At 38.3% G+C, this 224,906-nt stretch overlaps 3 protein-coding genes across 63 annotated transcripts; 1 reads left to right on the plus strand and 2 right to left on the minus strand.

Moving 5' to 3' along the window:
• Positions 1-3,849: 3,849 nt before the first annotated feature.
• ICA1L (islet cell autoantigen 1 like) lies at positions 3,850-87,056 on the minus strand. Of its 11 annotated transcripts, XM_084998425.1 has the most exons (15): positions 86,675-86,938; positions 86,200-86,393; positions 85,816-85,943; positions 57,739-57,907; positions 55,706-55,778; positions 44,124-44,247; positions 42,194-42,392; positions 40,011-40,136; positions 37,976-38,074; positions 35,717-35,802; positions 33,359-33,402; positions 25,928-26,002; positions 17,557-17,811; positions 14,585-14,671; positions 3,850-7,110 (listed from the first exon to the last, which is right to left on the minus strand). In XM_084998425.1, the coding sequence occupies exons 4-15, from the start codon at positions 57,898-57,900 to the stop codon at positions 6,995-6,997; spliced, it is 1,446 nt and encodes a 481-aa protein (XP_084854551.1). In that variant the 5' UTR covers positions 57,901-57,907; positions 85,816-85,943; positions 86,200-86,393; positions 86,675-86,938; the 3' UTR covers positions 3,850-6,994. The 11 variants fall into 11 exon arrangements, 10 of the variants coding, with proteins under 10 accessions (XP_084854551.1, XP_020931220.1, XP_020931219.1 ...); XM_021075561.2 differs by lacking the exon at positions 86,200-86,393 and having other exon boundaries at positions 86,675-86,810; XM_021075560.2 differs by lacking the exons at positions 85,816-85,943; positions 86,200-86,393 and having other exon boundaries at positions 86,902-87,056.
• A 7,429-nt stretch (positions 87,057-94,485) lies between these two features.
• WDR12 (WD repeat domain 12) lies at positions 94,486-120,180 on the minus strand. Of its 2 annotated transcripts, none has more exons than XM_003133592.7 (14): positions 119,774-120,180; positions 119,080-119,127; positions 115,066-115,160; positions 111,735-111,829; positions 110,510-110,616; positions 108,964-109,079; positions 108,139-108,293; positions 106,234-106,279; positions 103,236-103,321; positions 98,999-99,139; positions 98,770-98,875; positions 98,493-98,625; positions 96,508-96,580; positions 94,486-95,627 (listed from the first exon to the last, which is right to left on the minus strand). In XM_003133592.7, the coding sequence occupies exons 2-14, from the start codon at positions 119,118-119,120 to the stop codon at positions 95,550-95,552; spliced, it is 1,272 nt and encodes a 423-aa protein (XP_003133640.3). In that variant the 5' UTR covers positions 119,121-119,127; positions 119,774-120,180; the 3' UTR covers positions 94,486-95,549. The 2 variants fall into 2 exon arrangements, with proteins under 2 accessions (XP_003133640.3, XP_013839854.1); XM_013984400.3 differs by having other exon boundaries at positions 119,603-119,819.
• Positions 119,626-210,974, plus strand: CARF (calcium responsive transcription factor). Of its 50 annotated transcripts, XR_014828960.1 has the most exons (20): positions 119,937-119,978; positions 123,876-124,015; positions 124,116-124,283; positions 129,547-129,667; positions 130,175-130,402; positions 137,664-137,784; positions 138,819-138,948; positions 140,440-140,524; positions 146,980-147,169; positions 153,710-153,830; positions 156,987-157,130; positions 159,433-159,666; positions 162,684-162,846; positions 164,111-164,174; positions 168,724-168,854; positions 169,242-169,611; positions 172,265-172,442; positions 175,317-175,345; positions 191,812-191,952; positions 210,661-210,974. XR_014828960.1 is itself a non-coding variant. In XM_084998446.1 (17 exons), the coding sequence occupies exons 3-16, from the start codon at positions 129,590-129,592 to the stop codon at positions 191,913-191,915; spliced, it is 2,154 nt and encodes a 717-aa protein (XP_084854572.1). In that variant the 5' UTR covers positions 119,937-120,884; positions 124,116-124,283; positions 129,547-129,589; the 3' UTR covers positions 191,916-191,952; positions 210,661-210,974. The 50 variants fall into 50 exon arrangements, 19 of the variants coding, with proteins under 19 accessions (XP_084854576.1, XP_084854563.1, XP_084854572.1 ...); XR_014828967.1 differs by lacking the exon at positions 123,876-124,015 and having other exon boundaries at positions 119,937-120,884; positions 129,547-129,658; XR_014828982.1 differs by lacking the exon at positions 123,876-124,015 and having other exon boundaries at positions 153,693-153,830.
• Positions 210,975-224,906: the final 13,932 nt, after the last annotated feature.

The raw sequence follows: 224,906 nt of genomic DNA on the forward strand, positions 1-224,906 counted from the left end.
ATTTCTTCTAGGTTGTTCATTTCATTGGCGTGTAATTGCTTGTAGTAGTCTCTTATGATCCTTTGGATTTCTGTGGAATCAGTTGTAATTTCTCCCTTTTGATTTCTTTTTTTTTTTTTTTTTTCTTTTGGTCTTTTTGCCTTTTCTAGGGCTACTCCTGCAGTATTTGGAGGTTCCCAGGCTAGGGGGTCTAATCAGAGCTGTAGCCACCGGCCTACACCAGAGCCACAGCAACTCGGGATCCGAGCCGCATCTGCAATCCGCACCACAGTTCACAACACCAGATACCCAACCCACTGAGAAAGGCCAGGGATCGAACCTGCAACCTCATGGCTCCTAGTCGGATTCATTAACCACTGTGTTACAACGGGAACTCCTCATTTCTAATTTTTTTGATTTAAGGCCTCTTGATGAGTCTGGCTAAGGGTTTATTAATTTGATCTTTTCAAAGAACTAACTTGGTTTCATTGATTTTCTCTATTGCTTTTTCTGTCTCTATTTCATTGATTTCTGCTCTGATCTTTATGATTTCTTTCCTTCTGCTAATTTTGGACTTTGTTCTTCCTTCTCTAGCTGTTTTAGGTGTAAGATTAGGCTGTTTATTTGCACTTTTTGTTCTTTCCTGAGATAAGATTGTATTGCTATAAAACTTCCCTCTCAGAACTGCTTTTGCTATGTCCCATAGGTTCTGGGTTGTTGTATCTTCAGTGTCATTTGTCTCTAAGTATCTTTTGATTTCTTTGATTTCTTCAATGATCCATTGATTGTTCAGTAGCATATTGTTTAGCTTCTAGGAGTTTGTGTTGTTCCTTGTAGTTGATTTCTAGTCTCATAGCATTGTGGTCAGAGAAAATGCATAGGATAATTTCAACTTTTTAAAATTTACTAAGGCTTGATCTGTGGCCCAAGATGTGATCTATCCTGGAGAATGTTCCATGTGCACTTGAGAAGAATGTATATTCTGCTGCTTTGGGATGTAAAGTTTTATAACTGTCAGTTAAATCTATCTGGTCTAGGGTGTCATTTAAGGCCTGTATTTCCTTGTTGATTCTCTGTTTGGATGATCTGTCCCTTGTCGTAAGTGTTAAAGTCCCCCACTACTATCATGTGCTGTTAGTTTCTTTTTTTTTTTTTTTTTTGTCTTTTTGCCTTTTCCAGGGCCGCACCCATGGCCCTGTGGCATATGGAGGTTCCCAGGTGAGGAGTCTAATTGGAGCTGTAGCCACTGGCCTACACCAGAGCCACAGCAATGCAGGATTTGAGCTGTGTCTGTGACCCACACCACAGCTCACAGCAATGCCAGATCCTTAACCCACTGAGCGAGGCCAGGGATTGAACCTGCAACCTCATGATTCCTAGTTGGATTTGTTAACCACTGTGCCATGACGGGAACTCCATCAATTTCTCCTTTTATGGCTGTCAGCAGTTGCCTTATATATTGAGGTAATCTTATGTTAGGTGCATATATATTTACAATTTTTATATCTTCTTGGATTGACCCTTTGATCATTATGTAATGTTGTTCTTTGTCTCTTCTGATTTTATTTTAAAGTCTGTTTTGTCTGATATGAACATTGCTACTCTTGCTTTCCTTTGATTTCCATTTACATGTAGTATCTTCTTCCATCCCTTCACTTTCAGTCTGTATGTGTCCTTGGGTCTGAAGTGGGTCTCCTGTCAGCAGTATATATATATATGGGTCTTGTTTTCATATACACCCAACCAGTTTATGTCTTGTGGTTGGAGCATTTAATCCATTTACATTCAGTGTAATTATGGGTATGTGTTTATTGCCATTCTGTTAATTGCTTTGGATTGTTATTTCGGGTCTTTTTCTTTTTCTTGTCTTCTCGATTTTTTTCACTCTTTATTGTTGTGTTTGGATTACTTTTTCTTTATGTGTGTGTATATTATAGTTTTTGGTTTGTGGTTCCCATTAGATTTGGATATGACCATCTGTGTGTACAGAATGTTTTGGGTTGCAGGTCTCTTATTTTCTAATGCATTTTCAATGTTCTGCATTTGTCTTCTCTTTCATGCCTGCTGGTTTTGATTTCATATTTGTCAGTGGGTGATTTTCTATCTTTATATTATCTTCGTCTTTACCAATGAGTTTTCTCATTTTAAATCTTTTTGCTCATTGTGGCGTTTTCTTTTCTGCTAAAGAAGTTCCTTTAGTAGTTGTTGGGGAGCACATCTTTTAGAGAGTCAGAGAATAGTGTCTTCAGTTACATTTTTAGTGGATTTTTTTAAACCTTTTTGAGGAAAAGACTTAAAAAAGTAAATTTTAATCTTAATTACTTGGTATGCCCATTTCAGACAATAAACGAAATCACCCAGCTCACAATTTAGTTCATATGTAATATTAACAGTAGTTATTCCTAGGTGGTAGGGCTGTGGGTGATTTGTCTTCTACTTTTCCAGACTCTTAAATGAGAGCAGATTACTTTGAAATGGGAAAAAGAAACCACTTTCTTCTTTAATGTAAAGACATACCCTTCAAAATCTTACCTGTTAATGTCTCTCAGACCTTTATCTCCAGTTCATATTTTCATTTTGGACATTGATCAGTTTGTTTACAACACCAAGTGGGAAGGACCATATCTTGACTTTAGATGCCACGGACATCAAGAGTTACTGAATTAATCTTTAGTCTTCTTTTAAATGACAAAATATGGAAGAAGTTGATTTGTTTTTTTTTTTCTTTCTAGGCTGTACCCATGGCATATGGAAGTTCCCAGGCTAGGGCTTGAATCAGAGCTGCAGCTGCTGGCCTGTGCCACAGCCAAAGCAATGCCAGATCCAAGCCACGTCTGCGACCTACACCACAGCTCACAGCAACACCGGATCCTTAACCCACTGAGTGAGGCCAGGGATCGAACTCATTCCTCATGGTTACTAGTAGATTTGTTTCCGCTGCACCACCATGGGAACTCCCTGACAAATATATTTCTTCAAATTTTGCTCTATAGGTTATCTTTGCCATATTTAAATACCTTACTGTTGTGTGTTTTAAATGCATTAACTTCAGTATTGCTAAATTAGTTAATATTTAAAGTTTGTGTTTCCTTCCTAGTTAAATGTCTATATCCCAAGATTCTGGGTCTGCTTCACTGCTCAAGGTAAGGAAATGCAGGGCCTTGCCAGTGCTGTGGAAAATAGGAATAACTGGATCAATTAGTCCTGGTTTGCTTTTTATTCCTTTCTTCAACACTGGTTATTGCTTTTAGACTCAACATTTTGCTATTTAATAGTTTGTATTTTGTTATGGGGAGTGTTTATAGAAGAAACACATATTCTGTGATTTCCTGTATCTTACAAAGTCCCTCCTGCACAAAGTAAATTAGAAAGCATCAGTCTCACACAAGGAGATTAACTGCCTTGTTTTTATTTTCATTCTGTGGTATCTTTATCAATTCAAACTGCCTTCTTACTACTGTGGTCCTGAGGTAAAAACCAAGTTTTTGAACAGGGAAACAGTAATTGGATTTGTATTGAACACATTAGGAAATATTTCAACTTTGTTTTATGACATCTTGTAATCTTTATTAAAAGAGGCTCAGGGAGTTCTCATTGTGGCGCAGTGGTTAATGAATCCGACTAGGAACCATGAGGTTGCAGGTTCGATCCCTGGCCTTGCTCAGTGGGTTAAGGATCTGGCGTTGCCGTAAGCTGTGGTGTAGGTTGCAGACGTGGCTCGGATCCCGTGTTGCTGTGGCTCTGGTGTAGGCCGGTGGCTACAGCTCTGATTCAACCCCTAGCCTGGGAATCTCCATATGCCATAGAAGCAGCCCTAGAAATGGCAAAAATAATAATAATAATAAATAAAATAAAAGAGGCTCAGAAAAATAGCACAAACTTACTTTGTTCTTATGTTGTAAGACCTCTACTTTCCAGATGGTTTATAAAGATAGTTATGTGAAATATCCATAGTTGAAATACAAACACTGTTTTCATTGTACAAATACTGAAACCTGTTTTGTTAAAATACATTTTGCTTTTAAACATAGCAGAGTTATGTTTTACAATTAATGAAAGATTTCAAAAAATACAAAGTTACACCAATGCAATCTTAATCTGATCTGGTATTCCTGCTGCTCTTTAAAAGTGTGGCTAGAAAGATGAGACAAATTTTAGTTATTCTGGGGCTTTTCTAAGTTTAAGTGCTTCCTTATTTAGCATTAAAAAGTATAAGATAGGAATTTTCCCCCCATTTAATATAAAAAACATCCATTTAATTTGAAAGAATTGTTCTCAGCCCACTCTTGGTTAAGGTTAATGAATTTACTTCTTACTGAATGGCTGGTCTAGTTTTAACCAAATAGCAACAGACCTCCTCTCTGTTCTATGTTTATCCTGTCCTTCTTTCACCCCCTACTGAATATGTGCTTGTTTTCCTCTTTTGGCAATTTAGGTGTAATATAGCCAGGGTCTGCTTCTGCCCCTTAAATTAATGATTGAGCTTCATATAACTAATCTTGAGTAAATATGAACAGTTACCTTCGTTTTAATAAGAATTTTAAGTATGTACTTCAAAAATTGTTAGACCTGCTGAGGTTATAACTGGGCCTGCTTAGGCAGTTAATGTTGCTTCTGGGTTAAATGGGTAACTCACATACTCTGTTGAAAGAGAAAATGTTAGAGAAACTGAAAACTGAATAATAAGAATCCTTATGTTTCGATTTTTTGATAACCTTCGCTCTTGGAAAATTGGGGACACTATCCCCTTCACATTGCATAATCTAGGATTTGGGCTTGGAGAAAATAGCAGTTAAGAATTGAGTTTCTTTGTTTACAGCAAGGACTGCCCTGCATGCATGTGAGGGAACTATACAGATATTTTTGAACTAATGCATTAGTGAAAATTAATGGAAGAAAAATGGCACAAGCTCAAGACATAAAACTAGCATGTTTTGAGGTATTCCAAGTTGAGAGCACAGAGCGACCATGGGTGTAGAATTTAGATTGTGATTTGTAATCATAACACTTGGTGATGGAATCTTAGCAGAACAATGATGGTATTGCATTCCAGGGAATTTCACTGAATCAAAAGAAAGAGTTAAAAAATGCTTACAGAATAACCAAATAAAAAATAGGAATAAGCGTGTAAAAATATTTTAAGGAAAGATTTATAATAACCTTTCCCTGAGTTGATGTTTCTGACCCTCAGATAAGGTCTTTCCAGACTACAGGCTACTTGGCCATAGTCGTGGTTTTCTGAAGACCTTGTGGGCAGTTCAGATCATAGGTCTGTGGATGGGAGGTAGACTGCATCTTACCTGCTCTAGCCCATTCTTTTAAAAAAAGATTTTTCTATATTCAATGACTCAAACATTTCTTTTTTTCTTTCTTTTTTTTTTTTTTTTTTTGGTGTAGAGTCTCTAGTTTATTAGGATTCTTCCAGCACATTACACAGGAACCCCCAGCAGCACTCCAAGTTCCTTCCAGGCACCTTGGCATACTGCTGGCATGACAGCATGGCCCACACCCTGTGTTGACAGGTGTCACACACTCTGAGGTGACCTGGTCACATAAGGTCACCAGCCAAGTCCACCCCTCAGGGCTAGTCTCACCCGTTCCCTACCTCACACAGGAGGACATGAGCCGGAACTCCAAAAGCCAGGGCTAGGGTCCAGGTCAGCGGTTCTGCGAGGGAACCAGCAGAGCCCATGTGACTCAGACATTTCAAGCCGTTCTCATGTAAGTGATAACTAAGCCTGTTTAGAACTAGGAGTAAAATGGAAACCACTGTGAACATCTTCGTTAAATGGATTGGATGACAAAAATAAGACACCCGGTGAACTGCCCCAAAATGAAAGGGTGAGCAGGAAAAAAATAGGAAACTGTGTGACCATATGTGTATAATGGCTATGATTTCATTACGTTATACTAACTTCCATTAAATAGCTTTCCCTCTAATACCTAGACTCTCAACCTTCTAAGGGTAAGTTTGTCCTTAGTCACCAAACAGATCCTCAGGAGGAAAAAAAAAAAATAAAACACTCCCTTACTGATGGGGCAGAGTTTTCTGTAACTCTGCCAGAAGGTCTTCTGGGTTAATTTAAGAAATAGGGGGTAAGTATGCAAATCTGAGGGTAAGTTATATAGAACTTTCTGGGTAATTTCAGGAATACTACTGCCAGTTGCTCAGGGAGTATCCTCCCCTCATTTTCTTCCAGGAAGAACATGAACAGGGTACAGTGTGGCAGCGATGTAGGAAGAACCAGGCCTGAAGATGCACAATGTCTTGAATATTATTGTCTGTTCTTGTGGTTTATGAGATGGGAAGAGAGTTTTGCTGTTTCTACAGAGGATGCACTTAGCAAATAAATCATCTTGTTATTTCCCCAGGAAAATTCAATAGTGAAATGCGGGGTGGGGGGGTGTCCATTTTATATGAAGCAAAAAACCTACGTAATATTACATTTTAACCTCCAAGTGAAGAAAACAAGCACCAAGTTTCTCTGATTTCATCAAAGCAAATGAGTTCTCAAATCTTATTCTACCTTTCTAACCAAAGACAAAACTGGTCTGGTTTTACTGCTACCTTCTCTAACAGAGAATTCCCTCTGCCACTGTTTGATTTAAAACCAACCCCGAATCACAACCTAGCTTACATGCTGTCCTTTATCCACAGGTTGCCTTCTCACAGCCAGCAAGGCAACTTACACATAAAAGGCTTTCCAAGCAAATAATCCCAACTTCTACTGACAGAATTATTCCTGTATTTTAAAATAAATTTTGGTAAATATTTAAGACCCAATAGTTTCTAATGTTTTCCATATATCATCAGCAGCTGCAAATCCAAGATATTAAAGAGATACTTAATATATTAAAGTGTAGTCCTCACTATCTGTCTAAAGTTGGCTGTCAAGTGTTAAATTTGCAAACGCAATGTTTTCGTGTATGTGTGACAATGCAAACTCCTTTCCACAAAGGCAATAAGTTGCAAAATTGATGTCTCAAGGCCATTGAGGTGACATCATAACTTCAGTCAGGCAGTAAGAAGTTCATCATCTGAGTGTCCAATAGCATCTGGGTTTGAAAGTGGATCCAAGTCTGCAAATAGATTGAACCAAGCTGACATGTCCTGGGTACCACTGTTGGGAGCTATTAAAAAAGAAAAAAACATATTAAGGAGTCTCAGGTTTTTAAAATTACATTATTGTCCCACTTTGATTATTTTATCTTTTTAGGGCTGCCCCCTAAGCATATGGAAGGTCCCAGGCCTGAGCTCAAATTGGAGCTGTACGCCACAGCCGCAGCAACACCAAATCCGAGCCACGTCTGCAGCCTACACCACAGCTCACTGCAATGCTGGATCCTTAACTCACTGATTGAAGCCAGGGATTGAACCTGCATCCTCATGGATGCTAGTGAGGTTTGTTTACTGCTAAGTCACAATGGGAACTCCTCACTTTATTGATTTTAAAGTAGATGCTTCTTTTGACAACTGACAAGACGAGACATCAATTATATCTGCTTAAGGATTTTTTTTTTTTTTTTTTTTGGATTTTTGGGGCTGCACCAGCAGCATATGGAAGTTCCCAGGCTAGAGTAGAACTGGAGCTATAGTTGCCGACCTATACCACAACCTAAGCAACTGGGATCCCAGCCACATCTGTGACCTACACCACAGCTCAGGGCAATGCAGGATCCTCGACCCACTGAGTGAGGCCAGGGATCAAAACGGCATCCTCATGGATACTAGTCGGATTCATTTCCGCTGCATCACCCTGGGAACCTCCCAGGATAATTTTGTTTTTTGCCCTATGGCTTGCAGACATTCCCAGGCCTGGGATTGAACCCCAGCCACAGAAGTGACAATGCTAAATCCTTAACCAGTAGTCCACCAGGGAACTCCTGCTTGGAAATAATTTTGGCAAGCTAATGCAGCTATTTCATGCTTTGCTGAGGCTAAGTAATTGCCTGTTGCTTTGAGAAAGGACCTGATGAGACGTAAGAAGGCAGGCAATAGCAAAAGGCTCTCAGGTTCAAAATTAAAAGTAACCTTTGTTCCGACAAAATAGGAACATAACACTTGGAAACTCAGTGTTTAAAAATCTGTACTTAGGAGTTCCCATTGTGACACAGCAGAAACGAATCCAACTAGTATCCATAAGGATGTGGGTTCGATCCCTGGCCTTGTTCAGTAGGTTAAGGATCCGGTGTTGCCGTGAGCTGTGGTGTAGGTCACAGACACGGCTCAGACCCTGAATTGCTGTGGCTGTGGTGTAGGCTGGCAGCTGCAGCTCCAATCTAACCCCTGGTCTGGGAACCTCCACATGCTGTGGGTTCAGACTTAAAAAGCAAAAAACAAAACAAAACACCCTGTATTTACTGTAAAAGTAATATTAAAATACTGGATGTAGGGGGCAAATCCTTCTACTCCTATCATATTAATGCACCCAATAGCTGTCATTTTGGTTTAGTTTCCTTTTGTCTTTTCTATGTATGCTTTACAAATTTTTTTATACATATACTAAGGAGTGGATTATATCTTAAATACAACTTCCTGTTAACCAACTCTCTCCCTCTGTGGAGACTGGAAAATTGCATTTATCGATTGTCTACAGGTTTTTGTGTGGCAGATGGTCAAGGGCATTTATGCTGAAGGCTGGGACTAATGAAAGAATGTATGGGGCGGGGAGGGAGTGGGATGGGCTGGGAATCTGGGATTAATAGAGGTAAACTATCGCATTTGACGTGGATAGGCAATAAGATCCTGCTGTATATCACAGGGAAGTATATCCAGTCACTTGTAATGAAACGTGATTGAGGATAATGTGAGAAAAAGAATGTGCATGTATGACTGGGTCACTTTGCTGTACAGTAGAAATGGACAACACACTGTAAATAAACTGTAATGGAAGATAAAAATCATAAAATTAAAAAAAAAAATGTAGTGGCACAGAGAGTGGGTCATCTCAGAAGCCTAAGTTCTTAAAGGCCAGGGGGTCCAGAAAGCAGGGCTGAGACCCGGGGGTCAATCTAAGTCTTGATGAAAGGACTTGATAAAACATGAGAAGGCAGGCACCTGAGACCTACACATGAGACCAGAGACACGGTGGGACCAGGATGGAGAGCAGTCCTATGCGCAAGAGTCTAAGGCAACCCTCTTTTCAGTCATGGTTACCGCTTTCCACAGATAAGAGGGCTGGAGTTGGGGCTGTGGGGATCCCGAGCCTCAGGGATCAGGATAGAGTGATCCTTACATCTGGGAACCCCCAGGTAGAGTTAGTAATAAACCCACACAAGTCTGGCTTTGAATCCTGGGTGTCCTACCTACTAACAAGTAATAATGGACATGTCATTTAAAGTCAGGGGCTCCTGCTTCCTCATCTGTAAAGTACTGATCATATAATTTGTTATTAAACCCAAGATACTTGAGAGGGAACAGGGTGAAGGGGGGGCTATTAATAATTATACTTGAAGAATAGACATATGGCCATTCCACTGATCCCTGAACTCCCTCATGCAGCTGTTGAGTTCTGTACATGAAAACGGTACAGCATTTTACAACAGTCAGATGGTTTTAGATTCACCTGTCACAATGGGAAATGAAGGTCTTACATTATTTTCATAGGGATTCTCCTTGTGCACACTTTTCTTACCTTACAGAGATACTTACAGGACAACAAATAAAAAATGAATGAAAAAAAAATGAATGAATTATACTTACTGTAATATATGTACAGAGAAAAAGAGCTCAAATAACATTAATTTTCATAAAGGCAACCACAAACAACACCAACATCAAGAAACAGAACATGGGAGTTCCCGTCGTGGCACAGTGGTTAACGAATCCGACTAGGAACCATGAGGTTGCAGGGTCCCTGCCCCTGCTCAGTGGGTTAATGATCCGGCGTTGCCGTGAGCTGTGGTGTAGGTTGCAGACGTGGCTCGGATCCCGCGTTGCTGTGGCTCTGGCGTAGGCCAGTGGCTACAGCTCCGATTTAACCCCTAGCCTGGGAACCTCCATATGCCGCAGGAGCGGCCCAAAGAAATAGCAAAAAGACAAAAAAAATAAAAAATTTAAAAAAAAAAATAAATAAATAAATAAAAACTTAAAAAAAAAAAAAGAAACAGAACATGGTGTTGGTGTTGGTATTGTGGTGAGCATAGCTGCCTTCCAAGAAACAGAAGGTGACCACTCCTTACAGGTGCCCCTTGTGACACCCTTCCAACCCAACCCCCACCCAGGCAACACTGAAATAAATTCCATTTGGGGCTGTTAGCAACAGTGAGGCCATAACATTCTTTTGCACATATTTTGGTCAACAAATGGATTCATTTCTGTTGGATGTGTACTTTGGAGTGGAAATGTTTGATCTTAGGGTATATGTGTGTTCAGTTTTAGCAGAAACTGCCAGTTTTCCAAATGGTAATATGAATTCACACATCCACTAGCAGTGTCTGAGTTCCTCCATATCTTTGTCAGCATGTGGGATTTTCTTTTTTCATTTAAACCATTTTGATAGGTGGGTAATGGTATCGCATTTTGGTTTTAATTAGCATTTCCTTAAGGACTAATGAAGTGAAGTACTTCATGAGTGAATTTCAAAGTTGTTAAGAATGTCAATTTTTATCAAAATTATCAGGCTCAACTTTATTATAGACTTTTGCTGAGAGTTTTTCCCCCACAATAAGCTTCAAGGATTACAGGCAAATAGCAGCTTTCCCAATACCTTGGCTTTTTCATGTTCAGTTCTGAGATTTATTCACTGTATAGTCTTTATTTTAATGATTAAGCACAAATTCAGTTTTAGTGAGTTTAAAAAAAGAAAACTAATTAGTTTGAATCTCTAAGGGATGGCCATATTCAGAATTTGCTGGTGTGAATCTGTGGTTTGCTTGGAATTGATGGATTCCCTAACTGATTTATCCCACAGTATTTGGAAGAATGAAATAGGATTCCAAGAGTTCACAATGAGACATATCAACAAATAAGTAAAAGAGAGAGACGAGACAAAGCTTTTCCACACAGTAGAATGCCAACAAATAAATGTAGATAAATGAATAGAGAAGTACCATTTGGCAACAACCACAGCAACAGACCTTTCGTGCAAGAATTATCAATGAATGCTAAATTGTTAATCAGAAACAAGCTGTTCATACAGTTTCAGAATATTTTTCCAAATGATACTTATTAACTAAAGTGAAAAATATAATGGTAGCTTGATAGTGAATAAACCTAGCAGATACCACCTTAACCAACTGATTAAACTTAATATCATAAGCAATGGGACAAATAAACATCATATGCCTTCTGAAATGGTTTGTTAAGAACAGACGTCATCATTCCTGTCCTGATAGTCCTGCCAAAATGCGTAACCTCAATCTAATTATGAGACGTCAGATAAACCCAACTCAAGAAATAGTCTACAGGAGTTCCCGTCGTGGCGCAGTGGTTAACGAATCCGACTAGGAACCATGAGGTTGTGGGTTCGATCCCTGCCCTTGCTCAGTGGGTTAACGATCCGGCGTTGCCGTGAGCTGTGGTGTAGGTTGCAGACGCGGCTCGGATCCCATGTTGCTGTGGCTCTGGCGTAGGCCGGTGGCTACGGCTCCAATTTGACCCCTAGCCTGGGAACCTCCATATGCCATGGGAGAGGCCCAAGAAATAGCAAAAAGACAAAAAAAAAAAAAAAAAAAAAAAAAAAAGTCTACAAATAAATGGCCTATGTATGATAAAAAGTCAAGATAATGAAAGACAAAGATTGAAGAATTGTTCCAGATTGAGACTTGACAACTACACACACAACTGTGATCCTGGATTGGACCATGGATGAGGCAAAATCCTTTTTCTCTTTTGTTATAAAATATACTAGTGCGACAAATGACAAGATCTGAATAAGGTCTATAGACAGTACTACAATGGCAAATTTAATTTCCGATTTTGATCACTGAATTGTGATTATGTAAAAGAATGTCCTTGTTTTTAGGAAACAGATGCTGAGGTATTTCGAGAGGAAGGGGCTTTATTATAATAAAGGATATATTCTTTAGAATAATTTCAGTTCAGAAGTTATATATTTTACACACAGAGAAAAAGGCAAATATGGTAACATTTTTTGGAAAACTATATGAAGATACATGAAAATATTTTGTATTATTTTTGCAAGCCCTTCTATAGTCTAAAAAATTATTTGGAAAAAAAAATTTTTTTTTTTTTTTGTCTTTTTTCTAGGGCCGCAGCTGTGGCATATGGAGGTTCCCAGGCTAGGGGTCTAATTGGAGCTGTAGCCGCTGGCCTATGCCACAGCCACAGCAACACAGGATCCTTAACCCACTGAGCGAGGCCAGGGAGCGAACCCTCAACCTCATAGTTCCTAGTTGGATTGGTTAACCACTGAGCCACAAAGGGAACTCAGAAAAAATTTTAAAATATTGATACCACAAGGATTCGGAAGTCAGTGTGAAAGGGTTCCCACTGATCAACACAGGTGATTTGAGCAGCAAAATGATCAAGTTCGGTAGTAATTATAAACCATTTGAAAAAATATGAATCCATTCTGATAATAAATACACACAAAAGCGTGAAAGGAGAGGTTTTTTTTGTTTACAGCAGAGTATGGAGGGCCAGTAGAAGGAGCCAACTGTATGGCATGTGAATTATATGTCCAATAAGTCTGTTTTAAAAATGTGAGCAATGGATGAATGGATATACACAATATGGTATATCTATAAAATGAAATATTATTCAACTTTAACAAGGAAGGAAATCCTGTCACATGCTACGACATGGGTGAACTTTGAGGCCACTATGCTAATGAAATAAGCCAGTTACAGAAAAACACTGTATAATTCCACTTATATGCAGTATCTAAAGTAGTCAAATTCATAGAAACAGAAAGTAAAGGGAGTTCCCTGGTGGTCTAGTGGTTAGGATTCAGGGTGGCCCAGGTTAGTCCCTGGTTTGGGAACTGAGATCATATATCAAGCTATTGCACATTGCAGCAAGAAAACAAAAAAGTAAAATGGTAGTTAACATGGGCTGGAGAGGGAGAACAGGGAGTTAGTGTGTTTCAGATTTGCAAGATGAAAATTTCTGGAGATGTGTATCACAGCAATGTGCATGTACCTAACATCAATGAACTGTACACTTAAGAGTGGTTAAGATGGTGAATTTTGTTATGTATTTTGCCCACAATTTTTTAAAAATGTGGATGGTGTGCTGGGGTTGGAAAATCATCACTTTTCACCCATCGTAGTAAAGACTGAATCAGGCAAAAAGCAACAATAATGCTAAATCTAAGTGGAAATTCTGACAAAGAGCAGGACGTGTGCAAAGTTGCAAAATGTCTCTCACAAACTGCCTAGTAACTGCAAGAGAGGATAAAGTAAGACAAAACAGTAATTGTATAGGAGAAAAACTGGACAATACCTTGAATGGTCAAAATTAACCACACCCATGAGGGAGAAACAGATGGTATAACCGGTTAGATGTGAAACCCTGAGAAAGGAACATCACCCATGCGTATTTAGCCAGGAACAAATAACCTGAATTTAATTAAGAGGAGACTTCGGATAAAACTGAAATAAGGGGCACTCTCTTAAAAACAAAAAACAGTGGACCAGAGGGACTATATTCTATTAAAATACTTGTGTCCAAAAATCAAAAGTTGTGGAAATGTTTCAGATTAAAGGAGGCTTAAAAGCATGGCAACTGAATACAATCCATGACCCTAGACTGGCTGTCCCAGAGGGGACAGTTCTATCAAGACCATTACCGAGCCAACTCATAAAAAAGGAATACAAATACATGGGAGATTATAGAAAAGTATTATGTTGACATTAAACTTCCTGACATTTATAGCCACACTGGTTGTGCAAGAGAATATACCTGTTCTTAGGAAACACAAACTGCAGCATTTAGGGGTTAAGGGTCATTGTGTCCATAACTAACCCTCCAGTGGCTCAGAATAAAATAACATATGCATCACACTCACACTCTCTCATGAGAGAGAGAAAGGCCTGCATAAAGCAAATGGGGTAAAATACTAACAACAGATGAATCTGTGGAAAGGATATACAGGTGTTCCTTGCCATTTTCACTTATGAAATATTTCTGTACATCTGAAATTCTGTCCATTTAAAAAGTTAAATCAACATCGCTAAGATTAATATGTATCTAAAATCCTGCAAGACTGAGAATGTGTCTTTTCTGTATATCCTACATGGTAATTATAACATGGGCCAGTTCTGCGGACAAAATGCAGTAATTACTCGATATATGTTAGCAATTTCTATATACCAGGCCCTAGGCTAAGTGCTTAAACGCATTCTTTGTCAACAGCCATTGTCTATCCCTCATGGTATTATCCATTCTCAACAAACCTTAACACAAAATATAAAAGATTAAAGAACAGAATTTAGTTTACTATGGCAAGCTCACAATTTCTATTCAATTCTTTCCATGGTGAGAGATAGACAGGTACCGCTTTCATTTTAATTCAAGGTTAACAAAATACTTTTCTCAACAATATGAAATGAAGATTTTATAAAGTAATCCTTTCCTAAATTTACCTGAGTTCAACAGATTATTAATATGATGGCAGATAATACAAGTAAAATAACTTACATTTTGTTAATTTCTTGGAACTCCCTGAAGGCACCTGCTGGTTTTCCATGTGTGAAAGAGGAAGTTCTCCCCCTTGGGAGGCCCAGCCTGGGGAGAGAGAAATAATGAATTATCCACTGTTAATCAAATAGGAAGTAGCATCAGAAAAACAAGAAAAGAGAAAGGTATCTAATAAAAGTGCTCCAATCTTTGTACAAGGGCAATATTCTGCAGTGTAAGACATATATCTGCAGTTATGAATTTTATCTGCAATTATGACTTTTATATAAGCCATCTAGGTTTAGTCCGAGCTCGAGCTAGACTTTCTTACATGTTACAAAGTGGCTCTGAAATAAATGGGGGTTTTTTCCTTAAAACAGTTGCAAATGGATAAGGTATAGAAAGAGAAGTTCTAAGGAGTAAGGAAGAGAGGAAAGAAACTTGAAACCCAGAATCTTGAAGCCTATAAACAGGTTTATACCCTTTGACTTGGTAATCCCATTCCTAGAAATTTGCCTTAAGGAAATAATTTAACTGAAGGAAAAAAGCACATGCATGATTATGCTTATTGCAGCATTATCTATGACATGAAAAAGGAGAAATAATAAGGAAGAAATGAACAAGATTATGGTGGAAGTTATCATCATGGCTCAGAGGCAACGAACCCGACTAGGATCCATGAGGAGTGGGTTCAATCCCTGACCTCACTCAGTGGGTTAAGGATTCAGCGTTGCTGTGAGCTGTGGTGTAGGTTGCAGATGCAGCTCGGATCCTGTGTTGCTGTGGCTGTGGGGTAGGCTGGCAACTGTAGCTCCAATTCAACCCCTAGCCTGGGAACCTCCATATGCCACAGGTGCTGTCCTAAAAAGACAAAAAAAAAAAAAAAAAAAAAAAAAAAAAAAAAAAAAGATGGGTGGGTAAGTGTGACAAAACATGATGCAGTCCTTAAGAAGTATCATTATGAATACTAAAGCAGGGCAATGTTTGCTGTAACCTGAAAAGCTATTTACACTTTAATTAAAACACAGCACCAGAAAGGAACTTAGATTGTGCTGCCTACTACCTTCCTCGTAGAGAAGAGATCCTCTGAGGCCCAAGTTCTTACTTGGGGCGTCTAGAACATAGATCTTCTAACTCTCAGGGCAGCTCACCTTCCTCGTCTCCATCACAGGAGAAAAAGAAGTGGACATAAAGGAGAGACTAGTGAAGTAGAAAGAGTCCTGTTCTTGGGAGGCTGCAGACCAGATTTCAGTCCCCTTTTAACTGCCTGATGAGTCAGCAAGACAGTCAAACATGAGGGAGGACCAGCTCCCTCAGCTCTGACTTTGGAATATCCTGTGAGCCTGCAAGCAGGGACCACAACAGACGTTCTGAGCGGTGCAGAAATATCGTTGAGACAGTATTACCAGAAAATAAGAGAAGATTCTGGTGCTTCCAGTCATGTGGCAAGTGCAGGAAAAAGAGTAGGAATTCACAGGAGAGAGTGAGTGTGTAAATCTTTGTCACAACTGGGCCCCTGATATGCCAATGCAAGAATAACTGTTGTCCAAAATTTTATCACAGCAAAACATCTGAATTATCCTAGGTAGAGTGCCTCATTATCAATAAAACTATCCATTCTTTTAGGCCATGTAACCAGTTCTTACTGAGTAATTATTTAACCGATATTTATTTTATTTATTGAGCTAACTTTATGTGCTGTGATCGTTAGCCTGAAGATAAATCACCCCACAGATCATAACCTGAGATGCTTGCAGACTGGATGAAGCATGATGGTCTTGAAGATAAAGTATGAACCTGCGTATTTTAATACAAACTACAATGCATTAAGACACCTTGAGGTGCTGTGGAGGCTTTTTCTCAGGATTTAAAACCTGCTAGAGGATGAAAGGCAGGGATATAAGGCAAGATAAACTATGATCACAGCCATGAAACAGAAAAAGCACTGCAGGAGGCCTGAGGGGGGAGAAAGCACCTCCACTTGGCAGTACTGAGGCGTCCTCAAGGTTGGCATCATGGAGGAAACACACGATGGGGTGCATCACTGAACATCCCAGCCATAGGGGGGGTGCCAGCAGAGATGCCCAGAGGTATCTGGAAACTGAGCTTACAGAAGATGGCAGGTGTTTTGGAGAAAGACAAGAGAAAGTGTGGGAATGCAGGCACAGGAAGGTTTGACTCTGGAGCCCATGGTGCTTCATTTTTGAAAAATGTAAGCTGGTTGCTGACATCTGAATCTGTTTCTTGGAGAGAGAATTTGGGAGGAGGCACGGAGGATGAAATGGGGTTTGGAAGACTTGTTGGAGGAACCACAGTAACCCAGGAGACCAAATGAGGCCATTTAGCAGGGAGAAGAAGCGGGAAATGTGAGACATGTTTCAGAAACAGCACTGGTAGACCTGAGGAATCAATATGGAAATGGGGAGTGAAATGATTCCCAAGGGGTTGGGCTGGACACAGGGATGGGGGCAGCAGGAGAGGGGAGAGCCCTTGACATAGAAACAACACAGGTGGCCTGACTTTAACCCCTTCCCCCGCTTTCCATTCCAGTCCTCCACTCCCACTGCCATGGAACCAGCTCCAGGGCAGTTCTTTTTCTCTTGTCACCTCTGAGCCCACATGATGAGGACACACCGCATTTTGCCAGGTGGAAGAAACAGTGTCACCTGCTGTAAGCAGGGTAACTTAGCAGGTCAAAAGGCTGAAACAAGACACTGATTTTCTATGTAGAGAAGACACTTGGGAAAGTCAATGTGGAAAATATGGCGCTTAGTGGATGGGGCAGGAAAGCAGACCCTGTTTCACTCCTCTTGACCAACTCCAGAGGTGATGATATTAGTTATTTTTCCAGTTGACTGGTGTGACTGCAGAATTACCTAGCAGTACTGAAGCTAACTCAGTCTCCTTGTTGATTTTAGCATCCACATGTACATAGTTTTGCTTCACAAAGATCAAACAATTTAAGGGTGTCCAAATGTTGCATAGACACTTACTGTTGAAAGCTCCAGAAGCACGAAGACCAAGGTCAAAGAGTTGTGAAGGAAGGAATCGTGAGGAGTGAACAAGAGGCTCAGATCCCCTGGGAGGCTCCTGGGACGAGAGACTGGCCTTGGGGCTCCCAAAGACAGCCTGGCATTCTTGGGGAAGTTCACTAGCACTCGAAAAACCAGGACTTAGGAGGCTGTTCAAAAATGAGAATTCCTTCTCAAAATCATCTTCCAATGAATCTACTGGTAAATCTTTTGCAACTGTTGAGTGAACATAAAACAGAATAGCTTTTTTCTTTTTGAGAAAATGAAAATAGGATATAAGGCAAGTCAAGTTTGTTTCATTGTTCTTATGCTTTATAAACATAATTTCTAACGAACAATTAAACTGACATGAGTTTATGTGATAATGATTTCTAGTTAGGTAGGCTATAGGTCAAAATGACCACATTTCAGAGTTCCCGTGTGGCTCAGCAGAAATGAACCCAACTTGTATGCATGAAGATGTGGGTTCAATCCCAGCCCCTGCTCAGAGGGTTAAGGATCTGGTGTTGCTGTGAGCTGTGGTGCAGGTCACAGATGTGGTTCAGATCCTGCATTGCTGTGGCTGTGGTGTAGGCCAGCAGCTGCAGCTCCAACTTGACCCCTAGCTTGGGAACTTCCATATGCCACACCTGTGGCCCTAAAAAGCAAAAAAAAAAAAAAAAAAAAAAAAAAACCACCCCAAAACCAAGAAACAAAAATGACCACATCTCATGATAGAAATATTAATATATTAATAGTTATGAATATTTATGTATAAAATAATTAAGCAACCACCTCTGTAAGACAGAAACTACAGGAAATGAAAGGAGAAACAAACAATAATAGGAAATTTTAATATACCATTCTCAGTAAAAAATAGGCCAGGAAAACAAAACTAATTGTATATAGAATGGATGGTCATTGGGGACCTGCTGGATAGCACAGGGAACTCTACCCAATATTCTGTGATAACCTATATGGGAAAAGAATCTGAAAAACAATGGATGTGTTTATGTGTATAATTGAACCATTCTGTTGTACAGCAGAAATTATCACAACATTGTAAATCAACTTCAGTAAAATTATAAAAGAAAAAAAAATGGAAAAAAAAAAAAAGAGGAGTTCTCACTGTGGTATAAGGGGTTAAGGACCTGGCATTGTCTCTGTGGCCATGGGGTTTGAGCCCAAGCCTAGGGCAGTGGCTTAGGGATCCAGTGTTGTCCATAACTGTCCAGAGGTTGCAGTAATTGCTCAGATTTGATCCCTGGGCTAGGAACTTCCATATGCTGCAAGTGTGGCCAAAAGAGAAAAAAAAAATAATAAAAGAAAAAAAAAAACTCATTTAAACAGCATAATCAGCCTGGTGGTTATTTTTTAATATACACAAACCCTAATAGAAAATATACTTCCCCAAGTACACAATGAAAATTCACAGAAAGTAATTATAACTAAGGCACACACATACAAATCAGTTTCTTAAAACAGAAATATTACAAATAACATGTTCTGATTATAATGCAATAAAATAATTTTTAATGAAACAAAAAAAAAACCTAAAAGGCTCTTCCACCTGTATGTTTTTAATACCTCCTATTAAACAACTCTTGGTTGAAGGGGAATGGATTTCTGAAAAATAATGATAAAGAAGACATTTCATATAGTAATCCATGGGATATTTAAATAACGATTAACAGGAAAAATCATAACCCTAAAAACCTTAATCAATAAAAACAAAAGATAGAGGCTTTCAGCATAATAGAATGGTGAGGTGTAGGGATCTGTAGTTTTTAAGTGAAAATTATTATTTTTCTTTTTTTGGCTGCCCTGCAGCATATAGAGTTCCCAGGCCAGGGACCAAATCTGAGCCACAGTTGTGACCCTTGCAACAGTTGTGGCAATGCCGGATCCTTTAACCCATTGTGTTGGGCCGGGGATTGATCCTTTGTCCTGGCGTGGCAGATGCCTCCAATCCCATGGCACCACAGCAGGAACTCCAATTGAAAATTATTTTTAAAACAACCATTTAAAGTCTCTGGAAATAACACCACACACAAAAATTAACTGAAAATGGATTAAAGACCTAAATGTAAGGCCAGATACTATAAAACTCCTAGAGGAAAACCTAGGCAGAATGCTCTTTCACATAAATCACAGCCACACCTCCTGAAATAATGACAATAAAGACACAAATTAAATAATGGGACCTAATTAAATTCTAAAGCTTTTTTTTTTTGTCTTTTTTTTTTAGGGCCACACCCACAGCATATGGAGGTTCCTAGGCTAGGAGTCCAATTGGCGATATAGCCACTGGCCTACTCCACAGCTGCAGTAACACTGGACCCGGGCCCCATCTGTGACCTACACCACAGCTCATGGCAACACTGGATCCTTAACCGAGGCCAGGGATCAAACTCATGTCCTCATGGATACTAGTTGGATTTGTTAACCACTGAGCCACAACAGGAACTCCTAAACTCAAAAGCTTTTGCACAGCAAAGGAAACCATTAAAAAAGTCAAAAGACAACCCACAGCATGGGAGAAAATTTTTGTAAACGATGCAACCAACAAGGGCTTAATCTCCACAATATACAAACAACTCATACAACTCAACAACAACAAAAAACAAATGACCCAATTGAAAAATGGGCAGAAGACATTTCTCCAAAGAAGATATATAGATGGCCAGCAGGCACATGAAAACATGCTCAACATCATTAATTATTAGAGAAATGCAAATCAAAACTACTATGAGGTACTACCTCACACCTGTCAGAATGGCTATCATTAGTCTACAAATAACAAATGCTGGAGAGGGTGTGGAGAAAAGAGTACCCTCCCTTCTTCACTGTTGGTGGGAATGTAAATTGGTACAATCACTATGGAAAACAGTATGGAGGTTCCTCAGAGAACTAAATATAGAACTACCATATGATCCAGCAATCCTGCTCTTAGGCATATATCTGGACAAAACTTTCACTGAAAAAGATACATGCACCCCTATGTTCACTGCAGCACTATTCACAATAGACAAGACATGGAAACTACCTAAATGTCCATCAACAGATGAATGGATTAAGATGTGGTACATATATACAACGGAATACAATATATTCAGCCATTAAAAAATAATGTCATTTGCAGCAACATGGATGGAACTAGGGATTCTCTTATTAAGTAAGTCAGAAAGAGAAAGATATCATATGGTATCACTTATATGTGGAATCTAAAATATGGCACAAATGAACCTATCTACAGAACAGAAGCAGACTCACAGACATGGACCACAGACTTGTGGCTGCCAAGGGAGAGGAGGGAGGGGGTAGTGGGATGGACTGAGAATTTGGGGTTAATAAATGCAAACTGTTACACGTAGAATGGATTGACAATGAGGCCCTGCTGTACAGCATAGGGAACTATGTCCAATCATTTGTGATGGAATGTAATGAAAGATAATATAAGAGAATGTATAGAGACGTACAACTGGGTCACTTTGCTATACAGCATAAAGTGACAGAACACTGTAAATCAACTATAATAAAAATAAAGACAAATACCATATAATATCACTTATATGTGGCATCTCAAATATGACACAAATGATCTACAAAACATAAACAGTTCATGGACATGGACAAGAGACTTGCACTGCAAGGGGGAGGGGGGAGAAAGTGGGATGGACAGGGAGTTTGGGGCTGGTAGATGCAAACTATTACATTTAGAATGGATAAGTAATGAGGCCCTATTGTTCAGCACAGGGACCTGTGTCTAGTCCCTTGGGTTAGAACATGATGCAAGACAGTATTAAAAAAATAATGTATATATATGTGTGTCTGGGTCATTTTGCAGCAGAAATTGAAGAACATGGTAAATCAATTATAATAAAAAATTTTAAAAAAAAGAAAGTCTATCTCTCCATTCTTTTTTTAAAATTTTATTTATTTTTCCACTGTATAGCATGGGGGCCAAGTTACATTTACATGCATACATTTTTTTTCCACCTTTTGTTCTGTTGCAATTTAAGTATCTAGACATAGTTCTCAGTGCTACTCAGCAGGATCTCCTTGTAAATCCATTCCAAGTTGTATCTGATAACCCCAAGCTCCCGATCCCTCCCACTCCCTCCCTCTCCCATCAGGCAGCCACAAGTCTCTTCTCCAAGTCCATGATGTTCTTTTCTGAGGAGATGTTCATTTGTGCTGGATATTAGATTCCAGTTATAAGTGATATCATATGGTATTCGTCTTTGTCTTTCTGGCTCATTTCACTCAGTATGAGATTCTCTAGTTCCATCCATGTTGCTGCAAATGGCATTATGTCATTCATTTTTATGGCTGAGTAGTATTCCATTGTGTATATATACCACATCTTCCTAATCCAATCATCTGTCAATGGACATTTAGGTTGTTTCCATGTCCTGGCTATTGTGAATAGTGCTGCAGTGAACATGCAGGTGCATGTGTCTTTTTCAAGGAAACTCTTGTCCGGATATATGCCCAAGAGTGGGATTGTGGGGTCATATGGAAGTTCTATGTATAGATTTCTAAGGTATCTCCAAACTGTTCTCCATAGTGGCTGTACCAGTTTACATTCCCACCAGCAGTGCAGGAGGGTTCCCTTTTCTCCACAATACAATACCTTTTAAAATTGCACCTCACAAAATCAAATACCTCAGAATACACCTGACCAAAGATGTAAAGGACCTATATGCTGAGAACTATAAAACTTTAATCAAAGAAATTAAAGAAGATGTAAAGAAATGGAAAGATATTCCATGTTCATGGATTGGAAAAATCAATATTGTAAAAATGGCCATACTACCCAAAGCAATCTACAGATTCAATGCAATCCCTATCAAATTACCCATGACATTTTTCAGAGAACTAGAACAAACAATCCAAAAATGTATACGGAACCACAAAAGACCCAGAATTGCCAAACACAATTCTGAGAAACAAAAACCAAGCAGAAGGCATAATTCTTCCAGACTTCAAGCAATATTACAAGGCCACAGTCATCAAAACAGTGTGGTACTGGTGTCAAAACAGACAGACAGACCATTGGAACAGAACAGAGAACCCAGAAATAAACCCAGACACCTATGGTCAATTAATCTTTGACAAGGGAGGCAAGAACATAAAATGGGAAAAAGAAAGTCTATTCAGCAAGCACTGCTGGGAAACCTGGATAGCTGCATGCAAAGCAATGAAATTAGAACACATACTCACACCATGCACAAAAATAAACTCCAAATGGCTGAAAGACTTAAATATACGACAGGACACCATCAAACTCCTAAAAGAAAACATAGGCAAAACACTCTCCGACATCAACATCATGAATATTTTCTCAGGTCAGTCTCCCAAAGCAATAGAAACAAGAGCAAAAATAAACCCATGGGAACTAATCAAACTGAAAAGCTTTTGCACAGCAAAGGAAACCAAAAAGAAAACAAAAAGACAACTTACAGAATGGGAGAAAATACTTTCAAATGATGCAATGGAAAAGGGCTTAATCTCTAGAATACATAAGCAACTTATACAACCCAACAGCAAAAAAACCAATCAATCAATGGAAAAATGGGCAAAAGACCTGAATAGACTGTTCTCCAAGGAAGATATACAGATGGCCAGCAAACACATGAAAAAATGCTCAACATCGGTGATCATAAGAGAAATGCAAATCAAAACAACCATGAGATACCACCTCACACCAGTCAGAATGGCCATCATTAATAAGTCCACAAATAACAAATGTTGGAGGGGTTGTGGAGAAAAGGGAACCCTCCTGCACTGCTGGTGGGAATGTAAACTGGTACAGCCACTATGGAGAACAGTTTGGAGATACCTTAGAAATCTATACATAGAACTTCCATATGACCCCACAATCCCACTCTTGGGCATATATCCGGACAAGAGTTTCCTTGAAAAAGACACATGCACCTGCATGTTCACTGCAGCACTATTCACAATAGCCAGGACATGGAAACAACCTAAATGTCCATTGACAGATGATTGGATTAGGAAGATGTGGTATATATACACAATGGAATACTACTCAGCCATAAAAATGAATGACATAATGCCATTTGCAGCAACATGGATGGAACTAGAGAATCTCATACTGAGTGAAATGAGTCAGAGAAAGACAAAGGCAAATACCATATGATATCACTTATAACTGGAATCTAATATCCAGCACAAATGAACATCTCCTCAGAAAAGAACATCATGGACTTGGAGAAGAGACTTGTGGCTGCCTGATGGGAGAGGGAGGGAGTGGGAGGGGTTGGGAGCCTGGGGTTATCAGACACAACTTGGAATAGATTTACAAGGAGATCCTGCTGAGTAGCATTGAGAACTATGTCTAGATACTCATGTTGCAACAGAACAAAGGGTGGGGGAAAAAATGTAATGTATACATGTAAGGATAACTTGATCCCCTTGCTGTACAGTGAGAAAATATAATAAAATAAAAAGGAAATGCTCACTGCTATTTAGCATTGTTCTGGAGATAACAACAAATGCAATTAAACGAAGGAAATGAATTACAGTCACAAGAATTGATAAAGGAAAAACAGGACTATATCTATTTGTAGAAGCCATGATGGTATACCTGGACAACTCCAGAAAATCAGTGATAAAACTAATTCAAACTATAAACAAATTCAGCAAGGTAGCAGGATATAAAATTAACATGAAAATGTCAATACCATTCAAACACACAAAATACTAACCAGTTAAAAGATACAAGGGAAAGAAAATATTTATAATGGCAAGAAAATAAAATATTCAGAAATAAACTTTGAATAAGAAATATTCAAATCCTATATAAAAAAAACATGTATCTGAAAGATTTATAGGTAAACTTTTAATAAATAGATGCCTCCTGTTTTTGCTTAGGCTGTCTCGACACCATCAAGCTGTCAGTTTTAAAATTTAATGTGATCACAATGAAAGTATCGATGAGCTTTTTTATGGAGCTAGACGATTTAATATAAAGTTCATATTTAAAAATAAACATGGAGTTCCCGCCATGGCTCAGTGGTTAGCAAATCCGACTAGGAACCATGAGGTTGTGGGTTCGATCCCTGGCCTTGCTCAGTGGGTTAAGGATCTGGCGTGGGTCGTAGACGCAGCTCGGATCCCGAGTTGCTGTGGCTCTGGTGTAGGCCGGTGGCTACAGCTCCGATTAGACCCCTAGCCTGGGAACCTCCATATGCCGCGGGAGCAGCCCAAGAAATGGCAAAAAGACAAAACAAACAAACAAACAAAAATCAAAAAACAAAAACATGCAATGGGAATGGAAATGAATCTGACTAGCATCCATGAGGACGCAGGTTCAGTCCCTGACCTTGCTCAGTGGGTTAAGAATCGGACGTTACCATGAGCTGGGGTGTATGTTGCAGATGTGGCTCGGATCCTGCATTGCTGTGGCTGTGGTGTAGGCCAGCAGCTGTACCTCTGATTCTACCCCTAGCCTGGAAACCTCCATATGCTGTGGGTGTGGCCCTAAAAGGACAAAACCCAACCAACCAATCAAACAAATGTGCAAGAATAGTCAAGAAAATAATGAAAAAAGGGGAAGATACTAGTTCCACTAGATATAAAAACACACAAGTTTATCATTAAAACCATGTGGAAAAGATGCATGTACACATCAATGAGATATATAAAGTCCAGAAATAGAACCAAGTACATACAGAAATCTAGCATATGATTAGAAGTTATCTCAAATTACTGTGGCAAAGATAGCATTTTATAAAGTAATGTAAAAGACAGCCATTTGCAAAAAGATAGTGTTTAATCCACTGTTAATGCTGTATCCATGAATAACCTCCAAATGATTTAAAGATCTAAATGTAAAAAATAAAACTACACAATTACTAGAAGAAAGCATAAACAAACTCCTCTAATCTGGGTGTGCATATGACAAAAATCCAGAACCAATAAAATAAAAGATTAATAAACTTGACTCCATACAATATTTAAGATTTTTTCATGGGCAGGAAGAAACTAAATGAATAGTCAAAGGACAAATGACAAACTGAGAGAAAATGTTTGCAACATAAATGCTCTGCAAAGATATTCAAGGTAGTGTTTACTGAGTGGGTGGTAGAGCTCCATAGACAGTAACATAGACTCAGTCATCAGTTACAGATACAGTCCACAGAGCCGCAAATACTCAGAATAAACAACGATTTAATCTCCATCGTGATGTGCTACAAAGTAGTACTGATTGCATTCCTGTGTAGAGACTTATACACATTTTCATGTTATGGAAATAAATATCAAATCAAAACTAAAGAATTTTAAAGAATAAATTATCCATATGTACAGTAAAATTACGATTTACCATTTTCTGAGTTAGAAAGCTGAGCTGCTCCAAATTCTCTTATTTGAGAATGTTTTTCCTTGTGATCTTCAATTGCTGAAACATAAGCACATAAAAGATAAATTGAATAAGAAGAAATTTAGCATGCTTAATTACTATATTTTATAGTAATTTGACCAATGGCCTATAATAGACAAATATGCCCTTTTATTACAATGGGAGCCAATTCCCACATAATTCATCCTACTTTATTTGTAACCCTCATTTTTGTATAGACAAAGGCCCCGCCCAAAAAAAATCCATGATTTTGACATCTTCAACTATTATTAGAGCCATTTAAAATTTTTTTTAAACTTATTTTTAGAGTGGTATAGTTGATGTATAATAACATATAAGTTGTGGGTGTACAACATAGTGATTCACAATTTTTAAAGGGTATGCTTCATTTAAAGTATTGTCTATAGGAGTTCCCGTCATGGCGCAGTGGTTAATGAATCCGGCTAGGAACCATGAGGTTGCGGGTTCAATCTCTGCCCTTGCTCAGTGGGTTGAGGATCTGGCGTTGCCGTGAGCTGTGGTGTAGGTTGCAGACACGGCTCAGATCCTGAGTTGCTGTGGCTGTGGCATAGGCTGGCGGCTACAGCTCTGATTTGACCCCTAGCCTGGGAACCTCCATATGCTGCCGGTGCGGCCCTAGAAAAGGCAAAAAGACAAAACAAACAAACAAAAAAATAAAGTATTGTGTATATTTCCTGTGTTGTACAATATATCCTCAAAGCTTGTTTATTTTATACATAGTAGTTTTTACCTCTTAATCCTTCAGCCCTATTGTGCCCCTCTTCTTATCCTTCTCCCAACTGGTAACCACTAGTTTGTTCTTTTTATCTGTGAGTCTTTTTCTTTTTTGTTATAGTTACTTGTTTTATTTTTTAGATTCTATATATAAGTGATATCATACAGCATTTGTCTTTCTCTGACATATTTTACTTACCATAATGCCCTCTAAGTCCATCCATGTTGTTGTAAATGACAAAATTTCTTTTTTTTTTTGGCTGAGTAGTATTCCTTTGTATATATATACTACATATTCTTTATCCATTCATCTGCTGATGGATGCTTAGGTTGCTTCAATATCTTGGCAATTGTAAACAATGCTACTATAGCAGTGGGGTACATGTGTATTTTCAAATCAGTGTTTTCTTTTCTTTTCTTTTTTTTCAGATATATATATCCATGAGTGGAATTGCTGGGTTATGTAGTAGTTCAATTTTTACTTTTTTGAGAAATCTCTGTACTATTTCCCACAGTGACTGCACCTATTCACTTCCCCACCAACAGTGTATAAGGATTCCCTTTTCTCTTCATCCCCACCAACATTTTTTTATTTGTGTTCTTTTTGATGATAGCCATTCTGACAGGTGTGAGGCAATATCTCATTGTACTTTTAATTTGCATTTCTCTGATGATTAACAATCTTGAGCATATTTTCATGTGCCTGTTGACCAATTATATATCTTCTTTGGAAAAAATGTCTATTTAGTTTTTCTACCCATTTTTTATTGGATTTTTTTTTGATGTTGAATTGTATGAGCTGTTTATATTTTAGCTATTAACTCCTTATTGTCATATAGTTTACAAACTTTTTCTCCCATTCCACAGGTTGTCTTTTTGTTTTTGATGATTTCCTTTGCTGTACAAAGCTTTTTAGTTTAATTAGGTCCCATTTGTTTATTTTTGCTTTTACTTTCTTTGCTTTAGGAGACAGATCCAAACAAACTTTGCTGTAATTTATGTCAAAGAGTGTTTTGCCTCTAGTTTTATGGTTTCCAGTCTTACATTTAAGTCTTTAATCCATTTTGAGTTTATTTTTACCATTTGCAGCAACACAGATGGACCTGGAGGGCATTATGCTGAGTAAATGAGCCAAAGAGAAAAAGACAAATGCTGTATCTTATAGGTGGAATCTAAAAAATAAAATGAATGAGTGACTATAACAAAAAAGAAATAGACTGACAGATATAGGGAACAAACCAGTGGTTACCAGTGGGGAAAGGAAAGGGGGAGAGGAAGATGGGGGAGAGGATTAAGAGACACAAACTACTATGTGGAAAATAAATAAGCTACAAGCATATATTATATAACACAGGAAACATAGCCGATATCTTGTAATAATTGTAAATGGAATATAACCTTTAAAAATTGTGAATCATTACACTGTACATCTGTAACATATACTATTATATATTAACTCTACTTCAATAAAAAAGGGATATATATACTGATACGGAAAGCTTTAAAAGATAAAATATTATAATAAATGAATGGTTAAACTACAACAATGCCAATTATATTTCATTTATGACCATTAAAAAAATGTTCTCTACTTGGGTACAGGATTATGCCTGCACAATTAAGTAAACTTTGGAACATATGTTTGAAGCTATGTTAGATGTATGAATTTATAATTATTATAGCTTGTTAAATAGTTTCCTTTATCAGTATGGTCTCTATGTATATACTTAAAAATATCTATCACATTTATTGGACACCTACTATCGCTATATAGCTTATAAATATATCTAGCCCTAAAGTCCTACAAGGTCTGAGTGTATGACCATATTTCAGATGAAAAAAATGAAAGAGGCATAAATGACCTGTTTTTAAAAAGCCAGCATTCAGGAGTTCCCACTGTGGCTCAGTGGTAACAAACCCAACTAGTATCCATGAGGATGTGGGTTTGATCCTTGGCCTTAGGATCTGACACTGGCATGCACTGTAGGTCACAGTTGCAGCTCAGGTCCTGTGTGGCTGTGGCTGTGGCTGGCAGCTGCAACTCTGATTGAACTCTTAGCTTGGGAACTTCCATATGCTGCAAGTGTGGCCCTGAGAAGCAAAAAAAAAAAAAAAAAAAAAAAAAAGGGAGCATTCAAACCCAGATTTTTCTGGCTCCAAAACCAGTCATTTATATATTATATGCACAGTCAACATATATCTATTTATTTAAAATAACACAAATTTAAATATGAGGAAAAATACAATCTGTGAAATGAATATGTACACTAAAAGCACTTATTTTATTTATTTATATATATTATTTTATTTTATTTTATTTTTTGTCTTTTTGCCTTTTCTAGGGCCATTCCCGCAGCATGGAGGTTCCCAGGCTAGGGGTCTAATCAGTGTTGTAGCCACCGGCCTGTGCCAGAGCCACAGCAATGTGGGATCCAAGCTGTGTCTGGGACCCACACCACAGCTCATGGCAACACCAGATCCTTAACCCACTGAGCAAGGCCAGGGATCGAACCCACAACCTCATGGTTCCTAGTCGGATTCATTAACCACTGTACCACAACAGGAACTCCTAAAAGCACTTATTTTAGAAAAGACCAGAATTCCCTAAAGAAGATAATAGGACTTGCTAACTAGATACTGTTAGAAAGCTAACTCATTGCTGAGCACAGCCTCCAGTCCCACTTCAGCAGGAAGCTTGGACTGAGACCCTAGGCTGTTGCAGAGTATATCCTACCATGTGCCTGGGCAGGGGGATAAATCACAAGCCTCTGGCGCACCTACCAGGATGCCCTAAAAGTGATCTTGTAGAGCCTCTGAGCCAGCTTACAGTACTGCCCAGCAGCACAGCCCAGCCTACAGCCCTGCCTGGTGGCAAAGCCCAGCCTATGTCCATGTCCAATTGCTGTGCACAGCCTGCAGTCTCATCCAGTTAACAACCCCGCCCAACTGTTGGGCATAGTATGGGGCCTCATCCAACCAGGAAGTCTGGCCAGCAGCCTTGCCCCAAAGCAGAGCACAACCACAGTCCTGCCCATTATGAAACCCAGCCTGTGGCTCTGCCTGATCACAAAGTACAGTCTAAGACTGCATCAGATCATGAAGCCCTGCTGTCGCCCTAGCTGGATGCAGAGGCCAGGCAGCAGCACCACCTGGTGAGGTAGCATAGACAGTGACCTTGCCTGATCAAAGGTTGATTGCAGAGCCCAGCTAGCAACAGTGTCTGATCTCAGGACACAGCACTACTTTACCAGAGAGGCCAGCAGGTGGTCTGCTCCCTCTCTACTTCAGAGCATGGGCAGCAACTTCACCAAATTAGAGACTATGACACATTATAGTTAAAATGTCTAAAATCAATGATAGAACTTTGAAAGTAGCAAGAGAAAAAGTGACTTGTCACATTCAAAGGAACCTCTATAAAACCATAAGCAGATTTCTCAGGAGAAAATTTGCAGGCCAGGAGAGTGGATGATATATTCAAAATACTGAAAGGAAAACACAGTCAACAAAGAATACTATATCCAGCAAAGCTATCCTTCAGAAATGAAGAAATGGGAGTTCCCATCCTGGCGCAGTGGTTAATGAATCCGACTAGGAACCATGAGGTTGCAGGTTCGGTCCCTGCCCTTGCTCAGTGGGTTAACGATCCGGCGTTGCCGTGAGCTGTGGTGTAGGTTGCAGACGTGGCTCAGATCCCACGTTGCTGTGGCTCTGGCGTAGGCTGGTGGCTACAGCTCCGATTCAACCCCTAGCCTGGGAACCTCCATATGCCGCGGGAGTGCCCCAAGAAATAGCAACAACAACAACAACAACAACAACAAAGACAAAAAAAAAAAAAAAAGAAATGAAGAAATGATATAGACCTTCCCAAACAAACAAGTTGAGAGAGTTCTTTACCACTACACCTGCCTTACAAGAAATGCAATAAAGGGCACTATATAAGCTCAAACAAAAGGATACAAATAACCTTGTAAAAATGCAAGAATGGGAGTTCCTGCTGTGGCGCAATGGGATCAGTGGCATCTCAGCAGTGCTAGGATGCAAGTTCAATCCCTGGCCTAGCACACTGGGTTAAAGGATCGGGCATTGTTGCAGCTACAGTGTAGGTTGCAACTGCAGCTCAGGTCTGATCCCTGGCTGGGAAACTCCAAATACCTCAGGGCAGCCATAAAAGGAAAAAAATAATAATAATAATAAATAAATAAATAAATAAATTTTAAATGAAAGAAAGTATACAACTCATGAGTATAGTAAATATATAGTCATAGTCAGAGTCTATAATATTGTAACAATGGTGCATAAGTCACTTTTAACTCTAAAAGTTAAAAGATAAACATTAAAAATAACAATATTGATTTGTTATTGGAAACACAGTATTAAAAACATGTAAACTGTAACATCAATAACCTAAAATGTGAGGGTAGAAGCATAGTTTCCATATGCTATCAAACTAAATTGCTATCTTCATAAAATGTTATAAATATAGGACATTTTATGGAAGCCTCATGGTGAGTAAAAAAGAAAAGAAAAGAAAAGAAACTGGTAGGAGTTTCTGTCGTGGCTCAGTGGTTAACGAATCCAACTAGGAACCATGAGGTTGCGGGTTTGATCCCTGGCCTTGCTCAGCGGGTTTGGGATCCGGCGTTGCCGTGAGCTGTGGTGTAGGTTGCAGACACGGCTTGGATCCCATGTTGCTGTGGCTCTGGTGTAGGCCAGTGGCTACAGCTCCGATTGGACTCCTAGCATGGGAATCTCCATATGCCGCAGGCGCAGCCCAAGAAATGGCAAAAAGACAAAAAAAAACAAAATCAAAACTGGTAATAGGTACACAAAAAGGTAAGAGAAAGGAATCAAAGCCTACCATTAGTAAATCCTTACCTATCAATAATTAAGTGTAAACGAGTTAAATTCTCTAATCAAAAGACAAGAAGTGGCTGAATGAATAAAAATTAAGATTCAATAATATGCTGCCTATAAGAGACTCCCTTTAGCTTTAAGGATAGATAAACAAAGACTGAAAGTGAAGGGATAGAAAAAGATATTCCAGGCAAATGGTAAACAAAACAGAGAATGAAATCAGAGGAGTACCCACCTCAGCGGAAACAAAACTGACCAGGATCCATGAGGATGCAGGCTTGATCCCTGGCCTCTCTCAGTGGGTTAAGGATCTGGTGTTGCCCTGAGCTGTGGTATAGGCTGCAGATGCAGCTTGGATCTGACATTGCTGTGGGTGTGGTGTAGGCCAGCAGCTCCAATTTTACCCCTAGCCTGGGAACCTCCATATGCCATGGGTGCGGCCCTAAAAAAAAAATGACATTAGACCCTTAACTTATACCACTCACAAAAATTAACTCAAAATGGATTAAATACTTATATGTAATATCTGAAAGTGTAAAACTCCTAAAATAAAAACCAGAGGAAAAAATTCCTTGACATTGATCTTGGCAATAATTTTTGGGATATGACATCAAAAGCTCAAGAAACAGGAGTTCCCATCGTGGTGCAGCGGAAATGAATCCAACTAGGAACTATGAGGTTGTAGGTTTGATCCCTGGCCTCCCTCAGTGGGTTAAGGATCTGGCGTTGCCATGAGCTATGGTGTAGGTCACAGATGTGGCTCAGATCTGGCATTGCTGTGGCTGTGGCATAGGCCAGCAGCTGTGGCTCCGATTTGACTCCTAGCCTGGAATCTGCTGCCTAGGCAGCAGCCCAAAAAAAAAAAAAAAAAAAGCTCAAGAAACAAAAGCAAAGATAAATAAGTAGGACTATACCAACTAAAAACTATTGCCGTGAGCTGTGGTGTAGTTGCAGACACGGCTCAGATCCCAAGTTGTGGCTCTGGCATAGGCCAGTGGCTACAGCTCCGATTCGACCCCTAGCCTGGGAACCTTCATATGCCGCACAAGTGGCCCTAGAAAAGGCAAAAAGACAAAAAAAAAAAAAAAAAAAAAAAAAAAGTGAGATATAAAAAAGCTGAACTCCTAGAAAAAGAGAACATTAGTGGTTGCTAAGGCCTAGGGTATTGGGGAAATGGGGAGGTTGGTCCCATTGGTCCTTCCAGTTTTAAGAGGAATAAGTTCTGGGATCTAACTTATTCAGCATCGTAACTACAGTTAACAAAACATACAGTATTATTTACTTAACAGTTGTAAGAGGGTAAATCTTAAATGTTCTTATCCCCCAAATAAATCTTAAAATGTTCTTATCCCCAAATAAATATGATAAATATGTAAGGTGATATATGTGTTAACTAATCTTATTGTGAAAACTCCTCTGTAATACATACAAATATCAAATCATCACACTGCACTCCTTAAACTTACAGGGTCACATGTCAATTACAGCTCAAAACACTTGGGGAAGAAAAGAATGCATTCAAAAGTGGTTTGTACAGGGTTTGGGATGGAAATGTAAGATTAAGTTGTGATAATGGTTGCACAACTATAAATATAATAAAATTCACTGAGTTTTAAAAAGATAATAAAATTGAAAATATGAAGAGAAAAAAACAAATTTAAAAAAGTGGTTTGTACAGAAGAGACTCATAAAGTGACATTTTTTTAATTGAATGGATATCAACACAATCTCTTTTAAAAGGCTGTAACAAACTGTTTTGACATTTAAATGTGGTCATTTCACATTTTAATGAATTTATTATCTTACCTGATTCACTTTCCAAGCTCACTACCTCATCTGACAAAACCAATCTAAAATAAAAACCAAAAAATGAAGAGATTTTGGTTAAAATATACCTTTGGGACTCACATGCTACAAATAGTTTTATACAGTTTAAAAGATTTTTTAAACTGAGAATACATATAAAATAGGTGTCTAGTTGATCTCCTAAAATCTGAGACAAATCTTACTTCTTCTCTGGAGCTGCACAGACTGAAAATAATCCTTCACCCCTTGTTCCTTTACTGAATATTGATGAAGCACCAGACACTGTGTTCAGCATGCTAAGTGCTGTGCTAAATACAGTACCACAGAGGAGAACACCTGTTACCAAAGCCATTAAGTATGAAGTTTAGATTTCTTTTCTTTTTTTTTACAGGCCACACCCACGGCATATGGAAGTTCCTGGCTAGGGGTCAAACTGGAGCTGAAGCTACAGCAACGTGGGATCTGAGACGCATCTGTGACCTACATCACAGCTCAGGGCAATGCCGGATCCTTAACCCACTGAGCGAGGCCAGGGATCGGACCCGCACCCTTATGGATCCTAGTTGAGTTTACTACTGAGCCACAACAGGAACTTCTGAAGTTTAGTTTTCAAGCATTAAAAGGCTTTGCTCAAGAACACTTGGGAACTAGAAGGAATAAAGAGCTATAGAAAAACAGACTATTTTAACAACAAAGTAATGTTTACAGAAAATACTTTTGCCTCAAACATCCTCAAACAATACTAATTTTGGAAATTCATATCATCCTTATGGTATAATGATAAAAAAATGAGATAAAGAAATTGAACCAGATTTAGTTATTATTCCTGGGGTATAACTTCAGAACTCTAATGCTGGAGGATATTTTAAAATGTTTTTAAAGACACTTAAAAAGCAATACAGTATTTATTTGCAAAAACCATAAAAATAAACCCACAGAGCAAATAGAGACTGACTTGGAATGAAATTTCCAATGACAGTATACACAGATGGTGTTTTAAACAATTTGGATGGAAGAGAAGGTAAAGTGCTTTGGAATCTGTTCACTCGAACGGTAGCTCTCATGATGCTGAAGATACATGAGATGATTCTAAATAAAACTTTCATAAAATGTGATAATGAAAATATTTACTGAATATATTTAACATAAGATTTAAAATGTTAATATAATTAAATTAGTAAGTTTAATTTATAATTATGCATTTGATTAATCTATATCCTAAAACATTTGTACAGTCATGTTAGTAAAAAAAACTTGTTTGGATTTCCCCATAGAGAAAAGGGTGAAATGCTTATATTTCAGATCACCTTCCATTCAACATTATATGGTTGTCACTGTTTGGGACTATTTCTGGGTTCATTATATTACTATCAGTGCAATCTGATTAAAATGAGAAGTGTAGTTCTGGGAGTTCCCGTTGTGGCTCAGCAGTAATAAGCCCAACTAGCATCCATGTGGACATGAATTTGATCTCTGAACCAGCTCAGTGGGTAGGGATCCGACATTGCTGTGGCTGTGGTGTAGGCCAGTGGCTACAGCTCAGATTGGACCCCTAGCCTGGGAACCTCCATATGCCACGGGGGTGGCCCTAAAAAGCAAAAAAAAAAAAAAAAAAAAAAAAAAAAAAAAAAAAAAGTGGGGGGAGGTATCAACAGCTATAAGAGAGAGCTGGTGAAAATTTATCTCCAAAATAGCACAGATGGGACTGGGATTGGTTACCTGAAAATGGGGGCTCTTGTTTTGTACTTCCTTCATGTTGCCTGTTTCCCTTTAATTACATCTTGCCTTTGTTTTCCTTTCAGAACTGCCACTTACTTCTTCTTTTTTTCTTTTTTGCTTTTTAGGGCCGAAAGTGCAACATATGAAAGTTCCCAGGCTAGGGGTCAAATTGGAGCTGTAGCCACTGGCCTAACCACAACCACAGCGATGCCAGATCCAAGCTGTGTCTTGACCTACACCACAGCTCACAGCAACACTGGATCCTCAACCCACTGAGCAAGGCTGCGTCCTCATGGATGTTAGTCCGATTCGTTTCTGCTGAGCCATGACGGGAAGTCCCTCTCCCTTTCTTTATCAAGCTGCCCCTTCTGGGATTCATTTGGTTGAGGCTCTTATTACAAGGCTCAGTCTCCCAAACACAGAATTTGGTGTTATCACCCCAAATTTTCGGTACTCCTATCACATCAGCTTTGCCTGTCATGTGAAATCAAAAATAGGGGGGAAAGGTTTTAAAACAAATGTTTTGGAAAAATGACATAGAAATAAGTATTCAGTAAGCCAGAGAAGAAACTCTTTCCAAATAAATGATACAAGGATATTCAGGACTTCTGTAACATGATATAACTTCTGCCTGCTTACTTATTGAGGTTCTCAGGAAGAGAACTGTCTTCAATTTGTTCTTCCTTGTGGTCTTCAGTAAGCTTGCTTGGAGTGTCTTGTAGTTGCTAAGGATAAGAAGTTTAATGTTAAGTAGGAGAAAAGAATCTGTTTCTCTCTTTGTGTAAACAAAAATGAGAATAAAAATTCAAAAGAATGGAGTTCCTGTTGTGGCTTAGTGGATTAAGAATCCAACTAGTATCCATGAGGATGCAGGTTCGATCCCTGGCCTTGCTCAGTGGGTTAGGGATTGGGTGTTTCCACAAGCTGCGGCATAGGTCACAAGCTGTAGCTTGGACCTGTGTTGCTGTGGCTGTGGCTGTGGTGTAGGCTGGCAGCTGCAGCTCCAATTCGACCCCTAGTCTGGGAACTTCCACATGCAGCAGGTGTGACCCTAAAAAGAAAAAGAAAAAAATTATAAAGAATAACATAAAATAGGAAGAATTCTTAAGTAGAGAGTGAGAGATATGGCAAATGTATGCTGATGTAATTTGACCTGAGTCCTACGTCCCATGTCCTTTGGCTGCCTGTGGCAATCACACATACTATGGGCTAACCACAAGGTTTACCACTTTGTGACATGCCAAAGAAGACCCACAGTGTGTTGCTGGCCTGTATTTCAACACTCTAAATACAACTGAAGATTTTCTTATTTTTCAGGGTTTCTTTTGGCCGCACCCACAGCTTCTGGAAGTTTCCAGGCCAGGGATAAAACCCGCACCACAGTAGTGACAACAGCAGATCCTTAATTGCTTGGTCACTGGGAACTCCAACTAAAGATTTTCAACTTCAAGTCTAAGCAGGAATTGAATGTTAAATTTGCCTAAATATACATCATGCTCTCCAGTGAAGCATGCATATAGAAAAAGTAAAAAACAGGAGTTCCCATTGTGGCTCAGTGGTTAGTGAACTCGACTAGCATCCATGAGAATGTGGGTTTGATCCCTGGCCTCGATCAGTGGGCTAAGGATCCGGTGTTGTCGTGAGCTGTGGTGTAGGTTGCAGATGTAGCTCAGATTCCATGTTGCTATGGCTATGGCATAGGCTGCTGGCTTCAGCTCCAATTGGACCCCTAGCCTGGGGACCTCCATATGCCATGGATGTGGGCCTAAAAAGACCAAAAAAAAAAAAAAATTCATACCAAGCCCCTGCAATGTACAGTTGCAGGATATGAACTATCACAGATACCACATCCAACTTGTGCAAACTCAACATTTTCAAGCTCTACTTAAAAATAAGCAGAATAAGTTCAAAGGTACTGAAACCTAGCCTACAAGAAGTGAAGAAATGATTAGCACAACTGCAACTCTGCTCTATGAGCCAAATGGACAAAAGGCTGAAAGAGTTCACTTTACAGGTGGTGGTTACGGAAAGAGCTGATCTAAGACAGTAGTCTCCTCTGTGGCAATCGCATGTATAATGACCAAAACGGACATAATTTTTGTATCATGAATCACAGCTATGATATGAGTATAAAAGTTAAAGCAAGGAGATTTTTTTTTAACTCCTAAAATTTTCAGGTAGATAATCTGGTCATTTTCTTTTTCCTTTTAGTTTTTGGCTGTGCCTCTGGCACACAGAAGTTCCAGAGATCTGACCCAACCCACAGAAGTGACAACACCAGATCCATAACCACTATGCCATCAGGGAACTCCAGTAATCTGGTCATTTTTGAAAACGCATAACCACTTTCCATCACTTTTTCCTTTTTTTTTTCTTTTTTTAGGACTACACTTGCAGCATATGGAAGTTCTTAGGCTAGGAGTTGAATCAGAGCTGCAGCTGCCAGCCACATCACAAGCTTGTGTCAATGCCAGATCCTTAACCCACTGAGCGGGGCCAGGGATCGAACCTGAGTCCTCATGGATACTAGTTAGGTTCATTGCCACTGAGCCATGATGGGAATTCCTATCACTTTTTCCTTTTAAGTTTTTCCTTTCCATAACCTCTTCTCTCTTTCGTATTTTAATTTTCTTTTCACTTTTTCCTTCTTTTATTTCCCCCTCCCCTATGATACTAATATCTTGAGCTCACCCACCAGTAGTATTCCCATGTTTGTTTAGTGCTGCTGATAGTTATTTGGAATCAAGGACTTATAGAAAAATGACTGGCTAAAGGAATGTAGAAAACTATTTCCCAGTGTTTTGCAAATTTGAAATTAGCTTAGCCAAAAGTAGTTTCAAAGTTATTATCCAAATGAAATGTAATACATCTAACAAAAGAACACTGAAAGCAATGTACCTTGAGAGCTACAAAATCATATGGATGAATGCCAACATAGGCTCCACGGATGTGGGACATCATTCGAGCTGTTTTCTCCCAGAATCCAAGAAGTGTCCTCTACAGAAAAAGAAAAGGTGGCACTACAGTTCTGCTTCCTCTCCAGGATTTTTTTTTTCAGTGCTATTTTCCCTCACTCTGGTAAATGAATAGTTGTCCAATAATAAGAAGCAGGAGCTAAAATCAATTTCCAAGTTTGGGGAAACAGAAAGTACTATAAACAGTAATTCTGCACAAGAAGTGGTGTTGTATCTGCATGCATGTGTGCCTATCTGTATACAGCGCTGGAATGCATGCTGGCATCAGCTGGAGAGTAAGTGCAGCCAAGAGAATGAAATTGGTACAGTAGAACACTTTCTGAGGAATCCAAAAGAAAAATGTTAAAAGCACCAAAATACCGTATTTGCACTAGAGGGATATGTGTAAATCTTTATGTTGGTAAGCATTTAAAGACTTTATTAATTGGAGAAAACTAACATGAACCACTAAATCTGGACTTCCATTTAGGGTTCAAGAAAGGCTTGTCTGAAAAATGTGTCGTCAAGCTAACTCAAGTAAATGGACATTTTCCGTGCTTGAAGTAGCAAGGTTCCTATTCAAAGTGGCGGGGGGGGGGGCGGGGGGGGAGTGGCAAGAAAGAAGGAGAACTGGACTAGCAGTTACCGTGTTTCAGGCACTGTGCTACATAGATTGTCACATACTTCAATTTTCATGAGCATCCTTTCCCTTTTTTTTTTTCTTTTCTAGGTGTTTTTTATTTTTAAAATTTTATTGGAGTATAGTTGACTTATAATGCTGTGTTACTTTAAGGTGTACAGCAAAGTCAGTCAGTTTTACATATAAATATATTCATTCCTTTTCAGATTCTTTTCCCATAGAGGTTATTACGGAGTAGATCTCCCTGTGCTATACAGCAGGTCTTTGTTGGTTATCTGTTTTATATACAGTAGTGTGTATATGTTCATCTCAACCTCCTAATTTACCCTTCTACCCCAATATTTCCCCTTTGGTAACCATAAGTTCGTTTTTGAAATCTTTGAGTCTGTTTTGGTTTTGTGAATAAGTTCATTTGAATCATTTTTTAATTAGATTCCACATATTAGTGATCTCATATGATATTTGTCTTTCTCCATCTGCCTTACTTCACATAGTATGATAATGCTAGGTCCATTTATGTTGCTGCAAATGGCATTCTTTGGTTCTTTTTATTATTTCAGCAAGTGCATCTTTGTTTGATTCCTAAATTCCACAGTACTGAACTGAATAAGATAGATTCCCTAAAAGCTGCAGTGTACCTTTCCTTTAGTTTATTATTCTTTTATTATGCAAAACAGTTTACTCTCTTAGCTTGCCATTTACAAATACTTGATAAGATCAGTAACTGCTACTTATTAATATTTAACTTACTGTATGCTATTTATGTGTGATTTGAAGTAAGCAAGCACAAACGAGACTTCTGAGATTAAACTTGTGTGGAATGACAATTTAGCAGAATGAAACAAACGCAAGACTTAGAATCAGAAAACTTGAGTTTTTAAGCTCAACATTCCCTTTTACTTTAATTTTCATTTAATTCTCACTTTCCCCATCTGTAAAATGATAGAAACATAGTAAACTTTTGCATCATGGCAAAATAAAATTGTATGTGGAACTAGTTCAAAGTGGACTAGCTGTGGATGAACCAGGGCTGACAGACCTTGAATCTTGCCTCCTCTCCACATTCCCCTCCCTCAACCCTGGAGAGTCCCAAAGTCTGTCTGTCTCTCCTTGGACACCAAGGAGAAAAACGTGAAAGTATAGAAGTGGGCAATCCCTAAGACCTTTTTCAGCCTAATGTTCTATGATTCTAACTGTCATATCCTCAAAAAACCAAGTTTAGCAAAGTCAAAGGAATCTGATCAATTACACAATTTTTTTGCACCCTTAGACAACTTTTAAAAAGGAATCTCAGCACTCATCTTTACTGCAAGGACATGCTGACCATGGAGGTGGGTACCTGGTAGGTAGCGAGTGAATGTGACAACATATTGCAGCGACTAGCTCCAAGTAAATCCACTTTCTGACAAACATCCATCTTTAACTTGTCAAAAGAAGCTTTGCTATTTCTCACTTGGATCTGCACCTGCAACCACAAAAATGTTAATTATTATTGCTGATAATACAAGTATAAACATACCATACAGGTTCGTGATACATATTATCAGACACATGAAATTGTAATAAAGAAGACTAATTCCCTTCCCTGTATTATTGTTCTATGATTAATGGAAAATATTTTGACTAGTTTTAGTAATTATAGGAGATCCTTCCCAGCAGATGTCTTTTTTTTCTTTTTCTTTTTTGGCCATCCCGTGGCACATCGAGTTCCGTGGCCAGGGATCAGATCTGAGCCACAGTTGTGACCTAAGCTGCAGCTATGGCAATGCTGGTTCCTTAACCCTCTGTACGGGACTGGGGATCAAACTTGTGTCCCAGCGTTCCAGAGACGCTGCTGATCCCCTTGTGCCACAGCGGGAACTCCCCACCTAGTATCTTTATGCTGAGAAACTAGGTGATAATAGATGAAAAGTATGTAGTTAAGGAGAAAAAAAAGATTCTAAATAAAAAGAAACATCCAGGAGTTCCCATCATGGTGCATCAGAAACGAATCTTACTAGGAACCATGAGGTTTCGGGTTCGATCCCTATCGTCACTCAGTGGGTTAGAGATCTGGCATTGTGTTGCCGTGAGCTGTGGTGTAGGTCACAGATGCGGCTTGGATCCCACATTGCTGTGGCTGTGGTGTAGGTTGGCAGATACAGCTCCAATTGGACCCCTAGTCTGGGAACCTCCATATGCCATGGGTGTGACCCTAAAAAGCAAAAAAAAAAAAAAAAAAAAAAAAAAAAAAAATTATAAGACATCTACTACGTGCCAGGCAAAGCGATACTGTGGTGAGTAAAACAATGTTCTTCCTCACCATCCCTGAGTGAGGAGGCACAGAGAAACAGAATGTAAATAAATAATCTCAAGTCACAAAGATAAATAAATGTAACAGACATGAATGACAACTTTTGATAAGATAGTCAGGGAAGCTGTTGGTGAACTCATGCATGATGTCTGAACTGGGGCAGGAAGTTTATAAGCGGGCCATGCTGAGAACCTTCTAGGCTGGGTAGGTGGGGGCGGGGGAGAGACAAAAGTCCTGGGTGTGGGAGATGCATGAAAAGCTTATCATGTTTGCAGAACAGGAAGGAAAAGGGTAGAGTATATTCCTTCCTTGAGCAGAGAATGGGCTGGAGCATAGAAAGTTTAAGTACAAGATGTAGCTGCAGAGGGACCAGGGATCAGACTATGCAGGGCTATTTGGTACTAGATAAGAGCAGTGGGTTGTTTTCTTTTTTTCAATTGAGGTGGACTTCACATAACATATACTTAAATCATTTTAAAACTACAATTCAGTGACGTTTGTGGAGTGGAGTCCAATGCAACCACTCCCTTGGACCATATTCTAATTTCAAGGATTATGAAAGGGACAGAAAAACAGGTTGCCTAAGGCCACGTGTCCACCTACTTCCCAGGCCTGTTGGCATAATCAGTGAGGCAAAATACTTGTAACAGATAGTATAAGGCCTCTATCAATGTTAAATATGATTTTTCCTATAGGAACTTTAAATATTTATAAAATGAAGGAGTGAATTTTACTATCATGTATGGTAAATGCAGGAAATACAATTTATAATACAGAGTTTATTTAGCAAAAATATATGTTCATAGACATGTCATTGCTTTAAAATTTTGTGGTGACACTATGCATTGTGGCAGAAGGAAAAATTTGACAACCTTCACTTATATTTAATAATCATTTTACATGAATTTTTACTTAAGCTGCATATTCTTCCTTACTAATAAACTATTTTCCTCCTACAAACAACTCCTACAATTCTAGGTAAGCAACATTTAACAGGTAGTTAGATCTATTATGAGAGGGATAAAAATAACAGAAAAGGTTGATAAGGTGGGATGCTCTCAGAGAGTTAAAAAAAGTGACAACCTTTTGTACTTCAACTGAAGATTTCCAAGCAACCAAGAATTGATAATATAACAAGTTTTCCAAAAATAGTCTGACATTTTATGCTCTTGATTAAATAGTCTATAGAAGGTCAAGAAAACAATAAAAAAAAGGGTATATTTTCATACTTTTCTGAACTTTTCCATTTGTTTTAAGGTGTCTGGGTCCAGTTCTTGGGATACATCTTTCATCCACAGCAGAGCTCCTCTGTATTCTGTGCGTGCCTGTTCCATTCGATTAATTGTCATCTGGGTATCAGAGACTGCCCTTTGACTGAATGTTGCTACTTCTTGCTTTAGACGAGACAGAGGAGTATACAGGGCCAATCTAATGGCAGAGAGGTGAAAATCAGAGAGATGTACAGCCCATAAGTAAAATAAAACAAAAACAGCCATAAAGCATAATTTGCTATCAAGATGAGTTGATAAACAGGCAATTATTAACATGCTTAAGAAAATTTAGAAAGCAAATAGAGATCACACAGCTAATTCCGAACTCTTAATAAAGGCATGTCTGTATCTCTCCCTTGCCTTATTTTAGAAAGTTTTTGCAACATTTTGGATGTTTATCCATGTATCAATAATCTGCCAAATAAATCTGCCATTTAGAACAGAATTCCATGAGTAAAATGAGATCCTGTATTCATAAAGCATTGTATAATAAGCAGAAGGCCTTTCTTTTGACAAATTTAGAGAAAACCTAGGATACAGAAAAGCAGATAAAATGCTAAATTAACTAAAGAGGATAAAGTTCTTAGCAGTTGAGGATGAGAACAAGAAAAACAAAAAAGGATTTAAGAAACACGACTCAGGAGTTCATATTGTGGCTCAGCGGTAACGAACCCAATTAGTATCTAAAAGGACATGGGTTGAATCCCTAGCCTCACTCAGTGGGTTAAGGATCCGGTGTTGCCGTGAGCTGTGCTGTAGGTCACAGACGCAGCTCGGATTTGGCATTGCTATGGTTGTGGTGTAGGTCGGCAGCTATAGCTCCAATCCAACCCCTGGCCTGGGAACTTCCATATGCCTTGAGTGCAGCCCTAAAAAAAGACCAAAAAAAAAAAAAAAAAAAGAAAGAAAGAAACAGAAACACAACTCAAACCCAGAACATCTGGTCTCCTTTTGGCTTAGTGGCACTGGAGGGCTTTGTATTGAGTGTCTCCTTGTCACCTCCTTAAAGATGGACTTTTGCATTGATGTGGTTATTTCAAAACAAAGTTATACATCATTACAGGTCTGATACAGCCTGTGTTTATTTTTCTCCTGAAAATGCAAAGATTTTGCCTATAAAGTTACTAATAGTTAACATTTAGTAATTGTAGGTAGTTATTTGCAGCAGGTATCTTTATGCTAAAAAGATGTAAAATAATAAAAAGCAAAGTTGGAGTTCCCATTGAGGCACAGCAGAAACAAATCCGACTAGGAACTATGAGGTTGCAGGTGTGATCCCTGGCCTTGCTCAGTGGGTTAAGGATCGGCATTGCTGTGAGCTGTGGTATAGGTCGAAGACGTGGCTCAGATCCCCCATTATTGTGGCTCTGGCATAGGCCAGCAGCTGCAGCTCCGATTAGACCCCTAGCCTGGGAACCTCCATATGCCGCAGGAGCAGCCCTAGAAAAGGCAAAAAAAAAAAAAAGGCAAAATAAATAAATAAATAAAAAGCAAAGTATATAATTAAGAAATTTTCTCCACTTTAAAAAAGTTACAATGTATTCATAATGTACTCACAGTATCCAAAGAGTGAAAATATATATACATATATACATTTAAATGTTAGCTAATTTGTGCCTGTTATGTTAAACCACTTAAGAAAATTAAACACAGGTCTATAGCTACTTCTAGTAATTAAGCCACCTCTGAACATCAATTTTCAAATAATGATTTTAAATACGAAATAAATAAAAGGTAGGCAACAAAACAGTTATATACTGCAATACAATTCTCTTTTAACCCTCTACTGGAATGAAGAGAAACCTTTACAAACGTGCAAAGTTAGCTACATATATCAGAACTGTCTTACTGACTACAGGTATAAGGATGATGCAAAACCATGGTACACCTTTGCTTGGCTGAAGAACAGAGTGCCTTGCCAGTGGCTTTCATCATTCTGCCAGCCTGCGTTGTATCCCGTTCTGCTTGGAACTTTAAAAAGAGCCCTAGTTCGTTTTCTTCCTCCGATATAACTAGGAAAAAAATTTCAGTATAGTTCATTGTTTCACTTCATCATTTATTTAATACATACACACACATGTATAAAATTCTCACAGCAATAATTCTCTATACATAAGAATTACTTGGGGGAAAAAGAAGAGCAACTCATTTTTAAAATGCAAATTCCTGGGTTCCATCTCCAGAAATGATGATACTGACTTTATAGGTCTGAGGATCTGATTTATATATATATAAATTTATACATATATATATATATATAAGCATTCCAGATGGTTTTTCTTCTATGGACCTCACTTCAGAAAAGATTGATCTTCAGTGAAAAAAAAAATCCAAAATGATAAAACAAAACCACAGATGACACATTTTCAAATATGGAGCGATGCATTTTAGGATCACTGCCTCTTAACAAAGCATTTGGTTTTCTATTTAAACTTAACTTATTCTTGTCTCCCAACCTGGCTTCATTTTCCTATACTTAGTATCTCAGACACATGACTGTCCACAAGTTTGCTGCTAAAACCCTAAAAATTATCTTATAGCGCAGTGCTATTTAAAGTGTGGTCCATGGACCAATGCCAGTCCTGAACCATTTGCTACCAGCATTTAACAAATACCAAAAACTAAGAAACTATTTAGAAACTTTTGCCAATTTAACTGACATGTATTTGTTGAATCTAATAAAAAAAAGTGCATGCTTGTATTTTGCATGTCTTCTTTAATTTTGTTTTTCTAAAAATTCATTTTTATTGTTTAGTGTCAGTTTATAACAGATTGAAAGTAAAACACAAAAGAGAAAATTATCCTTTGCCACAAAGTTTTAGAAGCACTGATCAAGTGGAAAACACCCCTCTAATCCACAATGAGACAAGAAGGTAAGGGGAGCCCATAGAGTGTCCAAACTAAGCTTGAGGTGAAAAACATGACAAGGGTCAGGCCTGATTTCAGCCCAGTTTACTGATGGAACAACTGAAAATAAAAACTGAAAGGGAAGTCCCTTTCAGTACCTCTGAGGCAGCAGAACTCAGGCTTTCTCACTCACTTGTCACTGGTCTTCCCTGTTGTGTCTACAAGGGAGGCCCAGGAGAACTCGAAGATCTTAGGGGAGAGGTGCCTACACACTCTATATTATCATCTTCAGTAAAAGTGAACCTATCTAATAGATAGGTTCAGTAAAAGTGAACCTAACTACAGAATAGATGCAGATCCACAGACATGGAGAACAATGGTTGCCAAGGGGGAGGGGGGGGGAGTGGGATGGATGAGGGATTTGGGGTTATTCGATGCAAACTATTACATTTTGAATGGACAAATGATAAGGTCCTACTGTATAGCACAGGGAACTGTGTCCAATTTCTTGGGATAGAACATGATGGGGGATGATGTGAGAAAATGAATATATATGTGTATGACTGGGTCACTCTGCTGTACAGCAGAAATTGGCACAACACTGTAAATCAACTATACTTTAATTTTAAAAAAGGATTAAATTTATAAAATATTGCCAAAGAATGACATGGAATTAAAGAAAATGTGGAATCTTCTAAACAAACAAACAAAGAAACAAAAACCAAGTGCTGTTTTATGAACTAACCTGATCATGAGTGGATTAGATTTGAGGACTCGTTAATTTAATATTCTGATTACTTCAGAGATTTATGGATTACACACACTTCCTTTTTTTTAGTATAAGCAGATTTATTGAAAATATAATTCAAAATATTTGAAAATTATGATTATCTTGAAAAATCAGACCATTAACTAAAAAAAGAAGTCACCCATTCCACCCCAATCCTTACCCCACTAGACCCACAGACACACAAACTAAGAGATGACTTTGAAGGACTGTGTGAAGCAGATTGAATATCCCACTTACCAAATAGTAGAAGAGTGAGTTTTCCTTTAAGTTTTGCTCCCTCTCACCCAATTTCTACCACCTAGTCTTTATTTATTTATTTTTATTACTCAAATGAATTTATCATATCTGTAGGTATATAATGATCGTAACAATCCAATTTCACAGGATTTCCATCCCATAACCCAAGCACATCCCCCCAACACACATTTCCTTTTAATTAGAACTTCATAAAATATACCTTAATGAAATCTACTAGAAAAAAATATTAATTGGTAGATTATGATTCAGAAAGCTCTCTGAGAACTTGGATTACCTCACTATCAAATACCAATTGAGGAGTTCCCACTGTGGCACAAGGGGATCGGCAGCATCTTGGGAGCACTGGGATGCAGATTTGATCTCCAGCCTGGCACAGTGGGTTAAGGATCCAGCATTGCAGCACCTATGGCTTAGGACACAACTGTGGCTTGAGTCTGATCCCTGGCCTGGGAACTCTATATGCATGGGGCAGCCAAAAAAAGAAGAAAAAGAAACCCAAAAAACAAAAACCCTATATCAACCGAACATGAATAGTCATTGAGCCTTATCCTTATCAATGCAGAAATGGAGGAGATGAAGCTAAGTCTGTGCTGATTCTGTGTTGGGACTTGCTGCCCCAAACCACAGAGACCTTATTCCTGTGCGTTCTCCCCCCCCCAGTCAAGTGATTCTCATAAAGGTTTATATAGCTGGATGAATCTACTAGAGTTGTCTGACATTAGTCTCAACAGAAGAGGTATTAATCAAATAGTCTTCAAGAAGTTGAACATTTATATGCAATCTTGAAGAGAAAGTACATGATGAAATCTATTTATGCATATCTCTTTCTTAACCTGAAATGCTCCACCAGCACGTTAAAAGATCTGGTGATTACAGGACAAAATGCAGGATACACAAACTTGGCAGTGTTCCTCTACATTGCCATTTCTATCACAGGCCTCCCTTGGTCCAGTGCTTGTGATGGTTTTCTACTGCCTGGTAAAATATTTAAGGTCCTCAGCAGTCTGACTTGAGCCTTTGATCTCTTATCACCCTATTAGTCCCATTTACAAACTCTTCTGTCACACAGACTATTTTCACTCTTTAAATTTATTCCCTTGATTCCAAATCCCTTTTCCCCCCACATATTCAACTTCTTTAAATCCTTTAAGTTTTACCTTAATTGCCATTATGAAGCTGCCTTTACCAATCACTCTAGTACAGCTATATTTCACACCTAAAGAATTCGGAGGTGTGTCTGTATCACTATCTTGAACTCAATTACATACTATTATTTGTCTCATTTTATACAAAAAGTTGTTTCTCCAACTATTTCCATGGGAACAGCACAGTCTCAAACATGTAAGGAACTCAAAAAATTATCACACATTTATAATGGATTTCTTGCTTTAATGGGACACAATATATGAGTTTTGATTGTAAACTTTTGAGACTAAATTACATGGCTATACAAGAAAATCATTCATTTGAGCAAATGTGTACTGAGCATGGACTACACTCTAAATGTTGCCTCTAGGCTATGAAGACACAGAAATAAACAAATTCCTGTTCTTAAGGAGAGCATATTCTAGTGGTGGTAAGAAAAATAAAAGATAAAATATACAGAACACTGAATACTGTTACGTGCTATTGCTAAGTAGGCAGAGAGCTATGAAAAAGGGCTCTTCACTTCAGATATGGGGGTCAGGGACTCACTAAAAAGGTTGACCTTTGACCAAATACCTAAAGAAGGTTGGGAGCCTACTATGCAGATATGCCTACAGTGAAGGAGATTAATATGGTTTAAGAGGAGTTTTAGAAGATGAGATAAGCGAAGTAACCAGGACAAGAGAGGTAGCCATGTCCAGCAGGGCACTCTAATTAAGGCAGGAGAAGAGATCCAAAGATTGAGTTCCAACCAGAAGAGGTCCAGAAGAAAGGAGATTCCAGATGGCATTAAGATGGTAGAATAGAAGGACCGGAGCTCACCTTCTGTCATGAAAACAACAAAATTACAACCAAGTGCTAGACAACCACCAACAAAATAGACTGGAAACTACCAAAAGATACATCCTACACCAAAAGACAAAGAGGATGCTACATTGAGGCTATAGAAGGGATGATTACAGGATATAAATAACCCTGTAACCACCTGGTGGGCGGCCCACAAGACTGGAGAGTAACTATCACAAAAGTTTACCCACAAGAATGAGAGTTCTGAGGCCCATGTCAGGTTCCCATGTCTGGGGGATTTGGCATTGGGAGGAGGAGCCCCTGGTGCATTTGGCATTGAGGACCAGCAGAGCTTGTGCACAGGAGCTCCCCAGGACTGAAGGAGAGGGAGATTTCAGGCTTGAAAGGTGAACACAGGCTTTCATGTGAACTGGGCCCCAGGGCAAAGCAGACTCCATAGGAATATGGGTCAGACCTCCCTGAGGTTCTTGGAGGATCTCCTGTAAAAACAGAGGGTGACTGTGGCATGTTGTGGGGGAAGGATGTTGGAGGCAAAGGTCTAGGGAATAACCATCCATGTGAACGCCCTGGGAGGTGGCCATTTTGTAAAAATCTGGCCCCACCCATCAGGGCTGAGAAGCCTCAGGCCAAACAACAATTCAGATGGGAACGCAGTCCCACCCATCAGCAAACAGGCTGCCTAAAGACCTCCCCACACACACAGCCATCTCTAATCACACCCAGAGACAAAGCCCTACCCACCAGAGGGAAAAGAATCAGCTTCAACATCCAGTGGGCGGGCACCAGTCCCTCCTATCAGGAAGGCTGCAAGAAGCCCCGGTATCACTTCAGCCACAAGGCGGCAGGCATAAGAAGCAAGAGAGGCTACAACCCTATTGCCTGCAAAAAGGAGACCACACCAACAATCTATACAAAATGAAAAGGCAGAGAATAATGACTCAGATAAGGAAAAAGAAAAACAAATCAAAAAACAAAAAACAGCTAAGTGATCTAGAGATTACCAACCTCCATGAAAGAGACTTTAGACTAATGATAGTAAATATGATTCAAGATCTTGGAAATATATTGGAGGCAAAGATTGATAAATATAACAGACACTGAAAAAGAAATAGAATATTTAAAGATTAAGCAAGCAGAGATGCAAAATACAATAACCGAAATAAAAATTTCACCAGAAGGAACAAACAGCAGATTACAGAGGCAAAAGAACAAATAAGCGAGCTGGAAGACAGACTGGTAGAAATCACTTGACATGCAATGGAAAAGAGACAAAATATTGAAAAGAAATGAAGACAGTCTGAGAGACCTCAGGGACAACTTTAAACACACCAACATCTGCATTATAGGGTGTCAGAAGGAGAAGAGAGAGAGAGAAAGGGCCAGAGAAAATATTTGAAGAGATAATAGCTGAAAACTTCCCTAACATGGTAAAGGAATCACTCACTCAAATCCAGAAGCACAATGAATACCATATAAAATAAACCCAAGGAGGAACACCCCAAGACACATATTAGTCAAACTGACCAAAATTAAAGACAAAGAGAATATATTGAAAGCATCTAGGGAAAAGAAAAAAATAACATATAAAGGAATCCCAACAAGGTTGTCAGCTGATTTTTCAGCAGAAACCCTGCAGGCCAGAAGGGAATGGCATGATATACTTAAAGTGTTGAAAGGAAAAAAACCTCCAACCAAGATTAATCTACCCATCAAGACTCCCATTCAGATTTGAAGGAGAAATCAAAAGTTTCACAGATAAGCAGAAAATTAAGGGAATCCAGCATCATTAAACTAGTTTTTAAAAAAATACTAAAGGAACTTCTCTACATGGGAAAAAAAAGTCACAACTAGGAACAAAAATATTACAAATGACAAGGCTCACCAGTAAAGACATACATATATACAGTAAAGGTAGAAAATTATCCACACACATATATGCTACCAAAACCAGAAATTATGAGAGGAGGAGGGTATGAATGCAGAACACAGGAGATGCATTTGCAATTACAAGACCAGCAACTTAAAACAACCCTGTATATATATAGACTCATATATCAGAACTTTATGGTAACTGCAAACCAAAACTCTACAGTAGATACACACAGAAAAAAGAAAAAGCAACCCAAACACAACACCAAAGATAATTATCAAACCACAAACCACAAGAGAAGGGAAGAAAAAAAGACCAATAACTAACTAACTAACTAAATAAATAAATAAATAAAATCCAAGGTAATTAACAAAATAGCAATAAGAACATACATATCAATAATTACATTAAATGTAAATGGACTAAATGCCCCAACCAAAAGACACAGACTGGATGGATGGATACAAAAACAAAACCCATATATATGCTGTCTTCAAGAGACCCACTTCATTTGGAGTGGATAAGCAATGAGACACTGCTGTACAGCACAGGGAACTATATCTAGTCACTTATGGTGGAACACGGTGGAGGATAAAGTGAGAAAAAGAATGTATATTGTGACTGGGTCACTTTGTTGTACAGTAGAAATTGACAGAACACTGTAAACCAACTGTAATGGAAAAAATAAAAATCATTAAAAAAAGAATGTATAGATGATAAAATTAATAAATGTGGAATCATAAAAAAAAGATACCCACTTAAGTTCTAGGGACATACACAAATTGAAATGAGAGGATGGAAGAAAATATTCCATGCAAATGGAAATCAAAAGAAAGATGAAGTAGCAATACTTATAATCTGGCAAAACAGACCTTAAAATAAAGAATGCTATAAGAGACAAAGAAGGACATTACATAATGATCCAAGGATCAATCCAAGAAGAAGATGCAACAATTGTAAATATATATGCACCCAACATAGGATCACCCCAATATATAAAGCAACTGCTAACAGTCATAAAAGGAGAAATCAACGATAACACAATAATAGCAGGGGACTTTAACACCATACTAAAAGCAATGGACAGATCATCCAGACAGAATATCAACAAGGAAACATAGGCCTTAAATGATGCATTAGACCAGAAGGACTTAATAGATATTTATAAAACATTCCATCCAAAAGCAGAAGAATACACAATTTTCTCAAGTGCATATGGAATATTCTGTAGAAGAGAGCACATTCTGGGCCACAAATCAGGCCTCAGTAGATTTAAGAAAATTGAAATCCTATCAAGCATCTTTTCCAACTATAACAATATAGGACTAAAAATCAACAAGAAAAAAACTGCAAAACACACAAACACGTGGTCACTAAGCAACATGCTACTAAACAACCAAGGGATCACTGAAGAAGTCAAAGAGGAAATTAAAAAATACCTAGAAGAAAATGACAATAAAGACATAATAATTCAAAATCTATGGGATGCAGAAAAAGAAGTTCTAAGAGGGAAGTTTATAGCAATACAAGCCTTGTTTCAGGAAACAAGAAAAATCTCAAATAAATAACCTAAAGCAACAAGAGAAAGAAGAATAGACAAAACCCAAAGTTAGCAGAAGGAACGAAATTGTAAAGGTCAGAGCAGAAATAAATGAAATAGAAACAAAAAAAATAACCATAGAAAAGATCAGGAGTTGCCAGTGTGAAACAGTGGAAACAAATCCAACTACAAAGCATGAGGTTGTGGGTTCAATCCCTAACCTTGCTCAGGGGTCTGGCATTGCTGTGAGCTGTGGTGTAGGTTGCCAATGTGGCTCAGATCCTGTGTTGCTGTGGTTGTGATGTAGGCCGGCAGCTGTAGCTCTGATTTGACCCCTAGCCTGGGATCCTCCATATGCCACAGGTACAGTCCTAAAAAGCAAAAAAAAAAAAAAAAAAAAAAAAAAAAAAAAAAAGTAAAGAAGACCATAGAAAATGTCAATGAAACTAAAATCTGGTTCTTTGAAAAGATCAACAAAATTGATAAACCCTTAGCCAGACTCATCAAGAAAAAAAGAGAGAGAACTTAAATGAATAAAATTAGAAATGAAAAAGGAGATGTTACAATGGACATCACAGAAATACAAAGGATCATAAGAGACTACTCCAAGCAATATGCCAATAAAATGGACAACCTAGAAAAATGGACACGTTCTTAGAAAAGTACAATCTTCCAAGACTAAAACCAAGATGAAATAGAAAAGATGAACAGACCAATCACATGCACTGAAATTGAAACTGTGATTAAAAAAACTTCCAACAAACAAAAGTCCAGGACCAGATGGCTTCACAGGCAAATGCTACCAAAATTTAGAGAAGAGCTAACACCTATCCTTCCGAAACTATTCCAAAAAATTGTAGAAGAATGAATACTCCCAAACTCATTCTATGAGGCCACCATCACCCTGATACCAAAACCAGACAAAGATACCACAAAAAAAAGAAAATTACAGGCCAATTTCACTGAATGATGAGCATAAATGCAAAAATCCTCAACAAAATACTAGCAAACCGAATCCAACAATACATTAAAAGGATTGTACACAATGATCAAGTGGGATTTAACACAGGGATGCAAGGAGTTTTCAATATCTGCAAATCAATCAGTGTGATACACCATATTAACAAACTACAGAAGAGAAGTTCCTGTCATGGCTCAGCAGAAACCAATCCGACTAGCATCCATGAGGACGCAGGTTCAATACCTGGCCTCCCTCAGTGGGTTAGGATCTGGCATTGCTATGAGCTGTGGTGTAAGCCGCAGACTCGGCTTGGATGCTGCCTTGCTGTGGCTGTGGTGCAGGCCAGTGGCTACAGCTCTGATTTGACCCCTAGCCTGACACCTCCAAATCCCAGAGGTGTGGCCCTAAAAAAAAAGACAAAACAAACGAAAAACAAAGTGAACAAAAACTATATGATCCTCTTGATGCAGAAACAGCTTTTGACAAAATCCAACACCCATTTTTATAAAAACCCTCTAGAAAGTGGGCATAGAGGGAACCTACCTCAACATAATAAAGGCCATATTATGACAAAACCACATCATTCTCAATGATGAAAGGTTGAAAGAATTCCCACTAAGATCAGGAACAAGACAAGGATGTCTACTCTCACCACTTCTATTCACCACAGATTTGGGAGTCCTAGCCATGACAATAAGAGAAGAAAAAATAATAAAAGGAATCCAAATTGGAAAGGAAGAAGTAAAACTATCACTGTTTGCAGATGACATGATACTATACCTAGAAAATCCTAAAAGCTACCAGAAAACTGTTAGAGCTCATCCATGAATTTGGCAAAGTCACAGGATATAAAATTAATACACAAAAATTGCCTGCATTTCTATATACTGACAATGAAAGATCAGAAAGGGAAATTAGGAAAACAATCCCATTTATCACCACATCAAAAAGAATAAAATACTTAGGAATAAACCTACCTAAAGAGACAAAAAACGTGTATTCTGAAAACTATAAGACGCTGATGAAAGAAATCAAAGACGACACAAACAGATGGAAAGATTTAGCATGCTCTTGGGCTGGAAGAGTCAATATTATCAAAATGACTATACTACCCAAGGCAATACACAGATTCAATGCAATCCCTATCAAATTACCAATGACATTTTTCACAGAACTAGAACAAAATATCTTAAAGTTAGTTTGGAAGCATGAAAGACCCAGAATAGACAAAGCCATACTGAGAATGAAAAATGGAGCTGGAGGAATCAGGCTCCCTGACTTCAGACTATACTACAAAAGCTACAGTCATCAAAATGGAATGGTACTGGCGCAAAAACAAAAATATAGGTCAGTGAAACAGGACAGAAAACCCAGAGCATCTATGGTCAACTAATCTATGACAAAGGAGGCAAGAATATATAATAGAGAAAAGACAGCCCCTTCAATAAGTGGTGCTGGGAAAACTGGACAGCTACATGTAAAAGAATGAAATTTAGAACACAAAAATAAACTCAAAATGGATTAAAGACCTAAATATAAGACCAGATACTATAAAACTCTTAGAGGAAAACATAGGCCAAACACTCTCTGACATAAATCACAGCAATATCTTCTCTGATACACCTCCTAGAGAAATGACAATAAAAACAAAAATAAACAAATGGGACTTAATTAAACTTAAAAGTTTTTACACAGAAAAGGAAACCCTAAACAAAATGAAAAAATAACCCACAAAATGGGAGGAATTATTTGCAAACGAAGCAACAAAGGAACAATCTCCAAAATACATAAACACCTCCTGCAGCTCAATAACAACAACAACAACAACAAAACCCAATCAAAAAAACAAGATCTAGACAGACAATTCTCTAAAGAAGACATATAGATGGCCAAAAAACACATGAAAAGATATTCAATATCACTAATTACTAGAGAAATGCAAATCCAAACTACTATGAGGTACCTTACACCGCACAGAATGGCCATCATCAAAAAAGTCTACAAACAATAAATGCTAGAGAAGGTGTGGAAAAAAGGGAACACTATTACACTGTCAGTGGGAATGTAAGTTTTGTTGCAACTACTATGGAAAACATAATGAAGATTCCTCAAAAAACTAAAAATAGAATTACCATATGACCCAGCAATTCCACTCCTGGGCTTCTATCCAGAGAAAACCATGACTTGAAAAGATGCATGTACCCCAATGTTCATTGCAGCACTATATGCAATAGCCAAGACATGGAAGCAACTGAAATGCCCATCGACAGAGGAGTAGATAAAGAAGATATGGTACATATACACGATGGAATATTACTCAGTCATAAAAAGGAATGAAATAATGGCATTTGCAGCAACATGGATAGACCTAGAAATTACCATGCTAAGTGAAGTTAGACAGTCAGACACCAACATCATCTGCTATCATTTACATGTGGAATCTAAAAAAAAGGATACAATGAATTTATTTGAAGGACAGAAACAGAGTTACAAGCTTCAAAAAACTTATGGTTACCAAAGAAGACGGGTTAAGGGTTTGGGATGAAAATGTTGTAAAATTAGGTTGTGATGATGTTGTACAACTATGAATATAATAAAATTCATTGAATTAAAAAAAGAAGAAGAAGAAAGGAGATTTCAGCAATGGCAGGATACCGAGAGGGAATGACCATTAAAAAGAAATCCAGGGACGTATGATGCCTGGAAGCCAAAGGAAGAGTGTCTCAAGAAGGAGAGAATAGGAGTTCCCATTGTGGCCCAGCAGTAATGAGCCCAACTAGTATCCATAAGGACGTGGGTTCCCTCCCTGGCCTCTCTCAGTGGGTTAAGGATCCAGCGTTGCCATGAGCCGTGTTGTAGATCGCAGACAAGGCTCAGATTTGGCGTTTATGTGGCTACGGTATAGGCTGGTAGCTGCAGTTCCAATTTGACCATGAGCCTGGGAACTTCCAGATGCCTTGGATGTGGCCCTAAAACAAAACAAAACAAAACAAAACAAAACAAAACAAAACAAAACAAAACAAGACTCTGGGAAGGAAAACAAAACAAAATGAATCTGTGTCAGAGGATTTGATAAACTGAGGACACTGGAAGTTTAGGCATAGGTCACTGTAAATATTCACTTTTGTCATAAGAAACTTCTCACAAAATAGTTCAATAAAATACTATTTTTACATTAAATCTTTCATTTTCAAAATGCAAGTGAATATTCATTTTATGGGGAATTGTTGGATAGATATCTGATTTCATACCATTGAGTCTTAGCTGATATTTCTCAATTATCTTCAGAAGTTCAGTGCATGTCTCTTGAATGGAATGAAAGACCTTTGAAATATAAATTTTATTAGGACAATTTAAAGAGTCATAAACAAATATGGAATATAAAAAAAACACTTCAAAAGCAAAGCATTTTCTTATAAGTATTATGCCTATATTTCTTGACTGATATTCAGTTTTGGTTTTATTTCTGACATAAAAAGCACATTTTGATTTCCCTGATGAGGGCTGAAAAAAATGGTGATAAATACATGGAGCTAATAAAAATTTATAATGTGGAGTTTGTCCTCCCCTCAGCTCCAAACTAAATAGCAAAAAGGTAACTCTAATATAAACTACATCAAACACTGCCTACTACAGATGAAAAAATTGTAGATAGCCTTGGAAAATGTTAACTGACTTGGAGCTTGGCTTTTCTCCAGTATTGGTCTAAGAAAAACAGGTCAGTTAATGTGTGTAAAAATTAAACAGTGCATTAAAACATCAAAAATAAGGTACTTTTTGACTATTTTTGTTTAGAATTTTCCATGAATATTAATCCCCTCATTACCATTGGGGCTAAAACCTAACCAAAAAAATAAAATGTCCAATAGACTCCCATTTCAAAGCAAGCACATGAAAATTTGAGATCAGGACACATCGTGCACATGAGGTAACTCTTCATACATATCTATACATTTAGATTTTCCTGGAGAAACAAGCAGCATAGGTTTTAGGGTGCAGCCTAAAGAAGACTCACAAAGTCCTATGCTGAAGAATTGCTATTGAGACTTTAGTTCAAAAAGACCATGGCAATGTCCTAACCTCTTTTATCAAATGAATTTCTCATAGCACCATTAAGCCTGAATGTTCTATCTCTGATGCAGGTTTGCTATTATTTTGACATTTGATCAGGCCAAAGGAAGACTGATAACAGACACTAAAATCTAAATGGAGGACCAAACATCAATTTTCCATATAGGTTTAAGTATGTTTGGACTGCATTTGTTATATGGATTTGGCAATATAAAAAGCAATTTTAAATCCATATGGAAGGAGACCAGAAAAAAATATAAAAATTATAGTTCTATTATGGATGTGATTATGGCTGATTTTTTTCCCCATGGGTTCTTGAAAGATTTACATACTATTGCTTTGTATTTTTACAATAAAAATACTTATTTCAGCTTTAGTGAGGTATAATTTGACAAATAAAATTGAAATATACTTAAGGTGTACAACATGATAATTTAAGTATACATACTTGACTTTTATGTGTACTTGAAATGAAAACTATTTTACTATTTATCATTTTAAAAAAACAGTTCAAATATGAAAGAAAGTTCTTGGTTAATTCCAAATATTTGTCTAGTGGACAAGGATAAAACTGAATATAAAATATGTTACCCACAGATTACATAATGACGTGCAACAACACAAAAAATCTACTTCTGTGGGAATGAATATATGTGGAAACAGTGACAAGTTCTCTTAATGCTAAAATGTATTACTTACAAAAAAGTCCCTTCATTTTTTCCACATCATTAAATCTTAAGAAGAATACTTTCAACACAAATAGTAAAAGCTTGTTAAATAGAAATAATCCCATTTTCATAACTGTTATAGCAATGACAAAACTTTATTTTTTTGTAGGATGAAATTACTTAATAAAGACACTTAATTAGACTTATATTTTGAAGAATCCCAACAAATGATTATATTCCCAGCATAACAGAGCCCCTGCCTGGAAACATTTGTAAAATTTAAATTAGTTTACGTAACTGGAATTGGCAAATCTGTTTTTAAAAATCTAAACCTTTTCATTAATATACATGAGACCTTTTTCTAATTAGCCTAATTACTTAAGAGCAAAACACACATATAGGTTTAAAGTTACTTCATGATAATTATTTCTTTTATTTAAAATGAAAAACAGAGCCAAAAATGCATTATGAAATACTTTAACTCTATCCCTTAATAATAGAAATAAAAACAAGTTATATGTAGTACACAGGATCCTGAAATTTACCTCAAGTTTAGCATCCAGTTCAGCATCAGAAGCCACCACGTGCTCATCCTCCTTTTTTCCTGTTGCTCTGATAAAGACCTGTCTGGTTTTCCAGTACTTCTTTTGCATTTTGCTGACTACTGACTGGTTATCTTCTGGTCTGGGTTGACCAAAGGAATCCATGGAGTGACTACAAGGAATAGGCTAAAATTAAATTTCTTTAAAAATCTTTCCAATAATAAGTATCTATTTAGCCCATATTTAATCTAATTGAAAAACTGAAAAAGATACTAAATAGAATATTAACAGATAAACATGTTAATGTTGACTTTGTATGGTCTAAATTTATGCTTTAATTACAACTTGTACAAGTAACAGGCAAAAAGATTAATGATACTTATATTAATTTCAGTTAGGTAACGAAGGTGATAAAACTGTTTTGATTTTGGAATAACGGCTAGAAAGAATTCTATTTTATTTGACCAATGTGTATTTGTAGACATTCATTGGTTTCTAAATTTTGCTTTTGTGATAATACTGAAAAATGCACTTGCATACACATCTTTACATCCCACTATCCTTTCCTTAGGAAAACTTCCTATGGATTAACTGCTATTTTAGAAGAATACACATTTAATAAATATCCTCAGATATGCAAAGATTCAAATATATATACTTCTTTAGAAATAACATAAAGAACTACTTTAGTATCCATTAAATAAACAAAAACAAAGATCTTAGGTAGAGGGGAGATATGTGGTAAAAGAAATAGAGAAATTGTAAGCTTTGGTAAACTTAAAATTAATGTCTAAGTAAATGTTCTTTTTTTTTTTTTTTTTTTGTCTTTTTGCCATTTTCTTGGGCTGCTCTCGAGGCATATGGAGGTTCCCAGGCTAGGGGTTGAATCGGAGCTGTAGCCACCAGCCTAAGCCAGAGCCACAGCAACGCGGGATCCGAGCCGTGTCTGCAACCTACACCACAGCTCATGGCAACGCCGGATCGCTAACCCACTGAGTAAGGGCAAGGATCGAACCTGCAACCTCATCATTCCTCATCATTCGTCAACCACTGCGCCACAACAGGAACTCCTAAGTAACTGTTCTTAACATGGTTAGCATGACTACATGTAGGAAATGCAAATGTGAAAAGTGTTCTTTAAGGAGATATAAAAAATAACAACAATTTTAAAAGCCTAAATTATTAGGAACAAAGTGAGTACTAAAGTATGTGACTCATTCACCATTTCCAGGGGAATCAACAGATAACTAATACATTCTTAATGTTGGTAAAGAAATAGAGGTTCACTTGCTTTTTATTTTGAAGTAATTACTAATGAAATAAAAATAGGATATCTAATTTCTAAATTATTAGAAACAAAACAAGAGAGTAAGAAAAACTAGCAAAAGCAAAAGAAGGCTGGAAAAACAGGAGGAAGACAACATAACAAGCAGAGTAAACTAAGATGACAAAATAAGAACAAATATGCTATTTAGTATGATAAATGCAAACTTCCTCCTAAATACAGACTCTCACATTTTAAAAACATTACTATATCTAACTATATGCTATTTGGGATCCACCTAAAACAAAAAGATAGAGAAAGAATTATGGGTTAAGTTATATCAGGTAAATACAGTACAAATAAGATGAAAGAAGGGATAACCGCCACATTAATACCAGATAAAGTAGGTTTAAATAAAAGGCATTGTACAGAACAAAGATAAAATGTAAAGTCCACAGGCGGCACTCTTCCACAATTTCACTGTATGTTTCCTTGGCTATCCTCTGGATTCCTGGGCAACATAGATTCGTCATCATTTAACTGCAGAACCTCTCATGTGCTATGCTGATAACTTAGTTGCATATAATTTGGGGTATAAAATAGGGAATTTAATCTTGGTACAGAAGGGGAATGACTTTAATGTAAGCATTATACTATCTGACACACAGTCTGGAGGGGAAAGATAAACTACCAAGTTTTCCCTCAAATTTCTATCTGCTTTTGATGGTTTTCAATTAGTTCTACCCCGTAAGATTGTTATCAGCATGAGGGTCAGTTCAACTGTATGTTAAACTGCTGAACTATTCCGTTAAACTGACGCAGGCTTAGGTGCATTCGGTTAAGGGAAAAAAATCCTTGGGAGTTTCAGAAGAGAATATGTCTTCCCTACCTTGACTTCCATGCTGATGTAGCTCCCACACTGTACTCCTGGCCTCTCTCCACTCCCTCACTAGCTCCTTCGTGGGGAGGAATAGTAGTTTATCTGATTGGATTTGAGAGCAATAAATTTAGCCCCCCTTTCTTCTCTGGAGTCTATCCTGCCTGCAGGACACACATTCCCCGACAAGTGGAGGACAGTGGCTGAGGGTAAATCTGCAAAAGGTGAGATTTGCACATTTGTGCTTTTCTGACAGAGGACACTGCTAAATCTGCTTGCCACTGAGGGTAGGGTGGGTAGAAAGCCAAGTCTTACTGGCTTGAGATATCAGATGGCAGAGCTCAAGGCTCCAGAACTACCAGAAATTCAGGAAGGGGGAGCCAAAGAGGAGATGACCCCCAGAATCTGTACAAAAGACCTCCCAAGACCTGTGCTGTTCACTAAAACTAATCACGAGGTAAGGGAGGGGGACCCATTGCTCCTTGCAGAAAATCAGCAGTTGGACACTGAGGGAAAGATTTCAACTGCTACCACTACAGGGGAGACAACCTGAAATTTGAGTTCAGCCAAATTAACTAACTGCCTTCAGGAATAAAAATTCTTCAGAGAAGCAAAGTGGTATTCACAGTCCCTAAAATCCATCATTTAAAAAGCCAAGTATCCAACCAAAAAACACTAGATATGCAAAGAAATAGGAAATATGTGACTATCTATACTCCATGAAAAAAAGCAGTCAATAAAAGCAGACTTCAAAGATTTCTCAGATATTGTAATTATCAGGCAAGTACTTTAGACCAGATATTATAAATGTGTACAAGATTCAAAGTAGGATATGTGCATAATACATGAATAGGGAGAAAATATCAAAAGAAAACAAGAGAAAATTTCAAGCTGCAAAGTTCAACAAATGCAATTAAAAACTGACTTGATAGGCTTAAAAACAAACTGAAGATGAGAGATATAGGAAGTTAAGTTCAAGATGAAGCAACAGAAATTACCTAATCTGAAAGAGAGAAGAAGAAGAGAAAAAAGACCCAGAAGAGGAAGGATAGAATGGGCAGAAAAATTATTTGAAGAAAACATCCTAAATTTTGTAAATGACATGAATTTATAGATTGATAAACACAAGGGAAACCACAAATAGGCACATCATAGACAAACTACTTAAATCCAAAGAGAAAGAGAGGAGTTCATGCTGTGGTGTAGTGGGTTAATGATCTGGCTTGTCTCTGTGGAGATGCTGGTTCAATCCTGGCCCAGTACAGTTGTTAAGGATCCAGCATTGCTGCAGCTGTGGCATAGTTGCAGCTCTGGCTCATATTCAGTTCCTGGACAGGGAACTCCCATGTGATGTGGGGCCAGCTGAAAAAGAAAAAGAAAAAAATATATATAAAGAGAAAATCTAGGGAGTTTCTATTTTGGCACAGCAGAAATGAGTCTGACTAGTATCCATGAGGATGCGAGTTCAATCCCTGGCCTTAGTCAGTAGGTCAGGGATCCTGCATTGCCATGAGCTGTGGTGTAGGTTGCAGATGTGGCTCAGATCTCGTGTTGCTGTGGCTATGGCCCGTAGCTGTAGCTCCCATTCGACTCCTAGCCTGGGAACTTCATCTGCTGTGTGTGGTGCCCTACAAGCAAAGAAAAAAAAAAAGCAAAAAAAATCTTAAAAATCCTCTAATACCATACATAAAAAATAAAGTCAAAATGTATTTAACACCTAAATGTAAGGCTACATATCATAAAACTCTCAGAGGAAAACATAGAGAGAACACACTTTGACATAAATTGCAGCTATATATGTATATACATATACATTTTTTTTTTTGTCTTTTCCAGGGCTGCACCTGTGGCATATAGAGGTTTCCATGCTAGGGGTCTAATTGGAGCTGTAGCCTTTGGCCTATGCCCCAGCCATAGTAAAGCCAGATCCAAGCCATGTCTGTTACCTACACCACAGCTCAAAACAACGCCAGGTCCTTAACCCACTGAGCAAGGCCAGGGATCGAACCCACAACCTTATGGTTCCTAGTCAGAATCGTTAACCACTGAGCCATGATGGGAACTCCAGATTTTTTTTTAGCAATATCTTTTTTAATCCACTTTCTACAGTAATGAAAACAAACAAAAATAAACAAATGGGACCAAATTATGCTTTGAAGCTTTTGCACAGCAAAAGAAACCATTTTTTTTTTTAAGAAAAAAAGGCAACCCACAGAATTGGAGAAAATCTTTGCAAATGAAGCAACTAAGGGATTAATCTCCAAAATACACAAACACCTCATGCAGTTCAATACCAAAAAAATTAACAATCCAATCAAAAAATGGGCAGATGATCTACATAGATATTTCTCCAAAGAAGACAGATAGATGGCCAAAAAACACAAGAGATGCTCAACATCACTAATTATTAGAGAAATGCAAATCAAAACTACAATGAGGTACCACCTCACACTAGTCAAAATGGCCATTATCAAAAAGTTTACAAACAATAAATGCTGGAGGGGGTGTGGAGAAAAGGGAACCCTCCTACACTGTTGGTAGGAATGTAAGCTGGTGCGACCACCACAGAAAACAGTATGCAAGTTCCTTAAAAAACAAAAATAGAGCTATTATATTATCCAGCAATCCCCCTCCTAGGCATATATCTGGAGAAAACCATAATTCAAAAAGATACAGGCAACCCAATGTTCACTGCAGCACTATTTACAATAGCCAACATGGAAGCAACCTAATTGTCCATTGATAGAAGAATGGATAAAGAAAGTGTGGTACATATATATAACGGAATATTACTCAACCATAAAAAAGAATGAAATAATGAAAAACTCCTTTGCAGCAACATGGATGGACTTAGAGATTATTATACTAAATGAGGTAAATTCAAACAGAGACAGACAAATCATGATATCACATATGTGGAATCTAATAAAAAAATGATACAAATGAACTTATTTACAAAACAGAAACAGACTCATAGACTTTGAAAACAAATCTATCATTACCAAAGAGGAAAGATGGAGGGGAGGGATAAATTAGGAGTTTGGAATAAACATATATACACTACTATATATAAAATAATCAATAAGGACTTACAATAGAGCACAGGGTACTCTACTTAATATTCTATAATCTGTATAGGAAAAGAATCTGAAAAAGAATGGATATATGTATAATTGAATCACTTTGCTATACACCTCAAGCTAACACAACATTGTAAATCAACTATACTCCAATATAAAATAAAAATTAAATTAAAAAACCAAAAAGCCCTTTGTCTTTAAGTTCTATAGATACTGTTATACATGTATCTGTTTTGTTGTTTCTATTATATAACATGCCTTAGCGTTCCTTAACTCTTTGAAGATAGAATCCCTACATCTGGGGGATAGGAGGATGTGCTTGGGCTGTGGGATGGAAATCCTGTGAAATCAGATTGTTATGATCATTATACAACTACAGATGTGATAAATTCATTTGAGTAAAAAAAAAAAAAAAAAAAAAAAAGAATCCCTATATCTTAGGTCATCTATGGTAGTCAACGAGAAGTATGGGATTCTATTGTCCCGCCTTCATAAGTAAGCTTCCTATGTCTCTCTGAATCTTTATTTTTTAAATTTATTTTATTTATTTATATTATTTATTTATTTATTTTTGCTTTCTTAGGGCCACACTCGCTGCATAAGGAGGTTCCCAGGTTAGGGGTCAAATCAGAGGTACAGCTGCCAGCCTACACCACAGCCACAGCAACTCGGGATCCTTAATTCACTGAGTGAGGACAGGGATTGAACCCGCAACCTCATGGTTCCTCGTCAGATTCTCTGAATCGTTTTTTAAAAAAAGAAGTTTGGGTGGTTTGGCCACACCCATGGCAAGTGGAAGTTCTGGGCCAGGAATTGAACCTGCACCACAATAGCAACCCAAGCCACTGTGTGACAATGCCAGACCCTTAACCTGCTGTGCCATAAGAAAACTCCTTTAAAAAGAGTTTTTATCTGTGATATTCTTAGGTTCTCTAAGATATGTTTAAGTAGACTGTATTTTCACTCTGGAGGTTCACATCTTCCTTCAGTTCTTAAAAATTCTAAGCTGTAATCTCTTCAAATATTTCTTTTCAGCTATAATTTCTTTTTATCTATATCTTTTATTAGGTGTTATTCTTTGTATGTCTTAATGGCTCTGTTTTGTTTTTCAGGGTTTTTTGTTTTTTGTCTTTTCAGGGCCACACCTGAGGCACATGAAGGTTCCCAGGCTAGGGGTTGAATCAGAGCTGTAGCTGCTGGCCTACACCACAGCCACAGCAACGTGGGATCCAAGCCATGTCTGCAACCTCACGGCAATGCCAGATCCTTAACCCACTGAGCAAGGCCAGGAGTCAAAACTGTGTCCTCTCGGATGCTAGTCAGATTCATTTCCACTGAGTCACAATGGGAACTGCATTGGCTCATTTTTTATGTCTGTTTTTCTGTCCTATATTTTAGATAAGACCCTCAGTACAATCTTCAAATTTATAAATTCTCCTTGCAGTTCTGTCCAGTCTAGAGTTTATCCCAGCTATTTTTTTTTTTAATCCAGTGACGTCTTCAACTTCCAAAGTTTCTAACTGGTTGTACTTAATAGTCTCATCACTTGTGTCCTTTTTAATGAATAGCATTCCATAATTTTTCTCTTTGTCACACTAAATATACAGAATTCTTAGACTTTTCATCTGGAGTAAATTCAAGTTCCAAATATTGATTTTGTTGGTTGAATTTTGTAAGTTTATTGTGAGTACAAAATCTTTTCTCCTTATTCCTCTCTCTGGTTACCCCTCTTTATCCAGTGATTATACACAGTTGTCTCCACTTCACATTCAGGGTTTCTACTTCCGCAGTGTCTTCTACTGATATTTTAGGGCCCCTGATATAGTGACACCTGAAATACTATTGACCTACTCAGGGTGTTGAAGTAACATTGTATGTAAAACACTTTTATTTTTTTGCCACCCTCGTGACATGCACAAGTTCCCAGGCTAGGCATCGAAGAACCCACCCCACAGCAGTGACAACACTGGTTCCTTAACCCGCTGAGTCACCAGGGAACTCTGAAACACGTTTAATTTCTACCAACCTGCAGAAATCAAACTCTCAGAAGCCAGCACATACTTCTATACTGAGAGCTCAGGACATTCCTTTCGGTCTCACTCACCACTTTGTCTTTCTATTTTGTTTCTGGTCAATGCTTATCTTATTATCTAGCCAAGATATACTTTCTGGGGTTTGCTTATTTTTTTATGATTACTATGAGTTTGGAGCAAAACTTACTATGCCCTCTTAACCAGAAATCTTTACTTCTAGAAAGAGTACAATCTTTTTTTTTCTTTTTTTTTTTTTTACTTAAACACAGATACCATGTAGAGCACTTGATTCATTTTGGCACTATACAGTATTTAAATTTGTACTTGTAGCTATCTCCTGGATATGGAATACAAATATCAAAATAAAACCAAGCAGTATTTTCTGTAGAGGTAGTTCTGTACTCACTTTCTGATCTCATTACTGTGACATCACTGAAAAGCAAACCAAACAGACTAATGGTAATGTGCAAACTGAAGTACTAATGTTCCCTTGAGCAAAACAATCTGTGAAGATTTTTGACTAAATATAACACTACTGATTGATGCAATTAAGAAAACACTTAGACAAGTCTGCCGTTTAATATTAATGCAGTATTCCTGATGACTTTGACTCCCAAGCCATGATTTTTCTTACAAACACAATCAGCATTTCCAGAAAGAATCAGAATTTGTTAATAATTCAACTTTGGGTTTGGGGTGGGTGTGGGGGGTGGAGTAGGGGAAGGACTGATAGAAAACACTCCAAAATGTCAACAAAGGTTTTCTCTGTAGTGGGATAACAGGTAACAGTTTTCTGTAGTTTCCAAATTTCCTACAATTAACATGTATAACTAGATTTTGCATAACTCTTGTTATTATGCAAAGTGTTTAACTGATTATCAAGCTTTTGGATTTTGTCTTTTTAATATTTACTATTACTATTCAACACACCAGTAGCCCTTATCCAAAGTAATAATCATTCATTTATTGTTAAATATATACTAGGTACTTTTTTTTATTTACTTTTTTTCCCACTGTATAGCAAGGGGATCAAGTTATCCTTACATGTATACATTTTTCCCCCACCCTTTGCTCTGTTGCAATATGAGTATCTAGACATAGTTCTCAATGCTACTCAGCAGGATCTCCTTGTAAATCTATTCTAAGTTGTGTTTGATAACCCCAAGCTCCCAATCCCTCCTACTCCCTCCCTCTCCCATCAGGCAGCCACAAGTCTATTTTCCAAGTCCATGATGTAGCAATTTTACTTATCTGAAATATGAGTAAGAATTATTAAGTGCATAAAAAAGTTGGAGGGAGTTCCCAGTGTGGCTCAGTGGTTAATGAACCTGACTAGTATCCATGAGGATGTGGGTTTGATCCCTGGCCTTGCTCAGTGGGTACTCAGATTCCACCCTTAGCCTGGGAACCTCCATATGCCACAGATACGGCCCTAAAAAGACAAAAGACAAAAAAAAAAAAAAAAGTTGGAGAAGTTAAAACAGTTTTTACAAAGCCTATGTATTAAGTCACATACATTTTTCCTTTTTAGAGCTGCACTTGGCATATGAAAGTTCCCAGGCTAGGGGTCAAATCTGAGCTTCAGCTGCTGGCCTACACCACAGCCACAACACCACCAGATCTGAGCTACATTTGCAACCTACACTGCATCTTTCGGCAATGCCAGATTCTTAACCTACTGAGTGAAGCCAGGGATCAAACCTGCATCCTCACAGACACTATGTCGGGTTCTTAACCCACTGAGCCACAACAGGAACACCACATACATGCTATTTTTAAAGGCATGCCTATTCTTCTCTCCTGCCAACAATCTCACACCTAATTAATAACAGAAATAGGATTAGAATTCAAATATGTCAGGTACCACAAGTGAAATATTCAAGGCAGAGATTTTAACAGCATAAAGCAAGGAAATGTCATTCCAAATACAGCCTAAAAAAGAGAAAGGTAGACTGATGACAAATAAAGTGTAGAGATGTCTACAGCCTAATAAGTAATGTGGAGCCAAGGAAGGTTTTTAAGCAGTAGAAAGACTAAAGAGTGCAGAACCATCTTGACATGTTCCAGACATAACCTAATAGGAGTCTGAACCAAGGACATTGGCATAAGAATATATACATATATATATATATATATATATATATATATATATATTTTGCCTTTTTGCCTTTTCTAGGGCCGATCCCTTGGCATATGTAAGTTCCTGGGCTAGGGGTCGAATCGGAGCTGTAGCCATCGGCCTACACCAGAGCCACAGCAACATGGGATCCAAGCTGCGTCTGCAACCTACACCACAGCTCACGGCAACGCCAGATCCTTAACCAACTGAGCAAGGCCAGGGATCGAACTCGCAACCTAGTTGGATTTGTTAACCACTGCGCCACGACGGGAACTCCAGCGTAAGAATAGATTTGAAGGAAGAGTCTATAGAACTTGTTAATAATGATTTAACAGTTTTGCTCCTGAAAAATAGGGCAATTAGGAGAAGAAGCTATCTAAGTGGGAACACTATGCATTTGGTGTGTGATATTTGTGAGTTTGAAATTACAAGGGACATCTGAGTTTACAGAAACATCTAACAACCAATTAAAACTAACAATCAATTGAAATAAAGACTGTTTCAAGCTTGAGTCTATAGTCAGAAAGCCTAAGTCTGAAGCCATTAACTCCACTATTTACTAGCTACAGGACACTGTACAAGTTATTTTAATCTCTCTTTTTGTTTTCTTGCCAATAACCTAGAAATGATGAAGTAAACAGATCACTATAAGAATCAAATGAGACAAACATATGTAAAGCACTTAGAACAGACATTTTTGGCAATTAGAACCATATTATTTGGAGTTCCCTCGTGGCTCAGCAGTAACAAATCTGACCAGTATCCATGAGGACTCGGCTTTCATCCCTGGCCTCGCTCAGTGTGTTAAGGACCCAGCGTTGCCATGAGCTGTGGTGTAGGTCGCAGATGCAGCTTGGATCCAGCGTTGCTGTGGCTGTGGTGTAGGCCAGCACCTGTAGCTCTGATTCAGCCCCTAGCCCAGGAACTTCTATATGCCATGGTATGGTCCTAAAAAGACAACAACAACAAAAAGGAATAACGTTATTTTATACTTTTGCATTTTAATTTTTAGATTGGAAATGATAATTTGGGAATTAGCTACATAAAGATAAACAGAACAGATGAGACCTTCAAAAAGAAAACAGGAATTCCTGTTGTGGCTCAGTGGTTAATAAATCCGATTAGGAACCATGAGGTTGTGGGTTTGATCCCTGGCCTCACTCAGCCGGTTAAGGATCCAGCGTTGCTGTAAGCTGTGGTGCAGGTCTCAGATGTGGCTCAGATCTGGTGTTTCTGTAGCTCTGGCATAGGCCAGCGGCTACAGCTCCAATTAGACCCCTAGCCTGGGAACCTCCATATGCAGCAGGTGCAGCCCTAGAAAAGACAGAAAAAATAAAAATAAAAAAGAAAGAAAAAGAAAATAGAAAGATGGTAAAATTTAGAAAAGGCTTGAGGAAGTTGAATCAAATTTGGACTAGGTTGCTGGTATTGTGCTATGGATTCACCGTAACAAGTATAATAAGTTAATGAGAAATATGTTCTATATTTAACAGATACTTAAGGAGTTCCCGTCGTGGCGCAGTGGTTAACGAATCCGACTAGGAACCATGAGGTTGTGGGTTCGATCCCTGCCCTTGCTCAGTGGGTTAACGATCCGGCGTTGCCGTGAGCTGTGGTGTAGGTTGCAGACGTGGCTCGGATCCTGCGTTGCTGTGGCTCTGGCGTAGGCCGGTGGCTACCGCTCCGATTCGACCCCTAGCCTGGGAACCTCCATATGCCGCGGGAGCGGCCCAAGAAATAGCAACAACAACAACAACAAAGACAAAAAAAGACAAAACAAACAAACAAACAAAAACAGATACTTAAATCCCATAATTGAAAGAAATTAAAAAGAATCTTAGAGGTTATCTAGTTCAACTTTACATCATCTAGTTCAAAAGGGATGGAGACTTCTACATAATGAGAGACCAGTAAAATAATTTTAAAAACATTCATCATAACCGAGAGTAACATGAAGTAGAGAAAACTTATTCTATATAGAGTTAGAGTGAAAATTTTATACTAATTCCATCACCCAACAGGAGTGCTATAAAGGGGTTAAAGTGTTATTTACCAACATTTGTCATAAAATCATTCACCAGAGCAGTAGCAATACAATCTCTGTGTACTTATTCAACAGTTTTTATAAGTAAAATAGCTTTTATTCTTTGGTTGACAAATATAAAATTGCCAACATTAGATCATATTTGACCTAACAAAACATAAATTTCATATGATTCAGTGTTCCTGCTATGGCAGAGTGGGTTAGGAATCCGACTGAAGCGACTTGTGTCATTGTGGAGGTGCAGGTTTGAGCCCTGACCTGGCATGGTGGGTTAAGGGATCCGGCCACAGCTGTAGTTCACAGCTGGTACAAAGGTTGCAGCTGCTGCTCAGATTCAGTCCCTGGCCTGGGAATTTCCATACTGTGTGTGTGGCAATAAAAAAATATTTATGTGGAAATCATTAATATTTTCAGTACTTTCTAAATGATTTTTAATTTATTATTATTTTATTTATTTATTTATTTATTTTTGGTCTTTTTAGGGCCACACCCACAGTATATGGACGTTCCTGGGCTAGGGGTTGAATTGGAGCTGTAGCTGCTGGCCTACGCCACAGCCATAGCAGTGGGGATGCAAGCCACATTTGTCACCTACACTACAGCTCACAGCAATGCAGAATCCTCAACCCACTGAGTGGGGTCAGGGATTGAACCAGAGTCCTCATGGATACCAGTCAGGTTCGTTACCTGGTACTCTGAATTTATTTTTTATTTTTTGTCTTTTTGCCATTTCTTGGGCCGCTCCCACGGCATGTGGAGGTTCCCAGGCTAGGGGTCTAATTGGAGCTGTAGCCGCTGGCCTACACCAGAGCCACAGCAACTCGGGATCCGAGCTGCCTCTGTGACCTACATCACGGCTCACAGCAACACCAGATCCTTAACCCACTGAGCAAGGCCAGGGATCAAACCTGCAACTTCATGGTTTCTAGTCGGATTCGTTAACCACTGAGCCACGACAGGAACTCCCTCTGACTTTATTTTTTTTAATTATTTTATTATTAAAGTGTAGTTTATTTATAATGTTGTACCAATTTCTGCTGTACAGCAAAGTGACTCAGTCATACATATATACATACATTCTTTTTTTATATTCTTTTCCATCATAGTCTAATCCTGGAAATCAGATATGGTTCCCCATGCTATACAGTAGGACCTTGTTGTTTATTCATTCCAAATATAACAGTTTGTATCTACTGTTAGAGTAACTCCAGACTCCCAGACCATCCCATTCCCTCCCTCCTCCCCCTTGGCAACCATGGGTCTGTTCTCTATGATAATTATTGACTATATTCCCCACCCTGGACATTTCATACCTGTGACTCACTTACTTTTCAACTGGAAATACCTCCTAATCTCTTTCACCTCCTTAATCTCTTCCCCACCCCATACCCCTCCCTGCTGGCAACCACCTATTTCTTCTCTGTTATCTATGATACTGTTTCTGTTTTGTTACATTGCAAAGGGCACTGTTACATTCTTTTTATGACTGAGTAATATTTCACTGTGCATATGTTTATCATATCTTCTTTATCCTTTCATCTATTGAAGTGCCCTTAGGTTGTTCCTATATTGTAGCTCTTATAAATAATTCTGCAATGAATGTTAAGAGTGTATACGTCTTTTTTTTTTTTAATTAGAATTTTCATTTTTCTCAGATAAATACCCAGCAATTGAACTGCTGGATCATATGGTAGTTCTATTTGTAATTTCTTGAGAAATCTCCATACTCTTTTCCATGTGGTTGCACCAGCTTACTTTCCCTTCAACAGTGCCCTTTTCCTCACCTCCTCACCAACACTTGATATTTGTTATCTTTTTGATAAAAGCCATTCTAACAGGTAGGAAGGGATATCTCATTGTGGTTTTGATTTGTATTTCCCCTGTGATTAATGATGTTGAGCATCTTTTTATGTGCCTGTAAAGCTGAAAGCATTTCCTCTAAGATCAGGAACAAGATAAGGATGCCCACCCTTGCCACTTTTATTCAACTCAGTGTTGGAAGTCCTAGCCACAGCAATCAGAGAACAAAGAGAAATAAAAGGAATCCAAACTGGGAAGAAAGAAATAAGACTGTCCCTGTTTGCAAGTGACATGATACCATACACAGAAAATCCTAAAGATACCACAACAAAATTATTAGAACGTATTAATGAGTTTGGTAAAGTTGCAGCATATAAAATTAATGTATAGAAACCTGTTCATTTCTATACACTAACAATGAACTATAAGAAGAGAAATTAAGAAAACAATCCTATTTACAATCATATCAAAAAGAATAAAATACCTAGGACCAAATCTGACTAAGGAGGTAAAAAATCTGTACAAGAAACTCAAGACACTGATGAAGGTGACACAAACAGATGGAAAGATATACCATGCTCATGGATTAGAATTAATATCATTAAGATGACCATACTACTCAAGGAAATCTACAGATTCAATGCAATCCTAACAAAATACCAATGGCATTTTTCACAGAACTAGAACAAATAATTCCAAGATATGTATAGCCAAAGCATGAATAGCCAAAACAATCTTGAGAACAAAAGAAAACCTGGTGGCATCGGAGTTCCTGTTGTGGCTCAGAGGAAATGAATCTGAGAAGCATCCAGGAGGATACAGGTTCTATCCCTGGCATTGCTCAGTGGGTTAAGGATCCGGCATTGCCATGAACTGTGGTATAGGTTGCACACACAGCTCAGATATACATTGGCTGTGGTGTAGGCCAGCAGCTACAGCTCCGATTTGACCCCTAGCCTGGGAACCTCCATATGCCATGGGTGTGGCCCTAAAAGAACAAAACAAACAAACAAACAAAAAACCCAAAAACAAACAAAAAAAACAAAAAACCTGAAGGTATCATGCTGATTTCAAACTATACTACAAAGCTACAGTCATCATAACAGCATAATATTGGCTCTAAAACAGACACATAGATCAATGGAACAGAAGAGAGGCCCAGAAATGAACCCACACTTATATGGGTAATTAACCTATGACAAAAGAGGCAAGACTATATAACTGGGGAAAAGACAGTCTCTTCAGTAAGCGGTGTTGAGAAAACTGGATAGCTACATACAAAGGAACCAAACTGGACTACATTTTCAACCATACAAAAAATAAAATATACAACCTGAAACTACAAAACTTCCAGAAGAAAAACAGGTAGTATGTTCTTTGACATTGGTCTCAGTAATTTTTTTTTTTTTTTTTTGCTTTTTAGCACCACACCTGTGGCATATGGAAGTTCCCAGGCTAGGGGTCTAATCGGAGCTACAGCTGCCAGCCTACACCACAGCCACAGCAACACAGGATCCAAGCTGCATCTGTGACCTACACCACAGCTCATGGCACCACCAGATCGTTAATCCACTGAGCAAGGCCAGGGATCAAATCCACAACCTCATGGTTCAGTCAGATTTGTTAACCAGTAATATTTTTTGACTAAGTTCTAAAAATCCTTGTTCATAGTAATGTAAATATCTACCTGATTTAATAAAAATTGTAATATGGCTATACTGGGGTAGCACAAGACAGGGGTGTGGTGGTAAAAGAGACCTAAGTCTTCATCTTCTATGTGGAAAGTAAGCAAATACTTTAATAAATCAAAATGCAGGAAACATGTGATTTAGGAGTTGCTGTTGTGGCTCAGCAGGTAAAGAACCTGACATAGTGCCCATGAAGATGAGGGTTCAATCCCCGACCTTGCTAAGTGGGTTAGGGACCTGGCATTGCTGCAAGCTTCAGCGAAGGTCAAGAGGCAACTCAGATGTGGTGCTGAGTGGCTTTGGTGTCGGCCAGCAGCTGCAGATCCAATTTAATCCCTGGCCCAGGAACTCCCATATGCTGCAGGAGTGGCTATAAAAAGGAAAACAAAACAAAACAAAACATGATTTAGAAAATATCAGAGGAAACAAAAAGGTTGAAATAGGTGACAATGGGGACTGGAACTGGGGCAGGAATGGAAGGACTTCTTTTAAACATCATAATCCTTTAATATTTGACTTTTAAAAGTCATATACAACTTAAACAAAGTTAGAATTATTCTGAAAAATAAGCCTGAATGTGAACCTTACTAATTAAAACAGAACAGTACTGGTACCAGAACCACAGAGCGGTGGAACAAATGAAAAAGAAATCTATCTACAAAGCGATTAAAAAATATAAAAGAATATAGTATATTATCAGCATATTAATTTCCTATAGGTGTTGTTAACAAATTAACAAAAACTTTGTGGCTCAAAACAATATAAATGTATTATCTCATGGTTCTGGAGGCCAGAAGTCTGAAATCGAGGTAATACCAAGGCTTCCCTTATGGGAGGCTCTAAGGAAAACACTTTCTTCCCTCTTCCAGCTTCTGATGGCTGCTGGCAATCCTTGGCAACAGCAACATAACTCCCATCTCTGCCTCTGTCTTTACATCACCTTCTCCTCCGTGTATGTGTTTAACCTCCCTCTGTCTCTCTCAAAAATAAGTATACTTATGATGGCACTAAAGACCCTCCCAGGTAATCCAGGTAATCTCAAGATCCTTAATCATGGAAGTTCCCGTTATGGCTCAGTGAGGATGCAGGTTCGATCCCTGGTCTCACTCAGTAGGTAGATGATCCAGCGTTGCTGTGAGCTGTGGTGTAGGCATAGCAGCTGTAGTTCTAATTCAACCCGTAGCCTGGGAACATGCATATGCTGCAGGTGTGGCCCTAAAAGGCAAAAAAAAAAAAAAAAAAAAAGGAGAGCTCTTTAATCACATCTCCAAAAATTTTACCATATGAGGTAACACACTCAGAGACCAGGAATTAGGACCTGTTACCTTTTGGGGTCACATTCAGCACACTACAATGCATACAGTATTTCAAATGGAAAGTAGGAAAGGGATATATTTTTCAATAAATATTATTGGGTCAGTTAATCATCTATTTGGAAAAATATGTTTGATTCTTAGTCAATGTTAAGTAAGGGTCAAAATTTAAATGTTAAAACATTGTAACAATGACATGCGGAAATATAGATGGATATTTTACAAGTTTGGAGTCAGAAGCCTTCCTAAGGTGGAACCAGCCACGGAAATCATGTAGAACATCATAAAAAATTCTAATTTATATAACAAAATGGACCGTATACAAATTCAGAAAAGAGGAGTTCCTGGCATGGCTCAGCGATTAACGGATCTGACTAGTATCCATGAGGACTCAGGTTCAATCCCTGGTCTCGCTTAGTGGCTTAAGGATCTGGTGTTGCTGTGGCTGTGGTGTAGGTCAGCAGCCACAGCTCCGACTGGACTCCTAGCCTGGGAACCTCCATATATTGTGGGCACACACCCCCAAAAAAATTTCAGAAAAGGAATAACTGGGTAAAGTAAGATATAAAGAAGAAAAAGTTAATATTTTTAAATTAGAGAACTCATAACTCAATAGTGAAAATACAAACTCTCTAATTAAAAAATAAGGATGGGAGTTCCCTGTTGGCATACTGGGTTAAAGATTCAGTGTTGTCACTGCTATGGATTGGGTTGTGTTCAGTCCTTTGCCTAGGTACTTCCACATGCTATTGGCAAAGCCAAAAAAAAAAAAGAATGAAATTAGAATAGGCAATTCACAAAAGAATTCTGTAAGTCCAATGAATGCACAGAAGCACAGAAGTGTTATTTAATTACTCTTATAACTAAAGCACAATTGAAAGAAAAATATGTTTATCCCTTAGATGAGCAATGATTTAAAAGCTTAACGGCTTCTGGAAAAGATGAGGGAATGAGTGCATGTTTCCATAATTCCTTTCCCTGATCAAAATATTACCAAAATCAGAGAAGGAAACTCCTGCAAAATTGCCACATTTCAATCAGGTTCTTGTTTTGATGTTGAGTTGTATGAGCTGTTTCTATATTTTATATATTAATACCTTAACAGCCATGTCGGTAGCAATATTTTCTCCTATTCAGTAGGTTGTCGTCATTTTTTTTTTCTTTTTCAGCCACACTCACAGCAAATGGAAGTTCCCAGGCCAGGGATCAAATCTGATCCACAGCTTTGACCTACACATGTGCTGTGACAACACCAGGTCCTTTAACCCACTGCACCCGGCCGGGGACTGAACCCTTACCTCCACAGTGACCTAAGCTGCTGCAGTCAGATCCTTAACCCACTGCACCACAGGGGGGGCTCTGAGTGAAGATGTGTACAAAAGGGAACTCTTGTATACTGCTGGTAAGAATATAAATTGGTGTAGTCACTGTGGAAAACACTATGTCAGTTTCTCAAAAAACTGCAAACAGAATTTGACCCAGCAATTCCACTCCTGCATACATCCAAAAAAACCCAAAAACTCTAATTCAAAAAGAGACAGGTACCCCAATGTTCACAGCAGCATTATTTACAACTACCAAGATGTGGAAGCCTAAGTGTCCATCAATAGGTGAATGGATAAATAAAATGTAATATATATATATGTGTGTATATATATATACATATATACATATAATGGAATATTACTCTGCCAAAAACAATGAAATTTTGCCATGTGCATCTACATGGATGGATTTGTAGGGTATTAGGCTAAGCAAAATAAGTTAGAGGGAGACAAATGCTATATGATATCACTTACAAGTGGAATAAAAAATTTTTAAATGAGGAGTTCCCACTGTGGTGCAGCAGTTTAAGGATCTGGCATTGTCTCTGTGACTGCTCAGATTCAGTCCCCAGCCCAGTGCAGTAGTTCACAGCTGTGGCTTGGATTTAGTCTCTGCCCCAGGATCTTCCATATGCTGTGAGTACGTCCAAAAAATAAATAAATAAATAAATAAATAAATAAATCAGTGCATAAATCTAGAAAATGAGTGAATATAATAGAAAGGGAAGAAACTCACAGACATGGAAAACAAAGTAATGGTTACCAAAGGGGACAGAGGAGGGGGGCAATATATGGGTAGGAGATTAAGAGGTACAAACTGTTATAAACAAAATAAATAAGCTACAAGAATAGCTTGTAAACACAGGGAATGTAGCCAATATTTTCAAGTAACCATAAATAGAGTATAACCTTTAAAAACTGTGAATCATGGAGTTCCCGTTGTGGCTCAGTGGTTGACGAATCTGACTAGGAACCACGTGGTTGCGGGTTCAATCCCTGGCCTTGCTCAGTGGGTTGGGGCTCCAGCGTTGCTGTGAGCTGTGGTGTAGGTTGCAGATGCGGCTCGGATCCTGCGTTGCTGTGGCTCTGGTGTAGGCCGGTGGGCTACAACTCTGATTGGACCCCTAGCCTGGGAACCTCCATGTGCTGCAGGAGCGGCCCTAGAAAAGACAAAAAAAAAAAAAAAAAAAAAAAAAAGACAAAAAAAAATTGTGAATCATTATTTTGTACACTTGTAACTTACAGAATATTGTACCTCAACTATACTGAATACATACATACATACATACATACATACATACATAAAATCCCACCATTTATTATAGCAGGTCTTTAATGGGAAAAAAATGCCACACCTTACAGCACTGATACCAATGAATAAATGTCAGATACAGTGAATTTTTTTTAGCACCATATCCGCAGCATATAGAGGTTCCCAGGCTAGGGGTCAACTGGAGCTGTAGCTGCTGGCCTACACCACAGCCACAGCAACGCCAGATCCAAGCTGCCATCTGTGACCTACCACAGCTCGCAGCAACACCGGATCCTTAACCCACTGAGCAAGATCAGGGATTGAACCTGAGTCCTTAGGGATGCAAGTTGGGTTCATTAACCACTGAGCCATGACGGGAACTCCCAGGATACAGTGAAGTTTGCATCATATTTAAAGAGGATGTCCAAATCTGACATGCATCTTCTAATCTGCATCTTCTAATCTGAAGCTGATTTGGCTTTGGCAAATTGAGTGGGTCCTAAAGAACAATTCTTTTGTTTTGTTTTGTTGTTGGTTTTTGTTTTTGTTTTTGTCTTTTTAGAGCTGCACCCATGGCCTCTGGAGGTTCTCAGGCTAGGGGTTGAATTGGAGCTGTAGTTGCCAGCCTACACCACAGCTCACAGCAGCACCAGATCCTTAACCCACTAAGCAAGGCCAGGGATCGAACCTGCGTCCTCATGGATGCCAGTCAGATTTGTTTCTGCTGAGCCACGATGGGAACTCCCTGAAGAGCAATTCTAATATTAATAACTAACTTGAAAACATGTGTCTGTAAAGTCATAGCAGCCAGACTTAAGGAAGAAATAGCTTACTTGCTACCTACCTCCCTATGTCACAGGCTAGCAAAGAAGACTACTGAAGAAGAGAGATCATTATGTTTAAGGTAGTGAATGCTTCTTTTAAGCTCTTCTGGTTTCTATGAGGAGAAATGTTCCATAAATATTCCCAGCTTCTTGCTCCTTCTCTCCTGGAGTGAGAAACCTGACTAGTGAATTAACGATTGGTTCACTTTTCTTGACTGGACAGAGCTATTTTAGCAAAAGTAATAAAATATCCTTTTTTAACCTCTTATCCACCACTTGTGATAACTGTGGGACAAGAGTCTTAGATAAGTGTGCCTCTTATGGAGACCCAAACATTCCCTTGAGTGGGTTATTCCATGTCTGGACTAGGGGACAGAAGTATTAAAGGACCATTGAAAAGAAAATTACAGGCTACTATCACAGATGAATACAGATGCAAAAATCCTCAACAAAATACTAAACAACTGAATCCTACAATATATGAAAAGGATCATATACCATGATCAAGTGGAATTCATCCCAGGGATGCAATTGATTTTTTTAAATCAATCAGTAAATTAATAAATTGAAGAATAAAAACCATATGATCATCTCAATAGAGGTAGAAAAAGCTTTTGACAAAATTTAACATCCACTTTTGATAAAAACTCTCCAGAAAGTAGGCATAGAGGGAACCTAACTCAACATAATAAAGGCTGTATATGACTAAGTCACAGGTAACATCATTCTCAATGGTGAAAAGCTGAAAGAATTTCTGCTAAGATTAAGAACAAGATAAGGATGTCCACTCTTACCACTTTTATTCACTGTAGTTTTAGAAGTCCTAGCCATCCTAGTATCCATGAGGATGTGGGTTCAATCCCTGGTCCTGCTCCGTGGGTTAAGGATCTGGCCTTGCTGTGAGCTGTGGGTGTAGGTCACAGATGTGGCTCAGATATTGCATTGCTGTGGCTGTGGTGTAGGCAGCAGCTGCAGCTCCCATTCAACCCCTAGTCGGGGAACTTTCATATGCCACGGGGGGGCCCTAAAAAATAAATAAATAAAAATATAAATAAATAAATATAAATATAAAAATATAAATAAATAAATAAAAAGTAAAAAAGCTGAAAATTGAAACTGTTCTTCAGGTTCCAGGGAAAACTCACAGGGAATGATCAAGAATAAGAAATGTTATGGGGGAGTTCCTGTCATGGCTCAGCAGTTAATGAATCTGGCTAGCATCCATGAGGTCACAGGTTCAATCCCTGGCCTCGTTCAGTGGATTAAAGGATTCGTTTTTGCTGTGAGCTGTGGTGTAGGTCGCAGGTGCAGCCCAGATCCTGCGTTGCTGTGGCTGTGGTGCAGACCAACGGCTACAGCTCTGATTAGTCCCCCAGCCTGGGAACCTCCACAGGCCACTAGTGTGGCCATTAAAGGAAAAAAAATTGCTATGGAATATTTCTGAATTTTAAGGGTAAAGAAAGAATGCCATTAGCATCTATACAGAAAAAACAGGGCCACCTACATATTAAATAATTTATCCTGGCCTCAGGCATCTCCTCAGCAACATTAGATAATGGATAAAAGTGAGGAATTTGCATAGTGATAAGGGAAAAAGAATATGACCTGGAATTTTCTACTTAGCTGGAATATAATTTTAATGAATATATAACATTCCATTTGTATAGATTATATAGTATAATCTATTAAACTAGTATATTACTCATGTATATTTGCACAGTACTTTTTTCTTTTTGGTCTTTTTTGCAATTTCTTGGGCCGCTCCCGTGGCATATGGAGGTTCCCAGGCTAGGGGTCCAATCAGAGCTGTAGCCGCCAGCCTACACCAGTGCCACAGCAACGGGGGATCTGAGCCACATCTGCGATCTACACCACAGCTCTCAGCAACGCTGGATTCTCAACCCACTGAGCAAGGCATGGATCGAACCCGCAACCTCATGGTTCCTAGTCAGATTCGTAACTACTGAGCCACGACAGAAACTCCACTAGTATGTTACTCATGTATATTTGGATTGTTTCTGAAATTTTATTATTTTAAAACATGCTGCAATTAACAAACATATATGTATTATTTTCAAAAAGTACAGGCATTTGAAATTATTTTCTTTTTGCTAAATTGTACCAGTTTTTATGCCCAGTACCAGTAATTTAGGAAGGTTTATGTTTACTGCACTCATCAGTTTTCTGACCTTTGCCAACCTTATAGATATAAAAATTTTTTTGGTAAAGTAATAAAGTGCAATTATTATATTTCATCAGTTGAAGACATCATCATTCTAAAGGTGCAGTATTATTTTACGTACCTCTATGTACAAAAAAGAGCTTCAAAGTAAACTATCAAATCTTAAATGTCATATACATTAAAAGTTAAGATTACAGGAGTTCCCATCGTGGCGCAGTGGTTAACGAATCCAACTAGGAACCATGAGGTTGCGGGTTCGATCCCTGGCCTTGCTCAGTGGGTCAAGGCTCTGGCGTTGCCGTGAGCTGTGGTGTAGGTCGCAGACGTGGCTCGGATCCTGCGTTGCTGTGGCTCTGGCGTAGGCTGGCAGCTACAGCTCCGATTCGACCCCTACCTAGCCCGGGAACCTCCATATGCCGCAGGAGCGGCCCAGGAAATGCGAAAAGACAAAAAAAAAAAAAAAAAAGTTAAGATTACAGAAATGATTTCAAGAGGTGTGAAAATATGAACAGGTGCATCTTAGAATCAACAAATTAGGTATTTGAGTCAGGCTGAGTGTCTAGAAAGTTTTTTTTTAAGATACACAAAAATAAGAAATACAGTACTCATAAATCCCTCTTAAGATACAACAACAAAACAAAAATTATTTGAAGCCACAATCCATACAACTAAAATATATTTAAAAATCAAGAATTTATAAAACGTAAATGGTGAAATGGGTTAGCAGCAAGCATTTAAGTCCAATCTAAATGTGATTATAACAAACAAAACAAAAGTTAACTTTTATGACTTTTTTTTTTCTTTTTAGGGCTGCACCCACAGCATACGGAGGTTCCCAGACTAGGGGTCCAATTCGAGCTGTAGCCACCAGCCTACACCACGGCCACAGCAACTCGGGATCCGAGCTACGTCTGAGACCTACACCACAGTTCATAGCAATGCCAGATCCTCAACCCACTGAGCGAGGCCAGGGATCAAACCCCCAACCTTGTGGTTCCTAGTCAGATTCGTCGACCACTAAGCCATGACAGGAGCTCCATCACTCTTTAAATAATAGGTACAGAATGTAAAAATAAGAAAAATTTGATAAATATCATCTGTGAAAAAACTCTAGAACTACTATTAAGCTGTTAGTAAGGAAAATACGAAAATTTTTCATGATAAAAAGCACTTGACAAAATTTAAAACCCATTCTTGATATTTTAAAAAGAAATCCTTCATGTTCGTTCCTGTGTGGCAAAGTGTTTATTAAGGATCCAGTTTTGGAGTTCCTGTCGTGGTGCAGTGGTTAACGAATCCGACTAGGAACTGTGAGCTTGTGGGTATGTATGATTCCTGGCTTTGTTCAGTGGGTTAACGATCCAGCGTTGCCGTGAGCTATGCTGTAGGCTGCAGATGGGGCTTGGATCCCGCATTGCTGTGGCTGTGGTGTAGGCCGGTGGCTACAGCTCTGATTGGACCCCTAGCCTGGGAACCTCCATGTGCCACGGGAGTGGCCCAAGAAATGGCAAAAAGACAAAAACAAAAAAAAAAAGGATCCCGTTTTGCTGCATCTGGATCCCTGGTCTGGGAACTTTCACGTGTCATGAATGTGGGGAGAAAAAAAAAAATCCTTCAATGAAACAGGAATATGTGGCTTCTGCCTTAATAGGGGGCACACACACTCACGCCCACACAAATACAACATAATGCTTAATGGTAAAACACCAAGAGCACTCTCATTAAAGTGAGGAACAATACCAACGAAGGCCACCGTTACTCTCTTATTCAGCATCGTCCTATAAAATCTAATCAATAGAATGAGACTAAAAAAAGAAATATGGGATTAATATAATTTCACACATGATGTGACTGAATAACCGAAACACCTAAGGCAATAAGACCTTTGAAGAATGTAGCTGGTTATAAAATTAATAGATGAAATTAAGCAGTTTCCAGAGTTCCATGGCAGCTTAGGGATCTGGCATTGTCACTGCAGAGGCTTGGGTTGCTGCTGTGGTACAGATTTAATCCCTGACCTAGGAATTTCCACATGCCACAGGCACAGCCAAAAAAATATTAAAAAATAAAATAGAATTTAGCAGTTTTCCTATTGATTTCCCAAATTTAATTAGAAAAAATAATGCAAGAAAAAAATTCATCTCTATTAAAATTCCTCGGAGTAACCTGAATATGAATAACTTATATGAAGAAAACTAAAAGCACTACTAATATAGAAAATCACCTTTAAAAAGAAGAGACACATCTTGTTTTTGGATAGGAAGACTCAATAAAAGGTCATTTGTCTCTAATCTGTGCACTCAATGTAATATCAATTATTTATCAAGAGGTTATATTTCTTTTTAAAAAGACAAAGTAAGTCAAAAGTTCATTGTAGAAAAAAATCTAAGAATAACTAGAAAAAATGTGAAAAATAGGAGTAATTGATATTTAAGCAATATTAAGTGAATCAGTAATGCACTGGTATTCCATTTCCACTTCAGAAAGTTGCAAGAGAACATCACTCCCATCCTAACAATGAGAATAAATTAAATAACCTACAAAATTATGGGTTAAAAAGCTGAGGATGAAAAAAAAACTAGTGAACTAAAATCCAGAATCTCATTCTATTGTTTAGCATTTATAGAACAATGCTGAATAATAGAATAATGGTGGCCTTCCGTGGGCTTCAGCAGAACAGTAGGAAGAAGAGGAAGCTGCTTGACATTAAAAAAAAAAAAACAAAAAAAAAACAAGCAAACTACATCTTTAAGCCCTGAAAAAGTTGGCCAAGCATTCTACATCCATGACAATATCCTTCAAAAATGATAGCAGAATAAAATTTCAGACAGATAAGAGCTGAAAGAATTTATCCTGGGCAAGACCTGCACTACATAAAATTCTAAACATTCTTTATGGTGAAGGGAAATGATAACATACAGAAACTCAGTTCCATAGAAAGCAAGAGAGAAATCAAAGGGTAAAAATATATTGATAAATACAAAAGAATTTTCAAAAACTACCCATTTACACTGCATCTTTAAATTTCACTAAAAGGTGATTATTTAAAATTAAAATAATAAAAACATGGAACATATATAGAAGTAAAATATGTAACAGCACAAAAGATAAGATGGTAACTAGAAGTATAGATTGTAAACTCATACATTGTTCATGAAGTACTAGAATATATTTGAAAAACAGGCTGTTATAAATTCAAGATGCATACTGTAATCTCTAGCACAATCACTAAAAAAACACAAAGAGGTAAAACAAAAAGTCAAGAGAGGAGAATAAGTAGAATATAAAACTCACTTTACCAAAAAGAAGGCAGGAAAGAAGACCAAAGAGTAAGTGGAGAATTACAAAAAACAAAACGCCAGGAGTTCCCTAGCGTGGGAACCTCCACAAGCCGCGGGTTCCGCCCAGAAAAAAAACAAAACCAAAAACAAAACACACAACAAAGAAGGAAGTTCCCATCATGGCACAGGGGAAACAAATCCAACTAGGACCCATAAGGTTGTGGGTTCGATCCCTGGCCTCACTTAATGGGTTAAGGATCTGGCATTGCTGTGACCTGTGGTGTAGGTCACACATGTAGCTCAGATCTTGTGTTGCTGTGGTTGTGGCATAGGCTGGAGCTGGAGCTCTGATTAGATTCCTGGCCTGGGAACTCCATCTGTCACAGGTGTGGCCCTAAAAAGGCAAAAGACAGAAGACAGAAGACAAAAAACAAAAGCAAAACAAAACAAAACAAAAAAACCCACCAAAGAGGACTGAAGAGTAAATGGAAAAACAGAAAAAGAACACCAATATGCCTGATCGAAAAACAGAAAACAATTACAAAAACATAAGTGCATGCTATAACACTATTAAAAGGCATAAATTGTAAGAAGAGACAAACAAGTAGTACAACCCAAATTAAATATAAAATACACAAATGAGATAAAAAGGATACAAAAGATATGAAGCAATCATTAGGCTTATGTTAATGTCAGACAAAACAGGCATCCAGGTAAAAAGTATTTTCAGAATAAGATGAGCATTTCATAATAATAAAAGGGTCAATTTATCAAAAGACAGAGCAATTTTTTTTTTTTTTTTTTTTTTTGCTTTTGCTTTTTTATGGCCACACCTGTGGCATATGGAAGTTCCCAGGCTAGGGGTTGAATTAGAGCTACAGCTTTGGCCTACACCACAGCCACAGCAACGAGGGACCTGAGCTGTGTCTGTGACCTACAACACAGCTCACGGAAACACTGGATCCCCAACCCACTGAGCAAGGCCAGGGATTGAACCCGAATCCTCATGGATACTAGTCAGATTCATTTCCATTGCACCACCGTGGGAACTCCCAAATGAAAGAGCAATCTTAAATGTTTGCGTGACTAATAGCAAAGTCACAAAATGAGCTGACAGAACTGAAGACAGAAATAGACAAATCTAAAATCATAATTAGAGACTTAACACTACCCCCACCCAGAGTAACTGACTGAATAAGGAGACATAAACAAATGTGAAGATTTAAAAGGTTTGAGCAACGCTCTCAACCAACTTGACGTGACATTTATAGACCATTCCACCACTACCACCACCAGCTCAATATACATTTCCCCCACCAAAAGTAATTGGAATATTCACCAAAATGGACCCTATCCTAGGCAGAAAAATAAATAAATAAATAAATTTTAAAAACCCACCAAAACCTCAATAAATTTAAAGATTTATAGAGTATTTCTCTGACCCCAACAACATTAATTTAGAAACCAAGAGCAATGATCTACCTAAAAAAAAATCCCCAAATATCTGGAACTAAAATAAGTGTAAATAAATAATGGATCAAAGAATTACAGTGAAACTTTAAAATATTTTAAACTAAATTATAATGAAAACACCCAAAGCTGTGGGATACAGTTGAACCATGCTAAGAAAACTTTTGTCTTTTTTTTTTTTCCGCTTTTTAGGACCACACTTGAAGCATATGGAGGTTCTCAGGCTAGGGGTCGAATCAGAGCTACAGCTGCCAGCCTACATCACAGTTCACAACAACGCTGGATCCTTAACCCACTGAGCGATGCCAGGGATCAAATCCGAAATCTCATGGTTCCTAATTGGATTAGTTTACACTGAGCCACAATGGGAACTTCAAGAAGAAAACTTTTAGCTTTAAATGCCTACATGAAAGGAAAAAAGATACAAAATCAATTATTTATGCTTCCATTTTAAGACGTTAGAAAAAGTGTAGCAAATCCAAAATAGAAGAAATAAAATAATAAAAATAAGAGCAGAAATCAGTAAAACAGAAAACAAGCAAATGGAGAAAATCAACAGTCAAAAGCTGGTTCATTTGAAGACTGATCAAGAAAAAAAGAAATAAAAATATAAATGAGCAATATATGGTGGGCAGGAAGAGAATAGGTGCAGCAGAAAAGGAACCTCAGCTTTACTGGAAATGTTATTTTTATTTAAAAAATATTTGAAAGAAATATGACAATATTAACACAATATTAGTTGTTAATGTTGCCTGTTGTAAAAGTATGTATTGTGGTTCTTTAGCTTTTGGCTTTTTAAAAATCTTAACTATATCCACACAAGAAAAAAATTTAAAAACGTAAAATGTTATTTGCAAATGAGTTAACAGTGTCACAATAATGAGGTATATAGAAGGTGAATATTGGATGCCGGCAGAAATTTGAAAAGTCTGACTTCAGAAAAAAGGAAAAACCTAACAGATGAATGAAAAACCAACACAATGGAAAAAGGTAACATGTCATATTATTAAATAATGAAAGCCAGTTCACATAATGAAATCTTTCCAGTTATAGACATACTGAAAAGTCTTTCACATATTCCATCTGTTGTTGCTAAAGGCAGAGTACTGAGAAAGGTAAACCATAAAAGAAAAGAAAAAAAATTAAATATAGTATGTACCACACAATAAAATAACAAAGCATGCTAGTATAGTAGAACAAAATAATATTGCTTTATATCTGATAGTTAATATTTTGAGATTTGGTCCTAGTTCAGTATTGGTATAAATTTTGCTATATTGTTTTATACTAGATATTTCTAATAAAAATGTGGCTTCCTAGTTTTTCCACCAGTTTCATGTCTGCAGACTGCACTTTTGGACTGGCTGATCTGAGCAACCATCTAACGACAATTACTGGCAATTAGAATAATGTCTTGCACGTTTCAATGTCAATATGCACATCATTCTGCACTATTAAACAGAAATTTCAAAGGACACTGGATGTTAGGCACAGACAACGAATATAATATGATTAAATATATACATACCATTGGTTGCTTATTTGGTCAATAAATGAATAAACAACTCCTACTAAAGGATGAGGCACCTGTGGCTGGCTACTCCATCAATATTGATGTGAAGATGATTAGAGTACTATCACTTTACAGTATGTTGCCTGAGTCAGAACCAATTAAATTAATACATAAATACTTAGAGAAAACCCAAAACCATGGGTAAACGTTATCTTCCCAATAGGCTTTTTCACAGCGACTCATAGTTTAGGAGAGCTTTTAAGTTCTATGTATCAAGATCTATTACATGAAAAACAATCCCACCCCCTCTACTGGCAAATCCACGGCATCGCGGGTTAGTTGCCAGAATGGAGGGATTTTTTCCCCTCTCCATCTTTCTCAGAGTATCAGGTATCTCACCGCTGACAGCATTTGGGCATCTGACCAGGTGAGCTGAGTTTCCACGAGGCGGATGGGTGCCTGGGGCTGGGATAAAGGCCTCAGGCTTCTAGATTTGAGCGCTGAACCCTTCGGGAGCTCGTGCCTTCCGCAGTTCATCTTAAACCGCACATTTACTTATGTTTTGTTTTTGCCCATCGCTAACCGTTTACTTCCTAAAGAAGACATGCCCGTTACAAAATAATGACATGAAAATAAACACGACGTGAAAAGGAGGTCAGCAAGAAAGCACCGCAGGGCCGAGAGCATCTGCCTCTAATGGAAGTTATCTCCATCTATGAGACAAATCACCCAAACAAGCCTCAGGGCCCTGCGCTCTAGCTAACGGGACGAGCGTGGGTGGATGCTCCCTTGGTCCCGAGGCGACCCAGCCAAGCCAAAAACCACTCCTGGCCCTATCTGCCGATACTAAGCCCAGAGGAGCTCCCATCAGGACCTTGTCTGGGAGGGAGGCCGAAGGGCTCATGCTCCCCGAGGCAACCGAGGAGGCCGGCGAGGCCCCAAGTGCCCTCTTGTGCTCAACTCAGGCACCGCCCGCTGCGTCTCCACCTTGGGGCGTCGCCATAGGAACCAAGGGTTTGGCCTCCGGCCCCGACTGGCCTGGGAGGGCGCGGCCCTCCGCCGCCCTGGAGCGTGGGGGTCAGGGGAGCCGCAGACGCTCACCTCGACGCCCGGCCGGGCCGCGACGCGCCGCTCCTCCTCCGCCTCCGGTCGCGCTGGGCGGCGCAGAGGTCGGTCCAGGGCGCCCGTTCCCACGGCCGCCGCCCGCGAGCCCAGCGCCGCTGCCGCCCGGCCGCTCCCGCAGCTGGTGCCCCTCCGCACCAGAGCGTGGAGGTGTCGGGCTCCCGCTGCGGGAGGCGGGAGATTTAAACCCCGCGGCCGGGCGCGCGCAGAAGCCGCACTTTCCACGGCGCTTCGGCTCTCGCGTAACCCCGCGGGGGCCCGACTTTCGGCTGGTTCTTGAAGAAATTCCGGGACCCTCTCAGTTCCTCCTTTCCCGAATTCCTCTTTACTTAATAAAGCGAAACGACAAACACCACACCCCTCAGAACACCAGGATAAGGTATTGAGTAGGAGACCTTCAAGGCGTGAGAAGTGGAGGGAATTCTCCACTCCTTTTCGGAGCCAGGAGCCCGGATCCCTCCCTCCCCGCGCTTCCTCTGAACCGGCACTGCACCTGTCCGGTGCCACCCCTGCGAGAATGTAAGCTTCTGAGCCCTGGTCATTCCTCAGTCCTCAGGCGTTTCTCAGTACCAGCGTGGGCATACAGAAAACATTCACGTGCTATATATATTAAACTTCTATTGAAAGGTTTAGAGGATTAACAGCTGTTAACAACTGGCCTCAAATACGCACATACATAACTCTTGAAAAATCTTCAAGAGTCAAATGTAAAATTTGTGCTTAAAAACCCCGGGGGGGGGGAGTTCCCATCGTGGCTCAGTGGTTAACGAATCCAAATAGGAACCATGAGGTTGTGGGTTCCATCCCTGGCCTTGCTCAGTGGGTTAAGGATCCGGCGTTGCCGTCAGCTGTGGTGTAGGTCGCAGACGCGGCTTGTATGGGGATGTTGCTGTTCTGGTGTAGCCCTGCGGCTACAGCTCCGATTCCACCCGTAGCCTGAGAACCTCCATATGCCGCAGGAAGCGACCCTAGAAAAGGCAAAAAGACAAAAGACCAAAACAAACAAACAAAACCCACGGGGAAAATTGTAGATAAGGCAAAAGTAAAACTGCTATGGGTGTAAAACGACTTATGTCAAAAGTGCTTTCTTTTTAAAGGTGGCTCAAAAAAATATTATCACCTTTCCTAAAACTACAAAATAGAATTAATTGCAACTGTAGCATATAGGTTAGCAAGGAAAAAAAGCTTACACTTCAGGTAATAACTAAGGTCTGTAAGATCATGAAAGAAAAAAAGATGAGGTGAGAGTCTAGAATATTATAAAGCACTTACCTTAAAAACCGGAAAAAAAAGTAGTTTTAGAATAGGAGAAAGGGTAGGTTATTTATAGTACACACACAGCTAATTGAAACTGAAAATATTAAGATGCCTTTAGACCAGGGATTCTTACGTTGAAATATGTAGCGTTTCAAGGTAAATATATGAAATAGTATGCAGAATTTTGGCCTTTTTTTTTTTTTTAAGGAAAAAATCCTCAGGTTTCCTCATATTCTCTCAAGAGTCCAGATTAAAATGGTAAGAATTCTTATTTGCCAAATATGGTGGTTGCTGTTCTTCCTTGGATCTTTCCTGACTGGCTCAGGCCAAGTTTGGTAGTCCCTCCTGAATGCATACGTCTACTCTCATTCAGCAGCTGCACTGTATTATAAGTATTTATCTAGCTCCATTCTTAGATACTGAGTTCCCCCAAAGTGAAAACTGTATGCATTTCCCTAGCCTTCTCTCTCAGCACAGTGTCTAATGCATACTTGGTTCCAAATCAATGTTTATTCAATGAAAAGAAAGATAGCTAATTGACAAGGGAAGGATACAGTATTCATCCGCTGAGAGAAAAGTTCTCCCCAAAGAACAAATGATTCTAGTATGGTAAACAAGGTGACTTTCAGATTATTAATAGGCACCATAGTAAGTTTCTTGGGATATTTTAGACAGTGCTTTTTCCAACAGGAAGTTTAACTCAGGAGGACATTAAATTAATAGCTTCTTCAGCTCAGTCTGAAGTAGAGAAAGGGCCTCTAAGGAACTTAGAACGAAGTCAGCGTAGTAACTCTGGGGCCAGGCCTGTTTTGTTCACTTAATGAGGGAAAATTACCAAAAGGGATCTCCAAACCTCCATATAATGTAGCATTTACACATAATCACTTTCCTTCACATGTCACTAAGAAAAGGGTGCAAGGAGGGGGCCCAGTATAGGAAAGACGTCAGCAAACAAGTTAGAGCTACTGACATTCCAGGGCAGGTCTCCTTACTCATGGTGGTGGGCTGATGAGCAACCATTTAAAGGGCCTTGTACTACTCCCTTAACAAATGAGGCCGCTGCAGTAGTTAAAATTTAGTGTTTCATAAAAACAATATTTTTTTAGAAAATGAAAGGATTAAACACCACTAAAATACTTTATATGGGAGAACTTAATTTCATTAGTAAGTACAAAGAGGAGTTCCCATTGTAGCTCAAGGGGATAAGGACCTGACATTATCTCTGTGAGGATGCAGGTTTGATCTTTGGCCTTACTCGGTAGATTAAGGTTTTGGCATCGTGGCAAGCTGCAGCGTAGTTTGTAGATGCGGCTCAGATCTGGTGTTGTCGTGGCTGTGGCAGTAGGCCACAGATATAGCTCCGATTTGACTCCTGGCCCAGGAACTTCTGTATACTGCAGGTGTGGCCATAAAAATAAAAAAACAAACAATGAAAAAGAAATACATTTATAGAACTGCTGTTTTATTTCCTATCAACTTATTAACAGACTTATTGTAGTATAAATAGTGTTTTCCTCCATTGTATGCTTCTACAAGCTAACTTAAAGATCGTTACATGGCTTGATGTGTGAAGCTCCACAAATTTGGGATCCCAACCTGGAGTCCTGATTTTCTCAGGGAGCAATGATACAGAGAGCAGTGATCTTTACTTTTATTTTTGCACCAAGCAAACCTCTGGTTAATCTCCCCAATGAAATCTCAATTCATGTTAGAAAACATTAGGAATTCTACCCTTTTGTAGTGTTTTACTTTGAAGGATTAGAGATCTGTTGAACCTGATGTCATGGAGCCTGACATCATGGACATAGCTCCATTTCTTCAAGGTGTTCCACTTGATAATCTGATTTTTATCACGGAAGCCAGAAGCCACAGGTTGGTGGCAGTCACTGAGAGTATGGAGACGATATCTTCCCGGATGCACAAATTACTTATATATGGTGAGGTAAGCATGCTTGCTCTCCCATACTGCATTTTTGCTTATTCAAATAAGGCTAGAATTAGACAGGATTATTGAAATGAATTTTTTAATGTGAAATGTTACAGACATATAAAGAAGTATTTCCTCCCCCTGAAACAACCACTGAACTGTATTTAGTATTAACATAAGTCCCAGGCATATAACTATACACAGAATTGTTTGACGTGACTTTCTATCAGATTATACCTAACAAGATCATTTCTCTGTAGTCTTTATTACTCAGAAGCACATCTCTTACCTCTATCACTAACTGACTATAAACCTTCACACTAGTATTTAACTTGCCTGGGCTGCGGTTTCCTTTAATAGCATGAATAACATGATAATTCAAATGACATGAGTAACAGGATAATTTCTAAAGTTCCTTTTTGCTTATATACAATTCCTATATGAAAATACAGCACATTTACATACTATTCTGCTAATACATTTAGTGATATACTAAAATTAATTTTAAAGGCAAAAACATGCAAAGCTGAACATAACATGGTAATTTGGTACCATAAATGCCTATATATAACCTTTCTTTCATGTGGGTGAAGACATGTTCACACTTTTTCCTTCCATGTATAAAATCATTGTGCACATGACTGAAGAACAGGCAGAATATGCACTGGTTAAGAACTTGAGCTCTAGACTCAGATAAATCCAAATTCAGATTCTTACTCTGCCATTCATGGCTGTATGAAATCTGGTCAAATAACTTTCTAACATATTTGCCTTCTTTAAAACATACATCATTCAGTACCTATGTCAGAGGACTTAACATTATAGTAAGAAAGTTTTCTGCTGTTTTTGTAGATACCACCAGAAAATGATTTACTTCCTCAAAACTGAGAATTGGTGGAACTAATATTGGAACAAAGATAGCCAATCTAATTCTATTAACCGAACTCCCCAAACCCCTTTTCTACTAAGTTGTATTCAAGATAGATTTGGCTTATATAACAAAATAATAATTTACATTATTAATATGGTTATTACTGGAAGTCTGTGGTGGCAAAAATGTCAGTATTAAAATGACTATAAGTTCTTGCTGTTTTTCTACCTGGCAGTTTCTGATTAGCAAAGTTGGATATCAATTGCCTAATGAAACCTGATTCCAATTAGTGGCTTTTTTTTTTTTAAATAAAAAAAGATATTGAGTATCCCTTAACACATGCATAGTCTTAAAGTGTCATATTTTTTCCCTTTTAGGAGCTATGGTAATATATATCAAAGGTTAATATTTCTCATTATAAGCAACTGATTTTTTAAAAGTATAATACATCAAAAGTATTCTTAAAAGACAGATTTCGGTGTTATTATGAGAAACCCCCAGATAGTATGTTTTGCCTTTCATAACTGTTTGTGCAATTATGCGTATTTTATGTCAATTTAAACTTTTATTTGTTCTTTCCCCGTTAATGCTAGCATTCCAATAAATTATTATGCACTGTTGATAACAGTTGCAAAATGGTCACTCTAAACTCAGAGAAGGATATGAAAAAGCAAATATTGGTTATCTACTCAGAAAAGCTATAAAACATTTTATGTAGAATAAAAATCTTAAGTCACTCAAATTTCTACCTTAATAATCTCTAGGTGATCATCACAGCAAGGTTTAATTTTCATAATTTCCAATATAAGATCATTATATCTTAGATAAGACCTAGAAGGCAGCTTTATTTAAGAGGAAAACAAAATGAAACTTCTTAACATATGAAGAAATATTATGCTTTTCTTCCTTCACAGTATTTCTGTGCTATCATTTCTGATGCCTCTGGGCTGCTTTCCCTGCCAAAAATAACCTGCTTCACCATCTTCCCAGCCAATTATCTGCCCAAATCTGGCTCAAACGTCACTCTTCTACATACCTTTCTTGACAGCCAACTTGCTCCACGCAAAGCAAATTGCTCCCTTCTGTTTCCTTTCTACCTTAGGTTTACATTTTTTTTTTTGCATTTAGGACAGTGTTGTAACTTTTAATTAAGCACCTCCCATGTGAGAATGTGATTTTTTTTTTTTTCTTTTTTCTTTTTAGGGCTGCACCTGGTCCATTTTCCTCCATTTTAGATACAGTGGCATATGGAGGTTCCCAGGCTAGGGGTCCAATCAGGAGCTACAGCTGATGGCCTACGCCACAGCCACAGCAAGGCAGGATCTGAACCACATCTACAAGCTACACCACAGCTCACAGCAACCCCAGATCCCACACCCACTGAGCACGGCCATGGATTGAACCTGCAACCTCATGGTTCCTAGTTAGATTTATTTCCACTGTGCCACGATGGGAACTCCCAGAATGTGATCTTTTTGAAGGTACTCTCCATGTCTTACACATGTTTGTGTTTTTTTCCCTTTTCCCCACCCCATCAGAGACCCTGGTACTTGGTGGAAGGTCAGCCTTATTCCTCAAACTGACTTTTTTTTAGCAATTAGGGAGTATTTTGAGCCTAACTTTAAAATTAGGAAGGCTGTTCTTAAATGCTAAGAATTTCTTAAAATTTTGTTTAAGGAATTCCCTGGTGGCCTAGCAGTTAAGTATTTGGTGTTGTCATTGTTGTGGCTCAGGTTGACTCCTGGCCTGGGCACAGCACAGGCACAGCCAAACAAACAACAACAAAAAACCACACACACAAAACCTTTTTTTGATTAGGTAAGAGCAAGTATCCACATGTTAATGAACTGCATTACTATGGCAAGACAGCATAAATCACACTGTACTGGTCTGCAGGTCCTGAACACTGCACTGTCTTTTTTCAAACCTCTCTCAACGCTAGGAAAGCAGTGCTTATCATTTCACAAAGTGAGTCTTAGGAGCAAATAAGCCTATGTAAGCCCCTCGTCTCTGGTGCATCTAAAATGGAGGAAAATGGACTATGGAAAGGGAGACTCTTACTTTTTTTTTTTTTTTGTCCTTTCTAGGGCCGCACCAGTAGCACATGGAGGTTTCCAGGCTAGGGGTCTAATTAGAGCTGTGGCTCCCGGCCTATACCACAGCCACAGCAACTCAGGATCTGAGCCTCGTCTACAACCTACACCACAGCTCATGGCAATGCCAGATCCTTAACCCACTGAGCGAGGCCAGGGATCGAACCCACAACCTCATGGTTCCTAGTCGGATTCGTTAGCCACTGAACCACGACGGGAACTCCAAGGGAGACTCCTACTTTTAAAGAAAACTTGGAGGATGGGGAATAGGAGAGAGCTACGTTTTAAGAGGACTTAAAATCTTCTAGGCTTCTGTTGGCCTCTCATGTTCTGATTTGGGGAATAAGATCTAACCACTTGAGTTATGTAAGAAGAGAAGTGTGGCAGAAATCTATCAGACAATCCTTCTCTAAGACACTTGGTCACTCATGTTAATTCATTTCAAAGGAGAATGCCTAAACCATGAATAGGCTACGGACTAGTACTTGATGCCACTTCCTTGCTTGTCCTTTATCTAAGAAATAGGCATCTTTAACCATTCGTGTATGCATGCTACATGTGAGGAGTACACTGGGTGAGTTACAAGAGATTTTAAATAACTCTGCCTTCAAGGTTCATTCGGAGACCACCCAGAACAGCACTATAAAGTCATCTTTGTGCTCTGAAACTTAGATTTCCAGAGACTGCAGATATGATGAAATCTACACCTGTCTGCCCCAAAGGAGAAAAACAGACTTTGTGTGTGAATTTTACGACTACCTTTATTCATTTCTTGGGCATTAAAATATATTATTTCTTAAGGAATGAATATACCTGGAGCTCTGGCTCTTGGACTGTGTGAGAATGAGGACCCTATCATCAGGGTAGAGGGAGCCTGGGTCCCTAAGGAATATGAAACAAAACCACAAAACCAAACCGGACTGCCTCTGACTTCTACCCCTAAGAGAACTAATCTCCCACTTGGTGTGATCCACTGTCAATCTGGCTCTCAACTGCAGTCAAGTTACAGCAGTTGTTTTCTGGAACTCTGTGATAGGAACATCATGTGAGATACATGGCATTAGAATTTAATGATGAGACCAAACTATTTCCCACATATTACTTAGAGGCTAAAGTGTTCTGCTGAGAAACACCAATCCATTAAAGTCACATTTTAAGACACTTACTTTATATAAGGTATGAATTCAGATAAAAGCTAATGCCACAAAAGTTTTAGAATGTTTTCATCTAATACTGACGGAAAGTTTTTGTCTAAGGAATCTATTCTTACCCATATACAAGGATAAGGAGAGAGATTCCTGGTTACCAGGAGATCTATATGCTATTTCTAAAGGATTCTGCTGTATATTTAATACAGAGTACTTCACGTAAACTATTTCAACGAATTCTTAATTAAGTGGCAACATTTAATGTTCTGAATGCCTATAAAGAACTTTATTATAGACATCACTTATTTTTACCAAATGTAGATTATTTTTCAAAATTTTTCTCTATTAAAATTTATTAATTTTTAAATATAGAAGATGTACATATATCCAATGGAATACTAGTCAGCCATTAAAAAGAACAAAATAATGCCACTTGAAGCAACACGGATACAACTAGAGATTCTCATACTAAGTCAAGTGAGTCAGAAACAGAAGGACAAATACCATATGATATCACTCATGTGTGGAATCTAAAATATGGCACAAATGATCCTATCTAAAAACAGAGACAGATTCACAGACATGGAGAGCAGACCTGTGGTTGCTGGGAGGGAGTGGGGAGGGAATGGGATGAATAAGGAGTTTGGGGTTAGTAGATGCAGTCTGTTACATGTGGAATGAACAAGCAACGGGGTCCTATTGCACAGCACAGGGAACTATGTCCACTCTCTTGGGTTAGAACATAATGGAAGATAGTATGAAAAAAAAAAAGAAAGAAAAAAAGAATGTACATATATGTATGCTGTACAACAGAAATAGAAAGAACACTGTAAATCAAATGTACTTTGGTTAAAAAAATATTATATAGACATCACTTATTTTACCAAATGCAGATTATATTTTGAATTTTTTCTCTATTAAAGTTTATTAGTTTTTTAAGATGCTTTTTTTGGGGAAAAGTTAATGTTAAAAAGTTTCTCCCCAGATATGATAGTCTGAACAATTCCTATATTTTTAATATATGCTTTTATAGCATTTCAAAAACAAATCTTAAATCAACACCTTTAAAAAAGAAATTAAAAACCCAGTTTTAATCTCAAGGGTTTTCATAAGGTAGAGAATGCAGGCCAGGTTTTATACTTAACAAACACAACTGTTGTATAATAAATACAAAATAAATAAAAAGACAGTGATAACTACCATCAAGGGTGAAACAGTACATAACCTTTAATCTAAAAAGCTGCTTCCTACAGCTGCATTGATGTAATCTGAGAATTCTCTATCGATTTCATTTACAGAAGGAATCTTTCTTGTCAAATTATCATTCACTCTCATGCCCCCACATGGGATGTGGTGGGTGAATATCTGTAGGAATACAATTTATTGTCTGCTCCTCCACTCAGAAGTAACTGCGTAAAGGAAGAGGGAAAAAAAACACAAACACAGCAGTAAATACAATTATTTGATGTGATAGCTAAACCTAATTAAACACTGATGATTCTGATTACAGAAGGAATTACAGATGAGCCATTGAAGTGCACTGAGAGTTAACACTTAAATGGGCCAACTGCATTAAATTTCACAACTATATCACATATATATATATGTATCATTATATACACACACACACAGTATATTAACAGTTCAAGTGTGATAATTATAATTTGGTTAAAACATAACGTACTATTGTACTTTTTATGAAGCAGTTGCTAAGAAATGTAATAAAATTAAAAGTTTGAAGGGTAATATAGTTTTACTTATTTAGGAAAATTAAGTTTTTCAAGCATAGCATATTTGCAGGTAAATGGATATTACAGATTATTCAAATAGCCCTAGGATCTGTATTTGCGAAGCGTTCTTAGGCAGTAAGAGCCTCTAATATATATATACACACACATAAAAATAATGAAATCGTAAATCTTTAAACACATTTTATAATCCAAATATATAGGATTTTTCTAAGTGGGAAATACGTTGATCCAATTAGTCTGATGCAGCAAGTTTAGGGACTTAAAACATTTCATTAAAATACTCATGTGACAAAAGCTGTTTTGAAATATTCAAATTTTACCAATATTAAATAGTAAATATTCAAATTTTACCAAATTTTTCCTAATATTAAAGGACAATGTTTTCTTCTTTTAAATGAAAACTGAAATTTTAGTAGTATTAATGGAACTTAGAACACAGAATTATAAACATCAGATATACTGAAACTAAGTCTGTAAACATAAACACCAGATTTATTCCAGTAAGTTTCTTCTCTACCAATAACTAATAAATTCTTACCCCTGTGTTTGTCCAGTCTACACTCAAAACTTTGTCTTCATGAGCAGCCAGATCATAGAGAGGAGCCTTACAACTAAAACATGAAAATATTAACATGTTATGTTATATTCATTTCATAGTATTAAATAAATATATATGAATAATCACTTACACTTCTCTGAATTTAGTTGAGCATCCTTGCCCCAATTACCACTTAATCTAAAAATTCTGAGTATTTACTTGATCTCTATTTTTCCTGTATCATTAGCAAACTAAAAAGATTTACTGCAATATATTCAGAATATATTCAGAAAAGATGCTCTTTATTTGTAATTAGGCCTATTTTTACATTTCCTTGACTACTTTTCTTTTACCTCCAAATCATGGTTTTATATATCCTTTGTCTATCCAACTCTACGCTTATAACTCCCAGATTTACATCATTAGCCCAAACTGTTCCCCTGAGTTTGATATGTACATCCAATTGGCTGACACCTGAATCTCATGGGCACTACAAATTTAAACCAACCAAAACACTTGATTTTCCCTCATAAGCCTGTTTTTCTATTACCTCCCAGCCTAGTAAATATCACCACTAATCACCCAGCTGCTCAGGCAGAAAATATGAGCATTATCCTTGATTCCTATTTCTGTATTCAAGCCATGAGCCAATTCCGTCAGAGCTAACTTCAAAATATACCTAGAATCTCATATACCTAGATAGCATTAGATGCTATCACCGTGACCCAAATCACCATTATCTGTCTCTTGAATTATAATAATAGTCCCTCTGCTCCATTCTTGCCCCTCTACTCAAAAACTCCAAAGCCTTCCTCATCACACTTAGAATAAAACTCAAATTCCTAGCCATGGCCTATAAGGTCCTGTTCTATACAACTACTACCTGCCTCATGTCCTGCTTCGCTACATCTGCCATGATCTGTGCATGGCTCATACCTTCATATTGTTCAATTCATTACTAGAATATCACTCTCAAAGAGAGGCTTTCCCCAAAGAAGTGCCCCTTTCCTTGCTTTAAGTCCCCCACTGCACTTACTACTATCATCAAAAACTACATGCTGGAAATACCCTGGTGGTACAGTAGGTTAAGGATCTGATGTTGTCACTGCTGTGGTGCAGGTGTGATCCCTGGCCTGGGAACTTATACATGCTGCAGGTGCAGCCAAACAACCCCCCCCAACTATATGCTAATTATTACACAAAGTGTCCAATTAAAATATGTGTACCTTCTAGATATTAACAAATCCTGTATCATAAGGTAGTGTAACAAGGATGTCAGAATGCAGACGTAAGATAAACAACAACAAACAGGTATCTGGTTACCACCTTTCCATTTAGCTTGTAGAAATATGTAAATAAATTGTATATGCATTCTATTGGAGGCCCTCTGCATATATCAGTATCTTTGGTTAGTTATATCAACGTTCTATTAACATATAACTTATAATTTGACCACAGTTCCATTCATTCAGATCACTGGCCTTCCAATTCCATAATTACATTTATATTAAAATTAAGGTTTTTTCCCCTTTCTTTGGTGCTTTTGCCATTTCTTGGGCCACTCCGGCGGCATATGGAGGTTCCCAGGCTAGGGGTCAAATCGGAGCTGTAGCCACCGGCCTACGCCAGAGCCACAGCAACGCGGGATCCGAGCCGCATCTGCAACCTGCACCACAGCTCACAGCAACACAGAATCCTTAACCCATTGAGCGAGGCCAGGGATCAAACCCACAACCTCACAACAAGGTCAGAAAGATGGTTTTCACAAACTTCTAAATTTTTTGTTTTTTGGTAAAAGATAAACTATCAGAATTAAATTCATTCACAATGCAAAAAACAACATATTAACATTGAGAAAATTCCTTTGATTCTGGCCTCCCTTTTAATATCAATATGTATCATTTCGGGGTGTACGATTAATAAGTTTTTACCCTTTTGCTTTTGGATAGTCATTTCAGTGTTCATTTTCTCTCTATAGGAATTACCTTCTTGTATCCCATAGCTTGACAATGTTATCTAAAGAACCTGAAATCAGCTGCTGCTCATGAGTAGGAGACCACTTTACTGAAGTGACCCAGCCTGTATGTGAGGTTAGAGACAGTGACACCAAAGAGCCATCTGCACAAGACAAAAAAATATAACAATTATTGAATTTTACATAAGTAGACAGACCCCCCCTCCCAAAAAAAGTGTAGAAAATTGTATCTAGCGAGAAGAGATATGGATTCACCCATTTTTCTTCCAGTGATTTATACCACCTACCTTTAGTTCGGGGATCCCACAGTCTGATGTGCCTATCTGTGCTTCCAGATGCTAAACGTTTACAAAGTGGTGAATAGGAGATACAATTAAATACTTTATTTCCTGTCTGGGAAAAAAAAAGAAAGAAAGAAAGAACATGTAACCAGGGTGGAGTAAAAGTAACCATCTCTAGAAGTTTACATTTAAAAGCTCAAAGTTAGCAAAGAAGTACTGAATTTACAAGTCTTACCAAAGTTGACTTCAGACTGCCAGACTCAACATCCCACACTCCGATTGTGTGGTCCCAAGATGCACTGCAGATTTCTTCAGCATCTGACCACAGAACCGAGGAAATTGCTTCCTTGTGGCCAGAGAGAGTCACTATGGGAGTCTAGAAATGAAAGATACCCAAAATGGAAAGCATTTTCAGTTTAGAGTAAATGAAATAATAATTTTCCGTTTAGAGTAAATGAAATAATAATAGCTTTTATTTCTGAAGCCCATATGCCAGATATTTTGCCAGGTGATTTAGCCTTCATATCCTGACTTTTCTTTACAACATTCCTCCAAATCCTTTTTATTTTATACATGAAGACATTGAAGCTGAGAGAGATAACTTGCCCAAGGTCATACTGCTTATAAGCAGCAGATTTGAGTTTGAACCCAAGTATTACTCCAAAATTTGTCATCTTTCCACCATTTTCTGCCACTTCCCCACCTGTTCTACTTTTTCACTTTGAGGAATATTACTAATTAAAAATTCTCCCAGTTGACAAACATGTTGCATACAGAAGTTAGTTAAAAGAGCTCTGGAGTCAGAAAGATCACAGTAGGTTATTCTCACCACCTCTTTCTTCAGCATCCAATCTTTAAATAATGTCCATGGGTCATTTACTAATACTCTGAAATCTCTAATATCTTCCTCAGAATCCTCAAACCAGGTATAATGTCTATCCCTAATACAAGGAACATGTGAAAGAAAGAGGGAAATAACTCTCATATGGGGACAGTTAATCTACTTTTGTAACTCTGTTACACTTTAAGGGGGTTATACTAGAGGTCAGCAAAGTGTTTTGATAAAGGTTCAAAAAATAAAAAATTTAGCTTTTCCAGCCCATAGTCTCTGCTGCATATTCTTCTTTGTTTAAAAAAAAAAACCCTTAAAGGAGTTCCCATCGTGGCTCTGTGGTTAACGAATCCGACTAGGATCCATGAGAACGCCGGTTTGATCCCTGGCCTCGCTCAGTGGGTTAAGGATCTGGCGTTGCCGTGAGCTGTGGTGTAGCTTGCAGACTAGCTCAGATCCCGTGTTGCTGTGGCTGTGGCAAAGGCCTGCAGCTACAGCTCTGATTTGACCTCTAGCCTGGGAACCTCCATAAGCCGTGGGTGTGGCCATAAAAAGACAAAAAGACGCCCCCCTAAAAAAAACCCTTAAAAATGTAAAAATCATTCTTACTCTCTGCAGTACAAAAATGGGCCACAACCAAATTACCTGTTGGGCTATAGTTTGCAAACTCCTGTACCAAATGATCCCTAAGGTCTCTCTCTTCTAGCTCTAAAATCTTCCTGAAAGAAGTAAAGGAACCTGATAGAGGAGTAAGAAATAGAACAACCTCTGTTGTGATCCAAAACAAAATTAAAAGATAACATAATCACTATGGCTCCAGGATAGGCAACAGCATGTAAAAACAATGGGTAAATGTATATGAATAAGCAATCTCATTGCTAGGTATTTACCCAAGAAAAATGAAAACCTAGGTTCATATAAAACTGGCCACAAATGTTTATAGCAGTTTTATTCATAACTGTCAACTAGAAAGAACTCAAACAGTCTTCAGTTGGGGAATAATTAAACCAATTACTGTATATCTATACAAAAGATTACTGCTCAGTATTTGAAAGGCATAAACCATGATACCCACCTCTCTCAGCCTTCATAGGATTTAAGATAGGGCCTTGCTCTGGATGAGACTTTGGTTTAAGGGAATGTTGTGGCTGGTCTGATCTTTTATCCAGACAAGTAAAACTTTCTTCCTATCAGCAATACTTTTTTTTTTTGGCTGACAGAACAGTGATCACCTTTAGGAGGCTACTGATTTCAAGGGAGCCTAGAGGGAGTCATCTAGCGTGTTGGTAATTCTCCATGTTTTGATTTGGATAGTGATTACCTGAATATATACACAACTGTAAAAATTCACTGGCCAAACTTCAATTAAAAGAAAGGTTAAAAAAAAAACCACTACCTTTTGAGTAAAGGATTTTTATAATTCAAGAAGTCTTTTCCTATTCAAATATATTCTTTAAAGCTGATCAGGTAAATGCATCAATAAAATTACCACTGGCACATTATTCAATTGGTAAGACATTTACAGACTTAATTTGTCCTCTAAGAAAAGGGATAAGGAAGCTGAGTTGCTGCCAGATCATTCCATTTGCAATTCAGCATTCCAAATTTAAATGTATAAATTAAAAACCACTACCTTCAGCTGGAAATGGTAAGTGCTTTTTTTAGGGCCACATCCACGGCATATGGAAGTTCCCAGGCTAGGGGTCGAAATGGACCCACAGCAATGGGGGAATCTGAACCATGTCTGTGACCTACACCACAGCTCACAGCAACACCGGCTCACAGACCCACTGAGCAAGGCCAGGGATCAACCCGGTATCCTCATGGATACTAGTCGGAGATTCGTTTCTGCTGTGCCATGACGGGAACTCTTGGTAAATGCTTTTGTTTACTGCAGTTTATGAGAGTTTGATGAATTGCTAATGATCATACTTTATTCTCCATTTTCAACAATTTTTATAAGATATATTGTTATTGGTGACTACAAGAAATAATGTGCAAATGTGTGCTTGATTTACTATACATTCACTGTAGCTGTTAGAAAATGAAGACCATGATTTCCTAAACTTGACTCAGTATTGTCCTTCTCATAAAGTATGTTAATACATGTCAGATCACATTATGATAAATATCTTTCTAATGAAAGAGAACAAAAAAGAATCCGGATGAACTTTCTGAGTTTGACTTAACTGGATCTAGTAACTAAATAGGATCAAAACCTCCAACTCTTGGTTTCTAGTGATTTAGGAGATGTTCTAGAATTACATCCTCAGTGTATGAAACATTATTATTATTACTATTTTTTATTTTTTTTCTCTTTTTGCCATTTCTTGGGCCACTGCTGCGGCATATGGAGGTTCCCAGGCTAGGGGTCTAATCGGAGCTATAGCCACCGGCCTACACCAGAGCCACAGCAATGCAGGATCCAAGCCGCGTCTGTGACCTACACCACAGCTCACAGCAACGCTGGATTGTTAACCCACTAAGCAAGGGCAGGGACCGAACCCGCAACCTCATGGTTCCTAGTCGGATTCGTTAACCACTGCGCCACGACGGGAACTCTGATTATTACTATTTTTTTTAAATTGAAGTATAGTTGACTAAAATGTATTAGTTTCTGGTATACAGCAAAGTGATTCAATTATGTGTATATATACATATTCTTTTTCAGATTCTTTCCATTATAGTTTATTATAAGATACTGAATATATTTCCCTGTGTTTTACAGTAGGACCTTGTTGTTTATTTTATATATAGTGGTTTGTATCTGCTAATCTTAAACTCCAAATTTGACCTTCCACCCCTCCCCTTTCCCTTTTGGTAACTATATGTTTGCTTTTTCATGTCTGTGAGTCTATGAAACATTACTATTAAATAATGAGGTAAGAGATGTTTCACTTAGTACAAGCTTTTTGTTTTGTTTTGTTTTTTGTTTTTTAGGGCCACACCCTCAGCATATGCAAGTTCCCAGGCTAGGGGTTGAATCAGCCACAGCCACAGCAACATGGGATCCAAGATGGGTCAGCACCTACACCACAGCTCACAGATGCTAGTAGGCTGAGCCACAACAGGAACTCCACTGAAAGCTTTAAGAATTAAAAATAAATCCTACTTTTGGAGTTCCTGTTGTGGCGCAGCAGAAACGAATTCGACTATGAACCATGAGGTTGCAAGTCTGATCCCTGGCCTTGCTCAGTGGGTTAAGGATCCGGCATTGCAGTGAGCTGTTGTGTAGGTCACAGACATGGCTCAGATACCGCGTTGCTGTGGCGTAGACTGGCAGCTGCAGCTCCCTGGTTAGACCCCTAGCATGGGAACCTCCATGTGCCACAGGTGTGGCCCTAAAAAGCAAAAAAAAAAAATCAAAAAATCCTACTTTAAATGCACCATGAGATCAAATATAATAGCTAAATAATCAAGCTACCAATCTATAAACCTGACTTAATTCTACTGTATTCAACAACTCAGATAAACGAAGCCTAGTAGAGTATTTATAATAAGTATTCATAAATCTACTGAAAGGAACTCTAATTATGGTTGAAGCCACAAGACAAAAGGAAACTAAATATGAAAGATTATTAAGTTCACATATTTGTCGATAAAGGCCTAAGTCAAGTAGTCACTTCTCACAAATACTTACCCTTGTTAGTCCCAATTGCTCTGTTTTCTGTTTCTTTCTTGGTCGATTTGTGGATTCTTCCATCTCATCTTCTTCATCTGTAGGGACTGTATCACAGAGAATTAAGATTTGGTAGTTTTAAAATTTAAGGTAAATAATAATTGCAAGTAGTCTCAAAGAATTCTTATATTTCTGGGTATATATTATTTCTTTTCTTTTTTTTGTTTTGTCTTTTCAGGGCCCTACCCACAGCATATGGAGGTTCCCAGGCGAGGGATCTAATTGGAGCTATAGCTGCCAGCCTACGCCAAAGCCACAGCAACGCAGGATCTGAGCCACATCTGCGACCCACACCACAGCTCACGGCAACGCTGGATCCTTAACCCACTGAGAGAGGCCAGGGATCGAACCCACAACCTAATGATTCCTAGTCGGATTCGATAACCGCTGCACCACGACAGGAACTCCGGTATATCCTATTTCTATGTTATCTCAGCTAGTTAGAGAATGAATATTTCTCCTTATTTTGGTTAATGGAAAATTATATATAAAATCTGGGTTACCTATCTTCCAAAAGAAGAAAGCAAAAAAATAAAAGTACATTAAAATCATAAAACCTAACCAGTTGTTTTGCTTTTGTTTTTGTGTTTGTTTTTTAGGGCCACACTAGTAAGCATGTAGAGATTCCCAGACAAGAGGTCAAATCGGAGCTACAGCTGCCAGCCACAGCCACAGCAATGCAGGATCTGAGCCATGTCTGTGATCTACACCACAGCTCACAGCAATACCAGATCCTTAACCCACTAAGCAAGGCCAGGGATTGAACCCGCAACCTCATGGTTCAGTCGGATTCGTTTCTGCTGTGCCATGATGGGAACTCCAAACCTAACCAGTTTGATATCTTATGTCTTTAAAATTGTTATGAATATTAATCCTTTTACCATATCTATGAAATGTTTCTTACTCTTAGTTGTAGGAGGGTTCTGACTAGACTGCATTTATACTATGAAGAGAATGACATGGTAAACAAACACATTAAAAGGACCCAGCCATGTTTCTTCTTGACTATTTCACTTTCCTATCAATGAGTTAAAAGTGTTTCATAGATGGTTATTTTTTTAAAGAAAATCTGTGTTACCCATCATTTGGCTAGGCAGCAAACAGAGATAGAAACCATACATTTAATGTTTTGTAACAACTTTATAAATGTCATGTGCTTTTCCCAAACTAGAATGTGAGCACCTTAAGGGTAAGAACTAATCATATATCATATCTCATTTATCCAGCACTATTGAAAAATATTTCACAAAAGGAAAAATTCGTACATAAACCACTTCTTGCCTCAAAACTGTTCACTTTTACGGACTTTTTGAAAATCAACTAAAATGGATGTCTATTTCCTGCCATTTTACACGTAATTATTTAAAACTGTTTAAGCTTTTCTTGGGGGCACAGTCTTTAGGGCATGAGCCTACTATGACCCTCCTTTGCCTGGCTGGCCTAACTCAGTGAGTTAGGATCCACAAGAGTGCAAGTTCGATCCCTGGCCTCACTCAGTGGGTTAGGATCTGGCGTTGCCATGAGCTGTGGTGTAGGTTGCAGACATGGCTCAGATCCCTCCTGCTGTGGCTGTGGTATTGGCTGGTGGCTACAGGTCCAACTGGACCCCTAGGCTGGGAATCTCCATATGCCACGGGTGTGGCCCTAAAAGACAAACAGAAAAAAAAAAAAAAAAAAAAAAAAAGATAAAATAAATTAATTAATTAAAGAAAACTGTTTAAGCTTTTCTTGATTGCCAACCCCCAACTCCCTCCCCTGCCCCCCTGAACTCTACGTTGTGAACTGCATACTGTATTTAGGGTATATATGGTAATAAAGCAATTTCCTCAGAAGTAAGAGGTATTCTGACCTGTCTGCCTGTACAATAAACAGTTCTGGACTACTATGTTTTAAAGTATCTGTGGGTTCCCCTCCCTTTTCTTCTGGCATTGTCTTCTTACTATTATCAAGGTGCCTTCCTCAAAGAGCCTTCCCTCTTCCTCCCCTAATGTTACTTCTAATCTGTTTTCATAGTAAGAAAATTAAGTTTGGTAAAACTATAGTTTAAAAAAATTTTTAAAGCAAACCACCTTAATGAAGAAATTTCTCTCAGCGGAAATGAATCTGACTAGTATCCATGAGGACGCAGGTTCGATACCTGACCTCTTAGTGGGCTGGGGATCTGGCGTTGCTGTGAGCTATGGTATAGGTGACAGATGAGGCTTGGATCCTGTGTTGCTGTGGCTGTGGCATAGGCCGGCAGCTACAGCTCTGATTAGACCCTTAGCCTGGGAACCTCCTAAAAAGACAAAAAAAAAAAAAAGAAAAAGAAAAAGAAAGAAAGAAAAAAAGAAAGAAAGAAATATCTCTAACAGTAACACGTATGAAAATGACACAGAGGGTATTTTTGTTTATTTCTAGGTTCCTGAATAAGGGAACTTTGAGAACCAAGGCAATTATGGCCCAAGGCACCAACAAAGACTTGCAGGGACGTTGTCCAATAAATAAGAGGGTATGAGGGTAGAAAACATTTTGAAATACAAAGAAATATGCTAATTTTTCTCTATACTATGGTACTTTATTTGTGACTTTAAAAAGCTCTGGTCCATTCTTTTTTTTTTTTTTTTTTTTTTTGTCTTTTTGCTATTTCGTGGGCTGCTTTCATGGCATATGGAGGTTCCCAGGCTAGGGGTCTAATGGGAGCTGTAGCCGCCAGCCTATGCCAGAGCCACAGCAACGCAGGATCTGAGCCGCGTCTGCAACCTACACCACAGCTCACGGCAACACCGGATCGTTAACCCACTGAGCAAGGGCAAGGATCGAACCTGCAACCTCATCATTCCTAGTTGGATTCATTAACCACTGCGCCACGACGGGAACTCCTGGTCCATTCTTATATCAAAATATGAGCTAAAGAGTTGTCTCTCACTGAAATTATTGAAATATCATTAAGTCAAGGCAGAAGAAATATTGCATTTACCTGTAGACCAAATCTTTAGCATCTTATCCCAGGAGCCACTGCAAAACTAAAAAAAAAAAAAATATATATATATATATATATATATATGTGTATGTATATGAAGGGAAAGAGAATATGCAATATAATTCATCATATTATTTGCCTAGTTTTTTCTGCTTACTTGAAATTCTTACTAGTATGGTATCATCTATCTGCCTGTCTTCCTGGTCTCTGATAAGTTTCACCCTCCATCTCATGGCAATTGAAAGAGGCACCATTTTTAAATGGCCCTGTACTCTGGCCATGGTTGCTTAATCAGGGCGGGCAACTGACGTATACTGTGCCAACAGGTCTCCTCCTTCTTCAGAACCTTGTTTGAAAACCTGTGTTCCAGAGGTTCTGTCTTTTCCAGGGAAAGATTGTACAGGATATAAAACCTGAGATATTGCAGGTTTTATTGCCATATGGAGAAAGCCAGTTTGAGGTGAGAGAGGAGGAAATCTATCTGGGGAGACATGAAAGGGAGAGGGTGTGCTGGCTGCATGCAAGCCTCTACTCCATTGGTTCCTGAGACCCATATGCATCATCACCCTGCTCATGCTGTGGTTGATCACGCCTTCCTTGGTTCTCACAATCTTTTTTACTTTTTATCTTTTATTTTTGAAGTTCCGGGGCAGGAATCAAACCCGTGCCACAGCTGTGACCTGAGCCCCCAGCAATGATAATGCTGGATCACCAGGGAACTCCAGATTTCACCATCTTTTAAGCTAAAAAAGTTCAAGATGAGTTTCTGTCTCTTATAACCAAAAAACACAGAGTACCATTAATTCACTTAAGTTTGTACTCAACGACATGTAAACCTTCTTTATGGCTCAATAGGAATACTCATAAATCTTTACCTCTGAATGTGTAAATGTCCTGTTATGCTAATTGGCAAAGAAATGCTGAAGAAACACTCTTGAATCTAGAATACTCTATCACAGTTTAGAGAGATTTCAAATGGTAAGAGTTCATATTATTTCCCTCATAAGTCAACTATTGCCCTTATGGTTTTTTTCTTTTAACTGACTTTTACCATTTTGTCACGATAAAGAGTAGATCAGTAATAACAGTAAAACAACCTCTATCAACATTAACTTTAGGGAGTTCCCTTGCGGCATAGTGGGTTAAGGATCTAACATTGTCACTGCAGTGGCTCGGGTCACTGCTGTGGTGCAGGTTTGATTCCTGGCCCAGGAACTTTCACATGCCAAAGGCATAGCCGAGAAAACACTAACTTTAGTGTATGCTAAGTCCTAGGTGATCAGTTAGATATTAGCAACTGATGACAGGACTGTGATTATCTGAAAGACTAAAAATATCAATCACTATGATTTAAGAAGGTTACATAAAGAAATTACTTCTTTACCTGAGTTCTTAAATTTTCTGCAATTTATAAAAAGTTCTAAACCAGAGATACCCAGAGTGAGGGAGTAAATCTTTGTATCGCTTACTATATCAGTATATCAGTATTACTTTTGGTTTGAAATTATATTCTCTAGTCACCAAATGATATGAAAGTAGACCAATCACAATGACTTCATGTAGACTTTTTTTGTTTGTTTGTTTGTCTTTTTGCCTTTTCTTGGGCCGCTCCCGTGGCATATGGAGGTTCCCAGGCTAGGGGTCAAATCGGAGCTGTAGCTGCCCACCTACACCAGAGCTACAGCAATGCGGGATCCAAGCCACGTCTTCCACCTACACCACAGCTCACAGCAACGCCGGATCCTTAATCCACTGAGCAAGACCAGGAATCGAACCTGCAACCTCATGGTTCCTAGTCAGATTCGTTAACCCCTGCGCCACGATGGGAATGCCATGTAGAAATTTTTTGCACAAGAAGCTCAAATAATAATTCCACATAGTACTAATAACAGTAGTTCTTACTCTGGTTCCTGTGCTATCAACAGCTATAGAATCCACACTTCCAGCATGACCTCTGCAGCAGTGCAGGGCTTTCACTTTGTTTCTCTCCACATTCCACTCCCATAAGAGAATGGTCTGATCCATAGAGGCACTCAGTAGCAGACAAGACAAACTATCTGAAGAAAGGAAAACACAAGAATCAGAAGCAAATTAGTACAAATATTTTAAATAGTGTTTTGAAACCAAAATATTGAATGTTTTTTTTCCTGCTTTTTAGGGCTGCATATGTGGCACGTGGAGGTTCCCAGGTTAAGGGGTCCAATCAGAGCTGCAGCCACCGGCCTTTGCCAAGGCTACAGCAAAGCAGGATCTGAGTTGTGTCTGCGACCAACAATGAAGCTCACAGCAATGCTGGATCCTTAACCCACTGAGTGAGACCAGGGATTGAACCCACATCCCCATGGATACTAGTTGGGTTCGTTACCACTGAGCCACAATGGGAACTCCAGAATTGAATTTTTTGTTGTTTGTTGAGGAAGATGTTAAAAAGGTCAAAGACTTCATGTGACTGGCTTCTGAAAAAGAAGCTAACTTATAGTAAAGTTACCCTAAGTAACTTATGGGAAGATTCTTCAAAAATACTACAAAAGATAGACATTTAACACATTCAGTATTAACTTGGAAATTTATATTATGTGATACAATTTCAGTCAGGTTTCACTTGAACTGGTTTACAAAGGCATGAGACATTTCTTACCCCATCCCCATTCTGTCCCAACACTGAAAATGGCTTATTTCCAGTTCCCTAAGCCAGAATTCCTCTCAGCCCAGGCAAAGAGTCCTAACCTTTTTTCACCCAGGCCACATCTTTTACAACGTCTGTATGTCCCACAATTGTCATTATTGACTTTCCTTCTGAGGACCAGATCCGAGAAGTCTTATCATAAGAACCAGTCAAGATCCTATGAAGAGAAAAAAATCCTATTAAATACAAAAAGCAGCTTTTTCAAATCCTGAAATTAGTGACACTTCTAAACCAATGATAAAACCTTGAGGATTATATTTTTAAACTCTTCTTTACTATAAAGATTAAGATTCCAAAGCACACTAGATCAGAAGATGTTACATTTGGCTTTTCCTGACCTCCTAAAAATAAAAACATAACTGATAAACCCTGAACCTCATTTTCACTATTGTTATAAATACTACAACTCCCAGGGAAGCTAAGCGAATTGTTTGTGAAGCCTAATAGTTCTTTGTATTTAACCAGTGACAACCATTAAAGAGAAAAAACAGTAGAACCACTTAAAGTAAAAGTAAAGCCAGTAAAGACAACTATGTAATAACTCTAGGGAGACATTTTTTTAAAAGTTAAGTTCCCACTATGATCCATTCCTGAGGTGCTTTTCTACAAGTTAAATCATTAAATCAGTAGGGGGTTTGTTCTAAATCATTCATACCTTCTTTTTTTTTTAGGGCTGCACCTGCAGCATATGGAAGTTCTCAGGCTAGAGGTCCAATCTGAGCTGCAGCCACAGGCCTACACCACACCACAGCAACACAAGATCCGAGCTGCGTCTGTAACCTACACCACAGCTGAAGACAATGCCGGATCCTTAACACACCCAGCAAGACCAGGGATTGAACCCACATTCTCATCGATACTAGTTGGATTTTTTTCCACTGAGCTGCAATGGGAACTCCCCTTCATATCTTCTCGATTCCAATCTGCCCTTTTTAAAATTTACTTATTTGGCCACACCTGCAGCATGCAGCCAGTTACCCAGAGAACTTCTAGCGTGCCCTCTTTAGCGCTAAAATAGGAATGATCTGCACATTCAGGGTAGCTGACCAGGAGATCTGTGGTGAGAAAGGGTTTTCTTCTATGAAACAAATTATATTCTTGGTCTTAAAAGCAACATACTCAGACAAATAAAATGCCCCGAGACACATGACCTAGTCAGAAGACAAATGCCACTACAATATCTTGAGACAACAAAGAAAACTTAAACTATATATTTAGTTTTCTTTAACAAAGCAGATATGTTTCCTCTTGACTACACTAAACTTAAAGGTCTTTGGTGTGGCCCCTGATACTATCAGTCACAAAATTTCTTTCAAAAAGAAACAGGTAATCAGAGAAAAATATGAGGTCTCGGGTTCGATCCCTGCCCTTGCTCAGTGGGTTAACGATCGGCGTTGCTGTGAGCTGTGGTGTAGGTTGCAGACGCGGCTCGGATCCTGCGTTGCTGTGGCTCTGGCATAGGCCGGTGGCTACAGCGCTGATTAGACCCCTAGCCTGGGAACCTCCATATGCCACGGGAGCGGCCCAAGAAAAGGCAAAAAGACAAAAAAAAAAAAAAAAAAAAAAAGAACATTCATCTGGCCATACCATTCCTCTGCTCCCTCGATTGCACTGATCCAGTCATCGTGGAACATGCATTGTTCTGGCTGAGGTGCAGTATACTTCTCCACGTACTCAAGTTCCACAACCTCTTCCTAGACACAGAGATGAAGCAGAAATCAATCAGGTGGTGCAGTTTTTAAATGGTACATTATGAAAATAAAAGACCCCTGCAGTTTACCACCTTCATGTAACTCCCCTTCACAGCACAGAAATTTTGGAGCCATACAAAAGGTGAAAAACTTTATGTGACCTAGCAATATGCTAAGAGTAAAATTAAGAAATATTAATGATCTCATGTTAAAAGTGGGGAAAAAAAGAATATAAGAAACTTTATAAAGCCAGAGCATATTGTTGAATGAGTATAGAACACCTGTTAAGGATGAAAAAGTTCTGGAAATGGACAGTAGTAATGGTTGCAAAATATTGTGAATGTACTTAATGCTACTGAATTGTACACTTAAAATGGTTTAAAAGATAAATTTTATGTATATTTTACCAAAAACTGCCTCCCAAATTATAAAAGCAATTATAAGTTATATTTTTAATTATAAAAATAAAATTAAGGTTGAAAATTAGAGGAAGGGGCAAAGATATTAACATATCACAATAATCTAACCCTTAAGTTTATACATGTACATAATCATTTTATACATCTTTATTAATAATAAACATGGGAGTTCCCGTCGTGGCACAGCGGAAATGAATCTGACTAGAAACCATGAGGTTGCAGGTTCAATCCCTGGCCTCACTCAGTGGGTTAAGGATCCAGTATTGCCATGAGCTGTGGTGCAGGTCGCAGACATGTCTTGGATCTGGCGTTGCTGTGGCTCTGGCATAGGCCGGTAGCTATAGCTCCAATTAGACCCCTAGCCTGGGAACCTTCATATGTAGCCCTAAAAAGCAAAAAAAACAAAAACACCAAAAAACAAAAAACACATATAGCTGCTATTCCCTTTCTTGACAGTTCTTCCGCAAACACGGAGTGGTACTGTCCCACGTTCATTCATCTGCATTTCTTGACTAACACTTTCAGAAGAAAAAAGAGGATTTCAAAATTGAATATATACAAACTGAGGTTAAAATTTCTAGGAAAAAACAATAATCAAAAGGATTTTGGTTCTTATAGAGTCAAGCTGATTCTAAATGGAGTTTTCCTGTGTTATCTGGTAGTACCTTGAGTGAAACAGAGCAGGTAAGCATTTGAACTTACTGATGAGATGTTCTCCAGTTCCATGTGCTTGAACAAGGGCATTCGCAGAAACTGGCCCTTGATAAGGAAATCAAACTCCACATGTTTGTGGAACTCTAAAGAAAATACATAATAAAATTATCACTCTTAGGACCTGAAGTGGTGTTGGCAGAAGTAAACGACAAACAGGTACCTATCATTCCATTGTGGCCTCCAAGTTTCCCCATTATTTCATAATCTGGCCATGTATCCCAGTATGCTGTGTGATTTTTAAAAACGGAAATACTTTGTTCTATTGGAATAATATTTTTATTGCTGATGGTGTAATTACCTTGATTAAAAAAAACCTTTTTTTATTCTAAGGAAAATCCCAAATACATACAAAAGTAGAAATAACATAATGTCCTCATTCCCATCTTGTGCCAACTCATGGACTATCACCTATACTCCTCCCTCCACTCTCCTGCTGGTTTATTTTAAAGCAAACCTCAGAAATGATGTCATTTCATCTGTAAATGCTTTAGCATGTAGCTCTACAATATAAAGACTTTCAAAAATTCACAATATTAAAAGCTAGTCAATGTTCATATTTCCTTGTTTCATAAATCTTTCTACAGTGAGCTTTTTAGAATCAGGATCCAAAGTCCTCACATAATTAACATCTTTATATTTGATTAATATCTTTTTTTCTATATAGCCACATCCTTGGCATATGGAAGTTCCCTGGAGAGGGGTTAAATCGGAGCTGCAGCTGCAGGCCTAGGCTACAGCCACAGCAACACCAGATCCGAGCCACATCTGTGACCTATGCCATGGCTTGCAGCTCCGTCCCACTGAGGGAGGCCAGGGATGGAACCCGCATCCTCACGTATACTATGTTGGGATCTTAGCCCGCTGAGCCACAACAGGAACTCCTGATTAGTATCTTTAACAGTTCTCCCTCCATTTTCCACCTGTTGACTTTCATTCGGTGAAGAATCTGGGTCATCTGTCTTATAGTATTTCTTATGTTCTGGCTTTGGTTGATTACATCTCCAAGTATCCTTTACCACGTTCCTCAACCATCTATCTACAACTTGTATATTATGCAGACCTAAATGCGTGATTAGACTGCAGGCTGGTTGGTTTGTTTTTGGCAAGAATATTTACACACGTTGTTGTATTTCCTATTGCATCACATTAGGAGGCACATTATCTCACTGTGTCTCTTCACAATATTGTTCACCTTTGGGCTCAGATAATGTCAGTCTGACCCCATCCAGCATACTGTTGTTCTGTCAGCCTTTTACTTAATTAGTGACTTTAGTAGCTACTCATAATCACCTCTTCAATCCATTTATCATTTGGAATTACAAACTGCTAAAAATTCTTCATTATTTCTGATTAGCTATAATCCTTCTTCTTTTTTTTTTTTTGGTCTCCGTATTTTTAGGGCTTCACCTCACGGCATATGGAGGTTCCCAGGCTAGGGGTCAAATCAGAACTGTAGCCGCTGGCCTACACCACAGCCACAGCAACGCAGGGCCTGAGCTGCATGTGCGACCTATACCATAGCTCATGGCAACGTCAGATCCTTAACCCGCTGGGTGAGGCCAGGGATCAAACCCGAGTCCTCGTGGATGCTAGCAGGGTTCACTAACCACTAAGCCAGGACAGGAACGCCGCTATAATCCTTCTTAAAGAATTCCCTCATTGACTCTTTGGCTTGCTACTTTTAAAAAATCTGTATCACTTGCATCTACAATTCAAAATTAATGACTCAGTTATTCAATTTAGACAAAAAAGACAAACCAATGTTCATCTACAAGTTTAGAGAAACATGCAAACGTTTGGGTAACGACGAACCACCATATATCGGTATTGCAAAACATCTATTGCAAGAAAATAATTCTTATTCTAGTTCAAAGAGTTTTTCAACTAGTATAATATATGACATTCTTGAAACTCAGAAAACTAAACTATACGTCAAAATCTCTATACTACATCCATGATGAAAGACAAGGGCTGATAGGAAACGCCATGTGAATATCTCTGCATCAAGAATTCTATCTTGCTAGCAATAAAAAGAACTTATCCCCTCCCCCTGCCAAAAAAAGTTGTTTAAAAACATCATCTTAAACTTAACAAAAAAGTTATGAAACTATTTGAAGATGAAGGGGAAAACATTAGGCATTAGTTTATAATTTTCACTTCCCCATTACTTCAATTAGGGTAGAATCAAAAGAGCTTTGAAGCATCAGAAACATCTGCATAAAAATATGCTCGCCTCTAAATGATAGCTCTATTGACAAATTTTTATTTTTTATTTTTTTTAATTTTTGCCACTCCCACAGCATGCCGTAGTTCTTGGGCCAGGGATCAAACCCGTACCAGAGCAGTGACCCAAGTGACAACACTAGATCCTTAACTGCTAGGCCACCAGAGAATTACAACAAATTTTGTTTTTAAATCTCATGCTTTATTCATTTTCAGTTTTTCATGTTTTAATCTTCTATTATATGTATGGTTTCATCGCCTTTTAAAGGAACATAATATAGAAAATTTCAAAAATACATAAAAGTGGAGAATAATACAGTAAACCTTCTTATACGTAGCATCCATTTGCAACAGTTATCAACTTATGACCAATCTTCTTCGATCCATACTTTTGCATACACTGTCATATTAATTTTGGGGGCTAAAAATTTATAGTCATGCAATAGCCTAAGTTTAATATGCTATTTTTACATTTATAGCTTTATGAATGTTTTACTTGATACTTTTGCATGTTTATAAATGTTTGATTTGTCCATTAATTTTTAAATGAATGTTAAATACTTAGATAAAATACCAAGTATTTGGCATTTGTTATTGGACTGTTATCATATAAAAAAATCTCAAATACAGATGTTGTCATTTTGTTATTATACAAATTCGTTACCATACAAAATACTGGCATTTGTATCATACAAAAGAAATACTCAAATACAAATATTGTTTTGTTTTGTAGAAGTATAGCAACTGGGGCTACATCAAGATGCTTGTTCTATGCCTATCCAACCTAGCCCTCACAATCCTTGATTACCTCTACATCACAACTTTTACACTAAAATCTGTACTCCTAAATTTCAACCACCTTATATCCATACTGCCTTAAAAACAAATTAAACTGAATTTTTCTTCTGGAAAACTTATTTCAAAGTATCATGTAGCAAGAAAATCCATGTTATAAATGTATAAGTTTTACCATTATAAATGTATGCAGTATTAGAAAATAAGGCCAAAAAAAGGGAAATAAATAACACAGCGATATATTTTAGTTTAGGTGGTGTCCCTGTGCCCTCTCCAAACTTCTCAGAGTATATATACCCACCATTTTTGGCCTCCAGCAATTTATTGATGATGTTACTAAGGTCAGCAATTTCAGAGGCTGCAGGAATCGAGAAGGGAACATCATCTACCGCATATCTATAAAAAGGAAATGACACGTCAAGATCAAGTCTACAGATATTTTAATAAACGTGCATTTATTCATTCAACGAACATTTGCTGAGTATCTAAAACATGCCAGACATTTTGCTACATGGAGTTAAAAAATGAATTAACCTGTGGTCTCTGTTCTCAGAAAGGGTAAAAGTCTGATAATCAAATACAAGGAAACTGTAAGAACAATGTCATAAGTAATGTATAAAATGGGAGAACAAAGAAGCAGTAGATCATTTCAAACACAGAAAAAGAGGATGGGAGAGCAGAGTTTGAAAGGATGCACAAAAAAGACCACCCTTAAGCTATGTCTAGAAAAGTGAATTTTTGCTAAGTAAAATGAAGGAAGACAGAAATAAGGGGTACAGGAAAACAGGGAGAGAAGCAAAAAAAAAAAACCCAAAAAACAAAAAACAAACCTAAGAGTCACTCAACTGCCCACCCATTTTCTTATTCCAGAAAATGTTATTTTACTCTAGATAGTGAACAAAGATAACATTAAGAGATGCGCATGAAGTGGATTAGATACTGTGTGAAGCACTTTTTACTTCTTTCCCTAGTCAATGAGGAGCCACTGTCTAAGTAAAAGAATATCATCAGAATTTTGTTAGTTAGATCTTTCTTGGCAGCACTGTGGAGACTGGATTAGAGGCATACACAACAGAAGAGAGATTAAGAAACTCTTAGAAGAGAGAATGAAAAGAATATTCTTGCAAACCATGTATCTGATAAGGAACTGTACATAAAATATATAAAGAACACTTAAAACTCAATAAAAAAGATAACCCTATTTTAAAAATGGGCAAAGAACCAAAATAGACATTTTTCCATAAGAGATATGCAAAAGGCCAACAGGCAAATGAAAAGATGCTGAACACTGTTAGTCATCAAAGAAATGAAAAACCACACAGATATCATTTTCATACCCACTAGGATGGCTACAATAAGAAAGACAGATAGTAAGTCTTGGTGAGTACGTGGAGAAATTAAACCTTTATTCATTGCTGGTAGGAATGTAAAATGGTACAGTTGCTTTAGAAAAATCTGGTAGTTCCTCAAAAAATTCAACACAGAATTACCATTTGACCCAGCAATTTCATTCCTAAGTACTACCCAAGAGAAATGAATATGTATGCCTACACAAAAACTCGTACAAAAATGTGCACATCCCCACTATTTCATATCAGCCAAAAGGTGAAAACAACCTAAAGTCCAACAACTGAATAATGAAACACGATGTGGTATATATACACAATGGAGTATGATCTGGCAGTAAAAAGGAATGAAGTACTGATACATATATATTAAAACATGGATGAACCTTGGAAAACACCAAACTAAGTGAAAGAAGCCAGCCACAAAATACCACTTATTGTATATTTCCATGTATATGAATGTCCAGAACAGACAAACCTTTAGAAACAGAAAGTAAAATAGTGATTGCCCTGGGCTGAGGGGATCTGGAAGTATTTGGGGGGTGGGATAACAGATAAAGAATGGTGAAAAATGTTCTAAAATTTCCTGTGATGATGGTTGCACGATTCTGCAAATATACTCAAAACTACTGAATTAGACAATTCAAATGATGTATGTGAATTACATCTCAACAAAGTTGTTACAAAGAACAAAAACAAAAAAGTCTCTGTAAGGCCTGAATTAAGGCTGTATATGTGGGTAATGGAGAAGTTTCAAAAGATGTTAAGGTAGAACTTAACAGGGCTCATCAAGACATGCTGTAATTTATCTTTTTGCCACAATGGAAGGGTAGGTGCAGAGGGTTCAGAACTTGTTAAAATGTAGATTCTAAATCAGGTAGCGTCTGAGATTGATGCATTTTCTTACCAGTTCCCAAGTAATACTGATGTTGCTGGTTCTCAAACTATACTTTGAGTATTAAGGCTATAGTTATATACTCATCATGCCAAAAAAAGCAAGCAGTTATTTAGGTTCTCCTAAAGGTAACAAAACCTACAAATTAAAAGTTTTGGTTTACTATTTTGGCCAGTAAAATGAGGGGGAGGGTAGCACAACTCACTCAAAATATGACTCTACACATATATGTAAATTATACGCAAAGTGAGAAAATCTATTACCCCCCAATTTTAGTGATCAGAACATATTATGTGGAAGGACAAAGTAAGTCTAATTTGTAGGTTTTGTTACCTTTTTCGCAAATCTAAATATACACAAACTCTAATGTATACACATAACACACATGACATTTATCTGCTTATTCCGGGAGTTAAAATACAGTGATCAATGATTATTTCCTAAAGCTTCATGTTAGTCTACAACAATCTTCATAAAACTTTCAACTGGAAAAAAACATAGTGATTATGCTACAGCATCACCGTATTCCTTGAGAAGTATTTAGGCTAAGTACACATACATATGTGCACTGATAATACAATTTACATATACTGTAAGCAACAATACAAGATAAGTGAATATGATTTACCAGGTCAACTCATAAAGCTACAAACACAGAATGAAAAGTGTAATTTTTTTTTTTTGTCTTGTCTTTTTAGGGCCACACCCACAGCGTATGGAGGTTTCCAGGCCAGGGGTCTAATTGGAGCTGTAGCTGCGGGCCTACACCACAGCCACAGCAATGCTGGATCTAAGGCACGTCTGTGACTTACACCACAGCCCAGGGCAATGCCGGATCCTTAACCCACTGAGCCAGACCAAGGACTGAACCCGAGTCCTCATGGATACTAGTCGGGCTCGTTAACCACTGAGCCACGATGGGAACTCAAAGAAGTGTAATCTTTTTTTTTTTGTCTTTTTGCCTTTTCTAGGGCTGCACCCTTGGCATATGGAGGTTCCCAGGCTAGGGGTCTAATCAGCGCTGTAGCCAGCGGCCTACTCCAGAGCCACGGCAACACAGGATCCAAGCTGCGTCTGCTATCTGCGACCTACACCACAGCTCACAGCAACACCAGATCCTTAACCCACTGAGCAAGGCCAGGGATCAAACCTGCAACCTCATGGTTCCTAGACGGATTAGTTAACCACTGAGCCACGACGGGAACTCCAAGAAGTGTAATCTTAATTGAGGTAGTATTTTTTTCAGTTTAGAGCTTACATTAGCTTGTTAATACAACAAATATTTACTATTTATCATCAGCACCAGAAAATCTCGGCAAACATTTGACTCAGTCAATCCAAGAAGAATAATATAGTCCCTACCATCAAGAGGCATTCTATATAATCAGAGATAGAACACAAAAAGTTAAATAGTAGTGTGCTATATGCCACAAAACAGAATACAACTAGGTTTCAAATGAATGCTACATACCTGCAGAACATTTGTAAAATTGGTAAAAATGTTTATATACATACAGGTATGCATACACAAAGCTCTGTATGTATACCATACATACACTATGTATGTATATAAATACACAAGTTTGTAACTGAATTGACTTCACACTCCTACCTAAAGCCAGTTCTATCAACCCCCTATTGAGAGCTCTACTTTCTAGCCTGGTTTAGAACGGCATTGTCTATTACCTATTTAAGAAAATGAAATCGTGTTTTCGGATACTGGGAAACACCACTAGCAGACAGGATATAACGACTTGGCCTGTTGTTAATTGTTCAGTTACATATAATGCGCTTCATTCAGGACGCAAACCTAAGGCCTTTCAGGCCCCTCTACACTTCAAATTACACAGAGCTTGAGAAGCCAGGCAGAAGGATCGGTGATCCTTGAGAAATTCTCGCTAGGTACTGCTTTCACCCGGGCGGAAAACGCGCTCAAGCGAGGAGTCTAGCAAAACAGAAAAAGTGAGTTGACGGCAAAGACAACCAGGGATGCACAAGGCCATCCCTAAGCGGTCATTTCAAAGAATCCCAGGGAAGGGAGAAGTGGGTAGAGGAAGAGAGTAAGCATACTTACTTTTTGTTGTCAGTGAAGAAGCGTGTCTGGAGCTGAGCCATGGCTTGCCTACAGAAACGTACAGGGTAACAGTTAGATAACCCGTGCTCGGGTCTTTAAGGCTACAAAAAGAGGTTGCTCAAAATTACACTGCACGTGTATATGAAAAACTGCAGTCCAACTCCGGGCTTCCGCTTTCCTTCCTCCGGCCTGCCTAGCCAGAAAGCACCACGAGGCTCCCCTTCCACAAGGCCCAGCCCACAAACATCGACTACCTATTCCTAGATTTAGGAGTCATCGATTAGTAAGGCATAGTCTTAAAGGCGACGTTTCCCTTTAATTTTGTTTGTATTTAAAAAATATATATATTTAAGCTTGCGCTCGATTATGAAAATACAGAGAGGCCTGATTCAAATCCGCTTATCCGCGCTCTCTCTCTCTCTCTTTTTTTTTTAAAGAGGCCATCCTTAGGCCCGATAATTCAAACACAGCTCCTAGATACTACAAACCCCAGAAAGCAGCGCTTGTCAGAAGCTGTACCCACTGGGAATTGTAGTCTTTCTTGCCTCTCTCCCCTAGGGATATCTTATTTGCATTAAACCTTCCCGACTCCAGCCAAATATCTATTATATTTCCTCTGCCATCAGCTTTAATTCACGAAAGCCTTTCCGGGCTTATCTGCTCAAGCATACTCCCAATCACACTTTCGGTCTACCGAGATTTTTCTTGGTGTTTCGCCACTAGCTTCAAGCTTTAGATCCAGGTGAGAGGAGGGGATACGAAAGAAAGAACGAATCAGAAGGGAAACGCGACGGTGGCTGATAGTGGTCTTATCTCGAGCGACTGCGCTGCGCGCTCCCGGAGGGGTGCGCCTGCGCACTGTGAGGGTCTCCATGGCGGGGCCTCGGAGCCAAGACGAGGTTGAGTAGACTCGTTTTGAATTTTCTTCCCTCTACTCCAGCACTTTTTGGACTTCCCTTCTCGCCCTATAGGGCGCTCGGCCGCGGTGGGACTGGGGGAGTCCGAGGTTTGGGAGAGCTGTCTGCGCCGACGGACGGGACACTACCTCCCAACCCCCCTTTCTTCCTGCTGCCTCCTCCTCCCGCCGCCTCTTGACCCGCCCGGTCCCTGAGCAACCGCCGGCCCCCGCCCCCTGCTGCAACCCGGCGTCGGTGGCGCCTTCAGCGCCCCACCTTGGGCGGTATTCGGGGCCCTATGTGTCGAGGCCTACTGCGCCCCGCCCGGGACGGGGTTCGCTGGAGAAGGTGGAAGTTCGTGTTTTTAGGAGGGTTTCAGAGCGCAAGGAAGAACCGCCTTGGATTCGGACCCCTGGGCTGGAGCGCCCAGTGTGTAGTCCCATGCGCAGCCCCGCGCCCCGCTTTTTAGAGTTCTTTTTTTCTCTTTAGGAGCCCCCTTTTAATTTCCTTTTAGAAGGAGAAAGGCGTCCTCCCACACTCTCTACGGTTTTTTACCTTTTCTTTCTTTTTTTTTTTTTTGAAGTCACCCAAAGGCCTAATGGTCCCGGGAATTATTCTAATACAACCGAGTTGTTTTTTTGAGGAAAGATGGATGGAGAGATACTATCTAGAAGGAGAAAGGCGTCCTCCCACACTCTCTACGGTTTTTTACCTTTTCTTTTCTTTTTTTTTTTTTTTTTTTTTGAAGTCACCCAAAGACCAAATGGTCCCGGGAGTTATTCTAATGCAACCGAGTTGTTTTTTTGAGGGAAGATGGATGGAGAGATACTATCTAGATTTCATAGTCGCTTTTTAAGGCATTCATTAGAGAAGCTCCAAGAGGGAAATTTAAAGAGACAGCAGTTTAGAGTAAGGCAGAACTGGATTGCAAAATTTTGGGAAGGGGTATGTGTGCAGGTGAAAACAACTAAAGCTCTCCTTGGTTACGTTGCTTAAAGATGTACTACGATTAAGTAGACGCCTGGTTTTTAAATCAATCATAGACTATGAGAAGGAATTTAAACAATTGTAAGCGAAAAATAATCTGTTATTAGCAGCAATGACAGTGAAATTAGGACCGTTTTCCGTTTACTCACCTTAGAATGTGGGTAGTGGAACCGGAATGCCTTATTTCGAATCCTGCCTCCGCTACTTAATAACTTCTCTGTGACACATCTTGGTCAACTGTGAGATTAAGTGCCACAGAGTAAATGTTAACTATTATTACCACCATTACCCTTTAGATACCAGGTGAACTAGAAGCTTTGACAACGTGAATAAGGACTAGCCTCATGATTAGAAGAGTAAAATGAAAAAACCTCTGTGCTGAGGGCCTAGGAAAGGACTAGACTTGCAAGTAGAATCCGTGGTCATTTAACCATGTGCATCATTGTAATTTTAAGAACTGTATGTCTTAGTTAGACCACCTGAAGCTTGAAACTTTTTTTCCTTCTTAATTGAAGTCTTGCTATTTAACCCATATATTTTGAATTTGGTAGAAGTAAAAAGAAATTTGACAGTTTCAAATATCATTTGCTTTAATCATATGTGATTTTTAAGTTACAGTAGTAAAATTGAATTAAAATTCTTAAAACTTGAAATAAATCTAATAGTTTTTCAGATAATTTTAGTAGTATATCATTGGTTAAAATATATTTTTAAATGTATAGTTAATCAGATTAATTTTTAACTATTATGTTTTAAAATTTATCAAAATAAAATACTATACCTGGTAGTTAATACAGGTTGATCCTAATTCAAATGGAAAAATATGATCAGTAAGATACAAAACCTAAATATGTGCTTAATAAGACTTCAGTTTGCAAAGCAGAAATGTTGAGTTCACTGAAATATGTGTTTCATTTGACTGAGACCTTTTTTAAGGGAAAATTAGTTAACATTCCAGGATAGCTGAACACCTACTCTGATGGCTTGGATGCTTTTTCAGCAGTGACTTATGTGTCGCATTTGGTGTTCACTCCATGTAATACCTAGAGTAGTTAGTATTTTTACTTTGAATGTTTTTCTTTACTAAGAACATTAACTTCAAGCTTTTGGTTATAATGATTTCCTACATGATTCATTTCCTAAGGTCCTTATGAAGACACATTGTTATCTGGAGAACCACAGCTTGGAAAATATGTTTCTCTTTATTAGAAGTTTATTTATTTCTGTATATGATAGCATGGTATGGTATGATAAAAAGAGTATGCATAGATATGGTATGATATAAAGAGTAAACCAGTCCTGATTTGGGTGATTTCTTTCCCCTACTTTTGAACTAAGCTCGAATGTTCTGTGATCTTAAGCAAGTTACTTGAGACGCCTTTGGTTTTCTTATCTATAAATAGAGATAAGATCTACCTCAGAGTTATTGTTAAGAATTAAATGAAATAATTATATAAATTCCTTAAAGAGCAAAGAGATAAAGAGATATGTATGTGCAGGGTAAGAAATGGGTAGAAAACAAGATTAAAGGGAAGTTTATGGAGAGGACAAACCTTAGATAAAAGAGACATTGTGAACATTGGCCTTAATTTTTTTTCCCTGAAAAGTTAAAAGTTAAAATAGATTGTTTATTGTTTATATTTATTTGCACACATTTAATGTTTCAATGTTGATTTAACCCACTATAACCTTCAAAACCCATCTTTTAAAAAATAAATTATTCTATAAAATATTTGTGAACTAGGAGTCTTGATTTAATTTTTGACATGACTCATTCATAGCAACTTTGTATAAATCATAAAAGGAACATTGTGTTCCTTTTATAAAAGATGAGGGAAATATTATTTTCGAAAGTACTTTTGAGCAGTATTTTTTTGTAGTTAATAAGGTCAGACACTGATTTTTAAATGTAAGATTTTTATATGCTTTAAATCTTGTGACATTAACCAAGGTACCTAGAATTAAGAGAAACTCTAAACTTCAAGTGGCTTTATCCTTTAGTTAGTCTATTTGGGAATTTGCCCTTAGATTATTGGTTTTAACAGATAAATTTTGCCGCACAAAAGTCTGGGAAAACTCAAAAAATAATTAAACATTAAGGTAATTTTTAGAAATTGCAGCTAAGAAATACCTTTAATGTTTTGAACAAATAGATTTGCTGTTGTACAAAATCATGGAGTTCCCACTGTGTCACAACGTTATTGGTGGTGTATTGGAAGCTCTGGGACGCAGGTTCGATCCCCAGCCCAGCACAGTGGGTTAAGGATTCTGCATTGCTGCAGCTGCAACTTAGGTCGAAACTGTGGCTCAGATAGGATCCCTGGCCTAGGAACTCCATGTGCCTCAGGGCAGCCAAAACAGAAAAAAGAAAAGAAAAAATGCTATTGAACACAATCAAAGCAGCAGTAACTCCCATAGGGTCCACAGAGACTGGCATAACTACAGCCTGAATAATGTCTTCCCCTCTGCCTTGTATTCGATGTGTATAAACAAGAAAAGCCCCGTTTCTCCATAAATTAAAACATTGAACTTCTAACTTAACAGTTTCTTCCTAATCTTTGTTCTTGATATGAGGTAAAACCTACTTTTGAAAATGTGATATGAAACATTCTAGAAAGCAGTTTGCCAGCAAAATTTAATGGCCTTAATGTGTCTTCTGAACTCATATCATTAACTCTCTAGATTACATTTTTAATACTTTCTCTTTTCTGCTGTTCTCTTTATCCAATCCCAATACTGCTTAAGAAAGAAAGAAATTTATCACGTTAATGCTAGGATTTTTTAGGGGATGAGGTATGGGGAGGGGACCCCTTATTCTCAAGCTTATATGGCCCCAAGATATGCCCAATTAGTAAATATTTTGATAGTGGAGAAAAATGCAATTTACCGTGGAGATCTTTGTTTCTGTAGTAGTTATAGAATGCGAGAGTTGAAACAAGGCCTTGGTCCAAATAGCCAACACAGAGATGAAGTCACCTACCCCTACACATGCAGTCTTCCATAAAGACAGTTTTAGTATTTAACTGCAACAGTTTTGGGGTCAACTATACCAGGCCAGTAATACTATTTTATAATAAAATCTGCATAACAAAATCTAGTAGCTTTCTCTATGTGTAGGAAAATAAATATACATTGAATACCTTCTCATTACAGAAAAAAATGTTGCGGTGAAGACATAATTACAAGCTTTCACTTAAATGAAGCCACAACCATCATGATTTAGGGCCCCCACGAGGAAGAACTTAAGTGGAAAGGAGAGTGCTTTTCTGGGCAAAGAAGAATGCTTGAGGCCTGAATTTAAAATTGAGCAACTACGTGAAGGTAATAGTTTTATTTTTAACTAATTGAAAGTAGAAACTCTATAAAAGTTAACTATTGTCTCACATATTAATGAAAAAGTCAAATTACACTTAGTATATGGTTTTGTTCTGCTTATGGTTACCAGTTGGAAAAAAATATATTATACCTAACTGCTTGATATCTTCATTCTTTAAAACTTTACTTTGACATAGTTAATTAAAAGTTAGGGATAATAATCTATATAGCATGTGCTGACATTGAGGTTAGATGGGAAAATGGGGTATTGTAAATCACGGTGCAGTTGTCAGGATTGAGGAGTATAAATTAATGGAAGAACTAGGGGAGGAAGGAGTAATACTTCTCACTTCATTCAAATTACTTTTTGAGGAGTTCCCACTGTGGCTCTGCGGAAACGAATCTAACCAGCATCCATGAGGACACAGGTTTGATCCCTAACCTCACTCAGTGGGCTAAGGGTCCAGCCTTGCCATGAGCTGTGGTGTAGGTCACAGACGCGGCTCAGATCTGGCTATGGCTATGGCATGGTACAGCAGCTGTAGTTTCAGTTTGACCCCTAGCCGGGGAACTTTCATGTGCTGCTGGTGCATCCCTAAAAAAATATATATATTTTTTGAAAAGGATGTTTGTAACTTAAAAATGTAATTTTAATCTCCACTGAAACAATGAGTTAGGTTAACAGATGTTGAAACCCACTTTTCCGTGTAAGAACCATAAAGACTTTATCCTGTGCAGCATATTGAAAGGAAAATTGTGAGTTTTTAATTCCCAGAAGATATAGGAAAAGAAGTTATCATTCTCCCATTTGCACAATCCCAGTCTGGGCAGGGTTCTGAATTGGGTGGTTTATATTTGTTGATCATCCTATGTCATCCTAGTGCACTTCCCTGGGGCATTGTCTTGCTCTCCTTCTTCACTGCAGCATCTAGTTCACCCCGCTGCTGAATCCCATTTAAGTACTCTTGTCTCAAATATACCTGCTTTCTCACCTCCAAACTAGACTTTTCAGGGAGCTGTTTTAAATTCATCTTAAAGGAAAAAAGCTGTCCATACATAAATCTACACGAATTTATTAATGACTGATAATCTCCAGAGTTGTTTTTTTTAAAGAGAAAATCCTTATTAATGCCAATGAATATTTCTTTGATGAAATTTCAGATAGAGAAAGTAAACAAAATGGAAAACAATTTAAATCAGTAGGGATAATTTGTATTGGAATGAGGGCATCTATTAGAAGACAGAGTCAGTTTTTTAGAATTTTTTTCCCCTAAGCTATTTTCACCTTTTACCACTCCTTACTAAGATCTTCTTTTGGATCTGTTTACAGAATATTTTCTCAGTGGTGGTAATTCCTGCATACTTAGAAACTCTAGCTTTTTGTGGGGTCAGATATCTTTAGATTCCTTGTAAGAGGGCTTTTGTGTGTTAAGCACTGCCAGTAATTAAATTTCAACCGGGAAAAGTTGAGAACAAACGTGAACAAAGAATTTCTTTCAGCATCTTTAATTTGTTAACCTGTTCCCCCCCAATTTTTTTTTAAAACCATGTCTTATGAAGGAGGGAGCTTTGTCTGTTATCTTGAAAACGTTCCCATTGTAACATAAAGAGTGGGCTTTAGGACTAATATATGTAGGTTTGGGTTCTTGTTCAGCCACCTAATATATTTGTAGTCTTTGGAAAGTTACTTAAATGCCTGAGTCTTACTTCCTTATATGTAAATTGGAGCAAATAACTGAATCACAGGGTTATTGAAAGGATTAAATAAAATGGCATGTATAAAACACTGAGCTTAGTGCTTTGCTATGATAAGTGCTCAATAAATGATAGTTTCCATCGTGGTGCAGTGGAAACGAATCCGTGTAGGAACCATGAAGCTGTGGGTTCAATCCCTGGCCTCGCTGAGTGGGTTAAGGATTTGGCGTTGCCGTGAGCTGTGGTGTAGGTCGCAGATGCAGCTCAGAGCCTGCGTTGCTGTGGCTGTGGCATAGGCTGGCACCTGTAGCTCTGATTTGACACCTAGCCTGGGAACCTCCATATGCCTTGCGTCTGGCCCTAAAAAGAAAAAAAAAAAAAAAAAAGATAACCTTATAACCTTTTATGGTGGTGAGCCTCAGTTTCCTTTTCTGTAAAATGTTGATAATAGATCCTGTATCACAGAATAGCAGAATGATTATTAATATTTCTAGTTAGTAATTCTTAAGTATAACATTCAGTGAACTTTAAATTGTTTTGTAGCTATGGTACTTAAATTAATAATTTTCATGTATTCTATCATAATAGTCATAATATTTACAAATCAAAATTGGGAGTTCCAATTGTGGCTCAGCAGGTTAAAAACCTGATTAGTGTCCATGAGGATGCAGGTTTGATCCTTGGCCTCCCTCAGTGAGTTAAGGATCTGGTATTGCCATGAGCTGTGGTGTAGGTTGCAGACACAGTTCGGATCTGGCATTGCTGTGGTGAAGGCTGGCAGCTGCAGCTCCAGTTGGACCCCTAGCCTGGGAACTTCCATATGCTCTGAGTACGGCCCTAGAAAAAGCAAAAGAAAAAATAATAATAATAACAATAAAAAATTAAAAATAAAAATAAAGAAGTCTCAAAAAATTTCTACTCTTAATGTCATCATGTTTAAACAGTGAATATTACACTGTATTTTGTTAAATTGTATTCTTGGAGTTCCCTCATGGCTCAGTAGGTTAAGGATTCAGAATTGTTACTGCTGTGACTCTGGTGACATGTTCAGTCTCTGGCCTGGGAACTTCCGCATGCTGCAGGCATGGCCAAAAAAAAAAAAAAAAAAAAAATTTGTATTCTCAACAGCAGTTATTTCAGTTTAAATATGTCCTTCAGTGGGACTTTATTTTCCGCTGGATCTAACTTTGTAAAAGTTTTCTCTTTGAATAGAGTTCTTGAATTTTTATACTCAATGTACATTAGAAATCCATCAATAAACTATTTCTCCCACCCTCAACCCCTAGCCTCTGACAATCACTAATCTGTTCTTTGCATCTATGAGCTTGTTCTTTTTTTTTTAATGGCCGCACCTGTGGAAGTTCCCATCCAGGTGTTGAATCCAAGCCACAGCTGCAACCTGTGCTGCACAAGCAGTAACATTGGATCCTTTAACTTACTGTGCTGGGCCAGGGATTGAACCTACACCTCCCCAGTGACCTGAGCCACTGCAGTTGGATTATGAGCTTAGTTTTTATTTTAGATTCCACATGTAACAGAGATCATATGGTATGTGTCTTTTTTTTTTTTTTTTTTTTTTTTTTTTTTAAATAGCCGCACCTATGATATATGCAAGTTCCCTGGCTATGGGTTGAATCGGAGCTGCAGCCTCAGCCTGTGCCACAGCCATGGCAACCCTAGAACCGAGCTGCATCTGCAGTCTGTGCTGCTGCTTACAGGAATGCTGGATCCTTAACCCACTGAGTGAGACCAAGATCAAGCCCACATCCTCACAGAGACTATGTTGGGTTCTTAACCCACTCAGCCACGATGGGAACTCCTTGTATTTGAGTAGGATTATTTAAAATTATCTTAAAATATGTAATGGCAAACCTTATAGATTTTCTGACATGATTGATTTTACAAATGTATGTTTGGATGCTATCACAAAAAATAAATTTCCTTTGTATTCAAATATATATACTAAATAAGTTTTTTTTGTTTGTTTGTTTGTTTGTTTGTTTGTTTGTTTTTATAAGGGCTGCACCGGTGCATATGGAAGTTCCCACGCTAGGAGTTGAATCGCAGCTGCAGCTGCCAGCCTGTACTACAGCAACATCAAATCCAAACCTCGTCTGTGACCTACACTGCAGCTCACGGAAGTGCCAGATCCTTAACCCACTGAGTAGGGCCAGGGATCAATCCCACATACTCATGGATACTAGTTGGGTTTGTTACGGCTGAGCCACAATGGGAACTCCTAAATAAGTCTTAGATACAGGTATAAATATAAATTAGGGTTCAGAGTGATGGAATTATTGTATATCCTGATTGTGATGATGATTATGTGTGTTAAAATCCATAGAACTATAGGAGTTCCTGTCATGACTCTGCAGTTAATGAACCCAACTAAGATCCATGAGGATGCGGGTTTGATCTCTGGCCTTGCTCAGTGGGTTAAGGATCCAGCGTTGCCGTGAGCTGTGGTGTAGGTCGAAGATGTGGCTCGGATCTCGCAGTTATAGCTCTGATTCGACCCCTAGCCTGGGAACCTCCATATGCCGTGGGAGCAACCCAAGAAAAGGCAAAAAGACAAAAAAAAAAAAAAAAGAGTTCAAGTAATGCATGTTAATTGAAAAAATAAAATTTAAATTTTTTTTTAAAAAGAATGTACTCTGTCTTTTGAAAAATAAAATTAAACTAGTGGGTTCTTAAAAAGATTCTATGAAGTTTATTTTGTATTATAAATTTTTCAATGGTCTTCTTCACCAGCTTCACTTTGACTTTACTCCAATTTTGAGACATAAATCAGCAGAATCCAGTAGTAACTATCATGTAGTAGGCCACAGTTTCTGAACCTGAGCACTGTTGACATCTTTATGTGGGGGCTGTCCTGGGCATTGTAAAGTGTTTCACAGTACCCCTAGCTTTTGCTCATTAGATACCAGAAGCACTCTCTCCAGTTGTGACAACCAAGAAAGTTTCCAGACATTGCGCAATATACCCAGGGGGCAGAAGATGGTGGGGTATGTTGGAGGCAAAATTGCATGCAGTTGAAAACCACGGTGGTAGGCCTAAGTGGCTCAAACTTTTCGGAATACATATCTTCATTTTCTAAGCTTGTCATGCCGATATTAATTGGTATAATTGTGTGTTGTAGTAAGAGTTGTGTGTGTATAATCTCCATCTGCACCAAGAGATCTCTTTTTAAATTATCTAATGCTGCAGTAGGGCATGGCTCATTAAATTAAAAACCTTTATTTGCATTAAATCTTTGTAAAATGAGGGTTTTAGAAGTATTCGAAGGGGTGTAACCATAGTATTTGTCACATAGCAGCAGTCTTAATAAACTAGTACATTAGTGTAATAAGGATAGGGTGAGGAAACTACGTAATAAGAATCTTTGCTCTGCCTTGAATTTATTCTTGTGCCTTTGCAAGTCATTTAACAAGAAAGAACGTTTATTATAGGGTATAAGTGATTTAACCATAATCATATAGGGTAACACAGTAGGGGAGATGAGAAATTTGTTTAAGACAAACATTTCACAAAAATATTAAGTGCTTTAGTTGACAAGGTATTTAAACTCTTTCAGCTATTAAATAATAGAAGAAAATGGAATTGAATATGGTATCAGTATGGAACAGTCTATTGATTCATTAAGAGTCGACCATAATGATTCCGAAGAGACAAAAACAGATTCTCAGGTATTCGAGGTAGGGATACTGTTGGGAATGTTTTTCCATTCTAATGGAAAATGACATGCATTTAATAGTTTTTTATGCTTAAGGAATAATGTTATATTTAATGCATTTAAGAATTTTAACTCTTGGAAGTTCCTGTCATGGTGTAGCGGAAACAAATCTGACTAGGAACCATGAGGTTGCAGGTTCAATCCCTGGCCTCACTCAGTGGGTTAAGGATCCGGCATTGCCATAAGCTGTGGTGTAGGTCGCAGATGGGGCTTGGATCCTGTGTTGCTGTGGCTGTGGCATAGGCTGGCAGCTCCAGCTCCAGTTAGACCCCTAGCCTGGAAACCTCCATATGCTGGGGGTGTGGCCCTTGAAAGGACCAAAAAAAAAAAAGAAAACTCTTGCAAAAAGTAAAGTGAATAACTGAAAAATGAGTGTTTCCATTTTTATTAAAACACTTTTTTTAATTGTGACATTATATTTTACAAACACTTAAGTGTTTTTTGTTTTTTGTTTTTTTCTTTGCAAAAGCGTCTAACCTGTATGGACTCCAGGGATCCTTCTTTTGAACAAAATGGTTCTCCTAAAGTTTTACCTGTTACTACTCCTGAAGCAGAAAATTCACTCATATCACAGAATATACCACAGCCTCTGACGCAGACACAGACTCTTTCTGCAGAGCAGTTCCACTTAGTGGATCAAAATGGGCAACCTATTCAATATGAGCTTCAGGCATTGGGTGATTCTAATGCACAAATGGTGAGTAAGTTTTTAAAATAACCAGTTTTATGCTACTTAGCAAAATGTATTAGTCTTACTAGATGGCCTTGATTTCTTGACACTGTTGATTTATGTTGCTTTGAAAATACTGTTTCCGTGACAGTAATTTTTAAGTCATGTCAGGATTTTAAAAGATTTCCTTTCAGGACTACAAATAGTACTTCAAACCAATATATCACAGCCACTATGTCTAGGCAGACTAGTGCTTTGAGATCAGTTGGAAATGTAGCATAATCTGTAACTAGTGCTAAAGTTCCAGAGCCTACATATTACTTATATTTGCTTTTTGTGTGTGTTTTTATCCCAGCTCCCCCTTTTTGCATATACATTTGACTGAACTCAAGCTTATTGCTCTATCAACATGTCAGTTACTATTTGCATGTCACATGTTGATACGGTTTCTTGAAGAAAAATCAGTGGAAGTACAGTGGAATAATGGAATTTAGACGTAACCTTACTGATCTTTATAGGTAGATATGTGAATAACAATGCATAAAGTTGGAAATACTGCTTTAAACTTTTAGCCAAAACTGTTTGTTTGTTTGTTTGTTTTGAGCCTTTTTAGGGCCACACCTGCAGCACATGGAGGTTCCCAGGCTAGGGGTTGAATCGGAGCTGTAGCTGCCCACCTATGCCACAGCCACAGCAACACAAGATCCAAGCCGGGTCTGGGACCTACACCACAGCTCATGGCAGCGCCAGATCCTTAACCCACTGAACACGGCCAGGGATCAAACGTGTGTCCTCATGGATACTACTTAGATTCATTTCCAGTGAGCCACAACGGGAACTCCTAGCCCAAAGTATTTATGACCAAGTTTGTAGTTGGAGAATAGATGAAAGATAGTTTTGATTGAAATAAAATTCCTGAGAAAAACTTATAAATTGCTCTCTGATCAATAATATACTTTCATATTAAGTAATAATATGAAATAGTATGTATCTCTTCTTAGTATTTCATATTAGTAATAATATGAAAACTAATGTATCTCTTGTTTGCCTGTATTTTCCAAACTTTCTGCAATTAATTTTAATTTAGTAAGAAAAATTGCTTTAAAATCATAACTTCAATAATAAATTATACCATAAGTAGGCAGCCATTTAACCTAAAATTAATCTTTGTTTTTGTTCCTAGTGTAGAGCATTCTAGAGTAAATCTATGTCCATTTACTCCCTCATAATCAACTTAAATTTGAGGGTTGGGGGTAATTGTTTGAGAGATGGCTAATTGTAGACAACTTCTTTTTATTTATTTATTTTTTTAGGGCCGTACCTGTAGCATATGGAAGTTCCCAAGCTAGGAGTCAAATGGGAACTACAGCTGCCAGCCTACATACACCACAGCCACAGCAACTGCAATCCAAGCCGCATCTGCGACCTACACTACAGCTCATGGCAACGCCGGATCCTTAACCCACTGAGGGAGGCCAGGGATTAAAACCTAATCCTCATGGGTACCAGTTGGGTTCTTAACCTGCTGAGCCACAGCAGGAACTCCTATAGACAACTTTTTGTGTATGTTCAGCCTCAATATGTTTCTGGGCTTACTTTAAAATGCAAAGTAAGCGTAAGTTTCTGTAACCATACTGTATCACCAGCAGAGGTTAACATGCACAAGATCATCTAGATGTAAAGCAATGGATTTTAATATTTCATGCTCAGAATGAAATACTTCCATTGCCTGTTATTTGACCTTTACTCTAGTTTCTATCAGAATGTTTAGAAAGTCTCTGTGTTCTAATGGAAGGATAAAAGAGTCTAACTGTATAAAGAGTTATTGTTTTACACATGGTACCTTTCCTTAAGAGGATGTTAAAGTTGTTTATTTGTCTCTCTCTAAAAAGAGGTCCCATTCTCTTTGCAATTGTGTTAAACTTTCTATGTAAACAATTATAAAGATGATTTTAGGATTTCCTGCTGTGGTGCAGTAGATTAAGGATCCAGTGTTGCAACAGCTGTGGCATAGGTCACAGCTGCGGCTAGAATTCGATCCCTGGAAATTTCCATATGCCAAACGCCATATATGGATATGGCTAAAAAAAGATGATTTTACATTACTTGGGGTAGGAGATGATACTGAGGGTTATTTGAAGCTATGAAATAGGAAACGTGTGGCATGAGCCTATAATAAATAAATATAAGGAACATGGAGTATAAGAAGCTATTTTCTGTAAAGAACTACAGATCAGAAAGTGGTGATATGCTAGGAAGCATAGTGGAGCTTTTTTGGTTTGTTTTTGGTTTATTTATTTATTTGGCATGTAGAAGTTCCTGGGCCAGGGATCAAACCTGTGCCACAACAGTGACCTAAGCCATAGCAGTTACAATGCCAAATCCTTAACTGCTAGGCCACCAGGAAACTCCTTTTTTTTTTTGGTCTTTTTGCCATTTCTTGGGCTGCTCCCACAGCATTTGGAGGTTCCCAGGCTAGGGGTCTGATCAGAGCTGTAGCCACTGGCCTATGCCAGAGCCACAGCAACGTGGGATCCAAACCGCGTCTGTGACCCACACCACAGCTCATGGCAATGCCAGATCCTTAACCCACTGAGCAAGGCCAGGGATCGAACTCGCAACCTCATGGTTCCTAGTCGGATTTCTTAACCACTGTGCCACGACGGGAACTCCCTATTTGTTTATTTTAAAAACACTTTAATTTTTAGAGCAGTTTTAGGTGCACAGAAAAATTGAGCAGAAAGTATAAAGATTTCCCATATACCCCCTGCCTCTCCACGTGACTAATCTTCCCCATTATCAATACCTCCCACCAAATGGAACTTTTTGTAAGAAACAACTTTTTTTTTTAAATATAGAAACTATCAAGGAACTAGTAGAGGCTGTAGTAGGTGAATCTGTAGTGGATGAGAGAAGCTTTTGGAGTGAAGCAGGGATGATATTTTTTACTTAGAAGTATTGTACACACAGAGCCAGTAGATAAAAGGCTGTTTGCCAAGATTTTCAGATTATTTTCTTGGTCTGCCTCAAATAGAATGTATTGCGGTAGATGACTCTTCAAAGCTATGTTTGTTTTCATAGCAAAGATAAATCCCTTTTTTAATAGAAAAAGTAATATCACCATTATCATATAACATGAATTGAAAGTAGTTTTTTGTATACCAGCTGGAATAAGCTAAGGAAACAGAAAATGGAGGAGACTTTTCTTTTCTTTTTTTTTTTTTTTTTTTGCCTTTTCTCCCGCGGCATATGGAGATTCCCAGGCTAGGGGTCTAATCGGAGCCATATCCACCGGCCTGCGCCAGAGCCACAGCAACTCGGGATCCCAGCCGAGTCTGCAACCCATACCACAGCTCACGGCAACACCAGATCCTTACCCACTGAACAAGGCCAGGGATCGACCATGCAACCTCATGGTTTCTAGTCGGATTTGTTAACCATTGCGCCAGGACGGGAACTTTTTTTTTTTTTTTTTTGTCTTTGGAGGAGACTCTTTGCTGTTGTGCTTGGGAAACAGTTTCAAAATGGAGACCATTTCATAAATCAATCTCAATTATGAGTAAATAATAACTTTATTATATGTGTTTTATTTGGATTTAAAAATGACCACAGCACTCCTCTTTTTTAAGAATGAGCGAAATATTTTTCACAAACATTTAATCTCATTTATAAGAATTAGAGTTTAAAATAATATTGCACCTTTTAAAATCCAGTAGGGTGGAGTTCCTGTTGTGGCTCAGCAGGTTAAGAACCTGACTAGTATCCATGAGGATGTGGGTTCGATCTCTGGCCTCCCTCAGTGGGTTAAGGATCCAGCTTTGCCATGGGCTGTGGTGTAGGTCACAGATGAAGCTTGGATCCTGCATTGCTGTGGTTGTGGCTACAGCTGCAATTTGACCTCTAGCCCAGGACCTTCCATATGCTTCTGGTGCAGCCCTAAAAAGAAAAACAAATAAATACAGCCCAATGTATTTTTTTATTTTTGTCCTTTTTTAGGTTAAGTAGCATCATTAGATATTGCGAGGCAGTGCAGAGTAGTGGTTGAATGGAGTTAGGCTACTTGAGTTTGAATTTTATCTCAGGACTATATACCTCTGTGTTCCTTGCGTGAGTTTTGTAACCACTTTGTGACAGTTTTCTCATATAAAATGTGTATAGTTCATGTACATGTGATGACAATTAAATAAGGTAATTCATGTAAAGTCTGCCACTTAGTATGCACTCAACAAATGTAAAGCAGTTCATCATCAGAGTTTATATTTTTTTTCATGCTGAAGTGGTAAGAGCTATGGCAAGATCTTTAAAAAATTTTTTTATTACAGTTGATTTACAGTGTTCTTTTTTTTTTTTTTCTTTTTGTCTTTTTGCCTTTTCTAGGGCTGCTGCCATGGCACATGGAGGTTCCCAGGCTAGGGATGGAATTGGAGCTGTAGCCACCGGCCTACGCCAGGGCCACAGCAACGCGGGATCCAAGCCACGTCTGCGACCTACACCACAGCTCACGGGAATGCCGGATCCTCAACCCACTGAGCAAGGCCAGGGATCGAACCTGTAACCTCACGGTTCCCTGTCAGATTTGTTAACCACTGAGCCACGGCGGGAACTCCCTGATTTACAATGTTCTGTCAATTTCTGCTATACAGCAAACTGACCCAGTTATACATATATATTAACATTCTTTTTCTCATATTATCTTCTATCATGTTCTGTCACAAGTGATTGGATGTAATTCCCTGTGCTATACAGCAGGACCTGATTGCTTATCCGTCCTAAATGTAATAGTTAACATCTACTAACTTCAAACTCCCAGGCCATCCCACTCTCTCTCCCTCCACTCTGGCAACCACAAGTCTGTTCTCTGTGTCCATGAGTTTTTTTCTGTTATGTTTCTATTATGTAGATAGGTTCATTTGTTCCATAGTTTAGATTCCACATATAAGTGAAATCACATGATATTTGTCTTTCTCTTTCTGACTTATTTCACTTAGTATGAGAATCTCTAGTTGCATCCATGTTGCTGCAAATGGCATTGTTTTGTTCTTTTTTATGGGTGAGTAGTATTCCATTGTGTATCTTTTTAATCCATTCATCTGTTAGTGGACATTTAGTTTGTCTCCATGTCTTGGCTATTGTGAATAGTGCTGCAATGAACATATGGATTAATGTATCTTTTTGAATGAAAGTTTTATCCAGATATATGCCCAGGAGTAGGATTGCTGGAGTAGTTCTATTTTTAGTCTTCTGAGGTACCTCCATACTGTTTTCCATAGTGATTATACCAATTTACATTCCCAACAGCAATGTAGAAGGGTTCCCTTTTCTCCATACCCTCTCCAGCATTTGTTATTTGTAGACTTATTAATGATATTCATTCTACCAGTGTGAGGTGGTACCTCATTGTAGTTTTGATTTGCATTTCTCTAATAATTAGTGATGTTGAGCATTTTTTTTTTATGTGTATGGCAAGATTTTATTACAAGAAAGTTGGAAGGAAACAGTTTCTACTCTTAATTTCTAGGAAATATTTATAATTATATTTATAATTTTTTTTTTCTTTTTAAAGCCACTCCTGTGCCATATGGAAATTCCCAGGCAAGGAGTGAATGGGAGCTGCAGCTGCAGACCTGTGCCGCAGCCATGGCAATACCAGATCTGAGCCGCATCTGCAACCTGTGCCACAGCTTGTTGTAATACTTGATATAACCTGCTGAGCGAGGCCAGGGATTGAACCCACATCCTTACAGCCACTATACCAAGTTCTTAACCTGCTGAGCCACAGTGGGAACTCCTATGATTATATTTAAAGCATTCTTTTTTTGTTGAAGTTTTGGTGTTTTATTTTTTTTTCAAATTTAAAGTTTTTCAAATGACACTCTTAAAGCACATAAGAATGCTGTCTCTATAAGGCCATCAACAATGTTTTCATGTTTTGCATAGCTAAAGAGAGGTTCGGGAAAGTAGGTTGAAATAATAAGGAGAGTTCTTGCACTAGGGAAAACCAAGCACAGTGGATTTCAGATAAAACAGTAAAACTGCTTCTGTGTTAGGTAATCAAGTTTATAAGATGTTCAGAAAGTTCTGAAAATATAGGATAAATTTATTTATTTATTTATTTTATTTTTAGGGCCACACCCATGGCATATTGAGGTTCCCAGGCTAGGGATCTAATTGGAGCTGTAGCCGCCAGCCTACACTGCAGCTCACGGCAACGCTGGATCCTTAACCCACTGAGTGAGGCCAGGGATCGAATCTGCAACCTCATGGTTCCTAGTCAGATTCATTAGCCCCTGAGCCATGATGGGAACTCCAGGGTAAATTTATTTTTAAGTAATGTACTAGTTATAGTGTTAAATGATAGGCTCAAAATGTTTTTCCTTTTCTTCTTAGATAAATTCAAAGTTTACATTCCTCTAAATTTGAGGCAATGAATTCATTTGTTAACTGTGAAAAAAAAAAAAAGGATAATAAATATACAGTTTCCCTGTGCTTCCAGACTTTTGGGGGTACTCTGTAGTATTCCATATAGACCAAGATAGTATATATAAAAATACAGAGTTAGAAAAATAAATCTTGTTTAATTAGACATCTAAAAAATTACTGTTTTTAAATGAAAATGACTTCAAAAATGACACAGATGATTCCCATACAAATAGGTCAAAGATGTGTAGATAATACAGTAAGTAAAAAAAGTAAATATGTTTAGTCTAATCAAAGACTTACTCAGATTACTAAGCAGTTAGACCTCACGCCCCTGTAGTGGTTAAGACCGTAGGTGGTAAAGATCTTAGGACACAGGGTCAAACTCCCTGTTTTGAAATCTAGCTTTACTACCTATCAATTGTGAGACTTTGGAAAATATTTTCATGCACTTCAGTATTTTCATCTATAAAGTGAGGGAAATGAAATAATAGTCATTGAAGGAGTTCCTTGTGTGGCTCAGTGGCTAAGAACTCCACTAGTATCCATGAGGATATAGGTTCAATGCCTTGCTCAGTGGGTTAAGGTGCTAGCGTTTCTGCGAGCTGTGGTATAGGTCGCAAATGTGGCTCAGATCCAGTGTTGCCATGGCTGTGGCTGTGGCATAGACCGACTTCTATTTGACCCCTAGCCTGGGAACTTCCATATGCCACAGCTGCAGCCCTAAAAAGAAAAAAAAGAAAAAATAGAAATAAAAAATAAAAATAAGTATTCGTAGTAGAAGAGGGCACGTCTAATAATTTTCTAAATAGTGATTCTGTTGAATCATTATAGACTTTTGCATTTGATTTTTTTTTTTAATGCTTCCAAGATGATTGTTGCCAGCCCATCAGAAAATGGACAGGTTCTACGTGTAATTCCATCTACCCAGTCAGGAATGACACAAGTGATTATACCTCAGGAGCAGCTTGTGGATGTGAACAGTCCTCGGGGTGAGTAATCATGGGATACAGGGGGCCTAAAAATGTTTTAAAAGAACAAATGTGTATTTCAGAAAATCACCTCATAAAAGACCATGCTAAAATTTATCTCTTTGGGTAAGATTGTAAACTGAATAATTGGAAAAAGTTTCTTAGCCCAAATAAATTTCAAGTTCATTTTTCAACTCCGTCTAGGTTAGCTGTCTATTTCATTTTGGAATTCTATGAAGCTCGTTGACTCTTGCTTCCTCCCAAATGACCAGTGAGCATAAAATAAATTCTTCTTAATTTTAATAACAGTAATAATAACAGCAGCAATAACAAGAATATAGTGCTACTAGCTACTGGAGAGATTTTTACATTTGTATTTTCATCAATATTGTTAGACATGTGACACTTTACTTTTTTTTTAACTATTCTCATCCTTGGTTCTGTTTTCCTCTTTCCTCTTACTTTGTTCCTTCAGATTCAGAAAGAATCATGTTCCCTATTTTAATTTCATTCTTTCTTTACCTATTTGATAATATCCCTATTAGTTTTCTTCCTTTTGCTTCCGTTACTTTCCCGTCTATCTGAATCTCTTTTCTAACATCATACCTACATAGTTGTTTTTTCCCAGCTAATGATTTAGGGCAGATGTTCTTACTTCAGTGTTATGATTCTCTGACTTTGATGACAGTTGTTAAAACTTAAGGGAAAAAACATAGTTTGCAGACAACATTACAAACATGGTCTAGAAACAAAAAAGTTTCACATTTTCCTATTATATTGTGAAACTCTTAATATAACACTTCTACCACTTTATAGCCTAGCTGTTCAATAAAAGTTCCAAAACTTAATTACAAAAGTTCAGTAGACAGTATTACACTTTAAAAGTAAACAAGTTTATCAGAGAAATTCTCAGTAAACATTACAAGTTTTGTTATCTTTGGCTTCAGAGCATATCTTCCCTTTCCTATTTCAAATATATTAGTTCCGGTTAGTTACTTTCTTAATGGTCTCACTCAAGATCGTGATCTTCCTTTGTCCTTGTTATTGTTGTTAAGATGTTTCCGAAGAGAAACCCAGTGACAGAAACTTACCAACTCTAAGAGTGGATGCCCTAGGAGACAATAACAGAAGTTACATTCTTCATCCACAAGCATCTCTCACATTACCCAAAAAGACAGTGACCAGGTGAGTTGGTGGGAAAGAGGAACTCTGACTTGAAATCACTGGGGAAAGATTTTTTTAAAATTGTCACGTTAAGGAGTTCCCATTGTGGTTCAGCAGTAACGAACCCAACTGGTATCCATGCAAATGCAGGTTCAATCCCTGGCCTTGCTCAGTGGGTTAAGGATCCAGCATTGCCATGAGCTGTGGTATAGGTCGCAGATGCAGCTCAGATCTGGCATTGCTGTGGCTGTGGTGTAGGCCTGTGGTTACAGCTCTGATTTGACCCCCAGCCTGGGAACCTTCACACCTATGGGTGTGCCTCTAAAAAGCAAAAAAAAAAAAAAAAAAAAAAAAGAGAGAGAGAGAGAGAGAAATACTGATTCTAGTTCCTGAAATTTTTTTTTTTTTAATCTTTTTGCCTTTCCTAGGGCTGCTCCTCAGCATATGGAGGTTCCCAGGCTAGGGGTCTAATCAGAGCTGTAGTCGCTGGCCTACGTCAGAGCCATAGCAACATGGGACCTGAGCTGTTTTTGCAACCCACACCACAGCTCACAGCAACACCGGATCCTTAACCCACTGAATGAGGCCAGGGATCGAACCTGCAACCTCATGGTTCCTAGTCAGATTCATTAACCACTGAGCCATAACAAGAACTCCAAGTTCCTGAAATTTTTAATGGTTCCTCACATTTTTAGGCATTTAATTCCTCTGTAGTAAAGTGTTTAAAATGTTATTAATGTCTGTTTCAGCTTTTATTTTTGCCTTAAAATAACACTTTATAAAAATTTAGGGAAATACAGATGTGGGTTTTGTATTATTTATTTTTTTAATTCTATGAAAATATTTTAGAGTTAATATATTTGTGAATTTAGTCTTAGAGCTTGGCATAATACATTACTGTTAATAAGTCACCCAAAGATGATTTATTAGCTTACTTTTTTGTTAAATGAAAAATAACTATTTAATGAGAAGAATACAAAATAAGCTCTGACAAAAATATATAAAACACTTTAATTTTTTGAGACTACAGTTATTTGGAAGAACAAACTTGGATCTTCATTTTAGCAATTGATAAAATAGAAATGATTACATAATATCATAATTACACCTATCACACCAATCTATTTATTATTACAGTTTGTAATTGATGGTCTCAGTTTTTTTTGTTTTTTGTTTTGTCTTTTTAGGGCCCCACCTGCGGCATATGGAAGTTCCCAGGCTTGGGGTCAAATCAGAGCTATAGTTGCTGGTCTCCGCTGCAGCCACAGCAACACTAGACCTGAGCCACATCTGCGACCCACTCCACAGCTCACGGCAATGCCAGATCCTTAACCCACTGAGCAGGGCCAGGGATCAAACTTGCATCCTCATGGATGCTAGTCAGATTTGTTTCCTCTGAGCAGATGGGAACTCCTCCGTATTGTCTTTGATGCTGGCTAAGAGGATAAAATAGCTGAATGCCATGTGTGTGTAACTTGTAATGTATAGTTTTATGTATTCTCTCTGTCCCAGAAGCCTTGAAGAACCCTTATTGGCTCCACTTCAGCCACTTTCTTCTAACACACCTATATGGGCCTGTCGTCTTAGAAGCTGTGAGGTGAGTTACAATAATCCAATATAGATTCATTTAGTTGGTTATAACTACAAAATGGCCACTTTTGCATACAACTGATGGAGTCTGTCTCTGTAATATTTTGTTTATGTTTGTATTCTTAACTCATCTATCATTTTATTCCTTAGAGATGGTAAGCTCTATTAAAGTAGGGATCATGTCAATCCCTTCACACTTCACTATCATTTCTTCTTTTGTAACTCTTTTCTCTTGTCTTCCATAAAACTTCACTGGCATGTTCCTTCTTCCTTTTTTTTTTTTTTTTTTTTTTTTTGTCTTTTTGCCATTTCTTGGGCCGCTCCCGCGGCATATGAAGGTTCCCAGGCTAGGGGTTGAATCGGAGCTGCGACCGCCCAGCCTACACCAGAGCCACAGAGCCACAGCAACGCGGGATCCGAGCCACGTCCGCAACCCACACCACAGCTCACGGCAACGCCGGTTCCTTAACCCACTGAGCAAGGCCAGGGATCGAACCTGCAACCTCATGGTTCCAGTAGGATTCGTTAACCACTGAGCCACAACGGGAACTCCTGTTTCTTCTTTTTACATATATATTTTTTTCTTTCTTTTTTATGGCCACACTTAAGGCATGTGGCCACACTTGAGGCATATGGAAGTTCCTGAGCTAGAGGTCAAGTCAGAGCTGCATTTGCTGGCCTGTGCCACAGCCATGGCAAATGTGGGATCCGAGTCATATCTGTGACCTGTGCCGCAGCTTGCGTCAATACCAGATCCTTAACCCAATGATCGAGGCTAGGGATGGAACCTGCATCCTCAAAGATACTATGTCAGGTTCTTAGCCCACTAATAGAGGCCAGGGATTGAACCTGCATCCTCAAAGATACTATGTCAGGTTCTTAAACCACTGAGCTACAATAGGAACCCCTCTACTTTTTATGATTCTTTCTCTTTCTTTGGTTGCACTTATTTCTTTTCGTATTCTCAGTGGAAATTTCTCAAGGTTCACTGTTTGACCTTGTCTTATTTCTCTACATTGTATCCCTCGAGGAGCTTATCAACTTTGTTGACTTTCAACTCTCCCTTTTTTTTCCAGGGCCACAGGTGCAGCATATGGAAGTTCCCAGGCTACGGGTTGAAACGGAGCTACAGCTGCTTTTCTAAGCCACAGCCATAGCAATGCCAGATCCGAGCTCCGTCTGTGACCTGCGCCACAGCTCATAGCAACGCTGGACCCTAACCCACTAAACAAGGCCAGGGTTCAAAACAGCATCCTCATGGATACTAGCCAGGTTTGTTTCTGCTGGGCCGCAATTGGAACTCCTCAATTCTCACTTTTATAAAAATGATCCCCAAATCTGTATCACCAGTCCTTTATTTCTGCCCTTGCTTTTGTTCTAGCTACTTACTTGAAGCTTACTTGGATTTCATCTCAAATTCACCATACCCTAAACAGAAATTATCTGCTATGCTACAACTCATTCTACTTACTAAAGGCCTTGCCTGTATAGTAACAAATAACTTTTCTAAGGAAAAGTCTAAAATAAAGTTTTAGACTAATTTTTTATTTTCCCATATTCAGATAGTCATCTGATTCTTGTAGCTTTAAAGTATCTCTTTGGGAGTCGGGAAGACTCTTCTGCAGAACTTTGCTATCTTGGACCCAATTATAGTAACAGCCTTCCTGTTCATCTCTTTGACTCTTCCATTTCTACTCCCTAACTCTGCAGTTTTCTAAAACTACTTACCTTTATTTATTTTGTTGTTGTTGTTGTTGTTGTTGTTGTTGCTATTTCTTGGGCCGCTCCCGCGGCATATGGAGGTTCCCAGGCTAGGGGTTGAATCGGAGCTGTAGCCACCGGCCTACGCCAGAGCCACAGCAACGCAGGATCCGAGCTGCGTCTGCAACCTACACCACAGCTCACGGCAACGCCGGATCGTTAACCCACTAAGCAAGGGCAGGGACCGAACCTGCAACCTCATGGTTCCTAGTCGGATTCGTTAACCACTGCGCCACGACGGGAACTCCCTAAAACTACTTATCTTTAAATCTTACCTTCATTGTCTTTTTCTCACTGCCTCATAAGTTCAATATTATTTTTTCCACATCATTTAGCTACTTATTCAAAGTCTTCCATAATCTAGTATCACCTTATCTTGTCCTATTTTACTTCCTCCTTTCTCCAAGGCATCTTTCATTTGTATTAGCCCAGTCTTTCTACTTTCTACAAACACTTGAGAATTTCCCTTTATCTCCTCCTCCACATCTTTTTATTTCCATTTCCTAAGTTATTTTTTTCTTCTACTTACCTTTCTAACTACTGTTCTTCAAATCCCAATGCAATCCCTATATATCTTTTCTGTAATAATCTAGTGATTTACTTTATCTTTTACCTATTTATATCTTTAAATTATTTGACAATTATTGCCATTACCATTCTTAATTATTTGCTATCTTGGGTTGTTCATTATTATGTAGCATTTAAACTATATACTTTTTGAGGGAAGGCCATGCTTTTCAACACATACACCATACATAGTAATAAGTATTTAATTATTAAAATACTTCATTGTTTTAAACAAATATTAAAATGTGGGAAGGACAAACATTACTTAAGTTTTAATATTTTGAGAATATTTCTAATTGTAAGGTCTAATGATGTATTACACTTAGTAGGACATTATCACTCTTGTTGCTTTTCTAAGTCACAGAGAGTAAGATTTTTCCCCCCCTCACACTTTTTTTTGTTAGTCATAGTTTTTCTCTGGTTCTATTTCTTTTTTTTTTCCTTTTTTCCTTTTTCAGGGCTGCATGTGTGGCATGTGGAAGTTCCCAGGCTAGGGGTCGAATTGGAGCTGTAGCTGCCTGCCACAGCCACAGCAATATGGGATCTGAGCCATGTCTGTGACCTATGCCACAGCTCATAGCAACACTGGATTCTTAACCTACTGAGTGAGACCAGGGCTTAAACCCACATCCTCATGGATACTAGTCAGATTAGTAACCTGCTGAGCCACAACGCGAACTCCTTCATTGGTTTCTTTTTTCTTTTTTTGCTTTTTTAGGGCCACACCTGTGGCATATAGATTCCCAGGCTAGGGGTCCAATCAGCTGTAGCTGCTGGCCAACGCCTCAGCCATGTGGGATCCGAATCACGTCTGCAACCTACACCACAGCTCATGGCATCGCTGGATCCTTAACCCACTGAGCAAGGCCAGGAATTGAGCCTGTGTCCTCATGAATGCTAGTCAGATTTTTTTTCTCTTAGCCATGATGGGAACTCCCTTCATTGGTTTTTTAAGTTACTATTATTATTATTATTTTTTTTTTGTCTTTTCTAAGGCCACACCTTTGGCATATGGAGGTTCCCAGGCTAGGGGTCTAATCACAGCTGTAGCCACTGGCTACACCAGAGCCACAGCAACATGAGATCCAAGCTGTGTCTTTGACCTACGCCACAGCTCACGGTAATGCTGGATCCTTAACCCACTGAGCAAGGCCAGGGGTCAAACCCGCAACCTCATGGTTCCTAGTTGGATTCGTTAACCACTGAGCCACAACGGGAACTCCCTAAAGTTACTATTCTTGCTGTTTAATGAGGGTTTTAAAAATCATTATTCTAAACTTCATGAAATGCTATGAACATAAAAGCATTAGCAATTATGTGGCCAAATTATCTCATTTTATATCATGGTATATTGTGTGGCTTATCTAATATTATATATCTTAAAATATTAGTTAAAACTGCCCAGCATACTGAATTATCTCCAACAGTGAAGGATTCTTTCTTTTTTCCAAGCTATATTAATAGTGAAAAACGTTTTTGGAGTTCCTGTTGTGACTCAGTGGGTTAAGAACCCGACTGGTGTCCACAAGGATGTGAGTTCTATCCCTGGCCTTGCTCAGTGGGTTAAGGATCCAGCACTGCTGTGGGCTGTGATGTGGGTCGCAGATGTGGCTTAGATCTGGTGTGGCTGTGGCATAGGCCAGTGGCTGTGGCTCTGATTTATCCCTTAACCTGAGAACTTCCATATGCTATGTGTATGGTCCTAAAAAGATAAAAAGAAAGAAAGAAAAAAAACCCTTTTGTTTAATGACTGAAGAAATACTTTCTTCATTTTGCTTCAATATATTGTTTAATAGTCCTTTTTACTTTTTGAATTTCCATTTAATATTTTTCTTATAGGTATTTTTTAGATTTGACCAAAATGTACTAGTTGGACAAATTTCAATAGAAATTTGAACTTTTATCTCCTGATGTGGACCTGATTACATTGTACTAATTCTGAATTTTTCCTTTCATTGACATTATATACTCTGTATTCATTTTATTTATAAAAAACACATTATGGCTAGACTTGATGTTCCTAATTTTCTTTGCAGGTGATTATTTTGATGAAGAAATATCTAGGCTAGAAGAAAATTCATAAGCATAAGTATTTTCTCTATTTTTAGGGGAAATTGTACATAATGTATTGTTTGGCATCAGATTATCTTTTTTTTTTTTTTTTTTGGCTGTGCCCTCAGCATGTAAAAGTTCCCAACCTGTGCCACAGCAGCAACCTGAGTCCCTGCAGTGACAATGACGGATCCTCAACCCACTGCATCACTAGGGAACTCCCCAGATTATCTCTTTTTATTATGTCCCAAAGTATACCTACAACAGTATGTTTCTAACCTTCCTTTTGTGTAATGTATTCTTGCCAGGTGAATTATTTAGTCTAATTAGAAGGAACAAGATCCCTTTTCCTGGAGTTCCCTTGTGACACAGTGGGTTGAAGATCTGGCATTGCGCTGCAAGGGCTCAGGTTACTGCCAGCACAGGTTCAGTCCCTGGCCTGGGAACTTCCACATGCTGTGGGCATGGCCAAGGAAAAAAAAAAAAATCCGTATCCCCACATCTCTGCTCTTATAGGAAACATACATGCGTTCAATTCTAGGTCTAAATGCTTTTTTTTTTTTTTTTGCTGTACCTGTGGCATGTGGAAGTTCTTGGGCCAGGTATCAAGCCCATGCCACAGCTGTGGCTGCACCACAACTGTGGCAACAGCTGGATCCTTAACCCACTGCTCTGCAAGGGAACTTCTAAATGTATTTCAGTTTAAAAGATCACAGTTAAAAAATTTCTCTGTTATAGAAAAAGCTTTTCTTCTACTTGAGGGATACTCATAAGGTTATGGATAGATAATATCAGTTTATTTACATGATTTATTTATACCTTGCCTTGTTTCAGGAAGAATTTAAGACAGCTTACAAAAATACATAAAGTATATTAGCAAGGTGGAAGTTAAAAAGTGGGAGCTAAAGAATAAAGAAAAACAAGAATGGAACCGTAAAATGGAAGTAAGAAATATATATCTTAATGATTATGTGTGTCTGTGTGTCTGTCTGTACACACACACACAACACATGTCTAATCTAAGCATCTGCATTTCAAAAGGGAAACCTATTTAGTTATTAAGTTCTCTATCCATCAGGTAAAACTAGTTATGCTAATTTCCACAAGCATAAAAGAAAACATTAACTAGTTTTAGTACTAAGGCAGATAGGAATTTCAGAGAACGATCTTTTTTTTTTTTTTTTTTTTTTTTTTTAGTATCGCATCCACAGCATATGGAAGTTCCCAGGCAGAGAAAGATCTTTATAAAAAGAATCTTGAGATATAATAAGCAAATTCTTGGAGTTCCAGTCATATCGCAGGAGAAACAAATCTGACTAGGAATCATGAGGTTTAAGGTTCGATCCCTGGCCTCGCTAAGTTGGTTAAGGATCAAGTATTGCCGTGAACTGTGGTGCAGGTCGCAGACGCAGCTTGGATTGGACCTTAGCCTGGGAACCTCCATATGCCCTGGTTATGGCCCTAAAAAGCAAAAAAAAAAAAAAAAAAATTATTTGACTTTTTTTTTTTTTTTTCTTTAACCCACTGAGCAAAGCCAGAGATTGAATCTGAATCCTCATGGATACTAGTCGGGTTTGTTGCCGCTGAGCCATGATGGGAACTCCTGACATCTTTTTTATAAGAGATAAAAATCACAATTTTCAGATAGACTCATAGCATTGTATCAAAATCAGTTTCAGAAAAAGAAGCCCCAAAGGGAACTAGTAATTTGTGGCTGGTTTTATGTTGACCTAGTTGGATCCAGGGATAGAATTTTAAATATTTGGAAGAGTGGATACACAGTATGTTCTTCAAGCTATCTTCCCTAAATATTATTTCTCTTAAGCATGATTTTGATAAAGATACTGTAACAGTGAGTTTAACATTATATTCTCTAACAGGCTCCTGGACGACATCCATTTATTGATGCTGATTGAGTTCAGATCAGACTTATTGGTTGTAATAGACCATTGCTCTGAGGGGAGAAATGGCATTGTCTTTTGAAAGCTTTGGAGTCCTTCATCTTGGATAACTGCCTTATTAAATTTTTTGTGCAGTGATACATATTTACTAATAATTTTGTTATTGAATTTCCACATGCAGAAAATTGGAGATTCATACCGTGGCTACTGTGTAAGTGAGACTGAATTAGAAAGTGTCCTAACATTTCACAAACAGCAAACACAGAGTGTTTGGGGGACCCGTCAGTCTCCAAGCCCAGCCAAGCCAGCTACACGCTTGATGTGGAAATCTCAGTATGTCCCATATGATGGAATCCCATTTGTCAATGCAGGTACTTTTTTAAAGAGTTATTTTTAAAAGTTTAATAGCAGCCATGATCTATTGTGAAAATACGGTTTTTCCTGTGGTGATACATGTTCATTTTGCTAGATGATAACTGACTTAATTGATGAGAATGTATATTAAATTGAAAAGAAAACTTAGAGTAAATATAATTATTTTATGTTGTAAGGTTGTATTTTAGTATATTAGGGTAAATAAATAATACTTTATACTGGTAAAAAGAAAGTAAAAAATATTCAAATTCCAGGTAGAACTATTCAATGAAACTAAACAATAGAGCAGTTTTATTGTTTTACACATGTATAGCTGGTTGGATGGTTGTTTGTTTTTTTTTTTTTTTTTCCATTCAATCCAGATATCTTCTCCTCTCTTTTTTTTTTTTTTTTTTTTTGTCTTTTTGCCATTTCTTGGGCTGCTCCTGCGGCATGTGGAGGTTCCCAGGCTAGGGGTCTAATCAGAGCTGTAGCCGCCGGCCTTCGCCAGAGCCACAACAACGCCAGATCCCAGCCACGTCTTCAACCTACATCACAGCTCACGGCAACACCAGATCCTTAACCCACTGAGCACGGCCAGGGATGGCACCCACAACCTCATGGTTCCTAGTCGGATTCGTTAACCACTTAGCCACAACGGGAACTCCCTCTTCTCTCTTGTTTTGTCCTGTGGGGGGAAAAAAATCTGTGTCCATTTTATATAGCTTATAGCTCTGGAGTTACTGTATAGCATTTGTATACAATCTAGAGTTATTTGATAGAATTCTAGTATTAGCATTCCCAACCACTAGGTATGTTACAGACAGCTTTCTCAAACACTGGGTTAGTGTTTACTAAAGCAGTAGAGTCTAAATTTTCAGAGTCACACTAGGACTAGCCGACCCCAGAGAACCTTAAAATAAATGTTTTATTTCGGAACTGTCGGGGCACTGACTCCACTGGAGGAGTTGCAGCCTCATCCTGGGCCTTTGAGGATAAACAGAACTACTTAGAGAAAGATGTAACCCTTCTGCCCCAAGTTTTATTCTCCTTCCTAGTTCTCTTCCCTTTTAAACTCTCCTCATGGAGCCACTACATGAATTTAGTGTGTATTTTTCCAGTCTGTATTTTTATACTTTACCGTACATGTTTGTATTTATAATAACATTTTATTATTTTGAATATTTAAAAGTTTATATAAGTAGTAAACTATAGGCATTTTTAGGGAAACTTCACTCACTCATTTTTTGAAATCTACCATATTGATACTTACAGATTCTAGTTAACCAATTAAATTATTATATTATATATTATATTATTATAATTTAAATTATATAATATTAAACCATTACTTAGATTTGATCATTTCAGCATATGACCAAATTACAATTATTTTTCTGTTAATGATCATTTAAGGTTGTTTCCATCTTGTCAGTATTACAAAGAGTCCTATAGTCTAACCTCTACAATGTACATTTTCTGTTGGATAGTTAGAAGTAGTTTTTTTAGAGTGTAGGCATTAAAGTGGAATTGGTAAGTTATGAAGTATGCATCTTTCGTCTGTACAGGATTATCTCAAGTTGCTCTCTAAAGTGGTTGTTCAGGTCCAAAAATCCCTGCTCTAAAATTTTTTTGACCAGATGTATTTCAGAATTATAAATTTTTATAATGTAATATGGTAATAAATTACAGAATATTCCTAGCAAGTATTCTATAGATCATATCCTATAGTAAAACACAGTAGTACTTAATGGATAATCACACTAAATGGAAAATAAGGGTATAACTAGCCTCAAAAAGTTCAGGTCAGGTTTTATAGCCAAATGAATTCCAAAAGAATTTGTTTTCTGTGCTTTTTATTTATTTTATTTATATTTTATTTTTTAATTTTTTTGTCTTTTTGTCTTTTCTAGGGCTGCACCCGTGGCATATGGAGGTTCCCAGGCTAGGGGTCTAATCCGAGCTACAGCTGCTGGCCTACACCCCAGCCACAGCAATGCCAGATCCGAGCTGTGTCTGCAACCTACACCACAGCTCATGGCAACACCGGATCCTTAACCTACTGAGCAAGGCCAGGGATTGAACCTGCATCCTCATGGTTCCTAGTTGGATCCATTAACCACTGAGCCACAATGGGAACTCCTGTTTTCTGTGCTTTTTATTTTTTTTTATTTTTTAATTTTTTTTTATTTTTTTTGTCTTTTTGCCATTTCTTGGGCTGCTCCTGCAGCATATGGAGGTTCCCAGGCTAGGGGTCGAATCGGAGCTGTAGCTGCCAGCCTACACCAGAGCCACAGCAATGTGGGATCCAAGCCGCGTCTGCAACCTACACCACAGCTCACGGCAACGCCGGATCGTTAACCCACTAAGCAAGGGTAGGGATCAAACCCGCAACCTCACGGTTCCTAGTCGGATTCGTTAACCACTGCGCCACCACGGGAACTCCTGTGCTTTTTAAATTTCAGAATCATATGTGAGGGATTGACAGCCTGTATCAAGTTTAGTCCTTTAAGCAATGTATGAAAATTTCCCTTTCCCACATTATTCTGTGATTTAGCATTGTCAGGTTTTTTTAAAATCTTTATACTATGGGGGTTTTCACATGCGTATCAAAGTAGCGGTAATAATAAATGAAATCTCATAATTCTGTGTATCTGTCATCCAGCTTTAACAAGTATCAGCATGTGGTCATTCTTGTATCATTTATAACCCCACTTCTTCATTCCCCAAGGTGACTTTACAGGAAATTCTAGATGATTGTTTCATCAATACTTACTAAAGTATATAAAATATACTGAAGAATGTATCTGAAATATAAGGACTCTCTACATAGATATAAAAATATAATGATAATCCCATTATCACACTGTAAATGAATTAATAGTAATTTCATAATGTCATAAACTGTCCAGTGCTCACATTTCTCCAGTTATCTCATAGTTCTTTTTTCATAGGTTTCTTCAAATTCGCATGTGAAGTTAACAGATTAAATTTAGTTAAATTTCTTCCCATCTAAAAATTTCTCTCCTCTTTTCCTTCAGGTTGTTTGTCCCGTAGAGTTTGCTATATTCGAGATTTTGCTGATTCCATCTCTGTGGTAGTTTTTTTAATTAAAAATTTTTTTTTTTTTTTTTTTGCTTTTTAGGGCCACACTCGTGGCATATGGGTGTTCCTAGGCTAGGAGTTGAATCGGAGCTGCAGCTGCCAGCCTACTCCAGCCACAGCAACACCAGATCTGAGCCACGTCTCTACAACCTATACTGCAGCTCACGGCATGCTGGTTCCTTAACCCCTGAACAGGCCAGGGATCGAACCCTCATCCTCATGGATACTAGTTAGATTTGTTACTGTTGAGCCACAATGGGAGCTCCTCTGTGGTGTTTTAAAGCATATTCCTTTATCTGTCTTCTTTATTTTCTGTAAACTTTTAGATCTTTGGGGTTTGATTAATTGCAGATTTAATCTTCATTAAAGTATTTTCCAAGAATACTTTGTAGGTATGCTATGTCCTTTTAACACTACGTATGTAACCATTTATAACTTTAAGACTGATCAGTGGATTCAGTTGTTTTATTTATTTATTTATTTTTGTCTTTTGTCCTTTTTAGGGCCGCACCTGCAACATATGGAGGTTCCCAGCCTAGGGGTCTTATTGGAGCTGTTGCCACTGGCCATAGCCACAGGAGCAGCAACGCCAGATCCAAGATTTGTTTCCACTTCGCCACAATGGGAACTTCAATTCAGTTGTTTTAGTGCATCGTCAATTTTTTTTTTCTGGCCAGGGCATGGGGGGGGTGCTGTGCCTGCGGCATGCAGAAGTTCCCAGGCCAGAGATTGAACCCTTGCACAGCTATAACCAGAGCCACAGCAGTGAGAACACTGGATCCTTAATCCATTGAACCACAAGGGAACTCCCATCAAATTTTTTTATTGTTGCCAATTTGAGGAGTGTGAGGTAGTATTTTACTGTTGTTTTAATTTGCCTTTCCCTTTGACTAGTGAAGATAAACTTCTCTTTATTTATTTAATATCCTTTTTTTTTTTCTTTCTGAATTGTCTCTTCATAGCTTTTCGCCATTTTTTTTTTTTCTTTTTACGGCCACATTTGCAGCATATGGAGGTTCCCACACTAGGGGTTGAATTAGAGCTACAGTTGAGGCCTACTCCACAGCAACACTGGATCTGAGCCACATCTGCAGCCTATGTAGTACTTTACGGCAACACCAGATCCTTATCTCACTGAGTGAAATCAGGGATTGAACCCTTATCCTCACAGAGACAATGCTGGGTCCTTCACCTGCTGATCCATAATGGGAACTCCTTCTTTGGCCATTTTTCTGTTTGATAGTTAATTTTTATTTTTAAAAATTATCTATGGTTCTTTTATTACTTTCATTTTTAAAATTTATTTTTTATTTTTAAATTTATTTTCTTTTTTGGCCACCCCATGGCATATGGAGTTCCCAGGCCAGGGATCAGATCCAAGCCTCTGTAGTGACCAGTGCTGCAGCTGCGGCACTGCCAAATCCTTAACCGACTGTGCCTGACCAGGGGATCAAACCTGCATCCCAGCGCTCCAGAGACACCACAGCAGGAACTCCTATTTTTGGTTATTTATACTCAACATATTAGTTCTTTGTTTTATGTATTATAAAATACTGATTCTCAAACTGATTTTCCTTTTACCATTATTTATGATGTCTTTTAAATAGCAGTTAATGTCAGCTTTAGCAACGTTTTTGTTCATGAATGGTGTTTTTGGTTTTACATCTGAAAAGTTTGCCCTATTCTACATAGATTAGGATATTCAACTTAAAACTTACATTGTATAGTTTTCACATCTACTTGTTTGTATTGTCTATTGGAGTGTAACAAATTACCCCAAATTTGGTAGTTGAAAACAGCAAACATTTATTGTCTCACAATTTCTCTGGGTCAGGAGTCCAAGAGCAGCTTAGCAAGTGGTTCTGCCCCAGGTTCTCTCATAAGATGGTATTTAAGGTCTTGGCTGGAGCTGCAGTCATTTCATGGCCCAACTAGGGGAGGATTTGCTTTGAAGCTCATTTACCTGGCAGTTGGCAGGCCTTATTCCTTGTCATGCGGGCCTTTCCACAGAGCTACCTTATTGAATGACATCTGATTTCAACCAGAGAGAGCAAGAAAGTACCCTAGATGAAAGTCACAGGTTTGTTTTTTTTTTTTAATAATCTAATATCAAAAATAACATCCTGGAGTTCCCGTGGTGGCGCAGTGGTTAACGAATCCGACTAGGAACCGTGAGGTTGCGGGTTTGATCCCTGCTCTTGCTCAGTGGGTTAACAATCTGGCGTTGCCATGAGCTGTGGTGTAGGTTGCAGACGCGGCTTGGATCCCACATTGCTGTGGCTCTGGCATAGGCTGGCAGCTACAGCTCCGATTCGACCCCTAGCCTGGGAACCTCCATATGCCGCAGGAACGGCCCAAGAAATGGCAAAAAAAAAAAAAAAAAAAATCCTGTGACTCCTGCCATATTCATTAGAAGTACGTTAATAAGTCTAGTCCATGCTCCTGGAGAGGAAATTACACAAGGACGTTGATACTAGGAAGCAGGGATCACTGGGGCCATCTTAAAGGCTAGTCATCACACTATTCTAGTAGCTCAAATAGAAAAAGGAAATAAGGGAGTTCTCATCATGGCTCAGTGGAAACTAATTTGACTAGTATCCATGAGGATGCAGGTTCGATCCCTGGCCTCACTCTGTGGGTTAAGGATCTGACGTTGCCATGGGCTGTGGTGTAGGTTGCAGATGCTCAGATCTGGTGTTGCTGTGGCTGTGGGAAGGCCAGCAGCTACAGTCTGATTTGACCCCTAGCCTGGGAACCTCCATGTGCTGCAGATATGGCCCTAAAAAGACAAAAAAAAAAAAAAGGAAATAAAAATTTAAATTGTTGTTAATATATACGAACAAATGTAGCATTTGCTAATTTATACTTATAAAGTAGTAAAACTTTATTATTAAAAAATCATATGCGTGTAAATATCAGTTGACATTCAGTAAATGTGGTACTTGCTTATTTCCTTACCATAATGTGGTACATTTGGTATCTGTTACAATAAACTTTAAAGTTTATGTGTTTGTATATCTTTTTTTTTTTTTTTTTTTGTCTTTTTGGCATTTCTTGGGCTGCTCCCGTGGCATATGGAGATTCCCAGGCTAGGGGTCGAATCGGAGCTGTAGCCACCAGCCTAAGCCAGAGCCACAGCAACGCAGGATCCAAGCCAAATCTGTGACCTACACCACAGCTCACAACAACGCCAGATCCTTAACCCACTGAGCAAGGCCAGGGATTGAACCCGCAACCTCATGGTTCCTAGTCGGATTCGTTAACCACTGAGCCACAATGGGAACTCCTTTGTGTTTGTACATCTTAATAAGACTTACTGATGTTTTCTTCCCTACTTACTGATGTATAGTTGGAAATCTAGATTTGACATTGCCACAACCAAGTTATTTTTAATTAATATCCAGAACAGATGGATATTTGAATTAATATCAATAGTTGGTTTTGGCCCACAGGGAGTAGAGCTGTGGTAATGGAGTGTCAGTATGGGCCAAGAAGAAAAGGTTTCCAGTTAAAAAAAATCAGTGAGCAGGAAAGCAGGTCTTGTCAGCTCTACAAAGCCACTTGTCCAGCCCGGTAAGTTTTATTTTCTTTTACTTTTTCATTAAGTACTTGTTTTTGACCAGCTAATATGCACATTTCTATTAAGTTTAAGCAGTGCTAAAAAGTATACAGTGAAATCTGTTTCCTCTCACCCTTGCTTCCTGTGTCCCACTTTAAGGCAACAACTCTTACTAGTTTCTTGAGGAACCTTGCAAAGATATTCTGTGTATATGCATTTGGGTGTATACCTTATTTTATCCTCATAAATGGTGAACATCTCAGTAAAGATTACTAGTATTTCATTTCCTTAAACTTAGGAGTACCACACCTTCTTTCCTGCTATGAATTTACATTGATTTATTTCCATACTGAATGCCTATTGTGGTTATTTACTGCACAGCTCTTTATGCTTCATACTAGTGTGAATATAATGATATATACTACTCTATACTTTTTTTTTTCATTCCCAATATATCTGAAAGCTGGTTCCATGTCTGTTTAAAAATGAACTGGTTCCTTTATTGATTGATTTTAAAGATGGTTGTATAATTGACATATAATATTATATTAGTTTCACAGTTCTTTTTTTTTTTTTTTTTTTTTTTTTTTGAGGGTTGCACTCATGGCATATGGAGATTCCCAGGCTAGGGGTCAAATCCAAGCTATAGCTGCCAGCCTATGGCACAGCCACAGCAACATGGGATCCAAGCCCCGTCTGCGACCTATACCACAGCTCACCGCTATAGTGGATCCTTTAACCTACTGAGTGAGGCCAGGGATCAAACCCATGTCCTTATGGATACTATTCAGGTTTGCTACCACTGAGGCACAATAGGAACTACATGGGTCCTTCTTTTTAATAGCCATATAATATTCCATTTATAGATGAATTGTCATTTACTTTAGTCCTCCAATGATGAACATGTAGGCTGAGAAGTATTCTTATTATATACAAAGCTGCAGTTAATAATATTGTGCCTATCTGTACACTTGTGTAGGTCTATCCGTAGAATAAATTCCTTAAAATGAAATTTCTAGGGTAATGGTTATATTCTTTTTAAATGTTGACAGCGCGTAGTTGCTTTGTGGAGTGATTTTTACCAATTATATTCATACCAGCAATGTATAACACCAACATAGTAAATTTTAGGTGAACTAGGACTACTGAGTAGTTATTGCCGTGGGTGAAAATGAAGAATGTGCACCAATAAAAGATTTTGATAATACCCTTTAGTAATATTCTTTTTTCACACTTTGAAAGTGTTTTAAATCATAAGATGAAGTTTAAAAATAACATGTGAAGTTTGGATGTAGTTGAGCTTTGGAACATTTTATTTTAGCATTATAGCTCATATTATAAACCTCAGCATTCTCAAAAAGTTTTTAAAGCCAATTAAGAAGGGAGTTCCCTCGAGACTCAGCGGTTAAAGATCCAGTGTTATCACTGCTGTGGCTCTGGTTACAGCTGTGGTGTGGATTTGATCCTTGGCCCAGGAATTTCTATGTGCCACAAACAGGGCAAAAATAAATAAATAAGTAAAACCAGTTGGGAAGGCTTTTCAAAGTTCCCTCTGTGACACAACAGGATTGGCAATATCTAGCACTGGAATGCAGGTTTGATCCTTGGCCTGGCACAGTGGGTTAAAGGATCCTCTGTTGCCACAACTGCAGTGTAGGTCACAACTGTGGCTCGGATCTCATCCCTGGCCTGGAAATTCCACGTGCCACAAGGTGGCCAAAAAAGAAAAAAAAAAAAAGCAATTTTATATTTTAAGTAATTAAAATATGGCTAAATAAGCTAGAATCATATAGAATGCCATGAATGCTGCTAAAAAATTTGTACTTGATTAAAGAGCAGATAGATGCAGGGTTCCTGTTGTGGTGAAGCAGAAATGAATCTTACTAGTATCCATGAGGATGTGGGTTTGATCCCTGGCCTTGCTTAGCAGGTCGGGGACCTTGCATTACCGTGAGCTGTGGTGTAGGTCACAGACTCAGCTCCAACTCTGCATTGCTGCGACTGTGGCATAGGCCAGCAGGTGCAGCTCTGATTCAGCCCCTAGCCTGGGAACTTCCAAATGCTGAGGGTGCAGCCCTAAAAAGGAAAGGAAAAAAAGAGTAGATACATTCTTCAACAGAGAAATACAAATGTGAAGAATTATTGTGGCATTGATATAGCAAGTGGATTTAAAAACATGAAAAACTGGGGAGTTCCTTTTGTGGCACAGCAGAAACAAATCTGACTAGAATCCATGAAGATGTGGGTTTGATCCCTGGCCTCTCTCACTGGGTTGGGGATCCAGTGTTGCCATGAGCTGTGGTATAGGTTGCATAGCCTGGGAATTTCCATATGCTGAGGATGCAGACCTAAAAAAGTTTAAAAAAGAAAAGAAAACTGGAGGCCCTGAGGCCCTGGAAGGAAAGTATGAAGGTAATCCAGGCATAAAGTGTGTTTATAGCTTCCAGGAGAATGGAGAAGAGACAGATCCAGGAAAAAAAAATATTATTTAGATGTTTTTGCTAAAGTAATGATTACTGGGGTTTTTTTTGTTGTTGTTATTTTTTTGTCTCTGTGTGTGTGTGTGTTTGTTTTATTTGGGCAGAACTTTCAGCATATGGCGTTCCCGAGCTATGAGTAGAATCTGAGCTGCAACTGCTGGCCTATGGCACAGCTACAACAACATGGGATCTGAGCTATGTTTGCAGTCTATACCACAGCTCGAGGCAACGCCAGATCCTTAACCCATTGAACTAGGCCAGGGATCACACCCATATCCTCATGGGTACTAGTTAGGTTCATTTCTGCTGAGCCACAACAGAAATACCAGTAATGATTATTGCTAATTTGCTAAGTATTATGTATTGGGAATATGCCATTTCTTTTGCATGGTCATCTGAATGCTCTCTAGATTAATCAAATTTTCTCTAAATTTTGATGCTTGAACTTCTTAGATTCATGTCTTTTTTTTTTTTTTTTTTTTTTTTTTTTTTTGGCCTAGTCCATGGCATGTGGAATTTACTGGGCCAAGGCTCGAACCCATGCCACAGCAGCTACCTGAGCCAGTGACAGTGCCAGATTCTTAACCCTCTGAGCCACATGGAGCGCCTTAAAGTAAACCTCTGATTGATCTTAAGTTAGATTTTCTTAAATTATTATATAATGAAACAAATTCTTTTTCTTACAAAAAGGATTTATATTAAAAAGGTACAGAAGTTTCCTGAGTATAGAGTTCCTACAGACCCCAAAATTGACAGGAAAATCATCCGAATGGAGCAGGAGAAAGCCTTTAACATGCTAAAGAAGAACTTGGTGGATGCTGGTGGTGTTCTTAGGTATGACATTTATGTCGTTCTTTTATTTTACAGATTACTTGGTTTTATTTGCAAAAATTCTGTCTGTAAGGGAAATTATATTATGTTTTTCAATTATTTCATTAAGAAATGGTTTTTATGGAGTTCCCATCGTGACTCAGTGGTTAACAAATCTGACTAGGAGCCATGAGGTTGCGGGTCTGATCCCTGCCCTTGCTCAGCGGGTTAAGGATCCGGCGTTGTCGTGAGCTGTGGTGTAGGTCGCAGACTTGGCTTGGATCTGGCATTGCTGTGGCTCTGGCATAGGCCAGTGGCTACAGCTCCAATCAGACCCCTAGCCTGGGAACCTCTATATGCCGCTGGTGTGGCCCTAGAAAAGGCAAAAAGAAAAAAAAAAAAAAAGAAAAAAAAAAGAAATGGTTTTTATAATGGTTTTTCATTAAGAAATGGTTTTCAATTATTTCATTAAGAAATGTTTTTTGTAATGGTTTTTCATTAAGAAGTGGTTTTCAATTATTTCAATAAGAAATGGTTCTTACCTGTAGCTTCCTGGGTATTAAAATGATTTTTGCTGTATAGCTATTCAGTTTATCTGCCAAATGTTGTGGGTAATTTTGACCAAAGAATTCTGTATACTGTTTTTCCCCAAATGACAAATATGTATTTAACAACATATTTCATTATATATTTAATACTTTGTTTCAGATACTTATTAGAAGCTGAACTTGCAAAAATATATATATATATTTTTTTAAATCCATCTTAGATTACTTATGGCTGCTAAATTTGTGTTCTAAACCATATATAAAATTCCATTTTATATTTTTTTATGCTTCAGGTTTTAAATAAGAAATATTAGCTCTCTTTATTACTTTCCTTTATATGCCAGTCTGAGGGAAGAATTTGCAATTGTGTAATGGAGTTAAATGTATGGAATACAGTTGTTGTGATCTTTAGAAAAATTTTCAGTATAATGAAAAATGAATATAGTCAATAATTAGATCCTTCAGAACATTCGTGTAATTTTTAAGTAGGCCCCATTTCACACAGTCAGTCAATGCAAGCATTTTATATAAAAATATTTATTAAAACAGTATTCTATCAGATCAATTTATTTTCCTGGTGTCTGTTTTTCTGCATTGCATTATATTCTCTTGCTCCTTGGGGCAACAGGAGCTGGAGTGTTGTAGAGGCAGTATGTTGAGCTCCTGTCGGAGGGGATTCTGACATAGCTCAGTCTTTATAGGCACCGAATTACATCTACTCTTTGGTTAGAATGACTATAGATACAACACAGAAGTTGTAATTTGGGAACAAAATGGTGGAGGAATACAAAAATACACATTTCCAAAGATAATGATTTTAAAAGTCTCATTATTTTGTAATGAGACTTTATTAAAATTTACTTAATATGAAATCTTGAATACCATTTTCATGTAGACTTAAATCCTGCACCCTCCTTAATGTTAAGGTCATAGTAAAAGTCTGTAAGAGTGTATAAAGATTTTTTTAAATTGGGTATAAAACCAATCTTAGGAAAGTTAAGAGAGGGAGTTCCTGCTGTGACACAGTGGATTAAGAATCAGACTGCAGGGAGTTCCCACTGTGGCTCAGTGGATTACAAACCCAACTAGTATCCATGAGGACGTGGGTTTGATCCCTGGCCTTGCTCAGTGGGTTAAGGATCCAGCATTACCCTGAGCTGTGGTATAGGTTTCAGATGTGGCTCGGATCCCACATTGCTGTGGCTGTGGTGTAGGCTGGCAGCTGTAGCTGCGATTAGACCCCTAGCCTGGGAAATTCCACATGCTGTATGTTCGGCCCTAAAAAGCCAAAACAAAACAAAAAAAAGAATCTGACTGCAGTGTCCAGAGTCACTGTGCAGGCACAGGTTCAGTCCTTGGCCCAGCACGGTGGGTTAAAGGATCTGGCATTGTTGTAGCTGTAGCGTAGGTCGCAATTTCAGCTCAGATTCAATTCCTGGCCTAGGAACTTGCGTATGACGTGGGTGCAGCCATTTGAAGAAAGAAAAGGTTTTGAGAGGACATTTTAAATTTTATTTATATGTATTTTATTTCTATTTAATTTATTTAAATTTTAAAAGTTTTATACTTATGTAATATGATACAATCACATGTATTTTCTTAAAAGATTATTCCTTCTTTTGATGCGTATTAATATAAGTAACTATGACTGGGGAGTTCCTTGGTGGTCTGGTGGTTTAGGGTTTGGTGCTTTCACTGCTGAGGCCCAGGTTCAATTCAAGTAACTATAACCCTTGCCTTTGTCTAGTAGTATGATTTTAAATATCTTCTCTTGTTAGGTGGTATGTACAGCTACCTACGCAACAGGCTCATCAGTATCATGAATTAGAGACTTCCTGCCTCCCTTTATCACCTTCCCCTTTTCCTATGTCTTCTCTTGAAGAAGAGGATACTGCAATTAGAGATGAGAATTGTGCATTACCCTCACGTCTACATCCTCAGGTAGCACATAAAATTCAAGAACTAGTATCACAAGGAGTAGAACAAGTGTATGCAGTAAGGAAGCAGCTAAGGTACAGTAGAAACAAATTGTTCTTTGACATCTTTCACTTTTGTTTGTTGGTTTAAATAATACACCTAACATTATAGATATTTTCCAGGATATATGCTATCAGAGTACATAGTACATTAATTTATTAAAATGTAGGAATATAGTACATTAATTTATTAAAACAATCTTATTTATGAACTGATCGTTTTTCAGCAGATGCTTGGCAAGCCAGAGTAATGATTCAGAGTACTCATTTGAGATATTCCACATTCAGATTTGGCAAATTAGACTATTTCTGAACGATATATACGTTGAGTTGTGTACTAAATACATTTATAAAAAAAATTTTTTTGTAGAACCCAAGATTTTAAAATATAAGCCAAGATACTTACTTTTAGCTATTTGAAAGGCAGTTAATTTTTTTACAACAAAATATATAGTTTTTTGTCTAATGAAATTTTATATATGGCACTCTGGTCTAATTTTATTGGTAGTCAGTATATAATAATGAAAATTTTGGTTATGTGGCCCTTACTGTGTGTGTGCCAGGTATTTTGCTAAGCACTTTATATGCATGATCTCATTTATTCTAATGACTCTAAAAAATTGGTGTATTTATCTTCATTCTGCAGATGAGGAAATGTAGACTAAGAGTGGTTAAATAACTAGCTTAAGAGATGCAGGCTGGAGTTCCTGTCGTGGCACAGCAGAAACGAATCCGACTAGGTACCTTGAGGTGGTGGGTTCCATCCCTGGCCTTGCTCATTGGGTTAAGGATCCAGCGTTGCTGTGCGCTGTGGTGTAGGTTGCAGACACGGCTTGGATCTGGTGTTGCTATGGCTCAGGCATAGGCCGGCAGCTGTAGCACCAATTTGACCCCTAGCCTGGAAACCTCCATATGCCACAGGTGCGGCCCTAAAAAGACAAAAAGACAAAAAAAAAAAAAAAAAAAAAAAAAAAAGAAAGAGGTGCAGGCAGAAGAGAAATCTAGATCTAATTCTATAGCCTGTACTCTTTGCCATGATTTCTGCTGCTTAACTGACCTTATTCCTACTGGTTATTGTATAGGCTGATCTGAACAGCACAATGAGTATTTCCTAGGATTATTTCTTTTTTTCTTTTTTTGGCTTTTTGTCTTTTTTCTAGGGCCGCACCCACAGCATGTAGCGGTTCCCAGGGTAGAGGTCTGATCAGAGCTGTAGCCGCTGGCCTACGCCAGATCCACAGCAACTCGGGATCCCAGCTGCATCTGCAACCTACACTACAGGTCACGGCAATGCCGGATCCTTAACCCACTGAGCGAGGCCAGGGATCGAACCCACAACCTCATGGTTCCTAGTCGGTATCATTAACCACTGAGCTATGACAGGAACTCCAATTATTTCTTTATTAGAACATGACTTTTCTATTTAGCAGCTTTCTTAGACATTTTATTTTTATTTCTATTGCGGCATTGTTAGAACAGAGTCAACAAAGCTATCCAGTATTTATTTTTAATTTATTTTTATTTTTATTTTTTTTGTCCTTTTGCCATTTCCTGGGCTGCTCCCACAGCATATAGAGGTTCCCTGGCTAGGGGTCGAATTGGAGCTGTAGCCACCGGCCTACACCACAGTCACAGCAACGCAGAATCCGAGCCACGTCTACTACCTACACCACAGCTCACAGCAACACCAGATCCTTAACCTGCTGAGCAAGGCCAGGGACCCAACCTGCAACCTCTCATGGTTCCTATTTGAATTCGTTAACCACTGAGCCACAATGGGAACTCCCCAGCTATCCAGTATTTATTAAACCTAAGTCTTAACGAACTGAGATACAATACCGCTCTGCAGTATGAACTACTGAATGTAGTACACAGAGTATATATGTATTGAATTTTATTATTTTTTATATGTTTGTTTTTTATACCATCGTTTGGCAGTGCTGCCTTTTATTAATATCTTCTCTTTTGTCTGCTTATAAAATTTGAGCACATCATATTTCATATATTAATTGGTACCTTTTGAAAGCAGTGAAGCATGATGTTTATGCACGTAACCTCAGTGTAAGCCCAATCTCTCTTACTAGGAGGTGTATAACTTTGGACAATTTACTTAACTTCTGGAGCCCTCAGTTCTCTCATCTGTAAAGTGGGAATGATAACTATACCTTCCTCACAAGATTATAGCATGGGTTAAAGGAGATACTAGATGTGAAGTGTTCCATACAGTGCCTGACATAGTAAGCATTCAAAACACTATATTTAAATTGAAAATAGGGAGTTCCCTTCATGACACAGTGGAAACGAATCTGACTAGGAACCGTGAGGTTGCAGGTTCAGTCCCTGGCTTCACTCAGTGGGTTAAGGATCCAGTGTTGCTGTGAGCTGTGGTGTAGTTCTCAGACTCAGCTCAGATCCCACCTTGCTGCGGCTCTGGTGTAGGCCATTGCTACAGCTCCAATTAGACCCCTAGCCTGGGAACCTCCATATGCCACGGGTGTGGCCTAAAACGACAAAAAGACCAAAAATAAATAAGTAAGTAAATTGAAAATAGGGAGTTCCCATTGTGGCACAGCAGAAAAGAATCCAACTAGGAACCATGAAGTTGTGGGTTTGATCCCTGGCCTTGCTCAGTGGTAAGGATCCACTGTTGCCATGAGCTGTGTGTGGTATAGGTTGCAGACATGGCTTGAATGTGGTGTTGCTGTGGCTATGGTGTAGGCCGGAGGCTACAGCTTCGATTTGACCCCTAGCTTGGGAACCTCCATATGCCACGGGTTTGGCCCTAAAAAGAAAAAAAAAAAAATAGTGATTTCTTTAAATTTATAAAAATAGCAAAGCTCACTCTAAGATATACAGGTGTTTAACCAATGAAAATGTTACATTTCTTTAATCTGAATGAATTCTATGACAATGTTTGGGAAAAAAGTGGAAAAATATAAACCACTCATAAAGCTACTGTACAGAAGTTTATGCTAAAAGAGAACCTTTCTCATTTGATACAGAGTAGATTGCTAGATTGTTTATGTTTTTATTCTATTTTATATTCTCCACAGAAAATTTGTGGAAAGAGAACTATTCAAACCTGATGAGGTACCTGAAAGACATAATTTATCCTTTTTTCCAACTGTAAATGATATAAAAAATCACATCCATGAGGTACAGAAATCCTTGAGAAATGGAGATAATGTATATAACTCAGAGATTATTCCAGCAACGGTATGATTACAACTGTAATTCCTTGTTTTACTACTAAATCTCAGCTTCTGTTATTATTTGGCCTAATGTGTGCTTGATTGCTATTAAGTCTTTAATAAGTAACTGTGATAAAAGGAAAAACAGTAATATCTTTTTCTTAAAATGTAAACACTATGAACTCTCAGATGAGGATTTGAATAATATATATATATTTTTTTTTGGTCTTTTGTCTTTTTTGTTGTTGTTGTTGCTATTTCTTGGGCCACTCCCGCGGCATATGGAGGTTCCCAGGCTAGGGGTTGAATCGGAGCCGTAGCCACCGGCCTACGCCAGAGCCACAGCAAGGCGGGATCCGAGCTGCGTCTGCAACCTACACCACAGCTCACGGCAACGCCGGACCGTTAACCCACTGAGCAAGGGCAGGGACCGAACCCGCAACCTCATGGTTCCTAGTCGGATTCGTTAACCACTGCGCCACGACGGGAACTCCTGAATAATATTTTTGATTACTCTCATAAGAAGAAATATCAGTAAATTTCCAACCCTGACTCTTATAACAATAGTAATGTTCACTTAAAAAAAAATCAACATATTTTATCTCTATAAAAAGTATATTGTATTCATTTAACAGATATTTATTGAATGCATATTGTGTATATCTCCACCTTTTTAAAATAGATCAGCAAGTTTAAATAGAATAGTTTATACTTGAATACACAAAATGATGATGTTGCTTCTATATGTCATCTGTAAATATGCGTTTGACCTCATATTGTGATATTGTAGTTTCCCCCTGAAAAGTGGCCATTTCTATGAAAAATTTCCCTACTTTGTAGTGAGTAGTATAACTACTTAGAAAAACTAAGGCCGTGATTTTGGCATTAAAATCTCAACTAGCAATATCCTTTGCTCTTCATTTTTTTACTATGTAAATTCATTTACTGTGTAGATTCAGATATTTTTAAAGTTAGAGCTACTATTCTTTTCTATCCAAAACGCTTAGTCATTCACTGTCCAACATTCAGGAATGAAAACATATTTGGTTAGCAGAGGTCTTTGCCCTCTATACTTGCTATCCAAATTCTTGCTATGTGAACTTGGGAAGCTAACTTATTTGGATAGTTAAATATACCTATGTTTGAGAATGTGAACAAGTAAAGAGAGTAATTACAGAGTAAAGTACATTTGTACTATGAATAAAATGGAACAATTGCATTGTTGTTTTAAAATAGTTTTCAAGTTAAATGCTTTCTTCTTTTTATTGAAATAACTGTTCCCGTTTCAGCTTCAATGGACTACAGATAGTGGGAATATTCTCAGAGAGACTGTGACAGTTACATTTGCAGAAGGTAAGTTATCTTGAATACTTTTAAGATATAAAATCAAACTGAAAGGTATTTAGGATGTTATGTCTTTTGATTTATAGATAAGGAATCTGTGGTCCAAAGAGGCAAGAGCAACTATGTTAGGATTTATCAAAATATTGCTAGTTGTTTAAATGTTCTCCTATATACAGCTTTTATACTTCTTTATGATTGAAATTTTGAGGCTAATGATTATTAAGCATAGTTTACTATAAAGCTAGGCTAATTTCAATAGTAGTAATCCTAAGATACCTTGATTAAGAAACTATTATCCATTTTGTAAGATTTGCTTTTTCTCATATGTTCTTATTCCTGTGTTCTCTCAATCTTCCAAACTTATTTCAGCCCTTTTGTTCATTCCTCTAGAAGTCTTTTCCTCTCTTCCACATGAGAAACTCCCCTCACTGCTCAAATAGCAGTCTCTTTGACTTTATTCTCTTAACTTCACCCCCATGTAAATTTATATATTCATTCTTTTGTATTTACCTCTGCATTTAACATGGTATCCTTTTGTTTTTGCATTTGTATCTTTCAAAATGATTTGAGGATTGTAATTTATTCAAATTAATATACCAAGTTCTTAACATAATGGCTGCTAAAAAGTTAACATCTGAATAAATGCTTTAGAATAAATTAATGAGTAATAATACAGTACAATTTTTTCTTTATTCTTTGGCTTATTAACCTTTAAGAGTCATTTTGCCTACAAAATAACTTGCAGGTTCTTTGGAATTATTCATTTGTTCTGTGTATATTTAACTCAGTGAGATAAATGCTGCACACAAAAAATGTTTCCTTCTTTACTGAATTTAAAGTTTAACAAGAGAAAAATACACTACATTACATTCTAATTACTATTATGAATCGTGCCATGAGAGATTTGTGCCAAATTGTATGGGAATAGTGATCGAGACATATAGCTTGGTCCTGAGAGTAGAGAAGAGACACTTGAGAAAGTGACTTTTAAACTGAAAACCGAAGAATAAATAGGGGAGTTCCGGTTGTGGCACAGTGAAAACGAATCCGATTGATATCCATGGGGATGCAGGTTTGATCCCTGGCCTCACTCAATGGGTCAGGGATCCAGTGTTGCCATGAACTATGGTATAGGTTGCAGATGTGGTTCGGATCCTGAGTTGCTGTGGCTGTGGTATAGACTGGCAGCTATAGCTCTAATTCGATTCCTAGCCTGGGAACTTCCGTGTGCTGCAGGTGCAGGCCCTAAAAAGCAAAAAAAAAAGAAAGAAAAAAGAATAAATAGGAATTTGCCAATCAAAGGAATAGTATGTTTGAAGGCTAAGCAAGATAGAGCTTGCCAGGTCCAAGGAACTTAAGAAAGCTAGTATGGGAATTCCATGGTGGCTCAGCATGTTAGGGATCCAGCATGTCAGCATGTGGCTCTGGTTACAGCTGTGGCATGGGTTTCATCCCTGCCCAGGGAACTTCTGGATGCTATGGATGCAGGGAAAAAAAAGAGGAGTTCCTGCTGTGGCACATTGGGTTAAGGATCTGACTGCAACAGCAGCTGGGGTCATTGTGAAGGTGCAGGTTCAATCCCAGCCCAGTGCAAAAGGATCCCATAGAATCTGGCATTGCTGCAGCTGTGTCATATTTCACAACTGCAGCTCACATGTGATCCCTGGCCTGATACTTCCATATGTCACAGGTGCAGCCAAACAAAACAAAACAAAGCAAAGCCAGTATGGTCCTAAGTATAGGCAATGCTTAGAGATCAAACCAGATAAACAAAACAGATTCGAGGGAGTCCCACTGTGGCTCAGCAGTAACAAATCCTACTAGTATCCCTGAGGATGTGTGTTTAAACCTCTGTCCTGCTCAGTGGGTTAGGGTTCTGGCGTTGCCATGAGTTGTGTAGGTCGCAGACGCGATTTGGATCTGGTGTCGCTGTGGTGTAAGCTGGCAGCTACAGCTCCGATTCTACCCCTACCCTGAGAACTTCCATTTGCCATGGGCATGGCCCTAAAAAGACAAAGAACCAAAAAAACAAAGGTCTAAGAGGACGTTCAGCTGTCCAAGTGAAGATGGGATAGTGGTTTAGATTACAACTGGTGGCATTTATACTAGAATTGGACAGACTCAAGAGTTATTTTAAAAGTTGAACTTGAAGACCTTGGTTATTGATTGAATAACTATGGGAGGTGAAAGGGTGGGAATGATCTGGGATGACTTGCAGGTTTCTTCCATGAGAAACTGATAGTGGCATTTACTGAGCTCAGCAGCACTGGTCTAAGAGTAGAGTAGCAGAGGAGAGAAAAAGATCATGAGATCAAGTTTGAAAAAGCCTAAGCACCAGAGCTATTTTAACATAGTAGATTGGGAGAAAGCCATATTGCAGAGGTTGAAGAATAAATGGGAGATGAATGAAGAAGCAGAGACAGTGGGGACCACTTTTTCAAAAAGTTTGCTATGAAAAGAGTATGGGGTTGAGGGAGGATATTTTAGGACAGGAGAAACCTGAAGAGATAGATGAAGGTAAAGATATTTAATAACTTTGGTATGGGAAGTTGAAGACATTTCTGATAGCTTCTCTTTTCTGTTTAAGTGAGAGTGCTAAGAATGAGAAAAGATCTCAGGGAAAGTGGCCAGGAATTGAGAAAAAAAGAGATTAACTATCACCCCTAACATAGAGAGAGAGAAACATTGTAAAACTGTTATTATGTGAAGGCCCTGTTGAGGTTGATGACTAACACATGAATTTGTGTTAGACTCCTCCTCCTCCTACTAACAGAAATTCATGTGTTAGTCATAGCAGCAAATTTCTTCTGGGCAGTCAGCTTCATATGTATAGACGCTGGAAGCCATTTTTATACAGAGTTAGGATTTTACCAGGGGGTGTGACCAAAGGAGTTTGAGGTATCTGCAAGAGAGTGACTAAAATTATAACCCAGGACTTTAAGCTGGATGGGAAGAGAACTTAATTAAGGAAGACTTTGGTAGATCTGAAAAAAACTGAGGAATTGGTTAACTGGAGGTTCACATGAGGTTGGAGAACAATTGAATGGAGTACCTGAGCAAAATCCCTGGAAGAATAAAAGGTTGTTATCAGAGAATAGGTGGTTTGAGTTAGAGATTTCAGATGTGGAATAGTCCAGGGTATGATTATAATAAGGGGTCATGCAGCAAAATGAGGTAGAACAGTTAAAAATGAAATCAGAGTCACCATTGTTACTCAGTGGATTAGGGACCTGATGTTATCTGTGTGAGGATGCAGGTTCAATCCCTGTCATTGCTCATTGGGTTTAGGATCTGGTGTTGCCAGAAACTGTGGTGTAGGTCACAGATGCAGTGGATCCCGCATTGCTGTAGCTGAGGCATAGGCCAGCAGCTGCAGCTCCGATTCTACCCCCATCCTGGCAACTTCCATATGCCACAGGTATGGCCATTAAAAAAAGAAAAAAGAAATGAAGAAATCAAGAAATGTGAGGGTGCCATTAATCTTCCCAGCAGTCCTTTGAGGAAAATTCTCTTATTGTCTTGATTTTACAGGTGAGGAAATTCAAGTTTAGAAACTGAGTTAAGTAGCATGTTGGTGGTTACATAGATAAGCCAGCACTTACATCCATTTTTGTCTGATACCAGGGCCATTTTTTAAAAAATTACTTAGTTACATGGGTGCAGTATGCAGTATAGAAGCAATAAATAGTTGTTGATAATTTGTTTTTGGTTGACTTAAAGAGATGAATATATTTGGGTTAAAATATAAGAATTATGTGAAAAGTTCTCAAATTCCTAAGGACAGTTACTTTAAAAATTGAGGTATTTATAAAAGAAATTTTTATTCTTATTTATTTCAAAATGAGTTGTCGAAAGAACTTTAATACTATTATTATTAAAGACCTGCTTTATGCCAAGCATTGTCCTAGCACCAGGGCTACCAAAGATTAAGTTTGCTCTTTGTAACTGAGGGACTCAATGGATGTTTGGACAATGGACTGTTAGAACTACAGATATAGACTCTTTCAAGGAAACAATAGTTTCTTACATTCCACCCTATATTTACTGAGTTAAAATTAATGGAGGTTGAACCTAGGAATTTATGCTTTTTAAAGTGCCCTTAATGATCCTGATGATCGGAGTTCCCGTCATGGCTCAGTGGTTAAGGAATCCGAATAGGAACCATGTGGTTGCGGGTTTGATCCCTGGCCTTGCTCAGTGGGTTAAGGATCCAGCGTTGCTGTGAACTGTGGTGTAGGTTGCAGATGCGGCTCAGATCCTGTGTGGCTGTGGCTGTGGCTGTGGCATAGGCCGGTGACTACAGCTCCAATTCGACCCCTAGCCTGGGAACCTCCATATGCTGCAGGAGCAGTCCTAGAAAAGACAAAAAGACCAAAAAAAAAAAAGATCCTGATGATCTGATCTACCAGGTTCTGGAAATAGTGGACTAAATTTCTTAAAATCCTTTTCAAACCTCTGACCTTATTTCCTATTCCATTTCTGATGGTAAGGGTTGTAATAAAGTGTAGAAGCCATGAAAGTTATTTTGTTTTAATAGTTTATTTTTTATATAATTTAGGAAATTCACCAGGGGAATCAATTTCCACCAAATTGGGAACAAATCAGACAAGAGGTTCTTTGTCTCCAGAGCCAGCTCACTTGCTCTCCTCACTTTCTTCATTTCAGCCAAAAATATTCACACAACTACAGGTAAGGATCCATTGTAATAGGCAAATTTGAGGCCCTTATCTTTTTTCCTCAGTCTCCTCTCTTCTCTTAGCGATTTTACGAAATTGTTATAGAATTATAATAATGATCAAAGATGTTTTCATCATTAATTTCCTGACTTTTTTGTGTCTTTATTTAAGATGATAATATGAATGATATGTTTTGGAAACATTTGAATTGACTATGCATACAGTAAAATTTAGTTGTAATAATTTTCCTTTGTTTTTTGTTTCTGTCCTCACTTAATATTTGTTAGTAACTATACTCTTAGTTTTTATTCCAGTTTTGATCAAAAGAGTAATATATTCGATGAGAAAACCATACATAGTAAATTCAAACATTTTGATGTAACTCTTTTTGATTCCAAAGGGTTTGCAGTTGCAGCCAAGATTCATGTCTCCTGATGGAACACCAGCTCTGATATCAGTAAATAACCACCCCACCTCCAGTCCTTCAAGACTTTTGGATTCAGTAGGAAGTGCTATAATGAGTAATAATTCTCTACTGCTTGGTCAAAGTCATAGCCTTCAAACAGATACATGCCTAACCCAAAACAATACTGTTGCCTCTACCATGGGTAGCCTTCCAGAACCAGATCAAAATCTGGTTGCAATGGATCAGCTGGTGGAAGTTGCAGATGTTGAGGACACAGAGAATCTGGAAGGAAATGTTCATCAAATTCTGTTGGGAAACGTGCAGGCCATTCCAATACAGATTGTAGACAGCCACCCAGCTCTTAGTAAGTTAAAACCATCTTATGATTTTCTTTTCTTTTTAACCTTTATGAACTCTCATCACTATTACACTACAGAAAAAAACCTATCATTTCTACTCAGTGTGTTTATAATATATACATAAATCAAGTAAAAATATAAGAAAAAAGAAAGAAATTTATAAGCATGAATTTACCTAGTTTTGTATGGAAAATCTGTGCTGATATGAAATCAGGAAGGTCATTTTAGAATGCATGAAAATAGAGATTAACTAAAAGGAAAACTTTAGTGTAAAGGTTATTATGAAAAAATTGATATACACACAAGGTAAAATTGAATGAAATTAGCAGATATAAAGGTTGAAAGGAGTGGAGTTCCTGTTGTGGCGCAGCGGAAACGAATCTGACTGGGAACCATGAGGTTGTGGGTTTGATCCCTGGCCTCACTCAGTAGGTTAAGGATCCGGCATTGCTGTGAGCTGTGGTATAGGTTGCAGACGCGGCTCAGATCCCATGTTGCTGTGGCTGTGGCGTAGGCTGGCAGCTGTAGCTTCGATTAGACCCCTAGCCTGGGAATGTCCATATGCTTCAAATGTAGCCCTGAAAAAGACAAAAAAAAAAAAAAAAAAAGGTTGAAAGGAGGACTCTGAGTTTTTGACTTAAATGTTGAGCTGAATGAAAAGTGAAAGGGAACAACTAAGACTTGGGGACTTGGGTTTATTTCAGGACTTTATTGCCTTCACTTTGGAATGAACCCAGTCAACATAGTAATTAACTCTGTTAACTCCTGCTTGACCTGTGTCACTTCTTTTCATACAAATTGTTCTGGGTCAGGCATTTTTGTTGAAAGAGATTTGCAGTTTGCTTTGAAGAACAAAAGTCTTCATAGAAATTATCCTTAGAATATGTCAAGTATTTTCCCTCCATGTATGATAGTTTCTTCCAGAAAAGAATCATAGTCTTTTAAATTTATAGGAAGCACTACTTTTAAGAAAATTTATTCAGAGGGCTGTGGCAGTTGTCTATTTAGAAACTTTAATATAAAAGAGAGAAAAGGAATATACATGAACTAATCCTCACAACAACTCTATGAAACAGACAGTGGTGTCGCCATTCTAAAGATGGAGAAACCAAGGCTTTGGAGTTAAATAATTGCCTAAGGGTCACATCTAATAAGTGACAGAGAGGGGATTTAAACCAGATCTGTCTGCCTCCAAAGCTTCTTCCCATTCTAAGATGCTTCCTCCCTCTGCTGAGCCAAGGTATTTCTGGGAGACCTAATTCAGATTGCTTTAAAGGACTCCCTCTTTGGATCTGAACTTACATAATTTATCAAGTTAGATATGATCCGAGGGACTGCTTCACCTGAATGTAAATTCTCAGGGTCACTCAAACCCATCCTCTACTTGTTTTCTCAGTTATGGTGTGGGCTAAATGCCAACACACCTATGTATGACAAGCATTAGGTATGTTCAGTACACTTTTCTAAGCAAGTATGATCCCCTTAACCTTGGTTTCCTATAGCAACTGAAAAAGTGATATTCTTGAGGAAGAGAGAGAAAGACTTAGATATCCCACCTGCCAACTCACAGTTTTGCTGGAATACCACATTTGCATTAATTTGGTCATAAGTACTTTAAAATCAGAATGGTAAGTGCATTCCGAAATGTTTCAGATAAGGAAACACATAGTTCTCACAGCTGAGACAGAGCTATCATTTAAGATGTGACATATTTTTCTGGAGTTCCCGTCATGGCTCATGTGGTTAATGAATCCGACTAGGAACCATGAGGTTGCGGACTGGATCCCTGGCGTGGCTCAGTGGGTTAAGGATCTGGTGTTGCCCTGAGCTGTGGTGTAGGTCGCAGATGCGCTCAGATCCCGCGTTGCTTTGGCTATGGTGTAGGCTGGCAGCTACAGCTCCGACTGGACCCCTAGCCTGGGAACCTCCATATGCTGTGGGAGCAGTCCTAGAAAAGACAAAAAGACAAAAAAAAAAAAAAAAAAAGACGTGACATATTTTTCTGAAATACTTACGTAGTGAAGTTTCTTTAGGGAGAGAATATTTTCCTTGATATATGACCACATATGGAAGCCGTGTGAGAATGGTAACATATCAGTGAATTTGTAGTGTATGTCTGATGTTTGTAAAAGATAATATTTTCAAATAATTAGAGGCTTCCTGACTTTTAGTCACACATACTTTTAAAGACACTTAAGAGTTCCCTAGTGGCTCAGAGCATTAAGGATCTGGTGGTGTTATTCCTGTGGCTCTGGTTGGTTACAGCTGTTGGGTGGGTTCAGTCCCTGGCCCAGGAACTTCAGCATGCCTTGGACACAGCCATAAATTAAATAAATAAATAAATAAATAAATAGTTTAAATATGAGATACTCCTCATAATTTTATCAAATAATGGACTGCTTTTTGGTCAAAATATCTTTAGAAGAGAATAACGTTATAGTTTTCTTGGTCTCTTTTTCCATCTTGAAAGAATTTAATGTGAATTTAAGATGTCAAAAGCACCAAGTTCTCAAAATATACCAACTGATTTTCTAAATTACTTGGTTTTTTCCAAACCACTGTTTTTTTGCTTTGCTTCTAAATTCATATAATTCCAAAGATTACACTGTTATAAATAATATTAACCCTTAGGTTTTTTTTTGATGTTTGGTTTTAAAGTTGAAGAAAATCCGGAAGGTACCGTTTCTTTGAACCAAGTTAAGCAAGAACCCAAAGAACCAGCATTGTCTGTGGAAGCAAAAAAAAATTTGGACTGTAAGAAATTATCTGCTACATAAAGTATTGAAGCTTTTCAGAATTTACAACTCTGGTGACCTCTGATGTCAGAGAAAAGAAGGTGAATATTATCAAAACGCAGCATTGTGATAAGTGGACTGAAGACTGGTTCAATGAGCATCTTAAATTTAACATATTTATTTCCAGTTCCCTATTTTTATTTTATTTTACTCCTCTTGTATAATTCTTATGCTTTTTGATTATCTGATAAGGCCAGTATTTCAAAAGATCATCTGAACTTATCCACACCGATACAGTCTGAACACAAATAGTTATCTGACTCATCCTCTGAAAATACCTAATTTGGGTTCTTAAAAAAGAACAGCCAAAAAACCATGTGTTTGAGTGAGTGTGTGTGTGTGTGTGTGTGTGTGTGTGTAATGACTTTTTTTTTAATTCTAAAAAATTTCTTCCTCTTTAAAGTTGTTAAGAAAATTTTTTAATTGGCAAATAAGTGAGAGAATATCTTTGTCTTATTTGGAAAGAAAAATAATAGATTTTACATCATAACGTGAAGTCTGGCATTCACATGTATGGAAACTGTGTAGCTGCATTTTAGCTTCTTCCATACTAATTTTTAGACTTAAACCTACAAACCAATAGCACACCAATGGTTACACACTAGAAAGTTAAAATGTCTTTGGAAGTAGTGAGCATTTTAACTTGAATCAGACAGGCAAGAGAAATAAATGTGTTATGCATAGATTTATATGATATTGTAGGTAAAATACTACTTATGGGTTGAAATTGTAGGAACGGAGAGAATTCAGAAAGAATATGAGAAGTCCCTGGTGTTTACAGATAGGAGAATTTTTTGTGTCAGCAGAGGATATTTTTTTCCTATTTTGTATTGAAGATTCAGCCCTAGTGAAAAAATAATTTGAGTTTATTTATTTTTCTATGCCAGAGTTCTTAATTAATTGATGGTATTAGAATTCATAGTATTTCAAGGTAAGGACTTATAGTTTAGAATTTAATTTACATTTAAAACTTTAAAACAACTGATGTGTTATATTTACTTGTTGAGTAGGTATATTTCCTTCAAATACTGAATAAGTACTTATCACTATATTCATTATAAGCTTCTGTTTTCTGGAAGTTTCGTAAAAAGAAATGTCAATTTTAACTATCAAGAAATCTAACTAAAGGCTCCCTCCACCCCGACCTGAAACCATTTGTGGTTTTATTTAAATTTTTATTTAAAAATGATAAGGATTTCAAATGGAGATTAATGTTTAATATTCAAAGCATGCAGAATATAATATGAAATTCAGCCTTAACACTTTACATGAATGAGTCTTTTTGTAAGTATATTTACTTCAAATACTGAATAAATACTAATCAGTATATTTATTATAAGCCACTGTTTTCTGCAAGGCTGGTAAACTAGAAATGTCAATTATAGCTGTCAAGAAATCAACCTAAAGCCTTTTTTTTCCCCCAGAGACTGTGGGTATATTTACATTTTTATTTTAAAGCGATAAGAATTTCAAATGGATATTAATGTTTAATATTGAAAGCATGCAGAATATGAAATTTAACCTTAATACTTTACATGACTATGGATCTTTTTGGCTTTTCTAAGTCCAACTTCCCATTTTTAATTCACTTTAATTGTACAGGTATACAATTATGTACCTTATAAAGCACCGCTGTGTTTGAAATAGGTGGAATTCTAAAATTTCTTGCTCTTTAGATGTATACCCTATTTAACATAAAATTTAATATTTATAGCTATTTAATGCAAAGCTAATACTCAGTTACATATATGATTTTTACTTTGCCACAAGTGTGGCATATGGAGGTTGTGGGCCAGGGATCAAATCCGAGCTGCATATATATTGATTTTTAAATAAGAATTGCTTTTCGGAGTTCCCGTCGTGGCGCAGTGGTTAACGAATCCGACTAGGAACCATGAGGTCGCGGGTTCGGTCCCTGCCCTTGCTCAGTGGGTTAATGATCCGGCGTTGCCGTGAGCTGTGGTGTAGGTCGCAGACGCGGCTCGGATCCTGCGTTGCTGTGGCTCTGGCGTAGGCCGGTGGCTACAGCTCCGATTCAGCCCCTAGCCTGGGAACCTCCATATGCCCCAGGAGCGGCCCAAGAAATAGCAACAACAACAGACAAAAAGAGGCAAAAAGACAAAAAGACAAAAAAAAAAAAAAAAAAAAAAAAAAAAAAAAAAAAAAAAAAAAAAAAAAAAAAAAGAATTGCTTTTCTTTTTCCTAAGAATTAAAAATACTTGGTCAGCATTTATAGAGGCAGGCTGCCAAATCTATGTTATGCTAAGCTAAACACAATTCTTAGTTACCTCAAACCCAGATTTCTCTTAGTCCGAGTGTACTTAAAAGGGAGTAAGTCCAAATTCATTTAATGTTGCATTGTGGATAATATTATTTTCAATTGTTATTTCTACTTTTTCTTTTTGTCTTTTTAGGGCCACACATGCAGCATATGGAAGTTCCCAGACTAGGGGTCGAATCGGAGCTGTAGCTGCTAGCCTACCCCACAGCCACAACAACTGTTATTTCTACTTTTTATGGAAACTTTCCAAGATCTTAAATAATAGATCTTCATCTTTCATTAATGACAGTAATTTATGATTAAATATTTCACCAACTGAATATATTCCTTTGGAGACATTCCTTGCTTTTTGATGTTGAGTTGCTAAGGAGAAATGCTTGTCAAGATACAAACTCTAGTCAGTTGCCTATGAGGATGAGAAATGTCAGAGGATCCAGACTTTGAAACTTGCTCAAGAACAAAACATAGTTTAAAAAAATATTTCTCAGCTTCATTCTTTGTGAACGTCTCCTCTGATACTGTTTTTATGAGGACAGAAAGTTACAGTGCATCTGCCCCACAAACAAAAGAAAAAGGAAAAAGAGAGCATGAAGGAAGGTTTAAATCCCTAATTGTATACTCTTTTGGTTTTTAGGTAGGAACTGGAACTATCAATATTTTCATGTAAGTATTTCAATGAGTAGTTCTTTAAAAGTGGTTTCTAAATTAGTTTTTAAATTTGTCCTCTAAATGCATGTTCAGTCACAGTATATCAGTATTGTATTTTAAAGGTGCTTAGCATTGCTTTTTTAAAGGTATGTTTACATATTTTAAATATTCAATTATTTTTTTAAATGCACAGGGTATTAAATACAGTGCATAGAATTTTCAGTATCTATATTTGGCATTCTCCTAACAGCTCTGCAGCAAAGTTTGACATGCTTTTTTGTGTCATGTATTGCAAGGTGTAATATCGTAGTAGAAAGGTGGACATTCAGAATAAGCAGTTAGAATTCCTAATTACAGCTGAGCTTGTTTCTTCATTGTAGTTTTCGTGTTCCAAGGCTCCAAGTGAACATTATATACACTACAGTGAGTTATAGATATACACAGCCATGGTGGGTCTTTCCCTCAATGTTAATTTTCTGGGTAGGCAGCATACTTAAAAGAACTTAAACTTTTTTGTCTTACCCAAAGTAAATGTTTTCTAAAAGTCACAGAAGTGATAGAAAATAAACTTGGTGATACGGTCCTGCATTAGAGTTTCTAATTTTGAGGCCTGCCAACTTGTGTTTCATCTTTATATCCTGTCAAAATATATACGTAATACGTAATCATGTGAATATGAGAAAGATGCAGTTTAATTTTATACTATGTTTTTTAAAAAATTTAAAAAAGTGTGTATATATGTATATATATATAGATATATATAACTTAATGTATGTCCTTGTTACAATGTAATTTTTTTCATTAAAAAAATCCTGTGTTTTTTTTCCTTAAACCTGTTAGTTTCCTTTTTATACTTTTCCTCGACATAGTAGTAGTTTTGTTCATCTTAAAGATGCTGAATAAACACGTTAATACCTGAGAATTTTGGCTAGAGATTTATGTTCAAAATTGAACCTGAAAATTTTTAAGCATGACAGCCAGTAACTCCTGTTATCATTATGTTTGGGCATATATGTGCATTTCGTGTTCTCAGTCAGCTATCAGTATTTTAAAGCGATGTGTGTAATGAGGTATAAGTAATTCTTCCCCACCTGCTGCCCCCATATTTTGGCACTGTAACATCTTCAAGTACAGTTTCATAGTAATGACACAAGTATGATTTTAAAAGGAAGGATCGTTAATTTTTTTCCCCCTTTGCTTTTTTTTTTTTTTTTAACTCCATTCTGCCTATTTTTCAAGACCATAGAAAATCTCACCCTCTCCAGAGGGTACTGCTTTGACTCTCATCAACCAATTGGGCTTTAGACGATTTTTTTTTTTTTTTGGTCTTTTTAGGGCCACATCTGCCACATATGGAGGTTCCCAGGCTAAGGGTCATATCGGAGCTATAGCCGCCAGCTTACACAACAGCCACAGCAATGCCAGACCCAAGCCACGTCTGCGACGTACACCACAGCTCACAGCAGCACCAGACCCTTAACCCACTGAGTGAGGCCAGGGATCAAACCCACAACCTCATGGTTCCTAGTCAGATTCGTTTCCACTGAGCCACGGCAGGAACTCCAGCTTTAGCCATATTAAATGGTGTATAATTTTATTTCTAAATATCTGTAATTCTACTTAATTAACTTAGTGGTAATGGCAAAGCCTTGTATACCTTTGCCTCATACATGTTACCTATGAATTCTGTTGTTAAATACTACAGATATTCATTGTTGACTGAATTCTTAAAACTTAAGGAATAAAATCAGAAATTTTATTTTTATTTATTTTTTTCCTTTTTAGGGCTGGACCCACGGCATATGGAGGTTCCCTGGCTAGGGGTCTAATCGGAGCTGTAGCCATCGGCCTATGTTGCAGCCATAGCAACACTGGATCCCAGCCATGTCTGCAACCTACACCACAGCTTACAGCAGCACCAGATCCTTAACCCACTGAGCTAGGCCAGGGACCAAACCCGCAACCTCATAGTTCCTAGTTGGATTCATTAACCACTGAGCCACAATGGGAACTCCCCAGAATTTTTAAAAATCACATTTATGGAGTTCTCAAAGTGGCAGGGCAGAAACTAATCCAATTAGGAACCATGAGGTTTCAGGGTTGATCCCTAACCTCGCTCAGTGGGTTACGGATCTGGTGCTGCTGTGAGCTGTGGTGTATGTCTCAGATGTGGCTCGGATTCTGCGCTGCTGTGGCTGTGGCTGTGGCATAGGCTGGTAGCTGTAGCTCCGCTCAGACCCCTAGCCTGGGAACCTCCATATGCACAGGTGCAGCCCTAAAAAGCCAAAAAAAAAAAAAATCATATTTATTAATGGATCCTAAATTGATTTATGAGAAAAATAAATTGTATGATTCCTGTAGAAAACCTTTGAGAACGTGATGAGCATAAGAGTGCAAGGGATATGTTGCTTAACAGTACAAACTTGTAGCCAGTAAATGTGTAAGTCCTAGAGATCTGTGTTCTACATGGTGATTATAGTCAACAGTACCATATTATAAACATTAGAGTTGCTTGGAGACTAGATCTTAATTGTTCTCACTGCAAAAAGAAATAATAATTATGTGACATGATAGAGGTGTTAACTAAAATTATGGTAGTAATCATATTGCAGTATCTATGTTATCAAATTAACACACTGTACACCTTCAATGTTGTATGTCCATTATATCTCAATTAGAAAAAGAATTCTAAAACCAGAGGGACAGAATGAAATTACATACTAGCAGAGGTTTTGTGTGTGTGTGTGTGTGTGTGTCTTTAGGGCCATACCTGCAGCATATGGAGGTTCCCAGACTAGGGGTTGAATCAGAGCTGTAGCCACTGGCCTTCACCACAGCCACAGCAATGTGGCTACCATGCCATTAAAAGTTAAAATTTGTACCAATCATTCTACTACTATAGATATTTACATAAGAGAAATGAAAGCATACGTCCAGCATATGTCAAGCTGCGTCTGCAACTTGCACTACAGCTCGTGGCTACACTGGATCCTTAACCCACTGAGCAAGGCCAGGGATCAAACTGCATCCTTATGGATACTAGTCAGATTTGTTTCTGCTGAGCTACGACGGGAACTCCCAGAGTTTTTATTTTTATTTTTTATTATTATTATTATTTTTTGCTATTTCTTTGGGCCACTCCCGCGGCATATGGAGGTTCCCAGGCTAGGGGTCGAATCGGAGCTGTAGCCACTGGCCTACACCAACACGGGATCCGAGCTGCGTCTAAAACCTACACCACAGCTCATGGCAACACCGGATCGTTAACCCACTGAGCAGGGGCAGGGACCGAACCCGCAACCTCATGGTTCCTAGTCGGATTCGTTAACCACTGCGCCACGACGGGAACTCCCAGAGTTTTTATTTTTAATTATCTCTATTGAAATATATAATTGACATACAATAATCTGCACATGTTTAAAGAGTACAGTTTGATTAGTTTTGATATACATACACATCTATTAAACTATCACCACAGTCAAGATAATGAGCACCAAACCAAGTGCCCCTTCATAATCCATTCCAACTTCTTGCCTGTACCCCCATCCCACCATCCCCAAACAACTACTAAATTGCTTTCTGTCATTAGAGATCAATTTGCTATGTCTACAGTTTTATAAAAATGAAATCATATAGTATGAACCTTTTTAAAATCTGGCTTTTGTTAGGACAGACTGAACTTCTTTGCAGAACAGATGCTGACTCACAGACATTGAAAAACTTATGGTCTCCGGAGGAGTTTGGGGGGTGAGGGGATGTGCTTGGGTTATGGGGTGGAAATCCTGTGAAATTGGATTGTTATGATCATTATACAACTACAGATGTGATAAATTCATTTGAGTAATTAAAAAAAATCTGGCTTTTGCTCAGCATAGTTATGAGAGTCATCTGTGTCACAGGATATATGACTAATTCATTCCTTTTTACTGCTGAGTAATATTCCATTGTTGAACATACCATAATTTGCTTATCCATTCACCTGTTAATGGACATCTAAGTTGTTTACAGTTTTTGGCTATTACAAATAAAGCTGCTATGAACATTTGCATAGTCTTTGGACATATGCTTTCGTTTCTATTATGTAAATATCTATAGGAATAGAATGATTGGTATACATTTTAACTTTTAATGGTATGGTAGGTACAAATTTTAACTTTTAAGAAACTGTCAAATAAGTTTCCAGAGTGCTTGTATCATTTTACATTCCAATCAGCAGTGTTTGAGAGTTCCAGGTGCTCTATCTCATAGCACTCCGTATTGGTATGGAGAGGCTTTTAAATTTTAGGCATTATAATAGATGTGTACGAGTAGCTCATTGTATTTTTTCTTTTAATTTCCATCTCTCTAATGACCAATACCATTGAGCATCTTTTTTCCCCCCATTTCAGGGCTACACTTGTAGCACATGGAAGTTCCCAGGCTAGGGGTTGAATCAGAGCTGCAGCTGCCAGCCTACACCACAGCCACAGCAAAGCCAGATTCAAAACACTTGTGACCTTCATTGCAGCTCATGGCAACTCCAGATCCTTAACCCACTGAGTGAGGCCATGGAATGAACCCGTATCCTCATGGATACTAGTCAGGTTCATTACCGTTGAGCCACAATGGGAACTCCACAATAGGAACTGAGCATCTTTTCATGTTTTGTTTGCCATCTGCATATCTTCTTTAATTGTCTGTTTGAATCTTTCATCTATTTTTATGTTGTTGTTTTCATATTACAGAGTTTTAAAGAGTATATTCTAGATACAGTTCATTATTAGAAATGTGATTTGCAAATATTTTCATCTGATCTGGAGCTTATCTTTTCACTCTCAGAATCTTTCAAAGGGCAGAAGTTCTTAATTTTGATGAAATCTAATTTTTCTTTGAGGTTCATAGTTTCATATTGTCTCTAAAAGACCTTTGCCTAACAAAGGGTTGGATTTTTTTCCCTGTGTTTTCTTCTGGAAGTTTTATAACTTTAGGCTTACATTTAGGTCTGTGATCCATTTTGTGTTAATTTTTGTATATGTAGTACAAGGTGTATAGATTGACTTTTTTATTTTTGGCATATGAATACCTGTTCTAGCATCTTTTTTTTTTTTTTTTTTTTTTGGCTTTTGTTGTTTGTCTATTTTAGGGCCACACTTGTGGCATATGGATGTCTCTAGGCTAGGGGTTGAATTGGAGCTGAAGCCACCAGCCTACACCACAGCCACAGCCACAGCAATGTGGGATCTGAGCCACATCTGTTACCTACACCACAGCTCATGGCAACGCCAGATCCTTAACCCACTGAGCAAGGCCAGGGATTGAACACATGTCCTCATGGATACTAGTTGGGTTCATTAACCACTGAGCCATGTTAGCCACTGAGCCACAATGGGAACTCCCAGCATCATTTTTTGAAAGGACTATCCTTTCTCCATTGAATTGAATTTATAACTTTGATGAAAAAATTCATTTGTCAGGTATATGTGGGCCAGTTTCTGAACTCTGTTCTGTTCCATTGATCTATTATCTATCTCAGTAGTCTCGACTGGGGCAGTTTCCTCCAGGGGACATTTGACAAGGTTTGGAGACAGTTTTAGTTGTCATAACTAGGGATATAACCACTGGTTTCTGGTAGATAGAAGCCAGAGATGCTGCTCAGCATCATGCAGGGCATAGGACAGCTCTTACAACAGAAAATTATCTGGTCCACAATGTCCCCAGTAGTACCAAGACTGAAAAGCTCTGGTCTATCTTGATATCAGCACCACATTGTCTTGATTACTGTAGCTTATAATAAGTCTTGAAGTTGAGTAGTATTAATTTCTTGAATTTTGCTCCTCTTTTTCAACTTTGTTTTGGCTATTCTAAGTCCAATGAATTTTCGAATCATCAATTTATTTTATTTTATTTATTTATTTATTTATTTACTTACTTACTTACTTACTTACTTATTTATTTTGCTTTTTAGGGCCGCATCCACGGCTCATGGATGTTCCCAGGCTAGGGGTCCAACCAGAGCTACAGTTGCCGGCCCACACCACAGCCACAGCAGTGTGAGATCCAAGCTGTGTCTGCAAACTACACCACAGCTTGTGGCAGTGCCAGATCCTTAACCCACTGAGCGTGGCCAGGGATCAATCCCACAACCTTGGGGTTCCTAGTCGGATTCGTTTCCACTGCTGTACAATAGGAACACCTAGAATCATCAATTTCTTAAAAAACAAACAAACAAGGAGTTCCCATTGTGGCTCAGTGGTAACAAACCTGACTAGTATCTGTGAGGATGCTGGTTCGATCCCTGGCCTCGTTCAGTGGGTAGTTGCCGTGAGCTGTGGTGTAGTTCACAGATTTGGCTTGGACCCCACATTGCTGTGGCTGTGGTGTGGGCTGGCTGCTGCAGCTCCAATTAGACCCCATAGGCTGGGGGAAAACAAACAAACAAACAAAAAACCTGAAGGGATTTTGACTGGGATGATGTAAAATATATAGATCAATTTGAGGGTAATTGAAATCTTAGCATTAATACTTTTTTTTTTTTTTTTTTTTGCTTTTTAGAGCTGCACCCATGGCATATGGAGCTTATCAGGCTAGGAGTAGAATCTAAGCTACAGCTGCTGGCCTATACCACAGCAACAAGAGATCTGAGCCATGTTTGCAACCTACACCACAGCTCACGTCAACACTGGATCCTTAACCCACTGAGCAAGGCCAGGAATTGAACCTGCAACCTCATGGTCACTAGTCATATTAGTTTCTGCTGCACCAAAATGGGAACTCTGGTATTCTTTAATTTTTCTCTGCAGTGTTTTCAGTTTTTAGTGTAGAAGTGTCACATATCTTTTGTCATGTTCGTCAGTAAGACCTTATAAATGACATTGTTTATTTCAATACTGATTTTTGCATTAGTATATAGAAATACAGTCGATTTTTTTTTGGTTGCTCCTGTTGGCATGCAAAAGTTCCTGGACCAGGGATGGAAGCTGTGCCACAGCAGTCACCCAAGCCACAGCAGTGATAATGCTGAATCCTTAACCCACTGAGCCACCAGGGAACTCTGACAGTTGATTTTTTTGCAACCTTATTAAACTCATTTACTAGTTCTAATAGCTTTTTGGTAGATTCTATCAGATTTTCTACATAGATAATCTAGTTGTTTTATATCTTTCTTTCCAATCTGGATGCATTTTATTTATTTTTCTCAACTATTAGACTGGCTAGAACCTTATTTTGATTAGAAGTAACTAGAGTGGATATCCTTGCTTTGTTTCTGATCTTTCACTATTAGGTGTGATATTAACCATAGCTTTTGCATTAAGTCATTTATAAAATTGAGTGATATTCCTTCTGTTCTTATCTTGCTGAGAGGTTTTCGGTTTGTTTGTTTTTGCTTTTACTTTTGCTTTTTAGGGCCGCACCTGTGGCATATGGAGTTTCCCAGGCTCAGGGTCTAATTGGAGCTGTAGATGCCAGCCTACACCAGAGCCACTGCCACATTAAGGAAGGATCTGAGCCATGTCTGCGACCTACATCACAGCTCATGGTGACACCAGATCCTTAACCCACTGAGCAAGGCCAGGAATCAAACCTGTGTCCTTATGGATGCTAGTCAGATTCATTAACGACCGAGCCACGATGGGAACTCCTGAGAGTTTTTATTAAGAATGGATATCTGATTTCCTCAAGTGCTTTTTCTGGATGCATTGAGAGTATATTGAGATATTTGGTTTTTCTTTTTATAGTTTTTCGCTATAGTGAGAAACAATTTCGAAGAGCAAAACAGCCTTGTCCTTGCATTTCTGGAATAGATCATACTCATTCATCAGGAGGTCTTATCCTGTTTTTTTCTGTTTGTTTGTTTTGTTTTTTGTCTTTTCTAGGGCCACTCCTGAGGCTTATGGAGGTTCCCAGGCTAGGGGTCCAATCAGAGCTGTAGCCGCCGACCTATGCCAGAGCCACAGCAACGCGGGATCCGAGCCAAGTCTGCAACCTACATCACAACTCACGGCAACACTGGATCCTTAACCTGCTGAGCGAGGCCAGGGATCGAACCCGCGACCTCATGGTTGGTAGTCGGATTCGTTAACCAATGTGCTGCAACGGGAACTCCTTATCCTGTTTTATGTATTTTTAGGTTTCAGATGCATTTAATATTATTATTGTTATGGTTGGGCTTAAATCTTCCATCTTGTTATTTATTTTCTGTTCATCCCATCTGTTCTTTTTATTTTTATTTTTGTTTATCTTTATTATTTCTTTTTACAGCCACACCTGTGGCATATGACAGTTCTTGGGCCAGGGGTTGAATCAGAACTGCAGCTGCAGCAGCACCAGATCCTTAAGTCACTGAGCAAGGCCAGGGATGAAACCGGCAACTTTACGGAGACAACATCAGGTTCTTAACCTACTGAGCCACAATGGAAATTCCTGTCCCACCTGTTCTTTTTTCACTTTTTCTTCATTTTCTTCCTTCTTTTGGTGCAACTGAACATTTTTTGTGATTCAGTTCTACCTCTTTTATTGACTTACTAGCAGTGACTCCTTTTTATAAGAGCTGATTTACAGTGTCTCATAAAGTTCTGTTGTACAACAAAGTGACCCAAGCACACATTTTTTCCATGTACTGTACAGTAGGATCCCATTGCCCATCCATTCCAAACATAACAGTTTGCTTCCAAAAAACCCCCAAATTCCCATCCATCCCACTCCCTCCCCTTTCCCCCTCAGGAACCCCAAATCTGCTCTTTTGGCTGCGATCTGTTTCTGTTTTGTTTGTTGTTTTAAGATAGGATCATCTGTTCCATGTTTTAGATTGCACAAATAAGTGATATCATATGGTATTTGTCTTTTTTTTTTTTTTTTTTTTTTTTTTTTGTCCTTTCTAGGGCCACTCCTGCGGCTTATGGCGGTTCCCAGGCTAGGGGTCCAATCAGAGCTGTAGCCTCCGACCTACGCCAGAGCCATTTTGTTGCAAATGGCATTAGTATGTCTTTTTATGGCTGAGTAATATTCCATTCATCTGTCGATGACATTTAGTTGTTTCCATGTCTTGGCTATTGTGAATAGTGCTACTATGAACATAGGGGTGCATGTGTCTTTTCCAGTGAAAGTTTTGTCCGGATATATGCCTAGCAGTGGAATTGCTGGATCATATGGTAGCTCACTATTTGGTTTCCTGAAGTACCTCCATGCTGTTTTTCATAGTGGTTATACCAGTTTACATTCCCACCAGCAGTGGAGCAGGATACCTTTTCCTCCACACCCTCTCCAGCATTTTTGTTATTTGTTGACTTGTTTAATGATGGCATTCTGACTGTTCTGAGGTGGTACCTCATTGTAGTTATGATTTGCATTTCTCTAATAATTAGTGATACTGAGCATTTTTTCATATGCCTGTTGGCCATCTCCATATGTCTTCTTTGAAGAAATGTCTTGTTTTTGTTGTTGTTATTGTCGTTTTTGTTTTGTTTTTTGGGTTTTTTTGTTTTTTGTTTTTTGTTTTTTTTTCTTTTTAGGGCTGCACCCACACCATATGGAAGTTCCAGGCTAGGGGTCAAATCAGAGCTTCAGCTGCCAGCTACAGCCACAGCCACAGAAACACAGGATCTAAGCTGCATCTGCAACGTACATCACAGTTTATAGCAACGCCAGATCCCTAACCCACTGAACAAGGCCAGGGATTGAACGCACATCCTCGTGGATACTAATTGTGTTCTTAACCTGCTGAGCCACAATGGAAACTCACTCCATACAAATTTTAAAATATTCTGTTCTAGTTCTGAGAAGAATGTCTTTGGTAATTTGATAGGGATTGAATTGAATATGTAGATTGCCTGGAAAGTATAGTCATTTTGACAATATTGATTTTTCTAATCCAACAGCATGGTATATCTTTCCATCTGTTAGTGTCATCTTTGATTTCTTTCATCAACGTTTTATAGTTTTCAGAGTATAGGTCTTTTGTCTCTTTAGGTAGGTTTATTCTTAGGTATTTTATTCTTTTTGATGCAATTGCAAATGGGATAGTTTCTCTGATTACTCTTTCTGGTCTTTCATTATTAGTATATAGAAATGCAATTTCTTTCTTCCTTTTTTTTTTGTCTTTTTTGTCTTGTTTGCCATTTCTTGGGCCGCTCCTGCAGCATATGGAGGTTTCCAGGCTAGGGGTCGAATCGGAGCTGCAACCGCCCAGCCTACACCGGAGCCACAGCAACGCAGGATCCGAGCCGTGTCTGCGACCTACACCACAGCTCACAGCAACGCTGGATCCTTAACCCACTGAACAATGCCAGGGATTGAACCCGCAACCTCATGGTTCCTAGTTGCATTCGTTAACCTCTGAGCCATGACGGGAACTCCCCTAAATCATTATTTTAATGTTTGCTTTAATGTTTATATTGTACATTTTTTTGGTCTTTTTTTTTTTTTTTAGGGCCGCACCCACGGCGTATGGAGGTTCCCAGGGTAGGGGTCTAATTGGAGCTGCTGCTGCTGGCCTACGCCACAGCCACAGCAATGCAGGATCCTTAACCCACTGAGCAAGGCCAGGGATGGAACCTGCAACCTCATGGTTCCTAGTCGGATTTGTTAACCACTGAGCCACAACGGGAACTCGTATATTGTACATCTTTAACTATCACAGTCTATCTTCAAGTACTATTCCACCACATTTCTTATACAGTGTAGAGTTCTTAAAAGAGTATACTTCTGTTTTTTTCCCTTCTCACCTTTGTGCTGTCGTTTTCATAAGTTTTATTTCTGTATACCTTATCAGCCCCATGGTACACTATTATTATTTATATGTTAAATAACTACTTATCTTGTAAAGAGATGTAAATAATTAAAAATCTTTATATTTCCTCCATAGTTATTATTTCTAGTGTTCTTCATTCTCTTGTATAGATCTATATTTCTGGAGTCATTTTTTTCTTTTACTTTAACATTTTTTTATAGATCTGTTGCTCCTGAATTTTTCATATTTATTGTGACTCAAAGAGTCTGTATTTTTGCCTTCAGTTTCAACTGATGTTGAAACTGCATAAAGAATTCCAAGTTAATACTTTTTTACTTTATTTTTAAAATGATTTTTACCTTACCTTTACCTCCACTGTCTTTTACCTTAAATTATTTCCTATGAGAAATTTGGTATCATTTTTATCTTTGTTCCTTAGTGTGTGTCTTCCCTCCCCCCTTTTGCTGACTTTAATGGTTTCTTTTTATCAGATATTTAATTATTATATACCTTGATGTAGTTTTCCTCACATTTCTTGTATTTGTGTTTGTTGATCTTCTTGAATCTATAGTTTTAATCAAATTTGGAATTTTTTTTTCCTGAAAAAACATTTTGTCTTCCTCCCTTACTCTCTATCAGAGATTTCAAATATATTTATGTCTGCTTGAAGTTATCCCATATCTCATTTTAATTTTTTCCATCTCTATATATTTCATTTTGCTGTGTCTTCAAATTCACTGATCTTTTCTTCTGTAATGTCTAACATATTTGTTAACACCAAATTACTGAGTTATTGGCCGGTTATGAATAAAACTTGGTTATTGATCATCTAGTGTATTTCTCAACAAAAGCATCAGAGTTTTCATATTTAAAAGTTTAACATGGAAAGTTTTTGCATCTTCCATGTCTCTATATCTTGAGTCTCTCCTCTAGCTTTTTGAACACATGGAATGCGGTTACAAAACTATTTTAATGCCCTTATAAATTAATTCTGTCATTTTCTTTTTCTGAGGCAATTTCAATTGACTGATTTTTCTATTCATTATTTTTATACATTTTCCTGCTTCTTTGCATTCCTGGTTGTTTGTTTATTTGTTTGTTTTTGCCACATGCCTGTGGCATGTAGAAGTTCCTGGGCCCAGGCCACTGCAGTGACATTCTTGATCCTTAGCCCGCTGTACCACAAGGGAACTCTGGTAACTTTTTTTTTTTTTTTTTGGTGGTCTTTTTAGGGCCACACTTGTGGCATTTGGAGGTTCCCAGTCTAGGGGCCGGATCAGAGCTGTAGCCTCTAGCCTCCACCACAGCCACAGCAATGCCAGATCCAAGCCGTGTCTGTGACCTACATCACAGCTCACAGCAACTCCAGATCCTTAACCCATTGAGCAAGGCCAGGGATCAAACCTGCATCCTCATGGATACTAGTTAAATTGGTTTCCACTGAGCCACGATGGGAATTCCTGTCTGGTAACTTTTGATAAGATATCAGACGTAGCTGTTATCTTGTTGAGTGCTAGGTGTTTTTATATTCTTGTAAATATTCTTGAGTTTTGTTCTAGGACACAATTTCTCAGAAATAGTTTAATGTTTCGCTTTCAAGCTTTGTTATGTAGGACCAGAACTATATTTAATCTAGTGTTGATTTTGTCCCACTTGAGTCAAAACGCTACCGAGTACTCTACATTGTGCTTATGAATTAGTGAGATTTCCACCGTGGCTGGTGGGAAATGGCACTCTTCTGATCCCTTGTGAGCCTCAGAGGTTGTTCCCTTAAGTCCTTTAATGTTCTTTCTCCAGTTTCAAGTAGTTTCCTTTACTTGTGCACTGATCATAAGTACTCTTCTGAATGCAAATCTCTGGATTTTTTAAATTGCTGTAGCTCTCTTTTCTCCAGTGCTTGATCTTATAAACTCTAGCTGTTTCTGTCTTCCTGGCCTAGGCTTCATCTCCTCTACCCAGAGAGGCTCTTCCTGGGTTATATCTCCACGCACTACAGTCCGAAAACTCTCTTCACGTGCTAATCTGGGATATAGCATAGGCTTCAACTCATTTGTTTTCCATCTCTCAGGGATCACTGTCCTCTGTTGTATGATGTCCAGTGTTTTGAGTATCACTGTTTCATATATTTGATGCAATGTTATAGTTGTTTCAGGTAGGAGGGTAAATCTGGTTACTGTTATTCCATCTTGACTAGATGTGGAAGTTCTCCAAATAATTCTGACGTAATGTCACATTTGAGTTTCTGCAGGAGCAATAAAGTTGGGAGATGAAGTAGGAGACTGTAAGAGAAGTGCAAGGATAGATTATGAGATAGGATGGGGCACCACAAATCTGGGTGAGACAAGTAAGTATATCATTGTGGGACTTAGGGTATATTATTGATCTACAGGAATTCTCGAGAACTGCCTGATTATATAGGGACCACCTTTGATGGTATAGTTTCCAACCCCCCCTTTCATGGCTCCACCAGTTATAATGACTTAGCCTTGTGTGTACTGTCACTGATAGTTAGGTGCCATGTCTCAAAGGAACTAGGTGTCTATTACATAAGATATTTAACTTTATACAGTGTAGAAAACAGTAAACTTGATAGTAGAACTATAGATAAAATTACATAGGAATTCAAAGAAGACATTACTTCCAAAGAAGAGAACTGACATTTTTAATGAGCACCAGATATTGTATGTGGTGCTTTTTATTTATTTATTTATTTATTTATTTATTTATTTATTTATTTATTTATTTTTGGTCTTTTTTGTCCTTTTTTAGGGCTGCACCCACAGCATATGGAGATTCCCAGTCTAGGGGACTAATCAGAGCTGTTGCAGCTGGCCTATGCCAGAGCCACAGCAATGCAGGATCCGAGCCACATCTGCGACCTATACCACAGCTCACAGCAATGCCGGATCCTTAACCCACTGAGCGAGGCCAGGGATTGAATCCGAAACCTCATGGTTCCTAGTCAGATTCGTTTCCACTGCACCACGACAGGAACTCCTGTGGTGCTTTTTATTGTTTGGTTAAAGCACTTGGCATTTTGTCTGGCGTAAGTTGTTTCTTATTATCATAGCATGGATTTGTACTTAAGAGCATGTGCTCTGAAGTCAGACAGCTAGGATTTGAATCCTACTTCCTCTTTTTTAGCTGGACAAATTACTTAGGCTTTCAGTTTTTCCTTCTTTCTTTTTTTTTTTTTTTTTTTTTTGCTTTTTAGGGCCACACCCGTGGCATGTGGAGGTTCCCAGGCTAGGGGTTCAATTGGAGCTACAGCTGCCAGCCACAGCCACAGCAATGCCAGATCCGAGCCACGTCAGTGACCTACACCACAGCTCATGGCAACACCAATCCTTAACCCCCTGAATGAGGCGAGGGATCGAACCCACAACCTCATGGTTCCTAGTTGGATTCGTTTCTGCTGCACCACGACGGGAACTCTCGTTTTTCATTTTTTTAATCTGAAGGAATAGTAGTGGCAGCAGCTACCTAATTTGTTATGAAGAATTAGTGAGTTAACCATGCTGTGGTTTTAGACAGAATCTGATCCTTGCCACTCAGTATGTGTTAATTTTTATAAGTTTATTAATAATGAACTTTAAAAGCCTGTAGCATAAGCACTATTCTTACTGTCAGGATGGTATATGTGTTAGGGAGCACCTTTGGCTGCTTGGAACAGACATGATTATGGTGGCTTAACCAAATAAAAAGGTCTTTTTTCCTATGAAACGAAGTGCAAAGACAGTCTGACCAAACTGACTAGAGGCAGTCATTCCACCTCCAGCATTGATCAGAGCTCAGACAGGAATAGGAATAGGCAAAAGGTCTGATCTAGGTAAATGAGCCAAAGGTCCTTCTTAGACGATCTAACAGCAACTTCTGTGTTTAACTTACTGGTTAGAACTGTTGTATGACTACTCTAGTTACAAAGGATGCTAGGAAAATTACCTCTTTTTTTCGTTTTTCTTAGGGCCACACCTGTGGCATACGGAGGTTCCCAGGCTAGGCATCAAATCAGAGCTGTAGCTGCCAGCCGACACCACAGCCACAGCAATGTCAGATCCGAGCCACATCTGTGACCTACACCACAGCTCACAGGAATGTCGGATTCTTAACCCACTTCACCTGAGCGAGGTCAGGGATTGAACCTGCGTCCTCATGGATCCTAGTCAGATTTGTTTCCACTGAGCCACCACGGGAACTCTTTAAAAAGAGCTATATTACCACTCCAAGAAAAGTTGTGCTTTAGTAGGAAAGAAAGAATTCATTGAATATCATTTAACCTACTAATAGTGTCTCTCATAAATGAGAGAACTGAAATTCAGAAATTCAATAACTTGCCTGAGGTTATTACACAACTATTAAGTGATAAAGCTCATTTTGGTACCAAAGTATGACCAATACCATTCCACGTAAGTTTTACTACACAGTCCAGAAAAGCAAGCAATCTATCCATGGTAGGGTCTTAAGGTTGGATCTTTCATGACAGGATGTGGACATGAGATTAAATTGCAGATGTATAGAATTCAGGGAGAAAGCAAAAGAAATTATATGGCACATTTAGGAGTGCTAGTAGGTTCATTTTGGCGAGAGTTTTTAAAGAGAACAGATACCACACAATGAGGGTAACTGCAAGAATACGAAGTTCTGGCTCTGCCTGAAGAAGCATGGGTACCACTTCTGTGGATGGATGCTAAGACAGACTACGGTGGGTAAAGATGCTGGTAGGTTGGTACAAGTGAGAGTCCTTAGAAATACTCTTCTGATTAGTTGTCTCAGTGAAATAAGCAAGGCCTTTGGTGATTGTGGAGATTGGTGTGTGGGGGAAGTATGTTAGGGAGTTTAGAAAAGCTAGTAGGAGAGTAATTAAACTAGGAAGGTATATTATTGTTAATTGCCCTGCTTGATTAAGAGATCCTTTGAGGTTATGTTCGTAAATTGAAAATCAGATTAGTCAGCATGTTTATGTGTTTTTCTCCAATCATGGGCAACTGTGACAGTATTTATTAAGAACCAGACACTGTGACCTGCTGGCTGTAAGAAAGATTAACAAAACCTAATCCTACTCCTATAACTACTCACAGTGTAGTGGCAGACAGTTCTACAATTTTAAAATGGTCTGATAAGTACTATCAATTCTAACAAAGGGAAAATCATTTTAAATCAAAAAAGTTCCAGGCACAACAACTCAGGTTATGTAGGGAAATAGCAGAAGATTAGTCTAAAAAGACAGAAGCTTGTGAAAGACTTACTTCTTTTTTTTTTTTTTTTTTTTTTTTTTTTTTGTCTTTTGTCTTTTTTGTTGTTGTTGTTGTTGCTATTTCTTGGGCCGCTCCCGAGGCATATGGAGATTCCCAGGCTAGGGGTTGAATCGGAGCTGTAGCCACCGGCCTACGCCAGAGCCACAGCAACACGGGATCCGAGCCTCGTCTGCAACCTACACCACAGCTCACGGCAACGCCGGATCGTTAACCCACTGAGCAAGGGCAGGGACCGAACCCGCAACCTCATGGTTCCTAGTCGGATTCATTAATCACTGCGCCACGACGGGAACTCCCCAAGACTTACTTCTAAACTCTTAACTCCCTTTGACCAATCAAAAATATTGTTAAAAACTTTGCCTAATCCCAGTTAGGTCCCCTGCCTTGAAACTCATCCTAAACCAGATTCCAAAACTCATAAATGTTGTGCCTCTGTCTTCCCTGTGAGACACTGTTAAGACTCAAGATAGTATTGTCCCTCACTGCAGTAAGCAAAAAACTGAGTTTTGCTTTATCAACAGGTTATTTTGGAGGTATTTTAATGGAGCCAATATTTGACTGTTTTGGAGGTCCCATCATAATCTGGTCAACTTGGAAACAAGCATGCTTTTCTGAGGCCCTTTGAGCCTCCTTCACAGGGTCTCTCCATTGACGATGGTGAGGTAAGTTCATATTGGGTTTGAGCCCTCATTTCTTATTTTATCATCAGACACTCCAAATGCCAAATTTAGTCTGTTTAGTTTAGAGTAACACCTAAGAATAACAAACCCCTTTTGAAAAATCCATTGATCAGTCAGTCTGAAAAACTCTTATTTGGGGTAGAAATATGCATTATTACTGACAATACTACTGTTTGTCCTTGTTATTTCTTCATTGTCCATCTAAAAGGAAGTTCATAGGGATAAAGATGGGAGTAAGTTTGTATGCTCAGAAAACTTCTATTCAGACTGGCATCCTTTAGAAAAACTGTCTCAAGTCACTTATGAGAATCTTGTCAGAACTTTATCACTCTTGTTTTATTTTGCCCATTGAAAGTCTAGTTCTCTTTGTTCGGCTGGATCCCTAAGACACAAGGTGCCCAAGATTTGACTGACTGTTGCCAGACTCATAGGTTTATCTTTAGTCTAGTTGTATACCCACTCTGGGCTGAACTCCTGCATCTTATCTGTATGTATACTAGATATATATAAGATGGTATGTCATCTTAACTTTCTAAGTGACAAAAGGATTATTTGGAATTATAATGGTTACTTTAGGAAAAAAAATTTTTTTTGGCTGCACCAACGGCATTTGGAAATTCCTGGGCCAGGGATCAAATCTGAGCCACAGGTGTGACCTATGCCACAGATGCAGCAATGCTGGATCCTTTCCTTCTTTCTGTCTGTCTGTCTGTCTGTCTTTTTAGGACCACACTTGCAGCATATGGAAGTTCCCAGGCTCGGGGTCTAATCAGAGCTGCAGCTGCCAACTACGCCACAGCCACAGCAACACCAGATCCGAGCCACATCTGCAACCTACACCACAGCTCACAGCAATACCAGATCCTTAACCCACTGAGCGGGGCCAGGGATCGAACCCCCGTCCTCATGGATAGGAGTTGGGTTCGTTACCTCTGAGCCACAAGAGGAGCCTCAACCCAGTGCACCACAGTCGGTCTCTGGGGAACTTTTGTTATGAATAAAACTGTTCCTTTTGGGAGGCACCGTGAATCAAAAAGGAAGCAATATCCCAAACATACAATTTTCTACATTTTAAGGCAAAAGGAAACTTCTAAAATATATTCAAGGGATTATGAAATTGCTTCCCTAAAAGATTCCTTGACAAAAGCAAAGGAAAAATGTGAGAAAATGAAAACTGTCTTTTCTAGATCTATTCAAATCAAAATTTGAATATAACACTCTTTATTCTTCTATTCCACTTTCCTCAACCTACATTCCTCCATTTTCCTCTGTTCTGTTTCACCTTCTGACTTTTTCTTCTTCCCTTCAAAACACCTCAGAAAGAGATGGTCTTATTAATCTAAGAGAAACTTTACTTTGTTTAATATAAGAAACCCCCTCCCTCTCATTTCTATACTTCAGGTATTAATAACTACTGGCTTTTAATCATAGAAATCAAATTGTCAAGGGACCTGAATTAATGTTAAATGAGTCATAATGACTCTCTATCCTTCCCTCCCTCTGTTTCCCTGTCTCCCTCTCTCTCTCATGCATGTGTGTCAAAATAAGTTTTCCTGGGAGCTCCAGTTGTGGCTCAGCAGTTAAGAACCTAGTATCTGTGAGGATGCAGGTTCGATCCCTGGCCTCATTCAGTGGATTAAGGACCTGGCATTGCAGCAGCCGTGGCTCAGATTTGATCCTGGCCTGGGAACTTTCATATACATTAAGTGTGGCCATAAAAAAAATAATGATAAGTTTTCCTGCATCTAAGTTTTCCCTTCTCTTTAATTAAGGAAAGACACTTAGTTTTTTATAATGATAAGTTTGTATTTAACTAAAGCTGGCTCCCTCTCATTTTTTCTTTTCTCCTTAGGGGAACATTAAGAATTAATTGATGAAAACAATTATTCTGTGATTATGTGCTCAATCTAGGACTATCTAATGAAGAATTTCTAAAATGGAAAGAAAAATCATTAACTTTTTTGTGTTTCTTTTCTTTAAATTTGCTTTTAAGGGATATTTCTGATTAAAACTATAAGAAAAGAAGAAAAGGTCTTGGTTCCAGCTTTGAAGCAGGATTTCAATAGCTTCTGTGATTTTATTTCTGAATACAGAGTTTATATATTATATAGAAAATGTTCATAGAATATTCCTGATAAATAGTTGAATCGGTAGACAAATTAGAGTAAGTCAATTGTACTGGTTTATAGGACTGAAAAACAATTATCTTCCTGACTTTAATATATGAAATTAATGCCAACACAATATTATAGATTATATAAGAAGATTGGACATCTTAAAATTTAAACTTCCTATATTTTTTCATTGGTTTTATGGGACAAATGAGTTATCATTATAATCATTATTTACTATTATTATTATTATTTGGCCACCCTGCAACATATGGAATTCCTAGGCCAGGGATCAGATCTGAGCCACAGTCATGACCTAAGCTGCAGCTATGGCAACGCTGGATCCTTAACCCACTGTGCTAGGCAGGGGATCAAACCTACAACCTAGCACTCCCAAGACTCTGCCAATCCCATTGTGCCACAGTGGGAACTCCTATAATCATTATTTCTACAAATTGTTTAAACTTAGAATCATGATTAACTAGGTAAAATTTTAATGATGAGTTTCTTTAAAAGGTTTGCTTTCTTAAGATATTTCTGTCATATCAAAATTCTTAATAACTTTATATTTAACTAAAACTGTAATCTCTACATACTTAGGTAACCTAAATATGTTAGATAAGTATTAAACTGTGTTAACTGATACATAATCTTTGAAGATTTAGACATAATCTGAAGAAAAAAATGAGAGATGGAACATTAGTCACTAAATAGTTTAGCTGTTAATGTACATTTAAAAATAGATTTACAGGCTGCAAAACACCTTTGGAGTTAGTTATTTACACAGCCTCCTTAAAACTTATAAAGATAAAATGAAAAAAAAAAAGGTGGGGGGTAGTTCCTCTCATGGCTCAGCAGAAAGAAACTGACGAGGAACCATGAAGTTGCAGGTTGGATCTCACTAAGTGGGTTAAGGCTCTGGCGTTGCTGTGGCTGTGGTGTAGGCCAGCAGCTGTAGCTGTAGTTTGACCCCTCGTCTGGGAACCTCCATATGCTGTGGGTGCGGCCCTCTAAAAAGCAAGAAATAAATAAAATAAATAAAATAAAATGACAGGCATGCTCGTTAGAAAAATAGCTAAACAGTCCCTGGTTTTCTGTCTTCTAGTTTTATCTGGGGGGAAAAAAGTTGGTCACCTAGGTTAAATGAAGCAATGAAGACTATACTCGGTAGGAGTTCCCATTGTGGCTCAGTAATAATGAACCCAACTAGTATCCATGTGGATGCCGGTTCGATCCCTGGCCTTGCTCAGTCGGTTAAGAATCCAGCTTTGCCATGAGCTGTGGTGTAGGTTACAGAGGAGGCTTGGATCTGGTGTTGCTGTGGCAGTGGCGTAGACCAGCAGCTACAGCTCCGATTCTGCCTCTAGCCTAGGAACTTCCATATGCTGTGGGTGCAGCCCTAAAAAGACCCCAAAAAGAAAAAGACTATACGCAGTATAATTACAAAGAGGTGTGAATATGTATGCAAAATACTTACATGGTTTGTTTCTCTTTCTTTCTTTCTCTCTCTCTTTCTTTCTTTCTTTCTTATTACTCAAATGAATTTATCACATCTGTAGTTGTATAATGATCATAACAATCTGATTTCACAGGATTTCCATCCCATAGCCCAAGCACATCCCCCCACCCCCCAAACTGTCTCCTCCAGAGACCATAAGTTTTTCAATGTCTGTGAGTCAGCATCTGTTCTGCAAAGAAGTTCCGTCTGTCCTTTCTTCAGATTCCATATGTCAGTGAAAGCATTTGATGTTCATGTTTCATTGTATGGCTGACTTCACTTAGCATGACAGTTTCTAGGTCCATCCATGTTGCAAAAAATGCTGGTATTTCGTTCTTTTTAATGGCGGAGTAATATTCCATTTTGTATATGTACCATGGTTTGTTTCTTAAAGAAATTGCTGCACTTAGGATGGGTTCATAGATTCCTGAAATGGCCTTCTAAAAGCAGGACTACAGCATTAACTCAGAGGCAACATTCTGTAAGCCTCAGTGCCATCTTTGGTCAGGTAGTATGTGTATTAAGGCAGAGACCTCTGTATTGTGCTGTGTTCCCAAAAGGAAGAAAGTGTGGGCCCAGTAACCACCAGGCAGAGGCAGGAATGACTCCTTTTTCCATCATTCCCAATGACACACTGGGAAATTTTGTGCTTCCCACACCTTTAAGTTTCAGCTTTGCAGGTCCTGGTCCCCAAAGGGGAGTCTTGTCAGGAGGAACACAAAGTTTTTATTGAATTATAAGATATAGCTAATGTCAGTGCACTTTAGAGTCCTTGTACCCAGGTGTTAGCAGGTAAGACCAGCATCAGCATTCCTGCAGGGGTGATGGACCCTGGTCAGCAGGAGGTGGCAGGGCAAGGACTACATATGGAATCCAAATGACCCATCTGGGCACCTTTTGGTACTCCCATGTCCCATTGTAATGGCGAGTGCACACATGCAGCAATGCCAGCATGAAAACAATGTGATTACTCAGATCCTTCGGAAGTTAAGATTTGAGTCACACCACCTGTAAGCCACCAAAGTCAGATGAGGTGATAGCTGGGATTAGAATTAAAATAGCTACTGAAAGAGGGAGAGTATGAGTACCAGTTGTGAGCCTAAAGATCAACTGCAATGTCAGAGGTCCCATCTGAGTTTCCCCTCTGGAAGGGAGGCACACAAGAACCATGGAAGACCTGCACCCTGAACCTGTGGGAAGAGATAGGTCTGTTTGTCAGAAGAGATGGGCATTGGCAGCTATGAAAAATGAGCCACTCGGGGCTCTTGTTTCAGGTAGAGTAACTGACTGATGGCCCCAGGTTCTGTGTTCTAGACCTACCACTTGTGCAGAAGCTGTGCTTCTCACAAGCTACTCTCAGCCCATGACTGAGCATGGCAAAGGCACTAAAGCAGATCCATTTCTGTAAGAAGGAGGATTCTTTGATGGGTGTCTTTGGCTTGGGGTTTCCCTGTCCGCTCTGCAGACTTTACCCAGTGCTAGTCTTGGGGTATTTCATTGCATTGAAAACTCACCTTAAACTATACCCCCAAAACCTCACCAATATCTCTTCCCCCTCAGACACACTGTTAAGATTGTCAAGGTAGTATTTTTCCTTGCTACAGTAAGCAGAAAACTTAGTTTTGCTTTATCAACAAGTTATTTTTTTGTGGTATTTTCAAGGAGATAGCATTCAAAAAGCAGAGGAAAGAGCTTCACAGGTAAAAGAGTAAATGCAAAGACCTTGAGATAGAAAAAAAAAAATGTGTTTAAGAGCTGAAAAAAGTCAGTGTGGCATAAGCTTAGAGAGCAATAGAGGAGATGGTATGAGATGAAGTCAGTCAGGTACAGAAGGCCTGAGAGTCCATGGTAATTATAGGGTCAATTTCATCCTAAGAACAATAATAACTATTAGAAGACTCTTAGTGGAGAAGTGATATATCTTGCTTTATATGTTGCAGGAGAATGTATTGTAGAGGGACGTGGATGGAAATGGAGGGAGCAATTAGATTATTGCAATTACATGGTGATTTGGAACTAGCGTGATAGTGATGCAGTGAGCAAAGAGAAACCAACAGATTCAGGATATATTTTGGAGAAAGAGTCATCAACACTTGCTGATTGATGGGCTGTTGGGGAGTGGTTATGGGGTTGGTGATGAAGGAAGGAGAGGAATGAAGAATGACTCCAGGGTTTAGCCTTCAGTGACTTGTATGGAAGGTCGTGAATTTTACTGAATTGAGGAAGACTTGTTGGGGTTGAATAGATTCAGAAGAGAAAAGCAAGTGCTGTCTTGTGGACTGGTTAGTTTGATTTCTAAATGGAAATGTTTAGTAGGCACTTAGAAACATAAATCTAGAGGTCAAGATTGGAGATAAACATTTTTGTGATTTATCAACCTATGGATGGTATTTAAAAACAGAAAAGAGAAATACGTAGGTAAGCAAAAGAAATGTAGATAAAGAAGAGAAGAATGCCCAGGATCTAGCTCTGGGGCCCTTCAACACTTACATTAGCTAGAGCAGGAAAAATGGCTAAGGCATTAAAAAAAAAAAACACCAACAATGCTTTCAACTGGTCAGTTGAGTCCGGCTTGGAACCTGTGTGAGAATGTAGGGGCAGGAGATACCTCAAATTAGTTGCTGATTGACGCAATCTCTTCAGGCCCTTAGTCAACAAGTACATCAGTGTATCATAGACAGGGATCTCCAAGAGACATTGCAATATAAGGTAACTCCAGTCAATGCCTTTTATTGTACCATATTTACATTTAATACTCCCCCGCACTAGGGGATTCAGACTTCTAGGCTTGATTTCAAAATATTTCAGAAAAGTCTTTTTTCTTTCAAGTCTTTCTGCTTTCCAGTCTTTTTTTTAAACTATCATTTTAAATCTTTTTTATACTTTATTCAATTTTAGATTTAATAAATTATTAAATTTTTCTACTTACTTTGCTTTTGCCTAAAATACGATTAAGTGGAAGTATAAATTCTGGCTTTAAAAAGATGATTAGAATTATATAAATATATTAACTGTTTTAGAAGATCTTTCCTCTTTCAGGTTTGATTAACATTTGAAAATATATTGAAATATTTTTATATCAGAATTATATTAATAGAAATTATGATTTTTTAGACCTTCAAGAAGAATTTAACCAAAGGATATAGGCAGTAATAAAATAAAACAAAAATATCAAGCTTGAGGTAGCTAAGAAACAATGTATGACTTTCAGAGTAACAGACTTCTGTGTCAAGTGCATAAATAATTCTTTATTCATGAGGTCTTTTTATTTCCATGGAAACACTGAGGTCATTTTAATTTTTAATTACACTAGAGTTCCATAGATTTTAACTCTGTAGTATTAAACACAGAAGCTAGAGCTTTACCTATTTCTACTTTAAAATATATATATATGCGAAAAGATGGCTTAAAATGGTCATGAATTTCGTTAAGTTACAACCTTTAGCAGTATATTGATTATTTCTAGTTTCACCTAAACCTGCCTTGCAATATTATAACAAATTAATTCTTCTATTTTTGTCTGTACCCTTTGGCTAAAAGTATTTTCATGGGAAGTAAACTACAAAAGAAAAGTTGGCAATGGATGCTGGTAGAATATGTAGTTTGGGAGGTATGTGAAATTGCTATGAAGTAATAGGAGCAGAAAACAAGTTCTGCTACTCACTTAAATGAGTAATCTTGGATGAATCACTTCATTTCTCTGGCGCTCGATTTCTTCCTCTGCAACCTGAGCGTGAGGATGAATGATAGAATTCATTGGTTCTCTATGGAGCCCATGACATGGGGAGACTATCCACATGGGCCCCAGTGCTGATGATACGTCTAATGACATGGGTATCTGTCAACAGGGACTGGATGCAAACCAGTAGTAAAAAGCTATAAAATGGAACAATTTGTTCATTAAATGGGTATGAGGCACACTTTATAGCAAGGCAATCTTTTATTTGTTTTCTCTTTCTGTATCATTACATTTCCTATTGATATTTGCTAGTTTTCTTTATCATTATTTCCCTACCTGTTGGTTGAAACCCCTGACATGTTGTAGATTAATTTGCAGAGGGATCTGAGAACTGAACATTATCATTAAACAAATGAATAATATGACTTGCCTATATATATGATTATTTGTTCAACTGCATTAATAAAAATGCATTAATTTTATAGTATGACTTAGTTAATAGAATTTTCTTTATTTTATTCAGAGAGTATCTAAATTAAAGAGGTTTTTTGTTTGTTTGTTTCTTTGTTTTGTTTGTTTGTTTGTTTTAGGGCTGCACTTGGGCCATATGGAAGTTACCAGGCTAGGGGTTGAATCGGAGCTACAGCTGCTGGCCACAGCCACAGCTACAGCAAGACAGGATCCAAGCCACATCTGCAACCTACACCACAGCTCACAGCAAGCCTGGATCCTTAACCCACTGAGCAAGGCCAGGGATCGAACCTGCGTCCTCGTGGATGCTAGTCAGGTTCATTACCACTGAGTCATAACCAGAACTCTCTCAAAGAAATGTTTTGATGTGTGGAAGGAACAGTTTAGGAAACCACTGATCTCAATATTTATCTCTGGGAGATTTTTTACCTTTGGTGCTTGGTTTGCAGTTTCCTATTTTATGATTACAGATTAGTCAGCTACTATGCCTGGTCTCACTTTGTACAAATGTACGATAGCAGATTTTAAATAAAGTTCATTCTAACCCTAAAAATCCTAATCCAGCTCCCTTCAAATTTATTAATTTTCTTGAACTAATTTATCACATTTACATAAACCATCAAACAAGAGAAGGAAGAGGTTATATTTTATCAGTAGTATCAATAAATAATAGTGAATTGGAGTTCGTGCTATGGTACCGTGGGCTAAGAATCTAACTGAAGAGAGCTCAGGTCACTGTGGAGGTGCAAGTTCTATCCCTGGCCTGGCACAGTGGGTTAAAGGATGTGGCATTGCCCCGATGCCACAGCTGTAGCTCAGATTCAGTCCCTGGCCCAGGAACTTCCATATGCCACAGGTGTGGCTATTAAAAATAATAATAATAAAAATAAATTATAATGGATCAAAACATTTTTAGACTGGAAGGACTCAAGGTGGCGGAATAGAAGAGTGTGAAACTCACCTCCTCCCACAAATACATCAAAAATACATCTACATATGGAACAATTCCCATAGAATGCCTTTCTAAACATTACAAAAGATAATCAGACACCCAGAAGTTCAAGAACTCCATGTAACTGGGTAGGACAAAAGAAAGAAAGAAAGAAAGAAAGAAAAAGATTGGATGGGCCTCTGCCCCAGGGAGGGAACTGTCTATGAGGTAAGATTCCTACACCCTGAGAAGCCCCTTCACCAGTGAGGAGATTATCCAGGACAGAAAGGGGGCTTCAGAGGCTTGGAGGACAGCACCAACAGGCAGAACAGAGACCAGCACAGAAGATCCATGCCACCTCTACAATCCCCAGCCTGACACAAGCACCTACTGTCATGTGCAGGGGCTGAGTGCTTAAAGTTGGGTTTCAGAGGACAGCGTTTGGCTGCACAGAGATAGCCTGTAATGTGGTATAGGCTGCAGCTGGGGAATGTACTCGGGAGAAGCCTGGCCAGTCATGGAAGCAAAGCACCATTGCTAAGGGGCCCACAAAAGGTGGGGTGGGGCCCACCAAAGTAGCCACTTTCTTGGTATCGCTTCTGTAAACTTTGTGAGTAGGACAAGGAGTGCTTCAGTTGCTGGAATGGGTCCAACCTTAGCAGCTATGGGACTTTGTGGGCATGTGCACAGGGAGGCTGGGCTGGTGTCTGGCTGCTTCCATAGCTCCCAGAGTGGATCCAGGTGCATGAATACTACAGTCCTAGGACCTGACATCATTGACTTGGCATCTAAGGATCGGTGCTGGCAGCTTTGTGAACACAATGCTAAGTGCCTCCAGGGCTGATTGCCTGCATTTTCACAGTGGAGGTGGGGCCGAGGGCAGTGCCAAAAACACTACTTTGTGAGCCAACACAGATAACACCACAGAGCATACTCCCCAGTGGACAGCTCTGGCAAAGGCCTCTCTCCCAGAAGAAACTCCAGTCCCACCTACCTCATGCTGCAACTCAGAAATGGATCTGGGGAATTTTATCCCAACAACTAGGGAGCAGACCCTGCCCCTGACAGGTGAGTGACAGCCACAGAGCAAAGAGAAGGCTCTGCTCAATATCCATTGCAAGCTCTGGTCCCTACAACAAGAGTTGTTCTCCCTCCTATCAAAAGGAGAAGGGTCAGCACACATTGAGGAAAGAAGTGGAAGGCATCCATATGAAAAACATCTCTCACACTAAAAATATTAAACACATGCAAGCTACACGGGAATGCTCCCACTTAAAAAAAAATAGCTCTCCAAGACCACAGTAGATAATCGTTTCTCAAAAACTCATAGAGTAAGAGAACTTTAAATTGATTAAAGAAGCAGAGGAACCACTCCTAATTAAAAGATCAAGAGAATTTCCCTGAAAGAACAAACGGTGAAAGAGACCCCTTGGGTCTAATAGACACCAGGTTCAAAAAGGAGATAATGAAAATTCTGAAGGAATTAAGAAGGGCTATTGATAGAAATGCGTATTATTGTAAAAAGAAACTAGACATTATAAAGAGGAAACAAGAAAAATTGGAAAACTCATTTGCCAAGATGAAAGCTGAGCTAAAGGCAATGAATAGCAGAGTGATAATACAGAAGAACAGATAAGTGATCTGAAAGTTAGAATGATGGAAATCACCCAATCAGAACAGTGGAGAAAATGCCAAATGAAAGAAAAAAAAAAAAAAATATATATATATATATATATATATATATATGAGAGATCTGTAGGGAAGTTCCCGTCGTGGCGCAGTGGTTAACGAATCTGACTAGGAACCATGAGGTTGCGGGTTCAGTCCCTGCCCTTGCTCAGTGGTTTAACAATCCGGCGTTGCCATGAGCTATGGTGTAGGTTGCAGACGCCGCTCTGATCCCGCGTTGCTGTGGCTCTGGCGTAGGCCGGTGGCTACAGCTCCAATTCGACCCCTAGCCTGGGAACCTCCATATGCCGTGGGAGCGGCCCAAGAAATAGCAAAAAGACCAAAAAAAAAAAAAAAAGAATCTGACATAGTCTCCATGAATATGAGGACACAATCCCTGGCCTTTTTCAGTGGGTTAAGGGTCTGGCATTGCTGCAAGTTGTGGTGCAGGTCGAAGACGTGTCTCAGACTTGGTATTGCTGTGGCTGTAACATAGGCTGGCACCTGCAGTTCCAATTCAACACCTAGCCTGGGAACTTACGTATGCCATGGGTATGGCCCTGAAAATTAAAAAAAAAAAAAAAAAAAAAAGGGAAATTATGACTGAAAACTTGGAAAATGTAAAGAAGGAAACATATCTAGGTACAGAAAGTACAGAGTCCCAATCAAGATGAACCCAAACAGACCTACACTAAGATATAATTAAAACGGCAAAAGTCAAAGAGAGGGCTCTAAAGGCAACGAGAAAAACAAAGAGTTAATTACAAGGGCCCCCCCCCCCAATAAGGCTTCCAGTTGATTTCTCTACAGAAACATTGCAGGCCAGAAGGGAGTGGCAAGATATATTCAAAGTCCTAAAAGGAAATAATCTGCAACCTAGGATATTCTACCCAGCAAAATTATTTAGAAGAGAAATAAAGCCATAGGATTTCTTAGACAAGCAAAAAATTAAAGAATACAGCAACAGTAAGACTGTCCTAATGGAAATATTGAAAGGTTTTCTCTAAATAGAAAAGAAGAATATATAGGAAAGTAAATCACCTAAATAAGCCAGTACACAGATTAAAAAAAAAAAATCAAGAAATTTCTGTGAAAGCAATTATAACCACAATGAAGAGCAAAGGGATTAACATGAAGATGTAAAAGAGGACATCAAAATCGTAAAATGTTGAGGGGGAATGTAAGAAAATATAGGGGTTTTTTTCCTACAGTGTGTTTGAGCCTATATAACTGAATCTAAAGCAAGTAGATAAAGGAAGAGATTAACATATTTGAAAAACAGGATTTTGTCAAAGGCTTTTTCTGCATCTACTGAGAGGATCATATGGTTTTTATTCTTCATTTTGTTAATGTGGTGTATCACACTAATTTGTGGATATTGAATGGGCAGAAGATCTGAATAGACAGTTATCCAAAGAAGATATACAGATGGCCAAAAAACATGAAAAGATGTTCAATATCACTCATTATTAGAGAAATGCAAATCAAAACCACTATGAGGTACCACCTTACACCAGCCAGAATGATCATCATCAAAAAGTCTATAAACAGTAAGTTCCAGAGAGGGCGTGGAGAAAAAGGAACCCTATTACACTGTTGGTGGGAATGAAAACTGGTGCAACACGGGGAGCTGAGGAGATACAGGGACCTGAAAAAAGGACCTTGCCTGAAGGTGGGAAAACATGGAGGCAGGTTCCTAATCAAGGAAGGGAGCTCACCTAAGTGGTACAAGCTGAAGGTGGGCTCCTGGTCAGGATAAAAGCCTGCCTGAATGGTACATGCCGAAGGTGGGCTTCTGGTCAGGATAAAAAGCCTGCCTGAACGGTGCATGCCGAAGGTGGGCTTCCAGTCAGGCTAAGACCTGCCTGTATGGTACAAGCCGAGGGCAGGCCTCAGGTTACACAGCTCTCATTTTGATGTTGATGGGGAAGAATTGGGGCTTTCCTGGGAAAACAATTTCCATGTTTGCACTGGAAAACATGGATTGTTGCTCGGGTGACCTAGTCTTTCCTGTTTTATTATTCAGTTTTCCTCAGTCTTTCCTGATTATTTACTTATTATTCTTATTTTCCATTCTCATTTTCCTGTAGTGATTTGTGATTTAACAATTACAACAATAATATAATAAAAATTTCATCCTGAAGGACTTTCCCCTATTTAAATCCAACTTAATTAAAACATAGTGTTTATCTACTAACTAGTTATATAGTAAACTTTAGAGTTAGGATTTTAATGAAGTTCACAGAAGTTAGACATATATTATTCATGAAACCTAGCTGTGAGTTTTGTCCTTGATTTTGAAAGCTTTTAAGTGATAGATAGTTAAGTTGGTTTATATTTTCTTACACTGTCTCCCTGCCATAACGCTTTAAAGATAAGCACCAGTCTAAAAACAAGATTTGTGAATGCCAAATTCTTGTGTCTGTGACCTCTTACTTGTAAAGACTGGCTGGCCATGGGATGTTTTGAACTGAGTCTCCTCCTTTCTACATGATGTATTGTACCTAATTGCCCTTAAATTGTACTCACTAAGTTTAGTTAAGATAAAGATCTTAGAACATGATGTATAGCTGCTATACCATGTAATAGTTAACCAATGTACTTTTAACACTGTGATGTAATCTATAGTGAAAAACTGTCTATATAATCAACCACTTATGCCAATAAAATTTGAGCAGTCCAGTGCCCTGAAAGAAGGGACAAAGAGACTGTCTATGTATGTACATTTGCCAACGCTGTCCATCTCCTATCGGGAAAGTGTACACTCCCTGGCTGCCAGAACTGGCCTCCGGCAATGCAACCACTATAAAAAACAAAAATTGAGTTCCTCAGAAAACTAAAAATAGAACTACCATTTGATCCAGCAATCCCACTCCTGGGCATCTATCTGGAGAAAACCATGACTCAAAAAGACATATGTACCTCAGTGTTCATTGCAGCGCTATATACAATAGCCAAGACATGGAAACAACCTAAATGCCCATCGACAGAGGAGTGGATCAAGAAGATGTGGTACATATACACAATGGAATATTACTCAGCCATTAAAAAGAACGAAATGCTAGCATTCTTAGCAAGATGGATGGACCTAGAAATTATCATGTTAAGTGTAATCAGTCAGACAATGAGACACCAACATCAAATGCTATCACTGACATGTGGAATCTAAAAAAAGGACACAATTGGAGTTCCCATTGTGACTCAGTGGTTAACGAACCTGACTAGCAACCATGAGGTTGCAGGTTTGATCCCTGGCCTTGCCCAGTGTGTTAAGGATCCGGCATTGCCTTGAGCTGTGGTGTGGGTCGGACAAGGCTTGGATCCCAAGTTGCTGTGGCTCTGGTGTAGGCCTGGCGGCTAAGCTCTGATTAGACCCCTAGCCCAGGAATCTCCATATGCCTCGGGAGCAGCTCAAAAAAAGGCAAAAAGACCAAAAAAAAAAAAAAAAAAGAAATTAATAAAAAATTTAAAAAGGGCACAATGAACTTCTTTGAAGAACAGATACTGACAGACTTTGAAAAATTTATGGTTTCCAAATGAGACAGCTTGTGGGGCGGGAGATGCACTGAGGGTTTGGGATAGAAATGCTGTAAAATTTGGTTGTGATGATTGTTGTACACCTATAAATGTAATAAAATTAATTAATTAAAAAAACAGAATAAATAGATGAGAAAAATAAGAAAAACAGGGTAATCACAAATCAAAAACATACAATAGATTCACAAAAATCAAAAGGAACATAAGCATAAAATAAAAGGAAATCATCAAAACAAGAAGGAAAAGAAAAAAGAAAGGAACAAAGAAACAGAATCAACTAGAAAACAAGGTTTAAAATGTCAATAAATACATATCAATAATTACCTTCGGAGTTCCCCATTGTCACTCAGTGGTGACAAACACGACTAGTATCCGTGAGGATGTGGGTTAGATCCCTGGCCCCCCTCAGTGAGTTATGGATTTGGCATTGCCGTGAGCTGTGGCCTAGGTTGCAGACACAATTTGGATCTAGCATTGCTGTGGCTATAAGGTGGGCCAGCAACTGCAGCCCCAATTTGACCCCTAGCCTGGGAACTTCCATATGCCACATGTGCAGCCCTAAAAAGAAAAAAAAAGAAATAGAGATAATTACATTAAATAACAATGGAATGATTGTGCAATCAAAAGACACAGAGTGACAGACTGGATTAAAAAACAAGGGCCTACAATATGCTGCCTACAGGAGATTCATGTTAGGGCACAGATAGAAAGGGAGGGGATGGAAAAAATTCTTCATGCAGACAAATTACAAGAAAGCAAAGGTCACAATACTCATAAATGTATATAAATTGACTACTCCTATTGTATGCAGTATGAAAATTCGCTCTAGACTCATGAATTGTCTTCCCTCTAGATATTGTTGTGTTTGATGCCTGATAGTAGTATTAATGGTAATAATGATAAAAGTAACAATAACAAAAATAATACCTTGCAGAGTGTTGTATTATTTCCAGAAAAACCTATTATATATATAATATCTCATTTGATATAAATACTTCCCTCATGAGATAGGATTTGTAATCACTTTATTTCTAAATATTTTCACATGTTGCTTAACTTCACAAAATTTCTGTCATAGAACCAAGTCTAAGTATTATTTTCCTATTTTATAGTTGAGAACACCAAATTGTAGGGAATAAGTGACATTTTTTGTTACTTGTAAAATCATTTGGAGCCGAAATTATATAGTAGATATGATAATTTGAAGGCTGTTTTTTGATACTTAGCTGAGTAATTTTATTTTTGGTTTTTTTTTTTTTCTTTTTTTTAGAGCTGTACCCACAACATATAGAGGTTCCCAGGCTAGCAGTCAAATTGGAGCTCTAGCTGCCAGCCTACACCACAGCCACAGACAGCAACACGGGATCTGAGATGCGTCTGGGACCTACATCACAGCTCATGGCAACACCACATCCTTAACCCACTGAGCAAGGCCAGGGATCAAACCTGTGTTCTCATGGATGCTAGTCAGATTTGTTTCCTCTGAGCCATGATAGGAACTCCTGAGAAATTTTAAAATTTGAAATTAGATAAGCCATAACTATTAAATCTTGGGATTCTTAAATTTCCTTACTTTTTGTAGCTTTGCTCACAATAATTTTGCTCTCAATTCAGGACTGAAAACATTTTAAAGAGAAAATGAGCAGAAGTGAACTGAACCACTTTTATGAAAGAAGAATTATGTTTACTTAAGAATTATATGATTTTTGTACATAGATATAAAATTAAATGTATAATGAATGATAATATGTTTAATCATTTGGTTTTCGATAATGAACTTGGAATTTAAGGCTCAGTGTTTTGAAAAGTCGTTTAAAAGAAAGAATTGTGTAATGCCTTGCTACCTAGCAGCGTGTCGTTTCCTATTTAACTTGTCTACCCTACCCTTCCCCAAGCTATGCCGTATTTAGACTGTCAACAGTGGTGGAAAATAAGGTGTTGTTCATTTAACATGTATTTGCTTAACTTCGTTCCAAAATGCAATAATAATTAATACTTATTGAATGCCAGATGCTTTATATTTATAAGTTAATCCTCACAACTGGCCTGGGTATTACTATCCCAATTTTATGGAAGAAAAGTAAACTCAGTGAGATTAATTAAATACCTTACAGCCACGAAGCCAAGAACTGAAGCTCTAAACCTAAGACTTTTTTATCCTAGTCTGTATTATAGCCAGATTTAACTCCAAATTTAACAGTTATTCATGAACTATCAAAATTCACCATAAGAAAGAGTAAACTTCCTGCCCATCTAGAGAATTACCATCTATAAATTTAAAAGTTGATCCTTTGAGTTACGGGCTATAGGATATGCATCCATATATAAATGTGGGAACTAGTATCTTTTCCAAATTATTATTAACAGTTTAATTTTATTTTCCTTGATCTTTGAAATCCCTGGCAATAAAGTATTTCATTGAAAAGATGTTATAAAGATGGAGTAAATAGAAGGGACAATCTTTAAGGAACATTGTCCCTGAGCTACTATCTTAGACTTTTGTATACCAAATAGTTCAGAGGATATTTAATTGGAAAGGAAGCATTACATTTTGTAGTTCATAACACTTTTGGAGTGCTTTATATTTCAGAGCTTCTCTCATATGCCAAGTGTTTATTTTATAACTTTTTTTTGTGTATATATATATATGCATTCTTTTTCTTTATCTTCCATTATGTTCTATCTCAAGAGACTGGATATAGTTCTCTGTGCTGTACATTCTCAATGTAACAGTTTGCATCTAATAACCCCAAATTCCCAGTCCATCCCCCTCCCTCCCTTCCCCCTTGGCAACCACTAGTCTGTTCTCTATATTAGTGAGTCTTTTTGTTTCATAAATAGGTTCATTTGTGTCATATTTTAGATTCCACATGTAGGTGATATCATATGGCATTTTTTGTTCTCTTTCTGACTTATTTCTCTTAGTACTAAAGTCTCTATTTCCATCCATGCTGCTGTAAATGGCATTATTTTGTTCCTAAAAGGCATGTTTTCTTCTCATTGTCAAGCTTCTTTGAAGGTCCTCACAGAAAAGATGAAAAATACACTTCCAGAGTGGTCATGTTTTTGTGTTTCTCTTTCTGAGAAAGTGATGGGTTTATGCTTTTATGGGCTAGTAATTATGTTGTTTTTGCATAAACTGTAGCTTCCAGGACCCCAGAATCCTTTCCCATCTTATTAGCAGGTGCTTAGTGATTTTCATTCTTGAAAAAGAAGTAGAAATAAATCTCTGTTGGGCACAGAGTTAGTGCCCAACAATTTATCTCTGTAATAATTGTGTCCAGGCTTCTGGTTTGTGCTGGACTAGGCATGAGTGGACTGCTAAAGACCTATTAAAAAGACGTTAATATCTTTAAGACTCCCCTGCTTCAGGGAAGTACTTGGTGAATCTGGCCTGAGGCACCATATCTTCTGATGGATGGGCTGTCATATGGAAATTTTATATTTTTATTTTTTAATTAATTTGTTTTTCTACTGTACAGCATGGTGACCAAGTTACACATACATGTATACGTTCTTTTTCTCACATTATCATGCTCCATCATTAAGTGACTAGACATAGTTCCCAGTGCTCCACAGCAGGATCTCATTGCTAATCCATTCCAAAGGCAATAGCCTGCATCTATTAACCCCAAGCTCCCAAACCATCCACTCCCTCCTCCTTCCCCTTGGCAACCACAAGTCTATTCTCCAAGTCCATGATTTTCTTTTCTGTGGAAATGTTCATTTGTGCCATATATTAGATTCCAGATATAAATGATTTTGTATATGGTATGGTACTTGTCTTTCTCTTTCTGACATACTTAACTCGGTATGAGAGTCTCTAGTTCCATCCATGTTGCTGCAAATGGCATTTTGTTCTTTTTATGGGTGAGTAGTATTCCATTGTGTATATATACCACATCTTCCTAATCCAATCATCTGTTGATGGACATTTGGGTTGTTTCCATGTCTTGGCTATTGTGAATAGTGTTGCAATGAACATGCAGGTGTATGTGTCTTTTTTAAGGAAAGTTTTGTCCGGATATATGCCCAAGAGTGGGATTGCTGGGTCATATGGTAGTTCTATGTATAGTTTTCTAAGATACCTCCATACTGTTCTCCATAGTGGTTGTCAGTTGTTGAATTTAGTCACATACTGCATCTATTGAGATGATTTTTTTGATTTTTCTCCTTTAGTTGGTTAAATTGGTAAAATACACAGGTTGATGTTCAAATGGTACAGGTTGTACATATCTTCTGGTCACATGTGCACAGTTTCTCCAGCCTATATACAAAGTAGTTGTTGGCTCATCAGATATTCATATCTTTATTTTTACCAGACAGTACCAAACTGATTTTCAATCTTATGGTACCAGTGTATTCTCTGAGAGTTTTTGATAATTCCAGTTGTTTCATATCTTTAACAGTACTTTTTATTGTCAGACTTCATAATTTTTGCAAAGTGATACAAATATATTGTTTTTTTAAAATGATTTTAATTTGTGTTTCCTTAATTGCAAATGAGTTTGAATATCTTTTCAATATTTGTTGGCCATTTATATTCCCCTCCCTGTGAATGGCCAATTCAAATATTTTGCCCATTTTAAAAAATGTAGTTAGTTTGTATTCCTTATTTGTTGGAATTATTCATCTATTCCAGATAGGAACCTTTTATCAAAAATGTGTTTTGCAAATGTATTTTCCCATTCCAAGGTGTCTTTTTATTCTTTATGGTGCTTTCAAGGAACAAGCATTCTTACTCTTAGTGTGCTTAAATATTCTTAATGTACTTATTTGTGTTTTTCTCTCACAGCTAGTGTTTTTGGTTTCTTGTTTAAGAAATCCCTATGAGGAAGCCTAAACAGGTCTATGCAGTTTGACTACATGTAAAGGCTACAGGCTGGTGTTGCGTTGACAGTTACCTGAAGTTCCAAACAATAGTCAGCATCAACCTTGAGACACGTAAATGAAGATACCTCCAGATTATTTCAATCCCTAGCCTTTGAGTTTTCCAGCTGAGGCCTCAGACATTGTGGAGAGGAGATAAGCCATCCCTTCTTTGCTCTGCCCAAATTCCTGGTCCACAGAATCTGTGAGTACAATAAAATGGTTGTTTTATAACACTAAGTTTTGAGGTGGTTTGGTTTACAGAAATTGTGGAATCCTGTAGGAATCTTTTAGAAGAATGTTGTGATAGATGCAACTTAACAGTTTTCAGTCGTGGAGTTCCTATTGTGGCCCAGCGGAAATGAATCCGACTAGTATCCATGAGGATGCAGCTTCCATCCCTGGCCTCCCTTGGTGGGTTGGGGATTCTGGCATTGCTGTGAGCTGCGATGTAGGTCACAAACATTGTTTGGATCCCTCATTGCTGTGGCTGTGGCCTAGGCCGGAGGCTGTAGCTCTGATTCGATCCCTAGCCTGGTAACTTCCATATGCCCTGTGTGTGGCTCTACCAAAAAAAAAAAAAAAAAAGTTTTCAGTCTCTGGAGATATAAGAAAATCAAACAAACAAGGTTTAGTTATCCAGATGATGGTAGAAGTAGGGTACTGTGGCTGACTGCAAGTTGTCCATCCCAAATCCATTTTTCCATAGTATTTGTCAGGCAAATGGATTCCTAGTGAGAAGGAATATTTTCCACTATCCTTTCCATTTGGATGTAGCCATTGACTAAAGTCCTGCCCATAGAATATGAGAAAATGATAGGCAACTTCTCTGTCACTTTCACAAGAAAAAATGGCCCTTTATTTCTACTCTTCCTCCCTTCCTGTGAGCTGGTTGACAAGGACAACATCCTAGGGGTTGGAAGAGCAATGAGAAGGGAAGAATTGGATCCTTGGATCTCATTGGGAAAGGGAGTTGCCCTACCACCTGGACAGGTTACCTACTATTAGATTGCCATTAGAGAAAGATTTAAAATTCCTGTCCTGTTTAATCCACTGTGTTTTATGGTATATGTGTCATGCTAGTTTAATCCCCACCCCCCTTAACTTACACAGGTACTTATTATGAACAGGAATAGAGAGATACCCTAGGAAGTGGGCAAGACTGGCAATTACCAAGATATTACTTTATTTTATTTTATTTATTTTATTTTATTTTATTTTATTTTTTTGCTTCTCAGAGCCATACCCATGGCATATAGAAGTTTCTAGGCTAGGAATCGAATCAGAGCTGCAGCTGCTGTTCTACGCCACAGCCACAGCAACACAGGATCCAAGCCGAATCTGCGACCTACACCAAAGTTCATGGTGACGCCAGACCCTTGACCCACTGAGTGAGGCCAGGAATTGAACTTGCACTCTCATGGATACTAGTCGGATTCTTTTCAATGGGAACTTCCAAGATATTACTTTAAAGCAAAGGCTGAAAAGGGTGGATCAAGAAACTAAAAGGGAAAGGAAATTGCTGTTTTCATTATCCATGATCTGACTCACCTGGTCATTCGGGTGTCTTGAGTTTGGAATTGCTTCCATAACCTCTACTGTTTTAAAAACTGACTGATAAGAAATAAAATGTTTAATGTCTAAAATATTATATAAAATGTTTATAACTTTCTTTTTAGAATTTCTTACTTTCTACCATAACCGAGTCAAGCAGAATAAGCTGCTTCTCTCTCTCTCATTCCTCATGGTGAGCCATACATAAGGTAAAAGTGACCACTTTAATCACTTGTAAGTGTACAGTTTATTGCTATTCAGTTACATTCACACTATTGTGCAACCGTCATCACTCTCCATCTCCAGAACTTATTCATAATCTCAAACTGAAACTTTATAACCATTAAATAATATTGTCCTTTTCTCCACCAGCCCTATGTGGTTCTCTTTTTTTGTAATAAAATAATCTTTTAATATCCACTAAAACATCAGAAAGCTTTTAATGAAGACTGAGTGGATAACTGTAAACAATAAGAAGATGCAAATAGGAAACCGGGCTTTTGTGGTGCCATTTCTCTTTGTAAAATTATTCAACTAAGGGTATATCCTATACAGAGGATGCTTGATATCTCACTTGGAAACTTAAAAACTAAACTGAAAAAAATTTCTTTAATTTTCTCTTCTCTCTCATATTTATACTGAAACAAGCTTTTGTTTCATTCATACTTATTTCTTTAGGGCACTATTTTTCCATCAGCTTATTCATAGCTGGAAACCATAATCTTCTTGATCTACTGATGTGTTTCACTGTGATGAATCATGTGATAAACAAATGCTAATGATCCTTTTGGCAGGAAATATGAGAGTGGAATGCTCAGTAAACAAAGATCTTTTTCTTTATATTAAATCTATTATAATAAAATAGGACAAATGAAATATGTAACTTCTTTTAGAAGTGTCCTCAAAGAACTGAAGCGTTTCCTATTTTGATCATTGTTGAGTTGACTGCCTTCAATGTGTCAAAGTATTAATTTAATTACTTGATCTTGGATCTCTTTTTTTAAAGTGTTACAGTTACAGTCATTTATACATGGAACCCTAGATCTCATTAATTTAATTCCAAATAAGCTGATGATTATTAATCCACTTTATTACTCAAACAGAAAAAGTAAAAGGAGCCCATCAATCAAATTAATATACAAGTCAGAACAAAAAGACCCTGAAAACACAGTGCCAGACATAAGTCCTAGGAATGCTGATTAATGTCAGAAGTATCATACATTATTTGTTTGTTTGTTTTTCCTGTGAAAAATGTAGGGAAAAGAACTGATGGAGATGTGTGGTGGTACAGCAGACACAAGACTACAGATTACACAAAGTTGTTTTTTTAAAAAATAATTCTTGGAAGTTCCCATTGTGGCTCAGTGGTAATGAACCTGACTGGTATCCATAAGGACGTAGGTTCAATCCCTGGCCTCAATCGGTGGGTTAAGGATCTGGTGTTGCTGTGAGCTGAGGTGTAGGTTGCAAACTCGGCTCAGATCCCACGTTGCTGTGACTGTGGTATAGGCCATCAGCTGCAGCTCTGATTCCACCCCTGGCCTGGGAACTTCCATAAGCCATGGGTGCGGGCCTAAAAAAAACCACACACACACACACACACACACACACACACACACACACAAATTCTTCTAGTATTACATTGCTGTGAGAAAGATACTCCTTGATACATAAATAAAAAGATCTCAGATATTGATTCACTTGAATTTGAATTAGAGCAATTGAATTTCAAGAAAACTGCTTTCTTAGAACAAGAAATCTTTCTGTCTCAAATTTTTTTTTCACATTTAAGAAAAAGGAAATAAAAATTTTAAATAAGAAAATACTGATTTTTATATTAAAATTTCCTTTTTCTTCTTGATTAAAGACTTTTTCTTTATTGTAAACCATGGAAGTCTTAACTTTCAATTAACTTCCCAGCCACCATCGAAAATTCATTGTACATGAACGTGAATTGGCTTGCTTTCATTTTTCAACTGAATTTTAATTACACTCTGAGGAGGAGGAATGTATGATTACATTTCGATTTAGGAAAGCTATTACAGGGTCTTGAGCAACAAATATAGGGATTTTCTTTGGCGGGGGCGGGGGGGCAGGGGAGGTTGGCCATACCTGCAGCATATGACAGTTCCTGAGCCAGGGGGTAAACCTGAGCCGCAACTATGACTTACGCCGCAGCTTCGGCAACATCGCATCCTTAACCTACTGCACCACAGCAGAAACTCCAACAAATACTGTATTAATCTTATCATGTCCCTACCTAAAAACTATAATTTTACACAGAATGAAATTTAAATCATTGAGCCAGCATTTAGGACCCCTTGTCAGCTAGTTATAATCTATATCCCCGACCTTATTGTCTTCCTTCTTCCACCCCAGCTAGACTGCTCATGATCTCCTCAAATTTAGGGGAGAATTTCCTCAGAAGTCAAGACTTGACCTAAGGCATTCTCTTTTCAGAATTCTCCTTCTCTTCTTTCTGAACACCCAAATTCTAACATTCCTTCAAGATCTTGCTCAGGTAGCACTCTCTACTGGAAACCTGATTAATCATAGTAATTATCTGGTGGTATCTCCCTGCAGCTCTCCCCATTGAATGTACCTTTACCTCAGTAAGAATTTCTGGTATTCTTCCCCCCCCCCATCTCTATATTATGCTTCAGATCTGCAGTCTTGAGTACAAGTTAGAGAGATGGGTATCCAAGTAAACAGTACATTGGGGTTAAATTCAGATATGGCTAATTGGTTTGAATTCTGCCTCTCTTTTTTGCTAGATACTTGTGTGACCTCCTTACACTTTCTCAACCACATCATCTAATCTGTAAAATGAGGAGAATTCCCTATGCCTTGCAATGCTAGTTTGAGAATTAGAGATAAAAGATGTAAAGCACATATAGCACTGTTTACATATCAGGTGCTCAACAATTATTATGCATGCTTGATTTTTAGTCTTCACTCTTGTGAGAGCCACCAATAGGCAGCTCTGTCTTGAGTTACTTTACAATTTTAAAACTAGATCTTTCTTTCTCTTCCTTCCTTTCTTTTCTTTCTTTCTTTCTTTCTTTCTTTCTTTCTTTCTTTCTTTCTTTCTTTCTTTCCTTCCTTCCTTCCTTCCTTCCTTCTTTCTTTCTTTCTTTCCTTCTTTGCCTTCCCTGCATCATGTGGAAATTCTGGGGCCAGGACTCGGACCTGTGCCATAGCAATCACCAGAGCCACAGCAGTAACAATGCTGGATCCTTAACCCACTGAGCCACCTGGGGAACTCCTAGATCACATTCTTGAAGTTCTCATTACACTGTTAAGTAAGTTGGATCTACCTTGCCTCTCTTGAGGGTCCTAAAGGACATCTTATATGACTAAGGGAACCAGAGGTTCTCAAGTGAGGATGGTTTTGTCCCCAGGAAATGTAGCCTTATTTGGAGATATTTTTAGTTGTCACAACTGGAATATAGTCTTGGCATCCAGTGATGGATGCCAGATGCTGCTAAGCATTCTACAATGCACAGCAAATCTCCCCAGAACAACAACAACAACAAAATCCAGTACAAAATTTAAATAGTGCTGAGGTTGAAAAAAATTACTCAAAATTCATCAACCTATGGACTCTGAAAAGGCAGCACAATATAATTGTCAAAAAAGCCCATGGAGTTCTCTTGTGCCTCTGCAGGTTAAGGATCTGGCATTGTTGGTGCAACAGCTCAGGTCACTGCTATGGCTCAGATTTGATCCCTGGCCTGGCAACTTCCACATGCTATGGCTATGACTAAAAAAGAAAGAAAAAAGCCTAGGATTAAGGAGTTCTGGGTTCTAATTCTAGTTCCATCATCCATAAGAAGTGTATGACAGTGCTAGTTAATCTCTCTAGACATAAATTTATTTTTATTAAATTGTCATTTAACTTATTTCTCTATCCTCTGTGTTTTCTACAGTGCAAATTAGCTTTAGAGCTGCACTGTCCAATACAATAGCCATTAGATATATGTGTCTATTTAAGTTAAAAATAAATAAAATTGGAGTTTTCTGGTGGCCTAGTGGTTATCCAGAAAACTTGGTAAAGTTGCAGGATATTAAATCAATACATAGAAATCAACTGTATTTCTATATACTAACAATGAAAGACCAGAAAGAGTAATTATGGAAACAACCCATTTCCCATTGCATCAAAAAGAATAAAATACCTAGGAATAAACCCACCTAAAGAGACAAAAGACCTATACTCTGAAAACTATAAGACTGATAAAAGAAATCAAAGATGATGCAAACAGATGGAAAGATATACCATGCTCTTGGATTGAAAGAATCAATTTTGTCAAAATGACTATACTACCAAAGGCAAACTACAGATCCAATGCAATCCCTACCAAATTACCAATGACATTTTTCACAGAACTAGAACAAAATATCTTAAAGTTTGTTTGGAAGCACAAAAGACTTAGAATAGCCAAATCCATCCTGAGAAAGAAAAATGGAGGAATCAGGCACCCTGACTTCAGACTATACTACAAAGCTACAGTCATCAAAACTGTATGGTACTGGCACGAAGACAGAAATATGATCAGTGGAACAGAATAGAAAGCCCAGAGTTAAACCCATGCACCTATGGTCAACTAATTTATGACAAAGGAGACACAAATATACAATGGAGAAAAGACAGTTCCATAAATAAGTGGTGCTGGAAAAACTGGACAGCTACATGTAAAAGAATGAAATTAGGATACTCCCTAATACCATACGCAAAAATAAACTCAAAATGGATTAAATACCTAATTATAGGATCAGATACTATAAAACCCTTAGAGGAAAACATGGGCCAAACACTCTCTGACATAAACCACAGCAATATCTTCTCTGATCTACCTCCTAGAGTAATGGCAATAAGAACAAAAATAAACAAATGGGACCTAATTAAACTTAGTTTCTGCACAGCAAAGGAAACCCTAAACAAAATGAAAAGAAACCCATAGAATGGGAGAAAATATTTGCAAATGAAGCAACTGACAAGGGATTAATCTCTAAAATATAGAAACACCTCCTACAGCTCAATATGGGCTGAAGATCTAAACAGACAATTCTCCAAAGAAGACATACGAATGGCCAAAAAAACACATGAAAAGTTGTTCAACATCACTAATTATTAGAGTGAATCAACTGACAAGGGATTAATCTCCAAAATTTATAAACACCTTCTGCAGCTCCATACCAAAAAAACAAACAACCCCATCAAAAAATGGGCAGAAGATCTAAACAGACAGTTCTTCAAAGACATACAAATGGCCCAAAAACACATGAAAAGATGTTCAACGTCACTCATTATTAGAGAAATGCAAATCAAAACCACCATGAGGTACCCCCTCACACCAGCCAGAATGGCCATCATCAAAAAGTCTACAAACAAGAAGTGCTGGAGAGGGTGTGGAGAAAAAGGAACCCTGTTACACTGTTGGTGGGATTGTAAATTGGTGCAACCACTGTCGAAAACAGTATGGAGATTCCTCAGAAAACTAAAAATAGAATTACCATATGATTCAGCAATCCCATTCCTGGGCATCTGTCCAGAGAAAACCACGATTCGAAAATGTACATGTACCCCAGTGTTCACTGCAGCACTATTTACAGTAGCAAAGACATGGAAGCAACCTAAATGTCCATCAACAGAAGAGTGGATAAAGAAGATGTGGTACATATACACAATGGAACATTACTCAGCCATAAAAAAGGAATGAAATAATGGCATTTGCAGCAACATGGATGGATCTAGAAATTAACATGTGAAGTGAAATTAGTCGGACAGTGAGACACAAACCTCATCTGCTATCACTTACATGTGGAATCTAAAAAAGGATACAATGGGAGTTCCCGTCATGGCTCAGTGGTTAACGAATCCAACTAGGAACCATGAGGTTGCAGGTTCAATCCCTGGCCTTGCTCAGTGTGTTAAGGATCCAGCATTGCTGCGGGCTATGGTGTACGTTGCAGACGTGGCTCGGATCCCATGTTGCTGTGGCTGTGGCATAAGCTGGTGGCTACAGCTCCAATTCGACCCCTAGCCTGGGAACCTCCATATGCCGAGGGCACGGCCCAAGAAATGGCAAAAAAGACAAAAAATAATAATAAAATAAAAAAATAAATTAAAAAGGATACAGTGAACTTCTTTGCAGAACAGAAACTGACTCACACACTTCGAAAAACTTATGGTTACCAAAGGTGACAGGTTGGAGGAGGGAGGGATGGGCCATGGGTTTGGCATGGAAATGTTGTAAAATTGGGTTGTGATGTTGGTTGTACAACTATACATATAATAAAATTCATTGAAAAAAAATAGAGAAATGAAAAAAAACTTTCAACAGTCAAATGTCATAAAAATTACCTTGGGCTGATTTTTACTTATGACTGAACAGATCCTTCATTTAAAATCACGCTTTCAATGTCTCAATTGTAGAGTCACATTAATAAGGTGAAACTTTACTTTTAGATCACCCTACTGTTGCCTTTGCTAAAATTACTGGATGAATAAAGATAATAATAATAATAAACCAATAATAACAATAGAATAAACCATTCATTTGGCAAAAAAGAAAAAAAATTTTTGAAAGAATCTCTAGAGAAAAAAACACCTGCAATACCTGTGAAGAAGTATAGTGTTTGTTGAAAGTGGACTTTGCTTGTAGAGGTATATTGCAAATTTTGGGGTAACAACAAAAAACGTAAAAAGAAAGTATAGTTCTTATGCTAAGAAAGGAGAGAAAACAGAATCATATAAAATCATCATAATCATATAATCATATAAAACATATAAAATCATCATAATCATTAATGCTCTAAAGACAATATATAAAAGGCAGGGATTGTCAGAACAGATAAAAAAATAAGGCCCAACTTTATGTTGTCTGCAAGAAACCCACTGTAATGATATTTATAGATTGGAGTTCCCTGGTGGCTCAGCAGGTTAAGATCCTGGCGTCACTGCTGTGGCTCTGGTTATTGCTGTGACTTGGGTTTGATCCCTGACCTAGGAACTTCTACATGACACAGATGTGGCCAAAAAACAAAAAAAGATTAAAAGTAAATGATTAAAAATAAATGGATGGAGAAAGATAAAACAGGCCAACACTAATAAAAAGAAAGTATATATAACTATATTAATTTCAGACGGAGTAGACATCAGAGCAAGGAAAATTATCAGGGATAAAGAGAGGCCTTACATAATTATAAAGTGGCAAATTTTCCAAGAAGCTAGAACAACTGTTAATGTGTATGCACTTAACAAGGGAGAGCATCAAAATATATGAAGAAAAAGTGATAGAACTACAAGGAGAAATAGAGGAATCCACTATTATAGGTGGAGACTCCAATTATATCAGAAATATATCCAGGAGGCAGATATAAAGACATATTTGAACTTAACAGGACCATCAATCATACTGGATATAGTAAGACTTCCATATTCCTTCATACATACATACATTTTTCTCAAGTTCGCATGGAACATTCACCAATATAGACCAACTGCTCGCCTTAAAACATACCTTAACAAATGTGGAAGAATAATAAATTATGCAGTGTCTCCTCTCAGACCACAGTGGAATTAAACTAGAAATTAACAACAGAAGGACAGCTGAAAAAATCCCGGGAGTACTTGGAACTTGAACAACACACTTCTAAATAACACATGGTTAAAAAGGTAATCTCATGAGAAATTAAAAATTTTGAACTAAATGAAAATGAAAATACAATTTATTGAAACTTGTGAGGTGCAGCAAATGCAGTTTAGAGGGAAATTTACATTATTGAATGCATATATTGGAAAAGAAGAAAGGTCTAAAATCAATCATCTAAACTTCCACCTCAGAGCTTGGGGTTAATAGATACAAACAATTGCCTTTGGAATGGATTAGCAATGAGATTCTGCTGTGTAGCACTGGGAACCATGTCTAGTCACTTATGATGGAGCATGATAATGTGAGAAAATGGAATGTATACATGTATGTTTAACTGGGTCACCATGCTGTACAGCAGGAAAAAAAATTGTATTGGGGAAATAACAATTAAAAAAATAAAAAATAAACTTCCACCTCAAGAAACTAGGAAAACAAGAGCAAGAAAAGAAATAATAAAAATTAAAGCAGAAATCAGTATCGAAAATATACAAACTAAAAGCTGATTTTTAGAAAAGATCTGTAAAACCTGTAAGCCTCTAGTTAGGCTAACTGAAAATGTATGGACTGAAGGGAGGATGGCCAGGATAGAATTTGTGGGAATTTCTGCTGTTGTGTGGTGGGTTAAGATTCTGACTGCAGTGACTTGGGTCACTGCAGAGGCATGGGTTCAGTCCCTACCCCAGGAACCTCCATATGCTGTGGGTGCAACAACAACAACAATTTTTGAAAGGGAAGGTTGAAAAGTAAAAACTTGTTCACATGCCTCTAACCCTTCTCTATAGCACAATTGTGTATCTGCTTCAGTTGTCAGGTTGCCCATAGTGGGAATAATTGCCTGCAGGTTCTTATATAAGATGTCACTACTCATCAAGTTAATCTAATTAACTTGCTCTGCGTTATGATAAAAAAAATACTAAGATTATATTTTATCTCCTTATTTAATTCTTTCTATGGCAAAATAATGCCCCAAGAGACACATGAACAGTCCAATTATCTTGACAGATGTAATTTTCATTGTTAATTAATTTAGTAACATTCTAAGGCTGTATCTAGTGAGGTGAACTGAAACTCATAATTCTGCTATCAGAAGAGAAACTATTTGAGCGCAGGACCATCCAGGGCTATTTGTATTACTGTATATGTGGTTTTATTATGAAAATTCTGGTCAGAAATATGATTTTCAATAATAGGGACAAGTTATTCAAGAAGGTTACTTAAGAAAATGTATTCGCTCGAGGTCTGTCAGGAGAAAAAGTGACCGGAGAGACACTGGGGGAGAGACACATAGGTGCTTTTGCAGGGCCTACTCACAAAAAAATCGTATCCCTACTCAGGGGAGCTGTCAGAAGCCTCTGCTGACATCTAAGTGCAGCAGAATTTGGCAGACTCAAGAGGGGCCTGGGACCCACACTTATTCTGTGAGGATAATAGAGACATTGAAGAGGAACAGCTTAAAGGTAGGACTTTGCAGAGGGTGCATGGCAGACTTGAAAACTTCAGCAAAGGACTGCTTAATCCTCGACTGCAATCCAGTGTGTATTTTGTCAGAGGGAAAAGGGAAAGGAGATATTAGATGTGGATAATCCTTGTTCACAGAAGTTTGATGGGTACCACCAGCCTACCCCATCAATAGAATTATTAGATGGAAAAGAGCATCAACCAGCAGATTCCTAAGAGACTATATGTTCCTTGACTTTCTTCCTCAGTGCATAGCTAGAGGCTTATGGGACAGAAAGGGGGGAACTGCCACACAGATTACATGCATTAGTCCTTTTTGAGTTAACTAGGATAGGTCAGTGCCCTGGAGTCTCCTTACTGGTGGCAAAGCTGAGGCTTGCCCCTATGATGTAGATACTAAAACAAACAAAAAGCCTGCTCTCCTTTGTGTCCCAGTGGGAACATCCATGTGTCACCTCAGATGATGTGTTTATCTCTTCCTTGCTATAACAGCAATAATGTCATACTTGAGGATTCAGTGCCTACATGTAGCAATTGGCTTGGTTTTGTGTCACATACTCCTATCTCTCCAATATCTATGTTACTCATCACAGGGGAAGGTGAAGAATATGACAGTAGATGAATACAAAGCTATCAGACTACTTCCAAAACAAAGAAAAATGCATCTTTTATTAACTATAGGAACTTTAATGCTCAAAAGTGTGGTTTGTGGATCAGCAGCATTGGCATCACTTGGGAGTTTGATAGACTGCTGACCCACTGAATCCCAGGCCTATTGAATTAAAAATCAGCATTTTACTAAGATCCCTGGGGGACTTGTATGCATTTAACAGTTTGAGAAGCAACATGTATGATAATATTATCACCTTTGTTTATGAACACATTTATTATTTTTGCTGTAATTTATACATTGATTAAATTTATGTTTTATACTGTTTTTTTGTTTGTTTGTTTTGTTTTGTTTTTTGGCATGCTTAAGTTCCTGGGCCAGGGACTAAACCTGTGCCATGGCAGGGATAATGTCAGATCCTTAACCCACTGAGCCACTAGGGAACTTTATTTTTTTGTCTTTTGTCGGGCTGCACCCACAGCACATGGAGCTTCCAAGGCTAGATGTCCAATCGGAGTTATAGCTGCTGGCCTATGCTACAGCCACACCAATGCCAGGTCCAAGCCAAGTCTATGTACTACACCAAAGCCCATGGCAATGCCTGGATCTTCAACCCACTGAGTGAGGCCAGGGATCGAACCTACAACCTCGTGGTTCCTAGTCAGAATTGTTTCCGCTATGCCATGACAGGAACTCCCTTTTTTTTTTTTTTTTCTTTTCTTTTTTTTTATGACTGCACTCAGAGCATATGGAAGTTTGCAAGCCAGAGACTGAATCTGAGCTGCAGCTGCAACCTATGCCACAACTGTGGCAATGCCTGATCCCCAACCAACTGTGCCAGGCCGGGGAGCAAACCTGCACCTCTGTAGTGACCTGAGCTAACACAGCTGGATTCTTAACCCACTGCACCACAGTGGGAACTCCTATAGAGCTGTTTTATTATGAATCCAACATGCTATAACTAAATTTGTAGTGGGAGGAAAACTGGAGGTGGAAATAGTACAGATACATAGTGAAATAGGTATTTTTTTTCATTATGCAGTATGCAGATGTTTATTGAGCTCCTACTGTGTATAAGACACTGTCCAAAAGACTTGAAAGCAAAGTCTCTGTTTTCATGGTGCTTAATTTTACTAGGGGGGAAACTCACACTAAACAAATAAATTATATGTCATCTGATAAATACTATGGTGAAAAATAGATTAAGGGAGAATAGGGGATGCTTTTTTCTTTTTTGTCTTTTTAGGGCCAGACCTGCAGCATATGGAAGTTCCCGGGCTAGGGACTGAATTGGCTGGCCTATGCCACAGCCACAGCAATGCAGTTCCGAGCAGCGTCTGCAACCTACACTGCAGCTCACAGCAATGCTGGATCCTTAACCCACTGAATGAGGCCAGGGATTGATCTCACTTCCTTATGGATACTAGTTGGGTTCCTCACCACTGAGCCACAATGGGAACTCCGGGGATGCTGTTTTCTAAAGAAGTGTCAGGGAATGCACGCAGATGTCTTAGTCTGTTTGGGCTGCTACAGAAAATACCAAAGACTGGGTAGTTTATAAACTGAAATTCCTTTTTCACAGTTCTGGAGGCTGGAAGTCCAAGATTAGGGTGCTAGCATGGTTGAGTGAATGCCCTCTTCCAGGTCCCAGATTTCTCCTTGTATCCTCACTTGGTGGAAAGGGTTAGGGAGCTAGTTAAACCTATTTAATAAAAGCACTAATCCCATTCGTAAGGGCTCCTCCCTCATGACTTAGGGCCTACTTCCTAATACTATTACCTTGGGGGGGTGGTATGTCAACATATGAATTTTGGGAAGACACAAACATTCAGAGTACATCAATGGACAAGTGATTCTTTTTTTTTTTTTTTTTTTTTGGCTGCCCTGTGGCATATGGAGTTCCGGGCCAGGGATCATATCCAAGCCAAAGTTTCCACCTACACCACAGTTGTGGCAACATGGGATCCTTTAACCCACTGTGCAGGGCTGGGGACTGAACTTCTGTCTTGATGCTGCAGAGACGCTGTGGATCTCATTGCACCATAGTGGGAACTCTGAACATGGTGATTCTTCAACAGAGACTTGAAGATTGTGTGTGGGCATCTGGGGAAACAATATTCTGGGTAAAGTCCCAGAGAGTGGAATGTGCTTTGTGAATTTGAGGAGCAGCATGGAAGCCATGTGTCTGGAGTGATATAAGGGAAGGCCAGAATAAAATAGTTGGAGATGTTAAAGAGGGAAGTGTGGGAGGAAAACATAAGTCCTTGTTGGCCCTTTTAAGTGGGATGGGAATCCACTGCAAAGTTTTGTGCAAAGGATGTAACATCTTATTTCTATGCTGAAAGGTCATTCTTGTTGCTATGTTGAGACTAATCCATGAGTGGGGTGAGTGTACAGGCAGAGGCAGAGAGACAAATGGGGAGGCTACTACAATAATCCATAAAAGATTTAGTAGTAACTCACATCCTGGTGGTAGTGGTGTAGAAAAATAGTTAGATGTGTTTTGAAGATACAGCTGAAAGGCTTAGTCTGAATGTGACATATATAAAAAAGACAGCGAGGATACTTGTTAGGTTCTAGGAGAATGAAGCAGCTAATTACTAAAACGGGGAATATGGCAACAAGGGTAATTTCTTCTCCTCCTGCCACTTCCAAAATTTTCACATGTCATTTCACAGGTCTGCTGGAGAACCAAGAGATTTTGAAAAGGCACAGTTTGCTAACAACTACCCCAAATTATTCAAAACTCTGCTACCTTAGGGAGCAATTGTAAAGGAATGAGTATGGCTGTTTTCCAACAAACTTTAAAAACAATGGAATTTGAATTTCATCTAATTTTCACATATCATGACATATTATTTTGATTTTTGTTAAGTTTTCAAGTAGGATGGT

Source organism: Sus scrofa, chromosome 15 (assembly GCF_054392235.1).
Source record: "Sus scrofa isolate SSC_HxYL_T2T_F1_AM1 chromosome 15, Sscrofa_HxYL_maternal_Yorkshire_Landrace_v2.0, whole genome shotgun sequence".
Taxonomy (NCBI): Eukaryota; Metazoa; Chordata; class Mammalia; order Artiodactyla; family Suidae; genus Sus; species Sus scrofa.

Coding starts and splice junctions, on each gene's coding strand:
- ICA1L (XM_021075559.2), bottom strand. CDS start 86,219: ATGCCCAAATGCTGTCAGCG. Junction 35,803..37,975: donor ATGATTTTGTAGCTCTCAAG/GTACATTGCTTT, acceptor TCTTATCCTTAG/CAACTACAAGACACTCCAAG. Junction 33,403..35,716: donor CTTCCTGAGAACCTCAATAA/GTAAGCAGGCAG, acceptor TTTTTATTTTAG/ATTGGTTTTGTCAGATGAGG.
- WDR12 (XM_003133592.7), bottom strand. CDS start 119,120: ATGGCTCAGCTCCAGACACGCTTCTTCACTGACAACAAAAA. Junction 111,830..115,065: donor ATTGCTGGAGGCCAAAAATG/GTGGGTATATAT, acceptor TATTTTCTTTAG/AGTTCCACAAACATGTGGAG. Junction 99,140..103,235: donor AGCAATTGGGACTAACAAGG/GTAAGTATTTGT, acceptor TTTCATTTCTAG/ACTCCCATAGTGACTCTCTC.
- CARF (XM_084998437.1), top strand. CDS start 129,590: ATGGAACAGTCTATTGATTCATTAAGAGTCGACCATAATGATTCCGAA. Junction 138,949..140,439: donor CCCAAAAAGACAGTGACCAG/GTGAGTTGGTGG, acceptor TCTCTGTCCCAG/AAGCCTTGAAGAACCCTTAT. Junction 157,131..159,432: donor GATGCTGGTGGTGTTCTTAG/GTATGACATTTA, acceptor TTCTCTTGTTAG/GTGGTATGTACAGCTACCTA.